Source organism: Schistocerca gregaria, chromosome 9 (assembly GCF_023897955.1).
Source record: "Schistocerca gregaria isolate iqSchGreg1 chromosome 9, iqSchGreg1.2, whole genome shotgun sequence".
NCBI classification, from domain to species: domain Eukaryota; kingdom Metazoa; phylum Arthropoda; class Insecta; order Orthoptera; family Acrididae; genus Schistocerca; species Schistocerca gregaria.
The window spans coordinates 159367672-159617231 of NC_064928.1; the positions used below are offsets into that span (position 1 = coordinate 159367672).

The window sequence follows — 249560 nt, forward strand, 5'->3', positions numbered from 1 at the left end:
GCAATGCAGCTACAGACTATTGCTGCATTAATTAACAGCTGGAATAAATGCCATATTAAGTATAGGGCAAATAATGCTGCTTTCACCTCTGTTGGACATCCCAGACACTGGCAAATAATGGCATTGGTGGTTATATAGTTTAGCATTGAACACTTGCCAAAGGAAGTAGTAGAAAGAATGGAGAAATACTGTTTTCATTCATACACTAAGTGGACATTTGTTTATTCAGTTTCCCTCATAATGTCTTCTCTGGAAGTGAAGTTTTTGTAAAGATGGAGTTATGGTCCAGGGTGTGATTTTGTATGGCAGCAGAAGCACCCTCATGGTTATCCCATGCACCCTGGCTGCAAATTTTTATGTCTTTCTGGTGACTTCACCTGCTGTGCTGCCATTCATGAACCCCATTCTAGGTGATGTTTCCCAACAGAATAATACTCAGCTACATACTGCTGTTGTAACCCAACAACCTTTACAGTATGCTGACATGTTTCCTTGGCCTGCTCTCTCACAAGATATATCTCCAATTGAGCACATGCAGGACAGCATTGGACGACAACTTCAGCATCATCCATAAACAGCATTAACCATTTCTTTTTTGACCAACCAAGTGAAACAGACACGGAACTCCATCCCACAAACTGACATCTGGCACCTGTATGACATAATGCATGAATGTTTGCATGCTTGCATTCAACATTCTGGTGGTTACAGTGGTTATTAATGCACCAGCATTCCACATTTGCAATGGCTTTTCTCACACTTACATTAACCTGTGAACTTTCAACATTAATCAGTTAAATATGTTGTGTAGACAATGTATTCCCTAAATTTAATTCCTCTACATTAATTAATTAATTTTTTTGGTATTGGAATTTTTTCCAACAGTGTTTGTTCACTGTTTCATTACTGTAGGAATTTCATTGTTTCTGTTCTGCCATAACCACAAATGCCAGAACAAAGAGGTGAAATGCAAGAGCAGAGAAGGCAGTGAAGAAAGGGCAGCCAATGGTGCGTGGAATCAGACCATGCTGCACCAGGCACACCCACTGCATCAAGTAAATATATATGCATCTCTTGCTAGCCTCGGCTGCTTAGATCGGTCCAAGTCTGCAACGTGTTTAGTGCTTCGCTATCAGACTGTATTGTTTTCATGTCTCCTCTCACTAGCAACATTTGCTATTGTCAAGTTAAGTGTTGTCAATCTGCTTTCTGGAAATAAAACTGCTAATGTTATTTGATTGAATTGTTATATAGCGTTCCGAGGATGCTGCAACCTGTAGGCACCCTATTAGCAATGTGTGGGCAAGGCATCACAGTTTCTATGGCTTTCACAGGTCACAATAAAAATTTTTGCATATAACAAAGTTAGTTTGCAGTAACCTTCGCCTTTTTTTTTTTGTATTCATTCAAGTATGAGCACACCAATGAATCACAGTTTGAAACCAAACACTCTGCAAAAATTATTGTACAAATGAAAATATTAAGTTGCTGCCACACAGTTCTTGTGCAGAATTGTCAAGAGACATTTCATAGGCTTCTACAAAACACTAACAGGTTACATAACTCTCTGTCACAAGCAATATTCATGATCCAGAATACTGTTTGTCAATCAGTCACAGAGCTTTACTTACTTCAGTAGTATGCAACAATTCCCCCTTCACCTTGAATCGTTGTTCTATACAGGGTGAACATAAATAAAACTGACAAACTGCAGGGATGGATTACTGACTGAAAATGGAAGAAAAAAGGTCCTATGAACATGTGTCCAGAAATGACTGGTGTGTGTGCAACAACAACAAATTGCCCTGGAATACAGTACAGAGCTGCACTGAATCAATGTCAGAACTGATGTCCATAGTCACCTCCATTGGATGCAATGTGTGCATTCACACCACCACATCATGGACTGCTGCACACTTTTGCATGTTCCAACCTCTCTCTGAATAGTGTCACAGGCATAGAATCTGGTCCTCCAAGTTTGGTGTATGACAGTCTGCTGCCTCCCTGCACATTTGTCTGTCTAAAAGGACCCATGACCATACAAACACATAAAAAGAGCTTGAAATGTTATATGATGTTGTTGGTGTCTAAGAGGATACTTGTTTTGGTATAGCCATGCTGCCCCTTGACTGTTTCCATTGGTTGGCCATGCACAAACACCAACTCGGCTTCTTCCCGACGTGGATACTGGGCTATTCTGCTGCTTACAGTATGCTGTATCAATCACACAGTTTGAAACACACAAGGAACTCACAGCACGAGATCAGAGGAGCTTTCATTCATCAGTGCCATCTACTGTGGCAATGATACATTTCCAGATACATGTTCATAGGACCTTTTTTCCTCCATTTCCAATTATGAATCTGTCCATGCAGTTTGACAGCATCATTAATGTTCACTGTGTATACAGGGTAGTCAGAAACAGTATCAAAAACTTGTAATGGTGTTGCACTGGAGGTTGTGCTTTTACAAAGTGTAGAATCTGCCTACTACTAAACTGCTGCACATACCAGACTGCCACCTCTTGTGGAAGGACACAAATAAACAGATCACATCAGCATAACTCACAGGTCTGTTTACAATCTTAACCTCACTCAGCTCGTGTTATTTATGTTGTAACTTTATACAACTTTCACTGTGTCCAGTGGCACTAATCTTGCCAGCAGGCACTGTGCCTATCGTGGTCGCGAGTGCCATAATCAGAGCACCACTTTCTTATGTCATGTCAGGTGCCTATTGAGTGCCACACAGGAGTCTGTCCACTGGAGGGTAATTAGGCTTCTGGTGAACCATGCTAAATTCAGTGCACACTCCAGGCTTCACACCAGCTGCACCAGCAGCCAAACAATCAGAGCCATCATCTTCACTGTCAGCACCAGTTGACAATGCTCTGGATCTTTGGTGCTCCCAGGTCCTTCACCTCACTGGACATCATCCTACCAGCAGCCATCATCATCGAGCCATAGTCAACAACACCCACTGATGCCAACGGTGTAGGAGCATCATCGTCCCACCAACAGCTAATGTCGTTGAGCCAAGCCTCTAAATTCTGCCAGCACCTCATGCCCCAGAAGCATCATCTTAGTCAAGGGCAGTAAAGGCAACGTCTAGGAGTGCCATTTCTGTTTGCACTTTAGTAGTGTGGACATTCGTCCAGGGACACTATATTTTAGTTCCATTTTTTATATCAATAATAAACAGTTGTTGTGGTACTTGCACATTTCATTGGTAGTCCGTAGCACTCCAGGGCCATGGACAGAAAACTTGCAACAGGTCTTTGCTTCATGTATATTAAACTGTGTTTAGTGTCACTGTTAACTGTTGCTGTCTCCTACCCTTGTCTACCATACTCAGCTGGCGATGAGACTGTTCTTTGCATTGCCTATGCTACTTGTTCTCTTGCTGGAGCAGTCTTCTTTTTATAATAGCCTACATTCTTATGTGTGTTTGGAGATGAAGATTATGTTCAGACATCTTTGACACACTTTTTTGTCTACCACATGTGAAACAGGCTATGGGGTTGCTCAGATTCAGTAAAGGTGTGTGTTGATTGGGTGTCATTGATTTGGTGCACACTGTATTTGTAGTTTCTCCCATTACAGTCAATGCAGTGCACCACTGTGTTTCTTCTGGAGTGGCCCATTTGCTCAGCTACAGTTTTGTCCTTACTGTGACCACGCCGTTGCCCTACTTTGCAGACCTATGATAACATTGTGAAGCCTTGAACGGCTTTCATTGTCCACCTGGAATAGTACTTCATGACCTTGATGATCCATAAAGACTTTCATCATTGACTGTTTCTCCTCTCCTGGTCTGGCATTTTGACGTACAGTATCCTTCAGTTTCTTAACCTGAGGTTGACTTTTCCTCCATTTCTTATGTGCACCAGCAGGACAAGCAGCCAGCCTACTATGCTGCACTTTATCAGTTTTGTTCCCAGGATCCTCGGCTACTTCTTTTCACTCAAGGATCTGTCAACATGACTTCCAGCACTTTCAATGCACTAATGTCATCCTGAGCGTCTGCAAGGATACCTTTCCTCAGCAGCCCCCAACACTGGCTGTAGGTGTCAATGAAGCTCCATCTACATACAGCTGCCACTGCCTTAAATGCCATGGGCCCTTTGCAGCCACTCCAATCGCTGTTCTGGTGTCAGCCTCGGTGACTGTGGAAGTGCCTCTGACCCCCCTACCCCCAACACCAATTGCCATCAGCCCCTTTGCAGCTGCCACTCTCACTGTGCCAGTGTTGGTCCATGTGCCTACATGGATGCTTTCACCTCAACTGTCCATGCCGCCACTCACCACCACCTATCTTTCAGCCACCACTGTCACTGAATGAGTTTCAGGGCTAGCATGTGTGGCGACGTTTTCTCCTGTGCTGCCTGGCACCATTCACAGCTGTCACTGGCCCTTCCCCCAACAGCCAGGTCACTGCCAGCCTTAGTGCAACTGGCTTTAGCACCACCACCACCACCACTAGTTTTGCCACCACATTCCTCTCTGCTACTGCTGCAGCCAACCCTGTGGGTGATGCTGTTGCAGCCAACACAGCAGCAGTCTCATTGTCCTCTTTGAGTCACCCGTTCCTCAGTCTTCCTCGGTTTCACCCAGTGCTGTGTTCCCCATGCCTCTTGGTCCTGCTAAGCACATGTGCTTCAGGGGCTTTACCATTCTGTTCTGTGGTATTCCTTTCTGTTTTTTTTTTATTTATTTATTTTTTTTTTTTTTTGTTGCTGTACTGACCGTGGTTGCTCCTCTATGTCACTGTGCATCGGTTTTAGTGCTCATGGAAACTTTGCCACTAACTCAGTGATGCTGGGCTCTACTGTGTGACAAGGCCAGGCATCCAGCTGGTCTTTCTCTTTGCAGATCCTGTCCATCTTTGGTTTTTCAGGTCCACAGTTGAAGTGGCCTTTGTCGGCTGCATCTGATTCCCCACTGGCCCGTCAGTGTCGTCGCCTTCCAGCTGGCCTCTATTGATAGAGATTGCTCCCTTTGACCACCTTCACCTGACAACACTGTCTCCAGTTTGCCATTCCTGGGCTCCTCTTCCTGGTGACAGCTGCTTCACCTTCAAGCTGGCTGCACCACCTCTTTTATGGTGGGACTAGAATACTTTTCATTTGGGAAGATGACGGTTCAATCTGCATCCAGCCATCCAGATTTAAGTCATATGTGATTTCCCTAAATTGCTCCAGGCAATGTCAGGATGGTTCCTTTGAAAGAGCATGGCTAATTTGCTTCCCCATCCCTGACACAACCCAAGCTCGTGCTCCATCTCTAAAGACCTTGATGTCAACAGGTTGTTAAAGCCCATCTTCCTTCTTTGTTTGCTAGAACTACATGCATACCAGGCATGTATTGTAGGCTGCTGCTTGTCCTCGATAAGAGGCATAAAAAGCTCACATCAACATAATTCACCGATCTGTTTACAAGTCTAGCCTTATGTGGCTTGAGTTGCTTACGTACTAGCTTTACACATCTTTCAAGGTGTCCATCAGTGCCAACCTTGCCAATAGACAGTGTGCCTGTCATGGAGAGAGCACTGTAGTCAGAGCATCACTTTCTTGTGCCATTTCATGTGCCAACTCAGTGCCACAGGGTATGCCTCTGCTGGAGGGTATTTAGGCTGCCACCAGACCATGCTGTGGCTGGTGTATACTCCAGGATTCACGCCTGCCGCACCAGCAGTCTATGGGTCCATGAGCACCTGCCAGTGACACTCTGGTGGACTGTTGTCTGCCACCTCCAGGTGTCACCCTCACTACACATTGTCCCACCAGTGGCTGCCGTTATTGAGCCATCAGCTCCGACATCTACCAGTGCCCAATATCCCAGAAGCATCTTTGTCCCAACTGCAGTTATTGTTGTTGAGGCATTGCCTCTGGCATCTGGTAACACTCAGCATCCTGGAAGCACTATCATCCAATCTCCCAATGGCAGCTATCATTATTGAGCCACACCTTGAGATATGCCGGTGCCTCATGTCTCAGAAGTACCGACACCCCAGAAACACTGTCATCCCGCCAACAGCTATTATCCTCGAGTCTCACATCAGACATCCACTGATGACCAGAGCTCTGGAAGCATCATCTTATTGTGGACACACTTCCATGTGCTAAGTTGGATCCTATCATCGATCATCCTCAGTCTCTTCTGCTCTGCCATCTACTACGACTCATGGACTCCTTCATGTAGGTGAATTTCTGTCAACGTCTAGATGTGACAGTTCTGTTTGTACTTAAGTAATGTGGACATTCATCCAGAGACACTGTATTTTAGTTCCATTTCTTATATCGATAATAAACACTTGTGGCACTTATTTCATTGGTAGTCCATGACACCCAATGGCCACAGACACAGAACAAATAATTTAAATTAAAATCATTTTCAAGTTATTGCACAGCATGTAATATAAAATGGATTTCATAATCAGGAAGCTTAGTACTTCAAAACAGTTCCCTTATCCCCTTAGCTCAACATTCCAGTGAAATTTATTAGTGAAACTGAATTTTTTGGAGTACAAGGTACTACAAAATTTGAAATATCGAATTCCTCTGTAAAATTGCCCGTCATATGTGCATGAGGTGTGCTTGCTTGTGTGTATGAATGGTGTGTGTTTCTCTGTTTCTCTTTTGCTGATGAAGGCTGTGGTCAAAAGCTTTGTGCAAGTGTCTTTTAATTGTGCCTATCTGTAACATAATGTGTCTTCTTTACGGTAACTATTAATCTATTTCATCCTCCATCATTGTTCATAGAGGAGGTTGCTTACAAATCACTCATGCAACTACCTCTAGAATATTGTTCAAATGTGTGGGATCTGTGCCAAATAGGACTAATAGGGGAAACTGAACATATACAGAGAAGAGCAGGAAAAACGTTCACTGGGTTGTTTGATCCATGAGAGAGTACCACAAAGATACGGAAGGAATTTAACCGGAAGATAATTGAATATAGACATAAACTATCCCAAGAAAGTGTATTTACAAAGATTCAAGAACCAGCTTTAAGTGATCACTCTGGGAATATACTAGAACCCCCTAAATATCACTCACATAGGGATTGCAAGAATAAAATTAGAATAATTACATCATGCGCAGAGGCATTCAAACAATGTTCTTCCTGCACTCCATATGTGGATGGAAGGGGAAGAAATGTTAATAACTGGTACAATGGGAGGTATCTGCCATGCATTTCACAGTGGTTTACAGAGTATAGTTGTAGAAACAGATGTTGAGGCTGCATCAGTAGCAAGACAAAATTGAAAATCTAGGTGGTATAGTATATTAGATCTGATGAAGGTTTGTTTAACTTTATCAGATACCACTTGGAATCCATGTATCATAATTCATGTTTTTTCAGCAAATTTATCATAGGTTCACAATTTAACAGCTGATGTGGTACAAATTTTGTGTAGAATAATGACAATATGTGGTATTTTTTAATTGTTTCTTAGTTGGAGGTGTCATAAATTTTTTTATTGCATTTAATTTATCTCGGCAAGAATCTCCAGGAAAGAAAAAAATGAGGAACACCAAAATAATAAGGAGAATGGAAATAAAAGAAAGAATATATGACATAATGGATAGGAAGAAATTACAATGGTACGGGCATGTATGATGAATGGAGAAAACCAGAATACCAAAATTGATACTGGAGTGGGAACCAGATGGGAGAAGAAGAAGAGGATGACCTGTGACCACCTGGCTCCAAAATGTACAGCACACAATCATTTTATAAATGTAGTGGAAAATATAGGCACCAGCTGCTCACCAGATAGGGCAGAACTCTATATGAAAGAGGCATTCCCAGTGCAAACAAATGAAATTGAAATCCTACCCACCTCACCGTCTGAAATTAAGAAAATAATAAATTCACTTAAGAATAAAAACTCACATGGAACTGATGGTATCTCCAATAGAATACTAAAATCTTGTCCACACCTGATAAGTCGAGTTCTTAGCCACATATGTAATAGCTCATTGAATCAGGGAATATTTCCTGACAGATTGAAATATGCCATAGTTAAACCCTTGTATAAAAAAGGTGACAAGACAGACGTCAACAATTATCGTCCTATTTCACTTCTGACATCCTTCTCAAAAGTGTTTGAAAAAGTAATGTACTCAAGAGTAACTTTACACATTAGTGGGAATAACGTTTTAACAAAATGTCAGTTCGGTTTTCAGAAAGGTGTTTCAACAGATAGTGCTATACACGCTTTCACTGATCAAATTTTAAATGCTCTGGATAGTAGAACGTCACAAATTGGGATTTTCTGTGATCTCTCTAAGGCTTTTGATTGTGTGGATCATGAAATCCTCTTAGATAAGCTGAAGTACTATAGAATAAATGGTTCAGTACACAGATGGTTCACTTCATATTTAACTGGTAGAATGCAGAAGGTTGAAACAGTAAACCCACATAGTACACCAAGGGCAGCAGATTATTCAGACTGGGGATGTATCAAGAATGGGGTACCACAGGGTTCTGTCTTGGGGCCTTTATTGTTTTTAATATATGTTAATGACTTGCCTAATTATATTCATGAAGATGCAAACTTGGTTCTCTTTGCAGATGACACAAGTATTGTAATCAAGCCTAAAAAGCAAGAATCAGCTGAGGAAAATGCAAATAATGTTTTTTAAAGAGTTATTAGGTGGTTTTCCGCAAATGGACTTTCATTGAACTTTGAAAAAACACTGTACATACAGTTCAGTACAGGGAAAGGCATAACACCGGAAATAAATATAGAGTGTGGGGGAAAATCTTTAGCTAAAGCAGATTGTTCAAAATTTCTGGGTGTCTGTATTGATCAGAATTTAAACTGGAAGACACACATTGACAATCTACTGAAACGATTGAGCTCAGCTTCCTATGCTATTAGTGTCATTGCAAATTTTGGAGACAAGCACATCAGTAAGTTAGCTTACCATGCATATTTTCATTCATTGCTTTCTTACGGAATCATCTTTTGGGGCAATTCATCACTAATAAAGAAGGTATTTATTGCACAAAAACGTGTTATCAGAATAATGTCTGGGGCTCATCCAAGATCATCTTGTAGACAATTATTTAAAGAATTAGGGATATTGCCAGTAGCTTCACAATATGTATACAGCCTAATGAAATTTGTTGTTAGTAACCCAGATCACTTCAGAATTAATAGCATAGTCCACAGCTACAATACTAGGAGACAGGGTGACCTTCACTACCGTTCATTGAATTTGACATTGGCACAAAAAGGGGTGAATCATACTGCCACAAAGATTTTTGATCAATTGCCAAACAATATCAAAAGTCTGACAGACAACCAATCGGCATTCAAAAGTAAGTTAAGGGAATTCCTGAATGACAACTCATTCTACTCCATAGATGAATTTTTAGACATGGGCCAAAGAAATACAGTAAGCATTAACAATTGTAACGTATATAAGACTAAGAATGATTATTTGGGATAAATGAATCTTGTGTACTTTGACACGTTCCACATCATTATGAAAGAATCGTGTTCATGATCCATGGAACAAGTAACTAACTAACTAACTGAGGAGAATGGGTGCAGAGGAAGAGGACACACCTGGAGGAATATTTTGATAATATAGTTTAAGAACGTTTATTCTTTGTATTGTAATTTCCAAGTAAATTATTATATTGGAGATAAGCCCCTGTAATGAGGAAACACTCAAAATAAAAAAAAAAAATTATTATTGTCCAGGAGTATGATATGAGGTGTAATTAAATGTTCTGAGAATATGATCTTCTTGTTACTGTTTATATAACTAGGGCAGCACATATGATTCTGTCCTTTTTTGTTTACACTTATTAGAAGATTTGTGGAGATTGATAATATTACACAGTTTGCTCAGTATGTTGTCATGTTGCTCGGTGTGATAGGCAAGATGATTCACATTCAAATAATCATAGACATATTATGATTATTGTTGTTGTTGATGTTGTTGTTATGGTTTTTCAGACTGTTTGTTCCTGCATGTGCATTCTTGGAATGAAACTGATATAATCAAATACAGACATGAATTCATCTAGATTTGGTTCTGGTACATTGATTAATTTCTCTCTTATGTGTATCAGCAATTTTGCATTAAGTATTCTGACTATGTCACAATAACATTTGGATACAAGCCACTATCTTATTTTGTTGGTGTTCTTTTCTAAGTACTTTCTTAGGATTCCCTGTTGGGTGTGAAATAGTTATGAGCTGGAAACCATCTTGCAGAGTCATTCTTGTGTCCTTTTAGACCAATACATTTAGCTGTCTCAGTAGACCAGAAGGTAGCATCTCCTTGAATATACCCACTTGCAAAACTTGACTTCTGTACTATCTATAGCTACTGCTTGCACCTTTGTCCCACATTTTACGCAGGGTTGGTGTGGTTAAATTGGATTTGGCATGTTAAGTTGAAAGGGTGGCCAGATGCCCTTCCTGCCACCACCCCATACCCCCCGGGACGGAATCTGAGTACAAAGTCTGACCTGCCCCAGAAAATTACACTATACCTAATGACATACACAAAATATGGTATGCTATTTTTCACATACTCATGTCAGTAAAATTTGTTAGTATTTCCATTGCAAAAGCAAGACTATGAAGTGGTTCATAAAGTCTGAAAGAAAGGGAATCAACTTCAAAGTTGGTAGAAAAGAGAGAGATACAATTCTAATTTCTACTGGAACTTGTAAATACTGTTATTCTTACTTTGAATAAAATCTGACCTCCTGAATTTACTATCTAAAATGAAAATTAAATTCAGGTCAAAATAGGCATTGTTGTTTAACAAGCTGCTTGATGATGAATGTCCATGTATGCAGTAGGCATTCATACTAAGGAAAATACTTTATAAAAAGTTTAGACCTCAAATAAAGAAGCAGGGTCAACTTTGAAAATATAAAATAACTAGCAATAGATGATTTATAGTGCTCCATTATTGTATCACCAACCAAGTCACTTCCAACTTAAAATGAAATGCCATAAATTACTTGCTTCATATAACTAACACAGGGAAACAGAAAGACTGATCATACTACAAAATAAAAATGCATTTTGAAATGAAATTCTCCAAGTATTATTGGCAAAATATTACAGCAAAGACATATACATCTCTATTATGCTGCTGTGAAAAGGAGCTGAAGGAAACAAACTCATCTCAGTTTTTACATAGATAACATGATTATACATTTGTAAACAAAGATTATTACAATATCGGGAGTTTACAGATTTGCATTTTTTGAAAAGTCTTTGTCATTTTATAAGTACAGTTCTTTGGTGTTCATTTAGGGTAACTGCCATAATTCCACGAACATTTTAATCAGCAGACTAGCCCATCTTCTTGACTTCATCAAAATATGTGCTATTACTTCTTAGTTTATTTGATAGGGAGTCAATATGTGTATTCTAAGGAATTTGATTGTGTCAACTTCTTCCATAAGTTAATTGCTATGTTGTGCTGTAAGCCCTATGCATTTCAAATGTTTGGTTTTGAAGTGCACCATTTGGGCTTTAGCAGTGTTCAGTTTCAACCCATTTAAATGGCACTGATACTTCGGTACAGTTTTGTAGGCCATCCAGTGAGCTCATGATAGAGCTTGGAATTTTTTCTGTGTTGTCATTTTCAGTTAAAACAGAAGTATCACCTGAAAAAAGGATGTACAGAGGAATTTATAAGATAATTTTACTGTCATTAGCCTGTTAACAGCAATAAACGAATTTTTTATACTCCATAATCATTACATTAGTAAAGAAAACAGTACATCATGTCAGTTGTTAGCTTACAATTCCATGTCAGAGTCAAAAGACTCTTTTAATTCATAAATGAGGTTGACAACAAGCCATGTATTTAATGTTTTCCTAAATATACACTCTGGAAGGTCTTGTACCATCTGTGAAAGCTTATTAAATAGTTTATGGCAAACTAGCTCATAGCTGTTGATTGTCTTTAGTAGTCTGTGGTATGATGTATGTATGGACTTAGGTTTCCTCATGTTGTGACTGTGAATATTATTTATATGTTTTACTTCATGCAGATTCTTTCTTGATAAGTTAACACTTGGTATATAAATGTGTTTATAACAGTCATTATTTTACATTCAGAAAACAAGGGTTTATGTTGTGCTTTATGTTGAGAACACGCAACGACTCTGATTGCTTTCTCCTGCATAAGCAGTATGTATTCAACATGGCTTGAGTTTCCCCAGAGAATAAGTCCATATGACGTAATACTTTGAAAAAGTGAAAATAAAATATTTTAACATAGGCTTCTGGTATACATTTCATAAGTCACCTTAGTAAATAAATTATTCTAGACAGTTTAACACTAATGTATTGCTCCCAGTACAGTTTGTCATTGAAATTTACACACAAGAACTTTATATGACTGGGACTGTTAAAAGGGCTTAGACTAAATATCATTTTTTGTGTTTTGTTCCCGTTAAGGAGAAACCCATTTGACTTAAGCCAATATGATGCTTGTGCAAGTGTAATGTCGACAGAATTTTTTAGCTTATTTAGATATTGTTATAATTTAGGAAGGAAATGCATTTTATATAGAATAGGAACAGGATTAGCCCTGAAATGGAGCCTTGATGCACACCTTGTTATACTACACTCCATTTAGAATAATGATTAACTGCATTTGAAGTAATAATTTACAAAAAAGCAAAGTGCAGACTACTGAAGCTGAGGTCTCCAGCAAGTCATCCATCATTGTAAGAAATTTGTTGCATTGAAGGGTGAATGTGTAGCAGAGGACTTGACACCATCACCAATTTTCATAGCTTCACTTGAAATTTTTTATGATGATAATTAAAACTTTATGACTATCCATCACAAATAAAAAGTTAATATTAGAGTACATAAACCTGTTGTTGGCATAGTTGCTTACATTTACTAGTGATTATTGCATTTTATTTCCAGGTGAAATCAGCTGTGGTTGACAGAGTAGCTGTTCTCCGTGCTATCAACAGGCGAATTTCTCCACTGAAACTAATTCCATATTTTGTAAGTTCATAGCTGCAGGCTGATAATGCTGTCTTTTCTACCCTAATTTTTAATTGTAATGTTATGCTTGGAATGGAATCTTTTAAGTGGTACACAGGAATATTGATTGTATCCTAAAGCAAGCTGACGCTGTGCAGTGTTTGGGCCGGCCAACTCACAGGGGAGGGTTGTAATACTGGGTCCTCACAGGATTCATCCTATGATTATTACTATTTTTGAGTTACAAGTTTAAGACTATCTCACCTGAAGACAGTCATCCTGTATGTCAGTGCTGGCTCACTTGCCTTACCAGAGAGGACAGAGAATATAGTTATGAAACATGGTACATTGAAAAATTTAGTTATTTTGTTCTGGAAATTTCTTCCTCTTTTAACATTATATATAATTGATTTTATATTATATATAATTAATTTTCCCTTCCTGAGCAAAGAATGTGAACATAAAAGTGGGCTATCACATTAACTCAACCCAGGCACATAGGATATTTTTAGACTGGAAGTGGGCCATCTGGCCTATGTGCAGTGATATTTAGTAGTCTACTATTTAATAACCTAGGAATTTTTTTGAAGACAGTGTAATAAATATATTCCTGTATGAAATTTGTCGTTGACTTTGTGTACTTGTTTGAAAGAAACTGCAGTATCCATTCAGCAAACACTGGATAATTGATGTACATGCAGGGAGCACATTGTTGCCTATCATTCAGTAAGTCTATGTCCTCTCCAATAATAGAAGACAGTCAGTTACAAACTGCATATTTTTAAATCCAAGTTGAAGACTCTTCTAGAGGAAAATTCTTTCTATTCTCTACAGGAATATAATGTCCTTTGAACTGTGCTTGTTACTAAATAAAATGGTATTTTGTATGTATTATTTTTACAAGTTCCGTCGAGTAATTATAAGCACAGTGTAGTAGATAGCCTTGTTTTCTCAAAATGTGGTGTCCTTCTTTTTACAGTTTTGTATGGAGGATGGAAATTTAACATTCCTAGTGAATAACTGCAATGCTCCCCTGGCAACATTGTTCAAACAGAATCTTAAAGTACCATTTCATTCTATTCAGGTAAGTTTTTGATGGCTCTAGGTGTGCTATTAGTATGTGTAACTTGTATGAATTCCTCTGAGTAATTTTGAAATTGGATAAAATTCCAAGCTGCTGGTGAAATAACAGCATTGTTCCAATCAAGAAAGCTAATGTTCAAATATAGTCAACATTTCATATTGTGTTTCACCATATTCAAAAATTTTGTCGGTCTACTTTGATAACTAAGCCATTTCATAGGACAAAATCACTGCATGCTAGTACACTATATAAATTCCTGTTTAAGATTTAGAAACCATTTAAAAGCTTGCCATTTGATCCTATACCCTGTCACCTCTTCCCCCTGGTTAGTATTCCATATTACTTTAAATTTTCCCCATTGAGTGGATGGCACAGTGATTAGCCATCTGGACTTGTATTCCAAAAACAGAGTTTCAAATCTCCACCCATGCTTAAATTTTCTATGCTTTCCCTAAATCAGTCCAAGCAAATGCTGGGATGGTTCTTTCGGAAGGGCAAAACTGATTTCATCTTCAGTGGTCCTTTGAATGGTCCCCTAGCCCATGGCTTCTCAGCCTTTATTGTTGGTGAGTCCTTTCTTACAGGCACATTTTCTAGCAAACCTAACTCACTGCCTTATGTGTAATTATTACTGACAGTATACAGGATGGAGAAAAATTATGTCACAAAATTTTAAGTCTGGATAGCTGATACCAACAGGAACTAAAGTTACTAATGTTGTGCAGGTCACCAATCGGAGAACGTGGCACCAAGTTTCTGTAGTTTAAAAATTGTGCATTGCCGACCTACACAATTTTAGCAATTTTGATCCCTACTGGCATCAGCTATCCAGGGCTAAAATTTCGTGACACAATTTTTCTCCACCCTTTATATGAACAGTGCTGAATTTCCATGCATACACTCAGAGATATGCCTTTTAACTTTTCGAATCTTCAGAGCAGGAACAAAGCTACATTTTATTTATATGAAAAGGCAGAAAAATTGCTCATCAGTGACATTATTAATGAAAGCAGGTAATTATATTAGATTTCATTTATATCTGGGGCATTTGAAAATGGTTTGTTGGTATTCCTTTTAGGTGTCTTGCTAGCCAATCTCACAGCCTTTTCAAAGCATGACTAGAACATTGATCTTATTGAAATTTTTCCACTTGTGCATATGAAGAGCCTTGGAGATAAATGTCTTATGTGGCCAGATTTTAAAATGTGTTTGAGAAGTCATTGCTTCCATTGTTATGCAGTGATTATGTAATGTTATTTGATCATTGCCTTATTCAGTGTCAGAGAGGTGAAGGCAAAAGGTGGAATTCCATTAGAGTTTCAGAGTCAAAATAAACCATATGATTATGTGGTAGTTCTCATGCCCAATTAATAAAAATATTAAGCTGTTTGAGGGTGATGATGAAAATTGATCATGAAAGGAAGACACCTGGCTCCAAACAGCAGAACTAAGGAGTGGAAGAAGGAGAAATATGACAGTGAGATTCTGATCCTGATTTAGAACTGCTTTAAACAATCAGGTTCACCATTAAGATACCTCTTTTAACCTTAAGTCTCAAGTTACCTCTTTTAACCTTACTTCCACAAATTATACAGGGTGAGTCACAAGTTTTTCCCCTCGTTTCTGTAGGGTATTCCTTAGGTTATTTGGAACAAAAAATGTAAATAAAGTAATGGGATCAGATCCATAATTAAGGAGCTACAGTAATCGAAAAACTTTTTGTAATTTCACATGCTCGTTCGTTATTAACGTTGCGGCACTGAAAATGCATTGTATCAATTCTTCTCATGTTTCCAACATAACTTCTTACATGATGTCTTTGATCTATCCTCAGATGCAGTAATCTAGGGGTGCTGATCTGGGAATCTGGCAGCTCAGTTGATAGAGCCCCTGTGACCTATCCGTTGGTGTGGGAATTGCTGATTAAGATAAGCTGTCACCACATGGTGGAAGTGTGCAGGTGCCCCATCATGTTGGACGTACATGTGGTGTCTTGTTTCCAGAGGAACATCTTTTCCCCAGTTATTATGGTTGCCTCAAGTTCTGAAACTCAGGGAACTTCAAGCATGTCAAGGAATTCAGGGAAATTAAAAAAAAAAAGAACACTGGAAAAATTGTTTTTGGGTCAACAGATGAAATGGTCTGTTGACAGAGATGCCACATCATCACTGGATGAGCACAGATGTGTAGCTGCTGGGTGTTGTGCATCCTTTCTATCTCTTCTCCCCTCTTCCCCATTCCCCTCAGCTTGCACTCAGTGCTGCCACCTCTGCTTACCACTAGCTGAGAAGCTTTCAAAGAGATCAGCAAGGAGGGGTGAGAAGTTGTTTGTCTGAATCTTGGAGTATTCACACGGATTGATCACTGCGATCTCAGTTCATCAACATGCTGTCAGTCACTCAAGACACAAGCAGATGTTTACAAAGGGCCAGTTCTTCAGGATCCCTGACGGATCTGGCCCACCAATATGAAGCTCATTCCTTCCCACTAAAACTGCTGTGCATGCTCAACCGGCTGGCAGCCATGGGTAAAGTGTTTCAGAAGTTGCAATTGTGTATCACCATAAGTATTTTGCATAGCACCACATTTTATATGCACTTTATTTACTGTAGTACATTTTAACACTCTGAAAGCAGTGTATATACTTGAGAGAAAGTATGGACTATGCTAGGAAGAAAATTATGGCAGTCATTGGAAGTTTGCACAATGTGTAATCATATATTTCTTGAAAGAAATATCACACAACATCAGTAAAAAAACTGACGTAAGACAGTGGGTAATAGCCTACGACAATTAACATAGTACATGCAGCATTTTGTTGGCACTCACTATAGTGAGTGTTGGTCTATACAGCCCAGCCCCCCCTCTCGCCCCTCCTCTCTCTGTACTGTTCTTTCAAGAGGCTTTCTGAGCTAATTTCTGGAATGAAAACCTTGTCATATTGATTCCAAAAATACTATTTTTATTAATGAAAAGCATCCTGTAATGAATGACATTACATATTAACATAAAAAGATAGCTTCTAAATCTCAAAATAATGAGTTACAAAATTTTGAGGATCACCAGTAATAAAATCCCAAGTATACTTGTGCACCGGACTTTGACAAAAATATCCTGAAACTTGAAATCATATTTAGTATCTGTGTAGCTATGAGGTCCAACCATGTTTTTGCAATGGTTTCCTGTGAATATAAATCTTGGAGGAACTGGCTCAGACACAGTGCATGTATTTATCTCATACCATTGGTGAGCAGTTTTCACTCCTCTGGTGAAGTGCCATCACTTTCAGTCTCTAATGAAGCAACATCACATTCTTCTTCACTTTCTGAGCCACTAAATTAAATTTCAAATTCAAGATCACATAGCCAACAACAATACAGGAGATTGGCTGAAAGCATGTCATTTGTTGTCAAGTATCCAAAGGTGCACACAGTAAAGACAATATATAATGGCAGCCACCTCAACCAAGACATAGCAGCCAGGCTACAAATGTAGAATCAAATGTTCTTTAGCATCTAAGCACTTTAACTATAAGTGCTAGAATGGGTATAAGTGGGGTTTTAATTTTTCAAATATCTGTTCTTAAATTGCCCAAGTACACTCAGAATTTTTAGTTTCTGTCAAATTAATGAAAATAAGATTACTCGGGGTTTCATGTTAAGGTGTTTAATAAGATATTTTGAATCTGTCTTTGCAACTACAAGAATCTGTAATTTTGTCACCAAATGAGTTTTGTTGTATTGAAATAAAATATCAGTGATCTGCAATGAAACATTTACAATATGGCTTGCTTTCTATATCCAAAAACGGATTAGTTTGTTATAAAAGATGTAGATGTTACTTATGATACATTATGTCCAATTTTTGCTCACATCAGGAAACACCATCTGCTTGCACATTGTTTTAGGTATTCTCTCATTTGGTTTGGCACTGTTGTTTCTTGTACTTTAGTTGCAAGGCAGATTTAAGGTGTCGACAGCTATGGACAATACACCCCCCCACCACGCATGAATCATAGACCTTGTCATTGGTGGGGAGACTTGAGTGCCTCAGCGATACAGATAGCTGAACCATAGGTGCAATCACAGAGGAGTGATATCTGTTGAGAGGCCAGACAAATGTGTGGCTCCTGAAGAGGGGCAGCAGCCTTTTCTATAGTTGCAGGGGCAACAGTCTGGATGATTGACTGATCTGGACTTGTAACATTAACCAAAACGGCCTTGCTATGCTGGTACTGTGAATGCCTGAAAGCAAGGGGAAACTATAACCATAATTTTTCACAAGGTCATGCAGCTTTACTACATGGTTAAATGATGGTGGTGTCCTCTTGAGTAAAGTATTCTGGAGGTAAAATAGTCCCCCACTTGGATCTCCGGGTCGAGAATACTCAGGAGGATGTCGTTATCAGAAGAAAGAAAACTGGCGATCTGCTGATCGGAGTGTGGAATGTCAGATCCCTTAATCGGGTAGGTAAGTTAGAAAATTTAAAAAGGGAAATGGATAGGTTAAGTTAGATATAGTGGGACTTAATGAAGTTTTGTGGCTGGAGGAACAAGACTTCTGGTCAGGTTGAATACGGGATTGTAAATACAAAATCAAATATGGGCAATGCAGGAGTAGGTTTAGTAATGAATTAAAAAACAGGAGTGCAGGTAAGCAATTATGAACACCATAGTGAACGCATTATTGTAGCCAAGATAGACATGAAGCCCACACCTGCCACAGTAGTACAAGTTTATATGCCAACTAGCTCCACAGATGACGAAGAGATTGAAGAAATGTATGATCAGATAAAAGAAATTATGCATATAGTGAAGGGATGTTTTAAGCACCTTCTTGCTTCCCACTGTTGAAGAGCAATTCGGGGATGGCGATTGCATTGCATTGCACCTGTTCATAATGCATGGCCTGTGGCAGAGTGGTTACACGACAATAACATCTGTGTAATGGACTGCCCAGCACAGAGTCCTGACCTGAATCCTGTACAACACCTTTGGGATGTTTTGGAATGCCAACTTCATGCCAGGCCTCACTGACTGACATCAATACCTCTTCAGTGTGTCACTCTTTGAAGAATGGGCTGCCATTCCCCAAGAAACCTTCCAGCATCTAATTGAACGTATACTTGTGAGATTTGAAGTTGTCATCAAGGCTAAGGGTGAACCAACACCATAATGAATTCCAGCATTACCGATGGAGGTCGCCACGAACTTGTAAGTCATTTTCAGCCAGGTGTCTGGATGCTTTTGATCACATAGTGTAGCTTGTATAGTTGTGTTTGCTATGTTTTCCCATTATCCATTTAGTGTTGTGAAACATCAACTAATTCTAGCTACTTTATGATAACATGGCAGTTTTTGATCTTTCCTGCAGGATGCCTTTAGATACACAAAGCCAGAAACAAATTTAAAGAACATTAGGCCACTGATGCGGTTGAGAGAGGGTGATGAAAATTCCATGATAGAAATGTATTCACACCTAACGAACATGACAACTGAGTGGTCACACAAGTATGTATACTTATTTTTGTACTGTATTCCTACAGAAAAAACAGTGTGTTTCACTCTCTTCTATTTTACTTCTACTACAGACTGTTTTAATATTAAGGTAATGAACTTACTGAACTGGACCACGGTCAAGGAAGTATGATTTGCTAATGTCATGTACTAATAAAATTTCTTGGGGTCATCTATTTTGACATTTTGCTGATTCAGACCGGCAAGACAGGGCCAAATAACCATCTGCAGTAGCAGCTTACGGACTTTATACCCTTTTGTGTTGCTTGGATGCTGAAAGAGAGCACGGGCTCTCTTCCATACTATCACAATAACTCAGAAGAATTCAACATTGAACTCCAGTATTACCTCCTCTTAATACAATGATTTATTACTTACATTCACAGTAAATTTCACAATCTTCAAAATTTGTTGCTATGACTGACTGATATTTATATCATCTTAGTTCAGACAAGAGTCAACTGGTGGTTCATTACATTTTTCCTTGTCACACCATTTCCACTGTTGTCATAATAACACTTTTCCCTGTGGCTACAAAACACCTCCAAGCCATGGTGTCAAGTGGCCCAACAGCAGGTTGAGAAGCTGTCTCACCATCCCATCTTGTAGATGAGATGAAGTATTCTTACCGCAGTGTGATGTCCAGAATTTAACTATTAATAAAATAAACTTCCTCCAGATCTCACAAGCATTTTCCAGCAATATAAAGTCTTGATGGATGTGATATATTTCTTTCAAAATTGACATGTCACATTTCATACCCCCCACTGAGATGAAAGTTTTCCTGCTTAACTTAAACAACTGGCAATTCATTGAATACAAGTTAAAATACTACTAACTCTTATCCATACAGTTCTTTATAATGCCACACATACAACTTTTATTCACAGCCACAAACTTAGACAAGAGCATGGCTCTTCTGCTTATTAACAACATTAGTACATTCTTTCATCACTTTTCATTTCTGGGTTCTTTCTCTACAGAACACCTGTTTAAGTATTTTTCATTTAAATATTTGTTTTACTATGTATCCCAGTCTCTCCCTTTCAGTTAAGTCAATGATTTCTTCATTTCCTCATAAACATAACATTTAGCTTGTATATGCTGTAGTGCATATCCACAAATGTTCTGAAAAAGGTATAATTCCTTTAACAACACATATCTTTCATTATTTTGTTCCTACAACTTAAATGTCTTAATTATACACTCCTGGAAATAGAAAAAAGAACACATTGACACCGGTGTGTCAGACCCACCATACTTGCTCCGGACATACTGCGAAAGGGCTGTACAAGCAATGATCACACGCACGGCACAGCGGACACACCAGGAACCGCGGTGTTGGCCGTCGAATGGCGCTAGCTGCGCAGCATTTGTGCACCGCCGCCGTCAGTGTCAGCCAGTTTGCCGTGGCATACGGAGCTCCATCGCAGTCTTTAACACTGGTAGCATGCCGCGACAGCGTGGACGTGAACCGAATGTGCAGTTGACGGACTTTGAGCGAGAGCGTATAGTGGGCATGCGGGAGGCCGGGTGGACGTACCTCCGAATTGCTCAACACGTGGGGCGTGAGGTCTCCACAATACATCGATGTTGTCGCCAGTGGTCGGCGGAAGGTGTACGTGCCCGTCGACCTGGGACCAGACCGCAGCGACGCACGGATGCACGCCAAGACCGTAGGATCCTATGCAGTGCTGTAGGGGACCGCACTGCCACTTCCCAGCAAATTAGGGACACTGTTGCTCCTAGGGTATCGGCGAGGACCATTCGCAACCGTCTCCATGAAGCTGGGCTACGGTCCCGCACACCATTAGGCCGTCTTCCGCTCACGCCCCAACATCGTGCAGCCCGCCTCCAGTGGTGTCGCGACAGGCGTGAATGGAGGGACGAATGGAGACGTGTCGTCTTCAGCGATGAGAGTCGCTTCTGCCTTGGTGCCAATGATGGTCATATGCGTGTTTGGCGCCGTGCAGGTGAGCGCCACAATCAGGACTGCATACGACCGAGGCACACAGGGCCAACACCCGGCATCATGGTGTGTGGGGAGCGATCTCCTACACTGGCCGTACACCTCTGGTGATCGTCGAGGGGACACTGAATAGTGCACGGTACATCCAAACTGTCATCGAACCCATTGTTCTACCATTCCTAGACCGGCAAGGGAACTTACTGTTCTAACAGGACAATGCACGTCCGCATGTATCCCGTGCCACCCAACGTGCTCTAGAAGGTGTAAGTCAACTACCCTGGCCAGCAAGATCTCCGGATCTGTCCCCCATTGAGCATGTTTGGGACTGGATGAAGCGTCGTCTCACGCGGTCTGCACGTCCAGCACGAACGCTTGTCCAACTGAGGCGCCAGGTGGAAATGGCATGGCAAGCCGTTCCACAGGACTACATCCAGCATCTCTACGATCGTCTCCATGGGAGAATAGCAGCCTGCATTGCTGCGAAAGGTGGATATACACTGTACTAGTGCCGACATTGTGCATGCTCTGTTGCCTGTGTCTATGTGCCTGTGGTTCTGTCAGTGTGATCATGTGATGTATCTGACCCCAGGAATGTGTCAATAAAGTTTCCCCTTCCTGGGACAATGAATTCACGGTGTTCTTATTTCAATTTCCAGGAGTGTACATGTATCTTCTTTGTGTAGTCTACTTCAGTTTCATACTCTCATTTTCTTGAGTTTGTTTCATTATATACTGTTATTAATGTGTAGAATTATCATGAAATCTGTGGAGAGCCCAGCTTTATTTTCTTCTATTCAGAAAGTATTAATGAGTACCATTTAACCTTTTATCAATTTATAGATCTTATTACTGTGGTTGCCATACCCTTGAGTTTCAGATGTGAAGAGAAATTAACAAGATCATTTTACTTTTCCACTTCACATTCACCATATATTTGTAGTCTCTTTCTTCTAAATGATGCAATCACAGCTATGTTTCATAAGTTTACTGAACACCTATACACAGGTTACTTACATTACTTTTAAAAATACTTGGTTCGATTGCACTCAGGAAATACATAATGCATGATGCAAGTTGCAAGATAATCGTCAGCCATCATTGTTAACTGCAAAACTCTGAGGTCAATTATGTCACGCATGTAAAGAAATGTATCTGCCATAGATTAGCATTGTGCAGTTAAGTCTATTTATAGTCTTTGAACTGGGGGCAATGAGATTTAGTTATAATTTTTTTTTAATTTGTAGAAATAACGGTAAGTCTTCAAAAATATCTGGGAAGGGCGGCTATTGTAACATTCACCTGAAACACTACTTATTCTCATTAATGTCTTGTAAAGTAATGTCCACAGAAGTTATCACTTTACCTCATTTCTACTTGATGGCAGCAACTCTTCTTCTGCAGCCTTCCTGTTACTAGATAAATAAATTTCTTCTGACCATTCATATTGATAAGGCATTGTCTTCGTGATATAAAATTTTTGTAGAAGGAATCTTGATGGATGCAGGTTTTTCCTCCAAATAAATAAAACCCCACTCCAAACATGTAATAAAAACTGTATTGAATACTTTTTAACAGAAGTTTACACTTTTTTGCTTCACACAAAAGATGGAGCATCTCCATAAATCATCCTACCATGGAAGTGTCCAAAACAAGAGAAGTGATTAATAAAAGGAAACTTTTAACAAATGAACATTTAAAAAATTGAAATTACTGAAATAACATGCATTCTATACTGCATATTGTACCATCTTGTTAGGTTTATCTTCCTATAACTCATGAGGAAGAGAGAGACAAACAATTTAAAAATTACTGTCTTTCGGTTATCCCAATTAGGTACACTGCTCCTTCCAGTTTGGAGAATTCTTCATGAATGAGAACTACAATTACATTACAGTTTCTTATCTCTGTAAGAACTGCTTATACCTTCTTCTGTGGGAACACACTTCTCAGTCATCTGTTATGTGTATGATGCTAGTGTCCTTCTTCCAATCCTACTGCCTTAAAGCAGTAGGTCATCCTTTCCATGGGCTCATCTAACATAGGCATAGGCCATCCCTTTCATGGATTCACCTTCCCTCTCCTCACCAATATATAATTGTATGAAGTACACTGTGTCCCAAAAACTAACAATAATCAAAGTATCCCACCCTTTCCCATATTCATTTTATTGTAGAAATTTCTCCTTGTGGTTTTAATTTCCCCTTAATGTCTTTAAACTGTCACTTCCGAGCTCCTTTATAAACACACTTTCACCTATACTTCCTCCAATGTTTTTATAAACTTATAACCATCACATTAACATACCTACAGTCTCCTTCTCACAATATTGTGCACTAAATTTCTCAACCTTTCTTTTATACTCTATCTCTATGGTTTACTCATTACTTCTATAATTTCACATTAATATATAATATACTGATTCCGAATTTTTCCTAGCCAAATATTGTTGTGTTTATGTCAGATATTTTATTCATCCCTAAAAAGTACATATAGGCCCTATTCAATATGAGTACTAAGTAAATACTTTGTTTAATATCTAACCCCTTTGAATAAATGATCTGTGATGTATACTTTATCATGTCCAAAAAAACATTCAATAATAAATTTATATGTATCTTCTCCTCATTAAGTATCCTACAATTCCTGTGTGCAATGGCCACAAATGTGATAATCCCTCATTTCCCTTCCTTCAATAAAGACTCAGTATTTTCTCAACATTCACATTTTTAAAATAGAAGATTATTCTGCACATTCACATGTGCACTCCCACTGGAGATAACAATAATCTTAGCGCTATTTCACTGCTACAGCAGCAAACAATTTACTCACAATAGCACTTTTTCACTTGCATATCAGCATGTCATACTACACTTAGGGAATGGTTTCCTTTCCCTTCATCTTTCCCCTGTTCATATGGTGTTGCCAGCATGTCATACACCTTAAGCTTTATAAATGATAAATTTCATGGTATATGTATCCTGTCTACATCTACATTTATACACCACAAGCAATCCAACAGTGTGTGGCGGAGGGCGCATTATGTGCCACTGTCATTTCCTCCCTTTCCTGTTCCAGTCGCATATGGTTCGCGGGAAGAACGACTGCCAGAAAGCCTCCGTGTGAGCTCAAATGTCTAATTTTACGTTCGTGATCTCCTCCGGAGGTATGAGTAGGGGGGAAGCAATATATTCTATACCTCATCCAGAAATGCACCCTCTCAAAACCTAGACAGCAAGCTACACCACGATGCAGAGCGCCTCTCTTGCAGAGTCTGCCACTTGAGTTTGCGAAACATCTCTGTAACGCTATCACGCTTACCAAACAACCCTGTGATGAAACGCCCTGCTCTTCTTTGGATCTTCTCTATCTCCTCTGTCAACCCTACCTGGTATGGATCCCACACTGATGAGCAATACTCAAGTCTAGGTCGAATGAGTGTTTTGTAAGCCACCTCCTTCGTTGATGAACTACATTTTCTAAGGACTCTCCCAATGAATCTCAACCTGGCACCCGCATTACCAACAATTAATTTTATATGATCATTCCACTCCCGCACGCATACTCCCAGATATTTTACGGAAGTAACTGCTACCAGTGTTTGTTCCGCTATCATATAATCATACAATAAAGGATCCTTCTTTCTATGTATTCAAAATACATTACATTTGTCTATGCTAAGGGTCAGTTGCCACTCACTGCAACAAGGCCCTATCCGCTGCAGATCTTCCTGCATTTCACTGCAATTTTCTAATGCTGCAACTTCTCTGATACTACAGCATCATCCGCGAAAACCCGCATGGAACTTCCGAATCTATCTACTAGGTCATTTATATATATTGTGAAAAGCAATGGTCCCATAACACTCCCCTGTGGCACGCCAGAGGTTACTTTATTGTTTGTAGATGTCTCTCCATTGAGAACAACATACTGTGTTCTGTTTGCTAAAAACTCTTCAATCCAGCCACACAGTTGGTCTGATACTCCGTAGGCTCTTACTTTGTTTATCAGGCGACAGTGCGGAACTGTATCGAACATCTTCCGGAAGTCAAGGAAAATGGCATCTACCTGGGAGCCTGTATCTAATATTTTCTGGGTCTCATGAACAAATAAAGCGAGTTGGGTCTCACACGATCGCTGTTTCTGGAATCCATGTTGATTCCTACAGAGTAGATTCTGGGTTTCCAAAAACGATGTGATACGCGAGCAAAAAACATTTTCTAAAATTCTACAACAGATCGACATCAAAGATATAGGTCTATAGTTTTGTGCATCTGCTCGACGCCTCTTCGTGAAGACTGGGACTACCTGTGCTCTTTTCCAATCATTTGGAACCTTCTGTTCCTCTAGAGACTTGCAGTACACGACTGTTAGAAGGGGGGCAAGTTATTTCCCATACTCTGTGTAGAATCGAATTGGTATCCCATCACGTCCAGCGGACTTTCCCTCTGTTGAGTGATTTCAGTTGCTTTTCTATTCCTTGGACACTTATTTCAATGTACGCCATTTTTTCATTTGTATGAGGATTTAGAGAAGGAACTGCAGTACAGTCTTCCTCTGTGAAACAGCTTTAGAAAACGGTGTTTAGAGTTTCAGCTTTACGCATGTCATCCTCTTTTTCAATGCCATCATCATCCCAGAGCGTCTGGATATGCTGTTTTGAGCCACTTACTGATTTTACATAAAACCAGAACTACCTAGGATTTTCTGTCAAGTCGGTACATGGAATTTTACTTTCGAATTCACTAAACACTTCACGCATAGCCCTCCTTACCCTAACTTTGACATCATTTAGCTTCTGTTTGTCTCAGAGGTTATGGCCGCATTTAAACTTCCAGTGAAGCTCTCTTTGCTTTCACAGTAGTTTCCTAACTATCCACGGTGGGTTTATCCTGTCCCTCACAGTCTTACTTAGCATGTACCTGTCTAAAATGCTTTTTATGATTGCCTTGTACTTTTTCCATAAACACTCAACATTGTCAGTGTTGGAACATAAATTTTCATTTTGATCTGTTACGTAGTCTGAAATCTGCCTGCTATTACTCATGCTAAACAGATAAACCTTCCTCCCTTTTTTATATTCCTATTTACTTCCATGTTCAGGGATGCTGCAACGGCCTTATGATCACTGATTCCCTGTTCTGCGCTTACAGAGTCGAAAAATTTGGATCTGTTTGTTATCCGTAGGTCCAAGATGTTATCTCCCCAAGTCAGTTCTCTGTTTAATTGCTCCAGGTAATTTTTGGATAGTGCACTCAGTATAATGTCACTCGATGCTCTGTCCCTACCACCTGTTCTAAACATCTGAGTGTCCCAGTCTATATCTGGTAAACTGAAATCTCCACCTAAGGCTATAATATGCTGAGAAAATTTATGTGAAATGTATTCCAGATTTTCTCTTAGTTGTTCTGCCACTAATGCTGCTGAGTGGGGAGGTCGGTAAAAGGAGCCAATTATTAACCTAACTCGGTTGTTGAGTGTAACCTCCACCCATAATAATTCAAAGGAACTATCCGCTTCTACTCCACTACAGGATAAACTACTACTAACAGTGACAAACACGCCACCACTGGTTGCATGCAATCTATCCTTTCTAAACACCTTCTGTGCCTTTGTAAAAATTTCGGCAGAATTTATCTCTGGCTTCAGCCAGCTTTCTGTACCTATAACGATTTCAGCTTCGGTGCTTTCTATCAGTGCTTGAAGTTCCAGTACTTTACCAATGCAGCTTTGACAGTTTATAATTACAATACCGATTGCTGCTTGGTCCCCGCATGTCCTGACTTTGCCCCACGCCCTTTGAGGCTGTTGCCCTTTCTGTATTTGCCCGAGGCCATCTAACCTAAAAAACCACCCAGTCCACGTCACACAACCCCTGCTACCCATGTAGCCACCTGCTGTGTTTAGTGGACTCCTGACCTATCCATCTGTCTTGGTGTGGTATGTGTTACTCAACTTGGCTTTCCTGTGAAAACAAGTCATAACTATCATTATGTGATACAGATTTAAGAAGCACAGATTACCATACCAATCCTCTATCGTGAGATCCCCTCGTCTCTTCACCAATACACCATTGGATGAATGTTTGGGATACCCTACAGAATCAACATGTACTGGCTCCACCCACACAGGCCCCAAGAATTGACCCCCACACCCCTTTGTTGTTAGACTGTAGAGAGCACGCAACTACATTACTAAAAAAAAAAAATGTTGTAAGAAGTAACTGTCTCATAGATCTGTATGTAATTGTTCACTTGTAGCATTCGACCTTTCCTATAAAAGGTAAAGTAAACCCAAAAATTAATGTTATAAAAGAGAAAGATCTTGTACTAAATCCCCCAAGGAAAACATGCAGTTTAACCTTTCAATCAATACAAGAAATTTCTGCAGAACATTTTCTATATTTTATGGCTTTTGTGTGTGACCGAGCCCACGTAATCACACTTTAAAAGAAAAATCATCATTGATTAATATACACTCCTGTAAATGGAAAAAAGAACACATTGACACCGGTGTGTCAGACCCACCATACTTGCTCCGGACACTGCGAGAGGGCTGTACAAGCAATGATCACACGCACGGCACAGCGGACACACCAGGAACCGCGGTGTTGGCCGTCAAATGGCGCTAGCTGCGCAGCATTTGTGCACCGCCGCCGTCAGTGTCAGCCAGTTTGCCGTGGCATACGGAGCTCCATCGTAGTCTTTAACACTGGTAGCATGCCGCGACAGCGTGGAAGTGAACCGTATGTGCAGTTGACGGACTTTGAGCGAGGGTGTATAGTGGGCATGCGGGAGGCCGGGTGGACATACCGCCGAATTGCTCAACACGTGGGGCGTGAGGTCTCCACAGTACATAGATGTTGTCGCCAGTGGTCGGCGGAAGGTGCACGTGCCCGTCAACCTGGGACCGGACCGCAGCCACGCACGGATGCACGCCAAGACCATAGGATCCTACGCAGTGCCGTAGGGGACCGCACCGCCACTTCCCAGCAAATTAGGGACACTGTTGCTCCTGGGGTATCGGCGAGGACCATTCGCAACCGTCTCCATGAAGCTGGGCTACGGTCCCGCACACCGTTAGGCCATCTTCCGCTCATGACCCAACATCGTGCAGCCCGCCTCCAGTGGTGTCGCGACAGGCGTGAATGGAGGGACGAATGGAGACGTGTCGCCTTCAGCGATGAGAGTCGCTTCTGCCTTGGTGCCAATGATGGTCATATGCGTGTTTGGCGCCGTGCAGGTGAGTGCAACAATCAGGACTGCATACGACCGAAGTCACACAGGGCCAACACCCGGCATCATGGTGTGGGCAGCGATCTTCTACGCTGGCCGTACACCTCTGGTGATCGTCGAGGGGACACTGAATAGTGCACGGTACATCCAAACCGTCATCGAACCCATCGTTCTACCATTCCTAGACCGGCAAGGGAACTTGCTGTTCCAACAGGACAATGCACGTCTGCAAGTATCCCGTGCCACCCAACGTGCTCTAGAAGGTATACGTCAACTACCCTGGCCAGCAAGATCTCCGGATCTGTCCCCCACTGAGCATGTTTGGGACTGGATGAAGCGTCGTCTCACGCGGTCTGCACGTCCAGCACGAACGCTGGTCCAACTGAGGCGCCAGGTGGAAATGGCATGGCAAGCCGTTCCACAGGACTACATCCAGCATCTCTACGATCGTCTCCATGGGAGAATAGCAGCCTGCATTGCTGCGAAAGGTGGATATACACTGTACTAGTGCCGACATTGTGCATGCTCTGTTGCCTGTGTCTATGTGCCTGTGGTTCTGTCAGTGTGATCATGTGATGTATCTGACCCCAGGAATGTGTCAATAAAGTTTCCCCTTCTTGGGACAATGAATTCACGGTGTTCTTATTTCAATTTCCAGGAGTGTATGTCTTTCATGCTTAGATCTTGAGCAACATATTTTTACTGTTACGTTGCATGTTATAGGTTGGTATAGAACTCACAACAGTCAACTTTATCTCCAGGATATGACAGCAGGAGATAGATTTATGTTAAAGAGAACAAGATAAAAAGAGTAGAAGAAACTGTTACACAGAAACCAAAATGTGGACTACTGAAACAGTTAACTTAGACACCCAACAGTTGTCAACCCACTGAACATGCAAAGATTACAGTTTCTCCTGGGGTTTAAAACTTTTTTTACCATGCCAGTATTACACAGAGTGTCTCAAAAGAGAGTTTACTTGGAATGGCTCTCTGCACTTGTGCAACAAATCAAAGGAGAGTGGGGAGTATGTTCATTGCTTGCTTGGCCTTTAGGAATTCAGTCGATATGGGGCAGTTCTTCAGAGCAGACAGCCCATTCTGTGTGTAAGAATTTTACAAAAACAGCAATTTAGCGATTGTAATATGGAGGAAATTTTTCAGTGTTCGTGACATGCATAATGTAAATGTTGCTCCAAGTGTTCCTCTTATATGGAAATATGATCAGAATGTTTGAGGAGAGTGATTCAATGCAGGGCAAACCTAACCTGGGTAACTCAAGTCCTCAAGAATGGGTAAGTCCATGGAGAGTGTAAATCAGTCTGTTCATGACAATCATAACCTCTCCATTTGTAGGTGTGCAAGTTCTTTAAATGTGCATAGATCATCATCACATCAAAATTTGCCAAAAGACCTTAATCTGCACACTCTAAATGTCAAATTGATACAAGCATTTTAGTCTTAGGATGTGAGACATAGGCTGCAGTTTGTTAATGATGTGACTGAGTGCCCTTCATTTAACATCGTCTTGTTTTCTGAAAAGGCTCATTTTCATCTAAATGGTCACATCAGTAAGCAAAAATACTGCTACTGGAATGTAATGCGAGGAATAATTGGCCTGTACTTTTTTGAGGACAAGAGTGGTTGTGCAGTTACAGTGAATTCAGAACATTATGTGATGATGTTAAATGACTTTTTACCTGAATTGCAAAATTCTCTTGGTCATAATCAAATAACATTGTTGTTTTAGTAATAACAACAGTCTTGCATTGTTCATAGGCTTACCTTTAGTATAACACTGATAAAATTCCACCAGTTCTAAAATATATATTAACATAATCACTTCACATTTCTAGGTTCTGGACATGATAGCTCTTATTCATTCTGGATCTGGTTGATGCAATGTACTTCTACTGGATGGCTGCAGAATTTTGGTTCTTCTCTATTTAAATGTGATTTCGATAGTTAAGTAGTGATAACCTTTCTGTATAATTTTTGTAAGGTTTTGGTTAATAATGTACAATGTTCCCCTAAGGTATTAGAAATTATTAAAATATCATCTGCATAAACGATTAATTCCTATAGCAGTTCAACACCCAACTCTGCATCCAGTGCACATGTAAACACTGCTACAGAGATATTTAACCCAAAAGGCAGAACTTTAAATTGATACGAGTTCCATTCAAACAGAAATACAATATACTACCTTGAATTTTCATGCAGTCTTGCCTGCCATTTTTTACAGTTACCTTCATCAAATTATGGTACTTCAGTTGTTCCAATTGAGCCAACATTTCATCAGTGCAAACTGATCTGTCTCTCTCCATGTAAATACGTTTTTTAACCATAGGTGCATCTAATACCAAGCACACTCCTCCATTAGATTTTTGTACTATTAATAAAAGATTGTTATACACTCTTAAACTGCATTGGATAATCTCATTTTCAACAATTTTATTAATTTCTGTTTGAATCACTGATCTTAGGCTCAAAAGTACTGGATACAGTTTACAAAAGAAAGATGTTTCATCTTTTATTTACAACTGGCAAACATATTCTCCAACTACTCCCAGTTTATTTGAAAATGCCTGGCCATATTTTAATAAGAGCTTGTATAAATCTTGTATTTATTCTGAGGTTAACAGACTTGATGCTAAGTGGTAGTACATATTTGCTCATCAATTTCCCGCAAATCTACTAAAAAAGCTCCTTTTGGGTCACTACTTGTGCATTAACAATTGAACACTTTTGACCCGAATGTTCATTTTGCCTGTCTGTCAAGTAATTGGTAATGGTATTACATAAGTAGAATCTCCACTTGTCCAGTACAACTCCTTAGCATTAAAATTCAATGCCAGTTATACATTAATAAGCAATCAGTAACTAGTAATATTTTAAATTTATATTTGGAAAAGGGATAATCCAGGATGGAATAATGACAATATTTTCAAAAACATAGATTGTTATTCACCATATAACGGAGATTTTGAGTCACTTTAAGGCACAACAAAAACACAGTCTATGCCTTCTGCGTCCTTCCTACCAACACCAGCTTTTCCTAATTGTGCAAGTGGCAACTCTCCCTTCAGTATATTCCATGTTCCCATAAACCTCCTGCCCTCTTGTTAGTCATTGTCCTCACCCACCTATTCTCTTCCTTGTTCCTACTTCAGCACTGCACAGCCCTCTATTCCACCAATGTACCCGCAGTATTTTTCCTTCTCTCTTTCCTTCCCCCCCCCCCCCCCCCCCCACCCACCTCCAATGTCCTCCATCTAATCTCTTGTCTGCACCTAGCTGCCCTATCCTCTCTCCACCTCATCCGTGTATGCTCTCTCAAGTAGCACTTTACATCCCCCACCCCTATCCCGCTACCCCGCCCCACCCGTGCCCCAACCTTCTCCTTCTCCCATTGTGCGCTGCTACTCGCAGTCTGGTCTCAGCATCTAGAGACTGTGGACATGTGCGCATGAGTTGTATTTGTGCGAGAGTGTGTGTGTATACGTTATCTAATTCTGATGAAGATCTTTTTGACCAAAAGCTTAACAACAGACAGGCTTTTTATTTTATAGATGACATGGTTACAGAAAACTTCACACACCTGTAACACTTTTAAAAAATTATATTCGGTGTAATTCTGTCCTCTCCAAGTGTCTGGATTTTTCCAATTTTTATACAGGTCATCAGCTTGCCACATTAATTTGATGTACTCTTTAAATTAATTTAAATTTATTATTATATTTAAAATTGAGAAGTATTTTATGTCATACCTATTTCTGTTGTTCTGACATTGTGAAAATAGAAATTTGTATGGGCACCAAGAACTTAAAACTTCTGTAGCCTGACCCCAAATATGTAACCCACATCTGCAAGATTTAATTCTAAGATGCAATGACTTTAAGTGCCCAACTTTAACATTGTAATGAGTCTAGGTATTGGACCTTTATAAGTGATGTTAATGAATGGATACACCAACCATTTTTAAATGCTGTTGCCATATATGGTGTATTTTAATGAGGCAGCTCTTTTGAAACTGTGTTGTATCTAATGTTTTACTTCAGGAAAATAGCTGCCAAATAATATTAATATTGTTGTTTACATTCCAGCGTAGTCAGAGCGAACTTCCGCCATATCATTAAATTGGTAAGTTACAAAGTATGCATGACCTTTCAACTTCAGTTCTTCTTACTTTAGATTTTAGAAGTCCTTAAGAATTTCTTATCTCACCAATAATGCATCCATTAGTGACAAATTGAGCCACTTTCAAAGATTCTGGGTATAAGTAATTGCCCATTTATAGTGTTATTTTTTACTTGTACTTTAATTCTTTTATCGATTTTTACTTGTACTTTAATTCTTTTATCGATTCCAATATGAAGCATATTTGAAAAGGAAAAACAGCCATGGCATGTGAGGGGGAAAGGTCCGTTATGCATTGCCAGTTACCAGGTCTAGGGGTACAGAATTCCTGTGAGCATTGTTGTTGTTATAGTTGTTGTGGTCTTCAGTCCAGAGGCTGGTTTGATGCAGCTCTCCATGCTACTCTATCCTGTGCAAGCTTCTTCATCTCCAAGTAACTACTGCACCCTGCATCCTTCTGAATCTGCTTGCTGTATTCATCTCTTGGTCTCCCTCTACGAATTACCCTCCATGCTGTGATCCCTTGGTGCACGAGAACAAGTACTACCAACTGATTCCATCTTCTAGTCAGGTTGTGGCAAACATTCCTCTTTTCCCCAATTTTGTTCGGTATCTCCTCATTAGTCATGTGGTCTACCCATCTAATGCTCAGCACTCTTCTGCAGCAGCACATTTTGAAAGCTTCTATTTTCTTCTTGTCTAAACTACTTATTGTCCATGTTTCACATCTGTACATAGCTGCACTTCTTTACACTTAAACCTAAACTCGATGTTAATAAATTTCTCTTCTTCAGAAACGCTTTTCATGCCATTGCCAGTCTACATTGTATGTCCTCTTTATTTTGGCCATCATTAGTTATTTTGCTCCCCAAATGGCAAAACTCATCTACTCCTTTTAAGTGTGTTATTTCCTAATGTAAATACCTCAGCATCACCCGATTTAATTAGACTACATTCCATTATCCTCATATTGTGTTTGTTGATGTTCATCTTAGATCCTCCTCTGAAGACGCTGCCCATCTCATCCAACTCATTGGCAAACACCAAAAGTTTTAATTTCTTCTCCATGGATTTTAATTACTGCTACAAATTTTTCTTGTGTTTCCTTTATTGTTTGCCCAATATACAGATTGAATAACATGTTGGATAGGCTACAACCCTGTCTTACTCCCTTCCCAAGAACTGCTTCCCTTTCATGCCCCTCAACTCTTATAACTGCCATCTGGTTTCCGTACAAATTGTAAATAGCCTTGTGCTCCCTGTATTTGACCCCTGCCACCTTCAGTATTTGGAAGAGAGTATTCCAGTCAACATTGTCAAAAGCTTTCTCTAAGTCTACAAATGCTAGAAATGTAGGTTTGCCTTTCCTTAATCCAGCTTCTAAGATAAGTTGTAGGGTCAGTATTGCCTCACGTGTTCCAACATTTCTACGGAATGCAAACTGATCTTCTGCAAGGTCAGCTTCTACCAGTTTTTCCATTCGTTTGTAAACAATTCTTGTCAGTATTTTGAAGCTATGACTTATTAAACTGATAGTTCACACCTGTCAATACCTGCTTTCTTTGGGATTGGGATTATTATATTATTCTTGAAGTCTGAGGATATTTCTTCTGTCTCATACATCTTGCACACTGGATGGTAGAGTTTTGTCAGGACTGGCTCTCCCAAGGCCGTCAGTAGTTCTAATGGAATGTTGTCTATTCCCGGGGCCTTCTTTCAACTTAGGTCTTTCAGTGCTCTGTAAAATTATTCCCATTTCATCTCCCATTTCATCTTCATCTACGTCCTCTTCCATTTCCATAATATTGCCCTCGAATACATCACAGTTGTACAGGCACTCTATATACTCCTTCCACCTTTCTTCTTTCCATTCTTAGCTTAGGATTGGTTTTTCATCTGAGCTCTTGACATTCAGACAAGTAGCTCTCTTTTCTCCAAAGGTCTCTCTAATTTTCCTGCAGGCAGTATCTATCTTACCCCTGGTGATATATTCCTCTACATCCTTACATTTGGCCTCTAGCCATCTCTGCTTAGCCATTTTGCACTTCCTGTTGATCTCATTTTTGAGATGTTTGTATTCCTTTTTGCTGCTTCATTTACTGCAATTTTATATTTTCTCCTCTAATCAATTAAATTCAGTATCCCTTCTGTTACCTAAGGATTTCAACTAGCTCTCGTCTTTTTACCTACGTGACCCCCTGCAGCCTTCACTATTTCCTCTCTCAAAGCTATCCATTCTTCTTCTATTGTATTTCTTCCTCCCATTGTTGTCAATTGTTCCCTAGTGCTATATCTGAAATTGTCTACAACCTCTGGGTCTTTCAGTCTATCCCAATCCCATCTTCTTAAATTCCCACATTTTAGCAGTTTCTTCAGTTTTAATCTACAGTTCATATCCAATAGATTTTGGTCAGAGTCCACATCTGCCCCTGGAAACGTCTTACAGTTTAGAACCTGCTTCCTATATCTCTGTCGTACCATTCTATGATCTATCCGAAATCCTCCAGTGACTCCAAGCCTCTTCCACGTGCTGTGTGCAAAATTCTACCAGAAGGCTTCCTCTCTCATTCCTTACCCCCATTCCAAATTCATCTACTATTTTTCCTTCTCTTCCTTTTTCTACTGTCGAATTCCAGTCCCCCATGACTATTAAATTTTCATCTCCCTTCACTCTCTGAATAATTTCTTTTATTTCATCATACATTTCTTCAATCTCTTCGTCATCTGCGGAGCTAGTTGGCATATAAACTTGTACTACTGTGGTAGGCTTAGGCTTCATGTCTATCTTGGCTACACTAATGCGTTCACTATGCTGTTTGTAGTAGCTTACCAGTGCTCTTATTTTTTTATTCATTATTAAACCTACTCCTGCATTGCCTCTATTTGGTTTTGTATTTGTAACCCTGTATTCACCTGGCCAGATGTCTTGTTCTTCCTGGCACCAAACTCCGCTAATTCCCACTATATCTAACTTTAACCTATCCTTTTCCCTTTTTAAGTTTTCTAAACTACCTGCCCGTTTAAGTTATCTGAAATTCCACGTTCCGATCCGTAGAACAACAGTTTTGTTTCTACTGATAATGACTTCCTCCCAAGTAGTCCCCGCCCAGAGATCCAAATAGGGGACTATTTTACCTCCAGAATATTGTACCCAAGAGGACACCATCATCATTTAACCATATAGTAAAGCTGCATTCCCATGGGAAAAATTACGGCTGTAGTTTCCCCTTGCTTTCAGCCATTCACAGTACCAGCACAGCAAGACCGGTTTGGTAGGTGTTACAGCGCCAGATCTGTCAGTCATGCAGACTGTTGCCCCCTTGCAACTACTAAAAAGGCTGCTCCCCCTCTTCAGGAATCACACGTTTGTCTGACCTCTCAACAGATACCCCTCCATTGTGGTTGCACCTACAGTACGGCTATCTGTATTGCTGAGGCACACAAGCCTCCCCACGAATGGCAAGGTCCAAGATTCATGTGCAAGGAATTCATGTAGCATTATAGGTGTGAAATTTTCTGTACCCTCATTATCTGTAAATGAGGTAGCATGTGTTCAGCAAATTTAATTATTATTTTAGTATGATTAAATAGGGCAAGTCTTGTCCAAAAAGTCATTACTTGTGTTTAGATGGTATCCTATACAGTTCTAAATATTTGTTTTGTATTTTATTATTTGTCTGAAGTACTTTTTGGAAGGCATGCAGCAGATAAAGTTTGACAGCAGTGATCTCTGTGTCACAGTACCTGCTATATGGGGCCCCCAACACAATATGGATAGCCGAGGTGGACCTCAGAGTATGCCATCCTAGCATAATTCCTTGCATAAATGAGAACAAATGAATAATTCATATAATACTGCATTATAATGGAACAAAAGTTTCCATTTGACAGCTTTGATTCAGCATATATGCAACATAGCATGACTCTATTGTGAATGTATAAACACCAACTTGTAAACAAGGAACTAATGTGGCATTTGTGTCTTTCTGACGTGAGGGTGGTAACATGAACTATGGTAGTATTATTACCAAATACCAGTAGAAATCCATCAGAGAATGAAGAATGTGTATGGGGGAGCATGCTTGTCGAAAACCACTGTTATGGAACGATGCTTCGTGATAATGCACGTCACCGTATTGGAAATTTCATAATGCAGAAGTTATGCCAACTTAACAATGCAAAAGCTATGAGGTATGCTTAAGCCAACACCCTATGGTCCTTATCTCTTTCCATGTGATTATCATGCCTTCGATCCCTTAAAAAAGGCAATATAGGGTCGACAGTTATTGTCAGATAAGGATGTCCAGCAGGTCGTTACAGACCTTTTCACGCAGCTTGATTATTGTGAGTACCAATTCTGTGAGTCTTTTTAATTATTATATGTGTGGGGAGTAATGACCATAGCACTCACAATGGGAAAACAGAGTGTTCAAAAAATTATATAGGCATTGTCAAACCTGGCATCAAGACTGAATGAAGGATTTTCCCATACAACAGATTTTGTAAAATGGATAAAAGATTTTCTCAAATAGACAAGAGATTCTCTAAAATGCGTGGAAGACTTTCTAGCGTGGATGATAAATTGGATGATTTGGGTTCCCTACTTCACGATGTGCAATGTACCTGAGATAATGGCCCTTAACAATCACCAGCAGAACTAGAATCACAATCACTTTGTTCACAGTGATTAAAACTAACCTCTATGAGTAAACTCTAGACAGAAAAATGTCAGTTTCAACACTGAAATCAAACCATAAATTTCTGCTATCACTGATCACCTGAAACTTTTCTCACACTGGCTACATGAGCTGCTATGTTACCAACTAATGAGCAGTCCTGATTGGTACTTCATTACAGGTCATAGGCATCACAGGCAGTTTTCAAACAAAACAAGAATTATAGGAAGAAAAACAAGCACAAATAAAATATTTAATCCGATAATGAAAATTATGTGGCAAAGTATTAGAAATAAAAAAAATTACATTTCAACCAATTAATAGAATATATACAATAGACAGAGCTATTTTGATTAGATTTAGAAATAAATAAATTTCTTCACATTTGACTAGATTCGAACCAATGACCTTCCACTCATCAAGTTAGCATTCTAAATATTGCAATACACCACTGATCTGTTTTATGTTCTGATTTTGCTGACCCAGTCGCAACAAGGAATTGTAGTCATCAAAATGTTCAGTTTCATGCAATGTCATTTGAAGCTTATCTAATGTAAAGCCCTCTCTGTGATTATAACAAATGTATTGTCACACTGAATCATGTCTTGTGCAAAATGATCCAGTACGTGTTTGGTTAATGCTCTGTTTGAAACTTGTGTATTTCATCAGCATCAGTGTGTGTGTGTGGTTTTACTAAGTGTGATGCAATGTGAAATGAAAGGGGCACTGGGGCTCACCCAGGATTTGGAATCCACACGCATTAAGAAATCCAGACAAGGAATTGGGGGGTGGACTGATCAATTGTTGCAATAAGGCAATGGCAAATGGTTCAATCATGGCATTGAGCACTCTAATTGGTTGAACCCACCTCTAATGCATGAAGTGTCAACTATCAAGTAATTTGAATGAGACTTCAGTACAGATCCTCAGGCAGTGAAAGAATTGATTCCAATAAAGATTTCAAAGAGGATAAATTACTCTCTACTGTTACTATTTTACAGGCCAAAATTGGAACCTCATAAATGATTTGGATAAAAGATCTACTCCACAGAATTCACATATCAGTAATTACCTAAACTTGGGTTGCCAGAGGTGATGTAAGCAAACAATAAGAGAATTTAAATTTTGGTACAAAGAAGTGTGTGCTGTGTATGAAAAGATATTAATTTAAGAAGACATTTGAATCAGTCACTTCGAGAAGTCCATGTATCCAGCACTGTAAAATTTTCAGGAGAAAGAAAAAACCGTTTGAATTACAAAACTGAAGTGTAAAATGTCGTGATTTATATTTAGACTATAGAGTAGAATATTTAACACAACATAACCATAAAATCGTACTAAAACAATATGTGACCTGTGTTACAGCAGAGCAACCTATGTGGAGATATGGCCTTTTCAAGTGGGATTGTTTTTATGAAAAATAATATTCTACAAATAATTGATAACTTGCAGCTGTTTCAAGTAGATAAGTGATAAAAATATAAGTAATAAAAACTGAGATATGATGCATATGTTAGCAGGATTTCTATTACACAATCTGTGTAGTTTAGAACAGTACAGAACAGAAAAACTGTTAATCATCTAAAGTCTTCTTCACGCTCATTCAGGATGCTCATAGGTCACTCACAAAGTTAATTGTAGAACTCTAATTTATCATCTGGTTTGAACTAAATCAGTTTCCTAATGTCTGCAATTTTTTTCATGTTGACTGGATGTTTTCCTTTGTATGCAAAAGTGCTTGGTGTAGACCCCACAGGCTTCCTTTAAAAAGAAAAAAAAGTCTTCTCCCTGCAAGCCTTTCATCCACAGGTGTGTTTTCATCAAACCATGTTTAGTTGCACAATATTCACATGAAATTTTGGGCAATGATTTCCTTGATAGGCCTGATTTTTTACATTGTTTAGGCCACCATGCCTTAAAATCAGTGGTGTCACTAGTTCGCACTGGATGAACTTGGCAATTAGAGCCTGCTCTTTGTATTAGTGTGTTGATTTTGTCTGGAGTATAAATTCAATCAGTCTTGCAAATATGTATCTTTGCTGTGACAAAAGCTCTATCAAAAGGCAGGAATGAATCTCCTCCGATTGGAAAAGAATGAGTAATCTTTTCAAATGTGAAGCTAAAAAAATCTGGCCATAGTGTTGTTTTTATTCTGACCATGGCATCTATCTGAGAAGATATGTAGCTCTGTCACCTCTTTGGGGATATTTTCCTGAAAATACTTGTTTAGCAATGAACAGACTTCATTGGGTCCTTTACTAGCCTGTCCTTCATGGCATTAGCAAACCATTGCCTTATCATCCCACAAGTTGACATTGCAAAATACAGAAACCCATGGTAGACTTCATTGGGTCCTTTACTAGCCTGTCCTTCATGGCATTAGAAAACCATTGCCTTATCATCCCACAAGTTGACAATGCAAAATACAGAAACCCACGGTAGACTTCATTGGGTCCTTTACTAGCCTGTCCTTCATGGTATTAGAAAACCATTGCCTTATCAACCCACAAGTTGACAATGCAATACAGAAACCCACGGTAGACTTCATTGGGTCCTTTACTAGCCTGTCCTTCATGGTATTAGTAAACCATTGCCTTATCATCCCACAAGTTGACAATGCAAAATACAGAAACCCACAATAGTCTGTAATAAAATACTTCTTGCACTGGAATATCAGGCACTGGGATGTTCTGCATGTAGTCAGTAGTAATGCCTCCTACACTATTGGTATTTGGCCAAGCTTCATGATTGCCTCAATTTTCTTGTAAAATTTGAACAATGAAAAATCCATGTAATAATATTAACAGTATAGGAAAAGACATTGCTACTTACCATAAAGAAGATGCATTAAGTTGCAGAAAGGCACAATTAAGACACTTATGCAAAGTTTTCAGCCACAGCTCTCATCAGCAAAAGAGAAACAGAGAAACACACAGCATTCATACACACAAATAAGCACACCACATGCACACATGACCGCCAGCTCCCGTAGCTCAGACCAGAATGCAACTATCACATGAGATGGCAGCTGCAACCTGGAGGGGACGGAGAAGGGGAAGGGATAGCAGTGTACAGCTGGGGAGACAGAGGAACGCTGCCTGGCAGTATGTGCAAGGACTCGAATGCCAACAGGTGTGGCATCAGCAGATTGTGTGGCTGTGAGGCGGGGAAAAAAGGAGCGAAAAGGAGAGGAGCAGAGAAAGATGGGCTCGTACATTGGTAGAGGGCAGCAAAACAAAGAAGCTGGGAGGCGAGAATGGGGAGGAGATGATAGGAAAGAGGGTGCAGAAACTGTTCTGTGGAGGGTGTGGGAACAGTATGCTACCACAGGTTGACGCCAGGATACATGTGAGAGTGGAGAATGTGTTGTAAGGATAATTCTTATATGCGCAGTTCAGAAAAGCTGGTGGCGAAGGGGACGATCCAGAAGGCTTGGGTAGTTAAACAGCCATTGAAATAAGCATATTATGCTCAGCCACATGTAGTGCCACCGGGTTGTCTGCTTTGGCTTTGGTGACAGTTTGGTGGTGGCCATTCATACTGGTGGACAGCTGGTTAGTAGCTATGCCAATAAAAAAAAACTGTGCAATGGTTGCAGCAGGGCTAGTAAATAATGTGGCCCAGCCCCTTATGGGGTAGGATATACCTGTGACCAGACTGGAATAGGAGGTGCGGATTGGATGCATTGGGCAGGTCTTGCACGTGAGTCTTCAACAGAGATACGATCCTTGTGTCAAGGGGGTTGAGATTGGGAGTGGCATAGGGATGGATTAGAATATTGTGGAGGTTGGGTAGGTGATGAAACACCACTTTAGGAGGAGCGGCAAAGGTTTCCGGTAGGGTTTCCCTCCTATCAGGGCATGATGATAGGCAATCAAAGTCTTGGCAAAGGATATGGTTCAGTTGTTCCAGTCCATGTAGGTCCTAGGGTGACAAAGGGGGCACTTCTTTGTGGCCAGTCTTTGGGGGTAGTGGTGGGATTGGGGGTGTGAGGGGAAACAGCATGAGAGATCTTTTTATGGACAGGTGTGGGGTAGTGCCTGTCTGTGAAGGCCTTGATGAGACCATCAGCTTATTGAGAAAGGGAGTTCTTGTCATGCAGATACACCATCCCCAGATGACCAGGCTACATCAGAGGGATCCTTTGATGCAAAAGGGATGACAGCTATTGAAATGCAGTTGCTGTTGGTTAGTTTAATGTGGACAGAGGTGCAGATGGACCCATCAGTGAGGTGGTGGTCAATATTCAGGAAGGTGGCACACTGGGTTGAGGAGGACCAGGTGAAGTGGATGGGAGAAAAGGTGTTGAAGGAAAGAAGATAGTGTGTCTTGTCCCTGAGTCCAGATCATGAAAATATCATCAATGAACATGATCCAGAATAAGAGATTGGCATTTTGGGAGGTTAGGAAGATCTCCTCTAGATGGCCCATAAACAGGTTACATAGGAGGATGCCATGCAGGTGCTTGTGGCTGTCACAGATTTGTTTGTGTACCTTCCTCAAAGGAGAAATAGTTGTGGGTTAGGGTAATGTTAGTAAGGTGTATGAGGAATGAGATAGTTAATCTGGAATCTGAAGGATGTTAGGAAAGATAATGCTCATTAATGGTAAGACCATGGGCATGAGGAATGTTGATGTATAGGGAGGTGACATCAACAGTGACAAATAGGGATCCAGGAGGTAAAGGGGTGGGAGTGGTAGAGTGTCAAGGATGGTAGTGGGAGCACAGTGGCTGCGTTCCATGTAGGCATGACAACCAACAAACTGTCTGTCCGCATGAATGGCCACCTACGAACAGTGGCTAAAATACGTGGACCACCCTGTTGCTGAACACGCTGCCAAACATGATATCCCTCATCTCAGTGACTGCTTCACAGCCATACCACATGGGTCCTTCCCACCAACACCAGCTTTTCTGAATTGTGCAGGTGGGAACTTTCCCTGCAATACATCCTACGTTCACATAACCCTCCTGGCCTCAACCTTCGTTAATCACTGTCCTCACCCATCCAGCCTCCTCCCTTTTCCCATTCCAGCACAACACAGCCATCATTTCACCACCACACCCAGCCTTTTAATTTCTTTTTATTTCTCTCCTTTCTGCTACTTACCCCCTCTCCCCTCCCCACCTTCTCTCCTGCCCTCCGTCTAAACTGCAGCACTTCACTGTCCGCCATCCCCACTATACTATCCCTCCTTCTCCCCACCCCAGCCTTCTCCTTACCCCACCCAGCCACCACTCCCATCATGCAGTGGTGCTGCTGCTCGCAGTGTGGTTTCAGTTGTCTGACACTGCAGACATGTGTGCAAGTTGCGTTTGTGTGTGTTTGTGTTTGTGTGTGTGTGTGTGTAAATAATTTCTATGTCTCTTTTTTGAATAATAGACTTCATGTACAGGGGTTGATTCAGTATGGCCCTTAATCAGAGTACATCATTCTCTGAGGATTAAGGTATGTCTTGAACCCTCCGACTTGCCCCGCATGTCAGACGGTGAGCTGTCTAACAGTACTCGATGATTTAAACAATAAACATGTTCTCACCAATTCCATGGAGACTGAAGAATGTGTTTTTACAAACTTGGGTTCATCTTTGGTATTTGTAGTATTTGACTTCCTTTCACTTTTTACTGGATGCCCATCAAGTAGACCTTATAAATAATGATCCTTGTCTTTATCGGCAAAACTAATCATATGTGTCCACATTTTCATTTGTGATTCCTCTATCACAGTCTCAAAACACATTCTTGGGCACCTGGCAGCACCAACACAGTCAGCCAACTTGTGACCAAACAGCCCATTTTTCAAGACACAGATGCAGACTAATTAATATATGATTTCTAAGAGTGTTGTCCAATGTGGCAATAAGTAAAAGGTATGGCTATTTTGTTCTACACTCAACATCAGTAGCTGCACCTACCTGCATTGAGGTTGCGTCATGCCTGCACAACAATTCCACTGTAGCTCACATGCTTTTTCTCTTGGATTTTTGCTGTTTTTATTTCTCTACATTTACTCAAACTGCCCTTTTCCCTTCTCTTTACACTTCACAATCACTGACACTATCACTTTCAGTGACTGTAAATAAGAGTATTACATAACCCCATGAGGAAGCACTGTCAATTGTGTACGCAAATATATGCTTGGTACACAGAACTTGCAGTGTTCAACATGTAACCTAACAGCTGGTGACCCTGAAAAGACTGTATTGCAGGAGGTATGTCTCTTTCTTGCAGAACATGAAATAAAACCCTTAACATTACCCACATAGGATTGAAAAGGATATGGCCTTTTCACAGGGAATGCGCATTTCTTCCAGACTCTGAACTAAATTGAAACGTGGTGGTGATGGTCATATGATCTTCTTGAAATGACCTATTCATTTAAATCAGTTACAGTAATTACTTCACATATACATACTATTCTATGTCCAACAACAACAGAACACTTTGTGGCCAGTGAGCAATGGGATGTTTAATCAGTGTCGGAGAGAAATGGAAGGAAAGATGAGAATGTGGGACCCCAGTGCAATGTCATAAGAGACTTAGTTATTGTTAAAAAGTCACAGGCATAATATGAAAAGTGAGAAAGTAGTTGAGAAATTCTATCCATTGTATGAAGGACCCATTGTAGTTGACATTATGCCAGAGCCCAAGGCAAGGGTGCAAACTAGTCCCACTGCTGGAATGACCAAGGACATGTGTAGCACTCAAGATGTATAATTTTTTGTAAATGAGTAGACGAAAGTGTAAATACTAGAGAAACACTCTCAAAATTTTGAGGATTAAAGTATAATCAGAGTACTCAAACCATGGTTGGGCACTTGGGGGGAATGAATGTTTGGCAATGCAATGATCTGAGAAGGTATTATTGGATAAGTCTCACAGCTGGCCACATTTGTTTTATATATTAACGGCAAGGGCTTGTTAGAAATTGAAAACAGAGCATAAAATTATAGTTTGAAGAGCAGGAAGTCTGGCCAGCAGGAAATGGAGTGGAGGTTGCTTTTTATTGCATGGTGTAGTACTGTTTTTATATGCATGTACCTAAATGTATTGTGATCTGAGAACCTTTGAGCCCTTGCTAGGGGGGGGGGGGGGGGGGGGGAGCAACAATTATGGTGTACCATAATAGTACATGTGTGAATACTCATAAAGAGTTGTTTAGAAATACTACTTATGTTTAAAAAAGAGACTTGTGGAGAATCCACTGTAATTGTTTTAAATGAGACTTAGTATCTTTTATCCTCTATGTAGCCGAAGTAGCAGGTAATGCTGGATGAAGAACATCCTCTAAGAGTCAATCCCTAGGAGAGACATGCTCTACATTGATGACTGCATCAATTCCCTAACTAGTTTCTAAATTAAGGTTACTGGTACATACACTGAGGTGACAAAAGTCATAGGATAGTGATATGCACATATACCAGTGATGGTAATGTCATGTAGACAAGGTATAGTGGAGATGTCATTTGTGTGTAAGTGATTCATACGAAAAGTTTTTGACGTGATTATGGACACATGATGGGACTTGATAGACTTTCAATGTAGTAGGAGCTAGATGCATGAAACATTCCATTTAAGAAATCATTAGAGAATTGAATATTCCAAGATCCTCAGTGTCAAGGTTGTGTCGAGAATATCAAATATTTCAGGCATCACCTTTCGTCATGGACAACGCAATGGCCAACGGGGAGGGGGGGGGGGGGGGGGGATGTTTGGGGAAGAGACCAAACAGCGGGGTCATTGGTCTCATCGGATTAGGGAAGGAAGTTGGTCGTGCCCTTTCAAAGGAGCCATCCCGACATTTGCCTGGATAGATTTAGGGAAATCACGGAAAACCTAAACCACGATGGCCGTCGTCCTCCCGAATGCGAGTCTAGTGTAATGGCCAATGGTCTTCACTTAACAACTGAGAGCAGCAGCATTTTTGTAAGTTGTCTGTGCTAACAGACAGGCAACAGTGAGTAAATTAACCACAGAAATCAAAGTGGGACGTATGACAGACATATCCATTAGGATAGTGCAGCGAAATTTGGTATTAATGGGCTATGACACCAGACGACTGACACGAATGTCTTTGCTAACAGCACAACATCGCCTCCAGCACCTCTCCTGGGCTCCTGATCATATCGGTTGGACCCTAGGTGACTGAAAAATTGTTGCCTAGTCAGATGAGTCCCAATTTCAGTAGGCAAGAGCTGATGGTAGGGTTTGAGAGTGGTGCAGACCCCACAAGCCGTGGACCTAGTTGCCAACAAAGCAGTGTGCAAGCCAGTGGCTCCATAATGATGGGTTCTGTATTTACATGGAGTTTACTGGGCTGTCTGGTCCAACTGTGCCACTCAATGACTGGAAGTGGTTATGTTCGACTAGTTGGAGAACATTTGCTGCCATTCATGGACTGCATGATCGCGAACAATGAAGGAATCTTTGTGGATGACAGTGTGCCATGTGACTGATCCACAATTGTTTGTAATTGGTTTGAAGAACATTCTGGACAATTTGAGCGAATGAATTGACTACCCAGACCACATGACGTCAGCCCCATCAATCATTTATGGGACATAATTGAGGTGTCAGTTTGTTGACAAAATCATGCACTGGCAGCGCTTTTGCATTTGTGGGCAGCTATAGTGGCAGCACAGTTCAGTATTTCTGTAAGGGATTTTCAACGACTCATTGAGTTCACGGCATGTCAAGTTACTGCACTGTGCCGGGCAAAAGCAGATCCAGCACAATATTAGGATGTATCTCACCACTTTTGTCACCTCAGTGCAATTTTTATTTATTTTTATAGTGGGGTTTTGTAGGTTTGATTTACTGAGCTGTGGCTTTGGTAACTTCCGTAGGGTGGTAACATTAACATGGTACAGATTTTGTGTAAAGAGAAATTATTCTTTTTGGAATTGTGTGAATAATAATATTGGTTCAGTTTGTATAACTTTTGAAGGCTGCTTAACTGCAGTATAAGTTCAACTTATTCTCATTTTCGCCAAGAAAGGGCAGCATGTGGGCTAATTACTCGGTTCAGTTTGTAGTCTGGTTCAAATGTCAGACTGAAGTTACTATAGCAGTGCATCACTCTCCATAGGCTTTCCATAATAGGGTGTTAGAACTTTTGCAGAACATGTGAGCATCAAGCTCGTGGTGTCTGTTCTGTGACACTGATGAGCATCTGTATCCTCCTGTTCACCGAAGTACCTTCCAGGAAGGGATCCTGGATTGTAGCCTGGGAAGGACACCTGTCTTCAAGGGCTGTCTTATTTTTATATTTAGTCCTAACATTCCTAACTTTTCTTTTTATTTCGTGCTTCCCTTATGGGGTACCATTCTTTTGTTTCATCCATATTTGAGCATTCCATCGCGTGAACCCATCTACTTTCTGGTACCATCTTGAAGCAGCTTCGAAATAGCCCCTAATCAAAATATTTCTTAAGATTTTTCTAAGTATGAACTCATATTAAATACTATATTAAAAATATTGTGTCTGCAATTTTGTCATATGATGACATGATGGAGACCGTGGCTGTTATTTGAAGACAAATGATGGCATTGGGACAGCAACCAGCCACAAATTTACTTTCAGTTCCTTTATTCAAAGGGTAATGTTACCAGTTTCAAATCATTGTGATTCATCTTATTGTGTCTATCAAATATGGAATATGTATTTTTTGTAATAGAGTAAAATAAGTGAAGAGTGTGGTATGGCTAAATGTGACAGGTACCTCAAAGTAGCACATAGTGGCATTTGGTATACATTGAGTTTCTTTTGTAAAGAACAGATGATGATAATGAAGAAAAAGTAAACATGATTAATACTGGAGTATTTATTGTATAATTAAAAGGAAGGATTCTTGTTACAACATTTCATATTTGAATTAAATGGCTGAGAGAGTACGAAATTTGCTGTTGTTTTATCGGTAATTATTCTTTAGTCTATTGATCGGTTACTCCCATGTTGTAGTAGTCTAAAAATGGACAAGTGTGACGAATCTCACATTAGTGAGCTATTGCTCATAAGTTGCATAGTGTCATCTTCATGGTATTTAAAGTTACCTTTAGTTTGTATAGATGTTAGTTTAGATCACATTCTGTTGTTTTTGTGTTTGTCAGTCTGAAGCATTCCTTTTGGGCTTTGTGTAACAGAGAGAGTAGTCTTGTGTCACCTGACATCATCACGAATAAAGCGAGATCTCTGTATTGTACACTGCTCTGAGAAATAGCGATGGCCTGATCCTCCCGCAGACAATAATGTCAGATTTATTGGGAGTTTGACAACTTTTACCACTTACAGAAGTATTTGACAGTCACAGGGTCTCAATATGACTTAGAAAATAGAAGCACACTTACTCATTTGTGTGAGGCAGCCTATGTGAGCATATAAAATCTGGCTGAATTAAATTCTGAAATTTTCCCACAAGCTTTAGAGACATGAAAGTTTGTGTACCCTCGTCACCTATAAAAGACCTAGCGTGTGTCCAACTAATGCAACTAACAACAAAAGGATGAGGGTAGTCCAGAAAGTTGTTACTTGTATGGATATGATATCCTATACTTGTTCAAATATTAGTTTTGTACTGCTGTTATTTGTTTGAGGTTCTCCTCAGGAGTCGTGCAACGGATGGAGTTTGACAGCAGACCCTCTATATACTCCTTCCACCTTTCTGCTTTCCCTTCTTTGCTTAGAACTGGGTTTCGATCTGAGCTTTTGATATTCATCCAAATGGCCTCTTTAATTATCCTGTAGGCAGTACCTATCTTACCCCTAGTGATATGCGCCTCTACATCCTTACATTTGTCCTCTAGCCATAGGATATACAGCTATTTTTGATCCTCTCTCTAGGATGGGACTTACATCCAGAGTGTGTTGCACTTGCCACAGTGGCGGCCGAATTACATTTTGTGGAGCAGCCACGGTAACTCAGCTGAGCTGGCTGACCAGTTTATCGAACACTTTTTCTCACTGTACGATGGTGAAGATCGGACTTGGCTTTGGGATCTATACCATGAGGATGCCTACTTCTCTCTCTCTAGCACGTATCTTCCTGGACAGAGCACGACAACCAGTGCGAGGTAAGTGCAACTCCACCAGTATTGTGTCATTGTCTGTTGCAGGCTCCTCGAGAATATAACATGTGCAAATACAGGGTGACCTAAGGGGAAAAATTGATGATTTTTCAGAAGAGCAGTAGTATATTGACCTTTATGGAAAACATTTTCAAAATACAAAAGTGAAAGTTATTGTCCTCTATTTCAGTTAAGTGATCTCTCATAAAAAAAGTTGTCATCCTGGTGTCAGCCATTCTCCCAAATACAATTTTCAACTCTTCACTAGTAGTTACTCTTAACTTGGACCAACAAGTACTGATCAACCGGAGCCATTGCATCCTTATCTGTAGCTTTCAACTCCATTAAAATTTGGGGTTTGTTAACATAGACACACTTTTTGAAATACCCCCACAATCAGTCAAATCTGGTGATCTTCCTGCCTTGAATGTCACTGAAAAGGGAAAAGATACCATTGCTTTCCTTTAAATAAACTTTTTAAAATTTTGCAACTGTGTAAGTCTTTTAGGTGACAGATCTTCACATATTAATAGTGCAACAACAGATAGTCTTTGACTGCTTTATGCCTTGTAATTTTATGAAAATACTTTTCTCGTTTGGTCAGTCATTTAAAGCTTCCGTATAAATAGGAAATCAATCGGAATAACTTCTTCAGACAGTGTAGGTTATTTGCACGCTTCACTTATAAGATATTTATTTTCACGCTTTGCAGTAGTATTAACTCTATTACAGAAGGAGTTAGCATCCCGCTCAGTGTTATACAGTTTTCCAATAAAGTATGAGAAGAACAATTTTCAGTTTGCAGTACAATATAAAACTGTCTATCACAAATGTTAAATTCATACAATTTTTCTCATTTCTCTTCTTTGTTTTACAATTATGACATCAGTAATAATGGTCCCAGGAGAGACGATAAAATGTCAGTACCTTCTGTCCTGCATATCTTGCTAGACAAGGACTTCTGAGTATCAGAAGAGTTCATTTCGCAAAATGGGAGTGCAGAAGATGCATCTTGCTCAGATATCTGGTTAAGTCTGTGTTCAAGTCCTGACCCTATAACCAGTGTTCAGCTTTCAGGGAATTGCAAGGTTAGCGTAAGTCTGTCGCTGCATGGTGAAGTCTTAAATTTAAATTTTTGTCATTATTTGGTGGAATGTTATGTATGGGTTACTCTGCTGTATGAAATCAAATGTAGATAAATGACATAGCTGAAAAATTATGGACGCTCTGGAACTGTGCCTTCAAAGGAGAGTGCAATGCATCTCATTGGTAACACGCTCTCATTGGTAAAACGCAATGGCAGTGAGAAAATACCATTATGGTGAAATTGTAAAACAGGGCTGCCAAGTTTCATCAATCACAGGTAGATTGTGTACCTGAGACATGTTGCATAATGAGAAATACGTACTTCAATATTTTGTTTTGAACATGGTGTCATCATTGAGTACGCAGAAGATTGACGTGTAGTTTGTACAGTGATCACCATTTTGTGTGAGGCTGGGTGTGGCCTACAGGGGAAGGGGATGAAGGGCAGAATAAGAATTGTAGGAAACCTAAGTTTCAGTTTAAGCAAGGCTTGGAATTTGGCAATAAACTTACTGATATCTAGATAATCATGTAACGTGCCAGACTAAAAATGCTGCTTTGGCATTTGAGCAGCTATTTTTCTGTATAACATGGGAGTGCCAAACTCAGAGTTTCAGAACCAAGAATGTGGTGAGAGTGGTACCCTTGATGACTGCACAACACGAAGCTTTACACCTCGCCTGGAGCTGTCAACATTGACATTGGTCTGTTGATGACTAGAAATGTGTTGCCTGGTCAGACGAGTCGCATTTCAAATTGCATCAAGCAGATGGACATGTATGGCTATGGAGACAAACTCATGAATCCATGGACTCTGCAAGTCAGCAGGGGAAGTTGTGTCTTGTCTCAAGGCGTAATTGAAGCTATATTAAAGTTCATCGGCATGCAGTGTTCAGTGTCGAAAGTGGAATTATAATCTCGTACAAAGTTAAAGACTGTCTTTCAACAACTTCTTTGCCTCTGTACTTCCGCCTCGACTGACATCTCTGCCCTTAACTCTTTGCCTTTAAATATGTCTGCTTGTGTCTGTGTATGTGCGGATGGATATGTGTGTGTGTGTGCGAGTGTACACCTGTCCTTTTCTTTCCCCTAAGGGAAGTCTTTCCGCTCCCGGGATTGGAATGACTCCTTACCCTCTCCCTTAAAACCCACACCCTTTCATTTTTCCCTCTCCTTCCTTCCTTCCTTCCTTCCTGACGAAGCAACTGCCAGTTGCGAAAGCTCGAATTCTGTGTGTGTGTTTGTGTGTTTTGTTCATGTGCCTGTCTGCCGGCGCTTTCCCGCTTGGTAAGTCTTGGAATCTTTGTTTTTAATATATATATATATATATATATATATATATATATATATATATATATAAAAAACAAAGATTCCAAGACTTACCAAGCAGGAAAGCGCCGGTAGACAGGCACAATAAAATAACACACAAACACACACACACAAAATTTTGAGCTTTCGCAACCGGGGGCTGCTTCGTCAGGAAAGAGGGAAGGAAAAGGAAAGATGAAAGGATGTGGGTTTTAAGGGAGAGGGTAAGGAGGCATTCCAATCCCGGGAGTGGAAAGACTTACCTTAGGGGGAAAAAAGAATAGGTATATACTCGCGCTCGCGCACACACACACACACACACACACACACACACATATATATCCATCCATACATACACAGACACAAGCAGACATATTTAAAGGCAAAGAGTTTAGGCAGAGATGTCAGTCGAGGCGGAAGTGTGGAGGCAAAGATGATGTTGAATGACAGGTGAGGTATGAGTGGCGGCAAATTCAAATTATCGGAGATTGAGGCCTGGTTGATAACGAGAAGAGAGGATATACTGAAGGGCAAGTTCCAATCTCCGGAGTTTGGATAGGTTGGTGTTGGTGGGAAGTATCCAGATAAGCCGGACGGTGTAACACTGTGCCAAAATGTGCTGGCCGTGCACCAAGGCATGTTTAGCCACAGGGTGATCCTCATTACCAACAAACACTGTCTGCCTGTGTCCATTCATGGGAATGGACCATTTGTTGCTGGTCATTCCCACATAGAAAGCATCACAGTGTAGGCAGGTCAGTTGGTAAATCACGTGGGTGCTTCCACACGTGGCTCTGCCTTTAATGGTGTACACCTTCCGGGTTACAGGACTGGAGTAGGTGGTGGTGGGACGGTGCATAGGACAGGTTTAACACCGGGGACGGTTACAAGGGTAGGAGCCAGAGGGTAGGGAAGGTGGTTTGGGGACTTCATAGGGATGAACCAAGAGGTTACGAAGGTTAGGTGGATGGCGGAAAGACACTCTTGGTGGAGTGGGGAGGATTTCATGAAGGATGGATCTCATTTCGGGGCAGGATTTTAGGAAGTTGTATTCCTGCTGGAGAGCCACATTCAGAGTCTGATCCAGTCCCAGGAAGTATCATGTCACAAGTGGGGCACTTTTGGGGTTCTTCTGTGAGAGGTTCTGAGTTTGAGGGGATGAGGAAGTGGCTCTGGTTATTTGCTTCTGTACCAGGTCGGGAGGGTAGTTGCGGGATGCGAAAGCTGTTTTCAAGTTGTTGGTGTAATGGTCCAGGGATTCAGGACTGGAGCAGATTTGTTTGCCACGAAGGCCTAGGCTGTAGGGAAGGGACCGTTTGATATGGAATGGGTGGCAGCTGTCATAATGGAGGTACTGTTGCTTGTTGGTGGGTTTGATGTGGACGGATGTGTGAAGCTGGCCATTGGACAGATGGAGGTCAACATCAAGGAAAGTGGCATGGGATTTGGAGTAGGACCAGGTGAATCTGATGGAACCAAAGGAGTTGAGGTTGGAGAGGAAATTCTGGAGTTGTTCTTCACTGTGAGGCAGACCATGAAGATGTCATCAATAAATCTGTACCAAACTTTGGGTTGGCAGGCTTGGGTAACCAAGAAGGCTTTCTCTAAGCGACCCATAAATAGGTTGGCATACGAGGGGGCCATCCTGGTACCCATGGCTGTTCCCTTTAATTGTTGGTATGTCTGGCCTTCAAAAGTGAAGAAGTTGCGGGTCAGGGTGAAGCTGGCTAAGGTGATGAGGAAAGACGTTTTAGGTAGGCTGGCAGGTGGTAGGCGTGAAAGGAAGTGCTCCATTGCAGCGAGGCCCTGGATGTGCGGGATATTTGTGATAGGGAAGTGGCATCAATGGTTACAAGTATGGTTTCCGGGGGTAACATACTGAGTAAGGATTCCAGGCGTTCGAGAAAGTGGTTGGTGTCTTTGATGAAGGATGGGAGACTGCATGTAATGGGTTGAAGGTGTTGATCTACGTAGGCAGAGATATGTTCTGTGGGGGCTTGGTAAACAGCTACAATGGGGTGGCCAGGATGTTTGGGTTTGTGAATTTTAGGAAGTAGGTAGAAGGTAGGAGTGTGAGGTGTCGGTGGAGTCAGGTGAAAAGTTTCGTAGTGGGCCTAAGGTTCTGAGGATTCCTTGAAGCTCCGCCTGGACATCAGGAATGGGATTACCTTGGCAAACTTTGTATGTAGAGTTGTCTGAAAGCTGACGCAGTCCCTCAGCCACATACTCCCGACGATCAAGTACCACGATCGTGGAACCCTTGTCAAAGGTGGGTCCCACTGTGATGGAGGACCTCCTCTTCCTCAAAATCACCCTCTCCAAACCTTCCAGGAATTTCTCACTTCCAGGCTTGCCTCTCAATCTTTCTTGAAAAACCTTAATCCTACTCCCAACATCACCACAGCCGAAGCCCAGGCTATCCGTGATCTGAAAGCTGACCGATCCATCATCATTCTTCCGGTCTGACAAGGGTTCCACGACCGTGGTACTTGATCATCGGGAGTATGTGGCTGAGGGACTGCATCACCTTTCAGACAACTCTACATACAAAGTTTGCCAAGGTAATCCCATTCCTGATGTCCAGGCGGAGCTTCAAGGAATCCTCAGAACCTTAGGCCCACTACAATACTTTTCACCTGACTCCGTCAAACTCCTGACCCCACCGACACCTCACACACCTACCTTCTACCTACTTCCTAAAATTCACAAACCCAAACATCCTGGCAACCCCATTGTAGCTGTTTAGCAAGCCCCCACAGAACGTATCTCTGCCTACGTAGATCAACAGCTTCAACCCATTACATGCAGTCTCCCATCCTTCATCAAAGACACCAACCACTTTCTCGAACGCCTGGAATCCTTACCCGGTATGTTACCCCTGGAAACCATACTTGTAACCATTGATGCCACTTCCCTATACACAAATATCGCGCACATCCAGGGCCTCGCTGCAATGGAGCACTTCCTTTCCCGCCGATCACCTGCCAGCCTACCTAAAACGTCTTTCCTCATCACCTTAGCCAGCTTCATCCTGACGAAACAGTAGGATTTTGATTATTGCATGAAGTAAAAACGTTTGTATCATTTGTCTTAAATTACTTGGGAAATCAAACTCGGTGCTGAATCAGATAAATAATCCTGAATACATTTTTTTATACGTTTTGGGGAGCTACATTTGACTTTAGTACTTATATATGGACTATATATTTGCTTTAGTTAATAACATCCTCACGATGCAAAAATGTTGACCTAAGGTATCTTCACAGGCAATATAAATAGCTTGTCAGGAGGAAAGCTTTCAAGTTACACTTGAGAACAAGTGACTTAGATTTACTGTAATGTCCAAGTGTTCTGATCTTTCTCAGAAAGCATAAGAATACACCTCATTAATAGACTTGTGCATTATCATCATCATCATCAACAACAACAGCAGCAGCAGCAGCAACCATTTGACATCCCCTGCAGATTACTTCAGTAAATTTAATCATATATTACACCGTCACTAGGAAATGAGTTAATGATCTTTCTGTGAATGGGTTTGCAGTGCTGTTATTGCTTATAACGGATATGTTATCTGAATCATTTTAACCATATAAATGGAGCTCTGAACAAGTGGCAGACATGTAGTGAAGATGGAAAATTGCTTAACTTCTGACAGAAGTCCTTCCCCTTTTCATTAGCTGCGAGTGGGTTTGCTGCATTCTGATACTTTCATCTGTAAATTTGAAAAGTATTATATTCACATACATTCTGACCACATTTTTTTTTTATGTGACTGTTTCTGATTTCAACAATATTATGAAAGGTACAGATTGCTACTCAGCACGTAGATGAGGCATTGAGTCATAGACATTCACAACAAAGATACTGCTGTACTTTTAAGCCTTTGACCAAAAGGCTTTATTTTGAAGTTGACACACACACACACACACACACACACACACACACACACACACACACACACAAAACCACACACACAGTCTCTGCAGCGGCCACAGGGTGTGTGTGTGTGTGTGTGTGTGTGTTTTACTTCATACGGAAACGTTTTGTTCTAAAAGCTTAAATGTACAGAAGTATTTTTGTTTTGCCCATCTGCAACTCTTTGTGTCTCCTGTATGGTGAGAAATTATCTGTCCTTATTGTAATGTTATTGTTCCACCATGGACATTCTCATGTTTGATATTGCTGGTTTCATCTATATTGATCATCCTCAAATGGTAGACTTCCCATCAAAACAGTCAGATGCATTGCTTCCCCCTTCCCCCCCCTTCCCCCTCCCTTCCTCACACAGTAGCCCCTCTTTACTGGTTATCCAAATACTGAAGTTTGTGACAATTTTCTCCCTCTCACTATATTTAAAATTACATGTAGCAGTCACAGATTTAATGAGACATCAGAAACGATGTAGTTTTAGTGAAGCAGGTATGTATAGGTGAACAAGGGAACATTGAGTGCCATGACTGTGTATCCATTACCTACACGATATCCCTATTTCTGTCTTTTCATATCATTGGTTGAAAAATAATATAATGTTCTTGGGATAGTTGATACGAGGGCTGTTCATGAATTATACTTCCAATTGTTTAAACATCAACTGTACTTACATGTTGACATCATTGCTTCTCCACAGTCACCTCCTAAATTCGTACATTTGTTGTACCGTGCCACAAGCTTATTTTTCCACTCATCAAAGTATGGTGCCGCTTGCCACTTCAGGCAGTCTTGGCAGCATCCTGTAGCTCATCGTTTGTCACAAAGTGGTGAGTAGCCAACCAGGCCTTAACTTTGATAATAATCCAGCACCTTCTGTTTTGGACTGACCTTCAAAGTTTTGCAAGAGTATCACAGTAAACCTATGACGTCGCATTGTTCTCATCCGTTACTCTCGCAAAACCTGTTGTCAAAATTGCTTTGCATTCCCAAAGAATTGCAGCCTTCATTTTGTGGTTAGACAGCATTTGTTTAAATTTTTTTGGCTTATTGGGAGAATGAGTGCGCTTCCATTGCTTTGGATTGCTTCTTAGCTTCAGAGTTGACATGCTGCACCCATGTCTCATCCCCAGTCAAGATTCTGTTCAGAAATTGCTCACACTCTTCATTGTAGTCATGTTAAGGTGGAACACATTCTTTCAGTATTTCGAACATCAGTTAGACATTTTGATTCTCACTATGAAAAAAATATGGTGGCTTGATCTCTCTTTGACAGTGTTTAAGAGCATGTGTACAATTTTGTCAACATGTTGCACTAGTTTGCCAGTCACCATCCCCTGCCTTCATCTTGCACATCTGAAAGACCGTCCCAGAGTTTTCTGCACCACCCCAACAACACCACCACTTATCCCCAAGAACACAGTACAATTAACAATGAATCTTGGCAGCTCTGACTCCTCCTGCTCGGAGGAAATGAATGGCAAAATGTACCTTGACACCTGGCAGGAGGTACAGTAATACCATCCATTTCAGCCAATTGCTGCTTACAGACTGACTAATGTAAAGAGAGCTGAGTGACATGACATGGCCTTCAATGTCTCCTATTCCAAATGTGCAGACAACATGAAGCTAGAAGCAGTTGTTCATTTTTAATAGCCAGTTGGAGGTAAACAGGTGAATAACACTCATAATTAATAAGAATACTTGCATTTGAAGCCACTATTTATTAGATAGTAGTTTCAGCCTAACAATGTTTCAGTTCATCCTCTCGATCTTCATTGTCTTAAGAACTCTAGTTTTATTGTAGATACCATAACTCTGCAATATGTCGCATGAAATTTATTGAATTTTAAATGCACATTTAAATTACATACGTACTCCGCTAGTCATTGTACAGTCCATGTCGGAGGGTACCCTTTATCATTACTAGTCACTTTCTGTCCTGTTCCACTCCCAAATAAAGCGAGGAAAAAATGACAGTTTGTATGCCTCTGGATGAGACCTAGTATCTCATATCGTGTCTTTGTGGTCCTTACACAAAATGTATCTTTGCAGCAGTAGATCCATTCTGCAGTCAGCTTCAGCTTTTGATTCTCTAAATTTTCTCAATACTGTTACTTACAAATATCTCCTTCATTTCAGGGATTCCCATTTGATTTCCCGGAGCATCTCTGCAATACTTGTGTGTTGTTCAAACCTACTGGAAATAAACAATATTATGAAAAGGAAAGTTGCTACTCACCATATAGCGGAGATGCTGAGTTTCAGGTAGGCACAACAAAAAGATTCACAATTAAAGCTTTCGGCCATTGAGGCCTTCGTCAACAATAGATGACACTCGCACTTACACTCACACTCATGCAAACGGAACTCGTACACACAGCTGCAGTCTCAGTCAACTGAAACCACGCTACTGGAAATAAATCCGGTGCTCCACATCTGAACTGTTTTGATGTCTTCCCTTAACCCAACCTGGTGCAGATCCCAAACACTCAAACAGTACTTAAGAAAAAAGGATAGGTCACATCAGTGTCCTATATGCAGCCTCCTTTACAGATGCATTGCACTTTCCCAAAACTATCCCAGTAAAATGAGCGGTCCTATCACACTTCCCGGGGTAACTCTTAATCTCTGAATGAACGCTCATCATCGTGGACAACATGCTGGGTTCTGTTACTTAAGAAGTCTTTGAGCCACTAACATATCTGCAAATCTATTCCTTATGCTTGTACCTTCATTAACAGTTTGCAGCGGGGCACCATGTGAAATGCTTGAATCTGCCTGTTGCCTTCATAGTTCGAATCTGAATACGTTTTGATAAAGTAACAGTTCTCATCATATACATAACTGTTAATCTTAAATACTCAAGCCACGAAGTGCCCAATGTGTTTCATTTATGATTTATCATTATATTCATTTCCTTGACTTCTTTAATTAATATGTTTCATTTCATCTTATTTCCACTTCTTACCATCCATCAACACTTCTCTTTCTTTGAACAGTCACAATATTCAGTACAACTTATGTTCCTTAAAGGCTTTCTGCACTCGTTGGGCCACTTTGCCTTTTCCCATTGTTCAGTACTCCAAGCTCTGTTTCTCTTGCTGCACTCAGATCTCTCTCTCTCTCTCTCTCTCTCTCTCTCTCTCTCTAATTCAACTAGTTTTCAATCAGGTTGACACAATATTACGGTGATTGCAGAAAACTTCTCCACTAAAATATAGTGCGAAGGGGTAACAAAATATAATGCTGGTGTCAGAAGGTGAGCCCCAAAACTGTGGTGCTCGTAGTAGCTTGTTCATATTATTTGGCCAATCCCTGTACCACAGCCAAGGTGAAAAACTGACGCAAGAAATTGGAAAAATATGAATGGCTACAAAATCAAAAAGAACATGTTTAATTTAATTTTGTGCTTTCAGGTGTTCAACACAGTTGTTTCCATCTTACCAAACCACTACTTAACAACAAAGTACATATTTTATTTTAAAACGTACACTGTGAAATTGTGTAGCTTTGGTTTCTTTCTCACAGACAGTTTTAACTAAGGTAGCAGGGTTTTAAACCATTAGGCAATTTGTTTCCACCAAAATTATTCATTCTCCTTATACACTTCTGGAAATGGAAAAAAGAACACATTGACACTGGTGTGTCAGACCCACCATACTTGCTCCGGACACTGCGAGAGGGCTGTACAAGCAATGATCACACGCACGGCACAGCGGACACACCAGGAACCGCGGTGTTGGCCGTCGAATGGCGCTAGCTGCGCAGCATTTGTGCACCACTGCTGTCAGTGTCAGCCAGTTTGCCGTGGCATACGGAGCTCCATCGCAGTCTTTAACACTGGTAGCATGCCGCGACAGCGTGGACGTGAACCCTATGTGCAGTTGACGGAGTTTGAGCGAGGGCGTATAGTGGGCATGCGCGAGGCCGGGTGGACGTACCGCCGAATTGCTCAACACGTGGGGCGTGAGGTCTCCACAGTACATCAATGTTGTCGCCAGTGGTTGGCGTAAGGTGCACGTGCCCGTTGACCTGGGACCGGACCGCAGGGACACACGGATGCACGCCAAGACCGTAGGATCCTACGCAGTGCCGTAGGGGACCGCACCGCCACTTCCCAGCAAATTAGGGACACTGTTGCTCCTGGGGTACCAGTGAGGACCATTCGCAACCGTCTCCATGAAGCTGGGCTACGGTCCCGCACACCGTTAGGCCGTCTTCCGCTCACGCCCCAACATCGTGCAGCCCGCCTCCAGTGGTGTCGTGACAGGCGTGAATGGAGGGACGAATGGAGACATGTCGTCTTCAGCGATGAGAGCCGCTTCTGCCTTGGTGCCAATGATGGTCGTATGCGTGTTTGGCGCCGTGCAGGTGAGCGCCACAATCAGGACTGCATACGACCGAGCTACACAGGGCCAACACCCGGCATCATGGTGTGGGGAGCGATCTCCTACACTGGCCGTACACCTCTGGTGATCGTCAAGGGGACACTGAATAGTGCACGGTACATCAAAACCGTCATCGAACCCATCGTTCTACCATTCCTAGACCGGCAAGGGAACTTGCTGTTCCAACAGGACAATGCACGTCCGCATGTATCCCGTGCCAAGCATGTTTGGGACTGGATGATGCGTCGTCTCACGCGGTCTGCACGTCCAGCACGAACGCTGGCCCAACTGGGGCGCCAGGTGGAAATGGCATGGCAAGCCGTTCCACAGGACTACATCCAGCATCTCTACGATCGTCTCCATGGGAGAATAGCAGCCTGCATTGCTGCGAAAGGTGGATATAGACTGTACTAGTGCCGACATTGTGCATGCTCTGTTGCCTGTGTCTATGTGCCTGTGGTTCTGTCAGTGTGATCGTGTGATGTACATGACCCCAGGAATGTGTCAATAAAGTTTCCCCTTCCTGGGACAATGAATTCACGATGTTCTTATTTCAATTTCCAGGAGTGTACATAATTTTAAACAGAAATTGTATATACAATAATGCACTGTTCTGTTTACCTCCGAGCAATCTGTTTTAGCAGAAAACTTTTAAATTGGGAAAGTTGTATTTATGGGCTATAAATAAATGGAGAATACTATTGCAGAATCTGAATCTTCTGAAACTTTGTAATCCTGCCCATTCGCAGATTAAAACAATGTGAAATACTGTCATTAAAGCCACTATCCAGACAAATTTAGCAGCTGGAGAGGTCTCTCTCTTACCCCATACACCAATGAGTCCAATCAATTTACCCATACATTTTAAATGACTTTAATTCCCAATCGAGGTTTTGTTTGTAACAACACTAAACAAAAACTCGAGGTCAGAGAGGGGGGGGGGAGATATGATGGACAGAGAGGAAACAAAGGAAATGGACAGAGGGTGAAGGAGGAGGTGGACAGAGAGGGGGATGAGAAGATTGACAGAGAAGGTGGAGAGGGAGGAGATGGACAGAGAGTGGGTGGAGAAGGAGATTTGGATGTATATACAATTCCCATTCATGTTTAACAATTGTGAAGCATTGCTGGATTCGCTAGTGCGCAATATTTCGTCAACTGTCCCAGTCATCTCGCGGTGCTGCAAAAAGTGCTGTTATGTTTACTGGATGCCTACGCTCTGGATGTGAACTATTGTTAGCCTTTCGCTGCTTTCCGTAGTCGAGTGTAACTCCTGACGCCCACTAATGCCACTTGATGATCTTTTGGATTGCATATCCTGTACAGATATCCCACTAATTGCTCATTGTGTCTGCATTTCCCAGCTCCAATTTATGTGATGGCTGGAGGAATCTCAATAAATTGTGTGCTGGACGCTGAGTCTTGTTTAAATTGAAACCACTGACCCTTTTTACTAGGTTTTCTGACATATTTATTTTGATAGACACCTTAATTACTCTGTCCCAGAAACTTGGCATTTGCACTACAATACTTCTCCCACTGTATTTCATTTTGTGATTATGTTTGAGGCAACACTTGTCAACAACTGATTTGCTCGCTGTTTTAGCCGTTTGTGGCAGTGGGATACACTAAGAGAACATATGTTTTACAGAATATCAGTGCGAGCTCTGAAAAACAAAATAGTATTGTAGACATTAGTTGGCATCACGAATCAAACTCGTCTATAAATAGAGCGGTGAGACATATCGTAGTTCACAGTCTTGTGGAGTCCAGGCAGTGAGTACACGCAACGCCACAACTCGCAGCACCTAAAGAAGACGGCTTGGTCGGCCATTGAACACACGGCAACACACCATTAACTTACTGTGCTTAAAAAACGTGAGGAACCACAACGTATTTTATCTAAGACAAATCACTGTATTGACCTGAATATAGGCCACAATTCTCCCCAAAACTGGGCCAAGAAAAATGAGTGTGCAGTTTATCTGTGTGGCCCTGTAAATAATGATATCAAGCAAAACTATATGGTTGCAGATACCTCTTCAGGTCTCAAACATCTGTGATGTATATATGCAAACTGAAGTGATGAATGAAAATTTGTACTGAGGCTGGGATACAATCTCCTCCTTACTAGGCAGGTCCACTAATCATTTTGCCACCCTGGTGCAGTGGCTTTGCATAACTGCACGTACTACCCTACCGTGTCTCCCTCCTCAGTCCAAATTCCAATTCTAGTTTCAGCCCACTTGTTATTACCCTGAACTCAAACAGCATCTCAGAGGCTCTCCAACTGTATTGGAATAGCACCACAGCACCTTTAAAAAATGTTCCAAAGATCCCTCCCACTCCCATGCTATATTTTTCTCCACTCACTCATCCAGGCCAACTCATCGTCATTATTTCTTTGTATCTCTCTGTCATGGTCTCCTGTGTCACAGCCACAGTCCCATTTGTCCTGTCCTACTACTTCTGTCTTCTCTCGTTGTCACTGTCTCCCCCTTGACTCTCTTACTGCTATAGTTCAATTCTTTTATCTTGGCGGTTCACGCATGCCCGCCCAGACGCGGGAGATTACTGCGTTGCCAGTTGTACGCGCCAAGAGAAGCAGCACCATAGTATAGTTCGCAATCTTACGTTTAGGGGGAAGCATGCAGTTTATGAAGTAAAGCCACATCGGCCGCATTAACCCTTTCGCTGCTAGAGACGTGCTCCCAGCATTCCGCGCTGTGCGCAATTTTGTCATCATTGCACTGCTCACCTGTGCAGACACATGGTGTTTCGACTACTTTAACCCACTTTATCATTCGATTTCACAAAAACTATTTGGCCCAAAAATTTGATTTTTACACATCTTCTTGACTGATAGCTTCCCCCCAAAAATGACTTAATTTTGTTTCGATGTTCAACGCAGTTATTGTGCAGCATTAGATGTAGGAAACCATTGCACGGAATTCTGAAGAGTTTGCAGAGGTAAAAGTCCATAGCGTATACTTTCTGTAGGGTCAATTTTAGTTGCCACTAGTAATTTCAAAAAATTACATTCAAACGAATAAAATTCATGAAGTAAGACACTTCGATATTGTTTTTAAATTTAAAAAAATTAAGCACTGAATAAGGTTTGAACTCAGAACCTTTCGCTTAGCAGCCTTACACTTTTTTTAACCGCTTTTTTTTTATTTTTTTTAAATGTCGTTCGCTTTTGTTCGTTACATCTGCTCGGTGCGGACGTCGTTCGTTATTGATCGATTAACTCAGTTTTTTATTACAGAGGGCAGCTAACCCTCTGACCGAACACGTTGAGTTACCGTGCCGGCTGTACACTTTAACCATTACCCTAACGCAGCTCGTCATTCAATACAAATTCCAGAGGACTTTAAAATATCACGCAAAATACCGACAAATACCGTTGGTATGACTATGAATTACGTTTCGTCGAAGTACAATAGGAAATAAACAATTAACTCTGTTCTTTATTGCAAAAAGCAGTTAGTGAGAATTATACAAACATCTTTCCTTGCTATCACCTGAATTAGGAAGCTTATTGCTTGTTTGGTTTAATTAATTAACAGAATATGGAGCAATTGCTATAAAGAATGCTTTTTCCAAACTTTCTCTAAAAGAAAGTCTGCTATCAAGACATTGCTTTTGTTCAATTACTTTATATATGACTGATATATGACTGAACGTTTCTAAAACTGAAGACACTCGTCCGTGCTGTGCACTGCAGTCAAGCTTTGGCAACGTCGTTCTGTGTTCATTGGCTGACTGTGTTTTGTGACGTCAGATGCACAGAATGAACCTAAACTCGGCTGCTGTCATAAATGACGCACACTTTAGTATCTCATTCCTTCCTTCCTTCCTGCTGTTGCTGTTTCTTCTCGCTGTCACTATCTCTTTCTTCCTCATGGTCATTGTCATACACTTTTAACTCTCCTTACTAGTGGCTCTCACTCATTTCCACTTTCTCTTTCTTTTTATTGTTCCACCCCTGGCACTGCCTCATTCACTCTTTTTCCTAGCACTGTTGTGTCACTGCCAACTATGTTCCATTGTCACTGTGTTCCTCTCTTTCTCTCTCACCACCATTGTCTCCTTTTGCTCTTCCTATAACACAGCCACTGTCTACTATATTCCAATATTTATTACTTTTCCATCTCCTTGTCACTGCCAAGGTCATCTTCTCTCTCAGTATAAAAAAGTGTGAATATGTTTGTATACGAAAATTTTTAAGAAAATTTTTTAATATTACCTTCTTTTTCCAGCTGCAATAGGATATATAATGCATATGGAAAAAAATGTATTGGTAAGTAAAATTTAAATAATTTACTGATGATGTGAAATTGAAATAACTCAAAACAAGTGTTAAACAACAGAGTGGATTTTACATGCAAAAAAAAAAAAAAAATTGCTTGTGCTTCAGTAGTACAATGTGGTATTCCCAGATGATAACAGAGTCACTTTACAGCATATTTCCCTGTGCTATGGTTCTTTATAAACTATGTTTTTGCTTTACAACCCATTTATTTTAATGCATATTGTATGTGTACAACTAGGGTAAATCTGAACCTCTGTATCTCGAAAACTGATAAAGATGTGAAGAAAATTTTCAAGGTTGCTCGAGATCTAGATCTTACGAATATCTGATAAAAATTTCAGCCATTTGCTGTGTATAGGTGTCTTGGAGTCTTGGCTGGGTTTCGGTCTGCTGAGGACAACAAAAATATAGTAAAAAATCCCTTTTTGTGAGGATTGCCCATGAAATAATGGTGCCTTCATGAGTCCCATATAGCACACCATAGACCACATCAGATGCAAAAATAACCAACTGATTTGCTGCATTTGCCTAAGCAGGAGGAAGTATGTTATTCGTATTGTAGGATGATAGTAACACTAAGACGATCTTTCTGTTGGGTATACAAATGGTCCCTAGCCCGAAGGCTATCCAAAACAATTGATCCTGCCGTTTTATCACCAGTGGAAACAGAAGTATGCACACTGGAATATCCCATTTTTATGTGCAGCATTTGAGGACACATTAGGTACAAAGACTACCGATAACTCTCTTGTTTCATACAACTGTGTCTGTTTATGGCCGCTGCTATTACATTTTCACCTCTCCAATAAACTAGCCAAAAGTGAGAACAGATGATTGCATGTGGTGAATCTGCTCCAAAGAAGACAACAAACAGTCAATTGGCAGGAAAAGTTATGAAACCGATATTCAATATTCTGGGATGCGAAGGATGTAAAGCTTGTAGACTTCTTAGAAAAAGGAAGAATAATATTGGACAGTACTACAATAACGTATTGGACCAGGAGGAAATAGGTCTTTTTTGTGAAGAAGAAACTGCTGTTTCATCACAATAGCATTCCAGCACATCTGTTTGGGGCTGTCCCTGAAAAACGCCACAAATTGCATTAAGAATTGCTGCTGCATCCCCCATTATTCTCCGATTTGCTTTCCTGTGCTTTTTTCCTGTTCTTAAACATGCAGTGCCTTAAGGCAAAAAATTCTGGTCCGATGGCGTCATTTTCAAGACAGATGTATACCGTATTTACTCGAATCTAAGTCGCACCTGAAATTTGAGACTCGAAATTCAAGGAGAGAGAAAAGTTTTAGGCCGCACCTCTCGAAACAAAGTTGGTCCATTGTAATATCAGACACAATTTAGGTCGAATGAATGACGATACAGCTACAGTAGTTTGGTGCGAGTCGTAATCTTAGCAGTTAAGCTTTACCAGATAGCCATTCCTATGCGTCAGGCGCTTCGTCCGTATTTATAGGGCTACTCTTCTTTTTTCACGTGCTTCGTCTGGTTTGAATCGATTGCTTATTTTGCTTTGATCTGATAAGTGCCGTTTTCTTGTTGTAGGTGTTTGCGTCACTCTAAGCTGAAAATGCATTACTGTACTGTGTCATGCATCGTTTGTCGCATTCTGATAGTGCGTGTTTACGGCCTGTCACCGCTCGCGGCACGGCTTGCTTTTGTGTGCGCCACCGCCGCGTACAATTACAAAAAAAAAAAAAAAAAAAAAAAAAAAAGAGAGGAATCGTCTCATTAGCGAAACAATGGCAAGAGACTGCTACTTGTTGTTACTTACACTGCTACTTTCTTTGATAATGATCAACAAGAACCAAATAATAGACTGCGTATGATAGAACATGTTCTGAACGAGAGTTACGCAAAAATTTTTCTCCGTTTGAAACTCTTTGTGACCGCTTCTTTAGTACATCAAATTCTGCACAGAAATTAGTCATCTTAGATTTAAAAATCTAGTCAGTTGCTGTGCTTCATTTCTGACTGTATCACTATTAGGAATAAGGATAATACGAATATAAACATGACACGATACGTATATTCTTCCGCGTTTGCTGTTGTCTCACTCTAGTTTCGTAGTTTATTAGGCAGACAGGATTTAAATGAGATAGCAACAAACACGGAAGAATACGTGGCAAAATGTTTATATTCGTATTATTCTTATGGTGAAGAGAATACTGAATGCGATTCACATTTCATCAGGTTCCTATTAGCAACCATCTCTTCTCACAGGTAGGAAAAAATTCAAAACGTAGAGTTGGCCATATTGACAAACATCCCAAACAGTCTTGCCAGTCGGATTTTCGTAGTACATTGAAATTCTGATACATTCGAAGATGAACAATATTGCTTTGAACTCGATTCTAAGTCGCAGGCAGTTTTTCGGATTACAAAAACCGGAAAAAAGTGCGGCTTAGATTCGGGTAAAGACGGTATATCATAGGAGGAGTCAATAAATATGGCCATGATGTTGGAAAAAAGGTATATTCCTAACAGGGGAGTGTACATAAAATGTGTTCCTTCATAATTAAACACCTCAAAAAGTTAACTATTGCCCCACAAGCAACATGGAATCAGGAAATACCGTTCTGGTGAAATCCAACTGGCTCTTTATTCACACGAAGTAATGAGGACTGTCGCCAGTGGATATCGAGTTGATTTCATATGTCTAGATTGCCAGAAGGCTTTTTAACTGAAGTTATATCTAAGATTCTCCAAGGAAATTTGACAGGCCCTCTGTTGTCCTTAATTTATTTTTACAATTTAGGAGACAATCTGAGGGGCCCTCTTAGATTGTTCGAGATGATCTGTCATTTACTATCTAAAAAGTCATAAGGAGATCAAAAAGAATTATAAAATGATTTGGAGAAGTTGTCTGGATGATCCAACAAGTGACAGTTGATCGTGAATAATAAAAAGATTGTACTAAAATATTCATACTGTGAATTAATGGCTGGACAAACTTAAGTGTGAAAGTCAGGTATATATATATATATATATATATATATATATATATATATATATATATATATATATGCTTGTGTCTGTATATGGATGGATGGATATGTGTGTGTGTGTGTGTGTGTGTGTGTGTGTGTGTGTGTGTGTGTCTCTGTGTGTGTGTGTGTGTGTGTGTGTGTGTGTGTGTGTGTGTGTGTGTGGGCGCGAGTATATACCAGCCTTTTTTCCCCTAAGGTCTTTCCGCTCCCGGGATTGGAATGACTCCTTACCCTCTCCCTTAAAACCCACATCCTTTCGTCTTTCCCTCTCCTTCTCTTTTTCCTGAAGAAGCAACCGTTTGATGCGAAAGCTATATATATATAAAGAAACTTCCACATGGGAAAAATATGAAAAATATATTAAAAACAAACATTCCAGGACTTAACAAGCGGGAAAGCGCCGGTAGACAGGCACAATAAAATAACACACACACAAAATTTCTAGCTTTCGCAAGCAACGGTTGCTTCTTCAGGAAAGAGGGAAGGAGAGGGAAAGACGAAAGGATGTGGGTTCGAAGGGAGAGGGTAAGGAGTCATTCCAATCCCGGGAGCGGAAAGACTTACCGTAGGGGGAAAAAAGGACAGGTGTACACTCGGACACACACACACATATCCATCCGCACATACACAGACACAAGCAGATATTTGTAAGGGCAAAGAGTTCGGGCAGAGATGTCAGTCGAGGCGGAAGTACAGAGGCAAAGAAGTTGTTGAAAGACAGATGAGGTATGAGCAGCGGCATCTTGAAATTAGCGGAGATTGAGGCATGGCAGATATCGAGAAGAGAGGATATACTGAAGGGCAAGTTCCCATCTCCAGAGTTCTGACAGGTTGGTGTTAGTGGGAAGTATCCAGATAACTTGGACGGTGTAACACTGTGCCAAGATGTGCTGGCCGTGCACCAAGGCATGTTTAGCCACAGGGTGATCCTCATTACCAACAAACACTGTCTGCCTGTGCCCATTCATGCGAATGGACAGTTTGTTGCTGGTCATTCCCACATAGAAAGCGTCACAGTATAGGCAGGTCAGTTGGTAAATCACGTGGGTGCTTTCACACGTGGCTCTGCCTTTGATCGTTTACACCTTCTGGGTTACAGGACTAGAGTAGGTGGTGGTGGGAGGGTGCATAGGACAGGTTTTACACTGGGGATAGTTACAAGGCTAGGAGCCAGAGGGTAGGGAAGGTGGTTTCGGGATTTCATAGGGATGAACCAAGAGGTTCCGAAGGTTAGGTGGACGGCAGAAAGACACTCTTGGTGGAGTGGGGAGGATTTCATGAAGGATGGATCTCATTTTGGGACAGGACTTTAGGAAGTCGTATCCCTGCTGGAGAGCCACATTCAAGGTCTGATCCAGTCCCGGGAAGTATCCTGTCACAAGTGGGGCACTTTTGGGTTTCTTCTGTGAGAGGTTCTGGGTTTGAGGGGATGAGAAAGTGACTCTGGTTATTTGCTTATTTACCAGGTCGGGAGGGTAGTTGCGGGATGCGAAAGCTGTTTTCAGATTGTTGGTGTAATGGTTCAGGGATTCAGGACTGGAGCAGATTCGTTTGCCACGAAGGCCTAGGCTGTAGGGAAGGGACCGTTTGATATGGAATGGGTGGCAGCTGTCATAATGGAGGTACTGTTGCTTGTTGGTGGGTTTGACGTGGACGGATGTGTGAATCTGGCCATTGGACAGATGGAGGTCAACGTCAAGGAAAGTGGCATGGGATTTGGAGTAGGACCAGGTGAATCTGATGGAACCAAAGGAGTTGAAGTTGGAGAGGACATTCTGGAGTTGTTCTTCACTGTGAGTCCAGATCATGAAGATGTCATCAATAAATTTGTACCAAACTTTGGGTTGGCAGGCTTGGGTAACCAAGAAGGCTTCCTCTAAGTGACTCATAAATAGGTTGGCATACGAGGGGGCCATCCTGGTACCCATGGCTGTTCCATTTAATTGTTGGTATGTCTGGCCTTCAAAAGTGAAGAAGTTGTGGGTCAGGATGAAGCTGGCTAAGGTGATGAGGAAAGACGTTTTAGGTAGGCTGGCAGGTGATCGGTGTGAAAGGAAGTGCTCCATTGCAGTGACGCCCTGGACGTGTGGGATATTTGTGTATAGAGAAGTGGCATCAATGGTTACAAGGATGGTTTCCAGGGGTAACATACCGGGTAAGGATTCCAGGCGTTCGAGAAAGTGGTTGGTGTCTTTGATGAAGGATGGGAGACTGCATGTAATGGGTTGAAGCTGTTGATCTACGTAGGCAGAGATACGTTCTGTTGGGGCTTGGTAAACAGCTACAAAGGGGTGGCCAGGATGTTTGGGTTTGTGAATTTTAGGAAGTAGGTAGAAGGTAGGAGTGTGAGGTGTTGGTGGAGTCAGGTGAAAAGTTTTGTAGTGGGCCTAAGGTTCTGAGGATTCCTTGAAGTTCCGCCTGGACATCAGGAATGGGATTACCTTGGCAAACTTTGTATGTAGAGTTTTCTGAAAGCTGACGCAGTCCCTCAGCCACATACTCCCGACGATCAAGTACCACGGTCGTAGAACCCTTGTCAGCCGGAAAAATGATGATGGATCGGTCAGCTTTCAGTTCACGGATAGCCTGGGCTTCGGCTGTGGTGATGTTGGGAGTAGGATTAAGGTTTTTCCAGAAAGATTGAGAGGCAAGGCTGGAAGTGAGAAATTCCTGGAAGGTTTGGAGAGGGTGATTTTGAGGAAGAGGAGGTGGGTCCCACTGTGATGGAGGACGGAACTGTTCCAGGCAGGGTCAATTTGGATAGTGTCTTGGGGAGCTAGATCATTAGGAGTGGGATCAGGGTTATTTTTCTTCGTGGCAAAGTGATATTTCCAGCAGAGACTACGAGTTTAGGACAGTAAATCTTTGACAAGGGCAGTTTGGTTGAATCTGGGAGTGGGGCTGAAGCTGAGGCCTTTGGATAGTACAGAGGTTTCGGATTGGGAGAGAGGTTTGGTGGAAAGGTTAACTACTGAATTGGGGTGTTGTGGTTCCTGATTGTGTTGACTAGAATTTTGAGGTGTTGGGGGGAGTGGAGCTCGAAGTGGGAGGTTGAGTATATGGGAGAGACTGGGTCTCCTGCAATGAGAGGAGGTTGAGATTTTTTGAAAAGGTTGTGGAGGGTGAGTGAGTTGCCTTTCTGGAGGTGGGAAGCCAGGAGATTGGATAGTTTTTTGAGGTGGAGGGTAGCATGCCGTTCTAATTTGCAGTTGGCCTGTAGGAGGATGCTATGAACAGCCAGTGTGGATGTGGGAGAGGAAAGATTGAGGTGTGATTTGTGATAGGAGTTGATGGGTGTGTTCATTGGCTGAGTCGATGTATAGGTGAAGGATTAGGCGGGTGAGGTCTATGGATTGTCCAGTTTGGAACTGGTATAAGGACTGATGGAAAGAAGGATTGCAGCCACAGATGGGGACTTTGGGGGTAATGCCAAATTTCAGGCAAGCCTGAGTAAATAAAATATGGGAGCGTAATCTGGCTAGGATGAAGGCATGTTTGCGGAGGGAATGTAAATAAAATTTAATGGTGTTGTTGTAGGGATGTTGTGAGGTTAACATGGTATTAGAAGGTGGAAAGGGTAATATGAGGTTAAAGTGAAAATAAATACACTCCTGGAAATGGAAAAAAGAACACATTGACACCGGTGTGTCAGACCCACCATACTTGCTCCGGACACTGCGAGAGGGCTGTACAAGCAATGATCACACGCACGGCACAGCAGACACACCAGGAACCGCGGTGTTGGCCGTCGAATTGCGCTAGCTGCGCAGCATTTGTGCACCGCCGCCGTCAGTGTCAGCCAGTTTGCCGTGGCATACGGAGCTCCATTGCAGTCTTTAACACTGGTAGCATGCCGCGACAGCGTGGACGTGAACCGTATGTGCAGTTGACGGACTCTGAGCGAGGGCGTATAGTGGGCATGCGGGAGGCCGGATGGACGTACCGCCGAATTGCTCAACACGTGGGGCGTGAGGTCTCCACAGTACATAGATGTTGTCGCTAGTGGTCGGCGGAAGGTGCACGTGCCCGTCGACCTGGGACCCAACTGCAGCGATGCACAGATGCACGCTAAGACCGTAGGATCCTACGCAGTGCCGTAGGGGACCGCACCGCCACTTCCCAGCAAATTAGGGACACTGTTGCTCCTGGGGTATCGGCGAGGACCGTCTCCATGAAGCTGAGCTACGGTCCCGCACACCGTTAGGCCGTCTTCCGCTCACGCCCCAACATCGTCCAGCCCGCCTCCAGTGGTGTCGCGACAGGCGTGAATGGAGGGACGAATGGAGACGTGTTGTCTTCAGCGATGAGAGTCGCTTCTGCCTTGGTGCCAATGATGGTCGTATGCGTGTTTGGCGCCGTGCAGGTGAGCGCCACAATCAGGACTGCATACGACCAAGGCACACAGGGCCAGCACCCGGCATCATGGTGTGGGGAGCGATCTCCTACACTGGCCGTACACCTCTGGTGATCGTCGAGGGGACACTGAATAGTGCACGGTACATCCAAACTGTCATCGAACCCATCGTTCTACCATTCCTAGTCCGGCAAGGGAACTTGCTGTTCCAGCAGGACAATGCACATCCGCATGTATCCCGTGCCACCCAACGTGCTCTAGAAGGTGTAAGTCAACTACCCTGGCCAGCAAGATCTCCGGATCTGTCCCCCATTGAGCATGTTTGGGACTGGATGAAGTGTCGTCTCACGCGGTCTGCACGAACGCTGGTCCAACTGAGGCGCCAGGTGGAAATGGCATGGCAAGCCGTTCCACAGGACTACATCCAGCATCTCAACGATCGTCTCCATGGGAAAATAGCAGCTTGCATTGCTGCGAAAGGTGGATATACACTGTACTAGTGCCGACATTGTGTATGCTCTGTTGCCTGTGTCTATGTGCCTGTGGTTCTGTCAGTGTGATCATGTGATGTATCTGACCCCAGGAATGTGTCAATAAAATTTCCCCTTCCTGGGACAATGAATTCACAGTGTTCTTATTTCAATTTCCAGGAGTGTATATATATATATATATATATATATATATATATATATATATATATATATATATATATATATATATATATATATAGGGAGAGATAAAGGTGTAAAAAAGTCGAAAAAGTGTTGGTTTGAGATGAGCTATGTTGATCCTGTGCTGAACTTAGGTTGGTGAACAACAATGGGTGCAAAGGTTAGATAGTTGTGTTGTCTCCAAAACACGTTAAAGGGTGGGGAAATTCAGGAAAATTTCGAAAAAAGTGCGTGTAGATGTATTCAAAGGACAGGTTATGTACTGGCAGATTATGAAAATGAGGCTAACAATTGTTTGACAAAGAAATAATAACGTTTAAACCTGTGGGAAGCTGCTAAAAAATGATCGGTTATGTGGGAAAAACGGGAATGGAAATAAAACGAAAGTTGTTGGAAATAGCTGAGATGGTTGTTTAATGGGTGAAAGAAACTGAAGCTGTGAAATAGTATTCACGAGTTTACACGAAATGTTTGTAAACTTGGCACAGTGGATTTTATAGCAGCGGTAATGTTGAAAGCGTTAAAGTTTTTAGGTTACGGTTTGGAGGTAAATTACGTATTATTGAGTATAATTAGGCAGGGTAAAATGTATGGTAGATTACGGAAAAAGGGAAGATGAATACAAAGTGAAACTACTTGTACAAACAAAAAGAGAAAGTAAGGTGATAGAAAAGGACATTGAAGCAGGTAGTTCATAATCTGGGTTTTCCCACACTGACACAAAGCACTTTCACTAATTCCCCACTTGTGCAGATTTTTGTTACATCTGCCCATTCCTGAACGCAGCATGTTCAGGGTTTTCAATCTCTCCCACTCAAGTTCTGCACCTGGTGGCAGCGCTTCCTCAGAATCATGAGCAGATTCTTGTTGTTCCTGCCCCAGTCTTTTTCTAGAAGTTTTTGGCGGATCTCTGAGTGGTTAGATTGAGTGGAGAAAACTACTACTTGACTTAAGGCGTTTTGGTACCATTTGGTACCCATGTGATGTTGAACTTGCACCTGGTTTGTTCGTTCAATTCAGCTCTGTACTGAATGTTGCACATTTGAAGGAGCAATTCCTGATAAGGAGTATAGGCGTTCTATTCTTGTTGGCTTAAAACATCCAATAATATGTCTACACGTCTGGTTCAGGACAGTGTCCAGTTTCTTTGTGTGACATGACCGCTCCCAGACAGGACTTGCAAACTCAGTAACAGAGTGCCATTGCGGCGTTGCGTAAAACTTTTGGATTAGTCTCCCATTTTGATGTTGTTAGCTTGCCACCAAGTTAGTTATTCCGCTATTGGACTTTTGCCCTACTCTTCTCATTGTGCTGCTTTAATGACAGTGTCCTAGGCAAGTCTGGGTCTTACTTGGATTGGGTTTCAGCTGATTTTTATTTTAATAGTTGGTGAGATTTTCCAAGTTCTCAGCTGGTATTTCCTCAATATCCTTGTAGTTTGATGAGTGAACTGCTATTGCCGTGTCGTCATGATAAATGAAAGATCTAAAGATCTTGACCGAAGATTAATATGCTGGTCATTTGTATAAATATTCAATAATATGTGGGGGCAAGAACACTGCCTTGGTGAAGCTCATTCTTCTTCTTCTTCTTTTTTTTAGTCGCTATGGGTTGGGGGCTTTTTGTTGTTTTTTTGCACTTTCGCAATGAGATTCATGAGGTTGATGGTATCATATGCTGCTGTCAAATCTATAAATACCACCTCTGTAGCTAGTCTTTTCTCAAACCCATCTTCAATATACTGGGTTAGGCTGAGAGCTTGACTGGTACAAGATTTGCCAGGCCAAAATCCTTATTGCTGTTTTATTAGGATGCCCTCACTCATCTCTTTGAATCTGTTTATTATCAGTTTGTAAGTTGTACACAACAGAGATATCGGCCAATAACTCTTAGGATCTTCTGGGTCCTTACCAGGCTTAAGAATTGCAATTTTTTTGCCTGCCTCCAGATTTTAGGGATTCGTCCAGTTGCCCAACAGCAGTTCATAAACTCCAAAAGCCACAATTTAGAGCGAACACCAAGATATATAAGCTGTTCGTTTCTAATGTCATCCATGCCTGCGGCCTTCCAGTCATTAAACTTTTGATTGCTTCATTCAGTTCTGATAATGCAAATGTGTGCTTGAGTGTTTCATTATTTTCTTCCTGGGAAGCATTTAGTTTTCTCGTATGCCCTTTCTTCAGTCTGTGTTCCAATTTGCCGTTTTTCAGCAACTGGGAGGCTGTTTGGTTTACTGTAACTCAACAAAGTTTGATGTACCTGCAGATAGACAGTCTAGCTTTATGAGCAGTCTCCACGCTTTCCAACTACTGTGGGTCATGTTAATGCTTTCTATAGTATGTTACCACTTCTGTTTTCTATTTTCAATCATTGTTGTTATGACTACTTCACCCGCCTCCTGGGGAGAATGAGTTTGCGTCATAGAGATCACAATACGTTTCGTATTTATCTTTTGTCTCTTTTCTGTAGCCTGGAATGTACGATTTTCTACGTCCTCTCGTTATACTCTGCTGTGCACAGTACCTTAAAGATTTAACAATCTCACTGTAGTTATCTGGTAGAGGTTGAAGAAATGAAAGTTTGTTGTCTACTGCTTTCAAGAAAGCTTCGCAGTTAACTTTTTGGAAATTAAATCTATTTCGAACAGGTAACTGTTGGTTGTATCACTGGGTTGATTTTGCAGAGTATTGGGCGGTGCTGGGACTTTGGAATGGGATTCAATACAAGCTTTTGGCTTATGTTCGCAAGAGTATTGCTAGTGAAACATAGATCTGGATTATAGCCTCTTTTCCATCTGCCGCTGTTGAATGATGGAGGCTGTTTTGGATAGTGGATCAAATGGAGCTTGCTGTTTTCAGGCCACATTGTGAATGTTGAAGTCTCCATTATTATGTCTGGTATATTCTTGTTCTTCCCCAGGGGTGTGCTGAACTGGTATGGTATGTTGGGCGACTTATACACAGAGTGGATGTTTGTCACCCAGACAAAAATCAAATGGCTCTGAGCACTATGGGACTTAACATCTGAGGTCATCAGTCCCCTAGGACTTAAAACTACTTAAACCTAACAAACCTAAGCACACCACACACATCCATGCCCGAGGCAGGATTCGAACCTGCAACTGTAGCAGTCACGCAGTTCTGGAGTGAAGCACCTAGAATCCCACGGCCACCGCGGCCGGCCTCACCCAGACATACAGAGACTATTTCTATGCTATTCTGATTATTAGTTCTACCTTCTGTGAGTCAGAGATCGTTGTTGACGAAAATTGCCCTTCCATATGGGTTATGGGGAATCTCTTTGATTAGCTGCATGCCAGGTATTCTTGGCCTTGTGTAGTCTGGCCCTCTGTGTGTTTCCTGGAGGCACAGAATACCGCACTACAGTGCTTGCACATACTTGAAATAAGGTCTTGTTCTGCATGTGACAGTTGAATGAGATAATTGTCAGTGTTGGCTCTGGAAGTAGGTTTTTGTGATCTCTCATTTTCTGCATGCTCATAAGGTTTGTAGTCGCTGTGTAGAAAGATTAGCCGTCAAAATGCCGTTGCCCAGGGGACGCCCGAGTGGATATTTCTCGATCTTCTTGGAGGCTTTTTCTTTGTCCCCTGACAGCATGGTATTTTAAGGCAAAGGCGCAATGAAGATGTACCACTCTAAGTGATTTATTGTAATAAGATCAGTTAATGACAAATTGTATGTAAAAGTCATAAGAAAAGTTACTATGAACAGAGTTTGTGTTTCTTGTGGTTTCTTGGCTATGGAAACGATGTTCTGTGGTGCAGGAAGTAGGTTCGAAACTAAAGCCGGATTCACACATGCAACAAAAGTGTCGCCGCAGCTAGTGGCGTACTCCAGTTGCTTTTTTAGTGGTGTAACTTAAGAGACACAAGTTTCGTAATCCAGAATGAGATTTTCATTCTGTGCGGCGGAGTGTGCGCTGCTATGAAACTTCCTGGCACATTAAAACTGAGTGCCAGACCGAGACTTGAACTCAGGACCTTTGCCTTCTGCGGGCAAGTGCTCTACCAACTGAGCTACCGAAGCACGACTCACGCCCCATCCTCACAGCTTTACTTCTGCCAGTACCTCACTTCCTACCTTCCAAACTTTACAGAAGCTCTCCTGCGAAACCTTGCAGAAGTAGCACTCCTCGCAGGAGAGCTTCAGTAAAGTTTGGAAGGTAGGAGACGAGGTACAGGCAGAAGTAAAGCTCTGAAGACGGTGCGTTAGTCGTTCTTGGGTAGCTCATTTGGTAGAGCACTTGCCTGCGAAAGGCGAGGGTCCTGAGTTCGAGTCTCGGTCCGGCACACAGTTTTAATTTGCCAGGAAGTTACAAGTTTTGTCATGCTTCATTGTACTTCGTTGCGCCACTTTTTCTTCCACCACTGAGCCCTGGAGGCAGTATTTCGAAACACAAGAATTCTGTTGCAGTTATTTTGGAATAATTGCTGCTGTACTCCATACGATTTCAGTATGTTTTTGTTTTTCATTTTATGGCTAAAAAAAGAGAAAATCGTAGTCAGCAGGTACACTTTCATAGATGCTGTAACTACAAGAACAGCAACCTATTTTGACTTTGTGTGTGTGTGTGTGTGTGTGTGTGTGTGTATAAACCACGATCTTTAAGGATTTTTGGATGAGTAAATAAACAAAGTTAATATATGTCAGCAAAAAAGCAAGTAATAAGCTTCGTGATTTATGAGACCAAGCATTGCATAAATTGTGGATTATGGCTCCCAATTGTGATGTGGTAGCTGTTAAACTAAAAATTAAATATTTTAAATGTCTATATCAACGAATACAATAAGATTTTAAAATCTTGGAAGAGTGGCGTGTCTGCGGACAATATTTACTTGACAGCACCCGGTTAGTTTGCCATCGAAGGCATAATTTTCGTCTCCAAGTGTTGTTTCTTTTATAAATGTATTTGTGGTCACTGGTTTATCTCTGTTCAAAATTATTTTGGATCCAACATTTGGGTTTCGTCTTCCCTGTATTTAACTCTTGTTGTCACAGTTGTAATGTCATGTCCTGCTCTATAACATTCATATGCGTGCATACGATTTCAATAGACGCCATACTGAAAATTGCACAACTACTGTTTGGCGACGATAACATGACGATTTCCTTATTGCCACCAGAAGCGGAGAAAATCAACACTACTTGGAAGATATTCATATGTCACAGAGCGCTGCCAACGTCAAGCTGCCTCTAGAAGCATTTATGTGAACTAACAAGTAAAGCCGGGTTCACAGAAGCAACGACAGTATCGCCACAAGTGAAGTCATTCTGGAGTGGCGCTGTGAGCTACCGTTCACACAGGACGCCACAAATTCTTCATAATTGCGCAATTTGCAAAATGGCGTTACCTGTCTCAGCTGATTAAGCTGCTGTACGTATTACTAAATAAGATGTTTTGCAAACATAATAAGTGTAAAAAATTACTTGCCAAGTGTTTCTCATCTCTCTTGTCTCGACTACATGTTTTAAGAACCGGTCTGCAGCTTCAAACAAAGCAAGGCTGGGTTTATAAATACCATCTGTAGACGCACCACTGTTAAATGATTTCAGTACTTTTTTATGTTCATTCATGTAAGCATTTCGAATGCTTCGAATTTTTAATTTTGTTGTTGCTACATCAATTCCAGGTACATATTCACGCATACTGTTTACTATTTCAATTAATGCAACATCTCTCAAATTTCGGTCTTTGTATGATTCGCTTTTGTGGTTCCAAAGGCATTCTCGTTCTTGATACACCTCCTAGAATCTCATAATTGTCACTATTGACCACTTTTTCAACATATTAATAGCAAACGCACAAACAAAATCACTATCTACGAACGAATACACACTAGAAAGGTTTGAATTAGCCTCGAGGTAACAATCGAATGACGTTATTCGATTGTGGAGAAGGCAAAATGGCGCAACAAAGTAGAACCGCGTTCAACTTTTTGTGGCGTGACAAAAGTTGCGCTTCTTAAATGGCGCCACCGAAAACTAGGGGTTCACACATGCAACTACAAAGCAACTGCAGTTCGCTATTAGCACTGGCGATACTTTTGTTGGTTGTATGTTATTCCAGGAACTTGCTGCAAGTAATTTTTTCAGAAGTGCCATTGTCCGTAAAATCTAGAGCTGCTGGCACTGTTGTTGTATCTTTATTAATGAATAAAATATTGACAAAATACAACAATAAAAGTTCTAGAGTAACATTGTTGGTGTACATATTGATGTTATCAAGGAAAACTATTCGATTAACAAAATTCAGAGGGCATCACTTAGATTAAAAACTTTGAGGATGTTTTGTGTAAATTTCGAATATGCCTTGTCTATTGTATATCCCCCCCATGAACCATGGACCTTGCCATTGGTGGGGAGGCTTGCGTGCCTCAGCGATTCAGATAGCCATACCATAGGTACAACCACAACAGAGGGTTATCTGTTGAGAGGCCAGACAAACGTGTGGTTCCTGAAGAGGGGCAGCAGCCTTTTCAGTAGTTGCAAAGGCAACAGTCTGGATGATTGACTGATCTGGCCTTGTAACAATAACCAAAATGGCCTTGCTGTGTTGGTACTGCGAACGGCTGAAAGCAAGGGGAAACTACGGCCGTAATTTTTCCCGAGGGCATGCAGCTTTAGTGTATGATTAAGCTTGCACAGGATAGAGTAGCATGGAGAGCGGCATCAAAGCAGTCTCAGGACTGATGACCATAACAACAACATTGTATAATTAAGTTTTCAAAAACAGGAAACAGAAAAGTGGCATAGTATCTCATCAAGAGACTGCATTTTAATTACTCTCCGAATTTTGCAAGCGGTATTAACTACTTTTACTACAAACATAATACATTTATGTTTATGGTAACATTAAAAAATCAACTAAAATTTAAATATGCCTGTAACGCCGCTCTACTTTCTCTCCTGGTGAAAGAAATTCATTGATAAACTCACTTCACACTTCCTTGGCTGGTGGTGCCATTATGTGTAGGTATATTTGTTTTGACCCATCTGTCTTTGTGCCGTTCTCCTTTTCGTCATAGTGGTACTGAACAGATGCAACGTCTGTAAGTTTGCAGAAATTTCCAAGAAATGACAAATTTGGCAAGTACTTGCACAAAAAAACAAGAACCTGGAAGGAATTTTCACTCTGCAGCGGGATGTGCACTGCTTTCAAACTTCCTGACAAATTAAAACTGTATGGTGGACCGGAACTCGAACCTGGAAACTCAGTATGCCACACAATTCTAATTTATCAGAACGTTTCATGCAATGCTCCCTGCCTTCTGGTTCTTCCCATAGTCTGCTATGTCTCTCTCCATCCTTCATGTCGTCCAAAAGTTGTATTCATCTTCTTCCTCGTCCTACCGTTCCTTAAATTTTCCCATCAATGACTTCGTGTATGAGTCTTCTGTATCTAAGTATGTGTCTGATCTAGTTGGCCTTCCTCTGAAGAATTTAATTCAGAATGTCTCTCTTCTCCCGTACTCTTCTCAGTACATTGCAATTCGTCACCCATCAGTCCACTTGATCTTCTCGTTGGTTCTTCAGCACAACATATCAAAACTTTCAAGGTTTTTTTTCCTATTTCTCATGGTTCACATGTCTGCTCCATGCAGTGCAGTGCTCCAGATATAGCACTTCACCGGTTTCTTCCTTCATTTCAAGCTTAACTTGCTGGTCAGCACATTCCTCTTTTTACTGAATGCAGTTTTGCCCTTAGCGATTCTTGCTCGAATTTCACTGGTACCTTTTTCATACTTTGTCACCAACTTTATCAAATACTTGAACTGTTTCACATCCTCCAGTTCTCGATTGTCGATGGTTGTCCTCAAAGGTTTCTCCCTTTTTTATATCCGCATCACTTTTGATTTTTCGATGTTGTCTTCCATGCCATATTTCCTTCCAGTTTCCACCAACTGGTTTATCATGTGTTGCACTTGTCTTTGATTTTTAGCAAGCACTACCGTGTCATCTCCATACTTTATGGCACTGATGAGGCGTCCTCCTATCCTGAAGTTTCCGCGTCCTTTCAAAGCTTCTTTCGCCCGCCATTCCCCATATGGGTTGAAGAGACTCAACTATAGACGACATCCTTGACTGACGCCTCTTGGTATTCCCACGCTGCTTGTTCCTCCATAGTTCAGCTGCATCTTTACTCTTTGTCCCAGGTGCAAATTGAGAATTAGTCTCAAGGCTCTCCAGTTTATTTCTCTCTCCTTAAGGATGTTCATCAATTTTATCCAGTTAACTTCCGTCAGTCTATAAAATAAATACAAACTTCTTCGTTAACGGCCAGAACTCTCTCTAACAACATGCTCACCGTGCCGAAGGTGTCTTTCATTCCTTTTCCCTTCCTAAATCCAAACTGGTCCTCCTATTACCTCTTCAATTTTGTGTTCCAGCCATCTGTTGAGTATTCTTGCACTAATATTCGCTACATGTGAGATTAAACTGATTGTTCTGAAATCACTAAATTTCTTGGCTTGTTGTTTCTTCTCAGAAGCAAATATAGTGACATCCAGAAAGTCCTTAGACCATTCCCCACTTTCGTAGATTTTGTTTATGCGTCAGTGCCTTCAAACCTTCTTTTTCGATTTCTTTCACCAAATCAACCAGTATGTCGTCATCTTCTGTAACTTTCCTCCTCTTCAAATCCTTAATCGCCTTCTCTACTTCAGGTGTCTGTATGCTAGGTACTTTTTCGTCTTCGTCAGTCTCTTCCTCTATCTGTGTTTCAATGCCTTGTGGACGATTTTCCATTCGTAGAGTTCCTTTATATATTCTTCCCATACTTTCAGTGCCTTCATTTGTTCAGTAACGATTTGTCCTCTACAAGTCTTCTATCACAAAAGTTCTTACTCCTTTGTTTTCTCTACTGCCCAGCTGCTTTGTTTTCTGGTACATACGGTCATACCTTTAGTACATTTAAGAACAAAATAATACGTAATTTGAAGACAATGAAAGCTTCCATATGCAATGGCTTTAACATAAATAATGGTACATATGCCATCATGCTCATTTTCATCATTTCACAAGGTAATCGTAAAACCTCTCAGTCCCCTCTTTCACAAATGGAATCATTTGAGCTAAATCCATACTTTTTTTTCAGACAACCTAGATTCACAGTGTAGTGCCTCCACCTGCACTTGTTGAAAACCATATCTCTTCAAGACGTAGTGTTCCTTTAACTCTTCAATATCATTAACAGTTGACCAAACATGCAGTACCCCTAGGTATTCAGCAATCAGTCTGATCCATTGAACTAAATCTTTTGGAACTTCACACATAGTTAACGTCTTTCGTTTCTCAATGTGAACAAAATCACGATAGCAAATATAAAAAGTGTGTCTTTTCACCAAAAATTTATGTTCTATTTCTGTAAAGTAACTCTTTGCTGTTAGGTAAATCCACAGAAACATCATCATCCTATTTATGTTCAGCAGTTGTCGCTCGACATTGTCAGTTTCTTTTTATAAGTAAGTTTCCACACGCCACATGTGACCTTACGCCAGAGAAACATGTGACTAGTTTGATTATCACCAACATGAAGGTAAAAGTTGTAATTTGGGAGCTGCCATAAATAGCTCATTTCACTATGCCTTAATGAAAGAAGAGAAATCACTTTTTACAAATCCATTCCAACTGTGCATACTTATGAGCTAGGTCCTTGACTCTTGACTGTGTCAGAATTCGTGGATTCCACAGCTTTCTTTGCTTTACAATGATGAATTTCTAGCTGCAGTCTATTGTCTTTCTTATTGGAATCGAACCTCAATTTACTTTAAGAAGATCAGATGTAGAACATGTGTCGCTTCACAAACAATGACTTTTAGTTTGGGGAATTTGTCTTCCAATACTTTAGCATGGAAGTGGCATATGATTATAGTGTCTTCATGTTGTTTTTGAAATTCATTCAATAAACCGAAAAACAGTCAGGTCTTAATTTTAAGTATCTTTATCACCCAATTTGTGTCTTAAAAGTGTCCTTGTTGCCTTGGTATGGCATTAATAATGATCAAAAACCAGCTTTTCATATTCTTCTGAGTATTTCCGGTGTTTTGTCTTATTTCCTCGCTTTTCTTCACAGACAATCTCACCACACACCTTCAACTGTGTTAACGTCTGAATTCATCTTTTCGTCAAACCAATAACATCACGAAATCTTTCTTTACCTACCCTTACTAAATCTCCTTCCCCACCAGGCAATGTGTAGCACATAGCTGTTTCTTTCCTCTTCGATATTACCGGATCTTCAGCACCTTTCTCAGTAGACAGGTGAGCAGTTTCGTTACTATCATTATTTACCTCTTGATCTTCGCTGCTTCACTGTGTAGACATGCATGTGAGACATTGCACAGGTATTTTACTTTATGTATGTTTTAGTGAGCAGAATTCTATATACAACATAAGATTCTGGTCAAATGAAAGTTGTCTGCATTTAAACTAACATTCACATAAAATCTGAAAGAATGAAACAGTATACGTAATAATATTTTTAACTCAACATACCTAGGTCTTTGCAGGTAGTTAAATGATTCTGGGCAAGAAGTTAACTGTTACCTAATAATAGGAAATTTGATTTTTGTAAGTACAAAAATTCGTTTCAGTTATAAATTCAATGTATTAAAATACTTGAACATTTAATGCTATTCCAAAGCTTATTATAAATGTTAAAACGACAATCAACGTCTACTTGGAGCTAGTGAGCCTCTTTAGCTCGAACCACAACTTTGTCTTTTCCATTATATTCCTCTCTTCCACTGTGTAGTTCCTTCCTTTTACTTTGAGCACTACCTTCACCTCTCTTCCCCCATTTTGCTGCTGTTTTTCTTTCCATTTTTCTAAACTGTGTATTATTTATCTGAAATAATTTCTTCATGGATGCCTTATGGTTGCAAATCAACCACAGAGGTATTTTTTCAGTTGGCAGCACAAGTGCTGCAAGACACTGAAAGAGAACAGAGTCTTGCCACATGACTCATTATTTGAACACTGATATTGGTGTTAGATACAGTTATGACACCTGTAAACACTGTTTCTGGAAGTTCTAGTGCTTTTATATAAAAATAAATGTTATTGGCTTTGGTGTTTACTGCAAAATTTCACCGACAACTCAAATTTCCTTTTTTTTGGAACTTGACTAGGTAATTGCTTACATGCCAAAATTATTTGTGAGGAACACTAAACTAGATTTGTGATGAAGTATACTACTTAGTAAGATCCAAGTTTGTTTTTCCTGTGGAGCCGAAAAATTTTTATATCATAAAGCACTAGAGTATTGTTTTGTTGAATCTAAAATGATCATTTAAGTGTAAAATTCATTTGCTGAAGAAATTGCTTATCTAAAATGATTATTTAAGGGTAAAAGTCATATGCTGAAGAAATTACTTTGCAGAAATCACACCTGGAAGTAAGCACAATAGTGATTGTAATGGTAAGTTAAAATCATAACTGAAATATATACTTCCAATTGTGCAAAATTGTCAGACGAAATTGATAGTGTTTGGAATGACCTAAACACTCTTAGAATGGAGAAAAATTTGCAAGAGTAGGAAAGACAGACTTAACTTGACATTAAGTGTAAAGTCAGCTTCGCACATGTAACTAATGTGATGCCACAGCTTGTGGTTTTCCGAAGTAGAACCGTGAGTTAAATTTCACCCACAATGCCACAAATTCTGCCTAGTTTGCACAGCTTTCAGCGTGGTGTCGACTGAAATTATATGGGTGAGTATTTATTTAGTACAAGTTATGGCATTAGAGCAGTGACAAGAATTACATACAAGGAAGACGAAACCCAAATGTTGGATCCGAAGACAGATTTCGTGCATGGATAAAAAAAGGCCCACAAACATATTTATAAACGAAATAACACATGAAGACGAAATTGTCTGCTGTGGCAAACTAACAAATAGCAGGCAGATAAATATGATCTACAGACAAGCCACTCTTCCAACATTGCAGACTCGTATTATATTCACTGATATAGGCATTTCGAATAACACATTTTTAGTTTAACAGCTGCCACATCACACTTGTGGTTTATCTCCCACATGCACACTACAATTTGTACAGTGCTAGGTCTCAAAAATCACAAAGGACTCGATATTTTGGATACACATTAACTTTATTTATTTCTTTATTCATCCAAAAATCTTCCAAGATTGTGGGCTATGTCATTGCTTTCAAATAGTGTGTGTACTCTCTCTCTCTCTCTCTCTCTCTCTCTCTCTCTCTCCCTCTCTCTCTCTCTCTCTCTCTCTCTCTCTCTCTCTCTCTCTCTCTGCTACAGAAAATTAAATGTATGTTGTTGCTCTTGGAGTTCCAGCAGCTGTGAAAGTGTACCTGCTGACCACTGTTTTCGTCACCCAATAAAATGAAACACCTTGAAATCAAATGGAGTACAGCAGCAATTACCCCACAATGACTATGACAGAATACTCACGTTTCGAAACACAGTCATCAGGAAGCTGTGGTGGGAAGAAAGTGGTGTAACAACACACAAACAAGTTGAACTTTTTGTGGCATGACAAATGTTGCATCTCTTAAATTGCGTTGCAGTAAACTGTGAATTTTTGCGTGCAACTGTAATATGCTACCAGCAGTGGGGACACTTTTGTTGCGCATATGAACACAACGTAAGCTTTTGATTTTAGTGATAATGCTTAATTGCTCTTAAGCTTAATCAATAATTTTCATAAAAATATTGGCTTGTACCTTTGACTAAAAAGCGTCATATCAGGGCTTACATTACAAAAATCTTACATTTTAGTATTAAAATGATCACAAGGATTTTGTGGCATTTGTGTTGCTAACTACTACAGCTAATAGACCACAGTCTTCCATTTTGCTGCGATGTAGTCAGTTTTATCAAGTTCTCAATTACATTATAAAGAGTATTCCTCCACGACATTATGTCGTATCTTGTATATTCTATCAAGATGCAACTGTCAGTTCCATAGTTTCAAGTGAAGAGGGCAAATTTCCCACATTATTTTGAGGGAGAACCTGTATTTTGGTCTTAACAAGCCCCCTGGCTTCAGCCAGTGTTTGCTCTCAGCAAGGGTAATATCGTCTCTCTTTACTTTTATATTCATAGTAGGACAGCAGATGGCAGGTTTTCTATGGTCGTAGTGTTGCCGGGTTGTGGGAAATTTCCCTTGAATGAGGGAAAAGTAAGGAAAAAATTGATTTTGTGGGAAAAAGGGAAAATTAAGAAATAATTGCAAAAAAGGCATGGGAATTTTAGAAATGACTAACCAAATAGGCTGTTATTGTTGTTGTGGTCTTCAGTCCACAGACTGGTTTGATGCAGCTCTCCATGCTATTCTACCCTGTGCAAGCTTCTTCATCCCTCAGTACCTACTGCAACCTACATCCTTCTGAACCTGTTTAGTGTCTCTTGGTCTCCCTCTACGATATTTACCCTGCGCACTGCCATCCAATACTAAACTGGTGATCCGTTGATGCCTCAGAGTATGTACTACCAACCGATCCCTTCTTCTAGTCAAGTTGTGCCACAAATTTCTCTTCTCCCCAATTATAGTCAACACCTCCTCATTAGTTACGTGATCTACCCATCTAACCTTCAGCATTCTTCTGTAGCACCACATTTCGAAAGCTTCTATTCTCTTCTTGTCCAAACTATTTATCGTCCACGTTTCACTTCCATACATGGCTACACTCCATGCAAATACTTTCAGAAATGACATCCTGACACGTAAATCTATACTCGATGTTAACAAATTTCTCTTCTTCAGAAACGCTTTCCTTGCCATTGCCAGTCTACATTTTATATCCTCTCTTCTTCGACCATCATTAGTTATTTTTCTTCCCAAATAGCAAAATTTCTTTTACTACTTTAAGCGTCTCATTTTCTAATCTAATACCCTCAGTTCACCTGATTTAATTCGACTACATTTCATTATCATGGATTTTAATTCCTACTCCGAATTTGTCTTTTGTTTCCTTTACTGCTTGCTCCATATAAAGATTGAATAACATCGGGGAGAGGCTACAACTCTGTCTCACTCCCTTCCCAACCACTGCTTCCCATTCATGTCCCTTGACTCTTATAACTGCCATCTGGTTTCTGTACAAATTGTAAATAGTCTTTCGTTCCCTGTATTTTACACCTGCCACCTTCAGAATTTGAAAGAGAGTATTCCAGTCAACATTGTCAAAAGCTTTCTCTGAGTCTACAAATGCTAGAAAGATAAGTCGTAGGGTCAGTATTGTCTCCCATGTTCCAACATTTCTATCGAATTCAAACTGGTCTTCCCCGAGATCGGCTTCTACCAGTTTTTACATTTGTCTGTAAAGAATTCATGTTAATATTTTGCAGCCAAGACTTATTGAAGTAATAGTTCAGTAAGGTTTCAAAAGTATTATCACGTACTTCTTCTTTTACTGGAAGTTAGTTCTGTGGTTATAAGACAGAATGAAACTAAATAACTGTCTACAGCTTCTCACGAATAAGAGCAACCTGGAAATACAAAAGTTAACGTGACGGCTTTGGTACATCATGGAATACACAATCTGCCGTCTTCTTCAAAATGCATTCGTCAGAAGTAGGAACGAATGCTCTTTATTTTGTTCACGTTAACTTTTGTATTACCAGGTTGCTCTTATTCGTGAGAAACTGTAGACAGTTATTCAGTTTCATTCTGTCTTATAACCACAGAATCAACTTGCAGTAAAAGAAGTAGTACACAATAATACTCTTGACACCTTGTAGGTGTGAAAATTACTGAACTATCATTTCAATAAGTCTTGGCTGCAAAATACTAACATGAATTCTTTACAGACAAGTGTAAAAACTGGTAGAAACCGATCTCAGGGAAGACCAGTTTGAATTCGATAGAAATGTTGGAACATGGGAGATACTGACCCGAAGGAAGGGCAAACCTACGTTTCTAGCATTTGTAGACTTAGAGAAAGCTTTTGACAAAGTTGACTGGAATACACTCTTTCAAATTCTGCAGGTGGCAGGAGTGAAATACTGGGAGCAAAACGCTATTTACAATTTGTACAGAAACCAAATGGCAGTTATAAGAGTCGAGGAGTATGATAGGGAAACAGTGGTTGAGAAGGGATTAGGACAGAGCTGTAGCTTATCGTCAATGTTATTCAATCTGTGTATTGAGCAAACAGTAAAGGGAACAAAAGAAAAATTTGGGGTATGAATTAAAATCCATGGAGAAGAAATAAAAACTTTGAGGTTTTCCAGCGACACTCTAATTCTATCAGAGACAGCAAAGATCCTGGAAGTGCAGTTGTACAGAATGGCCAGTGTCTTGAAAGGAAGGTATAAGATTAATATCAACAAAAGCAAAACGATGATAATGGAATGTAGTCGACTTAAATCAGGTGATGCTGATGGTATTGGATTAGGAAATGAGACACTTAAAGTAATAAATGAGTTTTGTTATTTGGAGAGTCGAATAACTGATGATGATCGAAGTAGAAATGATATTAAATATAGACTGGCTATGACATGGGAAAGCGTTTCTGAAGAAGAGAAATTTGTTAACATTGGGTATAGGTTTACATGTCAGGAAGTCTTTTCTGAGAGTATTTTTATGGAGTGTAGCCATGTATGGAAGTCAAATATGGACAATAAACAGTTTAGACAGGAAGAGAATAAAAGTTTTCGAAATTTGGTGCTACAGAATAATGCTGAAGATTACATGGGTGGATCAATTAACTATCCAGGATGTACCGAACAGAACTGGGGAGAAGAGGAATTTGTGGCACAACTTGACTACAAGAAAGGATCTGTTGGTAGGGCACGTTCTGAGGCATCAAGAGATCACCAATTTAGTATTGGAGGGAAGAGTGGATGGTAAAAATAGTAGAGGGACACCAAGAGATGAATACTCTAAGCAGATTCAGAAAGATGTAGGTTTCCATAGTTGTCTGGAAATGAAGAGGCTTACACAGGATAGAGTGGCATGGAGAGCTGCATCTAACAAGACTCGGTACTGAATACCACAACAAAAACAGTAAATGGAAAGTTCAAACAAAGTGATTTGCCTATTATGTAATTATGAAAAAGAAATTAATAATGACATAAAAACTGAAAAGAAAATTTACCCTAAAAATGGGCTGTATTTATCATACAAATAAGAAATGAAAAGAATATAGAGATAATAATGTAGAACATATAAATGAAATAATTCATAACTGGAATAATCAAACATATACTTGCTAAAAAAAGTACTGAAAAAAATTGTAAACATACTCATAATTGTACTGAAAAAAGAGAGAAAATGTTTAATAAAAGACAATTATTATCAAAAATGTAAAGATAGGTATTGTCAAAAAGTTGACTGTTTTGTGGAAGATTTGTTTGGTTACACATGAAAAATTACGTTATTATGAAAAAATATTTAAAAAATACCGAATTAATTTATTTTGTGAATTTTAACCGATTTTTTTTATTAACCCTGGAACAGAAATTCTAGAAAAACTTTTTATACTGATTTTTCATTTGTTTAATATTTTAAGTTATTTTTCAAACAGTCTTTTTAATTGAAGAACTTCATATTCAAAGATTAAAATTCAATAGTTATTATTTTAGCTGTTTTTCCAAGGTGAGCCAGAATCCCCAACTGTTATACTGCTGGGACGAGGATTTACAACAGCAAATCCTTATCCCCTGAGTGTAGCCACTTATGGATCTGAAGACATAGAATTGAGTAGCTTTCCCATTGTTGACACCACTTGCATGGCCAACAATGAGACAGGGCTGGGTAGATTTGATAGACCAAATTGGATTTCTTGCAGCTGAGCCACAGCAATATCAACCACCACAGCCACAACTACATCCTCATGTTTACCTAAACTTTCCAGCAGTGAATTTCATGCCCTCTTTTTCCAGAAAATCAAATGAAAACTTCAACATATGTAGTCAAAATGTTCAGAACACGTAAAATATTCGCGTGGTCTGACGAATTGATGGTGAACACCACCCGCATGAAGTTCACAGATAATACTATGATTTATGTTGAGTCTGTAGAAGCGTTACAAAAAGGAGGGAAGATTGATGCCCTGGCGTGTGGGTTAGCAGAGCGCTACTCTGACAAAAAAGGTCTACCTTGCGTGAAAAGCTGATTGAGGAGTTCAATGCTTTTGCTTACAGAATTCAGTCAGTTTCATGCCGCACCTTTGTACTGGGGTCAGATGCGTGAAATTATGGGCTTGGAGAGTAAGCAGAGTATCTGTGTTTATCAGACAGTTGAACCCTCACATGGAAGTTCAGGTTAAGGTTGTGAGGGGTCCATTTGTAAGTGGAGCCCGATTCTGTAATATAATTCATGAAAAATGATATGAAACAGTTGTCATATTGTATCTTTGACACCATTGAACTATAGACGTTGCCCAAGTGGCAGAATCGATTGCCAGTAGGAGTAGTTAGAACGTGTTAGCAGTTGCTGTTGCACTCTGTTATAAATAGGATGTAAGACTTAAAAATCGTGGCTAGCTGTGAGAGTTTAGTTGTTGGTCTATGAACTTAGCACAATACAGTTTTTATAAAATGAAGTGATGAATGATATTGTTTATGCTCACACTGAGCCAGTAAATGTTAGGTTGGTTGGTTGGTTGTTTGGGGGGGAAGAGACCAAACAGCGAGGTCATCGGTATCACCAGATTAGGGAAGGACGGGGAAGGAAGTCGGCCGTGCCCTTTCAGAGGAACCATCCCGGCATTTGCCTGGAGCGATTTAGGAAAATCACGGAAAACCTAAATCAGGATGGCCGGACGCGGGATTGAACCATCGTCCTCCCGAATGCGAGTCCAGTGTGCTAACCACTGCGCCACCTCGCTCGGAGAAATGTTAGGTCGTAGTTATTTCTATAAAAGTGTAAAGTGTGTATTATCAATTTGTGAGGCTATAAGATTACTAACAATTGAAGTGATACTGATTGTTAACAATTATTGGCCATTGACAATGGCAGTTATAGAAGAGTAATGAATATATACTGTAACTAAAAGGGAAAGTAACTGGCACCAAATTTGTAAGGTAATGAAAATTTGTATATTTAGTTTTAAATGTGCAGCAATGCAATATGTAGATTTGGTTGAATTTTACAATACTGACCCTTGAATGTGGAAACCAAGTTTTGTCCATCAGATTTAATGTACAGGTTGATTAGGTGCATCCAATTTGTAATATTTTTGTGTGTTTTGTTATCCTAGTACAAGGAAGTTAAATTTTGGAATCTATTTTGTCAAATGATTTCAGATTCCTCATTCTGTATTGCCACAGTGTTTATGTCTGGTTAAGAAAGTAAACTGTAAGTAGTCCAGTGCAGGAAATACTGTGGAACGACAAAAACTGCCAAGTCCAGATGTAAAATGAAGCCTTTTGACATCAACCACTGCTAGCAAGGAGGGAAGGAGCAGAATATGTAAAGAATGTGTAATTATTTTTAATTAGACTGCAGTGAGCTCAAGATGGATAACTTGCTGCTGCGAAAGATGCTCATGGAAACAAATGTATTATTTGCAAGGTTATTCATTTATCAGTCAACTTGCTGATATTATTTGTATGAAGCAATTTTATGGCAAGCATTGCACTTTGTAGTTCCAAGACTGAATATTTTCTATGCCTAGTGTGGAGAGAACAGAACACCAAGATTACATCCGTTGTGACTCTAGAGCTAAGGAAAATTTATTTCATTGGTTATGTGCACAGAAGATTTTGTCAGTTTAATGTACAGAGCCATAGAACTCAGTGTTCACGAGACTGGGTAAATTTCAGAGGTGATTGTTTTCATTATGGGCTTTGCTTATTGGTCTTCCAGATAAAGTTGCTTAATTTTTTCAGATTACAGTAAAACTGATTAAGCACACCATTTGCTCAACAACACATCACACAGTAAATTTGTATAACACAAACAATACGCAATTAATATTCACTGGCAAACAAACACACAATTTTTTAAAAGAAAGTTACACTTTTATTAAAAAAAATGTTACAAGTCGCCTCCTCCCTTCACTGGATGAAGCTGTCAGAGTTGCCTTCCTATAGAACGAAGCTTCTAGATTCGTGGCCCCACCCCCACGGAGAAGTGAGCTACGCGATGTGTTTGCTGAAGTGGGAAACTGACGCCAATATGGCCAGACCAGTCATGTCCCTCACCATTGCACAGCTCCTTATTGTCTGAGATCCTGTCAGTTCGACCTTATGAGGTGACACTATCCGCGTATACAAGCCCCACAAAGTTTAGGTCGCGGACTGTACCCAGAAGCCAGCCAAATCAGAAAAACACAAGTGGGATAAATGTAGCCATCTCCGCTCAACCTCCAAAGAAGCCATGCTAGGGTCCTAATACTTACTGAAAGAGGAGAAGTAGCAACCAAAACAATCCCAAAGCCAACAATCCGAGTCAAAACGATAAGGAAAACGTTTTCTCACCAACTATTGTGCCAGCAGAGCTAGGAGATGCCCACCCCGTTACTATCAGCAACCCAAGCGAACAGTAATGCAGATCAAAGGGGAAGGCAAGTTCGGAAGTATCGATGAAAAATGTTTAACCAAGACCGAATGGAAGTGTTAGAAACGAATGAAGACTGTTTGTTGTTGTTGTGGTCTTCAGTCCTGAGACTGGTTTGATGCAGCTCTCCATGCTACTCTATCCTGTGCAAGTTCCTTCATCTCCCAGTACCTACTGCAACCTACATCCTTCTGAATCTGCTTAGTGTATTCATCTCTTGGTCTCCCTCCACGCTGCCCTCCAATACTAAATTGGCGATCCCTTGATGCCTCAGAATATGTACTACCAACCGATCCCTTCTTCTAGTCAAGTTGTGCCACAAATTTCTCTTCTCCCCAATTCTAGTCAGTATCTCCTCATTAGTTATGTGATCTACCCATCTAACCCTCAGCATTCTTCTGTAGCACCACATTTCGAAAACTTCTATTCTCTTCTTTTCCAAACTATTTATTGTCCACGTTTCACTTCCATACATGGCTACACTCCATACAAATACTTTCAGAAAAGACATCCTGACACTTAAATCTATACTCGATGTCAACAAATTTTCCTTCTTCAGAAACGCTTTCCTTGCCATTGCCAGTCTACATTTTATATCCTCCCTACTTCGACCATCATCAGTTATTTTGCTCCCCAAATAGCAAAACTCCTTTACTACTTTCAGTGTTTCATTTCCTAACCCAGTTCCCTCAGCATCACCCGACTTAATTCGACTACATTCCATTATCCTCGTTTTGCTTTTGTTGATCTTCATCTTATATCCTCCTTTCAAGACACTGTCCATTCCGTTCAACTGCTCTTCCAAGTCCTTTGCTGTCTCTGACAGAATTACAATGTCATCGGCGAACCTCCAAGTTTTTATTTCTTCTCCATGGATTTTTAATACCTACTCCGAATTTTTCTTTTGTTTGCTTTTCTGCTTGCTCAATATACGGATTGAATTACATCAGGGAGAGGCTACAACGCTGTCTTACTCCCTTCCCAACAACTGCTTCCCTTTCATGCCCCTCAACTCTTGTAACTGCCATCTGGTTTCCGTACAAATTGTAAATAGCCTTTTGGTCCCTGTATTTGACCCCTGCCACCTTCAGTATTTGGAAGAGAGTATTCCAGTCAACATTGTCAAAAGCTTTCTCTAAGTCTTAATCTTTCTTCTAAGATAAGTCGTAAGGTCAGTATTGCCTCACATGTTCTAGTATTTCTACGGAATCCAAATTGATCTTCCCCGAGGTCGGCTTCTACTAGTTTTTCCTTTCATCTGTAAAGAATTCGTGTTAGTATTTTGCAGCTGTGGCTTATTAAACTGATTGTTGGGTAACTTTCACATCTGTCAAAACCTGTTTTCTTTGGGATTGGAATTATTATATTCTTCTTGAAGTCTGAGGGTATTTCGCCTGTTTCATACATCTTGCAAATGAAGACTATAGACAGTATAAAGTAAAAGCTCACCTTAGACTCCTCCCACTCATGCACTGTGGGTTTGTAATGTATAGAGGTCAGTAATTATTTGCCTATTCCCTATGTATTTTGCTGTGGACACTGTAGATTGCTGCATGGAGCCTTGAGTGCATTTACTGTATATATTCATAGTGTTTCGTGTATTGAAAGTGAGCCATTGATGTTAAAAATATATAGATACAGTTTCCTATTGCTGCCAACGTATCAGCCCGAATTTTACCTTCGTTATTGTGTTGTGTCACTTGGCCAGCTAAGCCCTTTTTAGCTACAAGCATACAAACTTAACATTTGCATCTATATTAGTGATTACTTCTGTTTAACCCTATATATCCATTTGAGTACAGGCAGTGCAAAATAGCGTGTTTACTAACAGAATCCTTCAAGTCTTTGACACCTGAGTTGTGTCAATATTTAGCCAGTTGTTACCGTCATAGATAGCAGTCAGTTATATTCCATGTCATAACTCTATGATGACTGTCACCCCACCAAGTTCTATTTCCCCCTCCCCATTTTGAATTGCAACAGAATAATTATTCCAAGGACATGGACACCCACCAATAGCTTAAAATTTATTTTGTAAGGGGGCTATGTCAAATGTCATGTCAAACACTTTCTATCACTTCTACGGCCTTTGAGCCCTATGAATGTCAGTAGACTTAAACAAAAACTGTAGTTTATGGATTCATCCATACACCTAACAGCTTAAGATGGGGAATGCTATCTAGAGAAAAACTTAACACGTATTTTTCCTGTTTAAATACTACTCTATGTAATAGATTAGCCCTCTATAAAATTATATACACTTTATTTTTTTACCCCAATATCATGGACTCCTTGTGCATGTGCCTCTGTTATCGTTGTGAGGACTCTCCAAAGTAATATACTAAAATACACCCTGTGGGAGTGTTCCAGCCAGTGTGCTGTTGTTTGTGAACTTGGCGACAGTCACTAGCCACTCACTACTGTGCTGTGGGCAGACCTCCACTGGAGCTCTCCTTGCTGTCCTGCTGCAGCTGCGTGTTTGTAGGATCAGTCAGCCATCCATCATGTAGCAGCAATTACCACTTAATATTTTATTGTAAACTGAGGATATACAGGTTGTCCGGAAAGACTATCCCTGATTCTATAAATTGATAACTCAGGCTAGAGGTAAGATACAAATATGAATGTTTGGTGCGTGCTATTGCACGATCGAATTATCGGGCCATTCTTCTTCGCTGAGGCTACCATCACATCTGCAGTGTATCTGGACATGTTGCAACTGTATGCTGTTCCACAGCTGCTTCAGTATCACCCCGATGTCTTTCAGCAAGACGGTGCACCGCCTCATTGGGGTTTGGATATCCATGCCTATCTCGAAATGACCTTTCCTGGGAATGGATTGGTCGTTATGGGCCAACGGTTTGGCCTCCATGCTCTCCTGACATAACCCCATTAGACTTCTTTTTATGGGGTTATGTCAAGGAAGAGGTCTACTGAACACGTGTACCAGATCTTGAAACCCTGCAGCAACGGATAACCACAGTCGTTGAATCAATCCCCCCATTGATGTTGTCTAATGTGTGGATGGAAATTGAATGTCTCCTAGATGTGCTACGTGCTACCAGGGGTGCTCATGTGGAAGTTTACTCATGTGTGAAATAAAACTTTGATAGTTTGTAAACAAATAGACACCAGTTTCGTATTTGTTTCTTACTTCTAGCCTGAGTTATCAATTTATGTAAGCAGGGAAAGACTTTTTGGACACCCTGTAGAATGTCTTTGTGAAGCAACTAACTGAAACTAGAAAGCAGAGCCTCTCCCTTCTTTTAGTCGTAAGTCCCCATGACCAACACCACACTGTCTTAGGGATCAACTCTGCTCTTCTTTAAACAACTTCCAGTTGTACTTTATGTGCGTGAATAAAGGGAGGAGAGTGCAGGGCCACTAGTTCAGAAGGAATTGTGGCAGGAAAAAAAGCAAATTAAAAAAATATTATTATCTGTCTTTCAACTTCAGTTAACATAGAAACCCTCTTTGGAGCCAGTTTAGGCTGGCTAACTGCCACAGAAACACCATGAGCTGTTAACATGAATACCACTCAGCTAACCATGTGTAAAAACGATGAGTGCATGGCGCTGTTACTTTCGCAGTCCACTCAGTAGCGTGCGAGGGTTGTAAGATGTGGAGTCCTGTGGCGATTACAGAAGAGATATAGCCACGATAGTGATGATCTCTTCTCTGATGACTATTGAACTGAACAGAACACCTCTTAAGTTGCTGGATCCTCATGGTGATGCTGTATTCTGAACCTGAGTAACTGTTCTTTATGGTTTCATTTAAAATTTTGTTTCAATGCGAAGGGGCGCCCAGCCTTTCCTGAACCCCTCTGACTGTCCTGAACAAAAATAAGAAAATTGTATGTCCAGAAACAAAGTGTGTACATTTACAATATCAGTTACTTTCATGATCTTAGTATGAGATACTTGTTATTATTGATATTATTGTAGCTCATTTGTTGTACCTTTATTTTACTGAAATTCTCAATAATATCTTTGAAATCTATTTGATTATAAACTTTTCTTTCAACAGATAAACAGACAGATTGGCAAGTCGTTCCTGATTCATCATAGAACAGAGATAACTTCTTTATTAGTTTCAGTTTGGAAAAACTTCTCTCGCATAATGTGACTAAGGCATAAATAGTCAAGAAGTTTTGAACTATAAGTAATGTAGAGGGCAATGATTCACAGAAGTTCCAATCAAGTATAAATTGAAGACATTCTTGGGCTGTCTATCATGCAGCAATATCAACACTCATATCATTATCAAAACCCATATCGGTTACACATTGTGCTTATGATAACGTTTTATTTCTTGTAGTACCTGCTCCTTATCACACTCATCACAAATTTCTACCATAATCGCCAACCCTACAGCTAAAGTATCATCAGAAACTTCGTAAAAGATATTTCAACAGTCTGGAAAATTTTGGCGATTTCTCTAACGTCCATTTTCTTTTTGAAAATCCTTTTATTAATTGGTCTATACATTCAAACATTGATTGACAGACTTCTTATTGAATCAATAATACAGCATCATGAGCTACTTCACCCAGCATTTTTTTATTTAACCATCTTCCTTGTTGGTTTATGTTAATGTCCATATTATTACATAGTTCAAGACCATAAGTAACACCTTTGTCTATAATTGTAATTTGTTCTTCACTAATAACTCATTCAGAGTTAATAATTTGGCGAGTCCTTCATCCAGAGTCATTTTTGGTGACTGGAGATATTGTTGGACAAAATTTACTTCCTCCAGTATTATGTGCCTAAAAGTGGGTGTAGTTCAAAAAGGTAAAATCACATATAGCTGAAAGGATCAAGATTGCTGCTGATCTAGTATGAAGGTTTGTTTTGGATATTATTCTCACATAGGAGAGCGGTGATCGCTAAAAACGGAAATAATTATCAGCATTGAAAAAGTTTTAATTAAAATTAATGATATGTAATCTCCCTTCAGAATAACTCCTGCAGCAAAGTAGCACCTCAGGGAAATCGAAGAGGGTTTAACACAGCTACTTTTGTTCACAGCTACTGTTCACAGAAGCCAACTAGCTCTGCAGATGATGAAGAAATGGAAGAAATGTACGATGAAATAAAAGAAATTATTCAGATAGTGAAGGGAGACGAAAAATTTAATAGTCATGGGTGACTGGAATTCGAGTGTAGGAAAAGGGAGAGAAGGAAACATAGTAGGTGAATATGGATTGGGGCTAAGAAATGAAAGAGGAAGCCGCCTAGTAGAATTTTGCACAGAGCACAACTTAATCATAGCTAACACTTGGTTTAAGAATCATGAAAGAAGGTTGTATACGTGGAAGAACCCTGGAGATACTAAAAGGTATCAGATAGATTATATAATGGTAAGACAGAGATTTAGGAACCAGGTTTTAAGTTGTAAGACATTTCCAGGGGCAGATGTGGACTCTGACCACAATCTATTGGTTATGACCTGTAGATTAAAACTGAAGAAACTGCCAAAATGTGGGAAATTAAGGATGTGGGACCTGGATAAACTGAAAGAACCAGAGGTTGTACAGAATTTCAGGGAGAGCATAAGGGAACAATTGACAGGAATAGGGGAAAGAAATACAGTAGAAGAAGAATGGGTAGCTCTGAGGGATGTAGTAGTGAAGGCAGCAGAGGATAAAGTAGGTACAAAGACGAGGGCTGCTAGAAATCCTTGGGTAACAGAAGAAATATTGAATTTAATTGATGAAAGGAGAAAATATAAAAATGCAGTAAATGAAGCAGGCAAAAAGGAATACAAACGTCTCAAAAATGAGATCGACAGGAAGTGCAAAATGGCTAAACAGGGATGGCTAGAGGACAAATGTAAGGATGTAGAAGCTTATCTCACTAGGGGTAAGATAGATACTGCCTACAGGAAAATTAAAGAGACCTTTGGAGAGAAGAGAACCACGTGTATGAATATCAAGAGCTCAGATGGCAGCCCAGTTCTAAGAAAAGAAGGGAAGGCAGACAGGTGGAAGGAGTATATAGAAGGTTTATACAAGGGCGATGTACTTGAGGACAATATTATGGAAATGGAAGAGGATGTAAATGAAGACGAAATGGGAGATACAATACTGCGTGAAGAGTTTGACAGAGCACTGAAAGACCTGAGTCGAAACAAGGCCCCCGGAGTAGACAACATTCCATTAGAACTACTTACAGCCTTGGGACAACCAGTCCTGACATAACTCTACCAGCTGGTGAGCAAGATGTATGAGACAGGCGAAATACCCTCAGACTTCAAGAAGAATATAATAATTCCAATCCCAAAGAAAGCAGGTGCTGACAGATGTGAAAATTACCGAACTATCAGTTTAATAAGCCACGGCTGCAAAATACTAACGCGAATTCTTTACAGACGAATGGAAAAACTGGTAGATGCAGACCTCGGGGAGGAGCAGTTTGGATTCCGTCGAAATGTTGGAACATGTGAGGCAATACTGACCTTACGACTTATCTTAGAAGAAAGATTAAGAAAAGGCAAACCTACGTTTCTAGCATTTGTAGACTTAGAGAAAGCTTTTGACAATGTTGACTGGAATACTCTTTTTCAAATTCTAAAGGTGGCAGGGGTAAAATACAGGGAGCGAAAGGCTATTTATAATTTGTACTGAAACCAGATGGCAGTCATAAGAGTCGAGGGGCATGAAAGGGAAGCAGTGGTTGGGAAAGGAGTGAGACAGGGTTGTAGCCTCTCCCTGATGTTATTCAATCTGTATATTGAGCAAGCAGTAAAGGAAACAAAAGACAAATTTGGAGTAGGTATTAAAATTCATGGAGACGAAGTAAAAACTTTGATGTTCGCCGATGACATTGTAATTCTGTCAGAGACGGCAAAGGACTTGGAAGAGCAGTTGAACGGAATGGACAGTGCCTTGAAAGGAGGATATAAGATGAACATTAACAAAAGCAAAACGAGGATAATGGAATGTAGTCAAATTAAATCGGGTGATGCTGAGGGAATTAGATTAGGAAATGAGACACTTAAAGTAGTAAAGGAGTTTTGCTATTTAGGAAGTAAAATAACTGATGATGGTCGAAGTAGAGAGGATATAAAATGTAGACTGGCAATGGCAAGAAAAGCGTTTCTGAAGAAGAGAAATTTGTTAACATCGAATATAGATTTATGTATCAGGAAGTCGTTTCTGAAAGTATTTGTTTGGAGTGTAGCCATGTATGGAAGTGAAACATGGACGATAACTAGTTTGGACAAGAAGAGAATAGAAGCTTTCGAAATGTGGTGCTACAGAAGAATACTGAAGATAAGGTGGATAGATCACGTAACTAATGAGGAGGTATTGAATAGGATTGGGGAGAAGAGAAGTTTGTGGCACAACTTGACTAGAAGAAGGGATCGGTTGGTAGGACATGTTTTGAGGCATCAAGGGATCACAAATTTAGCATTGGAGGGCAGCGTGGAGGGTAAAAATCGTAGACGGAGACCGAGAGATGAGTACACTAAGCAGATTCAGAAGGATGTAGGTTGCAGTAGGTACTGGGAGATGAAGCAGCTTGCACAGGATAGAGTAGCATGGAGAGCTGCACCAAACCAGTCTCAGGACTGAAGACAACAACAACAACAACAACAACTTTTGTTTCTAAAAACTACTGTATAAACCATGCATGGGCATTGTTAGTTCTCTTGTCTTGTTTTCTGAATAAGTCTATGTAGCTGCAGCGTGCGATATATATTTCCGTATGATATGGTACACGAGGGCTCAGGGCACTTCTGTTAAACTACAAGAAAAGTGACTATAGTTGATTTATATGGGGCAGACATGTTGAAATTCATACTGAGGTCTAGGTAGATTTTTGCCATAAGGTCACAGGCGGAGAATATATGAGGAATTGTGAGTGCGAGAAAAATTAGTGCTCAGTATTAAACTCTATTATATGATGAATAACCGATAATAGGATCTCTGGCGTAGACAAAGGGACGTTAAATTGAATATAAGAATGGAATTGGACACTAAGCTTTTTGAAAGTAAAAGCATACGAAGTTTGAATGATTGTATCGAAGTATAGTAATGGACCATAGTCCTTGCTATAATATCTTTGAGCGACGAACTATAAAAATCACGGACATTTTAGTTGCCATAATTGGTGAGAGTAATTGTAGGATAAACACTACTTTTCTCTATATACGAAACGCAATCATTCATGATCATTTAATTGTTATTAAATATTGTTGATACAAAACTAAAAAGGTTTCCACAATAGCGTGTCTATCAGTTAACAATAATCATAGGCAAGTGGCAAACTGTATCTCTGGATTAAGGAAGATTCGATTATGAAATATTTCAAAATGTAAATTGTGACTTAAATCCATTCAACGTTTCATTTCCAACTGGACACAAATGATACAAAATCAGAAACAGTGCAGATGAGTAGTAACATCGGAAATGGAAAGTTGAAATAACAATTAACATCCATAGACGTTATTAACTATCTTGTCTTTGATAATGCAGCAAAAAAAGAAGGATGATCGACTGTGCAAGAAGTGTCTGTTAACTGTTATAATGAAAACTCGAAATTTAGTGGATGGTGAAGATGTTTGTGGCTGCTCCATCTGATGTGTAGGTATAACGAAAAGTCGGGCATACACAGTAGATAACAACATTAATATCTTACATCAGAGAAGTCGGTGACAGCAGATTGACCGAGGGCGGTTACAGAAAACATGAGAATGCATGAACTCCACAAAGATTTTTAGGAATGATTTGTAGAGGGTCTGAACAGAGCTTTTAGGTTGGCTTCTCGAATTTTCTGTTGTACTTCCCCATGTGCACCTGACATTGACGCAACATTGTCATAATCTTCAGCCCTGCATAACGGCAATATCCAGCCTATCGTTTTCCAGATGCTGTTGAACATTTTTTGACATATCCTCTCCAGTGTTTCCCAACATAAAAGAATCTCACAAGGATTCTCGAACTTCCACATTGTTGTCTTTTACTTGGAGATAAATAATCATTTGGCTCATTTGGTCGGTGGTGATTACATTGGGAGCACTGTCAAAAATTATTTCGTGATATTTCCTCTTTCTTATGTCTGCAATAATTTTGTTTTTGAAATGCTCACCGCAAATGGAAAAAGTTCATATTGCATCCCTTTTGACAAATACGAAGGTACTCTGTTTGACCCACCAGCCGACTCTTCAAGCTTCAAACAACGCTCTTTCAATACTGAACCATATTTCGCCATCAACTTCACCAATTCTAAGAAATTTCTTCAGTTTTCTGACGAAGCATCTTCACGATGACTGCGGAAAGCAAGGTTTTGCTCAGCTAAAAATAGTGTAATATATAAAAGGCGATGAACAATTTTTCTCCATTTCTGGTCTCGTTTTTATAAATCTTCTTATGACCTTTGTCAATCGTTTTCATTGCTTTGCAATTTGTGCAGTATCACTGGAGGAAGAAGAACAGAGCTTAAATCTATCAGAAATATGTTAATTTTTAGTAATTTTCTCATCGTCACTGTCTTTATCGTCCTTTCTTATGTCACAATCGTCATTAAAGTTACTTGCAGTGGGCTTTTTACCTATGTTTGTAGTCTCAATATCACTAATTATCTGTATGCTGGAGCCAGATTCAACAGCTCGATTACCCTTACTTACGCCATCTTTGGTTTTCTCCATGAGTGTAAAGATGTTTGGATAATGATCCACCAAGTGATTTAGTCTCTCCATGTTTTGCTTTTCTTTGCCTTCTATTCTGAGAGCCCAATGAGTGCATTCTTTTCATTATAAAAAAAAGATTTATAAGATTATTTCATTGACACATCATGACTTACACTTTCATTAAAAGTAATATTTCTCTCCATGTAGTCTTTAGGTTCAAAGGAGAGAGTGGATACGTACCATCATGATCAGAAATGCATGAATGTTGTGTATAGTGTTTATATTGTGACTGACATTAATGCCAACAATGATAAACGACATGAAAGAAAATTCGCAGATGGGACTTCGTGCAATCCAGAAAATGGATGGCATACCTAGACAGCTTGCAGAAGTGTACACATAAAAAAAAGTTTTGCATCACCCCAGTTCCCAGGACTCCTGAAGACAGACGTTGACAGTGGATATTGTATCACAGACGCAGTCCTGACTTTTCAGAGATGACACTAAACCCACCTAAAGGTGTAAACAACCATGCATGAGCAGCGCCTATTAGATGGAAGGGGTCAGACATCCGATCAGTTCCAGTCATTCCATCAGGAAGGAGGTACACGGCTTGTGTAGTTCTACCAGGCGTAGACGGTCAATATCGCGCTTCGATCGTGTCCGCATTATTACTTTGTGCCAGGAAGGACTGTCAACAAGGGAAGTGTCCAGGGCTATTGGATTGAACCAAAGCGATGTTGTTCGGACATCGAGGAGATACAGAGAGACAGAAACTGTCGATGACGTGCCTCGCTCAGGCTGCTCAAGGGTTACTACTGCAGTGAATGACCACTACCTACGGAGGAACCCTAACAGTAACGCCACCATGTTGAATAATGCTTTTGGTGCAGCCACAGGACGTCGTGTTACGACCAAAACTGTGTGCAATAGGCTGCATGATGCACGGCATCACTCCCGACGTCCATGGCAAAGTCCATCTTTGTAACCACAACACCATGCAGTGTGGAACAGATTGGTCCAACAACATGCCGAATGGACCGCTCAGGATTGGCATCACGTTCTTTACACTGATGAGTGTCGCATATGCCTTCAACCAGACAATCGTCAGAGACATGTTTGGAGGCAACCTGGTCTGGCTGAACGCCTTAGACACACTGGAAATTTGTGGTAAGGTCTTATGGGACCAAACTGCTGAGATCAGCGGTCCCTAAGCTTACGCACTACTTAATCTAACTTAAACTAACTTACACTAAAGACAACACACACACCAATGCCACAGGGAGGACTCGAACCTCTAATGGAGGGAGCCGCATGGACCGTGACAAGATGCCTCAGACCACGAGGCTAGAAACACTATCCAATGAGTACAGCAAGGTGGAAGTTCCCTGCTGTTTTGGGGTGGCATTATGTGGGGCCGACTTACGCCGCTGGTGGTCAAGGAAGGCGCAATAATGGTTGCGCATTATGTGAATGCCATCTATCCGACTGATAGTGCAACTATATTGGCAGCATATTGACGAGTCATTCGTCTTCATGGACGACAATTCAGGCCCCCATCTTGCGAATGATTTCCTTCAGGATAACGACATCACAGGACGAGAGTGGCCAGCATGTTCTCGAGACATGAACCCTATCGAACATGCCTGGAATAGACTGAAAAAGTGCTGTTTATGGTCGACATGAGCTACCAACCGCTTTGAGGAATCACCGCTGAATTGGAATTGAGGAGTGGGACGATGTGGACCAACAGTGCCTTGATGAACTTGCGGAGAGTATGCCATGACGGATACAGGTATGCATCAATACAAGTGGACATACTACTCGGTATTAATGTACAGCAATCTGGGCCAGCACTTCTGAAGGTCTACCTGTATGGTGGTACAACATGCAATGTGTGGTTTTCATGAGCAATAAAAAGGGCAGAAATGATGTTTATGTTGATCTCCTTTCCAATTTTCTGTACAGGTTTCAGAACTCTAGAAACTGAGGTGATAATAAACTATTTTTAATGTGCGTAGAAATGGCATTGGGAGCGGTGCATTAATTGTGCATGAGCGTATTTTGAAGGAGACCCTGCACAAAAAGTAAAAGGTATGCTAAGAAAAATTTTGTGGACAGAGTTCCGGAATTTGTTTCAGTAGACTTCGTATTTGCATTTTTTTACTGAAAAAAGAAAAGCAGTAGTTGGCAGGTACACTTTTGCCGGTTTTGGAACTACTTCTGTAACTACAACAACAGCCTAACATTACAGTTCAAGCATCACTTTATGTATACAATTACGGCTCTCCCCTTGAAGTACAATGTTCAGTATTCACAAAATTATATTTCCGTCTGAGACCTGAAAAACTCTTTGGTCACACTTGATGATATTGACTACTTCAGTTGAGGTCACGAACTGGCGCAGAGCACTTCCAAAGCTCGGCTCTTTAGTAAACTCTGTGCGAGAGCACTGCAGTCATGAGAGAAAGGCCCTGTCTTCTCCAGACTCTCCCATTCGTCGTTGCGGACTGCAGCGAGACATTGCTATTTGTCTGTGGTATTGATGTGGGTTGCCTGCTCTCGTGTGGCTTTATGATCTTTCGTCAATGCTACATGCACAATATTTGCAAACGAATGATGTATCCTACAATTTTTAAAGATTTTTGGGTTAATAAATAAATAAGAGATCAAGACTGTATACACTGTGACTGATATGTGGGGAAATAGCTCCGAGTGTGATGTGGCAGCTGTTAAACTAAAAGCTACTTACCCTATTCGAAATACCTGCGTCAACGAATACAATCAAAAATCTTGGAAGAGTGGCGTGCCTGCAGATGATATGTACATGACAGCTGTTGGATAGTTTGTCACAGCAGACAGCGTGTTATTCCTTCCTTAAATGGGCCCAGGATTTGTCCTCGTGCGAAATCTAGTTTCGGATCTAACATTTGGATTTTGTCTTTCTTGTATCTGACTCCTCTCACAGCTCAAATGCCATAACCTGTACAATAACATACAAACCAAGGGTTCGTTTAAAGGCCAATTCCCACTGGCCGTCAGGTCCCGTCCTGTCAAAACATTCGTCAATGCGTTTCAAATGGCAGCACCTATCCACACCCTGAGCTGATTTGGTGAGTACAATTTATATGGGTTCAAGAATTTAGATATTTTGTAGGCCAGTAATTATTCAATTTGTTCAGAAAAAAAGTTTAAATTCGGGGGAAAAAATCTGAGTCTTACGGGAAATTCTATGCATATTCTAGGGAAATTTGAGATATGGTGTCTGGCAATACTGTATGGGCGAAGGCGTAAACAAATATGTAGTAGCGGGGGGCATGTATTGTTTATGCGGAGTATGTAGGTATGACATTTATTGTAATTCATGGAGAGAGTAGAAGATATATCTGTTGTTTCGAAGAAAGACTTCAGTACGCTTTTGTAATAGTGTTCTGGTCGTGTGTAGAATTCCTGCTGCTGATGGTGTTTAGGTTTGAATTGTGATTGTGTTACGCAAATGAGATGAATGTGACAGGATACAAACGTTATTGTAGAACTTTACGCTGACGTGAGAATGGGGAAGAAGAAGAAAAGGGCGAAATGGGTTCAGAAAAGTGTCCGTCCATTGTTGCTACCTTTGGTGCCGTGTCAAGCTACGTCAGCTGCTGTGATTAGTACATCTGGAGGAGCAGGTAATTGATTAATAGACCTTATTAGAGCCGCGGTGTAAACGAATCTTTTAATGAAAACTTTTGTAGTGAGTTCATGTATATTAAGTACATTTTATACAATTTTAGCTATTTCTGTAGTTTCAAATATTCGGCTTTTTCTGTAGCGTAGCCAGATGTTTAGATTAGATAGAAAGGCGATAATTTGGATGTGAGTTGACGAGCTCGATGAATAAGCATGCGAAATAAATGTTGTGGAAACAGATTGCTCTGTATTGTAATTTGATGCCATTTATATGTAACATACTTCAAAGCGTATGTAAAGCGCTTCTCGTTATAAAAGCTGAAATTGCGGGGCAAACTCGGAAAGCCTATTTTACAAAAAGGTTGAAGCTCCCGACGAGAATTTTGGTGCATATTGTGTACACATAAACTACGGAAAATGTAACTGGGTACAGTACAAAACTTTCAGCAAGTTGTGTGCCTTATTAAGTTTGTATTTACTTACTCTCTAAGTTCGAGGGGAAACTTCAAGAGAACTGAAAGGAACTTTTCACACCATTGCATCTTCAATACTCTATCGGAAGCGTAAACTGTTACAGGAATCGATTCAGCGTTACAGATTTCCACATGACACTTAAAACACAACTTTTGCCAACTGAACTATGACAGTTTTTCATTTCTTCCCCCCTGCCATGAGTTCTTGGCGTTTCATTATCGGGTCTCGACATTTGTAAGTCTTCTGTTGGCTGTTTATCAAAAATGTACATAATTTTTTAACGTAATCTACGATAATTGGGTTAGATTAGATTAGATTAATACTTGTTCCATAGATCATGAATACGACACTTCGTAATGATGTGGAACGTGTCAGGTTAATAAAAGATGTCTGTACAAGAAATTACATTACACAAAATATTGCATGACACTAATGATTAAGGTATGTTTTTTTTTTTACTTAGTTTATATCTAAAAATTCAGCCAATGAGTAGAAGGAGTTGTCATCTAGAAATTCTTTTAATTTATTTTTAAATGTTAGTTGGCTATCTGTCAGGCTTTTGATGCTGTTTGGTAGGTGCCCAAAGACTTTTGTGGCAGCATAATTTACCCCTTTCTGTGCCAAAGTCAGATTTAACCCTGCATAGTGAAGATCATCCTTTCTCCTGGTGTTATAGGTATGCACACTGCTATTACTTTTGAATTGGGTTGGATTATTATCAACAAATGTCATAAGGGAATATACATACTGTGAGGATCCCTAGATCCTTAAATAGATGTCTGCAGGATGACCGTGGGTGGGCTCCAGCAATTATTCTGATTACACGTTTTTGTGCAATGAATACTTTTCTACTCAACGATGAATTACCCCAGAATATGATGCCATACGAAAGCAGTGAATGAAAGTAGGCATAGTAAGCTAATTTACTGAGATTCTTATCACCAAAATTTGCAATAACCCTAATAGCATACGTAGCTGAACTCAGACGTTTCAGCAGACCATCAATGTGTTGCTTCCAGTTAAACCTCTCATCAATGGACACACCTAAAAATTTTGAAAATTCTACCTTAGCTACAGACTTCTGTTCAAATTCTATATTTATTACTGGAGTTGTGCCATTTACTGTACGGAACTGTATATACTGTGTTTTATCAAAATTTAAAGAGAGTCCATTTGCTGAGAACCACTTAATAATTTTGTGAAAAACATCATTTACAATTACATCACTTAGTTCTTGGTTTTTGGATGTTATTACTATACTTGTATCATCAGCAAAAAGAACTAACTTTGCATCTTCATCAATGTGGAATGGTAAGTCATTGATGTATACCAAGAACAGTAAAGGACCTAAGACCGAACCATGTGGGACCCCGTGCTTGATAGCACCCCAGTTTGAGGAATCAGCTGTTGTTTTAACATTACACGAACCACTTATTTCAACTTTCTGCATTCTTCCAGTTAAGTATGAATTAAACCATTTGTGCACTGCCCCACTCAAACCATAATGATTTAGCTTATCTAAAAGAATTCCATGATTTACACAATCAAAGGCCTTTGAGAGATCACAAAAAATACCAATGGGTGATGTCCGGTTATTCAGAGCATTTAATATTTGATCAGTAAAAGCATATATAGCATTTTCTGTTGAAAAGCCTTTCTGAAAACCAAACTGACATTTTGTTAGTACTTTATTTTTACAAATATGGGAGGCTACTCTTGAAACATTACTTTCTCAAAAATTTTTGATAGAGCTGTCAGAAGAGAGATTGGGCGGTAGTTGTTGACATCCGACGTATCCCCCTTCTTATGCAATGGTTTTACAATGGCATATTTCAGTCTATCAGGGAAAACACCCTGCTCCAAAGAGCTACTACATACGTGGCTGAGAATCCTACTTATCTGTGGGGAACAAGCTTTAAGTACTTTGCTGGAAATGCCATCAATTCCGTAAGAGCTTTTCCTTTTCAGTGAGTTTATTATTTTACTGATTTCAGAGGGAGAGGTTGGTGGAATTACAGTTGTTTCAAACTGCGCAGGTATGGCCTCTTCTATTAATAGCCTTGCCTCTTCTAGTGAAGATCTAGATCCTATTTTCTCCACAACATTTAAAAAATGATTATTCAAAATATTTTCAATTTCTGATTGTTTGTTAGTGCACTTGTCATTCAGTTTTATTGCACTAAAGTCTTCCTGTGCTCTTGGTTGCCCTGTTTCCCTTTCAATAATATTCCAAATTGCTTTAATTTTATTATCAGAGTTACTGATCTCAGACATGATAACATGCTTCTGGACTTTTTAATAACTTTTCTTAGTACCGCACAATAGTTTTTATAATATTGAACAATTTCGGGGTCAGTACTCCCTCTTGCTGTTAGATACAGTTCTCTTTTACGGTTGCGAGATATTCTTATTCCTTTAGTTAGCCAAGGTTTTTTATATGTTTTCTTGGAATTATGTTTAACTATTTTCTTGGGAAAACAATTTTCCAATACCCTTAAAAATGTATTGTGAAATAAGTTATATTTCAAGTTTGCATCGGGTTCCTTATACACTTCATCCCAGTCTAGCTGCTGTAGGCTTTCCCTAAAGTTTGCAATATTTATATTGTTAATTGAACGCACTGCTTTGAAAGTCTGATTTATTATACTGCATGGAGCTATGTCATGTACTGTAACAAGCTGTGCACTATGATCTGAAAGACCATTCTCAACAGGATAAGCATTTATGTCCTTAAACTTATCTTGGTCTATAAAAAAGTTATCTATCAATGTACTGCTGTTCTTTGTTATCCGAGTAGGAAAATCAATTACGGAGCTCAAATTGAAAGAACTGAGTAATACTAAAAGGTCATTCTTCCTATTACACTCTTTCAGGGAATCAACATTGAAATCCCCACAAATGATAATTTGCTTCCCCCTGTCTGACAGATAGCACAACAAAGCATCCAAGTTTTCTAGAAATAGCTGGAAATTCCCTGAGGGGGACCTATACACTGTTACAATTATTTTTAGTTTCTAAATTTTTTGCACTGTGGAAGCTTTTGACATATATGGCAACTCCTCCTCTCATCATATTATCTCTACTTACATGTGCAGCTAATTTGTACCCATTGATGCTAAACTTTTGCATATCAGTGACAATGTGATGCTCAGACAGGCGTAGTATATCTATTACATTCTTGGTTTCTATATCTTCTAAACAAAGCAGAAGCTCATCAATTTTATTCTTCAATCCCCCAATATTTTGATGAAATATACTAACAGTATTTTTCACTTTACTTTTGTGAGTATCTTGAACTTTTTTAACATCTTTAGTACTTGCCTGGCTGAGTTTTCCACTGGACACTGATCTTACACTAAAAAAGAGTTTCCACCATGAGATGTAGTTCCTCCCCCCTTTAAATTTCCTGCTATCAGCCCAGCCAGTTTACCCTTCCCTTTCCTGTTGAGGTGTAGGCCATGTCTAGTATAGTCCCACCTACAGAGTGAATCAACAGGAACCACACCAATGTGTGACCCTGCACCAGATCCAAGTAGCCGTTCCAACTCCAAATTAACTCTCCTGACAGAAGAGGTCAAATGAGGTCGGTCGTGGCGCTCCAGAACCGACACAAACCCAACACTGGTATGATTCGATGCCGATGCAATCTTTGCCAGGTCACACTTTATGCTGTACCCCGGATCTCTGTCAATACTGTGAGGAGCATATCTAAAATAAGAGTACCTAGTTTGAAATCACAATGCATTAGGTCTGAAGTATAGCAATTTCTTCATTCAGGTATCAATTTTACAATGATATAGGAATACTGTAGTCGGATTAGTACAGAAAAGTGAGCTATCTCTGTCTTCCACACGCTGCTATCCACATATAACAGGAGCCCTTTGTTAGCTATTTCTCTTATACCTGTATCTCTTGATCTCTGTGTAGAATTAACCGTAACAGATTGCAGTCATCAAGCCCAGCACCCGGTGCGATGGTACAGTGTGCTACTGCACACACAGGGTCACCTCTGCAGTAATTTTGACAGTAGCTATTGTATTTCTGATAATTTAAAGCTGGTGACTGTGCCCTATCTTTGAGGTCTTTGTGGCATTATTTATCAAACAAGATAATGCAGGGGATGTTAGATCATTTGCCTGATGACCAATTTTCCCTGATCACTCTCACACTGAAAGCATCTGGTCACGAGTTGCCAAGATACTGGCTGAACAGTGCTCGCCACTCCCTATGGCTGATATATTTGGCACAGAGCTGTAGCTGTGTGGAAGAACATACCCTATTTGTCATCCAAGCTCAGTTTGATTCAAAGCCCAGCCGGATTAGAGCCATTGTTGCTGCTAAAGCTGGTGGTAATGTGTATTACATTCCACACTCTATGCACTTCCAAATCACAAACATAGTCACAAATTCTTCCTGAAATACTGCATACGCACGATATGTAAGATTTCATTGTTTGCCATCGGGGTAGATGTTGCAATTTTAATGGTCTGCTGTGTAAATGTAAAATTAGGAGGAGACAAAATGGTTCGCCAATACTTACCTTTAAGACATGAAATTCTAGTACTGCTGAAAGATGAGTGCAAAAGTAGAAAGAACTACCCTAGTGTCTGCAACTGTTGGTTTCTTCTTTAGGGACAAAAGAGGGGTGGGTTGTTAAAGGCGAGAAAGGAAGTGTAGGCCCTTTGCACCTCAGCCTGAGAGTGACCTATTGGGTGTGAGGACAAGGCAGAAAGTAATGTCTTTTGTTCACAGTGACTATGTACAAACAATAAAGTGTGTGTTGCAACTCAAACAAAACATTTGTTTCATCGATTGAAAAAGTTCATGGAATTCAGCTGTAACCACACTATGTCTGTAGGCATAGTTGAAGAAGATATTTTTTTGAAATTCCACATCTAAGGGGTGAGATTGGGTTGAAAGGCTTTTGAAAAGATGACAGTATTAAGGCAATTTTGAAAGTAGACCTACAAAAATTGGTGTTTGATTTTGTGGTCAGAAATAAAGAAATATGTATTTCAGCATTCTTGAGAATGTAACACGTACAGGTATGAATATTTCTTTTTGAAAATAAATCGTTATTAAAGAACTGCTGAAGTTTTTTTAAAGATACATCAATAAAGATTGATATTTGATTTCTCAGTTACAAATACGAAAATATACATGTTTAAATGTTTGTGGAAATTTAACCCCCAATGAGGTGAAGTAGAGGATAAATGTTTCATGAAAATATTTAATAATGAAAGCATTTTTAAAGCTAAATCTACGAAACTTGCAATTTGGTGTTTCGATTAGAAATAGAGAAATGCATGTTTCACTGTTTTTGGAAATTCAACACCTGGGGGGGGGGGGGGGGTTAAAGTAGGGGATGAAAGTTTTAATGGAAACATTTCATTATGGAAGCATGTTTGAAACTAAATTTATATGTGGTTTCCCTGTTAGACATAAGAAATGAGTTGTGTTGTTTTTGGAAATTAATCTCCTAAGGTGGCAAAATAGAATGAATAGTTTGTGAATGTGTTTCATTGTGAAAGCATTTTGAAGCTAAATGTACAAAAATTTTCGCCATTTTTGGAAATTAAACGCCTGAGAAGGTGATATAGCAGGTGATAAGTTTTATGAAATTATTCTATCATGAAAGCATTTTCAAAGCTAAATCTACAAAAAATTGTATTTGGCATCTCAGAAATAAAAAAAACAAAAATAATGTGTTTCTATGTTTCTGTGGAAATTCAGTCCTTGTGAGGATGAAATAAAGAATGAAAATTTTTAAGAAAATGTCTCATTATATTAAGAAAATTTTAAAGCTAAATCTGTTAACATTGTTAGTTCACCTCTTGGTTTAATGTAACTAAATTTTTGTTAGGGGATGGAAGTTTCTATGGAAATTTCACCGAAAGAATGCAAATGGCATAATTAACAAAAGCCTTGGGCTCTAGCTACCAGATTCACTTTTTGGTCAGAGGTACATTCAGGAAAGACCATACTTGTATAGCCTTAATTAGTGTGGAAGTTCAGAAGGTGCTGCAATTCGTGAACAACAAAAAAATTAAGTAAAGATCATACAGTCTACAAGAGCAAAGCAGTGAGTACTAAGCTAATGATGATATAAATAAGTTAAGCCACATATGGGAATAATGTTTTCAGTCATCGTATTTACTATTTCCTTTTATAAGACTGTCCATTAATTAGCATTGTTTCCTGTATATGTATATGTGAATTTAGGTTTGAGTTTGTCATCTTGCACATATCAGCTTCTGCATCTGTAATAGATTTATGTACAACTGTGACTGTGCAGATCAGTCACTCTTCTTTGCTTTTGCAGTTTCTTCTGTAACTATAATCGTATATTGTTTCATAATGTACATTAACTACATCTACAGAAGACTGCACTGTGAGGAACATTGCATAAGATTGAATATGTGACTTTCACAGCTCAATACATGAATGAATATCATCATCTCTGTCTGCACATATGAGTCACTGGATTGTTAGACTTGGTGCATTTACTCCTGGTTTGCCACGCTGCTCCAGTCTGGGATGACGGTGCAAGAAACAAATACAAGAGCTGTGCAGGTCTTTGTCTCACGCAGATACTGTGATTGTTGTCCCACACCGAAGTTGTGCAGTTTCCCTCTATACACTTGTTACAAGCAAAGATAGATAACAAAACGGCCAGACAGTTGTCATATTGTTTTTACTATTTAAAATTGTTATATTGCTATTATGAATTGGCTAGGTAATCGTAGAGTTAAACTTCACCTCACTGGAGTGTCGTATAATGGGCGATGAAAAGGTTCTGTTTGAAGGCTTTGCTGTAGTGTTTATGCAATGTAGCATAACTCTGATATGGGTATATAAGCACCGACATGTAATCAAGGTATTACTGTGGAATTTGTCTTTCTGGCATGCGTGCTGCAAATGCAGAAACTTGGACTGCGATAACATTTTACCAGATGCGTCCAACAGGACCAGTGTGTTGTTATTCTCAGCTGCCAATGGACGAACACAGGTAGACACCTGTCAGAGCATGAAAGATGTGCGTGGTCTTAGCTTGTCTGTCAAAGATAGCTGTATTGGAATGGTGCGAGAAGGTGTGTTGCTGCGTAAAGCAAACGTTGGAACACACAAGTTATGCAGATTCGAGTAGGAGGTACTCTAGGACTCAGCCCGTAGACCTGATCTTTCTCTGTGCTGTTATCGTGCCTACGGCCCCTTAAAAAAAGGCCTTCAAGTGTCAACAGTTCCTGTCTGATCAGGATGTGCAGCAGGCAGTCAGACTACTTGATGCAGCAGAACATTGCGTGTTACCAAATCAGTATCTTCAACCTCGAATGTCAGTAGAATGATTGCCTCAGCACTCGTGGCAATTTTGTCTGATTTGCATATGGATTCTGGGCTGTGTGGCCTTCGAAAGGAAACTTTTTGATTTCTCCTTATGAGACAGCAAGGGATGCGAAATACTTAAAGCTGTTGAAGCAAAGTACAAATATTTTCCATATATTTTTCTCTAACAAGTCTTCTCACATCTATGTTTATTATCCGTAAAATACATGGTTAAATTGCTCAGTGACCATGTACAATACAAATATTCTTAGTGTGAAATGAACCACGTCTGCCATCAACCGACTTGTAATGGATGCTAAAAGTCTTCTGTCCATCAGTTACCAAGCTGTTGATTTCAGTTATGTTTTCATCATTACAACAAAGCACAATGAGGTTCTTGACAGTGTGCACCCCTTTCTCTTTGCGGCAGCTGTCTGTTAGTTAAAACACTGCGGTGACCTGTGCTGTGAAGTTGCGCATCCTCAGAGAAGTATGATGCCGTGTTGCCATGATCTCGTAAACTCAAAAAAAATTTAAAAAAATGATGTCACTCAAATGTGTAATTGTTGTCATCAATATTTGTAACACCACACAAGCAGAGCTGCCAGCCAACATACTTGTCCCCAAGTAGTGCACCTCAGACTGCACAGTGAACTTGAGCCTGAGGCTCCAACCACTTCTTCTCTGCTGACTTCTGATTGCTCAGGTCTGGCTCAACTGATATCTCGAGGCCTCTCACCTCAGCTTTTGATGCTTTCTGCTCTCATTGTTCCTCCCTGGCAGTGTTCATAGGTTAGCGAGGGAGAGAGGTGCTTTGATTTCTATTGGCAGCTAATGAGCTATTGCTAACACATCTTGCCTTCATGATCACTTGTGACATTACAGAGTCCCCTTCCTAATCACCAATCCTCGTCTCTTACCTTACACTGTCTGTCACACTTTGAGAGCGTAGCACTTTGTATTTAGGGCATCCATGGTTGTCATATTCCGTGTTGAGTGAGAAGGACTATTAATAATCTTTATTCAAATTCACAACTGGTTTCAAAAATTATATTTGCATCAACAGGCGTTCATAGTCAATCCAGAGAGGTGGTGTGTTTGTGAAACTGCTTGTGTCTTTGAATAAAGATTTTGAACAGTTGCAGTGATCTTCATTTGACACACTTTTGAAACTTGCCCAGCATCTTAACTATCCTGCTAGGGGCGCTCAGAGTCTTAATTGTTATCTCGAAAAAAATCAAGTGAAGTCCATTAAACCTGGTGATAGTGTATCCCTAAACTTTTTCACCATTCAGTGTGTCACATTTTTCCCCAATGGAAAATGAGTAGATGGAGACTTCGGTCACAGAAGCCTGCATTTTGGCTGTTCGGGATATGTCACCTTGTCATTGTTGTGCAAATGGCTGCCATGCAGTGGTTTCTTCATCTGAGGAAAGAGAAAGTAGTCATTTGTTGCCATGTCAGGAGAATACAGGAGAGGTATGGGAAAGCACACAGAAGCAGCTTGTGTGACCCTGTCCTGAGCAGCTTTCTCTAGCAGGAAAAGCACGTCCTTGGGCAGCTTCTAACAAAGTCTCGACTATGTCCCATTACCTCAGAAGGGTATTTTGGGGTCATAGTAATACATCAGTGGTGACGAGGTAGATCAAGAAGTTGCCTGAGAATTGGCCTGACTCAGTCACATTTCTGCTGCTCCCTTGGATTGTCCAGCTTTTTTAATGGAGGTGAATAGTTTGAACCTCACTGGGAGGTGAAATTTACTGTGTACAAAATGTTGAAATATCATCCAGTAACTGGTTTTCACTTTTTCCCATGTGATCCAGTGACTGGTTTTCAATGTTTCCTACATTATCTTGATTGTGTTACCCAGGCCTTCGAGCATCAGGTCCTCAGATTCTGCGAGACCACATTGGAAGAATCTGTGCCACATGACTACTGTGTCATATGATGTTTCACTGTTGCCTTACACCAGCTCAGCATGGACTGTACAGCATTGTTCTCCTTCAGGTGCAGAAAACAAGTTGCTGCGCACTACTCCACTGCCTGCACAATTTTGTTGTGCTGTTGCATTGGGATTGCATTGTGTATCAGTTTCCTGTGAGGGCTACATACTTGGTCCAGTGATCCTCCAGATTTTTCATCCCATCAGAAAAAAGCTTCTGTCAAACTCTGCAAAATACTTATTGATTGCAACTATCACTTCTCGTTTGATGGAAATTTCTTCCCAGCAAGCCAAAGTTTCAAGTTAGGGAACATTAAGAAGTCACTTGGTGCTAAGTCTTGTGAAGAGGGTTGATGAGGAACCAACTGAAAGTCCTATTAGTGCACTTTTGCCATTGTTATCAATGGTGTGTGGGCTGGAGTATTATCCTGGTGAAAGAGCAATTTTATTTATTTATTTATTTATTTCCCCCCCCCCCCCCCCCCCCCAGTCTCATTTTCAGTTAACCCAAGTTTCAAATGATCCAATGGTGAAGCATAACAGGGTTCAGTTACAATTCTGCCTTTTTCCAACTAATCTATGACAACCCCAGTGGCCCTCACCTTACCAGCTAACAAAATGGTCTTTGCCTTCTTCAGTTCTCTTCCACCAGCCTTTGCTCATTGTTTTGGCTGCCGATTTGACTCCTGGTTTGAAATGATGGATCCAAGGTTCATAAGTGGTCACAAATCGGTGGAAAAAGTCTTACGGATTGTGATTAAATGTTACCATACAATAGTTGAAATGTCGTTCTGAGCGTACTTTTGGTCAACTGTGAGCGAATGTGGCACCCACCTCGCACACAGCTTCTTTGTAGCCATTCTCTGAGTGGTATGTTATGTATTTGTTCAGTTGAGATACCTACAGTCTCGGCACTCTTACAAAGGTTTATACGGCAGTCTTGCATTACTGTATCGTGGATTTTGTCAGTGCTTTCCTTTGTGGTGACCTCATTTTGATGCCCATGCTTCATTTAAATTCATTGATCCAGAAGTAAATAGTCTTCAATGATAATGCAGATTCTGCTTGAACGTCATCCAGTTCTGTTCCGATTTGTGTGCCCATCCAGTCCTTCAAATGAAAATGTTCAATAACAACACGAAACTTGGTTTTCCCCATTTTCAATCACAGTCAACACACTGACCAATTCAGATGGCTGTCAACAATGAACTGTTCTCTGTAGGTTGTTGATACTTTTATATGCTCTTTGGAATAATTAATTGTATTAACAAGTATAAAAACACATGGGCATGAGAACACAACTGAAGAGGATTACATTACCACAGACTCTGCAAGAGAGAGCACATTAGAAACACCTGGTGCAGCACTGTGACATCATTGCAAAGGAGAGGTAGTGATATTCTGCTAAAGGGGCAACGTGGAGTAACTACTTCAAAAAACGACGCAAGAATGCCTTTCGGACTGCGAACCTTGTAGAAAAGAGCACACTTGAGCTCTGAAACTAAACATTGGTCCAGTAGAGAACACTGACAGGCTTGAAAAGCCCCCCTAAGGGGAGGGGGGGGGGGGGGAGATTAGGTCAATGACCACTTTCTTCTTCCTGCCTCTCGAAGTCAGAGTAGGTCATTCCAACTTTACCAGCAACACCAGTGGAAGGCCAGCCCCGTTAGCTGCAGAATGACCGTGTGATAGATGAACTGCAGATAGCTGCTGCCCGTTTGGAGTCCGCTTCTAACAGCCAGCATCTGTCCTGTTGTGATGCGAACTTCAGTTTTGCAAGCTGTCATTTCTGTCAGTTACAGTGGTGACTGACTTAAGGTGAGGGTCGGGCAAATCTTCCGTAGACATAGAACTGACACCTCTGACTGCAAGCTGCTCGACTTGAGAGCAGGGAGCCCATTGACGCCACTCCTTGGCAGAGCATTTGCTGCTTTACCGACTGTACAGTCGGGCCTCTCCTCGAGATGTCCTCCGTGTCGCTGTCGGGACTTCTATCCTCTCACCGTCAGGACAATCGCTGCTATGGGTATGCAGATTTTTGGGGCCGAGCCTAACCACAGTTATGCTTGACGAGAGTGCTGGGGCTTAGGGAGTTGTCTGGTCACACAGGAACGTGCCACTGTGCCTTGTACGAGGCAGCAGAACTGACCCTGGGCAACACTGGTTCCGTTAACCGCAGATTCCATAACAGGTTGTGACGTGCCATTGGGCGTGTTCCCACATTGGAACATTGTGCTTCTGCCGCTGAGCAGTGGAGGAGCAGACTGATTCACTGTAAAACTCTCATCATTAAGTGGATGTTAATTGAATATCGTCTCGTTGACACGTCAGGGGTCACACGGGTCCTTGCCGCCACCTCGTCTGTAGAGACAATAGTTACGCCTCTGTCTGTTATGCTTTTGAGTACATCTTTCTCGCAGCAGCTGACTGCGGCCTTGCATTATGTGTGCTGTGGCATGAAACAATGTTTGGTGCACCTCTATGACTGAGCCTAGAGTTTCTCTTATTTGAGAATGTCACGTCTTGGCTTTTCACATGTGAATACTACACTCATTCTTTCTTAAGCCTGTAAGCTCTCTAATGGGATTGTCATCTGTAGAATATTAAACTTTGATCTTACTTCCTGCCTTCCTTATCATCTCCATTTAGTTCCTCTGATTATGTGTAACTTTAAGACATTAGTGTGTGCCTCTGGGAACATCTTTTATATGAATTACATTTAATTGGCAAGAACCAACTATATTACTAAATGTTGCATTTTTTACTTCTAGAAAGTACAGCAGCTCCAGAAAAAGTAATACAGGAGGACCTTACTGATGAAGTGAGTGAAGTGGACTTTACGAACGAAGTGACAGAGGTGGAAGATACGAATGATGAGATAGACGTTCTCGGTAAAAATGCTGTCCGCTTACTAGCTGCACATCCTAATATTCTGTCAAATGCAACACCTGACATCTGGCATAAAATTACAGTAAGTACCATACTTGTGTATCATACTGCGTACAGAGTGACTTTCAAAGTCGACAAATAAAGTAATGAGATTGATAGTGCAAAGTTTCACAGTAGCAGCAACGGCCCTTCTAAAATTCCAAACATCTGACTGTTGGGCTTATACTGTAATGAAACAAAATATTTCCTTTTCTATAACAATCATAAAATATCTTGAGATGAAATGGACTAAATCTTCTACATTGAAAATTGTAGAAGTCAGTTACGGTCATGACGTATTTGACTCTTACTGACTTGCAGTAAACTTCAGGTACTGATAATACTTGTAATGGCACTGACAGTGCCAGGTAGCATTGAACCTGTCAGAGGGTGGGGAGATCGGGAGTAGACCGGTCAGCGTGGCCAGTTGACCCCCTCATCTCGAGCGCATCGGTTCTCTAGCAGGAGCCGCAGTGAGCCCAGCCTCACTCGGGTCGGATCTAGTAGATTTATTTTTCCGATACAGATTATATTGGATATATCCAATCCGGCAGGTGCAGGGGGAGGGGGTGTGAAAACAGGAATCCTCGGCGGAAGTGTTCTATCGATATCAAAAACGGTGCAGTCCGGCTTGCAGCAGTTCGTGTTTGCCAGCCGAGTGCAGGGCGGGGCTGACGTGCACCGAGTCAGTGTTGGCCACAAAGTCCGGCCTCACTTTAGAGTGGCGACCTAATGATACTACCAGTCTGTCCAGCAGTGGCTTGGAGTGAGGGAAGTCTCATTCGGGGAAGGAACCCTGGCCTGCAGTGTTTGCTGTATGGCTCCTGACGACAATACTTCGTGAGTGAGCCGATCGCTAGAAGCATCCCAATTTCACCGTAGGCCAGTCCGAGCTAATGCCGGACGGTTTTACCGGTGGTTGAGTAGGTCAACAGATGTCGGTGACTGCACCAGTATGTTGGCAGTAGAATGACTGCTTTTCTTGGTCATGTGGGGTAGGCTGCTCCACTGTGGCCGCTGACCCGATGCCCTCTGCCAGCTGGTTGTCCAGTGCTTAAACGCTGCAGTCGAAGTACGGTTGCCTCAATCATCACGTAGTTCCCCTGTTGCTGTACTGCACACATGTTCATATTTTAGGAACTTTGCCAGACGCCGATCTGACGATCGTACCGACATACTGACACTGATCGTGATGGCGAAATGCTGCGACCACTTGGCGCAGTTACAGTAGCGGTGGCTTGCACTGACTAGCACTGCTGCAGACTGATGGTGCATCAGTGATGGGGTACTAAATGCGATATTGACTACACTGCATGTGATGCTGCTTTCACGTTTCTCTTCTGGACGTAATAGACACTGGCAGAAGATCGTAGCAGTGGTGGCCAAACGGGATTATACGAGGAGTGGAGAAACGCTGTTGATATTCGTGTACTGTGTTGTCATTCGTCTACTCACATTCCCTATTACTTTGTTATCCTAAAGTTAGGTTATTATTAAGATGCAAATCATTGGATCACTTGGAAATCTTATCGAGAGCTGACTTAATATTTGTGCAGCTATTTTTGAAACCGAGCTTATTTAGGCATTTGTAATGTGTCGGATTTTCAGTAATTGTACGACTCCAGAATGAGATTTTCACTCTGCAGCGGAGTGTGCACTGATATGAAACTTCCTGGCAGATTAAAACTGTGTGCCGGATCGAGACTCGAACTCGCAACCTTTGTCTTTTGCGGGCAAGTGCTCTACCTCTGAGCTACCCAAGCACGACTCACGCCCCGTACTCACAGCTTTACTTCTGCCAGTACCTCCTCTCCTACCTTCCAAGCTTTACAGAAGCTCCCAAGTTCGAGTCTCGGTCCGGCACACCGTTTTAATCTGCCAGGAAGTTTCAATTGTACGACTGTTTAAATTACGTAATCTAATAAGATGCAATCTCGAACGCTGGTGCACAGCCATCAGTCAGGTATCGGAAGTCGTTTTGTGTCTGAGGTTGTGATGTTCAAACTTAATACTGCTGTAAAGTTCACTGTTTCATTACTAAGGAAGTCTCATTGTGTCAGTGGCTCTCATAGGTCACAGTACTGGTTTTTATGTACAACAAAATCAGTGTTCAGTGACCTTTACATTTTATTGGTATTCATTCAAGATAGAGCACGTCAGTGAATGATAGTTCAAAACCTGGCACATTTGAACTCTCATTGTGCTTACAAAAATATTAATTTGTGTGTCAAGAGACATCAGAAAGGCTTCCACCAAGCACTAGTAGGTTGCGGTTCTGTGACTGTTATTCGTAGTCCAGAATGCTACATGCCACTTGCTTACAAAGCATTGTCACTAATAAGTAGTATCCTAATTAGCTGGAGCAGAATTTAAGCAGTATTCATTGCTATGTTTTTATAAAAACGAAGAAATACTTAAATTAAAAGTTATTGCACAGTACATAAAATCTAAGACAATTGAAAACCCCGTCTGTGAACAGTGGTAAGGGATGAGTCAGTTGTTTTGAGAAGTTATGCATAAGCTTTCAATAAAATATCATAAGTGAGATATTTCAAGTACATCCATTGTGATTTCTTTTTATTCAGGCACGCCATTGTTTTCATATATTTCTAGTGTAATAATATCTATTAAAGCTGCAAATTCTGTGCCGAATTTCATTCTTAAAAATATGACGATGGGCACTTAACAATGTTGACTTGTAAACTGAATGCACTCAGCACAGGACTTACACATATACTTTCCAGGCGAGTTAATGAAACTTTAATGTGAAACCTCTCAAAAATAAAAATTTTAAAGGTAAAAATTGTTTCTATTACGAAGTATTGCATTAGCAATTTTTGAAATAATGAATTATAATAACCTCAAAATTTAATCTGTGATTCATCACAATATAAAAGTCATTTTATTGTCACCTGCTACAGAGAGCAAACAATGTTAAGGGTGCCCATTAGCCTTTTTTGGCATCACGCTGTCACATAAATTCATGTAAATTGTGGTAAGGAGCACAACGTAACATTATTTCCTTGCAGAATCAATTAATGTACTCACATTGACATAATTATCAACAAGTGGTGGAGCGAATTTACATTTGGGAACATATTCAGGACCCTTATCTAACAAGGAGAGGTCCCCAGCAGTGGGATTGACTTTGTAAAACCATCTATACAGTGACGTCATTGAAGGTCCAAGGTATAACATCCTGCAACCATTCATCCTGGGGGCCCTTGTCTGTGGATATTAAAAATTTCATTGGTGCTCTACAGCTTTAAATGAGGAATGTTCTTTTGGCTGGTTGCATAGTGTAATGGTAAAGATACTCTCTTCATGTGCAAAAGGCTGTATGTTCAGATCTCGTTAAGTTGTGTTGGATCTTATTTAAGTTTACCTATAGGAGTGTATGTTTTATTTTTTCTGTCTATATTTATCCATTCATTTACCTAAGTAGTTTACAGTTAAGATTAAAACTGAGAATGCCAGCAGCAATCTAGTCCCTGGAGCTAGTGAGAAAAAATGAAAACATTAATTTTCTTATGTATGTAAAAACTACTATCAGATGTTCATCGATCTTGTGCTGTCTGTGTTTTCCCATCCGTAAGAGAGGGAGGATGTGGATTTCTATTGAGTTCACTAATAACATGAAATATAGTAATTCTTAAAGCATGAAGTCAATTTCACTTACTAGTTTCTTATTTCACCTGACCTATCTATCTGAATTACTGGAAGCAGAGCAAACTGGACACTGTAACATTGTCTTCAAAGAAGAAAAGGTGGTAAATAACTTCAGGGCTCGAAGAACTATCATCTAATAATCCAATATTATATGTTACAGATTTTTATGTATGTGAAAAATCAGAAGCCTGCCTGACTGAAGTGTGTGTTGCTGTGGGTAAATTTGCTGAGTCTTGCACACCCCAGTGAACTCACTATTGTTGCACTCTTTGTGAAGTGCCAGCACATTTCCAGCATAATTATTATTCTTAAGACTATTAAGTTAACAGTAGAAAGTGCTTTGAATTGGTTTAAATCTCTGTAAAAATGGCCTTGGTAATTATTTTTATTCAATTAATTGTTTTAAATGTATTTTTTTAAATTTCTGTTTCTTTGGCACAACATTTTAATCATTCTATTAGCTTTTCAATTTGCTCACACTTTTCTTTGCATCATTATTCTTCCACTTGGAATCTTTGTTCATGTGATTTTGAATAATTTTATCTATTAACATTGATTTAATTTCTACATTTTATCATCCTATATTTTCATTCATGTTGTTGCATTCATTATATCTACTCCTCAGTTTGCTTGAATTTCATTTAATTTGCAATTCCTTCTTTTGTTTAAACCTTCATCTGTGTCATTTTGTTGATAGTGCTACAAGAATTTGTTTTAAATTTGTTATGTCAAAGTGCCTTTAAAAAAATGTACATCTCTTAGTTCATTTTTGACACCATTGCACAACTTCTCATTTTTGACTGTGAATGCAATGCTGATTTTTATTGGACTTCCTCTTCAGGTGCAGGCAGCTACAGTGAAATGACATTAGCAAAATGTGCGGAAGGAAATGAAAACTTTCGTGGTTTTTCACTAATAAGAATCCTCACGCTTCATATTCTCATAAAAATTATTATTCAGATAATAAAATGTCTACTACTCACTTCTCACAAAAATACGTCTTCTCCCTACAAGAACTAAAGACAGTCTATTAAATAATTGACAAAAAAATTGAATGAAATTTCCATTATTTGTCATTCGCCTTCCGGCGTAGCGAAATACATCTTTTCCGACGCTTACAGTAGTCGCGCTAGTGTTTATTATCATTGGTTTTTAACTTTTGTCATAGCCTGTTGGGGCTTTTCCTTATGTATCTATACAGCCATTGGCCCCAAAACCTTGCCCATCACAACAGTCTTTTATGTGTGTGTGCTGCCGCTGCTTGGTGAGTAGATTCTTTATCTATCCAATTAAATAATTTACCAAACGAGAAAGCGCTTGTCGATAGACACAATAAAAAAACACACAAACACACACACAAATTTCACGGGCACTAAAGACTACACTGTTGAGCGCCCCTATCCACCATATCCATCCATCCATCCACACAAATTTCAAGCCTTCGTAACCCAAGGTTGCTTCATCAGGAAAGGGGGAAGGAGTGGGAAAGACGAAAGGATGTGGGTTTTACGGGAGAGGGTAAGGAGTCATTCCAATCCTGGGAGCGGAAAGACTTACCTTTGGGGGAAGAAAGGACAGGTGTACACTAGCGCGCACTCGCACACACATATCCATCTGCACATATACAGACACAGGCAGACATGTGTAAATTCAAAGAGGTTGGGCAGAGATGTCAGCCAAGGCGGAAGTACAGAGGCAAAGATGTTGTTGAATGACAGGTGATGTACGAGGGTCAGCAACTTGAAATTAGCGGAGGTTGAGGCCTGGTGGGCAGCGGGAAGAGAGAGTATATTGAAGGGCGAGTTCCCATCTCCGGAGTTCTGATAAGTTGGTGTCAGTGGGAAGTATCCAGATAACCCGGACGATGTAACACTGTGCCAAGATGTGCTGACCGTGCACCAAGGCATGTTTGGCCACAGGGTGATCCTCATTACCAACAAACACCGTCTGCCTGTATCCGTTCATGCAAATGGGCAGTTTGTTGCTGGTCATTCCCTCATAAAAGGCTTCACAGTGTACGCATGTTGGTTGGTAAATCACATGGGTGCAATCACACGAGGCTCTGCCTTTGATCGTGTACACTTTCCGGGTTACAGGACTGGAGTAGGTGGTGGTGGGAGGGTGCATGGGACAGGTTTTACACTGGGGGCGGTTATAAGGGTAGGAACCAGTGGGTAGGGAAGGTGATTTGGGGATTTCATAGGGATGAACCAAGAGGTTATGAAGGTTAGGCGTATGGTGGAAAGACACTCTTAGTGGAGTGGGGTGGATTTCATGAAGGATGGATCTCATTTCAGGGCAGGATTTGAGGAAGTTGTATCCCTGCTGGAGAGCCACATTCAGTCTGATCCAGTCCCGGAAAGTATCCTGTCACAAGTGGCGCACTTTTGGGGTTCTTCTGTGGGAGGTTCTGGGGATGAGGAAGTGGCTCTGGTTATTTGCTTCTGTACCAGGTCGGGAGGGTAGTTGCAGGATGCGAAAGCTATCTTCAGGTTATTAGTGTAATGGTTCAGGGATTCCGGACTGGAGCAGATTCGTTTGCCACGAAGACCTAAGCTGTAGGGAAGGGACCATTTGATATGGAATGGGTGGTAGCTGTCATAATGGAGGTCTTATCTCAGCAACAGTACCTCCATTATTATTATGATTATGGAATATAAATGGAAAAAATGTCAAGATAATCATGGAATATGAATGAATTACACCATGTAACTCATTTTACATGCAGTAAGTCCTCACATTCGGGAGGACAAAGGTTCAAACCTGCATCCCGGCCATTACGTTTTCTGTGATTTACCTAAATCACTTCAGGCAAATGCCGGAATGATGCCTTTGAAAGGGTACGGCCGACTTCCTTCCGTAATCCGATAGGACCGATGACATCGTTGTTTGGCCCCTCCCTCAAATTAACCGATGTGTTTCTCATCGATTCTACATTGCCATTGCATACAGTGGACATCTTTAATACTGTAGTCTGAAGCGTAGCACTTTAAACCTCAGGCAGATGCACCGTTTTTCATAATGTTAGCGTACTTTACATGTGTACAAAGAATAGCGCACTTTGTTACGAAGGTAAACATGTACTACCAAAACCACTGTTTAGTTTAATTAAACAACTATAAAAGAGACATACATAATGTGACCTAAACCAGTGTTCAATTAAATAATAATGAAATAAACTTTCTTGTATGACTCTACTGCCACAGACAGGTGTTACCTCACAGTAATGATGGACTCAAAGCATTAAGCAGTGTAGTTGCTTCAGATCCCAGCCAACTGCTTATTAAATCTCTAATTATCTCGTGGACAACAGCGTTATTGTGAAATTGTGGTGCCAGCTTGTAATCTGGATCATTTTCTTGCACAGAACATAAATTTTTTGTCCCTTAGCTCGCTGTTTATTTTACACTGTTGCTGCTGCTAATGTCGATGTATGGCAACACAATTTATTACTGGGTAAGCTGAAGCAATAATGAAGAAATAAGTATGGGGTCGTAATCGTGAAACAACATTGTTATTTATGGGTGGCACCCTTTATACAGAGCTGTGCCCATTCAAGGCTTAAGACAGTAAATTTGACACTATAGCTCAATTTTCAGCAAATATTTGTAGTGAGATTGAAATTGTGAGATTGAAATTTTGTAATATGTGGTACTAGGAAATAAGATCAAATTCCTCTGGGAAATAAAAATCCTTTGGCAACGCTAATTATATCATGGCAACCAACAAAACATAAATTATTCCCTGAATAATAGATTTCAGGGAAACATAATCTTTGAAATAATTTTGGATATCTTGTTAGTAATCTATTGCATGCACCTCACAATTTTTGTTTTAAATTTAACAAGTATTATCATAGGTATTTAAAAATTCAGAAGCACAAATTTTCAGGACTATCTGTGTGGGGTTAAGAATCTCTATGGCACTAGGAGAAATTATTTTATATGAGGGGCGTTCAAACAGAAATGATCTGGAGGCATAATTACAGAAACTAGTACCTATATGTTAGACACATTGACCCTGGCTGTTGAGACACTTGTCCCACTGTGACACAAGGCGGTGAATGGCTGTCTCATAAAATTTCCAGGGCTGCGATGTTAACCAGTTCCATGCATACAGCTGGAGGAGGTGAATTATTTTCCCCTCAGAGCCATTTCAGGGGACTAAAAGTGGCATAATCACAGGGACAGAGGTCTGTACTGTGTGGAGGGTGACCAAAAACTTCCCACTTGAATTTCTGCAGGAGTGCTGCGACTGTGTTGGCTGTATGAGGCTTTGCATTGTCATGGAGCAGAATGACCCCACGGGTGACATTGCCTGGTCATTTTGACTTGATCGCTTGGCGAAGGGTGGTCAAGGTTTGCGAGTAACACTGGGTGTTCACTGTTGTCCCGTGCTTCAGGAAGTGAATCAGGAGGAGGCAATTTTGGTCGAAGAAGAACATCAGCATAACGTTTCCTGCACTTGTTTGGATGGCCTTGGCTTTTTTGGTGGTGGTGGCCACAGTTGCTTCCACTGGAGATTGTGTCATTTTGATTCTGGTTCAAAGTGATGACACCACGACTCATCTCCAGCTGCCACTCATGCCAGGAACGCATTCCCTTCCTGAGCATAGCACTGCAGATGAGCAAGACAAGGGCCATTCGACATGCTTTGTAGTGTGGTTGAAGGCCGTGGGGCACCCATTGCACACACACTTTGCGCATATGGAGTCACTCCTTCATAATGGTGTGATCCAACCACGACGACTATGGCTTTCACTGTCACTTGGTGGTCCTGGCTAATGAGTGCATCCACCAGCTGGTTGATGGTAATGCAGTGTGGTGCTCCAGACGGTGCATCATTGGCTAATGACACCTGTTCTTCCATGAAGCGCTTGTGCCATGCCTTGACCCTTGCAAGGGACATGCAGTGTTCGCTGTACACTTGTGACATTTGTTGGTGAATGTCCGTTGTTGCTACTCCTTCCACTGTCAGAAAACACACCACCTATTTACTCTTCATTTGACGAGTCCACGTCACTGTTTGCAATGCACTGGCAGTGTTGGACAATTGATGCATGCTGCTGCTAGCTCTGTATAGTCACATGACATGCACATGTGACTTCTAGCAACAGACTGTGAACTTCCATGCTCTGGTCAGAACCACACCTCGTTACACATGCCATGATATTACCCTCCTGTCACTGGTTTGCGCATTCCTAACTCCAGCTCGTTTCTTTTTGAATGCCCCTTATACTTTTCATTTCTTTTAAAACATGTTATATTAAAACAATTATTTACATTATTTTTCTACAGTTTCTGTATTTGTTTAAAAATTTGTCATAACATTCTAAAAGCTTTTGTGCTCATAAATCGTAGACATCTGCTGCCTGTGAGGATAACCAGGCTTTAATGCTTCTTTCACCTCGTCATCTGTTGTGAAGTGAGTGCCACCGAGAAACTCCTTTAGGTGAAAATTGGGTGGACAGTCAGTTCGTATCCAAAAGATCTGATCAGATTTTTACTGTGAATGGCATCTGGCATTGTTGTGCAGTAAAAAAACTCCAGCCACGTCACTTATCGTGTGCTGCACATTGAATTATAGTCAGGGTAGTGCAGTATGCAGCTGCATTTGTTGTTGTCCCATGCCGCATAAATTTGACTAACTAGACTTGTGTCCATCCTAAAACATGGTTGCCATAATCTTTTGTGTTGAGATTGTCTGTGTGGTCTCAACTTTGACTGGTGATACCTCTATAAGCCATTCTTTTGACTGACATTCGGGATCCGGGGTCATGTGAGAAAGCCACGTCTTGTTCCCTGTGACAGTGTTCTCTAAAATTTGATCACCATGCTAATGATATCGGCCCAAAAAATCAAGAGCACAAACTGTTGTTTCCATTTCTTGTTTCTTAATAGTATTTTTATTTATTACCGAGTCTGGAATTACCATTTTAAAATAAATATGTGTAATTGCAAAAGGGAACCAATAGTAACTGATTATGGTCCCATCCACAATTGTAACCGAATCCTGCCTTCCGTGGCTACCAGGTTTCAGTATATTGTGAATTTCTTCATAATACGCTATGTGAGCAAAAGTATCTGGACACCTGGCTGAAAATGACTTAAAAGTTCGTGGCGCCCTCCATCAATAATGCTGGAATTCAGTATGGTGTTGGCCCACCCTTAGCCTTGATGACAGCTTCCACTCTCGCAGACATATGTTCAATCAGCTGCTGGAAGGTTTTGTGGAGAATGGCAGCCCATTCTTCACGGAGTGCTGCACTGAGGAGATGTATTGATGTTGGTCGGTGAGGCGTGGCACGAAGTCAGCATTCCAAAACATTCCAAAGGTGCTCTATACGATGCAGGTCAGGACTCTGTGCAGCCCAGTCCATTACTGGGATATTGTTGTCATGTAACCACTCTGCCACAGACTGTGCATTATAAACAGGTGCTAAGTTGTGTTGAAAGATGCAGTTGTCATCTCTGAATTGCTCTTCAACAGTGGGATGCAAGAAGGTGCTTAAAACATCAGTGTACGCCTGTGCTGTGATAGTGCCACACAAAACAAGGGCTGCAAGCTCACTCCATGAAAAACACGACCACACCATAACCCCCCACCACCTGTGAATTTTACTGTTGGCATTACACATGCTGGCAGATTAAGTTCACCAGGCATCGCCATACCCACACGCTGCCATCAGATCCCGACATTGTGTATCGTGATTAGTCACTCCACACAAATTTTTTCCACTGTTCAACCATCTAATGTTAACGCTCCTTACACCAAGTGAGGCGTCGTTTGGTATTTACCAGCGTGATGTGTGGCTTTTGAGCAGCCACTCAACCATGAAATCCAAGTTTTCTCACCTCCTGCTTAACTGTCATAGTACTTGCAGTGGATCATGATGCAGTTTGGAATTCCTGTGTAATGGGCTGGATAGATGTCTGCCTATTACACATTATGACACTCCTCAACTGTCGGCAGTTTCTGTCAGTCAACAGACGAGGTCGGCCTGAACAGTGGACATAGGGATGTTTAGGAGTGTAGAAGTCTCGCGTGCAGACGTGTGACACCCAATCACCTGCCCACGTTCAAAGTCCATGAGTTAAGCGGAATGCCGCATGCTACTCTCTCATGATGTTTAAAGACTACTGAGGTCACTGATATGAAGTGCCTAGCAATAGGTGGCAGCACAATGCACTTAATATGAAAAATGTATGATTTTGGAGGTGTCCAGACACTTCTGATCACATAGTGTATATGTACACTTACATTTTCTAGTGATTGTTTCATTTTGTTTCCAGGTGAAACCAGCTGGGGGTGACAAAATAGCTATTCTCGATGCCATCAACAAGCAAATTTCTCCACTGGAGCTCATTCCGTATTTTGTAAGTTTGTAGTTGCAGGACAGTACTGTCTTTTCCACACAAACTTTTTAATGTTATGCTTAGCACATATCTTTAAGTGGTATACAGAAATGTTTGTACCATACATCCAGCCAGCAGTGTCTAATGCTTGTTGTCAGATGCTTTTTTCCAGTCCATTCATCATGTCTACATTCATGACCTTGATTTAAAAGTTTAAGACTAACTCATGAAAAGACAGCCATCCTGTATGCCAGTGCTGAATCACTTGTCTTATCGAGAGGACACAGAATATAGTTATGGAACTCAACCTGTCTGAAACTCCAGCAATTTTATTTGCTAGTAAAAGATTCTACCCATTTGTTACGAAAATTTCTTTGTCTTTTAATTGTAATCTAGATACAAATAGCATTTTCTTCATGAGCAAAGAATTTGAATATAACACTGGACTGTCACATAATTCAATACAGGCATGTAAGATACTTTTAGACCAAAAGTGTGGCATCTGGGCTACGCACAGTTCTAATTTGTAGTCTGCTGTTTAATAATAGAGGAGTTCTTGTGCAGACATTGCAGTAAGTCTGTTTCCTTACGAAATTTCTTTATTCAAAAGGAATAACAGCATCCATTCAGCAAACATTAGACAAGTGATCTACGTGCAGGGAACATGTGATTGCCTATCATTCAGAATGTTTCATTTCTTCCTCTATAACTAAAGACAGTCAGTGACAAATTGCATATTTTTAAGCCAGAGTAGAAGGCTCTTCAGTAGGCAAACTCTTTGTATTCTTTGCAGTAATATCTGGTGTTCTAACTGCATTTCACAGTAAAGTGGATAATATTTTGGATGTATTATTTTTATAATATATTGTGGAGTAGATAGTCTTGTCCTTCCGTAATGTTAGTACCTCTTATTTTTACAGTTTTGCATGGAGGGTGGACATATAACATTCCTAGTGAATAACTGCAGTGCTGCACTGGCAGCATTGTTCAAACGGAACCTCACAGTGCCATTTTATCCTTTTAAGGTAAGTTTTTCATGGCTTTTGGTATACTGTTAGTGTGTAAAACTGGTAGTGGATTCTTTGTATAAATTGCTCTTAGTGAATTTAAGCTTTGAAAAAATTGCAAGTTGCCTGTAAAATACCAGCATTGTCTCGACTGGAAATGCTACTGCTTAAATGTAATCAGTGTTTGACAGTTTAAAAAATTCTGTTGGTTAATTTTGATAGTTATGCCAATGTATAAAAAGCAGTCAGTGCATGCTAGTCCACGATATAAATTCCTGGTATGGATTACAGGAAACTTTTGAAAGCCTACCATATGAACCTATCATCTCACCTAGTAATCCATTTTGCTCTAAATCTTCCTCATCAAAAGGGTGGTGCAGAGGGCAGACACTTGGACCTGCATACCGAACAGTGGTGGTTCAAATCCCGATCCATCCATCCAAATTTAAACGTACTCTGTTTTCCCCAAGTCAGTTCAGGCAAATGCTGCCAGGACACAGCTAGTTTTGTTTGCCATATTTCCCAATCCGAGCTTGCACTTAGTCTATAATGATCCTATTCTCAACATGTCACTAAAACTTGATCTTCTTGAGGTTCCTCACAGTGGTCCTCTAGCCCAGGGATTCTCAAACTTTGTTGTTGGTGACTCCTCCTTACAGGTACATTTCTTCAGGAGCCCCAGTCGCTGTCGCAAATATAATTAGTACTATCGACATATAGGAACAATGGCTATTATAGTTTTTACACACATTTTTCCACACAGGCACTGCACTACCAGCCCTTCTCGCTGAAACTTTATTGTGTAAATTCTTACGCATAAACAATATTTGAGGAAAAAACACTTGAACTGGTTGATATGAACTGTGGTTAAGATGGTGTATTAAAGCACCCACAGCGGAAACAAAGAAAAAAAACGCAATAGGTAATTTGCACGCTAAAACACTGTAGAAGCACTGGCCTTTGTTGTATAGAATTCTGTATATGCACACGCTGAAGCACTGTGGAAACACTAGCCTGTATTGTATAGAATTCTGTGTATTGTGTACTAAAATGTTATCTGAGTAACTTGCTGGACCACTGAATACGAGGAGTCACAAAATGTTACTAACCGTTTGTATACTGCTTCTGTAAATGTCAGTACAGTTAGTCTGTAGATCAACAGTTGGAACTTAGTAGAGTTCCTCCAATATGCCAGCAATGAAACATTGGTCAAAATGGAAATAACAGATTTGCCAGGTGCCACAACAAAACAGATGAGATCATTTATCACTACTGGTGGCAGTGTCCAGCGGAGGAGCCCCTGATTTCAAAATACAGTATATATCGAAAACTAAGATTGATAGGCAAATGCAATAAATGGTATGAAAGCTGTAAGAATTTTATAAAGACACTTCAAGATAGTTGGAAAAGTTGCTAATAGGTGGTACTGTGATGACAGTATGTGCGCCTACACATACGGTACCTCATGTGAGAGTGATCAGTTACACCGTTGAAACCAGAAAGGAGCTTAGTGTACTAAAGGAAGAGGTCGAAATCACGTATTCCATTGAACAATGTGTTTTTCTGGTACTGGAATACCACTGGTTAGAATACAGTCTTACAGCAAGGAGGCACAGCTTACTATTCCAAAAGGACTGAATATGAGAATCATTCGCAGGCTCTTCACCAAATTCCAATAGACAGGCAGCATGGCTGATGATGTAAGGGGGAATGTTGGCCCCAGGCAAACTTGGGTTACCCCTGAAAATGTCGCCACAGTTTCTGGAATTATTTGTAAAACTCCAAGGAAATACTTATGAAGAATTAGAGTGGAGACGAGTTTGAAGGGTTTGAGCATGCAGAAACTACAGAGAGAGCCTATACATTTCTGTTCAAAATCAAAAATTGTTTGACAAAGGGCTGACTTTGCAAACCAGATTCTCACAGTGATTAATTATGAAGGATTTGATGTTGGCTGCATCTAGTTCACAGATAGAGCACACTTCTATCTGAATGAATAGAAAAAAAGAGGAGATTTTGGGGTTTAAAAAATCCTCATTTGTCTGAAGCAAAACCACTGTATTTTCCTAAATTTACTGTTTAGGCTGCAGTATGCAGCAGTAGCATTATTTAACGTTTTCTAACATGAGAAACAATCACTAGTGAATATAATAATATTATAAAAGGGAAAGTTGCCACTCACCATATAGCAGAGATGCTGAGTTGCAGATAGAGACAACAAAAGACTGCCACAAATAAAGCTTTCTGCCAGTAAGGCTTTCGTCAAAAATACACACGCACACACACACACACACACACACACACACACACACACACACACAGTGCAGTGCGGCTTCAGTTGCCTACAACAGCATTCGTGTGTGTGTGTGTGTGTGTGTGTGTGTGTGTGTGTGTGTGTGTGTGAGATCTATTTTTGACAAAAGCCTCACTCGCCGAAAGCTTTATTTGTGACTGTTTTTTTGTTGCGCCTGTGCCTATCCTTCCCACCCCTCCTACCGTGGTATTCCGCCATCCACCGAACCTACACAATATACTCGTCCATCCTTACACAACCCCCTGCTCTCAATCCCTTACCTCATGGCTCATACCCCTGTAATAAACCTAGATGCAAGACCTGTCCCATACATCCTCCTACCGCCACCTACTCCAGTCTGGTCACTAACATCACCTATCCCATCAAAGGGAGGGCTGTCTGTGAAACCAGTCATATAATTTACAAGCTAAGCTGCAACCTCTGTTCTGTGTTCTATGTAGGCATGACAACCAACAAGCTGTCTGTCTGCATGAACTGCCACCGACAAACTGTGGCCAAAAAACAAGTGGACCACCCCGTTGCTGAACACGCTGCCAAACATGATATCCCTCATCTCAGTGACTGCTTCACAGCCTGTGCCATATGGATCCTTCCCACCAACACCAGCGTTTCTCAATTGCACAGGTGGGAACTTTCCCTGCAATACATCCTACGTTCCCGTAACCCTCCCGGCCTCAACCTCCGTTACTGTCCTCACCCACCCATCCAGCCTCCTCCCTGTTCCCATTCCAGCACTACACAGCCGTCATTTCACCGCCACACCCAGTCTTTTTATTTCTCTCCTTTCCGCTACTTACGCCCTCCCCCCTCCGCACCTTCTCCCCCACCCTCCGTCTAAACTGCAACACTTCACTGTCCGCCACTCCCACCATACTATCCCTCCATCTCCCTGCCCCAGCCTCCTCCTTACCCCCACCCAGTCACCACTCCCATCATGCACTAGTGCTGCTGTTCGCAGTGTGGTTTCAGCTCTCTGAGACTGCAGACATGTGTGCAAGTTGCGTTTATGTGAGTGTGTTTGTGTGCGTGTGTGTATGTGTGTCTACTGCTGACAAAAAGCTTTAATTGCGTGAATCTTTGTGTTGTGCCTATCGCAACTCAGCGTCACCGCTATATGGTGAGTCGCAACTTTCCTTCTCTGGTATTGTCACATCCTTGTTACCAAGATACGGAACACAGAGACAATACTTGCAGATCTGCATGACACTGCTATTATTAGGATATTCAAAAAAGTCGATCAGGCGCATTGTGGAAACTACCGAGGAATATCACCACTCTCAACAGCTGGAAAGATCCTTTCTAGAATTCTCTCCAACCAACTACTTCCTCTGGCTGAAAAAACCCTACCTGAAACTCAGTGCGGCTTTAGACCTAATTGGGGCATGGTGGATATGATTTTCAGCGCAAGGCAAATGCAAGAAAAATCTAAAGAACAGAACCAGCCCCTGTACGTGGTATTTGACCTTGTTAAAAAGCCTTTGACTCTGTTAATCAAGAAGCACTCTGGAAAATTCTGGCATCAAATGGATGTACTGGAAAATTAATCAAAATACTTCGGCTTCTACGTGACAACATGAATGCCGCTGTCCTTGCCAGCAATGGACACGGAGAAATGTTTTAAGATTATCACAGGAGACAAGCAGGGATGTGTTATTGCACATAGCCTATTCTAGACATTTGTGGAAACCATACTTCACCTTGTTAAGGAAAACCTGTTGTTGGGTGTTGAAATAGCGTATAGCTATTCAATGTTAGCGGACTCCGAGCTAATATAACAACAGCTGTCATTGAACTTACACTGATGATAACATTATCTGGACAAACTACCCTAAATGCATTCAGTCTGGCATACAAATCCGTTGGTCTAGAGCTTAATGCAGACAAAATGAATGTCCTCTGTCAGCCAGCCCCAGATTCCACTACAGCTGCTCCAGTCATCACAGTTGATGGAACACCTCTAGGGATTGTAGAGTATTTTCCGTGTCTGGGAAGCCATCTTTCTGCAAAATCAAACATAGATGCAGAAATTCAGTATTGACTAAAATGTGCAAGTACTGTGTATGGTCATCTTTTGAAAAATGTGTTTGATAACCATGATTTGAGTGCTAAAACTTAAGCTTAGAGTCTTCAGTGCCATTATCATGCCTACACTTCATTATGAATGTGTAACTTGGACTGCCCGCAGGCATATCTTAAAAGTCCTTAAAAAAATACAACCGACACTGCCTAAAGAGAATATTGAAACTAAAGTGGCATGATCGGCGAACAAACAACACCATTTTGAAAGAAACCAACTCCACCAGCATTGAAGCAAAAATTATCATACACCAATTTCTTTGGGCTGGCCATATCATCCGGATGCCAGGCTCCTGTCTCCCTAAGTAAATCATGTTCTCCTAATTGAAGAATAGCCAATGCAATAGGGAGTGTAAACAAAATGATATAAAGATGTCCTCAAGTCAACTATGACAAAATGTCAAATAAACACAAAGGATTGGGAAACTGCAGCCCTAGATAGTCCAACTGGTGATAAATTGTTCACCAAGGAACACTTTATTTTGTAAAGCAGAGACATTTGCAGGAGAATAGGAAGAGATATCGCAGAAGAAAATAAAAGCTCTTGAGAGAAACAAATCTGTTACACCATTCAGTCAACACCAACTGGGTGTGCCATACTGCGGGAGAATCTGTGGCTCCAGAATAGGACTATTTAGCCACCAAAGGATCCACAGATAGCACTACTAAAAGTCATTTCATAATGAGTAAATTACTATGATGATGATATTAATGACCCTACAGACATTATTAATAGTAAAATCGGGCTTTTTGCAGATGATGCAGTTATCTATATTGAAGAAATATCTGAGAGAAGCTGCGTAAATATTGAGTCAGATCTTGATAAGATTTCAACATGGTGCAGAGATTGCCAACTTGGTCTGAATGTTCAGAAATGTAAAATTTTGCAATTCACAAAACAAAAAAATGTAACATCGATTGACTATATCAGTAAGTCACAGATGGAACTGGCGAGTTCACACAAATTCCCGGTATTGATAGTTTGTATAGATATGAAATGTAGTGATCTTATAGGTTCAGTCATGGGTAAAGCAGGTGGTAGACGTCAGTTTATTGGTAGGATACTGGCAAAGTACTATCAATCTAGAAAGGAGATTGCTTAAAAATCACTTGTGTTGACCCATTCTAGACTCTTGCTCAGGTGAGCTGGACCCATACCAAATAGGTTTGGTTGACCTTGGGAGAGTAGCACTTAAATGTTGAGAGAACTAAACTGTCAGACTCCTGCACTATGCCAAGAAAGCTTACTTGTGAAGTTTCAATAACCAGCTTTAAAGGACGACTTCAGGAGTGTACTGCAACCCCTTGCCTATAATTCCTGCAGGGATCGTGAGAACAAGGTTTGATGAAATACAGCATGCACATAGGCATGGAAGCACTCGTTCCTCCCATGCTCTATACTGAATGGAATGTGAAGAAATCGTAATAACTGGTACGGTGGGGCTTACCCTCTTCCACGTACTTAACATACATTTGCACAGTATAGATGTAGATGTAGAACCACTTAAATTAGTTTAGTTTGCCTGTCTGTGGAGCAATCACTTACTGTGTTGTTTTCTTCTTTCAAACAATTTTTATAGTTTTCTCTTTGCTATCTAATACATCTTTTTAATGACAGCAACGTGAATTGGTACTTCAGCTTCATTCCAAGAAAGTGAACCTCTCTGCAGTTCTGCAGAAAATTATCAGTAAAAGGCTAAATTCTGAGAAAACGGTCTTAGACCTGTCAAATCTGAATAGCATTCCTGGTAAGTATGTCTTCAACATACATGTTAATGATAAGAGCTGTGCGTAAATTTTGTGCACTTTATAGGTGCACTTTTCAGTAATATTTATCTTTTTTCTGGAAGAAATTATATGATGGCAAACTCACAGTGGCTTGTGCTGTAGATATTACATGCTTCATGTCTCTCTTTATTACATAGGCAGTTTGTCAGCGACTTTTAAGTTATGAACTTTCCTATGATTCTTCCCCTAAATATGTACTCATTGAGAGATGGACAGCCATGAAATATTAGTGTGTCTAATCTCACCAAATAAAATTAGTCAAGACAACTCTGGTTGCTTTGGAGCAATACAGATGATGGAGAACTGGTACCAGATAGTTAAATGGCCAGTGTTGATGTAAACCATTTCAGTGAAATGGTGTGTGTGTGTGTGTGTGTACGTGTCAGTTATTTGGAATTTGCGCTTTAAGTGTGTCAGTGTGGAGAAGTGGCAAAATGGCAGAGGCAGGTTACCATGTTTTGAAGTGCCCATTGCTATCGAGGAGATAGATACTGGCACAGAGGAACTGGAGAGCCAGGCACCATCTGACATTTCTCCTGGTCCACCGACAGAGGAGGATTAGGATACTCATCGCTAATCATTGGCTTCCCCAGGGACTTCTATGTCACAGTGGAACTTAAACGGATACATCACATTTGGAAGAACTTCAGCTCCTGGCCAGGAGAGACTGTTTGCATCCACTTACAAGAAACTCTTTTTAATGTCACTGACATACCTACATTAAGGAGCTACCACCCTTACAGGAAGGACGATGTTACTAGAGACATGGCTAAGGGTGGTGTGGCTGTTTTCGTCAATGTTGGATGCCACTACCCTCCGGTCCTATTTACTGTGGCCTTACAACCAGTTGCAGTGGAACTTCTCACACCGGTTAAAATCACAATTTGTGCTTTGTATCTTCCACCTCACGACCCGTTGGCTGCAGTGATGGAACTCTTCCAGGCACTTCCGTACTCATTTCTGCTTGTGCGGGACATCAGTGCACACAGTGTGCTGTGAGGCTCAGCTATCACGTGCCCCAGGGGTCAAATTATTGAGTGCCTTGTCCATTCAGAGAATATCTGGATTTTGAACTATGGTCCCACAGCTTCGAGGTTATCTTCAACAGTCAACCTTTGTTTTCGCTCAGTTTCAGTGGGAAGTGGCCACAGATTTGTATTCCAGTGACTACTTTCTGGTGTGGATTCCCCTGCCAACATGGACAGTGGTTGACAGGAGACCACAAAGGTGGACAGTTCGCAGAGCAAATTGGTTGCGATGAAGTCAGCAGGCTGTCTTCGTATGATAGGGCTGTGCCCAGGAGATGGTAGACTGTACCACCTGTGAGATCCGAGTTGCTGTCCCTTGGTGGAGTGACGAATACCGCCCAGTAGCCGGAACTGAGCAGAAATTCAAACACCACCCAACTATTGGTTATGACCTGTAGGTTAAAACTGAAGAAACTGCAAAAAGGTGGGAATTTAAGGACATGGGATCTGGATAAGCTGAAAGAACCAGAGGTTGTACAGAGTTTCAAGGAGAGCATAAGGGAACAATTGACAGCAATGGGGGAAAGAAATACAGTAGAAGAAGAATGGGTAGCTCTGAGGGATGAAGTAGTGAAGGCAGCAGAGGATAAAGTAGGTAAAAAGACGAGGGCTGCTAGAAATCCTTGGGTAACAGAAGAAATATTGAATTTAATTGATGAAAGGAGAAAATATAAAAATGCAGTAAATGAAGCAGAAAAAAAGGAATACAAACGTCTCAAAAATGAGATCGACAGGAAGTGCAAAATGGCTAAGCAGGGATGGCTAGAGGACAAATGTAAGGATGTAGAAGCTTATCTCACTAGGGGTAAGATAGATACTGCCTACAGGAAAATTAAAGAGACCTTTGGAGAGAAGAGAACCACGTGTATGAATATCAAGAGCTCAGATGGCAACCCAGTTCTAAGCAAAGAAGGGAAGGCAGAAAGGTGGAAGGAGTATATAGAAGGTTTATACAAGGGCGATGTACTTGAGGACAATATTATGGAAATGGAAGAGTATGTAGATGAAGACGAAATGGGAGGTAAGATACTGCGTGAAGAGTTTGACAGAGCACTGAAAGACCTGAGTCGAAACAAGGCCCCCAGAGTAGACAACATTCCATTAGAACTACTTACAGCCTTGGGAGAGCCAGTCATGACAAAACTCTACCAGCTGGTGAGCAAGATGTATGAGACAGGTGAAACACCCTCAGACTTTAAGAAGAATATAATAATTCCAATCCCAAAGAAAACAGAAGCTGACAGATGTGAAAATACCGAACTATCAGTTTAATAAGTCACAGCTGCAAAATACTAACACGAATTCTTTACAGACGAATGGAAAAACTGGTAGATGCGGACCTCGGGGAGGAGCAGTTTGGATTCCGTAGAAATGTTGGAACACGTGAGGCAATACTGACCTTACGACTTATCTTAGAAGAAAGGTTAAGAAAAGGCAAACCTACATTTCTAGCATTTGTAGACTTAGAGAAAGCTTTTGACAATGTTGACTGGAATACTCTCTTCCCAATTCTAAAGTTGGCAGGGGTAAAATACAGGGAGCGAAAGGCTATTTACAATTTTTACAGAAACCAGATGGCAGTTATTAGAGTCGAGGGGCATGAAAGGGAAGCAGTGGTTGAGAAAGGAGTGAGACAGGGTTGTAGCCTCTCCCCAATGTTAATCAATGTGTATATTGAGCAAGCAGTAAAGGAAACAAAAGAAAAATTTGGAGTAGGTATTAAAATTCATGGAGACGAAGTAAAAACTTTGAGGTTCGCCGATGACATTGTAATTCTGTCAGAGACAGCAAAGGACTTGGAAGAGCAGTTGAACGGAATGGACAGTGCCTTGAAAGGAGGATATAAGATGAACATTAACAAAAGCAAAACGAGGATAATGGAATGTAGTCAAATTAAATCGGGTGATGCTGAGGGAATTAGATTAGGAAATGAGACACTTAAAGTAGTAAAGGAGTTTTGCTATTTAGGAAGTAAAATAACTGATGATGGTCGAAGTAGAGAGGATATAAAATGTAGACTGGCAATGGCAAGGAAAGCGTTTCTGAAGAAGAGAAATTTGTTAACATCGAATATAGATTTATGTATTAGGAAGTCGTTTCTGAAAGTATTTGTTTGGAGTGTAGCCATGTATGGAAGTGAAACATGGACGGTAACTAGTTTGGACAAGAAGAGAATAGAAGCTTTCGAAATGTGGTGCTACAGAAGAATACTGAAGATAAGGTGGATAGATCACGTAACTAATGAGGAGGTATTGAATAGGATTGGGGAGAAGAGAAGTTTGTGGCACAACTTGACTAGAAGAAGGGATCGGTTGGTAGTACATACTCTGAGGCATCAACGGATCACCAGTTTAGTATTGGATAGCAGTGCGGAGGGTAAATATCGTAGAGGGAGACCAAGAGACACTAAACAGGTTCAGAAGGATGTAGGTTGCAGTAGCTACTGAGGGATGAAGAAGCTTGCACAGGGTAGAATAGCATGGAGAGCTGCATCAAACCAGTCTCTGGACTGAAGACCACAACAACAATAACAGCCTATTTGGTTAGTCATTTCTAAAATTCCCATGCCTTTTTTGCAATTATTTCTTAATTTTCCCTTTTTCCCACAAAATCAATTTTTTCCTTACTTTTCCTTCATTCAAGGGAAATTTCCCACAACCCGGCAACACTACGACCATAGAAAACCTGCCATCTGCTGTCCTACTATGAATATAAAAGTAAAGAGAGACGATATTACCCTTGCTGAGAGCAAACACTGGCTGAAGCCAGGGGGCTTGTTAAGACCAAAAGGCCTTTAAATATGTCTGCTTGTGTCTGTGTATGTGCGGATGGATATGTGTGTGTGTGTGTGCGCGAGTGTACACCTGTCCTTTTTTTCCCCTAAGGGAAGTCTTTCCGCTCCCGGGATTGGAATGACTCCTTACCCTCTCCCTTAAAACCCACATCCTTTCATTTTTCCCTCTCCTTCCCTCTTTCCTGACGAAGCAACTGCCAGTTGCGAAAGCTCGTAATTCTGTGTGTGTGTTTGTGTGTTCATGTGCCTGTCTACCGGCGCTTTCCCGCTTGGTAAGTCTTGGAATCTTTGTTTTTAATATATTTTTCCCATGTGGAAGTTTCTTTCTAAATTTTTTTTTTTTTTTTTTTTTTTTTTAAATAGGAGACCTTAGTTTTGGGATTACCCTCGTAGTATTCCATGTAATGGTAATAGTGGAAAGAAGTTGTAGGACATAAATGTTAGGCTAGTCTAAGGCTTTTGTTGCATAGGAATGGGCAGTGCTGCAGGAACAATGTTATATGGAATTATGAACTTGCCAAAATCAGCAACCAAGTTTGGATTTAATATGAATTGATGGTATCTTCTGCTGAAGGTATTGCACAAGCAACAATGAGGAAAGCAGTTGAAGAGGCTGTGGCTGATAATGGAAATTGTAAAGATTTAACTGTTGCTTTAGGTGGGTCATGCAACATAGAGGTCATAAATCTCTAAATGGAGTCGTGACAGCTACCAGTGGAGAAAGTTGTAAAGTCATTGATGTTGCTGTTCTCTCCAAACATTGTAAATGTAAAGGCAATACCAAGGAGGAACATAATGAAGGTTTTGAAGCAAATTTTCACGGCACAAGTGGGGCGATGGAAGTAGAGGGAGTGAAAATTTTTTTTCCCGTATCAGACGAGTGGTATAATGTACAATATACTAACTGTCTAGGGGATGGTGATTCTAAGGGATATAAAACAGGAGAGGAATGACAATGAAATTCACATTAAGAAACAGAAATGCATCAGATGTGTGTAGAAGCACATGGGAGCTCGCTTGTGCAAACTGAAGCAGACATTAGGAGCCCTGAAGCTTAGCGATGGTAAGACCCTTGGAGGAAGATGGAGATTGACAGGTGAAACAATTTACAGATTGTAGAGATTTTTATGGTTGTGCAATTAGGCAAAATACAGGAAGCACTGGTCATATGAGGAAAGCAGTATGGGCATTATTTTTTCATACTGCATCAACATGCACTATGTCCCACAGGTGATGACTTTTGGTATAAGTACCAATCAGGAAAGGAATATGACCATAAAAACAGTTTGCCAGATGCTGTAATTGATGTAATTAAGCCCATATTCAGAAATTTGTCACAGCCAAATTTATTGGAAAAGTACCTACATGGGAAAACACCAAATTCCAATGAAAGTGTGGCCAGTTTAATTTGGATTAGGATTCCAAAAACAGTTGCAACATACAATTCTGGAAACATTATAAAATGTGATGTGCTGAAACGTTTAGGTTTCCAGCCATGGGGCACCACCATTTCCCAATGCACCTAATTGATGAAGAAAGACTAAGAGGTGCAGCAAGGAAAATACTGTAAAAAGAAGAGGTTGCTGATGATCCATCATATTAAGTGGGAATGTAATAAAAAAAATTAGGAAGCCATTTCCCACAAGTTTCAAATTTTCATGTGTAAGGAACGTTTTTGCAAAGACTTCTAACAGTAGATGAATCAAAATTATACACAATATAGTTCATTTCATTTCCTTCATTGTTGTAAAAAAAGTGTATAATTAAGGAGTTATAGAAGAAAAGATGCAAAATTATTGCCAAAAAATTGGCAACATTTAAAAAAAAATATAGTAAAACAAAAACCAACAAGTATTTCTTAACATGGCATTATAACTTTCGTAGAGAAATACTTATTGAAAATACTGTCCAAATTTCAGAGCCATTTGCTTAATGGTTTAAGAAAAAATGTTCCTTGTATTTGCAGAAATTAATATGGAGGAGATAGAATGTACCAGCTCCCCTTACAAGAACAGAAGAGGAACTCCTGAAAGGAATTTGTAACGTACACTAATTGTTCTACTTCAACTGTGGGAAGGTTTAAACTCTTAAGTTGGATTGTAATCAAGGTCAGTTCACATCCCCTTGCGACCTCTTATACAGGGTGGTCCATTGATCGTGACCGGGCCAAATATCTCAAGAAATAAGCGTCAAACGAAAAAACTACAAAGAACGAAACTTGTCTTGCTTGAAGGGGGTAATCAGATGGCGCTATGGTTGATGTCGCTGCCATGGGTCAAAAGGATATCAACTGTGTTTTTTTTTTAAATAGGAACCTCCATATTTTTTATTACATATTCGTGTAATACGTAAAGAAATATGAATGTTTTAGTTGGACCATTTTTTTCGCTTTGTGACAGATGGTGCTGTAATAGTCACAAACATATGGCTCACAGTTTTAGATGAGCAGTTGGTAACAGGTAGGTTTTATAAATTAAAATGCAGAACATAGTTACATTTGAACATTTTATGTTGGTTGTTCCAATGTGATACATGTACCTTTGTGAACTTATTATTTCTGAGAACACATGCTGTTGCAGCGTGATTACCTGTAAATAACATATTAATGCAATAAATGCTCAAAATGATATCCGTCAACCACAATGCATTTGGCAATACGTGTAACAACATTCCTCTCAACAGCGAGTAGTTAACCTTTCGTAATGTTTGCACATGCATTGACAATGCATTGATACATTTTGTCAGGCATTGTCGGTGGATCACGATAGAAAATACCCTTCAACTTTCCCCACAGAAATAAATCCGGGGACGTCAGATCCGGTGAACATGCAGGCCATGGTATGGTGCTTAGACGACCAATCCACCTGTCATGAAATATGCTATTCAATACCGCTTCAACCGCATGCACGCTGTGTGCCGGACATCCATCATGTTGGAAGTACATTGCCATTCTGTCATGCAGTGAAACTCCTTGTAGTAACATCGGTAGAACATTATGTAAAAAAATCAGCATACATTGCACCATTTAGATTGCCATCGATAAAATGGGGGCCAATTATCCTTCCTCCCATAATGCTGCACCATACATTAACCCACCAAGGTCACTGATGTTCTACTTGTCGCAGCTATCGTGGATTTTCCTCTGCCCAATAATACATATTATACCAGTTTACGTTACTGCTGTTGGTGAATGACGCTTCGTCGCTAAATAGAACGTGTGCAAAAAATCTGTCATTGTCCCGTAATTTCTCTTGTGCCCAGTGACAGAACTGTACATGACGTTCAAAGTCGTCACCATGCAATTCCTGGTGCATAGAAATATGGTACCGGTGCAATTGATGTTGATGTAGCATTATCAACACTGACATTTTTGAGATTCCCAATGCTCGCACAATTTTTCTGCTACTGATGTGCGGATTGTCCGCGACTGCAGCTAAAACACCTACTTGGTCATCATCATTTGTTGCAGATCATGGTTGACATTTCACATGTGGCTGAACACTTCTTGTTTCCTTAAATAACGTAACTATCTGGCGAATGGTCCGGACACTTGGATGGTGTCGTCCAGAATACCGAGCAGCATACATAGCACACACCCATTGATCATTTTGATCACAATAGCCATACATCAACATGATATCGACCTTTTCTGCAGTTGGTAAACAGTCTATTTTGACACGGGTAATGTATCACTAAGCAAATACTGTCTGCACTGACGGAATGTTACGTGATACCACATTCTTATACGTTTGTTACTATTACAGTGCCATCTGTCACAAAGTGAAAAAACTGGTCCAACTAAAACATTTATATTTCTATATGTACTACATGAATATGTAATAAAAAATGGGGGTTCCTATTTTAAAAAATGCAGTTGATATCCGTTTGACCTATGGCAGCGCCATCTAGCGGGCCAACCATAGCGCCATCTGGTTTCCCCCTTCAAGCTAAACAAGTTTCGTTCTTTGTAGTTTTTTTGTTTGACGCTTATTTCATGAGATATTTGACCCAGTCACGTTCAACGGACCACCCTGTATACTGTGACATTCAGATAAATTCCTGTGTTCCAGGTGTTCCTTAGAACTGTGGAGATGATGAGTCTCTGGTTCTTATCATGTAATGCGATGCTCTAGAATCCTAGAATCTTCCATTCTAATGGAAGTCAGCCCTCTCCGTGACCAGAGACACTGCTCCAGGACCTGATCATTCTTTATTCCATGCTTTGTCATCTGTGCCTTGAAGTCAAAAGCAAGCTCCTATCTTGTTTTAATCAGATATAGTTTGATTGATCATTATTTGGAAAGAGGCAATATTAACTGCCGCCTTGTCTGGCTCCTCAAATCCCGATGTCATGTGTACCACTCCCTGTGCGTTTCAGGTGCTACCAGCATTCTGTCCTAGACAACTTAATTCTGCTGAATATGGCAATACAGGATCCTCTCTTACACCAAAGACAAGTGGCTGGTGTGCCACCTTAACGAATGAGGACTATGTGAATGTCTTTTACTTCAGATCCATTAATTCTTTGAGGAGCAGTGCTTCTGATTTCATATTGGCAGGGCCTTCTCTGATTACTGTGTTCAGGAGAACAGGGTCCTCCATTGCATTGTACTCAGCTTTCTCCTCCTCGGAAAGGAGCCGTCTAAAATGCTCTTTGTTTGTGGATGACTTTGTTGTTTTGTGATCTTCCTCCTATCTTACAGTGACAATGAAGCAACTACAGCTGACCTTCAGGGGGCTGGAAGCTTTGGCAAATGAAACTGGTTTTAGGTTATCACCAGAGAAGACTGTGTGTGTCAATTTTAACTGCACCTGTCAAAGTTGTAATCGACCAGAATTCACAATGGGAGCCAACATTTTATATTTTAAGCACACTGTGTGCTCTTTGGGCCTATTATTTGACTCGAAACTAATGTGACTCCCACACATTAAAGAGTTGAAAACAAAGGACTTAGAAATGTTGAATATTTGAAGATGCCTCAACGGAAATGAATGGGGAATGGACAGATCCCACCCACCTCCTGCAGTTTTATATGGCATTTGTCACAGAATACAGATTACGGTAGCACGATTTACGGATCAACCCTTACTTTTTACGCCAAGGTGTTAGACTCCATTCACCGTGAGTATATTTGAATATAATCTGGAGGCTGTCGGACCAGCCTAGTTCAGGATCTGTCTTTAGAGCCCACCGAACCACCCCTCTGGACCTGGCAGCACCTCCTTCTGGTCCGGGAGGTCCTGAAAATCTCATCATTGGCGCACTTGTTGGCATTTAGTGCAGCAGTCTGCCCCAGCTTTGAGCAGCTGTTGAGAAATCAGCCCCACGTGACGCAGCCATTCTGGCTATGTCCTACTGTCAGTACGAGTATCTGGGTATATCAGACCTCTGAATGTACAGCCAGGGATGGAACAAACTGCCACTTTGACATCTTTAGAAGCCCAAAGTGATTTTAAGCTTGACGCAGTAGAAGAATCTTGTTCTTCAGATTATGTTTTTACAACTTTGTTATCTTCTATTTTAAGTATGTTCCACAATTTCATCATTGTATATACGGTTAAGTCCCAGCAAAAGAATACCTTCACTTGTTCAGCTATTTTCCCTGAAAGGGTTTTCAAAGTGTGCCTTCTGGAACAGTTCACAAATTAAGATGCAAAGTTGTATGCATTATGAGAGCACTGGAGCGGATTCACAGGCGTCACATTACAAGGTTTCTCATCTTTTCTTACTCGCTTAGAGTGTGGCGCATGTCTACATCTACATCTATATCCATACTCCGCAAGCCATCTGACGGTGTGTGGCAGAGGGTTCCTTGAGTACCTCTATCGGTTCTCCCTTCTATTCCAGTCTCGTATTGTTCGTGGAAAGAATGATTGTCAGTATGCTTCTGTGTGGGCTATAATATCTCTGATTTTATCCTCATGGTCTCTTTGCGAGATATACGTAGGAGGGAGCAATATACTGCTTGACGCTTCGGTGAAGGTATGTTCTCGAAACTTCAACAAAAGCCCATACCGAGCTACTGAGCGTCTCTCCGGCAGAGTCTTCCACTGGAGTCTATCATCTACATAACACTTTCGCGATTACTAAATGATCCTGTAACGAAGTGCGCTGCTCTCCGTTGGATCTTCTCTATCTCTTCTATGAACCCTATCTGGTACGGATCCCACACTGCTGAGCAGTATTCAAGCAGTGGACGAACAAGCATACTGTAACCTACTTCCTTTGTTTTCGGATTGCATTTCCTTAGGATTCTTCCAATGAATCTCAGTCTGGCATCTGCTTTACCAATGATCAACTTGGTATGATCACTCCATTTTAAATCACTCCTAATGTGTACTCCCAGATAATTTATGGAATTAACTGCTTCCAGTTGCTGATCTGCTATATTGTAGCTAAATGATAAGGGATCTATCTTTCTATGTATTCGTAGCACATTACACTTGTCTACATTGAGATTCAATTGCCATTCCCTGCGCCATGTGTCAATTTGTTGAAGATCTTCCTACATTTCAGTACAATTTTCCATTGTTACAACCTCTCGATACACCACAGCATCATCTGCAAAAAGCCTCAGTGACCTTCCGATGTCATCCACAAGGTCATTTATGTATATTGTGAATAGCAATGGTCCTACGACACTCGCCTGTGGCACACGTGAAATCACTCTTACTTCCGATGACTTCTATCCATTGATAATGACATGCTGCGTTCAGTTATCTACGAACTCTTCAATCCAATCACACAATTGGTCTGCTCTTACTTACAATGCTCTTACTTTGTTCATTAAACGACTGTGGGGAACTGTATCGAACACCTTGCGGAAGTCAAGAAACACGGCATCTACCTGTGAATCCGTGTCTATGGCCCTCTGAGTCTCGTGGGCGAATAGCGCGAGCTGGGTTTCACATGACCGTCTTTTTCGAAACACATGCTGATTCCTACAGAGTAGATTTCTAGACTCCAGAAAAGTCATTATACTCGAACATAATACGTGTTCCCAAATTCTACAACTGATCGACGTTAGAGATATAGATCTATAGTTCTGCACATCTGTTCGACATCCCTTCTTGAAATCATTGATGACCTGTGCCCTTTTCCAATCCTTTGGAACGCTACGCTCTTCTAGAGACCAAATGTATCCGTTCGACCAGTTGATTCAACTTGTCCCTGACTCGTTAAAGCGACTCCGGCACTGTGGCAACTAAGTGACTTTTGTTGGGTACCCAGACACATGGGGATATGGGAAAACAGCATAACTGAAAAAGCAGCCAAAGAAGCGTGTCAGGATGGTTGCTGTCACCTCATTATGTGACACACAAGTTGTGCTTCAGTAGGGAACTCAATGATTGGAAGTGATGGAAAACAAACTGCAGTCACTCAAGTTGACTGTGGAAGGAAGAGTTACACGCGAGACTCCTGTCGGAGGATCCACAATTCTGTAAAGTTTGTAGTGTACCACTTTTGGTTCTGTGCATTTTGGCTACATGTGTCCTATGTGCTGACATCAGGGCAGCGTTCGGTTTGGCTGGAGATCTGCCCACTGTCCTCGCTGATAGAGAAATGGGTTCAGAAATACTGGGAACTGTTGGGCCTCGTCCCTATAGTGCATGGGAGGAGAAGTGGACTTCAAGGCATTGTAAACTATTCCACATGTGGGGACACTCTTTGTCCCCCCCGCCCACCCTCTTCCCCTCGCTCTGTCGTCATAACATCCTGTACCATAAGAGCTCCTTTCATTGAGTGTGATATTGCTGGCTTCTGTCTTATACATTCTGTACGTAATATTATCTCATTTCCCTGCGATATTGGGCCCTGTTCTTCAGTTGTTCTTCTGCCAGGCAGATTTACTCCTGATTATCACCTAATGTTTACTTCACTTTGGGCTGGTATTTGTGCCAGCTATCGAGCTTCTCTTAATTTTTTTGAACCACTGCCTGGCTGTGCCATCAGAGTAAAGAACACATTTGCCAAACACAGTGTGTCATCCCATCTGTTGTATTTTGCAGCTGGCCCAATCCTTTCAGCTGTTCGTCAGGTCCTGACTGACATCCCTGGACAACAGTGACGGATGCTTGATGTGCAGCTGACTTGCTGTTGTTTCAGAATCTGTTGGTCTCCTGAATATACAGACCTTGGTAACAGTTCCTAACTGTGTAGGTGGTAGTGTTTGTGTTGCCTAATTTGAGCCACAGTGATGTAAATGTTTCGGGATACTCGGTGTCGGTGTACCAAACAATACCACGTAATAATCAGAGTAAAGTTGAAATTTGAAAGCAGGGCAGTCAGTGGAGTACAACACTTAGCATTGAAAGCATGTTTATTATGGACATCAGTGTGCAGACAGGACAGAACTGAGTCCTAGATGGAGTGTACAGCTACTTGAACAAACATAGACTATTTCAAAATATACACACATTAAAAGAATAAGGAATTTTGAGAAACTTCTAGAAATGCTAAATACTAATTAACAAATATTTTATGGTTGTTTGATTTGAACTGGTACTCTGCAACAGCTGAGCTAACCATCATTCCGCTGCAGCTCGTGGAAGTATTCCTTTTATCTTTTGGCATACTCTTATTTGCCTTTTTCTAGCTTCCCATCTGAGTTCTTAATATTCTTGCAACTGTGTCCCTTTTCCCCAAAGGCCTCTTTAATTTTCCTGTCAACAGCATCTGTCTCTTCCCTAGCCATGCATGCTTTATAGGCCTGCATTTGTTCTCCAACTATTCCTAAGTAGATAAATTTTTCTGTTATCTTTACCATTCCTTTTAGACACTGATGCTACAACAGCCATATGGTCACACTCTAGTTCCTCCTCTGTGTTAACTGAATCGTTAAGTTCTGTGCGACCCAGGAGTGCCAAAAATTGCTACTGGATGATAGGAAGCAGGTATGTGTTTGTGAGGAGGCGTCAGACACTCACCAGGGCATCCTGGCTTCAGATGATGGTGAGGGAGACTAGAGGATGTTGTAGGAGACTTCAGCAAAACAGTTGACGAACATCACAATTTCTCATTATTCCATTAGTCTCTTAATAGACTGGCGGGGTAAGATTAAGATATGTGAACACAAAATAAGCAGTCTTGCATATGCGGATGACTTAGTTGTGATGGCAGATTCGATTGAAAGTTTGCAAAGTAATATTTCAGAGCTAGATCAGAAATGTAAGGACTATGGTATGAAGATTAGCATCTCCAAAACGAAAGTAATGTCAGTTGGAAATAAATATAAACAGATTGAGTGCCAAATAGGACGAACAAAGTTAGAACAGGTGGATGGTTTCAAGTACTTAGGATGCATATTCTCACAGGATGGCAACATAGTGAAAGAACTGGAAGTGAGGTGTAGCAAAGCTAATGCAGTGAGCGCTCAGCTACGATCTAGTCTCTTCTGCAAGAAGGAAGTCAGTACCAAGACTAAGTTATCTGTGCACCATTGAATCTTTCGACCAACTTTGTTGTATGGGAGCGAAAGCTGGGTGGATTCAGGTTACCTTATCAACGAGGGTGAGGGTACGGATATGAAAGTAGCTAGGATGATTGCTGGTACTAGTAGATAGGAACAATGGCAGGAGGGTGTCCACAATGAGGAAATCAAAGAAAAACTGGGAATGAACTCTATAGATGTAGCAGTCAGGGCGAACAGGCTTAGATGGTGGGGTTATGTTACATGCATGGGAGAAGCAAGGTTACCCAAGGGCCTCATGGGTTCAGCAGTAAAGGGTAGGAGGAGTCGGTGTAGACCAAGGAGAAGGAACCTGGATTCAGTTAAGAATGATTTTGAAGTAATAGGTTTAACATCAGAAGAAGCACCAATGTTAGCACTGAATAGGGGATCATGGAGGAATTTTATAAGGGGGCTATACTCCAGACTGAACGCTGAAAGGCATAATCAGTCTTAAATGATGATGATCCATTAGTCTCTAACGATGTGTGTGCTCTCGTCCCAAGAAGACCTGGCTTCACCCAGTAATGTTCCCTTGTCAGTGTGATAGAGATAGCAGATGGCCTAGGGATGTATAAGTGCAGCTGTAAAGTGGTGTGCCTTCTCAGCGAATGTCAGCACGGCCGATGCTGACGTGTCAGCCGAAGCACTGGACAGGGCTCCGTTGCTGGCGACAGGTAGTCGGTGGCTCGCTATGACGTGACGGGGGATGGAGCGCTCAGTCGAACTCCGGACTGTCGGCTGAAGAGTGACGGCAGGCAGAACCTGGCAGCATGGAACTGCGAGGTCCACTGTTTGCGCCTCACATGGGGAGGCAACTGCAGGATTCCGGTGGCGGAGTCCCTGGAAGAGGCAGAGTGCGGAGCTGCCGTGTGTTCAGAGTGGGCAGTGTTCAGAGGTTAATAGCCCATTGATGGCTGCATTAACTCTGTGGTCAAATCTGACATGGATTGGGTGTCGCGACATTTTCCAGCTATCTGAAGGATGACTGGATGGCTCTGGGAGCTGCGAGCTATCTGGTACTGAAAGAGGCAGTAGGCATAACACTGTCACATTCCTCCACATCAGTGAACCTTCTGGCTACGTCAGAAGATTCCTTTAAAGGGGTCAGTTTCCCAGACCCGGCCGTAGCCTCGCGAAGTGACGGTGCAGAAGTGACCGGCCTCTGCCGAGTTGTTGTCCCGACGCATTGTCGACTCGCGGTAGCTGTGCCCTAGGTACGACTGTGGGCACTGGTTGTGGTCTGTGCTGTAACAGTTCGCTGATAGATGAAAGATATTACTCTTACATGTTCTGATAACTCAACATCAGAACCTTTACATTAAATTTATCAGCTGCCACTGACGGTTGAGCTCATCTGATATTATTGACCGTTTAAGAGATAATTAAGAAAAAAATTGTCAGCAGTTACTTCATGTATTGTACAATAATGTTCATTTAATGTACAATAATTGAGGTCAGGTCCACATATTTTATGGATGAACAGTCTTTATGTACCTTTTTGCATTAATTGTTGTTTCTTTACTTTTTTTAGAGTATCAGCAAGTGATGTACGACCCATCAAAAAGCTCTCATTTACAGCAGCAGTTGCTCAAAAATGCACAGGTAATTGCTCCGAACCTCATCAGCCTCTGTCTAGCAGGAAATGAGCTGTCAACACTGAGCCACCTCACCCCAGTCTTTGCAGATAAAACCAGATGGAGGTCACTAAAAGTATTAGATCTGATGGACAATGGGGTAAGTGCACACTGATTTTTATTCGTTTATCATGACACTGGAACATCCTGGACACACACACACACACACACACACACACACACACACACACACACACAGAGAGAGAGAGAGAGAGAGAGAGAGAGAGAGAGAGAGAGAGAGAGTGTGTGTATTCGTAGCTTTCAGGCCTAAGACTGCAGAAGCATTTGAATTGGAATGCACATACAGGCTTTATAGAAAACAAATTGAATAACTTAATTTTTATATTATAACATAACTGGATAGATGGAAAAAATTGGCTCACCACGTGGCGGCAGGAGCAAACACACACAAAAGGTAAGGAAGTGTTCAAGATTTTGGAGCCAGTGGCTCCTTCTGGCAGAAGGTTTGAAGGGGAAAGAAGAGGGTTGAAGAAAAAAGGAATGGCAAGGTTTAGGAAATAGGGAGAATTACGAAAAAGTCACCCAGAACCCCAGCTCAGTGGAGACTTGCCAGACCGAATGAGAAGGAAAAACTTATTGTTGCAGACTGCACTAAATGTGATTTGAAAAACTAAGAGCTTAAAGGTGGAAGATTAGTAATAAGCAAGAAAGAGATTACTGACCAAACATTGTGTGAGAGTTAATAAGAGTGGAAAGCTACTTACAGTAAACATGTGAGGGTAGGGGATGGGGAAAAAATACAGGTCAGAAAATAAACTAAACGGGAGGGGAGAAATAAATTGTTACTGAGAAGGAATTTGGAATCTAAAGAAATTTAAATAAATTAAGGCCAGGTGGGAGGCAAGAACTGAGGACAATCACAATTTATTGTTGTAATTTGTCATACTTTCCACTTTTCTCATGAAAAATTACCACCCATTTGTCAATCCTTGTCTGTTCTCATGATTTCTATGTGAATTTTTGTAAATTTTTCTGTCCTTTTTCCTCTCTTTTCTTTCTCATTTCCTCCCCTCTGCTTTCTTTTCGCCATTTACACCATCTCTAATACTCCAGACCCTGCTCGCTTGCCATGATGAATCCCACCACGTATTACATCCGGTGCTCTTGAAAACATGTTTTTTCTACATCTAAATTAAGGTCCCACATTCTGTTTCTTGAAACATGCTTCTTTCTGGGAGTTACCCCCACTCCTAATATTGAACTGGCTGTAATCCTAATTTACACAGTCCCCTTTTACAATTTCAAATAAAGCACTCTCTTGCACTTATCAGCTAATATGTGACCTATATGCCTCATCTATCAATTCCCATGCCACCCGACTTCTCTCTTCCTCCAAAAATCTGCAGTTATCCTCCTCTCAGGTTTCCTCGGATGGTAGTATGTGCGAAGACAACATCAGACTGCAACATGCCAGACTTCACATCAAAAATCTATTCCACCTTCTCCTAAAATTCTTCAACAGTGGTGTTTTCCTTCCTGTCCCTCTGCAGCTCCCTAAACAGTGACACCATCAACCACCATTCCTGTCCTACAAATAGAGCTTGGCCAACCTTCTTAACATCCCCAGCCCTTACCACTGCCTCCCAGAGTAGTGGTAACTCATGATCAACAAGAAGCAGCCACAACACTTCAGTGTTCCTAGCCTCTCATCGAAGGCACTCTCCTCCACCTAAATTATCTGTATTATCCAAGGGCCTCACTTTCAGCCATTGACTTACCTTTAACCTACCTCCTTTGGTGAAGCCCTACTTTCCTTCACACATTATGTCAACTGGAAATATCACTTTGGAACCCAATCTTGAAAACTTTTCAACAGCAAACCTGACATTGATTCCCGCCACAATCCCAACTTGATTCATCACCATTATTTTGGAATCACCACTTACAGTCCTTCCAAGAATCCCTCACATCCAGCATTGCTTCACAACCCTTCCTCAGGTCTCTAAATAATGACCATAACCTGTACTCTGCAGAACTACAAGCTCTTCATTCCAAAGAAACTCAAGACTCCATTATTATCCTCTCAGTGGACAAGGATCTACCACTGCCATACCTGAGTGACAGGAGTATGCAAGTGAAGCTGTCTGACACCTCTACATACAGCATCTGCCATCAAGATTCCATCCCTGTAATACAAACTGACCTACAGCCCTCGTTGGAACCACAGGCCCTTTACAAGGGCCAACACCTCAATCTACAGAAGTTTGCACCCCACCCACATCACCTTCTTCCTAGGATGCACAAACCCAATCACTCTGGCTGACCCATAGTTGGTGGCTCCTAAGCACCAAGTGAACATATAGTTGCATTAGTTGATCAACACTTGCAGCTAATAGTACTAGGTCTACAACTTTGCTTCCACTTTTTTTTTTCCTGGAAGTTTGGGGCTTTCTTGTATTGCCCATCGCTGGCCTCTACATTCTCCCATCTTTCGGATAGTGTATGAATCCTGTGGTGGAAAAACTGGGCGTCTCTTGTGGGGATCCATGAATTGATTAAATTTTGCACTAGTTCGTATGCTTGGAAGTGCTGGTCAGTTACTGTATGCCACTGATCAAAAAAGTTGGTAGTCAGAGAGAGCAACATATGGAGAATACAGTGGAAGGGATAGGTCTTCTCATTTCAATGTTTCCATGTATATTTTGACGGATTTTGTGACATGGGGTCGAGTACTGACCTGCTGCAAAATTACCTTTATCTGTCTATGACTGTATTGTATTCATTTGTGTTTCAGTGCTGGGCATCAGTTGCTTTTGATAATGATGTTCTGTGACTGTCTTTGTCTGTTACAGTAGCTACGAAAACATTCAGCCTTCCACCACCATGCAGGTCTTCGACATCAAAATCACCGTTCTTAATGCATTGAAAACAATCTCTGCACATTTTTCCAGTAATAGTTCCCTCACCATTGGTTTTACCCAGAATTTTAAGAGCCACAGTCACAGATTTCTTCATATTAAAGCTGAAAATTAAAACTTCTTACAAATGGTGAGAAATGGGTACGTAAGTTGACGTAATTAATCGAGAATAACCTTATGATGCACTCACAAATTAAGTAATATTTTTATGGCATTATATTTACAGATGCCTAAGCTTCTTGTATTACACCTACGCCCAAACACTCAAACCCCACTTGCCGCTACTGCTGTCTATTGCATAGCGGCGGAAGAAAAGTTGTAGACCTAACACAAAAGCCTTCCTCTTATAAAAGACACGAGCCATTTTCTAAATCATCAAAATCGTGCCCGATCCATGCCCACCACACAAACTTGCTGGTCACCATTGATGCCACCTCCCTCTATATCATCATCTCCCATATACATGGCCTGTGCTGGCCATCGTGGCCAAGCGGTTCTAGGCACTTCAGTCTGGAACCGTGCGATTGCTACGGTTGCAGATTCGAATCCTGCCTCGGGCATGGATGTGTGTGCTGTCCTTAGGTTAGTTAGGTTTAAGTAGTAAGTTCCTCCCCTTCTCATGAGGAGGAGGGGGAAGGAGGTTTCTTAGAGGTGGCTTTTCTGGGATCCATACGCCTTCAGCGTATGGTTTGGTAAAGGTGAATTGATCTGTACCATATGGACTCATGATGAAGCTAATCTGTTAACACTTTTGGAATCTCTAAATACACTCACCCAATTAAGTTTCACATGATCCTTTTCTGAATAGCGTGCCATTTTTCTTGATATTGACCTTATCCTCACCAAGGGTAAGCTAAACTCTTCTCATTAAACCTACTAACAAATTGTTGCACCACACACGCCATCTGACACCAGTTTCTGTGAACTCGGCAGGTGGAAACTGGCGTCACAACATGTCCTTCTCTCTGGCCTTAATTTGTGTTAATTTCTTTGGACTCGGCATTCCTTCTCAGTAACTATTCCTTTCTTCACTCCCCTTTAGCTTTCAGTATATTTTATTTTCTGACCTGTCAGGGGACCAGACAATTTTTATCATTGTTCATTTTGAGGCAGATTAATTGCTATCATTAATCTGCTCACAGTGGTGATTTTTTTCAAATGCCTTTGATTTTTTATAGGGACTAATCACCTTCTTATTAATGATGTTCAAAGCTTATTAATGATGTTCAAAGCTGTTTTGAAAGCTGTAATCCAGTGAAGCATTGTATTGCAATAAAAATACCCATCGTGCTGCAACGGCAGATGTGGTATTTAGGACAAAAATATGTAAACAAGTAATGCACGATGTTCAGTACTCTACTGCTACAGAAATGACAGACAGTTCCAAAGTGAAGACAGACACTATTTCGACCCAAAAGCCATTATGAATTAAGACACAAAGGAATTACAGACATTGGCTGCAAGAGGGCATTGATTGAAATCAATCGGGAAAGCTGAAAATTTGGACTAGAGCAGGATTCAACCCGGGTCTCCAGCCTACTAGGCAGATGCTCTGACCATGAAGCCATCCAGACACAGGGGTCATTGCAACTGCACCCACTACCCTTACATGGCTTCCATCAAAGTTAATGTAGTGTGCCTCACCCATTATCCTCATTACACCCAGTATTTCTCCGATTCTCGTAAGAGGTCGAGCTGTGTGCATCTGCTCTGAAGAGATCGTTGGCTGTCTTGCCTTAATTGTATACATATCTGGTATCTTAGTTCATAATGGCCCTTGCATAAAAATAGTACTGTTCTTTTGGATGTGTCCGTGCAGTTGCAGTGTTTACTGTGTCTGGATGGCTCAGTGATCAGAGCGTCTGCCTAGTAAGAGGAGACCCGAGTTTAAGTCCTGTTTCGGCACAAAATTATAACTGTCACCATTGATTTCAGTCAATGCTCACCTGCTGTCAATATTTGTAATTCCTTTGTGTCTAAAAACATATATTTTTTGTAGGGAATCTTGTGTATTGTGTAGTAGCATATGCTAATTCCATACCTTCACCAAAATGTCATTGTGGCATAGATAGGCCACTCATTAACTAGAAGCTGGCTGTAAAAAGCATCAACAACCTAGACAGATAGTTGCTTCGGACTGTGACGCTGGGAAAGACATCAAAAATGTGTTTTTTTCTTATTATCTTTAACTTACAGGACTTGAAATTGAAGTGTTAACGTCATCAAGAAGCAATACATGTAAAAAGGGAACAACATGTTTAGAAATCCAGTTCACAGAAATAGCTAAAAATGCTACAACCTAGCTGGTCACCAGGAAGTTGGTAAAGTTGCAGTTCCGAAAATGAAATGCGCTCTTTCACTGTGTCTAAAAAAAAAAGACATCATTGTGCATCCTTAAACTTGGGGAATGTTTAAATCTGATGATTGTTTTGTAGTTACCATGTACGTGTACGTGAATAGTCTTATCCCAGCCAAGTTCTATGAGAAAAGAGTTGTTAATGTGCAGTAGTATGTCCTACTTGATGTTCATTGTAACTGGAATGGTTTTCAGATCCAGACAGCTGGTGTGCTGCCGACCCTCAATTCTCTGCCTATCACAGAATTGTACTTGCACAAAAATCCTGTGTGTGGGAAATATAAAACACGTGAGGCCTACACGAGGTTAGTGATGTTTGTTTCTCCTTTATCTCGAAATATTTGGCAGTAGTGTTATGGAATTGAAACTCAGGGATGTCTATTTCCAAAATATAAAATGTTATTTCTGGTTTGTTTTTTGTTTATGTAGACGTGGTGTTAATTTCAATATTGTAACAGGTTTATATTTGAAGCGTATCGTTGGTGTGACAGAGTGAAGACTAGGCTATTCTCCCCTACAAGGGCATCTCAGAGTGGTTCCTTTCATATGAATTGATCGATTTTGCCAAATTATAAGTATCATAAAGTCTCAAACAGAAGGCTCCATTCCAAGTTCTATAAAAAAGAAGTGCAGGAGAAGGGGGGGATATGGCAATCCTTAAAGTAATCATGGCAAATACATTGATAGCCAGCCAACCCCTCGTAGATGCATGATAAAGGGAAAAAGGAAAAGAAAAGACAAAAATGGGAAACATCAAATGAATTGGCACTTGCTAAAAGAGCCTCAGTCAAGAGATACCAAAATGGAGTTGAGACATTGGCATGTTGCTGCAGGGTAGCCATGTGTTTTAATGCACTTGCTGAGATCCTTCCATATTATAGGAAATGGAATTCCTGCTGTGTGCTGTAAGGATTTTGGTCAGTTACTGAATCTCTTCCAGCAAAAGCAAGAGAAGCGGTCCAGCGATAAATTGAAAGTTTTCAGCTAAAAGGAAGTCATTTATGCTGGCAATGTGCAAAATGTTTAGAAGGCAGACTTAACATTCTAGAGAGGTATAAGTTGTTGAAGGAGAAACATCACCAGATTAAGGTTACTTTATGCATCATTTTTCAAGGAAAATTTCAGTTTGCATTTTGGGCCTGCTCAGACTGCTGCTGCACACATAAAGAACTGAAGGTGAAAATGAGAAGCTCTCACATTACAGCTGCAAAGCAATGTGTCACTGGAGATCTACTGCTTCGCAAGAGAAGGCCCTTTATACTGAGCTCACAGAAGAAGCCAAAAGGATACTTGATCCCATTGTATGTGTTAGTTTTGACTACATGCAAAATATACAAATTCTGCAGGTTCGTGCCCAGGAAACGTTTTATCTGTGACAGTTGACAACTTGTATGTTTTATATTTGTGACATTAAAAAAGTAATGCACATATTTATAAATATCATAGGCATTGGAAAATGTGGGCACAAAAAAGTAGGCCTACGCTCTTTTCTTTAGAAGTTTCTACGTAGTGTTCCTCCATCAGTTGCTGAATTTCAGTTATATCCTGACAAGTGTGGAGGACAGAACAAGAACTGTGTTGTATATGTTATTGGCATTGACTGACTGAAGCGAGTTTGAAAAAATTGGACACTACTTCCATCAAGAGACATTACTTTCTTCTTTGTGACAAGAATTTCAGCATACTCAAAAGACAAATTAGAAAGTGTTACAGGTTCTATATGGCACATGAACTAACAGAGCTCATAATAAATTCCAGCAACAGCCAAAAATTTATTGGGACTGAAATTGATGCTAGAGATACACTGGAATTGAAGACGTTGCAGCAGTTTTACAAGACGACTTGTGCTTCAGTTGAAAGTTGCCATAAAAGTGTCAAAGGCTATAAGAAAATCCACTTTCTTGTCACTAATTTGGTGCATTTTACATACAGTAACATTGTACCTTCATAACACATTTGTAATTATTGGTTGTTATAAATGCCACTGTTGAATGCATTTATTAAGAGAGGGAAAAAAGTAAATACTTGAGGAAATTTCAAAAGTGCTAAAAGATCCTCAGTTATCAAACTCTAAATATTTTTTGTGTGCACAATTTTTATTTTTTCGCAATGTGAAATGAACCTTGATATTCATGCAAATATTGTGCGTTACTCATATTTTTTCTGGAGAAAAGAAAGAATGGTTGAAATGTAATCATGATTTTACTAGTTCTTTTAAAACTATGTTGGAATAACTAAGTACCTTTAGCACATGATGATTCAAATAGAAATTGTGACACTCTTTTGTTTTTGGAGATTGTGAAAATACAGACATAATATTAAAAAGACAAATATGAAATTAGTAAATGTGTTTCATTTATCATCAACTAGCTGACAAACCTTACATTGCCTGGATATGCCTTCTGCCAATTTTCTGTTAAAAATGAAAATGAACTTTGTCCATTGTGAGGTATCGAAAAATTTTTATTTCCGTGTATTTGTAAAAACACCTTTGAAATTATGATACGGTCATACAAAGAAATATTCGTAATGGACAAATGTATAAGTACAGTATCCAAATTAATAAACACATTACCTGGCAGTTTCTTTGTGCTGGGCGCAGCAGCTTCACATGTCCACAATGCAATTTTGTGAATGTCTTGATGGCGAAACGTCTTCATAGCTCTATAGACAGATGTCATTCTCACCTACAACTGTTTCAGCTTCTCAGCTGAAAACTGTCAAAAGTGCTGCCAGGTGCCAAAGAATCTGAGTTAACTGTAGGAGTGTCTTAGTAGTAAAGAATAAATGTATTAAAACTTCATGCACGATGTGGCATTTTTACAGATATTTCAGTGTTTATGATGTCGTATTTCTTCCACTATGTGTCATGCAATGATATATTTGTGTAGGTCCATTCTGCGGCATATGAGGATTCTGTCAGAAAAATATGTCATGGATAGAGTTAGCAACAAAGACATATAACTTTAAATGTTACCCATGTTGTGGCAGTTTTTTTACGTGTTCATTGCTTATAACGCTATATCTCCTGAACTGTGGTAGATACATGGTTCTTATCCAGAGGGAGTATTGCCTGACAGTAAGGGAACTAAGGGAAATATGTACCAACTTTGGTTGAAATTAGTCCAGGGTTTTAGGGGGAGATTGGCGCATCTGCTCTCACTCTGACTCTCACCGCTCCCCCCCCCCCCCCCCTCCCCCCCCTCTCTCTCTCTCTCTCTGCCCTTCCGTACTGTATCTGATGACACAGTCGGCAGAGGACAGCATGGAGATTGGTCAGGCTCGATCAGCCCATCTTTGTGTGGAACGCGAAACTTTGCATTTACATTGCTTTCTGCCAAGTTGTATATTTAGGAAGGAAATCAAACCAGGCCAGTGTGTGAGGCCATGTTATTAACGTCATGAGGTAAGTAGGCAGTCAATCTTGTGTTCCATATATCATATGTGCACTTTTTATTATTATGTTGTGGAACAAATCGGTTTTAAGGTTATTTACAGGTGACTAGGTTAAGCTGTTCACCTAAGTTTTTCCTGAACCATTGAAGGTATTGTGATACTATTTCATCCAAATTAATTTGAATAAAGTCCTCTTTAACACATTTGTTGCCAAGTGTGCCAAACTGACACACTGCTGACTTTTCTGGCAGGCCATGTGCATCAAATTTATACACATATTTCAGGCCATGTGTATGATTCATATACATAGCTATATTAATTTCGAATGGATATACAGTTGTCCAGGCCCCCTGGAGAGGCGGTGCAGTTTTGGTTTCGAAATCCACCGACGGAGCTACGCATATTACTTGTTTGATTACTGATGGGTTCTTCTCGACGTTGGCAGCTGTGTGTAATGGTTGTCTGCATGAAAAGCTCGCATGCTAGAACTGTCTAATAAAAACTTCTTAACTAATGTGTACACTCTATTAATTAATTGAAATATGTTGTTACATCTACTGTTAATTTGTAAACCAATCAGCTGAAATATTAAAAATTCAGTATTTATATTATTTCAGCTCTATTCTTCCAAAAAATAAGTGTCATTCATCTGAAATACTGAAAACTTGATTTGTCATCAAAGGTTGTGCATAATAGGGTATTTTCCTTTGTTATAAATATGTTCAGTTTCTTGTTATTCTGATTGATTATAACATTTAAATAGCACTTATGTTCAATATTCTCACAAATCTGTTACTTTTATGTAATTAAAGCTTAAAAATTATTAGATATCTAAGATCTGGTCACATGATCAAAAACGCTATATTATTGGCTGATGTTCTGGTGATGTCACAGACAAGGAGTAAAACAAAGCTATATGTGTGTTTTATGTACTTTTTCTGCAAAAAAGTTTAGCTATTTACTGATGGGTAAGGCAATTAAATCTTTTAAGTAACAATAGAAAGGAATTTTGTGAATATCGATTGTGGGAGCCTTGCGAAAGTTAATGCACTTATGTTCCATTCATTTAAAGCACAATATGAGCAATGACAGACATTTTTTTCCGTGCTCCCTGTAACATCATTAAACTCACTCAAAACTAAGGAACTGTATACATTTTTCAAATGGGTCTGTATTTTGTAACTAGATTGTCCCTATCCGTCATGAGCTATGTCCCAAAGCAAAATAAAATTATTCTTGACAACTTACTGCTGATTCCCACTGTAGAACACACACAGCAGAGGTATTGTTTCCAGCAGGCATTCAGTGGTGCATCAGATAGCACATGTGACTACGGATCACAAGATAAAGTGTAAGGGTCATATTTTTTAAAAAGTTTTACACAAAATACGAAAATAATGTTAACAAGAACTGATTGTGGCTTGTTTTGTTTGTGGGATATATTATATATAGATTCACATTGGTATTAGTTTGAGAAATGGATAACAGAAGATAAATGCATTTACTTTGCAGACACACAGTTCACTTTTTTGGAAAGCATTGTTAGTAGTGAAGGTATCACCACACGCTGTCAGTACAGTGAGGTGTACGACGATAAGGTTATTCGGAGAGATACAAAGCGTGTACAACGTGCAGGTAACACTAACATAAGAGCTGTAATGTTTGTGATTGTAAACTAAGTTTAACATCGGAAGCAGACTTACTTCATCTGTACATAAGGTGATGACACTGGAAAAGTTTAAATAATAAGAATCCTAGCTGGACAGTATGAACATAAAAACATTGTTTCTAATAAAGTAAAAAGTGTACAGCGATCACAAATCTAAGCACATGTAAACAGCAAGGTTGTTATGTAATGGTTACACACACACACCTTTTATATGTTGTTGCTGTGTTTGGTAAATTTTTTATGAGATAATTCCTATGAAAGCTGGTAGTATCTAATGTTTCACTTAATTGAAACAGCCACCAAATGACATTAAGATTCCTGTTTTCATTTCAGCATCGTCACAGTGAACTTCCCCCGTCTCATTAAGTTGGTGAGTTATAAAGTATTTTATACCTTTAATTCTTTGATTGATTAAATGTGAGGTCTATTTGAAAAGAAACAATGTGTGGAGGGGTGGGGGGTTGGGACTGGGACAGCTCATAAGCATTACCATTTACCTGATGTAAGGATGTAGAATTAAATTTGGAAATTTTCCCCTTAGAAATGTGAAATCTTATGTACTCTTACTATCTATAAATGAGCCAGTGTGGGTACAACTAATTTTATTTTAAAGCAGTGGAAAATACAGGATGGAATAACATCTGTACGGAAAGGATAGATTGCTACTCCTTACACAGAGGAGACTTTTGAGTCACAGACAGTTGGAATGAAAAGATTGCTTAACATTGAAGCGTTTAGACGAAAAAGTCCTTCTTCCAGGATGGATAACACACACATTCATATAAGCTTTCACACACACATTCATATAAGCTTTCACACACATTTGCAGCCACTGCATCTGACATGAGATGCAGTCGTAGGGTGGGTGTTGAGGGTGAGGAGGCGGCACGGGCAAGGAGGTCGGCGGGGAGTGGGTGGGGGGTGAGGACAGGATAAGGCTGCTAGTTGCAGAGCCAGCATGAGCGTGGGAACAAGAGAGCCCTGTGTGATGCAAAGTGGGAGACTATTCTTGGTAAAAATCGTAAGGGTTTATAAGAAGTGAGGAAGTAGTTGGAAAAATTCTATCCAATATACAGGGTGTTCGAAAATTCTCGTCTTAAACTTCTAGGACTTGTGTAGATGGGAATGAGTACATAATATTTTGAATAGGAACCCATGTCTGGAAAAGTACTGTTTCCATTCAGCAATGATTTCAGTTCAGATTTGTAACGTGTCTTTGTCTGCTGAGGGAGAGAGAAAAGTCTCAGAGTTGCGTGTCGTGGTATGCAGTAGGTTAGACAGGATGACGTGTACTACATCAGACTGTCACCTGATGTTACTCAGCATCTGCCTTGGTGCGAGACTTATTCAGTGCCTGTGTGTCTCTGATACAGGAAGCACAGTTCGGCACGTTTTCAGAACACACAAGACATAGTCTTTGTGTATGTGAAACTGGAGGTAACAGAAGAGCTGTTAGTCAGCTGTACCACAGAACGTTTTCTGCATCGTAACGTGCCATTGCACAAACTTTTTGCTCTAGCTACGAAAAGGCTCTGAGAAACAGGTGCCTTCACTGTGAGAAGGCCGAACTTTGTACTCCATGGCATTACACATGGCAGAATTTGATGATGATATACTACATCACATTGAAGAGAACCCATCAGTGAGTACTTGATCAATTGTGCGTGCAATGTGTTTTAGTCACAATGTCATCTGGGATGTCCCGCATAAGCAGCAATCACATCTGTACCACTTACAGAGGATACACATTATGAGTCCAGGTGATTTTCCATAATGCGTTGCCTGCTCCACGTGGTTCCTGCACGATTGCATCGACACACCCATTTCCACATAGAGTTTTGTGAATTCACAAAACAGCCATGTCTGGGCAGACGAAAACCCTTGTGTCACTCTTTTTCAGGGATTTTGGCTCCAGGTTGGTAGTAATGTGTGGGCAGGTATTCTGAATGGTCATGTGATTGGGCCATGCCCCCTTCCACTCGCATTACTGACCCTGTCAATGACTCCATTTATTGGACTGGAACCTGTCCTGAAAATCGCTAAGGCTATGATCAAACTAGAACTACAGTACTGGCTTTGGAAACAGCACATAGAATATTGGACCAAGGTCTATAAACAAAAACATGGTAAGGTAATGATGCCCATACCATATTTTAAAAGAAGCTCTGTAATCCTGGGTTTGAACAGGAGAGAGATTAAACTCATGAGTGGACTGATGACCAGCCATGAGAATTTCAAAAAACACATACACACAATGCATGTAACGGAAGAAGACCCTAAATGTAGGATCTGTGATGAGGATGAAGAAACTGCATCACACACAATCTTAAAGAAATTGTGTCTAACAAAAAAAAAAAAAAAAAATTGTAAAGGGACTCATTGCACTATTTAAGGACATTGGTTGGCTTTAGTAGATATACAGGGAGAGGTGCTGCACAATAAACTTGGTTTCAGTGTAGGCAGTGGCGGGTTAGACCAAATCTGTTTTAGCTTCCCTATCAAAATCAAATCAAATATGGTATAGGTTTTGAAACAAATACTAACAAAGAGATAGAGGGGCTGGCCAGTACTTACCTCAGCTCACTCAGTACAGCCGATAGATACACAAAAAACAACCGAAAATTTATGTTCCTAGCTTCTGGAATAAATGTTCCTTCATCAGGGAGAAGAGACGGGAAAGAAAGGGAAGAAGGGAAAGTGGATTTAGTTACTCACAATCCAGGTTATGAAGCAACAGGGAAAGGCGTTGCTTCATAACCTGGGTTGTGAGTAACTAAATCCACTTTCCCTTCTTCCCTTTCTTTCCCGTCTCTTCTCCCTAATGAAGGAACATTTATTCCAAAAGCTAGGAACGTAAATTTTCGGTTGTTTTTTGTGTATCTATCGGCTGTACAGAGCTGAGGTAAGTACTGGCGAGCCCCTTTATCTCTTTGTTAGTATTTGTTTCACATCTTTATATGAGATTTTCCATTAATCTTTTATGGTATAGGTTTTGTAAGAAGAGCATTTGTACTGTTTGGAATTTTCTGAAGCAAATTAGCTCAACAGTAATGTAAGCGATTGAGCTTATTGTCATTTTTACAATATCTAGTGATTTTAAGAATGAGCTGCATGTTTGGCTAATTACTCATTCCATTTGGTAGTCTGATTCAAATATTAAGCAGAAGTTATTGCATCGCATCACTCTCCACTGGCTGACCACAGTGGTGTGTTGGAACATTTGTAGGACCTACAGGGATTAAGCTGGTGGTGTCATTTCTGTAGGATTGAGGAACACCTCTATTCTCCAGCCCACCTGCAAAGTACAGCCTAGGGAGATATCCTGTGGTGGGTGGTGGGAAGGACATCTGTCTTTTGGGACTGCCTTATTTTCTTTTTTGGCTTTAAAACTCCTAATCTATCTTTTCCTTTCTTACTTGCCATTACTTTGTACCATTCTATTGCATTGTTGTCCATATTGAATCATTCTGTCATATGAAGCCTCCTACTTTGTGGTATACTCTCTGGTCAGAGTGTAACAGTGGGCTACGGTTTCGATGTGTTTCACTCAGTGTACGATCTGTCATCCAGTTGAAAAGTGTGCCAACTTGTATCTGTCTTGTGGTCACTGTTCTTGAAGTTATTTGCTGCAGCAGACCTGTTATGCAATGCCACTACACTGTGATGTGTGACTTGTTCACTTTTTGCATTGGGGGGTTGCTGAAAAAGAGCATTGATCTAATTGTGCTACTAAAATGTCGTAATAACTTTTATGATAACTCTTCTGTATTATAATCACAATATTTTTACTGTAGAACTTCATTTACAATTAAGAGTGATATAGATCTCTCATTCTAGCTCACAGTAGATCATAACATGTACTTCTTTGCTAATTTGACATTTCAGACTGACTGTTCTTATGTGTAATTCAGTTATTCGGGCACTGGCACCGTTGCCCACACCGCGTTCTTTGCTCTGTGGCTCCCAAGACACTGCCGAGCCTTGGCACCGAGGCGTAAGCAGCCCTTTCACAGCAGGTGGAGACACTCGCTTGCAATTACACCTTGTCGATGTTCTGAACTGAAGCCTTTACACCAAATCTGCCTGTATGGTAAAGCAGAGCATGTTCTGTTTTTATGTTCTACACTTTACAGCTATCTAAATGAAATTTTTGAGTCGCGATAGACACAGTAGAAAGATTCACACAATCATAGCTTTTGGCCATTAAGGCTTTTGTCAGCAGTAGGCTCGCGCACACACACACACACACACACACACACACACCACACCCACACACACACACACACACACACACACACACACAACTTGCACAACACATCTGCAGTCTCAGAGAACTAAAACTACACTGCTCTCTGAGACTGCAGACGTGTGTGCATGTTGGTGTGTGTGTGTGTGTGTGTGTGTGTGTGTGTGTGTGTGTGTGTGTGTGTGTACTGCTGACAAAGGCCTTACTGGCCGAAAGCTATGATTGTGTGAATATTTTTATTGTGCCTATCGCAACTCAGCATCTCCTCTTATGGTGAGTGGCAACTTTCCTTCTCTCGTATTGTTACATTCCATCCTGGATTTTCCATTGATTGATAAATGAAATTTTTAGTTTCCATGAACATCTTTCGTTGACCTAAGTAGTTAGAAATGGAACATGTTATTCTGCAGAATCACTAAATTACACTATAAGGTCTGCCCGAGTTGAAGCAGCTTCGTGTGTGTGTGTGTGTGTGTGTGTGTGTGTGTGTGTGTGTGTGTGTGTGTGTGTGTGTGTGTGTGTGAGAGAGAGAGAGAGAGAGAGAGAGAGAGAGAGAGAGAGAGAGAGAGAGAGAGATATTTTTCTATTTATGAAATCATATTAATAAGACAATGGAAAATCCAGGATAGAATTAACAATATTATGAAGAGGATAGTTGCTACTCACCATATACCAGAGACGCTGACTCACAGATAGGCACAACAAAGAGAATGTCACAAAAAGATCTTTCATCTAAAACACACACACACACACACACACACACACACACACACACACACAACTCATGTGTCTGTTATCTATTTTTGATAAAAGCCAAAAGCTGATTTTGTTGTCTCTTTGTTGTGCCTATAGCATCTCCACTATATGGTGAGTAGCAACTATCCTTTTCATAATACTGTTACAAATTATATTGATACAGATATTTTAAAAAATAGTTTCCATAAAATAAGATGTGTACATCTTTTGTCTTCTTCTTCTTCTTCTTCTTCTTCTTCTTCTTCTTCCACTCTAGGGTAAGGCCCAAGGCCTGTTCTGGTCTCACCATTTCATCCTGTGTCTTCCCACATGTCTTGCGCTCTGTGGCTTATAATCCATTTGTGACGACATACGACATACACGTTCTCTCCATTTTTCTTTGTATTGGATTGTCTTTTGGGTTATTGTTTGGATTCCAAATTTTTGTACAACTTTTGTAAAACAGTGAAAGTTTGTGGTGTGGTCAGAGTGTTTAGCTGTATTTAGCGTATTTGGCAATGTTTTGACTACTTGAGCAATTTCTGCTCTATACCTGTTACTCCATGAAGGTACACCTAGCACTACCACCTTAACTTTCCCTTATTAGATTGGTGTAGAGATTCAACCTTGCAACTCTTGTGTTTTGTCTTAGGCTCCAGCTATGCTGTGCTGTGTTCTTCTTCAGCATTTAACTTCTTTCTTCTGTGCAGATTTCTATAAGTGAAGAGGCTATAAAACAAAACACTGTGTCTCTAAATAAGTGTAGATTGGTTCCAATCAGCTCTGTATATTGTCATAAACTTTCATAAACAGTTACACATTAAATGGGAAGTTACTACTCCCAGAACCAACTAACATTGCTGTCTCAAAGATATCTCATTATCATGTATGTAAATAGTATAAAACAACAATTGCATATATACATCGTATTCCTCTTCCGTGGTGCTGGATGTCTTCCATGGTACTCGAATTCCTTCATTCCTCCTTGCTCCACGTAGATTCAGATGCTCTCCACGTAGATTCAAATGCTCTCCAGCAGGTAGGCACCGCACCTGCCAAGTAATACTTTCCCACAGTATGTGACCCAGTGTTTACAAACTATGGTAATCACATGCATCGTTGCTCTGAGCTCTACATTTCACAAACGTATTATATGCCCTTCCATGAATGACACAGATTGCTACAAGATAAGATCCCTTAAAGCAGAACCTAGTTGCATGTGGTATACATTAAGATTCATTTGTAAAGAACATGTAATGATAATAACGAAAAAGTAAATACGATTAATATTTAAGTGTTAGTTGTATAATTACAAGGAAGAACTCTTGTTATGTTACTTCATATTTAGATGGCGTAGAAAATAAAAACACACTTACTCATTTATATGGGTAGCATGTGTGATGGTACAGAATTTGGCTGAATTAAATTCCGAAATATTCCCATAAGCTTTAGAGGTGTGTGATTTTCTGTACCATTGTCACCTATAAATAAGATAACGTGTATACAACTAATTTTATTAGTAATCTATGTTGATGTTGCTGAAACATATTAAGACTTGTAAATAAATTTAGTCCTAATTTTAATAATAATGAAATAGGACAAGAGTAGTTCACTAAGTTGTTACTAGTGTATGGATGATATCCCATACATATCTTCAAATATTTGTTTTGTATTTTTATTACTTGTTTGAGGTACTCCTTGGGATGGAGTTGCACAACAGAAATCCTTACATCACAGCAGATGCTGCATAGAGCTACCAATACTGTACAGAGTACTAAACAGGATCTCAGCATATGCAATCCCTGTGCAATTCCATAGATGATAAAACAATATAAATGAAGAACAAAGAATAATGAGTGTAAAACTTCAGTATCACCTTAGCTGTTGCTCAGTGTTTGTACTCACCTGTATCCAATAATAGTTCATCAGTATTCACAAATGAGATAGAATATTATTATCGATGTATGATAGAAGAATAAGAAATCGCTAAGCCACTATTGATGTGGATTTTTAGTTCTGAAAATGTTCAGAAGCAAAACTGCAGTAATTCGAGAAATGAGCTAAACAAGTAGTAAATTGATTTTGATTACATTTAAAAGTTGATTTTTTTTTAATTCCAAAAAGGAGAAGAGGCTTACTGAAAAGAAAATACTAATCATTTTACTTTCAACTCTGATCCTGGCAGAATTTATACTTCACAGGGGAAGTAACAGCTTGTGAGGGTATAAGATTTTCCAGAAATTTTGTAGCCAAAGTTTGGAAATAAATTATTTCATTGGGTGGAAGTGAAATCTCGCACTGATTTTGAATGTAAATGAACAAGGTTTATTAGTAGAATGATTGTGCAGTTTTGTTACTCAGAATAACATAGGCCAACGATGGAAAAACTTTTTTTGCTGAAAATACCTATTCTTATGTTTTTTTAGTGTGGGAAATCAAAATATGATAATTGTATCACCCACCATTTCTTCACATTTTACAGTAAGTTTATTAAATCAAGTGATTTTTTTAAAGAATTTAACAGCTTTTATATAGTTAAAATAATTTTAAAAGGAGGTGTAGTGAATGTAAATGATGATGGTAGCACTGCTGAAAAACATTTGCTGGCAAAAAAAGAGGTCAATTTAATTTTTGTGTTAACAGATGATATTTTGTTTACTGTCAACCTAACCTCACTTTTCCGTTCCCTGTACATGTGCTTGATACAATATCTAATCGTGGTTGTAAAAACTCTGCTGACAGCTTTTGTTATCTTTGTGGTGAATTTGTGATTAAGAAACACCAAAGAAACATTACAGACTTTGGGATAAAGGTTTATCTGTCATACTTTGGATCCAAACTTGGTGATCATTATAAATCTTGGGTGCCGCATAAGGTATGTTATGTGTGTCTTGAAGATCTGAGAAAATGGTCCAAAAAGGAGAAACGGAAAGTCTAGAGCCCAAATTGTTTACCCAGACTGAGCTTAACGATTTGTGTAGGGATCTGGGCTTAACGAAACAAAGAGCTGAATTGCTTGTCTCTAGATTAAAAGAAAAGAACTCGTTGACAATTTGAACCAGCATATACATGTATAGAAAGAGAGAGCAGCCATTTTCCAAGTTTTTTCAAGAAGGAGGTGATTTAGGGTACTGCTCAGACATTCCAAAAAGAAGACTGCGGACTGTTTATTGATTCATCCAAAACTAGTGATGGAAAAAAGCACCCATGGCCTCTGGAACAGCAACATGAGGGGGAAGGGGGGGGGGGGGGGGAGGGGGGCTACTTCACCACTTCACCGAGAAGTTCAGCAACCGACTCATCATAGAAAAAGCTACACAAGAAGCTTCAGAGAAAAAAAGAGAAAGAAAATACAAACCAATTCCAGCTGACAAGTGAAACCTCTCTTAACACACATCATTGTTTTAAGTAGTTTATTGTAAATACAAACCATGCTTATGTTGTAACAAAGTGTTCCATTAATTTCCCTGTGTACCATACAGCATAGGCTTTTTATGTGATATAATAAAAAGCATATTGCTTGAAAACTGTGAGTGATAAAAAAAACTAAGGCTAGATTTGAATTCAGCTCATAAAAATCTACAAAGATCAGCTATCAAAGTAAAAACAGTAAAAATAAAAAATATCGTTGGCCTGTGTAATCGTCCTGAACGTAAAGTTTTAATTATCACATAAGATGATTTATTAGGGGACAAGTACTGTTATGTGTGTTGTATTATTTGCATGATGTATAGCATCTGGTCACTGTGCCATTCCAAAATAGTTGAAAGCGTACATTGAGTCTTCACGTGCAAAGTAGTCAAAGGAAGAAAAGTATCTTCTGCACCAGTCATGCTGTCGAGGAATACCAGTGACCAGAAGTTTATATCAATAATGTATGTATGTACATATTGAAAAAAATGCTTGTTATTCATTACCTTAATGGTCTTCTGCAACAAGATACTTATCATCTAATATGTGCTGCATTTAAAGGTTCAATAAAAGCCTTAAAAGACTACCATTGCCAAGTCTTGATTTTTAGTAGAAATTAAGTTAGTCTACACATAAGAAGAATATTTAACAAGCCAGGGGTTCGCAGACTACTCCCAGCTGAAGATCACAATGAGGCAACTTAAAATATAAGTAAACCCTTGCATGTGGCGTCCCTGGTGTGAAACGAACTGGAGGATGATTAAGTCATATTGGTTCATCAAATCAAAAACTGGGTAGAAAGGCAAGATTTAACACCAGTAAGGAAGATCTGAGCACGAAAGTTAAATTGTTGACACAAGAAGCCACCATTAACCAGACTTTATGGAGATAGCCAAAATGTATGTTCTTATTTCCAGGAGTAACGATTTTAACAGAGTAATAGGTGTTGGTAACTACTAATCAAAGCTAAAGTTACTATTCCAGGGCCAATACAAACAACTGTGCAATGCTGAAACATCAAGAATCAATACAGCCAAAAGCACAAAAAGTGGAATTAAACAGATTTGAACAATATAACTGATTTTTCTGTGTATTGTAATTTACATCATCATGATTGGAATTCAGTTACGAAGAAACTATACAACCACATAATTACAACTAAATCTTCCAATATACGGATAATTGGAGCATCCATGATGAATGGCCCTACATGTTGTTCAGAGCATAGAAGGCTATCCATCAGGTCGAAGTTTGATGAACTGCCGTGAGACAACATGCTGATATCACCAGCAGCAGATAGCACCAAACAGCAGCCATCCACGAGTTGCAAAATGCCATAACTCTGTTAGTTTTGATCCCCCCTCATGTCTTCTTTTTATCAGAAAGATTAAAGTAGTACAATAATTTCGTTGCAACATTTTCTCTGCAGTCAGCTCACTGTGGTGTTCAAATGTTCTATTACTGTACTATTACATATAGTAAATAAAAAAACTAGACCATTGTGATGAATATACTTACACCCATTGCAGGATTAAGACATATTACATTGTATATAGTTCAGTATATCCACATTAATATGCGAGGTAGATTTAAATTTGTGTAGTTTGAAAATAATAAGATGCTATACATAGATAACAGCATGACTGTGGAAGAGTTAATGCAGTTGGTTTTACAGCAGTTGGCTCACTTAAATACTACAGTTACGCATATGGATGACAAGTTCACACCTGTAGAAAACAGACTGACACAAAACCATAGACACACAAATTTAGAAACAAGATTTGATGCATTTACCACCCAACTTAATAGTAGGATGGCTACGTTGGCAACAAGATTGAAATGGGTTTTGGTCATGTGTCCGAAATAGATGGGTACTTAGAAATAGTGGAAACTAAACTAGACAGTACTTAAAACACACACATCCTATCAAAGCAGAGAATGATAAATTAGTGCAGAGAATTGACGTATTAGAAAAAGAACTGACGAGTACTCAAACAGTGTTACATACCTAGGCCAAAACAGAAAGTGATGTTTTGCTGCAATAATTAATGAATTGGAACCAAGGAGACAAAAGCTGACTGGTAATAATGTTCGTAATACAGAATTGGTAGACAACAAATCTACCTCTACAAAGACTACATCTGCAGTGTTGGAAAAACCAGCCGTTCACAACAACAATATTTTGCGTTCAAACACTAATGATGGTATACAAAATAACTCTTTGAGCTTAGAGGAGACCAAGAAAGAACTTAGAAAAGAGGTAGAAGACTTGTTATTAAATAACAGGACAGCAGCTAATAACTGTGATGACTTTACTGCAACACGAAGCAATGGATTCAATCACAAATTCCCCAAGTTTTAATAGGTTTGTTTATAAATAAATAAATCTTCTGCTACCAATCAGGATTTTTTCCTTTATTTTACTTTTCGCACGACGCGTTTCGAGAAATAATTCCCATTTTCAAGTGTGTTTTTTTGGTGTGTATTAAGCTATTTCTTTTGATGTTGTCAGTGTGTGCGTGTCTGCTTCATTTTGTTGACTTTTACTGTAATACATAAGAAACATGCGATTTTTAGTTGGGTATCAATTCTTTTTGTGAGGTTAGTGGCTAAAATTTAGAAGAATTTATACTTACAGTTTTCTAATGGTCCATTTGTGTAGTCTCTCACACACTTAACATCACACAAAACTTGTTGTACACTTTACACATCGAAAATATCTTATATAAACAGAACAGTTACAAAGATCTTCTTACAGATAGTCCACAGAGATAACATTATAGGTCTTCCATAGATTATAATATGCTTTTGTGCAGACGTTATTTATCTTAACAATTTGGCTCATGAATTACTGATATTGATTTTACTATTGTGCTTATTTCTATGTTTTACTATTTTTATTTAAATATATTATCGAAACATCTGAAGAAATTCACTGATTTACTTTCAAGTTTTTTATTTAATATTTTATCTTCAAATTTTCCGTAATGTGAATATATCTCAAGTCCTTCAAGCAAATCCATTTTATGTTCTTTATTTAGTCGGTGGATTACTTTGACATTTTGCTCTATTTTTCCAAATGGGTGTCCTGTATTATGTATGTGTGCTGCTATTGCTGATGTAGTGTGTTTGTTGTGTGTGTATGCTCTAATGTGCTCTGTGTACCTGGTGTTGATATGCCGGCCTGTTTGTCCCACATAGAACTTGGAGCATTCCTGGCAGGTTACTATTTATATTCCAGAGTCTGAATATATTAGTTTTTGGTGTAGTTTATTAGATGTAGAAAATCCCAATTTTTACTCTGATTTTTGAAAATATTTGCAGTCTTTTGTGATACATTGCCTATGTATGGAATGCTAGATAAACGTTTCTTTTTCTCTTTTTCTTCTCTGGTGCGGTTTGTACCTGGGTTTTCCTTTATTTTGTCTAAGATTGTGTCAATCATGGAAGCATTGTAACCATTGGCAACTGCAATCTTTTTCAGTGTTGCATATTTTCTTGGTTCAATGGTATTTTTGTTGCCCTATGCAGCATTGACCTGTATGCTGCCTGTTTATGGATATTTGGGTGACATGAGGTTGCAGGGATTGTGGTGTCAGTCATTGTGTTATTCCTATAAATTTTGAATGTTCATGTGTTGTTGTGTCTTGTAATATTTAGGTCCAGAAAGTTGATACTTTTATTTTGCTCATGTTCCACTGTAAATTTGATTTTCTCATTTAGATTATTGAAACGATTAAGAATGTCTGTGATATCTCCTTTTACTAACAGTAGTGTGTCATCTACATATCTCCTATAAAATTCTATTTTCTTTAGGATAGTTCTTGGCTGTCAAATAATTTTTGTTCTAAGTGATTTATGTATATGTCACCTATGGTACCAGATATACATGATCCCATTGCTAGGCCACCTGGTTGCTTATAAATTTTGTCATTAAAGATAAAGTAGTTGTAACTTAGGCTTAGCTGAAGGAGTTCCATAAATTTAACAGTCTCTGTGTATGAAAGTTTTTTGTGTTGCATAAGGTTCTTTTGTATTACTGTTAGAGCTTCTTGTACGGGTATGTTTGAATGAAGGTTGGTGATGTCAAGTGGTATAAACTGTGCATCTTGGGGGAGCTTTCTGGTTCTTAGTTCTTTGGCTAGCATCATGCTGTTTTTATGGAATATGTTGTTTCATATGTATAATTTTTCATCGGTATGTTGTTCAGTTTTTGTGACAGTTTGTATGCTGGGCTATTTATAGAGTTGACCACAGGACGTATTGGGTTTCCATTTTTGTGTATTTTTGGGTGTGCTCTTAGGCGTGGTGCTTTTGGATTCATACATATAAGGTATTTCTTTTCAGTTTCTTTCAACAGGAAATGTGTGTTCTGTAATTGTTCCTTAGTTTTACTTCGAAATTGTTTAGTCGGGCGTTTTTCAATGTGCTGAATGTTATTAGCAGCAAAGAATTCCTTTGTTTTGTCTATGTATTCTTTTTCTCTCATCACAACTAATGTATTACTTTTGTCTGACTTTACAACTATGGATTGGTTGTTGTTTTTCAGTTTATTATTTATAGATTTTAAAGTTTTTGTATCATTTATTGTATATTTAGATCTAAACTTATCTTTATTCATGTATTTCTCAAGAAGCTTGTTTACTTTGTGATCTATTGCTGCTTTTGTATTTGAATTTAATGAATCTGCTGCACTTTTAGTTGCAACTATAACCTGTTTCAGTGTATGGTTGTTGAGGTTAGGTTTTACATTGTATTTTAGTCCTTTTTGGAGTACATCGCTTTCTCTTTGGTTGAACTTTGTCAGTGTTGTTCACCACTCTACTGTAAAATGTGTGTGTGCTTTTGTTAGTTATCTCAAGGTTGGATCTCTTGTCTTGTTTGGATGTCAAGGTCTGTAGTTTCTTGTTATGTGTGTTGCAAATGGTCAAGTACTCCTTGTCGACTATGTCCTGGATATGCCTGCAAATGCTGTCATAAACTATAGGTTCCATGTTGCTTGCTGCTTCTAACTGCATGTTGAGTAGCTTCCTGTTTAATAAGTCCTTCTTCTTATGTAACTGCCTTATTTCAGTTTTCAGCCAGAGTTTTTCTGCTTTGTGTTTTATAAGTTTTGCTATGTTGCTGCTAGAACATATTTTCACTTTTATATATTTCGGAATTATGCTTAGTTGTTGATAGTGCTTGTTGAATCTTATGTGTGCAACTGTTTTTAGTACTTTCATTGTGAGGTTTTTGTATTTATATATAGCTTTCATTGCCTGGCTTGGCACTAATAATCTGATTTCATCCATTTTAAATGGTTTTTGAAAGTCTGCGACTGTAGATACAATAGGTTTGTTTATAAATAAATAAATCTTCTGCTGCCAGTCAGTTTTCACCTTCATGCAATGTTCACCCTGTTTTATTTCTAAAGTCACTTAAGGGTGTGTTACCCAATTCCTGGTCAGATTATAATAAGATAGAACTTGTGATAAGTTGTTTGATGGGTGATGCTGCACAGTGGGGTATGTTAAAGCTAGAAAAATTCACAAAACATAGTGATTTTGAAACAGCATTTAAGTCTAAGTATTGGAGTGAGGGAGTCCAAAAGAAACTGAGATTATAATTTTTAGCATCAAAAACATGCAATAGAAGTTCATGGAATAGACATAGAGATTTTGTGGAATGGCATCTTAACAAAGTAAAATATCTAGACTATCCCATAAGTGAGGAACATTTATTAGTGTAAGGGACAAATTGTTATGGAAGGAGCCGGCCGGAGTGGCCAAGTGGTTCTAGGCGCTTCAGTCCAGAACTGCGCGATCGCTACGGTCGCAGGTTCGAATCCTGCCTCGGGCATGGATGTGTGTGATGTCCTTAGGTCAGTTAGGTTTAAGTAGTTCTAAATTCTAGAGGACTGATGACCTCAGATGTTAAGTCCCATAGTGCTCAGGGCCATTTGTTATGGAAGGACTGGAAAAAGTGAACAACTTATTGGAATATCCAGAATAATTGGACACAGTGGAAAGGCAATCAGAAAGATGACACACAAGCAACAAAATCACAATAATAATTAACAAAGTAATGCTAGAGAGCATCACACCCAACCAGGGAGAGTGCTACGAATAAAGGAAACAGGGTATATAATGGATACGATTATAACCATTCAGGGAATAGATACAGAAACAGGAACAATAACAGAAATTATAGTAATAACACATTTAACAATACACATATTACAGAGAAGAAAAATTAATAAGCTTCTTGGCGGAGGCTCGGCCCTCTGAAACAATAGAAAACGAGCCACAACAAATCTGTTCCACCTTAATTAGGTACGATTACAAGCAGAGTTTAACAGATGTCTTAGTACATGAAGTACACAAACAAAAGAATATATGAAACCAACATTGACATGCATTGTAAATAACATAACTGTGGAAGTTATTTTAGACTTTGATAGTGACATATCAGTAGTCGATAACTATTTCTTACAGCAAAATAATGTGTTAAATGCATTTCCTTGGCTACCAGTCACAGGAATAAAGATAACTGGGATGACAAGTATGACAAGAAAACCAGTACATGCAGAATTGTGTATCAAATTTACATAAAACACATACACTTTCCAACAAGCAATGTTTGTAAGGAAGATTTAAAGGTACATATGATTTTAGGCATAAACTGGTTGTCCAGCAGCAGCATATCGGTAAACTTGGACAGTAATGTTCCCAGGCAGACAACAAGATGACTTGGCTGTCATTCATTGTGATCAAAGCTACACAGGCAGATTAGGACCGCTTTATTGACAGAAGCTATATTAGAATAGAATGTCGGGCACCAATTAGGGGCAGACATGGTACAAGTGAATGAGGCAGACATAACTGATAACATCAACAAATCAAAGAATCTAAACATTGAGGAAAAGGAAGATATGATTTCTTTATTATGTAGACATATAACAGTATTTTCAACGTGCCCAGGTTTTATTAGGGAAGGTTGAAAATTAAAGCACACAATTCATTTTACATCCATACCAGTATTGACAAAGCCATTAGTTAAAAAAGAAACTGAAAGAATGTTACAATGGAATATCACAGAAATGTCTGGTAGCTGTTATAACAATCCATTGTTGTTGTTGTTGTTGTTGTTGTGGTCTTCAGTCCTGAGACTGGTTTGATGCAGCTCTCCATGCTACTCTATTCTGTGCAAGCTGCTTCATCTCCAAGAACCCACTGCAACCCACATCCTTCTGAATCTGCTTAGTGTAGTCATCTCTTGGTCTCCCTCTACGATTTTTACACTCTACGCTGCCCTCCAATACTAAACTGGTGATCCCTTGATGCCTCAGAACATGTCCTACCAACCGATCCCTTCTTCTGGTCAAGTTGTGCCACAAACTTCTCTTCTCCCCAATCCTATTCAATACTTCCTCATTAGTTATGTGATCTACCCATCTAATCTTCAGCATTCTTCTGTAGCACCACATATCGAAAGCTTCTATTCTCTTCTTGTCCAAACTATTTATCGTCCATGTTTCACTTCCATACATGGCTAAAGTCCATACAAATACTTTCAGAAATGACTTCCTGACACTTAAATCTATACTCGATGTTAACAAATTTTTCTTCTTCAGAAACGCTTTCCTTGCCATTGCCAGTCTACATTTTATATCCTCTCTACTTCGACCATCATCAGTTATTTTGCTCCCCAAATAACAAAACACCTTTACTACTTTAAGTGTCTCAACTCCTAATCTAATACCCTCAGCATCACCCGACTTAATTTGACTTCATTCCATTATATTATTTTTGCTTTTGGTGATGTTCATCTTATATCCTCCTTTCAAGACACTATCCATTCCATTCAACTGCTCTTCCAAGTCCTTTGCTGTCTCTGACAGAATTACAATGTCATCGGCGAACCTCAAAGTTTTTATTTCTTCTCCACGGATTTTAATACCTACTCCAAATTTATATTTTGTTTCCTTTACTGCTTGCTCAATATACAGATTGAATAATATTGGGGATTGGCTACAACCCTGTCTCACTCCCTTCCCAACCACTGCTTCCCTGTCATGTCCCTCGACTCTTATAACTGCCATCTGGTTTCTGTGCAAATTGTAAATAGCCTTTTGCTCCCTATATTTGACCCCTGCCACCTTCAGAATTTGAAAGAGAGTAATCCAGTCAACATTGCCAAAAGCTTTCTCTAAGTCTACAAATGCTAGAAACGTAGGTTTGCCCTTCCTTAATCTAGCTTCTAAGATAAGTTGTAGGATCAGTATTGCCTCACGTGTTCCAACATTTCTACGGAATCCAAACTGATCTTCCCCGAGGTCGGCTTCTACTACTAGTTTTTGCATTCGTCTGTAAAGAATTCACGTTAGTATTTTGCAGCTGTGACTTATTAAACTGATAGTTCGGTAATTTTCACATCTGTCAACACCTGCTTTCTTTGGGATTGGAATTATTATATTCTTCTTGAAGTCTGAGGGTATTTCGCGTGTCTCATACATTTTGCTCACCAGATGCTAGAGTTTTGTCCGGACTGTCTCTCCCAAAGCTGTCAGTAGTTCCAATGGAATGTTGTCTACTCCGGAGGCCTTGTTTCAACTCAGGTCTTTCAGTGCTCTGTCAAACTCTACATGCAGTATCATATCTCCCATTTTGTCTTCATCTACATCCTCTTCCATTTCCATAATATTGTCCTCAAGTACATCGCCCTTGTATAGACCCTCTATATACTCCTTCCACCTATCTGCTTTCCCTTCTTTGCTTAGAACTGGGTTTCCATCGGAGCTATTGATATTGATACAAGTGGTTCTCTTTTCTCCAAAGGTCTCTTTAATTTTCCTGTGGCAGTATCTATCCTACCCCTAGTGAGATACACCTATACATCCTTACATTTGTCCTCTAGCCATGCCTGCTTAGCCATTTTGCACTTCCTGTCGATCTCATTTTTGGGACATCTGTATTCCTTTTTGCCTTCATCATTTACTGCATTTTTATATTTTCTCCTTTCATCAATTAAATTCAATATTTCTTCTGTTACCGAAGGATTTCTACTAGCCCTCGTCTTTTTACCTACTTGATCCTCTGCTGCCTTCACTACTTCATCCCTCAAAGCTACCCATTCTTCTTCTGCTGTATTTCTTTCCCCCATTCCTGTCAATTGCTCCCTTATGGTCTCCCTGAAACTCTGTACAACCTCTGGTTCTTTTAGTTTATCCATGTCCCATCTCCTTAAATTCCCACCTTTTTGCAGTTTCTTCAGTTTTAATCTACAGGTCATAACCAATAGATCGTGGTCAGAGTCCACATCTGCCCCTGGAAATGTCTTACAATTTAAAACCTGGTTCCTAAATCTCTGTCTTACCATTATATAATCTATCTGATACCTTTTAGTATCTCCAGGATTCTTCCATGTATATAGCCTTCTTTTATGATTCTTGAACCAGGTGTTAGCTATGAGTAAGTTGTGCTCTGTGCAAAATTCTACCAGGCGGCTTCGTCTTTCATTTCTTTGCCCCAGTCCATAATCACCTACTATGTTTCCTTCTCTCCCTTATCCTACTACCGAATTCCAGTCACCCATGACTATTAAATTTTCGTCTCCCTTCACTATCTGAATAATTTCTTTTATTTCATCATACATTTCTTCAATTTCTTCGTCATCTGCAGAGCTAGTTGGCATATAAACTTGTACTACTGTAGTAGATGTGGGCTTCGTATCTATCTTGGCCACAATAATGCGTTCACTATGCTGTTTCTAGTAGCTTACCCGCATTCCTATTTTCCTATTCATTATTAAACAGACTCCTGCATTACCCCTATTTGATTTTGTGTTTATAACCCTGTAATCACCTGACCAGAAGTCTTGTTCCTCCTGCCACTGAACTTCACTGATTCCCACTATATCTAACTTTAACCTATCCATTTCCCTTTTTAAATTTTCTAACCTACCTGTCCGATTAAGGGATCTGACATTCCACGCTCCGATCCGTAGAACGCCAGTTTTCTTTCTCGTGATAACGACATCCTCTTTAGTAGTCCCCGCCCGGAGATCCGAATGGGGGACTATTTTACCTCCGGAATATTTTACCCAAGAGGACGCCATCATCATTTAATCATACAGTAAAGCTGCATGACCTCGGGAAAAATTACGGCCGTAGTTTCCCCTTGCTTTCAGCTGTTCGCAGTACCAGCACAGCAAGGCCGTTTTGGTTATTGTTACAAGGCCAGATCAGTCAATCATCCAGACTGTTGTCCCTACAACTACTGAAAAGGCTGCTGCTCCTCTTCAGGAACCACACGTTTGTCTGGCCTCTCAACAGATACCCCTCCGTTGTGGTTGCACCTACAGTACGGCTATCTGTATTGCTGAGGCACGCAAGCCTCCCCACCGGCGGCAAGGTCCATGGTTAACAATCCATTAGTTGTTGTTAAAAACCAGATGGTAATGTATGCATAGTGTTGGATACATGAAATGTAAATAGAATTATAGAGCCCAAGGGACATGAGACCCCTTAAACAGAGGAACTGCTTGCAAAGTTTGACGAAGTAAAATACCTCAGCGCAATGGATCTCAAGGATGCATGAACTGTAAATAGAATTATAGAGCACAAGGGACATGAGACCCCTTAAACAGAGGAACTGCTTGCAAAGTTTGATGGAGTAAAATACCTCAGCACAATGGATCTCATGTTGGTTAATTAGTAGATTACCCTGCATAAAGGTTCGCGGAAGTTTACAGCATTTCTGTTTGAAGGAAGGTCTTATTAATTCAAAGTGCTGTCATTTGCTCTAAATGTAATCAGTCTGTTTTCATAAGACCTTTGCATAAAGCAATGGAAAATGAGCTAAAAAGGAAAGTGTTGTTATGTGTTGATGATGTATTTGTAATATCCACAGCATGTGAAGAAAACCTGCAAACTTTGAATGAATTTTTAAGGAGGTTAGGTTCCCAAGGTGTCACCATTAAATTGTCAAAATTGTAATTAGGTTGAAAAGAGATGAAATTCTTGGGACACATTGTAAATACTATGCAGATTAAGCTATATTCACACAGATTAGATGTGATCATGAATTGCTCAGAACCTATTAATAAAAAACAACTCAAATCATTTTCAGGTATGGTAGGATTCTACAGGAAAGTCATTGCCAATTCAGTACTTAATGCACCAAGTTTGGGGAGATAAATAAAACTGAACACAATGTGGAGATGGGATATAAATTGTCATGAAGAAATTTCAAAAATAAAAGCAGCATTGGTTACAGTCAACTATTGTTTCACCCAAATTTTTCCATACGGTGCTGGATGCATCAGATTATGGGTTCGGCTATCATGTATTCCAAGAATATGTGACTGATCATACATTAGAGCGAAAACCAATAGCTTTTGCCAGTTGATTGCTGACACCAAATGAATGAAATTATAGAATTACAGAAAAAGAAACAATATCAGCAGTGTGGGCATTCAAGAAATTTAAATACCTACTAGTGGTATCTGAGACAGCAATACATACAGACCGTAGCACATTGACATTTCTATGTAAGAGCGAACTTCAACACAGTAGGCTAACACAGTGGGCTCTCTCTCTCACTCTCTCCAGGAATTTTGCTTTCCTATTAAATATGTAAAGGGGAAAGATAGTATACTACCCGATGCACTGTCTCGACTGTCTATAGGTCTTCAGTTAAACCAAAATGTATAGGAAAGAATCAAATTTGCTGTTTATTTTCGAAAAGTAAATATATACAAGAAAGACGTGAAAATTTTTGTAAAAACTTAGACAGTGAACAATGCAAGGACGATCACTTACAGCTGTATATTGATGCCAAAGTCATATTGATACAAAAAGCATTTGGAAACTGTACAAAGGAATACTATTTGATAGGAACACAATTCGCAAAGCTAGTTACTAAGCATCCCATAAAATAGCATTAATTTAATAACCTGGCATATACATGTAGGATATGCCCATTTCACCCCAAAAAGTGTACTACTTTAAGACTATAAATTGCTTTGTTAGATAAATCCTGAGATCCTTTGAGATATGTCAGAAAGTTGAGGTACAAATATTGGAGTCCACATTGCATTGTATCTCATCATTCCCTGTAATTTGTGAGACCTGCCGGCCGTGACGTGTCTAGAGGCTGAGGAGGAATGGTGTTGGAATGCTGGGCGAAACTAATAAAATTATATATGTTAAGGAATGCAACAGAAGTCCTTATGTCACAGCAGATGCTGCATGGAGTTACCAGTACCGTACAGAGTACTAAACAGGGCCTCATAGTATGCAATCTCTGTGTCACTGCATGGGTGATAAAACAGTATGAATGAAGAACAAAGAATAATTTATGTAAAACTTTAGTAACACCTTAGCTGCTGCTCAATGTTTTTACTCTCCTGTATACAATACAAGTTCATCAATATTCACAAATGAGAGAGAGTATTGTTATGAATGTATGATAGAAGAATAAGAAATTGCTAAGCTACTATTGGTCTGATTTTTAGTTCTAAAAATATTCAAAAGTGAAACTGCAGTAATTGGAGGAATGAGCTAAAAAAAGTAGTAACCTGACTTGTTTACTTTACACAGTTGTTGTTTTTGAAATTCCAGAAAGGAGAATAGACTTATTGAAAAGCAAATACTAATCATTTTACTTTCAACTCTGATCCTGGCAGAATTTGTATTTCACAGGGTAAACAACAGCTTATGAAGGTACAAGATTTTCCAGATGTTATGTAGCCAGAGTTTGGAAATAGGTTATTTCATTGAGTGGAAGTAAACCTTGCACTAATTTTGAATATAAATTAACAAGCTTAATTAGTAGAATTATATGCATTTTTGTTATACAGAATAAGCGTCAAGTCCTGTTTTGTGTATTTTATTATATGCTTAAGGTGTTCCGCACGGTCTTCATGCCATTCCAAAAGAGTTGAAGACGTACTTTGAGTCTAGACGTGCATAGTACTCAAAGGCGACAAAGTGTCTTCGGCACCAGCCACGCTGTCAAGGAATACCAACAACCAGAGGTTTATATCAATAATGCATTTATGTACATATTGAAAAAGTGCTTATCATTCATTACCCAAAAAGTCTTCTGTAACAAGATACTTATCACCTAATATGTGATGTATTTAAAGGTGCAGTAAGGGCCTTAAAAGATTGGAGTTGCCACCTCATGGTTTTTATTAAGTATTGAGTTACAGTTATTCTTCAGGTAAGAAGCATACGAAACAATTCAGGTCCACAGTATAATCTGAGATGAAGATCACAATGAGGTAACTTAAATATAAATGAACTTTCGCAAGCTGAAGCATGTGGCATTGTGCACAGACTTTAACTCTCCAATGCCAGAGAGTTAAACTGACAAGAAGTTGAACAATACCAATGTTGCAAGAAATATTAACTATTAGTGGAAAAATCATATTGGTTTCGTATTTTCTTAACAGTGAGAACTTTTGAACATCTCAAGTGTGTTAGTTTGTTTACACTGGCAAATTGGACTTCACAAATGCAATTACAAGCAGGTTTTGAATAATTACTACAATCTGTAGCTGTCTCAGTGGGACAGATGGAATGGTGTCCAAGCAAACTTTGCTCAAGTTGGTTATTTCCATTCGTATAATGTAAGACTCACCCACGTTTGGAGAAAAAACACATGTTAATAACATACAAAGGGCATTATTAGTACAGAGTAACAAAGTATTACATAATGCATGATATCAGTTTTGTGGTTGTTATTGTGCAAACACACATTTACATGCATGCTTTAACAGTACAAGGCCAGGAGGAGGAAAGGTGAAGAAGGAAGTGGGAGATGAAGGATGTCAGACAAAGTATGAGTATTATTGTACAGAGACAATCCTGTCATTCTACACATACCTCCGAAATTCTGACTTCCAATTCTAGGCTTTTATATTTTTCATACATAAGCCTTTCTCTCTTACTTGTCTACAAATAATACATTTCATAGGCTTACTATCATATCTGCTCTTAAAGATAAAAGAAAATAATTTCACTTAAACCAGAAAATAAATTTTAAAAAATGCTGTTGTATCTCTATAAGACAGGCAACACACTTGCAGTGGCACAAAGTACGCTTCATCCCCCTGCACAGAAATTTGTCATGCATAAGCCGGTGAAGTTTGGCAATCTACATAGCTAGACCTGATTTTGACAGTGCACCAGTACGTCGTTTTATGTACTTCTGTGTTATCTTCAACACACTTTGATATTTTCAACCTGCAGGGTATACAGAAGAGATGACAAAATGATCAGTGCAATCTCTCTATAGAGGGAAAATTCATTCTGGAAACATCCCCTAGATAGCACAGCCATTTCTCTGCAGTATCTTTTCTCCCCGGAGCACTTGTTGCACAATCTCTCTTCTGACAGCTGTATCAAAAATTTTTGAGAAAGTAATGTATTCAAGAGTAGCCTCCCATATATGTAAAAATAAAGCACTCAAAACATCAGTTTGGCTTTCAGAAAGGCTTTTCAACAGAAAATGCTATATACGCTTTCACTGATCAAATATTAAATGCTCTGAATAACCGGACATCACCCATTGGTATTTTTTGTGATCTCTCAAAGGCCTTTGACTGTGTAAATCATGGAATTATTTTAGATAAGCTAAATCATTATGGTTTGAGGGGGGCAGTGCACAAATGGTTTAATTCATACTTAACTGGAAGAATGCAGAAAGTTGAAATAAGTGGTTCATGTAATGTTAATACAACAGCTGAGTCCTCAAACTGGGGGGCTATCAAGCACGGGGTCCCACAGGGTTCGGTCTTAGGTCCTTTACTGTTCTTGATATACATTAATGACTTACCATTCCATATTGATGAAGATGCAAAGTTAGTTCTTTTTGCTGATGATACAAGTATAGTAATAACATACAAAAACCAAGAACTAAGTGATGTAATTGTAAATGATGTTTTTCACCAAATTATTAAGTGGTTCTCAGCAAACGGACTGGACTCTCTTTAAATTTTGATAAAACACAATATATACAGTTCCGTACAGTAAATGGCACAACTCCAGTAATAAATATAGACTTTGAACAGAAGTCTGTAGCTAAGGTAGAATTTTCAAAATTTTTAGGTGTGTCCATTGATGAGAGGTTAAACTGGAAGCAACACATTGATGGTCTACTGAAACGTCTGAGTTGGGCTACGTATGCTATTAGGGTTATTGCTTATTTTGGTGTTAAGAATCTCAGTAAATTAGCTTACTATGCCTACTTTCATTCACTGCTTTCGTATGGTATCATATTCTGGGGTAATTCATCATTGAGTAGAAAAGTATTCATTGCTCAAAAACGTGTAATCAGAATAATTGCTGGAGCCCACCCACGGTCATCTTGCAGACATCTCTTTAAGGATCTAGGGATCCTCACAGTAACCTCACAGTATATATATTCACTTTTGAAATTTGTTGTTAATAATCCAGCCCAGTTCAAAAGTAATAGCAGTGTGCATAGCTATAACACCAGGAGAAAGGATGATCTTCACTATGCAGGGTTAAATCTGACTTTGGCACAGAAGGGGGTAAATTATGCTGCCACAAAAGTCTTTGGTGACCTACTAAACAGCATCAAAAGCCTGACAGATAGTCAACCAACATTTAAAAATAAATTAAAAGAATTCCTAGATGACAACTCCTTCTACTCATTGGCTGAATCTTTAGATATAAATTAAGGGAGGGGAAAAAAACTAACTTAAGCATTAGTGTCATGGAATATTTTGTGTAATGTAATATCTTGTACAGACATCTTTCATTAACCTGACATGTTCCACATCATTACAAAGTGTCGTATTCATGATCTATGGAACAAGTATTAATCTAATCTAATCAAGGTGTGCTGCAGAAATTCTGTGAAGCAGCGAAAGCAGCAGATGGGTGCTGGCAGAAATAAGGCATGTCATGAGTCGTGCCCAGATAGCGCAGCCAGTGGAGCATTTGCCCCCGAAAGACAGAGTCATGGTTTGCCACACAATTTTAGTATTGCAGTAAGATTCAAATCTGTGCATACTGTGCTGCAGAGTGAAAATTCATTCTGAATGCAAATGACATTTCAAAGGCCTTAATATGTTTTTCAGTGCTAGAGTCGAAGGTCCAACTTCCATACCCGTCAAGGACAATGGTGAATATGTGACATCCAAGCATTCAGGTTCTCAGTTGCAAACTGAGATCTGACTCATTAAGAATTTTCCCATTTTGATGAATTGTTACCTGGACTGTTAATTGTAGAGTTTGCCTCTTCCTTGGAGTCACATTCTTGAACAAAATCCTACTTGTGTGTCCGATTGTTGACACTTCCTCAAAAGTAGTGCTATTTTATTTTGAAATTTGTTCGCATTATCTGTTTTGAGAATATTACCGGTCTGGCCTCGGAAGGGTTAGTAGGTAGGCCGAAATTTTCACAGTACTCAATCTGTTTGCATTGCATTGAAGACAGGTAAAATCTAGATAAATGGGATGTTGTCAGATGCAGAGAAGAGTCTACTAATCACCTTCTCAAATAGTACAAGATGGGATCTGATAGCACCACAGCAGGACAACAATATCGATACCTGGGTTGCAACACTGACCGTTGGGGACTAAACACAGGGGAGGGTGTAAACTGGATGCATAAGTCTCTGCACAGTGTGGGCAGGTTTACAAAGGAGAAAGCTGATGTCCCTTGTAAAACAACAGTTGAAGTACCCAGCAGGAATACAGGATCCCCACCAAAGAGAAAGGTACCTGTGAAAGCAGGTACCAGTAGTGCAGCAGGGGCAGCCAGGTGTATGGTAGGATGTGTGTGTATGTGTGTGTGTGTGTGAGAGAGAGAGAGAGAGAGAGAGAGAGAGAGAGAGAGAGAGAGAGAGAGAGAGAGAGAGAGGAATTGTGATGCAGCTGCCAATGTTGTTGGGTAGTATTACAGAACGCTATTCCCAGTTAGTAAATAACCTGATGCCCTGTTTATTTTTTGTACTTACATTATTTTACTAAAAAAAGATGCATCATTTTACTACATGCAGCTACAATTAAGTGATTTCTGTATGATTTATATTTATTTTGTACTAGTATCAGTTCTTATAATAGTGGACTTTTATTAATAAGTTATCGTGAATACAGTAAAAGGCACTTGTTACAATAGCTTACACATCAACTTTCAGGAATAATAAAAATGCTATTTGAAGATATGTTTGTACAGAATTACCTTCTGAAAATGTTAATTTTGACATTAATTAGTTACCAATATAAAATTCTACGCAATAATTAACACTTTGGAGACCAAACCTGAGCTTTGGTATGGCCGCAACTTTGTGTTTTAGATTGTGTCCAGATATAGGTTGGGCTGTGATTTTCTCAACGCAAGAGTAAACTAGACTCATTTAGTATGAGAACAATGTATGGAGTTCTTGCTACCTGTCCCTTGACTGGTGCTGCCTTCTGTTGTCAGTGTCTAGAATTATTTTGAAAGAAAGACTAGCGAATGTAACAGCTGCTGTTGCAACTGGGTGAGCTAATGTCTGATTACACTGGTGTAATTTCATGCATTTACTTGTGCAGTTTGCTGTAATTCTGCTACATCATGTTTGTTGAGTGAGCAAGACATTTTGGAAGCTAAAGAGGAAGAAATTGCTCAGTAACTCACCTTGCACTTTTTTTGTTGGAGGATAATTGCACTTTCTGTAGTTTTATTTTAAAATCTATAATCTATTAAAAAAACTAAAGGTATATATGAAGAATAAATCTTGAGTCTGGTCCTTGTTTTAGCACGCATTACTCTCGAAGATATATCAGCTACATATTATGTGACCTTAACACTTCAGATAATGGCATAAATGCGTGGTTTCATGGCCCCAATATTTTTCTAAGTGGCTGATTTCCAAAGTGTTGACCAACAGTTATGTACTTCATTAACTGTTTTTTGAAATTCATAAACAGTTGTACTTTCAGATTTGAGATCGAGATGTAAACACCAAAAGCACCACAAGAAGTCTGTAACTCTCTGTAAATTAGCAGTGTTAATTGTAATTACACTGAGATGACAAAGTCGTAGAATACCTCCTAATATCATGTCAGACTTTCTTTTGCCCAGTGTAGTGCAACTTGACTCGTGATCCCCTGCAGAAATATTGAGCCATGCTGTCTCTATGGTCATCATGCCAGTGCAGGTTTTTGTACACAAACTGACCTCCCAATTATGTCCCATAAATGTTGTGTAATCTGGATGGCCAAACAATTCACTTGTATTGTTTTCCAGTCATCTAGTGTTGAACCGATATGGTCACAAGCCCAGGAGAGACACTGCAGGCTGCTAGCAAAGACACTTGCATTGGTCATCTTCTGCCATAGCTCATTAATTCCAAATTTTGTCCTAAGTCCTAAGTGATACGTTTGTCGTATGCCCTGCATTTATTTTGTAGCACCGACACTCTTTGCAAAAGCTGTTGTTTCTCGATTGTTAAGTGAACGCCGTCAACTACTGCATTGGCTGTTGTGAGAGTTAATGCCTGAAATATATACTCGGCACACTCCAGAGACTGTGGACCTCAGAATATTGAATTCCCTAATAATTTACAAAATGGGATGTCCCAAGCATCTAACTCCAGCTACCATTCCACTTTGAAAGCCCGTTAATTCCTGTTGTGTGTCCATTATCTCTTCAGAAGCCTTTTTACATGAATCACCTGAGTACAAATGACAGCTCCACCCCCCTTTTATACCTTGTGTATGTGATATTACCACCATCTGTGTATGTGCATATTGCTTTTCCTTGACTTTTGTCACCTGCCATCGATGGAATTTGACTTTTTGTTTTTGAAAATTTTATAAATGGATCACAGACTTGTAACTGGTGCAGTATTTGATCGGTCAGTATTCCAAAAACACTGTTTGAGATTTAGTATGTGGTGGTCCACTATCTGAGAACAGTATTTGTTTGGTTGAGCACTTCCTGGTGTGAAAAATGACACTGGTTTCCATACAAGTTGCTATGTGAGTGGCATTAGCTACAGGTGAAGATATTTGTAATCATGTTTTGCACCTGACGAAAATAAAGAAAAAGTACAATCAGAATAAATGTATCAGGTTATTGATTTATGACAGTCACCCTAAACCAGTATTCACTGCTTCAAAGGTGAGTAAATTATATTTTATTATTGTTCTAACTACATCCGTTTCAATCTTGCCACATTTCTATATATTTGGGTTATCATACCAAGAAAAATTTTACATAAAGATAAAAATGGATTACATTGGACTATGCATGTAAAGGCATAGGACATAGGTTAGTCTGTGTAGGTGTATACAGTGGATCTCAGGAGGAATGATCAATATTCAGGGATATCACAGAAACCCTAATTTGAAACAAAAAATTTCACATGAGTGTATGCCCTGTGCCGAATGGTTTCCGAGATAGAATACATTTAATTTACATTTGTCTTTGGGCTTTATGCACATATATTAGTCGTGCCCACCCACCTGTGTTCAAACACACTTGACCTCTTAGCCACTAACAATCCAGAGCTGATAGAGAGCATCATGACTGATACAGGGATTAGTGATCACAAGGTCGTTGTAGCTAGACTCAATACCATTTCTTCCAAATCCATCAGAAACAAACGCAAAATAATTTTATTTAAAAAAGCGGATAAAGTGTCACTAGAAGCCTTCCTAAAAGACAATTTCCATCCCTTCCGAACTGACTATGCGAATGTAGACGAGATGTGGCTCAAATTCAAAGATATAGTAGCAACAGCAATTGAGATATTCGTACCTCATAAATTGGTAAGAGGTGGAACGGATCCCCCGTGGTACACAAAAAAGGTCCGAACGCTGTTGCAGAGGCAACGCAAAAAGCATGCGAAGTTCAGAAGAACGCGAAATCCCGAAGATGGGCTAAAATTTACCGACGCGCGAAATTTGGAACGTACTTCGATGCGAGATGCCTTTAATAGGTTCCACAACGAAACATTGTCTCGAGATTTGGTAGAAAATTTGAAGAAATTCTGGTCGTATGTAAAGTACACAAGCGGCAAGACGCAGTCAATACCTTCGCTGCGCAGTGCCGATGGTACTGATATCGACGACTGTGCCGCTAAAGCGGAGTTATTGAACGCAGTTTTCCGAAATTCCTTCACCAGGGAAGACGAATGGAATATTCCAGAATTTGAAACACGAACATCTACTAGCATGAGTTTCTCAGAAGTAGATACCTTAGGGGTTGTGAAGCAACTCAAATCGCTTGATACGGGCAAGTCTTCAGGTCCAGATTGTATACTGATTAGGTTCCTTTCAGATTACGCTGATACTATAGCTCCCTACTTAGCACTCATATACAACCGCTCGCTCACCGATAGATCTGTACCTACAGATTGGAAAATTGCGCAGGTCGCACCAGTGTTCAAGAAGGGTAGTAGGAGTAATCCATTTAACTACAGACCTATATCATTGACGTCGGTTTGCAGTAGGGTTTTGGAGCATATACTGTATTCAAACATTATGAATCACCTCAAAGGGAACGATCTATTGACACGTAATCAGCATGGCTTCAGAAAACATCGCTCTTGTGCAACGCAGCTAGCTCTTTATTCGCACTAAGTAATGGCCCCTATCGACAGGGGATCTCAAGTAGATTTCCGGAAAGCTTTTGACACCGTTCCTCACAAGCGACTTCTAATCAAGCTGCGGACCTATGGGGTATCGTCTCAGTTGTGTGACTGGATTCGTGATTTCCTGTCAGGAAGGTCGCAGTTCGTAGTAATAGACGGCAAATCGTCGAGTAAAACTGAAGTGATATCAGGTGTTCCCCAGGGAAGCAACCTGGGACCTCTGCTGTTCCTGATCTATATAAATGACCTGGGTGACAATCTGAGCAGTTCTCTTAGATTGTTCGCAGATGATGCTGTAATTTACTGTCTAGTAAGGTCATCCGAAGACCAGTATCAGTTGCAAAGCGATTTAGAAAAGATTGCTGTATGGTGTGTCAGGTGGCAGTTGACGCTAAATAACGAAAAGTGTGAGATGATCCACATGAGTTCCTAAAGAAATCCGTTGGAATTCGATTACTCGATAAATAGTACAATTCTCAAGGCTGTCAATTCAACTAAGTACCTGGGTGTTAAAATTACGAACAACTTCAGTTGGAAGGACCACATAGATAATATTGTCGGGAAGGCGAGCCAAAGGTTGCGTTTCATTGGCAGGACACTTAGAAGATGCAACGAGTCCACTAAAGAGACAGCTTACACTACACTCGTTCGTCCTCTGTTAGAATATTGCTGCGCGGTGTGGGATCCTTACCAGGTGGGATTGACGGAGGACATCGAAAGGGTGCAAAAAAGGGCAGCTCGTTTTGTATTATCACGTTATAGGGGAGAGAGTGTGGCAGATATGATACACGAGTTGGGATGGAAGTCATTACAGCATAGACATTTTTCGTCGCGGCGAGGCCTTTTTATGAAATTTCAGTCACCAACTTTCTCTTCTGAATGCGAAAATATTTTGTTGAGCCCAACCTACATAGGTAGGAATGATCATCAAAATAAAATAAGAGAAATCAGAGCTCGAACAGAAAGGTTTAGGTGTTCGTTTTTCCCGCTCGCTGTTCGGGAGTGGAATAGTAGAGAGATAGTATGATTGTGGTTTGATGAACCCTCTACCAAGCACTTAAATGTGAATTGCAGAGTAGTCATGTAGATGTAGATATCATCATCGTCATCATCTTCTTCTTCTTCTTCTTCTTCTTCTTCTTCTTGAATAGTTTCCAGTCTCAGGCTGAGTCTCTGTGGAACACAAGCCTCACCATCTAGTTATTTCCCCACCATCTTTCTGTGTTCACTCTGGTCCAGTCCTCGCCCCCCTCCCCCTTTTTTTTCCTCCGAAAGACTCCTCTACACCCTTCAGGCATCTATCCCTCGATCTTCCTCTAGGTCATTTCCTCCACATCTCCATTTTATGTATCATCTTGGGAATCCTCTTGTCTTCCATTCTCTTTAAGTGCCCATACTATATTAGACTTGATGTTTCTATCCTGCTGTGTAAGAGTTTCTCTTTCACTATTTCCCTTGCCCCTTCCTTCCTCATCCTGTCTCTCTCCTTGTTATGCTGTCCTACTTCTGAGAAACTTCATTCCACATGCATTTAATCTGCTGACATTTCTTTTCTTCATTACCCGTGTTTCAGATGTGTTGGTCAGTATTGGCATGTAATAACTTCTATATACTGTTTCTTTGCTTTTTTGTGGGATGCCGTAGATGTACCATCTGCAAAAAGAACTGATGAAATGTTGACACTGAAAGGCAAATCATTAACAAAGAACAAAAAAACAGGATTAAGAGTAGAACCTTGAGTAACTGTTAAAAGAAGGCAGGTTTGAAGGTGGTGTAACGTGCAACTGCTGCATACCTTGGCTACTTGTGTTCTATATGAGACACTATTCAAACTAGGGCATAGGTACATATGAAGTTTTTTGCTTCAATTGATTGTTCCTGTTGTCTCCCTGAGTACTGACCATTCCTCCCAGGACACCCTGTATGAGGAAAGAAAAGCCCATCACTACGAGATAAGTGTGTTATCATGAAACAACAGTGGAAAAACTCTTATATTGCTAGAGGAGTAATGGAGTGAAGCATTTTACTAGGAGATCTCCTCTGTCCATTTCCAAAAAGCGTCCCTAAACTTGCCTACCTGCTCCAACACTGGCAAAACATCAAAGCTTGTGGAAGAAAGGATAATGTTAAATCTGGTTTTATAGTAAATGATTGTATAATAATACTAGGGAGATAAAGTAATTATACAATGATTTTTTCCCTACTATATGATTTTAGGACATGCATATCTGTTCAATCCTCTCTTTAGGACGGGACTTACGTGCCGCACATGCCGGGCTTACCACAGTGGCGTCCGAATTACATTTTATGTAGCAGCCACGGCGACTCGAGTGAGATCGCCGACCAATTCATGGAGCACTTTTTCATCCTGTACGATGGTGAGGTTCGGACAGGGCTTCGAGGCTTGTACCATGAGGACGCCTACTTCTCTCTCTCTAGCACATTCTATGCTGGACAGAGCACAGCAACCAGTAAGGGGTAAGTGCAAATCCACCAATATTCTCTCACTGCCTGTTGCAGGCTGCTTGAGTATATTCTGAGCACGAATATAGTAAACTCAAGTGTGACTCAGTTCCCACTCTGCCTACCCAGTTATGTCACAAGGCACTTCTACAGGCTGTTCACAATGTAGTACCGGTCCTGCTGTGGCATGAACTTTAAATCTGTGGCGATGCCGTGTACAGATACGTCCCGGCAGCATTTATTTTTAGATAAATGCGTTAAGAACATAAGGAATACAAAAGACAATAACTTCTTCCAAAACACAACATTATAAAGTAAATAATATTAACATGGGAACGGAAGCCAGGATTCTACTGCAAACATAGAGCCGAATGCCTGTTCATGTGAATGTATGATACTCTACTGCTATTCATAAAATGAACCCCATAAAATGCAATAAATCTGTAGAATTTAAGGCTTATTCTTACTTTGTGTTAGTACTAAAAGGTAGAAGTTTCCTGTGAAGGGCTGCATCGAAATGTAACAGTTCTTGCAACATGAAGAGTGTTTAAAAAGCAACGAGAAATTTATAAAATCGGGTGTTATATTAGTCCGATTTGCACTACTTTTTTTGTCATTGTCTTCATAAACGTTTCTGAAAAGTATCGGTACAATGTTACGCATATTGGGTATTTACTCTATTGTCAGCTGTCAAAAAGATTACATGCATTCTTGTAGTATTAATGATTATTTGCTGTGTATATACCTGTAAATAGATTAGAGAATCTGTTTTAAATTTTGCTATAAGAATGGAATAAAGAGAATCAAATTTGTAGAAATGTTAAATATTACTTTTTATGAGTCTGCTGTTAGTAAAACAAGGGCATACAAGTGGTATAAAAATTTCAAAGCAGGCCTTAAAGGACAGCGGTTTTACAAGCATGGATGAGACTAAAAATGCATAGTTAAGAGACCTACAAACTATCCTGAAGAAACAGTTCCTAATGTGTAGTATGTAATGAGGAATATTTTGAAGAGGATAACATTGCTGTAGATTAACAAATAAAGCACTTACCAAAATATAAAAACTAATATATGAATGCACCTTGTTTACATAGAAGTCCAGAATCGGTGTACATGTTTTGAAGGAAATTTTAGCAGTGTTTAGGATAGCTATTGTTGTATATGTTTTAAGCAGTATGTCTTAGAATCAGGCAAACAGTAACTGAGATAGAGATTTGATAAAAGAGTACATTCAAATGCTGTGTTCAATAAGCATCAAAGGTTTTGTGTGACTGAATCACATTCTATCAATGAAAAATCAATCAATTTTACCATGAAGTTCTTAAATGGACACTGACTTTGTACAACTAGTGATAATGGTATTTATTGTTTTGGATCACATTTGCCCGTATTTATCTTGGAAAACTGTTTAACATATTTACTACCATGTAGTACCCTTCTACCACAAGAAACTTTATAGTGTCTGAGCATAATCATGCTTGAAAGCATACACAACATATTTTTTAAGAAATTATTCATTGCTTATTTACATACATCATAATTTAGAGGTCATTATTAACAGTGTCACTGTCATTATTGTCATCGTCATCGTCGTAACTTTCTAAATTAATAACTACGACATCTAGTATGTCTTCAATAATCCCCATCCTTATCCCAGTACTCTCGTTCAAGTTTCTCCATGTGGAGGCCGTGTGCACTCCAGTCATTTAGTTTGGAATAAAAAACGGAAACTCAGAAAATTGTTCATCAGCTGCAGTAACTTCGTCATGCAAATATCTCCAATAATATTTCTTCCTCTGATGAAATTTTTGAGTTTTGCCCTTGCTATTTCAATTGGATTTATGTCACAATTGTATGGTAGAACTTGGAGCACGGGCTTCAAGTACTTTATTAATTTCAAATACTTTGTCTTCCGGCCTATGGTGTTTAATTAAATCAAATAATTTTTTTTATTACTAACAAATCAGCTTCCACCTTATCTTTTAATAACCATTCAGTCATTTCCATTTTATTCAGGGATCTAGTTTGAGCTTTGTTATGCTCCTTGTTGTGATATGAAGCATTGTCCATAACGATAAAACAGTTTGGTGACAGATTTGGAACTATTTTAGTCGATATCCATTTGGAAAAAATTTCTTAGTTCTTTTGACCATGGTAATCTCCTGTTGCACATACCACTTTCTAAATTAGCTGTGTGTTGGGTAAAAACCCATCTTTTTATCCAACTGTCTATAATAATGGGTTTCCCCCAAAAATTATTAGTTTTCCTTTGTGGCAATTCCAGTAAAACATGCGGTTTATTTTCGTGTTCCTTCCTTATGTGTCCCATTGAGGCGTGTCTGGCATATGCATAAATTACAGCCCTTCGATTGGGACTGGTAATATTAACCAACAGTTCTTTCTGTGTCACCTCTTTAACACACGCTGTAATAACATTGGAGATGATCAAATGCTCGATATTCCGCAAGTACCTCCATTTCTTTGTGTTCTGCACATTTTCTTGCAATGCAGGGCGACTGTCCATCACTTACAGAGACCGAGGTGTATCAGTAAGTGTACAAATTTAACTGCCTGACACTGGCAACTAAGATCACACAAACAGAAACAATACATATCGCTGCAGGCCAAACCCCAACGCTAGTCATGTAACATGCAACCAGTTTTGGGTGCCCCTGTAGGCCAGGGAAGAGTACTTCTGGAAAACGCCACATCCCCTGCCAAAAGCGCTGCTCTCTCTTGAGTTTATAGGCAGACTATAGAGGGTGATCTGTAGGGAATAGATCATTTTCATATGAGCAGTAGTATGTTGACTTTTGAGAAAAACACCTTTATTTATACAAAATTGAAAGATAACATTTTCAATTTGTTTTGCATAGAGCACTTGCCCGCGAAAGGCAAAGGTCCCGAGTTCGAGTCTCGGTCCGGCCCCCTTGGCAAAAGATCTGTATGCTGATCTTTCAAATGAATTATCGGATAAACTTGTAAGTGTAGGGGAAGATCTAGAAACATAATTTCTCACTGATTTGTCACACGATATTAATAATTTAAACCAAAAAGTGAAATTAGTGGATGAGGTACAAGAACAGTTCGCGGAAAATGTGAAGAAGGTGTCTGAGGCTCAGACAAATATGCAGCAGGAGCAGCCACAATTGTGCCAGAATATAAATACACTCAGTGGTACCGTTGATGTGTTGCAAATAGTGTACAAGCAAGAATGTAAAAATAACCAAGGACAGAATTTTAATCGGTGAGGATTTAATGACCACAGAGTTTATAGACAGCAAGCATACAATGTGCCACCGACCGGGGCCTGGGATCTGAACGGCAACTGGCGAGGGCAGAATGCAAGCTGGCGACAAAATAATCTGCCACCACCTGACTTCACTACTGTCAAAATTATGTTTCAAATAGAGGCCAGGGACAACAAAATTTTGAATCAAGCTCCTAACTGGCGAAACCAGATGCATAATGTGCACATAGTTGAGGTTACCCGTAATGAGGAGGTCAGTGCTCAGGCTAAGTCAGAAAACTCGAACTGGTCTTGATAGGCCCCTGTTCGATGACCAGTAACATGGGGAGGGGCATGGAACTAGTTAAAAATTGTTTACTTAGATATGACAACTATAGTGATATTAAAGATGACCTCTGATATCGAAGATGATCTGTGTCAGGAAGATATCACCAACTGTGTAGATAAAAATTAAGACACAGTACAGGCAGTAATCAATGCACAAATACTTGTTTTAGGGGTACCCATGGTACTGGACATGAAGCTACCATGAATATAATTTCACATGACCTTTTTGATCAGTTACAAAACCAAGGACACATACCGATGCTTCCAGTCCAAAATTGTAAAATCCAAATAGCTGTAGGAGGTAAGTCTAAAGGGGTAAAATTGCAGGCATGAATTCCTACTCAACATGATAGCTTCTCTTTGCAATGCATTTTTCTTGTGGTTGAAAGACTAATAGTAAACTGCCTTATCAGCATGGACACCTTTAGGAAGTAACAAGCACAGATTGACATTGGTAAGGGGAAGTGTCATTTCCTTGTGAACAACTAACAATATCCAGCAGACCTAGTCAAGTCAAATGTCAGGGAAAGTAAACCAAAACACACTGCTAATGTTTGAATACAGTTCTTCTGTCCTACTGAAGCTCAGTGCTATCAGACACTGCCCTATACCTCAAAATAAGAAATCTTGCATTAATATCTCTCTTCCGAAAATCAAGAGCATTACAATAGATTATCTACCCAGAGTAGGCAAACTGGAAATACTGACGACAGACAATGCATCATACTTTACAGGCAACCGCTGGAAAGAGCTCATGAACACCCACAGCATTAAACGTGCTAGTATTCATGTTTCAAAAAGCAAGTCCCATAGAGAGGATATTTAAGCGCTTTAACACCCCTCACAAACACACAAGGTGGTTCAAATACGTTACCCCATTCCTTCAAGTTGTTAACAATCTCCCGTGTAGCTCAACTGGCTTCACACCTACAGAGTTGCTGTTGTACCAAAGACAAGTTGACCATTTGGAAAAACCTCTGCCTAACGTCCCTAAGAAGAAAATATCATGGGGAGGAAATATGTCAGGCACTGGTTAGCATTGATGAAAAGGCAAAATACAGAAAACAATTGGATGATAAGAAATTAGGACACACTGTAGAGTACTATGTGGGACAACAAATACCCTTCAGGATTGATCCAAAATCGGTAAAGTATGGTAAGTTGAATTGCAAGTGGTAGCTGCTGTACACAGGGCCATTTGCTGTACCAAAGATCCCTCACCCATGAGCCTATAAGTCATTATACTTAAATAGTGGTAAGGAAAAAGGGCTCTACCAACGCAAAGATTTACGTGAACTTGTGCACTAGACAGAATTTGACACTAGTCAAGTATGGCTTGTTTCATTTTACGTATTTCATGTGTGTTGCCTTATTAGAATGTAAGTTTAGTTATGTAAGGTTTTCATTGTATGTTTATGAGCCAGAGAAGCTGAGAAAACATTACCCTCATGAAGCATGAGAAATTATTTAATTTTACACCGTGCTGTTTAAACACACAGTAGCTGTGTTATTGAGATGCAGCACTTGGAAGAGGCAAAGTGGAATGAGGATAGAATTGCACATGTGCAGTTGCTAGTCTTAAGGTTGACGACCTCTGTACATGCGCCCAGCACAGTGTAAGCCAGAGCTGCTAGATGACAATGGTAGCATAGCAAAGAAACACCAAGCAATCTACACTTAGAGAACACTTTATAATGTGAGTTAATTACTAATGAAATAAAATGTCTACACAACAGACCTAGACTAGGATTAAGAAATTGGGAAGAACTAAGCTCAGGAATATATATATAGAGAGAGAACGCAGTAAATACTGTGTACAGAAAACTGGCTACCCACTATGATACTATGTATAAGCTATTTACATTTATACAGGTGGCTATTTACATGCTACATATAAGGAATGAAGGAATATAACCTAAGTTTTGGATATACTATAAGAGATAAAATTGTGCCCTGCCAATGACAACACTTTTCTTTCCAGATCCAAGAAGGTAAGTGAAAATGACAACCCGCAGTATGAACATGTGCGCTCTTTCAACTCATTGAAACTATTGATAAAGAATGAACTGCATACTAATAGAAATTGAATATATGAATATTGAATGTCTGATGCATTAGTAGCCAGCAAGCAGCTATGCACTTAGTTTTAAGTTAGTATTTAAGTGTCCTTCCAGGGAACGATGCAGAGTCATGTCCTGGGTAAAACAGGGAACACAATAGTTGTGTGTTTGGTACCAAAGCATAATGGCTGCACTGAAAATAAATAATTACGTGTATGTGAGTGTGATGCAGATGTGTGAGAAGGTTGAACGTAGGTCTTGATAAATAATTACGTGTATGTGAGTGTGATGCAGATGTGTGAGAAGGTTGAACGTAGGTCTTGCACTACCAAATGAAAAGGGGTCAGACCAAGCAAAGTCAATGTGACTGAGAAGAGCGCCAAGCAAGAGTTATTACTGTACATTTGCACATGAGCACAAGTTGTCTCCTCATTGTTGTACACTTGTTCATTGGTACTGTTCTCGTAGATATAAATTCATGTATAACAGAATACACAAGAGTGAAATCAGGTAGCAAAAGGAAATATAAGTGACCAACACTGAAGTACATTGTTTACAGTCGATGATGACACTTGTATAACAATATTATACTGTCAGGATGTATCAGTGGATATTCAATTCAAAGTAAGTGGATTAACACCAGTAGATAGTCATGAAATGATGTACTCAGTAGTTCTCTCATGATGAACGAAGAATTGTAGTAGTAGAGTAAAAATGAATGCTTCTTCCTGTCCATAACATTTCCTGTAGACCAGTAGACACATCATAGCAAACATGTTCAGAGGTGTAGCTAAACATAGTTGGGTAGGCTTATTGTGATTTCGTGTTACGAAGCTTTCTTTCCTCTGCATACGTAACGATGGATGCTCACATCAGGCATGATATATGAATGCAAAACTCATCCGCATCATGTAACAGTGTTATGCAAATATTTTGTCAATACTGGGAAATGAGATTGAAAAAATGACTACCTGTGTCATGTAAAAATAAGATGAAACTATGAATACAGATTGTTCACAAATGAACATTCAAAAGGGTAATGCTCAGTGTGATAAAAATGATAAAGTAAAAACTGAAAAATGTTATGTGACATAAAACCACAAGAAGTGTACAGAATAATGACTGTTTTGTATGCATAACACAATATTTATGGAAAGAAATGTAAATGTCATATGACAATGTATATGTACAGAGTAAGAAATATGCCAACACGTCATGTCAATGTATTATAAAATGTAAATACTTAGGTTATTGTAACAATAAAGGAATGCAAAAACTACTTCACTCTGCCTGCTCACAACTGACTGGTAAAATGGACACCTGTTGCTTACAATTGTTAGTTAAAGCTGACACCATAGTTACTGCACTGATGTCGCTTCTACACCAGGAAAAAACTAGTCTCGGAACTTTTGAATGGTTTACGTATGTTTGGATTGATGTCATCACTAGCGTCATCTGCAAAAATAATTAATTCTGCGTGTTATGTTAGATGGAAGTTCATATTTGTATATGAGAAACATAAGTGGACCTAAGACTGTGCCTTCTGTAACACCATAAGTGAAATCTCCCTAATCAGAAGAATCACTCCTGGTTTTATAGGTCGAATTATCGAGTACAACTTTCTCCATTCTTTTTATTAGAGGTGACCTTACCCCTTCTTTGACTATACCATCAGTTTCATAAATCCCAAGTTTACCTAGGAGGATATTGTGAGTTGCTCAGTAAAGTGTCCTAAATAAGGCAAGAAAATACTGACCTGCACTGTTTTGCTATTTATAGCGTGTAAAATTTGTTAAGCGAACATTGAAATGGCATTTTCAATTCAGCAACTTGTCCTGGAAACCAAACTGTGATTCACTAATGATACTATTTTTTCTCAGGTGGAATACAATTTTGGAGTATGTCAGCTTATCAGAAGTTTTGAAAAGTGATGTCAGCATAAGATGCCGTATTTTACCTTTGTTACACTTGTCACTCATTCTTTCCTCTTTCTGCAGGCTGAGCCCCTACATAGCACAGAGTGGCAACATCTTACACATCTCTAACAAACAGAATACAAAAATTGCACTATGCCATGGGGCGAAGAATATCCTCACAAAACTTCAGGCACTGCCACAGACCCAACATGACCCATACTCCTTCACTGTGGATGTCCTACATCATTCCGTAAGTATAAAACATTTACCATTGCTGTATTATCCCCTCCTTACCATTCCATCATTTATTAGCAATGATTTTATTCAGTCATTGTAGTTCTGACAGGCGATGCAAGTTAAGTGCAGCGAAAGTCATGATCACTTACTGGTGGGAGAAATACATTCTATTCTTTCCTTCTACTCCCATTTTTCTTCTTCTTGTTTTGATGACTCAAGGGCAAATAACTTGGTGTGATCTGTTTTAATGTTGTCCTTAGTGGGCTGATTTGTAAGGCCTGTGACTAATGACAAAATCTTAAATGATAGTATTTCTTACATGTTTGTCAATGGTCTCTCAACTGTCATATGGGACAGTGGTCACAATGACCTACAGATACTGCCCTCTTTAAGCGAAGGGTATAATGTGACACTATATGAAGAATTGCATCTTTACATATGTGTAGAGAAAGTTCGTAGAATGAACTCAATGAGAGTATTTAAATAGGTACAATGAAATTTTACAGAATTTTTGTAAGATTCTTGAAATATTTTTTTTTTATAATAAACAACACAGTTTGAATTCATTGACAATTTTTTTCCCTTTCATCCTTTGCTCCTTCTTGACTTTTTTCTCATCTCTACATTTTTATTTACATGTTTTGTTGTCTGTGCACTTCTTCCTAGGCTAGACAGTACATACACACCCTCTGGAGGTGTAATTTCTAGTGCTGGCATTAGAAACATTTCAAGCAGAAAATTCTAATCCTAGCTTTTGGAATGTGTCTATTCCTTTGTTATGGGGGAAAAATGGTGTCTGGTCAGAATTGGAAAGGAGGGAGGCTGTGTGGGTGTCCACCTACTGTGAGGACAAGGAGAGAGAAAGGTGAAGGACAGGGAGTAATATACTATAGTCAGATAAAATTACTTGATGTTGATGCTTCCTGTTGTAGATGGTTTCCTCCAGTCAGAGCACTCGGCATCAGGCCTGAACCATTTGCTGTTGCCAAACCACCACAACAATTAGGTCACTTGCAATTCCTCATCTGGCTTTCTTTCTTTGTGTATTTGGATCCCAAATCCTGCATCTGGTCCTTTTATTTTATATTCAGTATTCATCACACATGATAACACTCCCCCACCCCGACCACATGCTCACACTCATAAGTGCTACTTAAATACACACATTTCATAAAGAGCACTGACCAAACACTATACAACAACATATTACAGAGTAAGGGCATAGGATATTTATTAGTGTAACAACTTTACGTGTATAAGGCTGGTATTTGTATTTTTCTGAACCTAATCATAAACTTTGGTCATCGTATTTATTCAGTTAATTGGTTTAAATGTAATTTTTTTTTTATTTCTGATACTTTGCAGAATCATTTTTATCATTGTATTGACTTTTTCATTTTCTCTTATTTTTCTTCCTAACATTCCTTTTTTAATTTGGAATCTGCTTGCATCGCCCGTAATCTGCAACCAGGTACCAGCTAAGACTGTTCTTCAGTTGGCAGTGCGGCATCCCCTTTATCTAGTGTGAGGGTAGTTTCAGGTAGCCTATGATAGCAAGAAATTACAGTTTGCTTGTACCACTAAATATTAAACTTTGCAGCGGAAGATGGCTGTGCAAACAAATACATTATGACATTTTTCTGTCTTGAGTTTGCTCATAGAGGTTATCCTTAAATACCATGAGCAAAGCAATAATGATTTTAGTTATGCTACAGTTTGTTGATCACTGTTTCCTCAGATACATTGCACATAATGAGACTGTGGTTAGGTTAGGACAAGAGTTTAAATTCAGGGCTTCAAAACCCATCAACTGCTGGAGTTCAGTCATTGGTCACTTAAAATCAGCTGTCGACACAGCATCTCCCATCTCTGTCATACCTCATGCCGGCCACTTCCGACATTGCTTGGCGTTACACATTAACAGCATTTGTGAAGCGACCTGCCATGTTTGTCTGTTGCCTATAACTGAGTGGTAGCCAGCAGCGGATGTGGCAGCACTGTAGTAGCAAGTGACAGATGTCCCCTACCAAGTAATTTTAATCAGACTGTATTAAACACTGCACCAGCTTCAGTTCAGAGATTATAGAAGTGGAAAAGTGTGAAGTAAATGTGCATTAAAGACAAAGAGATAAAAAAATGGAATGAATAATACATTTTTAAAAGTAGGTGGAAAAGGGATGAAAGGGTGTGTGTGGGGGGGGGGGGGAGGGGGGGTGGATCATTTAAAAGAGAGAGGGAGAATAAAGAAATTGATAAATAACCGAGTAAATAATGAAATATTAGTGCTGGGGAAAAATGGGATACTGAGCTGCAAAACCTCCACTTCAACAGCTGCCTCCTCTTCCGTAGCAATTGCTTACAACCTAGACTTTCATATAAACATATCTGATTCAGCACCAAATACTCTTGGTACCTACTATTCAGGACTTTCCTCACCAGCAACTACCTCACATCCACAATCCAATTTTATGGGCAGTCTCTTATAATGGTTCCTTTTCTTGTGATTTACTTTCAAATAGCAGGCTCAATATGAGTAAAGGCAGTTAAGTCAGAATACATTTAGTTGTGAGCTCTTTCTTTTCATCGCTACTACAAAAAACTGCAGTCCAGTTATTTCTGTTAATATGTAATATGTTCTTATATTACATGTTGCTCAGTGGAATTGATCAACAAGACTTAATACTTTTTATGAACATTTTCTCAATGCAGAAAACAATTGCCAATAATTTATTGCTTAGAAAAGGAAGAGAATTTAGATATCACTGACATTATGCTTTCCATATCTTTGGCCCGTTTGGCAGGCGCGACAGCAGGCAGTCTATATTACGCGGCAGGCAAACCCCCAGTCAGCTGCGGCAGTCACTCATCTCGTGTGAAATGAACAGAAATAACAAAGGAACCGTATCCTTGTGGAAGAAGACATTGAATATATGACACTAAAAGTCCATTAAACAGAAAATAGTCAAAATTGTGCCAGCTGCAGGAGTCCGAATTTTAGTACTGACAAATCTGTGACATACTCCTCCTCTGATTCTCTTACAAACAATTCTTCTTCTAGTCAGAAGCGCATTGTTTGTCGCCCAGTATCACTCAAATAATGAATTCTTCAGTACCTCTGGTAGAAGTGCTTGGTAAGGTCTGTTGGCCACAATTTTTTTTATAACCAGCAGGAATACTGTTAGTTGTGGTCTGGAAGACACTAGAAAATTACTCCAACAACAGGTATCAAAGCAAATAAATAAAGTAAACTTAAATACTTCTGTATCTCTGTAACAAAAAAAATGTTGATTCTAAGGAATTCTGTTGACAGCTAGTCTTACCATCATTAAAATTAAGGTGACTCATAAATGTCATTTCCAAGAGTAAATTTTTTTCGATTCTTGAGTTAAAAAATAAATAAGTGAGAATTTCACACATCTGATCTTTGTTTCCAGGTGGGGACAGTTCTCACTGTTCACAGCCCTTCTGAAAAAGTGTGATAATCATACATTTGCACCTCTCATAACCCACTGGAACCAGCAGGCCCTACTGCAGATTCAACCTCTCAGCCCCTACCCAGCCCATGTCAGTTAGATCACATATTCCCAGTCTCTTTGGAAAGAATATTAGAGATTATGTGATTTGTTTATGTTCATTAATTTCTTATATATCTTTTGTGGCACAAGCAAATGTTGCAATTTTAAACCCATTTAAACAAGTACCTTCCTCATCTCAGCTGACTTGATTGTGATGGATGAGTCTACTGTAGTACCTCTGGCATTTTATTCCAGTCAGGAATGGATGTTTTCATTTACACATCAGTGCCACAATTACATGTGTTGTGAGAGCTGTCTGCAGTTTGGCACCTGAATAGTAAAAGTAAGGTTATGAGGGACCAAAGCAAAAATTTTTGACAAACATTGTAATGTAAATTCTCCACACTTCTGAGAATTAAAAGAATAGCAAATGTTTTGTGTAACAATTTCAAAACATTTATATTTATTTTCCTAAGAAAATATATGTATATAAGTACATCAAACATTTAGCAGGCAGTAAACAGCATCTTTGTGTGTCATCCTTTTTAGCTTGTCTGCTTTCTAAGTGCAGACGACATCGAAAATTATTTTTAATTTTAGTACTTCTGAATTTTCCACTGCTGAAAAAGTTTTCATTAAAAAGGATGTTATCTATTTATGTTCTTATTTAAGTACAAAGTTTGCTTTTTTCTGTCCAGGTGGTAAAAACCCAAATACCTTGTTGCTGTCAGGTAATTGCTTTCTCTTGAGAGAGAACATTAGTAGGAAAAAGTATCAATCCTCGTGAAACCTTCGCATTGTGCCACGAGGGGGATTAAGAATCACAAGAACAAAGTCCATTATTGTGATATGAATTACCTTAGTGTGATGTGTGATGTACCCTATGTATATTTACAGACATTTCCAGATTGTAGTTTTCTGAATTTCTCATGGCTTCAACTTGCTGCACTTAAAATAACCTGTATTACGACCATGCCAGTCACAACTCTGTTCCACTCGTTCAGATTGCCTTGAATACGAACAAAGCTATTACTTCAATATTTTCAGTGACCAAGTGCTGCCCTGTCTTCTGCATCTTCATTATGAATAAGCTGCGATTATTCAGGTCTTTCAAGGTGGTGACAGCTGTTTCTACAAAGCTGCATACAGACATCCCCCCCCCCCCCCCCCCCCCTCCGGGATGAGGCGCCTCGTCATGGCCCACGTGCCCCCCCCCCCCCCCCCCACCCCCCAATAAGACCTTATCACAAAGTGCTCTCTTGACAAACACTCAGGTGCCATATCACTTTTCAACTGGTTCACTAAATAATTCCGTACAAATGTCTGTGACTGTTTGGAACAACCATTGATACTTAGCAACCATTATGCCTCCAATCTGGAAGCTCTACAGGATGTAATGGCTTCAACTTATGTGCTGTACCTGAAGAAACTTGTGAATGCTCTTTCTCACCAAATGGCAGCTAGTATCAAGTCAGGAAAGAGAGAGTCACATGGTGTTAGTGTGATGTGGGGGTGACATAGTTTTTGTCCAGTGGCTATTTGTTGTGTGCACTATTGCTCGGCTGCTAGCAGACAGTTTGGTAAAGGAGAGCTGAATAGGGGTATTCCACATTGAGAAATACTCTCACACCACCTGCAGCCATCTTCCCACTGAAATCATCCTATCTGTGGGGGCAATAGCCTCTTTGGCAGGGACACAGTGGCTTTGTCTGTCGGGAGAATAACAGTCCCTTCTTATGAACACTGACCCAATTCACGTTCCACAGCAGTGTGGAAGCCATTTTACTGAGAAAATTATTCTTTTTCTTTGCCTTCCACTTTCTGATAGGGGGAGAGCCTACGTTTCAGAGAGATCATATGCACTATGTGATCAAAAGTATCTGGACACCTGGCTGAAAATGAATTACAAGTTCGTGACACCCTCCGTTGGTAATTCTGGAATTTTATGGTGTTGGCCCACCCTTATCCATAGTGACAGTTTCCCCTCTTGCGGACATATGTCCAATCAGCTGCTTGGAGGTTTCTTGGGAAATGGCAGCCCATTCTTTATGGAGCGCTGCACTGAGGAGAGGTATCGATGTCAGCTGGTGAGGCCTGGCATTGCTTCATCATGTTGAAAGATGCAGTCACCATCCCCGAATTGCTCTTCAGCCGTAGGAAGCAAGAAGCTGTTCAAAATTATGCATAAAATTTGTTGGAAGTTGCTAAGTGCTCTCATGATCAAATACTGGATGAATGAAGTCCTTGTATTTGCAAGTCATGAGTTACTCTGCCTCAAGACAAACACAAAGTTTCTAGTTATGATACTTGTCCTATTGTGTTAAACTTTTAACATTAGATTATACCCCTTGATGAGTAGATTATGATAGCACTTTTAAATTTGGTCAATAATTTTCAAAATATTGAAAATCAAATTTTTGTTCCTTATATGTTGCGTCTGGTACCAGGTTGGTTGATTGGTTGGTTGGTTTGTTGGTTTGTTGGTTGGTTGGTTTGTTGGTTGGTTGGTTTGTTGGTTGGTCGGTTTGTTGGTTGGTCGGTTAGTTGATTTGGAAGAGAGGGCCAAACAGCAAGGTCATTTGTCCCATTGGATTAGGGAAGGATGGGAGAAGGAATTTGGTCATGCCCTTTCAAAGAAGCCCCCCTGGCATTTGCTGAAGCACTTTAGGGAAATCACGGAAAACCTAAATCAGAATGGTCAGACACAGGTTTCAACCGTTGTCCTTCCAAATGTGAGTGGTACTGGGTTTTGGGATAGTTTTCTAATACAGTAATATAGATTATCACTAAAAAAATGTATTTTTTTTTTTTTTTTAGAGCACAAACTAGTCGTTAGAATGATTGCTAGATGTTGCTGCCGTAATCAGTTCTCTAAATTATATTTGTTTTTACAGGCAATAAAGACTATATTGACAGTTACAGGAGTGTTCAAAGAGCTAACTCTAGAACAATACGAATTGCTTCGACATTTTATGCGTACCTTCGTCCTTGTCAGACTAGCGAAAGAGGAGTACCAGATAGTTAATGACATTGTGCACGTTACAAATGCGGCAACTGCAGAAACGGAGGTAAGCTGAATTACAAGAATTATATTCAATACCATGTATTTGTATCCTAGGCTGCATTTGGATGTTAAGTGATGCTGTGCATCGGGGACATAAAGCATATGATGAGTTGCAGAATTGCTGTAATTTGCTTTCTCCTTCTGGAGTTATCAAACAGTAAACCACTTATCCACGATTCGAGGTGAACTACTACTCCTTTGTGACTGCAGCTGTTCTGCTTTTGTCATTCAGATTCACAAATAATATAATTATTCTATTTTTTCTTTTCTTTTAATCAAATAATTAGTTTCTCAGTTTACCACACATACTTCTGTTTATTTCAGCCAAACACATAATGGTTTACTGTCAGCTGTTCTTTCATGAACAAGATCTGTACTCCAGCTAACTGCTTCTGATTTCTGTGCTCAGTATTTATGCAGTTACCTTCAACATCTGTGGAATTACATAGGATTGTAGTACTCTGAAATCTCCCTTGGCACTCTGTGCAGCACCAGCTCTAATGTTAGAACTATGCCCAACTGAATCCGTCCACCACATGTTGCACGCCAAGCAAGTAGGATGAAATATTAAAACGTAAAAACCAGTGTCAGAACATATAAAAAATATCCACATCTGAATACCAGAAGTTCCCTGGCTACTTGCACATTTTTGTCTCTTTCAATAACTTTTAAATTAGACAATAGAGTTGCTTTAACAAACACTCATTTATAAATGGCCAGGGCACATAAATTATTATACCTTTAATGAATTTGGGAAATTTCTTAGTTTAGTTCTACTGATTTTTTTGCCCTGTCTGTTACAGTGTTTACTGTTTACTCTTTACTCTTCTAACATGTTTTTGTTTTAAATTTGTCCATCACATTAAGCACCTGTTTGTTAAGTGAAATACTAAATACATCTTTTATATTAAAAACAAAGATTCCAAGAGTTATCAATTGGGAAAGTGCCGGTAGATAGGCACAATAAATAAAACACACACACTGAATTTTATTTATTGTGCCTATCTACTGGCGCTTTCCTGCTTGGTAAGTCTTGGAATCTTTGTTTTTAATATATTTTTCCCATGTGGAAGTTTCTTTCTATTTTATTTACATCATCATAAATCATCTTTTTTTAGATATTAAAATTCTTTCACTGCAAAACTTTATCTCATATTTTATGACAAGTTTTGATCTAGATGATTGTCAAAATGCTAGTATGAGGTTCATTCAAATGAAACCTGGTCAGTGCGTCTACCTTTGCCTTACATGTAAGGTGGCACCGTGTAACTGTGGGCATGGTGGCATCATATGTTGGTAAAGGGACTGATGCATGCCCACCGTTTGATGTAGCGTAGTGCCAGTGTGGTTTCACACTGAAGAGAATATGGTCACACAAGTTATCATCCACTACTGAACGTGCAGGCGACTAAGCAGGAGCAGTGAGTAGTGGTTCGATTTTTGGCGGCAGAGGTAGTTAGAGGCCACAAGATGTATTGACAGATTAAGGCTGTATATGGTGAGTACAGTCTGAGTCGTTCAAGTGTTGTGGAATGGTGCAAACGATTCCTTGAGGGGTACAAGTCACTGGAAGATGATGCTTGTCCTGCACAGGCTCATCATGTAATCACACTGGAAATGGTTGCAGAAGTGAGTGCTTTAGTCTTGTACTAAGTCCTGACATTTCCCCGTGTGACTTTCATGTGTTTGGACCTCTAAAACAAGTTATTCGCAGACATCGATTTGCAACGGACGATGAACTGTCTGTCTGGGTCCAGGCCTGGATCTGACAGCAGCCTACTAGCTAGGCTAGTGTCGCAGTGGGATAAACGTGCCAACAGTTTTGGCGACTATTTTTTAGTACGTTTGCTGTGTATAATTACATTTTTGAGTTAATAAAATCATTATTGTTACTTTATACTAGTGACAGGGTTTCGTTTGAATGCCCCTAATATATAAAACATAAAAAAACATGTACCCAAAATAAGCACTGTTAAAAAAATACACAAACATAGTAAAACCGTATAACAAATGCAGATGATGTGTAGTGTTAGGTCACTGTCAGTATGCGGGCCATTTGTGTTTCTTTATTAGAATTTGGTTAAACTTTTTGCATCCTACACTGTTCTTTATCTTGGCTACAGTTGTACTAATGTATGTGTGATGATTAAGATTGTGGGTTAGAGTCTCGTCGGATGCTGTGTAATTTTGTTTGTGTGGTTATTGAAATAACTGACTATAATTTTTCCAGTTAATTTGTTATGATGTATTTCATTTCTCATTTGCTATGTTGTATTAACTTTCTTATTTGTTCTTATTTTTTTCCTTCATTTCAATCTTTATTTAATTTATCTTTGGCCATATGATCCTAATTACTGTTGTGTATTTACTCCTTTTTAAGTGTACTCCTTTTTATCCTTCTGTATTTTCTGTATGTTATTGGAATCATTGTTTCTATTACTCATTTTTCTTGAATTTTGTTTTATTTTTTTTAACTACTGTTTTTTTTTTAATGTGAGAAGAATTTATGTTGTAAATGTTTGTTTGAGGATTGTCAACCAAAAATTGCTTGTCTCACAATGAAAAACAAATTTTTCACCCCACTGCACAGCCAACATAAGTAGACTATTTCATTGTTTATTTTTTTAATTAATAGATCAGTAATTTTTAAACACTTTCTGTATTACAATGGATAAATTTAGAAAATTAAAATCATGTGAGCAAATAGTCCAAAAGAAAAAAAGGATGAAACAAAGAAAAAATGAGAGCAACAAAGAAAGTTAATACAATAATTTAAATGAAATTATTCAAATGGCATGGTGAAGGATGGCTAGGGCCTCCCGTCGGGTAGACCATTATTCACCTGGTGCAAGTCTTTCGAGTTGATACTACTGCGGCAACTTGCATGTTGACTGGTGAAGGATTAGAAATAAAATATTTACATTTAAACAAATTAATTAAATAAAAATAATAATCTCAGACATTTCAATAAAGATTTTAAAAACTACAGATAGCACTTAACAGGACTCAGACACACAATATTGTGCACACCATCGAAGTTACTGAACCAGTAGCCTAATGCCACTGCTTCCAAAATGTGTGTTATTTTCAAGGCTGTAGTGGATCAAGAGAATTTCTTTTTTGTCCATTACATATAAATGAGGGCTGACCTGGGCCAATGGCTGTAGAGTGCAATGCCTGGAACCCTACTCTATAAGTGGTTTAAAAATGTCAATCCCATTCGTGGGGACCTCCACTTCTGTGTTCTCTGTTTGCATCTTCCTCCTTTTATAAAGCATATTTGAACCATCACACTATTTTTTGTAATAAGTGATGTTAGCAACAACATCCAAATCGTCTTTGAAGAAAGTCTTCTCTAACAAAAATGCCTAATGTGATTTGTGCTTAAGAATCGTGCTAGCTGAAGATGGCCAATTTATGGCAGAATCCAGTCACAAAAATGGCCAATTTATGGCAGAATCCAGTCATAATTATAAGCATATATCTGTGGTTGTGTCTAAAAGAGTGTAACGAATTGTGTACTTACCATTTTTCCTCAATAATTTTTGTTGTATCAATCTGAAACTTTCACCTGGTCACTTGTATAACTGTTAGTTCTATATTGCATACACTTTATTCTTTTGTAGTGGAGGTTGCAAGTAGTTTGTACAGGTTTGTTTACTATGTTTCCTCATTAACCTTCAAGTATTGTGAAATAATAACTAACAGTAAATACAGTATATAAGATGGCAGTTAATAATTTATCTTTCCCCACAGAATGCATTTAAATACCCAAAGCCAGATACAGTCCTAAAGAAAATCAGGCCACCGAGGGAGGTGACAGAGAGTGATAAAAATTCTATGATTGAAAAGTTTTCACAGCTTACCGACATGACAGCTGAGTGGTCACGCAGGTATGTGTCATTTTTTTACTAGATCCCTACAGAAAAAATATTGCATTTGACTCTCTTCTACTTTATTTTTATTCAGTTAGTCCTCTGTTTTAGTGTCATTATCATGAAAGCTGTAGTAACATGTACTGAACTTCTTTGGGGTAAGAAGAAGAAACTGCAGTAGACATAGACTAATAATCTTCTAATTTTGTTCCCATCTGCATCTACATCTACATCTGTACTCTGCAAACCACTGTGAAATGAATGGCAGAGGATAATTTCCATTGTACCAATTTTTAGGATTTCTTTCTGTTCCATTCACATTTGGAGCATGGGAAGAATGTTTGAATGCAGTAATTATTCTGACCTTATCTTCATGACCTGTTTTTGAATAATATGTAAATCATTTAAAGCCTGTTCTTGAAACTTAGTCAACCTTCTCAGGATATTTTACGTCTGTCTTCAAGAATCTTCCAGTTCAGTTCTATCAGCATTGCTGACACTCTAGCGTGGATTAAACAAACCTGTGGCCATTTATGCCGCCCTTCTCTGAATACATTCAATATCCCATTTTAGTCCTATCTGGTATAGGTCCCACACACTTGAGTAATATTCTAGAACTGGTCGCATGAGTGATTGGAGAGACAACTCGTTTGTAGATTAATTGCACTTACCCAGTATTCCATCAATAAACTGAAGTGTACCATCTGCTCTACCCGTGAATAAACGTTTGTGATCATTTCATTTCATATCTGCACAAAGTGTTACACCCAGGTATTTGTATGAGTTGGTCAATTCCAACAGTGCTCATTGATATTATAGTCATGTCTATGGAAAGAATAATGAGCAGTTATAATTACAGTGGTTGATATGATAGAGCATGTGCTGGCAATTTGACAACACATTTCATCTGGTGCAGTTGGGGCTTTGTCATAGACTGCACTTTTGAGTGCTCCCCAAAGAAAGAAATCAAAAGGAGTCAAATCAGTGGACCTCACAGGCCATTTGACAATGGAATTTTGTCCTATCCATTGTCCAGGAAAGTTCTCATTCAGTATCTGCATTGCAACATGGGACAAGTATGCTGGACAACCATCGTGTTGCAGCCATATACACTGTCGTATTTCCCGTGGTATGTCTTCTAGAAGAACCAGCGGAATGTTCGTCAGTAAGTTTGCAAACGAATGTCCATTTAAACCACCTGAGATGAAGTAAGGTCCCACAATGTAATTGCCTATGAGACTGCACCATGTTTATACACTCCACAGCTGTTGATGTTACACCTGAAGGAGCCAGTGTGGATTTTTGGCAGCAGCCAGTAGTGCATGTTACGCAAATTTACATTAGCGTGATTAGTGAAAGTTGCTTCATTGGTAAAGGGCACACATTGGAAAAATGCAGGTCATCTCTAAGTTTCTGAAGGGCAAACTGACAGAATTCTGTACAAGATTCAAAATCAAAGTCGTTGAATACCTAGTGTAGTGACATATGATAGGGATAGGAAATCTGATTGTGCAGGTGCGAAAAACACTTGTCTGGCTGATTCCTCATTCCTTGACCATATGTCTCATGCCACTGTGTTGACTCATTAGTGTCATAGCCAACACAGCTACTTTGTGTTCTCTGTTTTCTTTCTTGTCCCTTTTTTGACTTTCGAGCAGCCTGATCACACTAGCATCTTAATAATTCGTGCAGTTGTCTGACGTGTCAGACATTGGTGATCCGGATAGATAGCCCTATACTGCTGTGCTGTTGTAAGACATTTCCTTTACATTCACCATATAGGAGTAATATATCCAGTTTCTCCTCATTGGTGTACGTGTCTGCACACATCGAATTTTGAGCAGAAATGAGCAGTGTGCAGTGCAGACAACTAATAGGCAAATGTGTTGACGTTCTGGCACAGCATAGTATGAGAGCTCTGCTTGGCGGTGTTTGCACAGCTAATGCCGATTCCGGCCACCGTGCTCTCAAATTCTAGGGCATTTCTTGAATTTTTGTGGGACCAGTTTGAATGTCAACATTAACAAAGGCTATATGACTGTAATTGTCTTCTAAATAGTTATCAAATGCAGTTGTAAAAAGTATACGGTTCCATTGTAAAAAAAAGAAGTACTTACTTCCGTATCTCAGTTGACACCAGGGCTAAAAAGTTAACCAAACAAAAAATGTGTGTCCCTTGATGCTCTTAACATTTGCTGAAAACTGTGTTTTGACATGTGTAAATATTCACAAAATAAAAAGGGGTATTGCTTCTTATGTGATTCATCCTATACAGTGTCGGGGGCGGGGTAACAAAATACAATGCATGTGTCAGAACATGAGCTCCAGAGATGTGGTGCTCATATTAGCTCGTTCATACTCTTTGGCCCATCCCTGTACCACTGCCAAGTTGTAAACTGAATCAAGAAATTACAGAAATACAAGTGGATACAGAATTTTAGAAAAAGTATTATATTCAGTGTTGTGCTTTCAGACATTCGACCGCCATTGCTAAATACACTCCTGGAAATTGAAATAAGAACACCGTGAATTCATTGTCCCAGGAAGGGGAAACTTTATTGACACATTACTGGGGTCAGATACATCACATGATCACACTGACAGAACCACAGGCACATAGACACAGGCAACAGAGCATGCACAATGTCGGCACTAGTACAGTGTATATCCACATTTCGCAGCAATGCAGGCTGCTATTCTCCCATGGAGACGATCGTAGAGATGCTGGATGTAGTTCTGTGGAACGGCTTGCCATGCCATTTCTACCTGGCGCCTCAGTTGGACCAGCGTTCGTGCTGGACGTGAAGACCGCGTGAGACGACGCTTCATCCAGTCCCAAACATGCTCAATGGGGGCACATCCGGAGATCTTGTTGGCCAGGGTGGTTGACTTACACCTTCTAGAGCACGTTGGGTGGCACGGGATACATGCGGACGTGCATTGTCCTGTTGGAACAGCAAGTTCCCTTGCCGGTCTAGGAATGGTAGAACGATGGGTTCGATGACGGTTTGGATGTACCGTGCACTATTCAGTGTCCACTCGACGATCACCAGAGGTGTACGGCCAGTGTAGGAGATCGCTCCCCACACCATGATGGCGGGTGTTGGCCCTGTGTGCCACGGTCGTATGCAGTCCTGATTGTGGCGCTCGCCTGCACGGCGCCAAACACGCATACGACCATCACTGGCACCAAGGCAGAAGCGACTCTCATCGCTGAAGACGACACGTCTCCATTCGTCCCTCCCTTCACGCCTGTCGCGACACCACTGGAGGCGGGCTGCACGATGTTGGGGCGTGAGCGGAAGACGGCCTAACGGTGTGTGGGACCGTAGCCCAGCTTCATGGTGACGGTTGCGAATGGTCCTCGCCGATACCGCAGGAGCAACAGTGTCCCTAATTTGCTGGGAAGTGGCGGTGCGGTCCCCTACGGCACTGCGTAGGATCCTACGGTCTTGGCGTGCATCCGTGCGTCGCTGCGGTCCGGTCCGGTCCCAGGTCGACGGGCACGTGCACCTTCCGCCGACCACTGGCGACAACATCGATGTACTGTGGAGACCTCACGCCCCACGTGTTGAGCAATTCGGCGGTACGTCCACCCGGCCTCCCGCATGCCCGCTATACGCCCTCGCTCAAAGTCCGTCAACTGCACATACGGTTCACGTCCACGCTGTCGCGGCATGCTACCAGTGTTAAAGACTGCGATGGAGCTCCGTATGCCACGGCAAACTGGCTGACACTGACGGCGGCGGTGCACAAATGCTGTGCAGCTAGCGCCATTCGACGGCCAACACCGCGGTTCCTGGTGTGTCCGTTGTGCCGTGCGTGTGATCATTGCTTGTAGAGCCCTCTCGCAGTGTCCGGAGCAAGTATGGTGGGTCTGACACACCGGTGTCAATGTGTTCTTTTTTCCATTTCCAGGAGTGTATGTCGGTGAATTGGGTACAATCCCAGTGTGCCTCTCCCCTCTCTCAGTCCATCACCTCCTGTGCCAGCTCTCTGTCTACGCCAGGCTCATCCAAGAATTGCGCCCGGTGGGCACGCCAGCGCCCCGCGGGCACAAGACAGTGTAGTTCAGCTCCCCGTCCGCAACCGTGTGTTGCTAGTGTCACCACAGGAATAAGCGAGAGAGAGAGAGAGAGAGAGAGAGAGAGAGAGAGAGAGACCACTGTCCCGCAGTCAGATCCAATGTAAACAAAATATTCTATTTTAGAATTAATTTTATGCAAGGGGCATTGAGTCTCATTCTTACTGTTAGTAGTTACAAGTAAGTATTTTTTGTTATACTTCGTGCTATAATTTTTTGAATCTCTTTTCAGAGTTTAGAAATCGGATCCTTAGTTTGCTGTTTGGTACGTAATAATTTTAACTGACATAGTTTGAAAACTTATTAAAATTGAATTAAGGTTATAAAGCTCTTTTATTCTTACAGTCAACATTGTTAAAAAAGACAATTAACATTTTACACGTTTTTCCTTTTCGAGGAAACGATTTTGACTAGGCTTGGTACAATACTCCGTGAGACTGCTAACCTCAAAGAATTGGTCAAATTTTTATTGCCAGGGAATGAGCGGTTCTTAGTTTTAGGAAGTTACACATAAGAAAGCGGTCCATCAGGCGGATATGGCACTGTATGTCAGTCGGCTCTAGTTGAAGCACTTGTGAGACGTCCTGTGCCCGAAGGGAAAACAGAAGAACAAATATATCTATCGGCTGGCATTCGGGTGATCCGCACGGCCAGCTAAGCGGCACGGCTCGGCGACTGCAGCAACATACGAATTCGCCCGGGGCACTGGCCGCGGGTGATTGCGGGTGCTAGCACCCCAGGGGCACAGTTTGGTCAAGCCTGGTCTATGCTCTTCCAATCTCCTCTTCCCCCCTTTCCATAACTGTGAGTCTTGTTTATTGTTGTTGCAAATTCATATCCTGTAATAGTCTTCTAATCATAAGTTATAAACACAGGCATTCTGTATTCTGGGAGAACCATGTGTGAGGAAGAAAAAACACATTGTTGAGTATACTTATTATTATTATTATTATTATTATTATTATTATTATTATTATTATTTTGGTAATATATATAATGAGAAAGACTATGTATGGGAGAAACCACACATGTACATAGCAGTGCACAGTACAGTGTTTTCTTTGTCGCAGTCAGTTTTGACAGAAAACCAGTACACCGTTGTTTAAGAAATATGTAGCATATTACAATATTGTGTAAAAAATTGAATTAAATTGGTCAAGTACATTTCAAGATTTGTGGTAATAGTATTTTCATATACAGGGTGTTACAAAAAGGTACTGCCAAACTTTCAGGAAACATTCCTCACACACAAAGAAAGAAAATATGTTATGTGGACATGTGTCCGGAAACGCTTACTTTCCATGTTAGAGCTCATTTTATTACTTCTCTTCAAATCACATTAATCATGGAATGGAAATACACAACAACAGAACATACCAGTGTGACTTCACTTTGTTACAGGAAATGTTCAAAATGTCCTCCGTTTGCAAGGATACATGCATCCACCCTCCATCGCATGGAATCCCCTATGCGCTGATGCAGCCCTGTAGATTGGTGTATTGTATCACAGCTGTCCACAATACGAGCACGAAGAGTCTCTACATTTGGTACCAGGGTTGCGTAGACAAGAGCTTTCAAATGCCCCCATAAATGGAAGTCAAGACGATTGAGGTCAGGAGAGCGTGGAGGCCATGGAATTGGTCCGCCTCTACCAATCCATTGGTCATCGAATCTGTTGTTGAGAAGGGTACGAACACTTCGACTGAAATGTACAGGAGCTCCATCGTGCAAGAACCACATGTTGTGTCGTTCTTGTAAAGGCACATCTTCTAGCAGCACATGTAGAGTATCCCGTATGAAATCATGATAACGTGCTCAATTGAGCGTAGGTGGAAGAACATGGGGCCCAATCGAGACATCACCAACAATGCCTGCCCAAACGTTCACAGAAAATCTGTGTTGATGACGTGATTGCACAATTGCGTGCGGATTCTCGTCAGCCCACACATGTTGATTGTGAAAATTTAGAATTTGATCACGTTGGAATGAAGCCTCATCCGTAAAGAGAACTTTTGCACTGAAATGAGGATTGACACATTGTCGGATGAACCTTTCGCAGAAGTGTACCCATGGAGGCCAATCAGCTGCTGATAGTGCCTGCACACGCTGTACATGGTACAGAAACAACTGGTTCTCCCATAGCACTCACCATACAGTGATGTGGTCAACATTACCTTGTACAGCAGCAACTTCTTGACGCTGACATTAGGGTTATCGTCAACTGCACTAAGAATTGCCTCGTCCATTGCAGGTGTCCTCGTCATTCTAGGTCTTCCCCAGTTGCGAGTCATAAGCTGGAATGTTCCGTGCTCCCTAAGACGCCGGTTAATTGCTTCGAACGTCTTCCTGTCGGGAAACCTTCGTTCTGGAAATCTGGCTATTGCCCTGTGCTAATCCATACATCAAATGGGCATCTGCCAACTCCGCATTTGTAAACACTGCACTGACTGCAAAATCACGTTCGTGATGAGAACACTTACCTGTTGATGTTACGTACTGATGTGCTTGATGCTAGTACTGTAGAGGAATGAGTCGCATGCCAACACAAGCACCGAAGTCAACATTACCTTCCTTCAATTGGGCCAACTGGTGGTGAATCGAGGAAGTACAGTACATACTGACGAAACTAAAATGAGCTCTAACATGGAAATTAAACGTTTCAGGACACATGTCCACATAACATCTTTTCTTTATTTGTGTGTGAGGAATGTTTCCTGAAAGTTTGGCCGTACCTTTTTGTAACACCCTGTATAGATTGCTACTTATCATATAGATAAGTTGCAAACAGGCACAATTAAGACACTTACTTGAGGATCATTGTGTGTGACAAATTTGAGCATCCTGCCAGAGAGGCAGGTACCAAACATGTTCTTCGTGTAGTTTCCTAAAGCCAAACAGGAGAGCAATACAAAAATTGGACACGGATCATTGGCAAAGATCCAACCTGAGCTGACGGCTGAGCAGTCTCGTAATCTGTCATCTGCACTATGAGGACAACTGACACTAACTGTATCCGGCAGACTGCACGATTTGCATGTGAAGTGACCTGATTGGCTAACTTCAGCCCTAATTAAATCAGAAATGGTGCAATGTATCGAATTCTTTTCTCAACAATTATTTCTCTACACAACCAACCCTGCAATACCTTTGCACGTTGCAAGCTTTTCACACCGTTTGTGACTACCCTGTATGTTTTTGAAAATAGACAGCTGTAAAAAATTCAATACCATCACGAACTGTTTTCAGTGGCACGAGGGGATGATAAGTGCATACTTTGTGGTCATATATGTTTTGACTCTGCAGGCAGTATCTGTGCTGAGTTTAGAGGTGAACAGTGTTTTCAACAGTCATTCTGGGGTACAACCGTGCCCCTCTGATGAGTCCATATTCCTGTTGAACAGCTCCAGCTGTTTGAATAGGGTCGCATTGTAGGCCTGTGGGAAGCTAGACGGATGTATGATGAATTGCTGCTCATTTTGGACACAATGTTTTGCTGGTGTGTCACTGCTTTCAACAGTGGTCTGTGGAACATTGGCACATCTGGGAAATCTGGTCACCTGTTGCACCTTCTGTGTCATCAGGAACCACTGGGAACAGTCTGCTTGCAGCAGTACTGAGAACACATGTGAATCTGGCTAGATACCACGAGCGCCCCGACACCACCAGCGCTCCGACACCACCAGTTGTGGCTACTCTGGTTATGTGAAACAGTGGACTGGAGAATGGAATGGTATTCTGTTGTCTTCAGTGGTGAGCGTAAATTCTCCCTGTATGTGAGTGGTGGACCAACACGTGTCTGCTGTAGATGTGGTTTTCTGTATACTCCAGAGTGCATTCACTTGTGACACACTGGTCCCGTCCCAGGCGTTAGGGTGGGAGAGTCCATCAGTTACAACTTGCAGTCACATTTGATGTTTCTGCAGGGTAAAGTAATGACTGCTGCTACAATGCATGGGCTGTCATCCCTGTGCACCTGCTGTTTCTTTGACAGAACAGTTTACTTCCAGTTACAGCTGTTGCCACATCAAGTGTTCTTTGTTGTGGACGAGGGTGGTTGAAAAGTTCTCGGAACAAAATAGAAAAAAAGCACTTACATCACTGAAAATTTTTTATTTATTTTTTAATGTAGTCTCCTTGTGGATTAATGCACTCGGTCCAGCAATGTTCCAGTGCCTTGATCCCATCTTGAAAAAAAAAGTTTCCTCCAGGCCTGCAAAATAGTTGTCAACTCCTTCTGTCAATTCTTTGTTTGAAGTCAATCTTCATCCACCAAGAAAAATTTTCAGTTTTGGGAAGAGATGAAAGTCTGCCGGAGCCATATCAGGTGAGTAAGATGGGTGAGACAACAATTCTTACTTTAGTTCGTGTGATTTTACCACGGCGATGGCACGTGTGTGCAGGCGCAGCGTCAAGAGTCGTGGCACCCGTCTTGCAGACAAATTTTACGTTTATAATTCTTCAGTTAAAATGTGTTATACCCTTTCAATCGGCGATCCTCTGTGACCATTTTGTGCACTTTTACAATGTTTCTGGAGTAGTGACACTTCTTGGCCTACTACTGCACAGATCGTCATCTGAGCTCTCCTGACCAAATTTTAATTCATTTGTCCACTTGGCATGAATGTCCTTTGCTTTCATACCTTTCTTTACAAAGTACTTAATCACTGCTCGAATCTCGATTTTTCCATCTCCGCAAATCACTACGTGGGAACAACAACAGAGCCTCATCACCGCCATAGCTATCTTCCGAAGGGATTGACGTGGCACATGTTTACAGGCAGCAGTCCAATGAGTATCCCGTGAACAACTCGTTGTGATAGAGCTGACCTCTCGTGATAATTTCGAGAACTTTTCAAACCACCCTCATACTAGTACTTTTCAGGATAGCAAGATCACCAGATCACTCACCATATGAATGTGTATGGGACATGGTGAAGTGGGATCTTGTTCTCCAGGACCTGCAAGGGCAATACGCTTGGGACAGTTTGTCATAGGATGCCATTTGGCTCCTTTACAATTGTTTGTGTGTGAGAGGGAGGGCGACAACATGACTCTTCGGGTCCATACCAATGATCCTGGCTGATTTACCCATTCATTTTAATTAATTTCAAGGTTTCATTTGGAATAAAGTTAGAAGATAGGGAGGGCAGGGTGGCGGTGGGGGAGGGGGAGGGGGGAAGGAGATGGAGAGAGTGGGGGGAGGAGATAGGTGAAGAGAGTGGAGGAGGATATAGATGGAGAGATAGGGAAGGATGACTGGACAATGGGAGAGAGAGAAGGCAATGGACAGGGAGAAGGTGGACATTTATTCAATTCCAATACATATTTAGCAATTATGAAACATTGCCACATTTGCTGGTCTACAGTATTTTGGCGACTGACCCAGTGATCTGCTGCATGTGCTGCAAGCTGTGCTGTTACGTGTACTCATCGCATAGACTCCTGCCAGACTGTGGACTATTGTTGGTCTTGCATCACTATTTGTAGCCGAATTCGACTCCCAACGCCCACTAATGCTCTTTGATGCTATTTTGTTCTTCAGAGACTGCACTTATATTCCAAGAATTGCTCATCCTGTCAACTTTTCCATCTGTGATGAATTTGCCGGCTGGTGATATCTTAAATTGAGTGCCAGACCCCAAGCCTTGTTTAAATCGAAATCTGTCCCTGTTGATTAGGTTTTGCAACATCTTTATTTTGAAGGACTCCTTAATTACACTCTCCCATTGTACTTAATATTTGCATTGTGTTTCTGGTCTCACAATATTTCATTTCGAGATTGTATTTGAGGTAGCGTTTGTTGACAGCTTTTGTTTCAGTCAGACAAGTCAGTGCGAGGTGCCAAGAGAATATACATTTCACAGAATACATTTATAAATAGCAACATGAGACCAACTACAGTTCACAGTCTGGTTAGAGTTCAGGCACCGAGTATGCTTAACAAAACAACTCACAGCACGTGAAGAAGATGGCAGGAATGGTTGTTGAAATATTATCCACAAAATGGAAACAACAATTCATCTGAGCACTCATTAGCATGCAAGTAATTTATTGTGCTGAGGGAACCTGAAAGATATTTTGTGTGAGGCACAAACAAACAAATTACTTTATTGATCTGAATGTACACTGCAATGGTTACCAAAACTCTGACCAAGAAAAATGAGTGTGTGGCTCTACAAATACCACTATATTATTGGATCACAAAAACTTGTTAACTGCAGTTCCTGTTCCTTAGTTCAGAACAGAGCAACAGTATTACTAGTGTTTGGAAAGTGACCATTGTATATAAGGCAGTAGTTTAACTATCTATGACTGTTAACATTTAATTACATAGTGACTGTTATTGTGCTCACAGTTCCACTGTTTTATGTGGCAGAACGGGCACAGTTTTCCTCTAAAGAGTAAAGTTTAGTAAAAAAATAAAATCATCAACAAACTTCTGAATTAACCACAATTATGGTGCAAGTGTCAAACACTTAGTTACTCCTGATGCAAAGAGTACATCTAATAGTAAAGCTTTCAAGAAGTGTGGTTCAAGAAATGGGGAAGTGTTCATTGTCCTGGATGATGACATGCTTGGAGTTCTTGGTAGGAGAGTGACGAATATATTGAAACTGATGAAATGACTAACAGGTGTGAAGTTAACAGTGACATCAAGGAAGACTGTGATTAGAAGTCTGCCATGCCTATGTAATTTATCTGTGTAAAAAAATATGAAAAAGTGGTTAAGAATGACTCTACATAGGACAGTTTTTCTAAGTGGGTAATGTGACATTTTGTTTCTATTGAGAATGAGCTTCCCTCTTCCCTCCCCCCCCCCCCCTTTCCTATTTTCAAAATTAATCCTATGTTTCAAATTTTTTGATCCGGCTTATGTTCTACATTCAGTTTCTCTCTTCAGCAGTTACTGATAAGCACTGTACATACACTGTGTGATCAAAAGTACCTGGACACTCCCAAAAACGTACGTTTTTCATATTAGGTGCCTTGTGCTGCCACCTACTGCCAAGTACTGCATATCAGCAACCTCACTAGTCATTAGACATTATGCAAGAGCAGAATAGGGTGTTCCGCGGAATTCACAGACTTCAAACGTGGTCAGGTGATTGGGTGTGACTTGTGTCATACGTCTTACACAAGATTTGCACAATCCTAAACATCCCTAGCGCCACTGTTTCCAGTGTGATAGTGAACATGAAGGGACACGTACAGCACAAAAACGTATGGGCCGACCTTGTCTGTTGACTAAGAGAGATCACCGACAGTTGATAAGGGTCACACTGTGTAATAAGCAGACATCTATCCAGACCATCACACGGGAATTACAAACTGCATCAGGATTCACTGCAAGTACTATTACAGTTAGGTGGGAGGTGAGAAAACTTGGATTTCATCATCAAGTTCCTGCCCATAAGCCACACATGACTCTGGTAAATGCCAAATGACACCGCGCTTGGTATAAGGAGTGTAAACCTTGGACGACTGAACAGTGGAAGAACATTGTGTGCAGCAACGAATCACTGTACACAATGTGGTGATTGGATGGCAGGGTGTGAGTATAGTGAATGCCTGGTGAACGTCATCTGCCAGCGTATGTAGTATTGACAGTAAAATTCGGAGGCAGTGGTGTTATGGTGTGGTCGTGTTTTTCATGGAGGGGGCTTGTACCCCTTGTTGTTTTGCATGGCACTACCACAGCACTGGCCTACATTGATGTTTTAAGCACCTTCTTGCTTCCCACTGTTGAAAAGCAATTTGGGGATGGCGACTGCATCTTTCAACGCAATTGAGCACCTGTTCATAATGCATGGCCTGTGGCGGAGTGGTTACGCGACAGTAACATCCCTATAATGGATGCCAGGCCTCACAGAGCAGCATTGATACCTCTCCTCAGTGCAGCACTCCGTGAAGAATGGGCTGCCATTCCCCATTAAATGTTCCAGCACCTCATTGAACGTATGCCTGCGAGAGTAGAAGCTGTCATCATCTGTAAGGGTGGGCGAACACTATATTGAATTCCAGCATTATCGATAGAGGGCGCCACAGACGTGTAAGTCATTTTCAGCCAGGTGTCCTGATACTTTTGATGACATAGTGTATTGTATGAATTTTCCTAACTGTGTTGTCAGTAGAGTAATTTAGATTGTGTGATTGTAGGTCAAATCACATAAGTGTGCCCGCGCACCCATCCAAGTGCACACCCGCATGCAAAAAAAAAAAAAACCACACACACACACACACGGAGAAGGGGGATGGGGGAGAGAGAGAGAGAGAGAGGAGAGTGAGAGAGTGAGAGTGTGTGTACCTCATCCAGAAACAGATCTCTTATGCCTTGTATCAGCAGTCACCTGCCACTCCCACATACTCACTGTTTGGCCACAAGGGAGCAGTCCTCTCATGAGTCAGTACCACCCAGGACTGGAAGTACTGAATCACATTCTCTGTCAGGGTTTTTGGTTATTTGTCATTGAGCCCTGAAATGCTAAATGTCCTACCCACTATCCTTCCAAACCCTCCCACGGTGGTATTCTGCCACCCACCCAACCCCACACAATATCCTTATCTGTCCCTACTCCAGCCTAGCTCCCAACCCGTTGCCTCAGAGATTACACCCTTGTGTGTGTGTGTGTGTGTGTGTGTGTGTGTGTGTGTGTGTGTGTGTGTGTGTAGGGAAAGGGGGGGGGGGGGGGGTAGGAGTTGGTGATGCAAAACCCGATGCATAGGGTGTTTTCTGGCTTTCTTTCCATATTGATATCAATCAATAAACTAGGAATGAGGTTATAACTCTGGTCACTGGTTTTGACTTCCTTTCCTTTTTGTGTCTGTGAGCTGCAACAACAATTATGGCCTACTGCCAACCAAATGAAATAGCATTGCCTTTTTATGCCTAGCGCCCATCGCTGTGATTGCATTGGAAAGCATCATTTTATTCTTCTAATTTCCATTGAATCGGCCAATGGGGTTGATTTTTCTGAAAACTGAAAAAAATTCTCAAACAAGTCATAAAACCTTTCAGAAGGCTGATTTCCCATGAATTAGCTTCAGTTGTAGTTCCTCTACATATTTTTGCAAGACATTTAACAAAAACTCAGTTTCTTCTTTCACAGCATACTTTGAACATTACAGACTCACTATTATCCATTAACCTCCGCCACACACCGTCAGGTGGCTTGTGAAGTATGGATGTAGATGTAGATGTAGAACTTATGATGGTACAATGAATTCAAGTAGCTCTGTGTTTTCATACAGCTGAGTCTATTATTACCCACAGTGTATGAAATGCCCTGTCAGTACATATTTCCACCACAGCAAGAAACCAAGGAACAGTGAAGACAATCAATGACATGTGATTAGTCTGCTTCAAAGAGGGCATCAGTAGAAAAAGTTGTGAAAACATTTTTGTGGGATGTGAAGGATGTAATGTTCATAGCATTCTTTGAAAAAGAAAAGTTATCAATGGAAAATGCTACTATGAAGTACTGGATCAGTTCAGCTAGAAACCAAAGGAAACATGGTCTTCTTTGAAAGTAAGAAACTACTGTTTCATTACAACAGCAAACCAGTACATGCATGTCCCTGAAAAACAGCACAAATTACATCAAGAATTGCTGGTGCATACCCCAGTATTTTCCAGGCTATAAGGGGTGATTTACAAGTTTTTATTTGAGAGCATAGCTGCAGTGTATATGCAACATAACGTGACTCAGTGTGCATATGTAAGCTTTGACACGCAAGTAAGGAATTAGTGTGGCATTTGCCTCTTTCTGACATGCGTGCAGGAAATATAGGAACATGAATATGGTAACATTATCACCAGATTTGTCCAAATGACGCCATCATGCTGGCATTAGTTTGTAGGCTGCCTAATGACAAACACCAATAGATGTCCACTGGAAAATGAAGAATGTGTCTGAGGTAGCAAATCTGTTGAAAACTGCCTTTGGGGAATGGTGCACCAAGTTCCATGCTGGTCACAGTTCGACACAAGACTGCAGTTGATGTGGGAGGCCAGCCTCTTGGTCCAACTCAAGTGGGAGACACTTCACTTGACCTAGGTTTCAATATTTGTAAAAATAGCTTCTTCAGAAGTAGTGGGCCCTTAAAATGTATACAACCAGTTACAAAGTTATTTTTACAAACATAACAAATTATTAATAGAAAAATATTCATGACATAAGCATACTCACTTGTTATATCACATGACGGTACATTAGCTTAGATGAAGCCGAGTGGCTCTTTTTGTAAAGAAGATTGACAAAACAAAAATTATCATAAGCAGTGGCTTTAAATGGTAGGCAGATTACATACGTTGTGCTTAATGAATGCTCGCTATTAAGTGCCCACAGGTAGAGGCACTTGTCAGCATAAAATTGTAATAGATAAAATAGAAAGAAACATTCCACATGGGAAAAATGTTAAAAACAAAGATTTCATGACTTACCAAGCGGATAAGTGCTGGTAGATAGGCACAATAAAAAAACACACACAAAATTTCGAGCTTTCGCAACCCACGGTTGCTTTGTCAGGAAAGAGGGAAGGAGAAGGAAAGATGAAAGGATGTGGGTTGTAAGGGGGAGAGGGTAAGGAGTCATTCCAATCCCGGGAGCGAAAGACTTACCTTAGGGGGAGAAAAGGATAGGTATAACCTCGCACGCACGCACACACACACACACACACACACACACACACACACACACACACACACACACATATACAGACATATTTAAAGGCCAAGTAAGTCATGGAATCTTTGTTTTTATTATAAAATTGTAATAGGTGTCACAGGATATAATAATTGCATAAGTCACGTGTACCTGACACCAGAGACTAAGGCCAACTGCTATAAGTATACAGGCTCAAGCGACCAGGAAAATTGGGCTCCAGAGGGCGCCAAATGCATGTGCGTAAGAACTGCATCTTGGTTGTGTTGAACAACTGTGTTTTGTATTAAAGCAAACATGAAATTTCCTCTACAAGGCTATTAAAAATATAATAAATTTACAGATATACATTACGTATAAAATTACTAATTCATTTGCTGATGGAGTAAATAAAAAAATTCAGTGTGCAGAAGTAGAGTTCTGTTTATAAAAGATCACTGTTACAAATGCAAGGGGAAAGAAGACTAAATATAAGCTAAAACAACATCACTAAAAAGAAATCCTTCCGCTTGACACTACGGAAGCTTAAGTGATGAGAAAAATGGGAAAGCAGTGGGCACTAAATACATTCACTTAATCACTGTGTCTTGCTGGTGTTAAGTAGCATAATTTTACATTAAAGCAATATAACAATTTATTATAGTTGGCCACTAAAAATGCAACAATTTTAAAGGTATACATTAAATATAAAGTTTGTAATACATTTATGTAGCAAAGTGACACTGCACATAGTTTAAGTATGCAGAAGATTACAGCTACAAAACTTATTACTGTTACCAAAAAGGTGGAGGACATAATAAAAGTGTGTATTCCTAAAAGGAGAGTGTACATAAACTGTATTCCCATATAATGAAATATCTTTTAAGAAAAGGGTTTATTAAAACATAATCAGCACAGAACCTTAAAATATCATTCTTGTGAAAACAACTGGCTCTTTATCCACATGAAGTAATGAGTGCTGTCAACAGTGGATAATGGTTAATTCCATGTTTCTAGATTTCCAGAAGACTTTTGAACTGAAGAATATCTGAGGTTCCCCAAGGAAGTGTCATAGGTCATCTGCAGTTCTTGATTCATATAAACAATTTAAGAGATAATCTGAGGATCCCTCGCGGAGTTTTTGCAGATGATGCTGTCATTTATCATGTAGTAAAGTCATAGGAAGATGAAAATTAATTACAAAATGATTTAGATAAGTTGCAACAAGTGGCATTTGATGCTGAATACTAAAAAGAGTGTAATAAAAAATGCATTTAATTTCAGTTACACTAAAATCAAACAAATTTAATGGTTTTCATCTCAATAGAATAATATGGGGATTATAATTACAAACAACTTAAGTTGCAACCATCACATAGAATATATTGTGGAAGGGGAGACCAGACACAGAATTTTATTGGTAGAACTCTTATAAGGTGCAACCAGTTTGCTAAAGAGACTTTCTACACTAGGCTTGTCTGACCTGTTAGGGAGTATTGCTCCATAGTATAGGATCCTCACCAAACAGAGTTCAATGTGGAATCACGAATATGATAAGCTACTTGGGGTGTAATCAATAAAATAAAGGCGTAGTTTGTTGTAGCAAGGTCTTTCCAAAAAATTTCAATCATTAACCAGCATCTTCAAATGTCAAAATATTTTGTTGACTCTCACCTACGCAGGGAGAAGATACCATCATTTTAGAATAAGGGAAAGTCTATGAATCACAAATTGTGAGGACCATCTGGAAAAAAAGAAGAAGAAGAAGAAGAAGAAGAAGAAATGAAATTTCTTCACAGCAAAAAATTAAAGATAAATAATGTACAAGAATCTTTAGTGCCATTCTTAGACACAGAAAGAAATGAGTTTAAATTTTTACTGTGAATTAATGGCTGGGCAAAGACAAAGTCAAGTGTGGGTGGGCCTCAGGTCAGCCACAAGTCTATCGTCAGTTCTCTCTCAGAAAGTTTAGGTATTCATTTCTTCCATGCGCTCTTTGAAAATTGAACATTGGTGATATAGTCTAAAGCTGGTTTCTATGCACATTCTACTAAGCACTCGAGTGTGAAATGTTGAGTAATCATGTAGCTGTAGTAGTAGAAAAATAAATAATTTGCTTTGGAAAAATTGGCGACTCCATTCCTAACTTGAGTACTTACTAAATTTCCCGTATAGAAAGGGTATTCAATAAGTAATTGAAGACTTTTTTCCTGAAAGTAGGTTGGTTTTATTCAGGATTCCAATAAATCATATTATTCCTCACTCATTTGCCTATAAAACCCCACTTTTCAACATAATTTCCATTCAGTGTGACAGCGTTATGCAATTTTATTGGGAGAACCTGTTTGCCTGCGCAGTACCACTCTGCTGGTCGACGTCAAAGCCGATGTCTCGCTGCATCTGTAACCTCACCATCAGTCACATGCTGCTTCTCGTGGAGTGCATCTGTCATTGGGCAAAACAGATGGAAGTCGGAAGGTCCGTGATCCGGGCTGTAGTCCAGTGAATTTTCGTGAGTGTGTCGTCACTGCCAACAGAGAGATCCAGTCGCACAGAGAGGTGTTTGATTGTGACCTGTTGATCAATTCGAATGAGAGTGTCCACGGGCTTCAGCATCACAAGAACTGCAGCTATGTGCATCCGGCTGGCACATGGGAGGGGGAGACTGGACAGATTTGTGCGACCTCGTTGTGATGGTGACAGATATCTCATCCAGTGATTCATCGAGTCTTTGTTCACTGCGCGGTTTCCGTAGACATTTTGCAAGTGCCTGTGAATATCTGCGATAGTCTAGTTTTCTACCAAAAGAAATCCAGTGAGAGCTCTCTGCTCGGAATGCACCTCTGTTACAGATGCCATTTTTAAGGCTACATATAGTGCTGCTCTCTATCGGAAGTTTGTGAAACTGTAGGTGCTGAAGCAGGAATGTTCCACAATGCCCCACAACAAACTGAAACTGGCTGAGAAAAAACAGTTTTGCGTTACTTGTTGAATGCCTCTTGTAATTTGTTGTATAGACATGCATAGATGTTGTGCAATAAATATAAAAACAAGCTCTCATTAATGTTTAGGAAGGTTCTGCTACCTTACGTAGTAAATAACACTCTTTTTCTTTTCAGGTGCCTGGATACTGCGGACTGGGACTTAAGAAGAGCTCTCCTATCATTCGTTGAAATGTACAAAGCAGATACAATACCAGCAAGTAGATTCAGAAAACCAAAAGAAGCAGCGGAATCTTGAAAGCGAGAAAGCTTTCGACCCTATTAGAGTATATGTGTCTGCATAGCGTATGAAGCAGCTACTGAGAAACATTGCACGCTTTGTGAATGTGGTAATTATTATTACAGAAAAAGGTGATGAAAGCTATTTTTGAGATCGATTAACTGAGGTACATCTGATGAAAGGTAGTTTTGTGACTGACTAACTGAAGTACATCAACAGGGAACAGAGTGCAGAGAGCAGTTAATGTGATGTTCGTTGTATCAAAAGGAAAATTCAACGGAAAGAACTCGTAAACTATGGGCAAAATAACTGTCCAATATTTGTCTCAAAGAGGTGATACACACACAAAAGTAAAAGTACACAACACTATCCTAGCTTTTGGGACGTGCGCCTATGTGGGCACGAGCACATATGTGCGGACACACACAGGCATGTTGTACAATTTGTCTAAAAGTTAGCAAACTTTCTATCTTTTTTTGTGTGGCTGTCGATGACTCACCACTTCTACTGGCCAGTGAGTGGTGTCCTTTACTCCTAAATTATGTACATTCTCTCTTCAACTATATTTGACCTGTGGCCACTGGACATTTAACTGTCAATAATTTGATGTCAGACACAGCACTCGTAGCAGATCTCGCTTCACAGCAGATAAAACAGTAGAGCCCTTAAGCTCACAGTTTACACCAAACTGCAGTAAGACGGCCAAGTCTTCAGACAACTCAAGTTTATCAAGCATAACCTGGTACGAGGCAATTTTGCTTCAGCTCAGAACCCTACATAACTTAAAGTATCATTGACTGTTCACCAGTATTAATTTGTTACATGTTGTACTCATGTTATCTACAGTGGGAAGCCAACAGGTCAGAAATGGGGAGGTGTGGGATGTGTATTCTTGCCCGTCACTGCTACCTTGGCTGTACACTGGCACTGCTCTGACACCCAGGGTCCTCTGAAACATCATCCAAACAAATTACCAACAGTAGCTGTCCTAACATCAAAACATCCAACAGTTAATTACTCAAAATAGATATGAGCATAATTGTTTTTAGACACACTCTGTAACATATTACTTTGACATCACCTGCAGACACAGTTACTTACATGGACAACTTTGGATCCTCATGCTAGATCTTGCCTCCCTCTCATCCTGCAGTCTTGAATGAAGCGCATTCCCTTTTAACTTTCCACAACCTATTTCTCTCTCCTACCCCAAGGGAAGGAACTAATTGTTCTCAAAGCTAGTATAGTGTTTTATGTACATTTCTTTATATACGTGTGCATTGGCAGTACTAAATATATCACCTCCTGAAAGTTATTACTGGCTAGTAATTCTGTCAGGTAATTTAATGTAATATCCATTACATTGCTTGTAAATAAACTGTTTCTTATGTGAAATCAGTCTAAAAATATAACCTACAATCAAATTAAAATGTATGTCTTGTTCATATGTTACATACAGATACTTTTTCTGCATGTACATACATTATATGAATTACACACAGTGTACCCCAGGAGTCTCTGGGATGTGCGATATGAAAATTTCATTGTAATTCGGTGTAATAAAATTCTGGAAATTTGTAATATGTGTTTTATTATACCAAATAAGTTAGATTAAATTGTCCCTTGCACGGCAGACATTTCTGTAATCATAGATAGTTTTGTGACTGATTAACTGAGGTACATCAGCAAGGAACAGAGTGCAGAGAGCAGTTAATGTGATGTTCATTGTATCCAAAGGAAAATTCAACCAACACTCTCTTCTCTCAAGTTGTCGACAGTGTGTGTATGCATCAGGAATCCTTTAATGTTAAACTTTTGATACCTTTGTAGAGATTATTATTAGTCCAGCTAGTATATATATGTATATAATAATATGAAATATAATGACAAAAATAATCAATTTTTGAAAATACAGTGTAACTGGAAAGATAAGTAAATCTCCTCACTAAGCAGCAGCAGGAGAACAGGCATGTAAAAGGTATTATGTATGCAAGCTTTCGGAGCTATTGGCTCCTTCTTCTGACAGAAGGGTTGAAGGGGAAGGAATAGAAGTGAAGGAAAAGGTCTGGTGAGGTTTAGGAAAAGGGGTACAGTTCGGAAGAATCTCCCAGCACACCGGGTCAAGAAATTTACGAGAACTTCCCATCCCGTACAGTGGGTCTCCCCTGACCCAGGATTCTGGGTGACTTTCTCAAATGTTACCCCTTTTCCTAAACCTCACCAGTCCTTTTCCTTCACTCCTCTTCTGTAGAGGAAGGAGCCAATGGCACCGAAAGCTTGCATACATAATACCTTTTATACGTCTGTTCTCCTTCCACCGCTTGGTGAGTAGATTTTTTATCTATCCACTTACTTTATAATATAGCAGCGACTGCGAAACATTGCACGCTTTGTGAATGTGGTAATTGTTATTACAGAAAAAGGTGAAAGTTAGTTTTGAGACCGATTAACTGAGGTACATCAGCAGGGAACAAAGAGCAGTTAATGTGATGTTCGTTGTATCCAAAGGAAAATTCAACCAAACGAACTTGTAAACTATGGGCAAAATAACTGTTCAATATTTGCCTCGAAGAAGTGATACACACACAAAAGTAAAAGTACACAACACTATCCTAGCTTTTGGGATGTGTGTGTATGTGGGCACAAGCACATTTGCGGACACATGCAGGCACGTTGCACAATTTGTCTGAAAGTTAGCAAACTTCTCTCAAAATAGCTGAGGTAATGAGCGGGAGACAGACACATTTAAAGAATACTGTTATAATATTATAAGCCATTGGACAAGTCCTCCTTCAAATGTAGAAAAAGACACACACACACAAACACACACATACACACACATACATACACAGAGCCAGCCATTCATGCACAATCTCCCACACTGTCATCTCTGGGTGCCGAGCCTAAAAGCATTGAACTGCGAACTCGGCTGGGGTGAGTCATGGTTGTACAAAAGAGAAGTGGAATGGAGGAGGAGACGGATAGCAGAGTAGGGATGGAATATGGTGGGGATTTGGGGGATGGCAGATTGCTAACTGCAGTATGGTGTGGCCATCCTGGGAGGGAGGTGGAGGGGGGGGGGGGGGGATGTTAGAAAATGGGAAAGGACTGTGCAAGTCCACTGACGTGTAGCACAAGTTTGTGAGGCTGGAGTGGAGTATAGAAGGGGTTTAGTAGGTGGGTACAGGGATTGTAGAACGTTGAGGCCACGAGGATTGATGAAATGAAGGACATGTTCTAGGGAGAGTTCCCATCTGTGCAATTCAGAAAAGCTGTTGTTGGTAGGAAACATCCAAATGGCACAGGCTGTGAAGCAATCTTTGAAGTCGAGCACACCATGTCAGGTGGCATGCACAGTAACCCTCTAACCAGCAGTATGGCATAGCAGTGGCCGTTCATACAGATGAGTAATTTGTTGGTCGTCGTGCCCACATAGAATGCTGGACAATGGTTGCAGCTAAGTTGGTAGACCTTATGGTTGCTGTCACAGGTGGCCCTGCCTCTAATTGGGTAAGAGGTTCTAGTGTAGAACTAGTATGAGTTACTGCCCGCCATTTGTGTGGAGCACGTATTGGACTCACCGTGGACTTCTAGTACTCAGCCACACACAACTGATTTTGTCAAAGTGTACGGGCCTGAAGATGGCATTGATGCAATGTCGAAACTAGTAGCCAAATAAATATAAAATCTTACGTACAGCTGGAGGAGTTTCATTTCTAATAAAAAGAACTAGAATGGGTGATAGTGGAAGAAGAATGTGTGTATTAGATACTACTGTCTGAATACTATTTTTCTCAAACGGTCTCTTTGGAGGGTTTGTATTAACACCAGATACAGTTTTTGTAATGTATTTGTGTGTTAGGAAATGTGCTGTGAACATCATGTTTACCGAAATAATAATTCCATAACTTATAAGTCATGTTAATAGCCAGAATAAAATAATATTATCATCTTTAGTTCACCTACATGTGTATTTAATCACAGATAAATGTAGCAAAATGAGCACCATCTATTCAGTGTAAAGTGTGGTTTTTGTGAGTCAGGCAGTGATCCATTTTTAGTACAAAACCAGATCGCTATCTACTTTTACTATTAAATTGGTTGAATAGATTATAATTACAGGTTATGGTGTTGTATGAGAAGTATTCAGTTGTTGATACTGAACAAATTCAAACAGTTATTTAACTGACAGTCCTATTTGTAAGAGACTAGTGCTATTTTTTCCTATACTTCTATTATCTGCGAGAGCAACAAGATTGATATCTTACAATACAAGTGGAAAAAAATATACAGAGCCATTTCAGTTGATAATGTGACAGAGCTGAATTGTCTTCCAGCCAAATGTTCATTCCGCTTAGGGAACAGTTGGGGCTGACGTTCCATTCAATCTCTAGCAGGAGAGCAATGGATTGATGATTGAAACATCGGCAAGCGTTGCCATGGAAAATGCTTACACTTCTCTTCTTCAGTTCTCAATTGCCCATCTGAGTTAGTTTCACAGTACCTATCAGTGTTTATTGTGGTCCCAGCAGGCATCCCAAAACATAGTTACAATGACTTCACCAGCAGACTGTCTTTGTTTGAATTTTAGTGGCTCAGGTGAAGAGGAATGATGCCACTTGTGTAATTATTGTTAGGTTTCAGGTATAGACTGCAGTGTCCAGTTTTTGTCAGCTGTGACAATTGAGTCTCAAAAAGTTGTCCTTTTTGTCTGCATTGTGGCAAAGAATACTTTGGGAAATATCAACTCATTGTCATTTGTGGCTTTTGAAATGCAAATTAGTTTGCTTTTGGTATATTACCCCTGTTACATTTCCTGTGCATTATCTGTAACTCTTTTCATGTTTGATGTCAGTAGATTTATTTAATAAAATTTCTTTCAGTTACCTTTCTTGATATTGGCTGAGGTGGACCTGCTAGTCAATACATGTACTGATGCTGAAAGAGAGTGTTAATTGTCTTCCGAGCTACTTGAATGGCATAAACAACTTAACTTTAAACCTTATTTCCCTTAACATACAATCTCGTATCACAGCAGGTTGACATAGGTTTTCAAACAGATGTTGCTTGGACCAAATCAAGACGGCAACTGCATCTTAACATAAGGCATTTTGACAGTCATTTTTCATGGTGTCCTTTGTAGCCATGACCTTTTCTCTTTTTCTCCTTTTCCCTTCAAAGCCTGATGCCAAGGAACTAATGGACCTATGCAGCAGGTGGAGACCCTGACTCACTGTCCTGCCTCATAGTTGTGACTGATTTGAGTTGTTCTACCATCTTCTCATGTCATAATAATAGCTCACAGAGTGGGATGTCCTAACACTTATGTACTACTAAATGTCATGAACATCTTTTGTCATTATGGAAGCTCAAAAGTGGGACATGCCATCCTAAAAATATCATGTCACACTCCATGTGCTTGAGAACTTTTCCTGTTGATGTTGTCTCAGACTTACAGAATCAAAGTGGAGAAAGCATTGAGAGTAATTTGTCAATCTTTATGCACAGTTTGCTCAACCTTCATGACCGTATCATCAGAAATTGATGGTCTCCCTCTCTTTTCTTCTCGGTGGATTTCAGTACGATCAGCTGCAAACACTGCACCATTTGCGAAAGTTTTTGACATCCACACATGAGTCGACATACACTTTTGGCAACTGGCAATGAATTTCAATCAATTTGACTGCTTTTGTGTTCATAAACTGAATAACTGTGCATACATTGGACTGGGCAGAAGTATCCAAGAGGAGCTCTATTCTCGACAGCTCCAAAGCCGAGACTGATCACCCCAGCATGATGTGCGGATGGTCATTTGGATGTGGGGAAAGTACCAATCACAATAGTGTGGGCCACAGCCACATTAACAGTTTCTCTGCATCTCCAATACTTTGAAGACCTTTCTTTTTTGATTACCCTTGTAACTGTGTTGTACTCTGACCAACATAATGCAAAAACATTTCCCTTGCAGCAACAAAAGTAACAATCTGTTGTGGTGTAAACGGTGGTCTATAATGCCCTAAAAACTGTCTGTACAAGAGCATTGGTTGACTGCTAAAAGTACACCACACTGAGAACATTTCAGCTCTTTGAGGAAATATTACAACTAACTTAAAGAAGCTTCTGCAAGATTAGATCAGTTGCACAGCTTGTCTCTGTAGGAATGCAGTGAAAAGAAACCATAGTCTTACATGCCACACACATTTTGACTTACTTGTTATACAAATTAAAATCATTTGTTAGTAAGAGTCAGTTTCTGTCTCCCTACTGTGCCATCTGCCATGTTGCCTAACAGTATGAATGTGTGGGCAATGTCCCTGCTGCACAAACAGTATCTATGTGGGAAAACAAAGCAGTTAGAACAATTACAGGCATTAGGAACATAATCATCTCTGCCTCAGTTCAATAATAAAGCTGCAAGAGACATTACTTTGTTGTAACATTATCCACAGTTACAAAACAAGGCATGGAAAAAAATATGTATTTAGAGTACACTACATTAAGGAAGCACCAAAACAGATTCTAATATATTTACTTGAATACATATAATGTATAACCTCTGATAGAGGGTTTCATACAAGTAGTTTGATATTTACTAACAGAGATTACTAATTAGGAAATGTATGTATATGGTAGTATCAGTTAAATATATAAGAGAAGCAAATAAGTAATGTCATAAAAATTTTAATTTATTAACTACTTGGCCCAATTTGTTTTTCAATTACAGACAATTGCACAAAGTTTTCAACAGAAGTTGCAGAGAATTTAATTTTGGAAAAAATGACTAATAACGTTAACTGAAACTGTATGAATCTGTCAGATAATCTGCTTTTATTAATGTCATAGCACACCTGAATTTATTTTAAACTGGAAAAAAACAAAGCTCAGTGTTAAGGAAATTGTACAGTGTACAATTTCACAATACATTCACAATAAATGTTCAACAATGTCTCCACCAACTTCAACACATTTATCTGGAAGTGTATGAACACATTTTGTTGCTTGTTTCAGTTATTATAATCTTTGCTTCTCTGGATGTTCCGGAAAACTACTGCAGATACACATCTGGGACATGTTTTATTAGACTCACCAGACCAATAACAACAAAATAAATGGAAATTTTGCTTCACTTTAACCTTGTACAGTTTTGCGATGGCTTCTCATTGGCGAAGTTGCTAAATTTATGGCAAAATCTTTTATTAGCTTTAACTCCATAACTAAAAATTTGCAGACCTGTGTTTATATAAACTTTTTCTTTAGTTTTACTTGTACAATAACATGTTCTGTAAATCTCATCATAAAAAAGAATCTTCTGGGAAGTGGAACACGTCAAGTTAATAATAAATTTAAGTACATTCACAATAAATGTTCAACAATGAGTAATGCTAACTCACATGGGCTAGTCGGTAGGGGCTGTTAGCTTTCCAATGTGACCAATAACCCCTTTCTCTGAGCCAGCATACAATTGGGGCATGTCACTGTGTGTTGTGGTCCAATTCCAGATATTATCCAACATACATCGAAATAAAGGTATGAATCAAATCTGTGGAAAACAATGGGAAGTCTGGTGCCAAAACCCGTCAAGTGATTGAGCGGCATTTGAGAATTACTTTCTGTCAAAATGACAGGTGTTTTGGTGGCACAAGGGGTTTCTGGAAGACCAGAATGATGACAGCAAAACTTGGGTCCAAAGTGAAGGCAGTGTTCATTCCTTTTTCAATGCTAGTGGTGTCTTCCACTTGTATCTGGTAAATAGACTGTCAGTGCTGCATTTAGTGTGGAAAAGTTCAAAAGGCCAAAAAAAGGCTCAGCTGCATCAAACCACACATCAGCAGCTGCTGGAAGCTACAACCATTACTTTTTGTTATACCCATGGACATGCAACTCTACTATGGAGCTTAATGATGATGGCGTCCTTTTGAAAACAATGTTCTAGGGGTAAAATAGTCCAACATTTGAATGTCCTTGTTTGGGCAGTGTGCTGTCAAGTCTACTTAAAATCTGAGGTCCTCAATCCACTGCAGATGTAGTACTAGTTTACAAACCAAATATTTCTGCAGATGATGAAGTGGTTGAAAGATTGTATGATGAGATGAAGTCAATTATTCAGATTAATTGTGATTCCTGGCTAGAATTTGGTAATAGGAAAAGGAAGAGAAGGAAAAATAGCAGAAGAACATGGACTTGGGGAAGTAATGAAAGAGGAATTTTACACACAGCACAATTTAAAATTGCAACACACAGTTTAGGAATCTTGAAAGAAGGTGATATATGTGGAAGAGATCAGGGGACACGTGAAGGTTTCAAATTGATTACACAGAGTGTGTCATAGTTAATGGTGTAAAAACATACAGTTGAAAGACATGACACTATAAGCAAACTGTCTCAGCAAATATGGCTCTGTAAATGAATCACTTGTAAGATAACAGCGACTTTGTGGTTACCAGCAACCACCGACTTGACTCTGTGTAAATGTCATCCCAGTCAGGAAGAGGTACAAATACTGTACAAATTAAGAAAAGTTATTAGAAATACTTTGGCAGAGGTGTAGAAGTTTTTTATTAACAACAACAACTGTTACATGACAGTAGTTAAAGTCAGAGGTGTTCAAAGTGCTGTTCTTTTAAGCCGATGCAGGTCTGTACCTGTCTCTGCCGCAGTGAGTTTCATATCCTTTCAAACACACCTGGATCATTTTGGAATTCCTGGCAAATCTCTATTCCAATTCTTCAACCTCATTAACAAAAGTGGCATACATTACGTCTTTAAAGTGGCCCCAAACACACAAAATGATGAGGTTCAGATAAAACAATCTCGGAGGCCACGTATAGGTTCTCCTTGCCTAATGTATCTTTGGCCTTATCGGCATGTTAGATGTCATCTCATCAAGCAGAAAAATGTTCCAGTGCTCCACCATGCATGTACCCCATCCTCTGGTGTTGCTCTAAGGCAGGGCTGGCCACGGAGTGCTAAACATCACTTGTGCAGGGTGTGCTACCTTTCTTGGCTTCGCTTGCTCCTTCTCGAAAGTACCCAGAACAGCATGACATTTCATTGAGTGTTGCTGTGTGGCATTTTTCTCTCAGCACAACTCTCCTCAGTTCAGCAGAACCATGGTATCTGTGCTGTACCCTCCGCTATTTGTTCACGGTATGAAGGACTTTGCACAAAAAGAGGCAGCCCAGTGATCTGTCATCTCAGTATATTTTATGCTGTAACATAAGTGACGAATACTGCAAATTTTACTTGACACAACATTATGGTACCATTCAGAAAGAATTTAAAGATTTAGTTGACAATGAAACAGTGAAAACTATGACATTCGACAGATGGGTTTCATTGTTCTTTACAACAGGATGCATTTTGTACTAAATTTGCAGGTATGGAGCATGTGAAGAATCTGGCGACATGAATAATAAAATTTCTGAAGTTGCACACATTATTTCATTGTCAGTTGTAATCATTTTCAATAGAACTGAACTGAACTGAACTGAAAGTATTTGAGAAATAAAAATTAAAACAAGATGAAATTTTATGTTTCTCATTTCCCTTAATATTCAATGAAACAATTTTAACCCTCTAGCTTAATACGTTTCACTCCAGCCCTCAATTGGCACAAACTGTAAAAAATTGGAAGACTCTGGTCAAATAGCATATTTGCTCCAGCACCCGCTCACCAGCCGATAAGATTCCACAATTCTGTAACAAAGCAGTAGCAAAAACTCCATTGTTGAATGGCACATAGCTGTGTAAGAGGCAGCTGTATGAACCAAGTGCGTTGTTGACACACGTCACCTGTGACACCTGTTTGGTAGTAGCCATTTATTTATAATTCTACTTAGATGAAATGACACTGTGATAACTATGCGCATTTACAGTCTTGGGTCGAGAGAAGGGCTTCTTCTCGCAGGCAGAAGGTAGGAGTTTGTGGGGAGCTTCTTAAAATCTAACATAAATTTAAATGTTAGGAAACCTCTTCTAAAGGCATCTGTCTGGAGTGTAGCCTCGTATGCAAGGTGAATTCACATACCTCTCCTGGTTAATTCTTAAACCATCTTCCTTCCTTCCTTCTTCTTCTTCTTCTTCTTCTTCTTTTCCAACCTCTCTGTGCCTGCGCCCTGGGTGGGGTTTAATCTCAGCATGGCCTCATTACGGCCATGAACATAGGTGAAAATATATCACAGGACTGTTTGAGACTGCCAAACCACTATTAGAGAAATACTAAGACCGCCATCCTGAGTGGTGAATTTTGAGCAGGATGAAGATGGGAGAACAACATTTGACATGTTCCCATGTTCAGACTGGAAGTGCTGTTGCTCTTAGACTCCGAACTGATGCCTCTTGACATACTGTTCAGACATATCTTGGCAATATTTTTTGATGTGGACTTCACCTCTGCAACTGTTCTTGTGCTGGAATCTGTAAACTGTTATTAAATCTCAACTTTCTGCTAAATGATAGAAAGTATTGGTTCTGATAACAGTTACATTATGTCTTCTGTTACACTTGATGATATAAGGGAACACCTCCTTTACAATGAATGTTCATACATTCGATCTGTTATTACATCAACTCAATCTACAGTGCTGTACAATTTTGACAGATAGAATGAATCTTCTTATTCCTTCCCTGATGTAAGCACCACTGTTGTGGCATGCCTGTTTTCTCAATGGCATGCCAGGCTTCTCTCACCTTAAAGATGTGTGGTGTCCAATCAGGCCAGCATATGTGCACAAACAATAATGACTATCAAATGGTTTACTAAACTAATTAGTTAATAACAAATAATTTCACTGTCGCAATTGTCATTAGTTGGCTATCAGGCTTAGGTAACACACTGCTTTACCAAAAGTGATATGTTACATCATACACTGATGACTGACATGTAGTAGCAGGGATGAAGCATACAGTCTTCTGCATCTACATCTACATACATACTCCATAAGCCACCATACGGTGTGTGGCAGAGGGTACCCTGTACCATTACTAGTCATTTCATTTCCTGTTCTTCTTGCAAACAGAGTGAAGGAAAAAAAGCTCTGCATATTCCTTCGTATGAGCCCTAATTTCTCGTATCTTATCTTTGTGATCCTTATGCGAAATGTGCAAAGGAGAATTGGAAAGTAACGCATAATAATTTTTTTTCTCCTCTGGCATTGCAGCTGGAATGTTGAAATTTCATGACAATATAGTTTGAAGGCTGTGCTGCAGAGGGTATTTTGTTTTCATTGCAGCTCTAGTAAGAGAAGCCTGAACTATGAGACAAACGTGACAAGCATATTACTGTTGTTAATTTGTGAAGAGCAGCAAAGTATAGTTCAATGTTTGTGACCCGAAGGGCATAAACTGAGTGAAATTTATAGGGATATGCTTGGCATTTATGGGGATTATTGTATGAACTGCAGCAATGTCTCCAGGTGGTGTGCATTCTTCCAAGAAGGCCACGTAAATCGCCACACTCTGGGTGGCCGGTAACAGCTGCAACTCCGCAGAATGTTGGAGCAATTTTGAACGACCGGTGTGTGTAACTGCAAACCTTATCACAGCAATTCAACTTTTCCTATGGTGTGGCATATGATATTGTTCATGACGCAATGAAATTTCAGAAAGCTAGTGCTTGTTGAGTGCCTAAGAAACTGACAAATGACAACAATGGCCAGTGAATGATGATGAGCTCAGATCACTTAACACATTAACCACAGAAGGGCGTGACTTTCTGAGGGGAATCATCACTGGTGAAAAGATGTTGGTGCACTACTACATGCCCAAAACCAAGCACACCTCTATGGAGTGAACACATGCTGGTCCTCCAGTACAAAAGAAATTCAAATTGACTCAACCTGCTTGTGACAGTATATGCATGGTGTGTTGTTGTTGTTGTGCTCTTCAGTCCTGAGACTGGTTTGATGCAGCTCTCCATGCTACTCTATCCTGTGCAGGCTTCTTCATCTCCCAGTACCTACTGCAACCTACATCCTTATGAATCTGCTTAGTGTATTCATCTCTTCACCTGCCTCTACAATTTTTACCCTCCACGCTGCCCTCCAATGCTAAATTTGTGATCCCTTGATGCCTCAGAACATGTCCTACCAACCGGTCCCTTCTTCTTGTCAAGTTGTGCCACAAACTCCTCTTCTCCCCAATTCTATTCAATATCTCCTCATTAGTTACGTGATTTACCCATCTAATCTTCAGCATTCTTCTGTAGCACCACATTTCGAAAGCTTCTATTCTCTTCTTGTCTAAACCATTCATGGTCCATATTTCACTTCCATACATGGCTACACTCCATACAAATACTTTCAGAAACAACTTCCTGACACTTAAATCAATACTCGATGTTAACAAATTTCTCTTCTTCAGGGACACTTTCCTTGACATTGCCAGTCTACATTTCATATCTTCTCTACTTCGACCATCATCAGCTATTTTGCTCTCCAAATAGCAAAACTCCTTTACTACTTTAAGTGTCTCATTTCCTAATCTAATACCCTCAGCATCACCCGACTCAATTTGACTACATTCCATTATCTTAGTTTTGCTTTTGGTGTTGTTCATCTTATATCCTCCTTTCAAGACTGTCCATTCCGTTCAACTGCTCTTCCAAGTCCTTTGCTGTCTCCGACAGAATTACAATGTCATTGACGAATCTCAAAGTTTTTATTTCTTCTGCATGCATTTTAGTACCTACTCCGAACTTCTCTTTTGTTTCCTTTACTGATTGCTCAATATACAGATTGAATAGCATCGGGGAGAGGCTACAACCCTGTCTTACTCCCTTCCCAACCACTGCTTCCCTTTCATGTCCCTCGACTCTTATAACTGCCATCTGGTTTCTGTACAAATTCGCTCCCTGTATTTTACCCCTTCCACCTTTAGAATTTGAAAGAGAGTACTCCAGTCAACATTGTCAAAAGCTTTCTCTAAGTCTACAAATGCTAGAAACGTAGGTTTGCCTTTCCTTAATCTTTCTTCTAACATAAGTCGTAAGGTCAGTATTGCCTCACGTGTTCCAGTATTTCTACGGAATCCAAACTGATCTACCCCAAGGTCAGCTTCTACCAGTTTTTCCATTCGTCTGTAAAGAATTCACATTAATATTTTGCAGCTGTGACTTATTAAACTGATAGTTGGGTAATTTTCACATCTGTCAACGCCTGCTTTCTTTGGGACTGGAATTATTATATTCTTCTTGAAGTCTGAGGGTATTTCACCTGTCTCATACATCTTACTCACCAGATGGTAGAGTTTTGTCAGGACTGGCTCTCCCAAGGCTGTCAGTAGTTCTAATGGAATGTTGTCTACTCCCAGGGCCTTGTTTCGACTCAGGTCTTTCAGTTCTCTGTTAAACTCTTCACGCAGTATCGTATCTCTGATTTCATCTTCATCTACATCCTCTTCCATTTCAATAATATTGTCCTCAAGTACATCGCCCTTGTATACACCTTCTATATACTCCTCCCACCTTTGTGCTTTCCTTTCTTTGCTTAGAACTGGGTTTCCATCTGAGCTCTTGATATTCATACAAGTGGTTCTCTTTTCTCCAAAGGTCTCTTTAATTTTCCTGTAGGCAGTATGTATCTTACCCCTAGTGAGGTAAGCCTCTACATCCTTACATTTGTCCTTTAGCCAACCCTGCTTAGCCATTTTGCACTTCCTGTCGATCTCATTTTTGAGACGTTTGTATTCCTTTTTGCCTGCTTTATTTACTGCATTTTTATATTTTCTCCTTTCATCAATTAATTTCAATATTTCTTCTGTTACCCAAGGAGTTCTACTAGCCCTTGTCTTTTTACCTACATGATCCTCTGCTGCCATCACTGCTTCATCCCTCAGAGCTACCCATTCTTCTTCTACTGTACTTCTTTCCCGCATTCCTGTCAATTGCGCCCTTTTGCTCTCCCTGAAACTCCATACAACCTCTCGTTCTTTCAGTTTATCCAGGTCCCATCTCCTTAAATTCCCACCTTTTTGCAGTTTCTTCAGTTTTAATCTACAGTTCATAACCAATAGATTGTGGTCAGAGTCCACGTCTGCCCCTGCAAATGTCTTACAATTTAAAACCTGGTTCCCAAATCTCTGTCTTACCATTATATAATCTATCTGATATCTTCTAGTATCTCCAGGATTCTTCCGTGTATACAACCTTCTTTCATGATTCTTGAACCAAGTGTTAGCTATGATTAATTTATGCTCTGTGCAAAACTCTACCAGACGGCTTCCTCTTTCATTTCTTAGCCCCAATCCATATTCACCTACTATGTTTCCTTCTCTCCCGTTTCCTACTCTCGAATTCCAGTCACCCATGACTATTAAATTTTCATCTCCCTTCACTACCTGAATAATTTCTTTTATCTCATCATACATTTCTTCAATTTCTTCGTCATCTGCAGAGCTAGTTGGCATATAAACTTGTACTACTGTAGTAGGCATGGGCTTCATGGCTATCTTGGCCACAATAATGTGTTCACTGTACTGTTTGTAGTAGATTACCCACAAACCAATTTTTTTATTCATTATTAAACCTACTCCTGCATTACCCTTATTTGATTTTGAGTTTATAACCGTGTATTCACCTGACCAAAAGTCTTGTTCCTCCTGCCACCAAACTTCGCTAATTCCCACTATATCTAACTTTAACCTATCCATTTCCCTTTTTACATTTTCTGATCTACCTGCCCGGTTACGGGATCTGACATTCCACACTCCGATCCGTAGAGCGCCAGTTATCTTTTTCCTGATAACGACATCCTCTTGAGTAGTCCCCATCTGGAGATCTGAATGGGGGACTATTGTACCTCTGGAATATTTTACCCAAGAGGACGCCATCATCATTTATCCATAAAGTAAAGCTGCACGCCCTCGGGAAAAATTATGGCCATAGTTTCCCCTTGCTTTCAGCTGTTCGCAGTACCAGCACAGAAAGGCCGTTTTGGTTAATGTTGCAAGGCCAGTTCAGTCAATCATCCAGACTGTTGCCCCTGCAACTACTGAAAAGGCTGCTGCCCCTCTTCAGGAACCACATGTATGTCTGGCCTCTCAACAGATACTCCTCCATTGTGGTTGCACCTACGGTACAGCCATCTGTATCCCTGAGGCACGCAAGCCTCCCCACCAACGGCAAGGTCCATGGTTCATGGTGTGTTACTGGTGGTTTCTGCTGAACACGGGAGCACTGGGAATGCTGCAGGCCACATTAAAACTTTGGTTAAGTTTTCATGACAAAAGCTGTAACATTAATGGTGACAGTGTCAAACTTCTTCATGACAATGCTCATCCCTGTGCTGTTGTTCCTGTTCATGGGAAAATTGCTAAATTTTGGTGGGATTTGCTCCAGCGTCCACCATATAGTCTGGACCTCGCACTGTTGGACTTTCATCTGTTTGGTCCCTTAAAAAAATTGTTGGTCGGCCAATGTTTTGCAACAGCTGTGGAACTGAAATCAGCAACCTTTTTGGGCACTACATGATACGGGCCACCAGCTGCAATGCTACCTGCAGGATAAAACTTACTCTCTAGAAGATCTTTCTAAAGTTAGTAACATAATTAAAAGAAGAGTCTGAGATCAAGACCAGTCTCAAACAAGGAGATGGATTGTCACCAGTTTTGCTCAACAAAGCACTGGATAAAGCGATCAGACAGTGATGAGCAATAAAGGTGACAATGGGGATACCAAAGATGTGTGTAGCAGATGACAAAGACAACAGTGCCGAAGTGGACAGTCTGGGATTTTTGGATGAATAGTGATAGTGAGACAGAAGAAGATGCAATGGTGCAACTCGACAACCTAAGTAAGATGGCCAGAAGGATGGGACTGAGGATCTCATACAACAGAATTGAAAACCACGTAGGCTTGGAAAACACCAGAAGGCACAGCCCATGGGACAATATACAGGGTGTTAGAAAAAGATATGGCCAAACTTTCAGGAAACATTGCTCACACACAAAGAAAGAAAATATGTTATGTGCACATGTGTCTGGAAACGTTTACTTTCCATGTTAGAGCTAATTTTATTACTTCTCATCAAATCACATTAATCATGAAAAGGAAACACACAGCAGCAGAACGTACCAGCATGACTTCAAACACTTTGTTACAGGAGATGTTCAAAATGTCCTCCGTTAGCAAGGATACATGCATCCACCCTCTGTTGCATGGAATCCCCTACACGCTGATGCAACCCTGGAGCATGGTGTATTGCATCACAGCCGTCCACAATACAAGCACGAAGAGTCTCTACATTTGGTACCAGGGTTGCGTAGGCAAGAGCTTTCAAATGCCCCCATAAATGAAAGTCAAGAGGGTTGAGGTCAGGAGAGCGTGGAGGCCATGGAATTGGTCCGCCTCTACCAATCCATCGGTCACCGAATCTGCTGTTGAGAAGCTTACGAACACTTCGACTGAAATGTGGAGGAGCTCTTTCGTGCATGAACCACATGTTGTGTCGTACATGTAAAGGCACATGTTCTAGCAGCACAGGTAGAGTATGAAATCATGATAACGTGCTCCATTGATCGCAGGTGGAAGAACATGGGGCTCAATCAAGACATCACCAACAATGCCTGCCCAAACATTCACAGAAAATCTGTGTTGATGACGTGATTGCACAATTGCGTGCAGATTCTCGTCAGCCCACACATGTTGATTGTGAAAATTTACAATTTGATCATGTTGGAATGAAGCCTCATCCGTAAAGAACATCTGCACCAAAATGAGGATTGACACATTGTTGGATGAACCATTCGCAGAAGTGTACCCGTGGAGGTCAATCAGCTGCTGATAGTGCCTGCACACGCTGTACATGGTACGGAAACAACTGATTCTCCCGTAGCACTCTCCATACAGTGACGTGGTCAACGTTATCTTGTACAGCAGCAACTTCTCTGATGCTGACATTAAGGTTATCGTCAACTGCACGAAGAATTGCCTCCTCCATTGTAGGTGTCCTCGTCGTTCTAGGTCTTCCCCAGTCGCGAGTCATAGGCTGGAATGTTCCGTGCTCCCTAAGACGCCGATCAATTGCTTCGAACGTCTTCCTGTTGGGACACCTTCGTTCTGGAGATCTGTCTCGATACAAACGTACCGCGCCACGGCTATTGCCCCGTGCTAATCCATACACCAAATGGGCATCTGCCAACTCTGCATTTGTAAACATTGCATTGACTGCAAAACCACGTTCGTGATGAACACTAGCCTGTTGATGGGGCGTACTGATGTGCCTGATGCTAGTACTGTAGAGCAATGAGTCGCATGTCAACACAAGTACCGAAGTCAACATTACCTTCCTTCAATTGGGCCAACTGGCGGTGAATAGTTGAAGTACAGTACATACTGACGAAACTAAAATGAGCTCTAACATTGAAATTAAGCATTTCCAGACACATGTCCACATAACATCTTTTCTTTATTTGTGTGTGAGGAATGTTTCCTGAAATTTTGGCCGTACTTTTTTGTAACACCCTGTATAATCTGTGCGAGTAGATGGACATAAAGAGCAGATGCTCCAAGGTAATGGTGAGGAACACTGTAACGTAAGTGACTGAGATGATAACATTAGGATGAAATGGTGTATTACAAGTAGACAAAGAAGAGAGGAAAATATTGGGCCCTGAAAGGGACAGTGACAGATGGACTCAGAAGCCTAGAGAAGAAATGAACTTGTGCAGGAAGGCAACACCAGGAGAAACCGGACTGAAAAGGGTAAAATTTGCAGGACATTTGATCAGGATGAATATGGATAAAATAATGAAAAGAGTGTGTGAAGCAGTGAGGAGGAAAGGAGGAACTTGGGAAGGATTGGTCAGAACGTGGGACCAAAGTGAAAGGAAAGAAAAAGAGGGGGAAGCGGTACATGTCGACCAATATGCCAGAGGTTGAGGACAGAGTAGGATTAGGGTAAAGGATAGAGTGTTTGCAGTGGAGCAGACATAAGAAGATACTGAAGATCTCGGAAGAACAGTGGGAGATAATAGGAGAGAAGATAAAGAGGTTCTGGTGGAAGAAGAAGAAAATGCTATTTGTGAAAAGGTTACTTATGGTCCTATGGAGACTGTAATGGAAGGAGAAAGTTAATAGCATCACCATTTAGGCCACAATTATCTGCAAGACGCTTGTTTAAACAGCTTTGGAAATAAGTAAGTATGGAACCTGTTGATTAGTTTTTTTATCTAGTGTGATGGAAGACAATGACTAGATAAAAAGAAGAGTAAAAGTGGCCTAGAGTGGTTTTAATAAACGTGGTACAGTGTTGAAAACTAAATCTCTGGTGGATCTTAAAAGAAAAATTTCTATCAGGGCATGTTAACAGCATTGATTTATGGCAATGAGACATGGACTTTTAATGTGGAAAAGAACTGAGAAACAACAATCAAAAGTGGAATGTTGGGAATCTCTGGAAGAGACAGGAAAAGACGCAAATGATCAGGGAGCTAATTGGAGTTTGTACACAAGTATATTTATAATGAAAACAGAATTGAGCTGGGTGAGAAATAAACCCAGGTGAATTAATAGACAAAGCAAGTTCTTTGTTAGATTACAGGAGGTATGAAAATCCAGAGACAGTGGCCTTATCAACAGTGCATAGATGAAATTAGAAAATGTGCAGGAGCAACTTATACGCCTCTAGCTAAAGGCTGCAGAACATGGAAAAGCATAGAGGAGGACTTTATCCAATAGGTGGTTTTCGAATAGTTGATGGTGATAGTGAATCTAAATTATAATTAGCACTGTGAAAGTGTTAGAACAATCAAAATAAACAAATCTGAGGAAAGATTTGAGATACAAGTGTGTGTGTGTGTGTGTGTGTGTGTGTGTGTGTGTGTGTGTGCGTGCGCATTTGCGAGAGAGAGAGAGAGAGAGAAAGAAAGAGAGAGGGGGGGGGGGGGCTTTCACAAGCTAATTAACTCTCTGTACTGTTAAGTGTTTCGGTGCTTGCAATCAGCTGTGTGTTAGTGGTGGCCTTTCCTATTTGTTGCTTAATCTTCAATTTTCTTTCTAGTGTCAAACCAGTGTGAAGTGTTCTGCCCACTGTACCAGTTATTAGAGCTTTTCCCATTCCATTTGTGTATGGAGCATGAGTCACATGACTGCTTAAATAACGCTGAGCATCTTGTCTTCATGAGACTTGCAGGAGCAAAAGTAATTATCCGTTATTAGATTTCTCACTTGAAGCTGGCTCTTGAAACTTTGTAAGTAGGCATTCACTGGACAGTCTGCATCTGTTTCCAAACATCTGCAGTTCAGAACTTTCAGCATCTCTGTGTAGCTCTCGCATGGGCAAAACAAACTTTTGATCATTTGAGATGCCCTTTTATGCACTGGGTGGGTATAATTAAAGTGCAGCTACTGACAGAAGTCTATTGTGGTCTGTAATTATTGTATGGCAGCAAACCTTAGTAGATACGGTAATGCAGAACCAATTTACACAGAAAAACAAATTAGTTCCAGTTGTGGCAGCCAGGTGCAAATGAAGTGCTGTTCATTGGTTATATGACATCCACAATGTCATTTGATAAGTGATAATGAGGGCAGACAGTGTGGATATTGAGAAGAGAGACTGTGCACTGTAAGTGAAACTGTTTTATGTGAATGCCAACAAATTAGTGTTGCATTGAGAGAGTATTGCTGACTGAAAAGTCTGAGAAGAGACCCATTGTTAATAATGGGTTAAAGAAGATCATAAAGAAATTCAAAAATATGGGTGAGCTTGGTGTGGCACCTGGAAGAGGAAGGCTTTCTATCCTATTAGAAGTTATTGATGAGGTTGCTGTTGCCATAACCGACCCCACTGCAGTTGCCCTGGGTAGTGCTAGTGCTCAAGCAGTATCACAAGAATTAGAAGTTATTGATGAGGTTGCTGTTGCCATAACCGACCCCACAGCAGTTGCCCTGGGTAGTGCTAGTGCTCAAGCAGTATCACAAGAATTGTCCATCCCTTCGTCAACAGTATGAAAAGTTTAATGGTCTATATTACACAGTATCCATACAAGATCCAGGTGATGCAGTAACTGAAACTTCATGATCTGCAGCAATGTTCTGAATTTGCTCTTTGACTTCTGGGGTGGATCAATGTTGACAACATGTGCCCAAGCATTATTCAATAGAGTGACGAGGCACCAGTGAATACACAGAACTGCCAAATTTGCAGTACTGTTAAACCACATGTACAGCTGTGCCTGAAGAGCCAATGCACTTGCTATATGTTTTTGTGTGATGTGGATTCACAAGCATCTTTATTCTCAGTATGTGCTTCTTTCAAGAGAATACACCCAGGGGGCCTGTCAGATGTATCTTAATGTCTGTATGTTATCGAGACCTCCTTGTATAGTATGTAATTCCTGATTTGCAAGAGCACAACTGTGTGGAAGCCATGGTATTCATGCAAAATGGGGCAACACGTCATTTAACTCACCCAGTGAAACATCTGCCAGATGAAACCTTCCATGAGTGTGATATCTCCATAGGTTTTACAGATGTATGGCTTGCAAAACTACTCAATCTGAATCCATGTGACTCTTGGCTCTGGGGATCTCTAAAAGAACACATTTATCAGAGACATATTCAATCTGTACCTTATCTGAAGGCCAGTATACAGGAACACATTGTTTAGATTCCTCTGGAACTGCTGTAAGCAATTGTTGATCACGTCATTTTACAGATGCAGCACCTCATTGATGTCTCCGGTGCTCATACTGAACAAATTGTGTAAGTGGCAGTTAATAACAAAATCAACATTATGTGTGACTCACTTGTTTGACATTTTCTGCCCACGTCCTGTTCCTATTCCACTACCAATTAAACCAATTTTTTCCAGTGTAAATCGTTTCTGCATTAATGCATTAGGATACCTACCAAGCTTTGCTGCCATACTACAATTAGAGCACACACTGGATCTCTGTGGGTAGCTGCACTTTGATTATAAACACCCAGTATATGTTCAATATCCCCTGTTAGTCCTATTTGGTACAGGTCCCACATACTTGATCAACATTCTAGGATGAGTCGCACAAGCTTTATGTAAGCAATATTCTTCAAAGAGTCATTGTATTATCCCACTATCATACCAGTGAATCACAGTCTGTCACCTGCTTTACCAATGACTGAGTCTGCATGATCTTCCATTTCATAGCCCTACGAACTGTGATACCCAGGTGTTTGTATGATTTGGTTGATTCCATTGATTCCAACTGTGACTCCTGAAATTGTAGTCATAGGACATTATTATTCCCTCTCCCTTAATATTTGAACTATGTTATCAGTTTATGGACCTCTTTGAA

The 249560-nt window shown here is 40.1% G+C and overlaps 1 protein-coding gene across 1 annotated transcript; it reads left to right on the forward strand.

Moving 5' to 3' along the window:
• The first annotated feature begins 104173 nt into the window (after window positions 1–104173).
• Window positions 104174–229868, forward strand: LOC126292175 (nuclear RNA export factor 1-like). The gene is made up of 13 exons (XM_049986015.1): window positions 104174–104553; window positions 117065–117264; window positions 128183–128266; window positions 129166–129270; window positions 135261–135390; window positions 150236–150438; window positions 155769–155878; window positions 160972–161008; window positions 191880–192109; window positions 199732–199900; window positions 206297–206470; window positions 210223–210359; window positions 228185–229868. The coding sequence occupies exons 1-13, from the start codon at window positions 104436–104438 to the stop codon at window positions 228303–228305; spliced, it is 1818 nt and encodes a 605-aa protein (XP_049841972.1). The 5' UTR covers window positions 104174–104435; the 3' UTR covers window positions 228306–229868.
• The last annotated feature ends 19692 nt before the right edge of the window (window positions 229869–249560 follow it).

What these genes read in the sequence shown, in the direction of transcription:
- LOC126292175 (XM_049986015.1), top strand. Translation starts at nt 104,436, where the DNA reads ATGGGGAAGAAGAAGAAAAGGGCGAAATGGGTTCAGAAAAGTGTCCGT. An exon ending in AAATCTGAATAGCATTCCTG is followed by an intron (nt 135,391 to 150,235) that starts GTAAGTATGTCT and finishes TACTTTTTTTAG; the next exon opens with AGTATCAGCAAGTGATGTAC. An exon ending in CGGCAACTGCAGAAACGGAG is followed by an intron (nt 206,471 to 210,222) that starts GTAAGCTGAATT and finishes CTTTCCCCACAG; the next exon opens with AATGCATTTAAATACCCAAA.